This window comes from Bufo gargarizans, chromosome 5 (genome assembly GCF_014858855.1).
Source record: "Bufo gargarizans isolate SCDJY-AF-19 chromosome 5, ASM1485885v1, whole genome shotgun sequence".
Lineage (NCBI taxonomy): Eukaryota > Metazoa > Chordata > Amphibia > Anura > Bufonidae > Bufo > Bufo gargarizans.
Genome location: NC_058084.1, coordinates 383,651,936 through 383,926,421, shown reverse-complemented (window position 1 = coordinate 383,926,421; position 274,486 = coordinate 383,651,936). Strand labels below are relative to the sequence as shown.

The 274,486-nt window shown below is 44.7% G+C and overlaps 1 protein-coding gene across 2 annotated transcripts; it reads right to left on the bottom strand.

Annotated features, from left to right (window-relative positions):
- Window positions 1-39,000: 39,000 nt before the first annotated feature.
- On the bottom strand, window positions 39,001-166,644 carry PALS2 (protein associated with LIN7 2, MAGUK p55 family member). Of its 2 annotated transcripts, none has more exons than XM_044294478.1 (12): window positions 166,357-166,644; window positions 135,796-135,914; window positions 122,806-122,958; window positions 117,180-117,329; window positions 111,207-111,434; window positions 110,970-111,101; window positions 103,503-103,602; window positions 101,342-101,410; window positions 91,193-91,354; window positions 86,828-87,030; window positions 65,074-65,202; window positions 39,001-42,246 (listed from the first exon to the last, which is right to left on the bottom strand). In XM_044294478.1, the coding sequence occupies exons 2-12, from the start codon at window positions 135,910-135,912 to the stop codon at window positions 42,070-42,072; spliced, it is 1,620 nt and encodes a 539-aa protein (XP_044150413.1). In that variant the 5' UTR covers window positions 135,913-135,914; window positions 166,357-166,644; the 3' UTR covers window positions 39,001-42,069. The 2 variants fall into 2 exon arrangements, with proteins under 2 accessions (XP_044150413.1, XP_044150414.1); XM_044294479.1 differs by having other exon boundaries at window positions 135,814-135,914.
- Window positions 166,645-274,486: the final 107,842 nt, after the last annotated feature.

Sequence of the window (274,486 nt, the reverse complement as noted above, 5' to 3'; positions counted from 1 at the left end):
GATCTACCATCTCGTGATCGGTAGGGTTTCCAGTGGTAAAACCCTGTTGATCTCAGAAGTGTCTCCTATCCTGTAGATGTGTGATAACTTCATCTAACCAGATTCCCTCTCTAAGACCATTTTGTTTTTAGGTTCAGGACTGTGTGATGTCTAATGTCCTGATACAAGAAAAGCTATAATGCTTTTCTGATGAACCATTTCATATTCCCTGCTTTAAGTGCTGTACCATATATAAGGAGACTAGTAAAGTTGTGGCCAAAAGTTTTGAGACTGACAAAAATTTGGGTTTTAACGAAGTTTGCTGCTTCAGTTTTTATGGTGACATTCATTCATTCATCTAGAATGAAGAGTGATCAGATGAAATGCAGTTAATTGCAAAGTCATTTTTGGCATGAAAATAAACGTAATCAAAAAAAAAACATTTTCAGTGCATTTTATGTTAGATCTGGTAACATAATTTCAGTGATCTTCTCTTTGGCTCAGAAGAAAGTGTTAATGAGGACAAGGCAGCTGTTTGAAGGACCCAGACATTTTTCACCTTAAGGACCAGGCCATTTTAAGCAAATCTGACATGTCATTTTATGTTGTAATACCTTTAAAACCCTTCTACTTATCCAGGCCATTCTGAGATTGTTTTCTCGTCACATATTGTACTACATGACAGTGGTAAAATTGAGTAAAAAAATTTAATTTTTATTTATCCAAAAAATACCAAATTTATAAAAAAAATGTGGAAAAATTAGCAAATTTCAATTTCTTTACTTTTATAATAGTAATAACTTCAAAAATAGTTATTACTTTACATTCGCTATATGTCTACTTCATGTTTGGATCATTTTGAGAATGTCATTTCATTTTATGGGGACGTTAGAAGGCTTAGAAGTTTAGAAGCAAATCTTAAAATTTTTCTGAAAATTTCCAAAACCCACTTTATAAGGACCAGTTCAGGTCTGAAGTCACTTTGGGAGGATTACATAATAGAAACCACCCAAAAATGGCCCAATTTTAGAAACTACACCCCTCAAGTTATTTAAAACTGATTTTACAAACTTTGTTAACCATTTAGGTGTTCCCGCAAGAATTAATAGAAAATTGAGAATTTCACTTTTTTGGCAGATTTTCCATTTTAATCTATTTGTTTCCACTAACAAAAGGTTAACAGCCAAACAAAACTCAATGTTTATTGCCCTGATTCTGTAGTTTACAGAAACACCCCATATGTGGTCGTAAACTGCTGTATGGCCACATGGCAGGGCGCAGAAGGAAAGGAACGCAATCTGTTTTTTGGAAAGCAGATTTCACTTGGATAGTTTTAAGCTGCCATGTCACATTTGAAGACCCCCTGATGCATCCCTAGAGTAGAAACTCCAAAAAAAAGACCCCATTTTGGAAACTATGGATAAGTTGATTGGTACTATTTTAGGGTACGTATTTTACACTTTTTGTGATGCAATGTAACTAAACATAGCTGTTTTGGCACTCTTTATTTTTGTTATTTACAATGTTCATCTGACGGGTTAGATAATGTGGTATTTTTATAGAGCAGGTTGTTACGGACGCGACGATACCAAATATAACTCCTTTTTTTTTTGTTTGTTTCAGTTTTACATAATAAAGCATTTTTGTCTCCATATTCTGAAAGCCATAGTTTTTATTTTTTAGGCGACTCTTATGTAGGGGCTCATTTTTATCGGTATGAGAAGGCTGTTTGGTACTATTTTAGGGTGCATATGACTTTATAATTGCTTGCTATTGCACTTTTTGTGATGCAAGGTGACAAACATTTTGTTTTAATTTTTTTTACGGTGTTCACCTGAGGGGTTAGCTCATGTGATATCTTTATAGAGCAGGTTGTTGTGGACGCAGTGATACCTAATATGTATACTTTTTTATTTTTTTTATTTAGGTTTTACACAATAATATCCTTTTTGAAACAAAAAAAAATCATGTTTCAGTGTTTCCATAGTCTGAGAGCCATATATGCTTAGAATTGAGGCCAAAAAGTTCTATCTTGTTTCTCAGTCTGAGAGTCCTTTAGGTGCTTTTTGGCATAACTCCAGGTTAGCTTTTATGTGTCTTTTACTGAAGAGAGGCTTCTTTCTAGTCATTCAGCCATAAAGCCTAGAATGGAAGAATGCTACCACAATGGTTGAACCTTCTGGAAGTTTCTCCCATCTGCACACAGAATGTTTCGAACACAGACCGGGTGACCATTGAGTTCTTGGTCACCTCTCTTGCAAAGGCCCTTTTCCCCTGATTACTTAGTTTGGTGGGGCAGCCAGCTCTCAAAAGAGCCCTAGTTGTTCCAAAATACTTCCATTTAACAATTTATGGAAGCCACTGTACTATTGGAAATTTTACGCAGCAGAAATTTTTAGTACCATTCTCTAGATCTATGCCTCCCCACAATCCTGTATCTGAGCCCTACAGGCAGTTTTTTTTATTTTTATACAAGCATTTCTAAAATTCACTTTCCCATTATGGAGTATTGATTGCAGATTAATGGGGCAAAATTTGATTTTTTTTCTTTCTTTCTTTTAGCACAAGGCAGCAACATAACAAAATGTGAAAAAAATGAAAGGGGCTGAACTGTTTCCAAATGCATTGTATTTATACTTCAGTAACCATAGAAACACCTGGCCAAAATATCCTAAACACTGAAGCTGCAATCTTTGTATAGTTATGGCCAAAAGTTTAAAGACTTACACAAATTTTGGTTTTCACAGTCATCATACAGATGACAGGGGCTGTGAAGCAGCTCAGTACTGATTAGAGTTCACGTTGAAAGTTCTTATTCACACTACTCCTGATAATAAAGTCTCCACAGAAGGGATGTTTGTCCTACTTTCTCTGCACTCATACATAATGGTGTCAGCAATTTGGTATGTTCAAAACTGTTGACAGCCTCTCTTTAAAAAATAATGGGGAGATTTATCATAAGAAGAAAATTTAAAATCTATTTTGCTTCATTTTGTGTTCGAGTACCTTAAGCCACATTTATCAAATGTCTCATGTTACTTTATAAACTTGTGTTCTCCTTAGACCAAACCCTTTTGTCCAAAGAAGCTACTCTAGTTTTGCTACTCCACCCTCCTTCTGGAGTAATATTGCAACTTTTTTTAAAATCTCATTGATGAATCTGGAGTGAAAATAATTAACATAACTAACCACACCCACTTTTCCACCCACATTACAAAACTGGAATGAGTGGTGTAAAAATGCAAAACGTTGCAAAATTTTGTGCAGTCACTTAAATTTTGCGCAACTGATTTCAAAAAGTCACAGATGCTCTATTTTTGTGACTTTTTGATGCCAGAATCCTGGAGTGAAGGTATGTTAAATGGGGCCCAATATACTGGATACCTGCAGACTCCCACTATAGGGAACTTGGGAGCGGTTTGCATACTGTTTTATTATTGAGATCAATGTGTAAGCATTAAGCCCCATCTTGTGCTGGCAGACACGACCTCCAAAAAGCTCTCGGAATGCATTTTCTGAGATTGCTGTGGTTTTGATATCCACATGTAGTTTCTTAGCTAATGTACATTTTCCCCATGGCTTTTCTTTTTCAGTTTGGACTCTTTTGACTTGTTTTCACCATGTAAACAAATCCCTGGTTTCTTTATGTCCTGTATGTAACACTTTCAGTAGCTATATCCAACCAAACCCATAATGCACTCTCTAGCACCGCCCTCAACAATGGAGCTAGTTTATAGCTCTACCCACCCAGCTAGTTTCATACACTCCCCTATCACTGCCGTTTTGACATGCCCATGCACATAACATCACAGGAAGTAAAAAGAGCTCCATGGGCGTGGTCATCTGACCGTCGCAAAGGTAAAAGAAAGACCACTACCATCAAAAATAATTATTTTAAAGTAGTATGTTGATGCAAAGTGGAAAACTCCTGTAAGTTTTTTTTTTTTTTTTTTGTGTGACTTTGGATTCATGGTTGCGGCAAATGGCGAGTTTGTGTGGCTGCACTGCTTCAGGCGATGGGTGTGGTGACTTACTGTGTAGCCCTGGCGGACCAGAAGTGATGTGCTGTAAAAAGTAAGATTTCCTAGAAAATGCTATGCAATGGCTGAACAGAATCTTTAACAACTGGCGACTTGTTTTTATTAGAGACTTTATAATCATTGTGAGCCATTCCTCTTGCTTCATTTCTGTGCTGTGTTTATCTGAGAAGCTTTGGAGAAATATGTCATAATATTGTTATAATTCATGTAGTATTTTAAGATCCCTTATGAAAGCTTCCTGCAGGTTGAGTACAAAGAATAAAAAGAACACAATGTAATTTTATATTTCATGTACTACTAGATTAGTTGTATTGCCCTTGCTTCCTGTGCCTGGATTGTTTTATTGCCCTTCATTTATGTAATCTGTTTTCTATTGAATGTGTGTTTTTGACTGTTTTCATTATTTCCGACTAACCTTTACGGTTATTCCTTCTACAACATCGCGGATGCCTCATGACTTTGTTTTCAGAACAAACCTCGAGCCTCAACTTGATGTTTCACTACTGATGCCTCAACTAATGTCTCAGGGAGGTAACAGAGCACTGATACGGTGCATTTAGTGTGATATCCCACCTGACGTTTTATGTTTTTTAGTCTTATGTAATAAATATATAGTAACAAATGTGTAGATTGCATTGTCTCTACTTCTTTATGGGCTATTATAAAACATGATTTATGTTCTGTTTCCATTATCTGGATGCCGACCCTTATTAATTAGTAACCAATCCCAGCATAGCTTTTGTTTTTCCACCGTTTTTTAAATAAATGCTGAATGATGATTGGTTTCTATGGTTAGTCTTTCTGTTAATTCACCATTTAAAATTTAATTTATTAAATATAAATAAATACAAAATCTGTTATGCTGACACTGTCCCTATAACAGAAGAAGGTATGTGTCCTTTCTCACAAGTTATTTCACAACACTGAGCTAAAGAGCTGCCTCATCCTCCTGTCTGCGCTGCTTGTCAGGGACTATGATCCTGAATACAGTTTAATATGATCTTTAGCTGAATCTCTTTAGGACTGAAGTTTATGAGGAGACATGAAGTACAGAGAGGAGGTGGGGGATGTGGATAATGAGCAGCAGCACTTGTATGCACTCTCCATCACCACAGCCCCACATTACCACAGCCTGTCCAGTCCATCCTCTCTACTTCATGTCTCGTCATGAACTCCATTCCCACAGAGATTCAGCTGAAGATCTTATCAGCTGTATTCACGATCATAGTCCCGGACTAGTAGAGCAGAGAGTTGAATGAGGCAACTCTTTAGCTCAGTGCTCTGAAGTAAATTTTCCTGCTGTGTGATTAGGACAGGTTTTGTGTGTACTAATAGGACAGTAGCCATTTTATTTCTCCTAATGATTGCTCCCTAGACAAAACAAGCCATTATGACTAAAGAAAGGAATTTGGGAATATATTTACAATAAAGTAATATTTAAGTCTTTTAATTTTCTTAATTTCCAGAGAACCTTTTAAATAAAGTTAAAAGTGAATAATACCTCAAAATCATCCATTCAAAAAACAGCACACTGACAGAAAAAAGGGTTCCAAAACAAGCAGATGGTAGTTGCAGATCAGATGCCAGCCCAAAAAAAATCAAATATGGTACAAGCTATACTTGCGTGTTCCAGAGACGATGGGGTTCTGACGTGAAGAGACCTGAATACCAAATGCTGTATGATATGCAACTATCCATGTGCAGGGAGGGCTGTTTTTCTGTTAGTTGTGCTTAGATGTAGTTTTCCCAGAACTGAGAGTACTTAACCTGGACGTACAGGGTATGATGGTACATGGCTATGCGGATGTGCATGGCTACATTTATAAAAAAAAAATAAAAAATCAAACGGAATGAATATCTGCATATTCATTTATCATATCGCGCAGGATGTTTTGTATTTATTTTTTGTGAATGCGCTTCTTTTTTATCTTGGGAGTAGCATTTTTGTGCACTTTTTGCCCCGCCTATACCACAGGCGACCTGGGTCTGCACTCCTGAATGTAGATGCCCAACGGCATAGATAGGTTTCGAGTAGGACATAAGAAGCTGGGTAAACACTATAGCGGCTCACCTGAGTGGAGTGTTTTTGAAAGCATCTACACCATCCTGATACCTATGCTGTGCGACATGCCAGCGATATAGCTCTTTTCTACTAAAGCCAGACGTCTGAGAGGGTTTCCGCCTTCTAATTCACAAGTGGAACGCATAGCTCCCTATTGGAGCGCACCGTGGAATGCACAGCTAATTACTTCACTTCCTATACATGTCGGTCACGTGGTCATCACCCGGTCACGTGAGATGCCGCCGGGTCACATGAGATGCCACATTACAACTGCGAGACCACACGGGACGCCGTGGTAGGTCTGGGCGGACGCCTATTAGCCGGGTGGTAACGTACCAACTATCCATTACATTGCTATATTGTATACCAATCTAATATGGAGTGCATCACCTGAAGATTTGACATTTATCAGTGATACCAATGGAACTTTACCCTACAGGGCTACCTGACAGTCTACCCTTCTCCCAACTAGATATTGATTATCCGCTTGTACATCCATTGGGACAGTTATTTATTTATATGTACCATTTATATACTGTATCGTATTGATCGTATGGTGCTAATTTTATGATATCCCACTGACATCATATAGTATTTATCCTATTGTTATTTTAACTATACCAAATAAATCACATCTATTACATCTGTTGTCCAGAGTACTCGGATAGTTGAGTGCCCCTCCTTTTACTTTTGATATCTTTACTTTTAGAGTAGGACACGCCTGACTGAGACCACCTTGGCGTTGATAGGCGGGCACAGATGTGTTTTGATCAAAATGTATTGACTGAAAGTGTCAGGTTTTATCATATCAGAGTGAGGGCTTAGTCCATATGTAATGTTTGCATCTATTGTGTTAGAGCATTATTTTCCGTGATTTTTCTTACATGGCTATAGAAAGAATAAAAACATCACCACGTAGACATTAGTTGCGTAAGTGAATGCGGGGTACAGTATGTTGGGTCAACTGGACTGGTATACAGTTGTGTTCAAAATAATAGCAGTCAGACATCACTAACCTGATCAATCATTGGTTTTGGTAGAAATGATATTTCTACATGGCAAATAATTTACTAGCAGGTGTAGTAGAGTAATAGAAACCCAACAGTCATGACATTCATGCTGCTGATTCTCTGTAATTCAATCACTTATTGAAAGGGGCATGTTCAAAATAATAGCAGTGTGGAGTTCAATGAGTGAGGTCATTCATTCTTTGAAAACAGGTGGCAATTATTGCCCTTATTTAAGGAAGGAAGGCAGCAAATGTTGTACATGCTGGTTACAGTGTATTTCTCTCTGAAATTCTGAGGGAAATGGGTCGTTACAGACATTGTTCAGAAAAACAGAGCACCTTGATTAAAAAGTTGCTTGGAGAGGGGAAAACATATAAAGAAGTGCAGAAAATGATAGGCTGCTCAGCTAAAGTGATCACAAATGCTTTAAAATGGCAACCAAAACCTGAAAGACTTGGAATAAAGCGAAAAACTACCATTCAAATGGATAGAAGAATAGCTAAAATGGCAAGGGCTCAGACAACAATCAGCTCCAGGAAGATCAAAGAAGGTCAAGCCAAGCTATCTGCAAGAAGCCCCCGCAAAGTCCCACTGTTGAAAAAAAAGACATGTGCTAAAGAGGTTACAAATTGCCAAAGAGCACATTGACGGGCCTAAAGAGACATTTTGTGGACTGTTGAAAGTAAGATTGTTCTTTTTGGGTCTAGTGGCCGGAGACAGTTTGTCAGAGGACCTCCAAACACTGAATTCAAGCCACAGTACACAGTGAAGCATGGTGGCGCAAGCATCATGATATGGGGATGTTTCTCATACTAAGGTGTTGGGCCAATTTATCGCATACCAGGGATTATGGATCAGTTTGAATACATCAGAGTACTTGAAGAGGTCATGCTGCCTTATGCTAAAGAGGAAATTACCTTGAAATGGGTGTTCCCACAAGACAACGACCCCAAACACACCAGTAAACGTGCAACATCTTGGTTCCAGACCAACAAGATTGACGTTATGGAGTGGCCGGCCCAATCCCCAGATCTTAATCCAATAGAAAACTTGTGGGGTGACATAAAAAATGCAGTTTCTGAGGCAAAACCAAGAAATAGAGAAGAACTGTGGAATGTAGTCCAATCATCCTGGGCTGGAATACCTGTTCACAGTTGCTAGAAGTTGGTTGACTCCATGCTACACAGATGTACAGCAGTTCTCAGAAACAGTGGTTATACAACTAAAATTAAATATAAATAATAAATATATTAATAAAATATAAGTGATTCAAAGGAAAGCAAAATCTTCAAACATTTTTCAGTTTATATAGTGAATGTTTGAGTTTGTAAAGAAGAATACAAACACTGCTATATTTTTGAACAGTCTAATCACTTTTCTTCAAATGTTTTAGAGGAACAACACAAATTTGATATTTTTCTTCATGTTTTGATTTGGAATAGAATGTGTAGTGTTCCCAATGCATTTGTGTGTATGGGAATAAACGCTATTAGAAGGATTTTGAGCTTTATTCACTTTATCTCATTTTCGTTTAATAAGAGGACCTGCGTAATGCGATTGTGTCTCTGAGGCTGTGTTGGGATAGGATACATAAAGTACCTTCCCCTTTTAATTTGGTCTCTATGCTACATGCTTTCAGGGTTTGCAAGTGGGAAACTGAGAAGGCGAACAGCTGGATGCCTCTGGGTACTTTTCTTACTGTGTTACGCAGGTGCTTTGGTCACTGAAATGTGTGGGAGTGAAATTCATGAAACATGAGAAGCATTAGTAAGATAACTTACATATTGTCAACAACACCTGTAGATAAAGATTTTAGCTTTAATTACAATTTTCTTTTTTACGGTGGGCAGACAACCACTCTGTATTGTAGTACAGGTGACTGGGCTGAATAGTAATACAGATAGGGACTTTGTTTAGTGTCACATTATACAAGGTGTACACCATTTGAGAAATATATTTCCAGTTTCTTTGAGCATGCTCACACACATATATATGTATGCCACCAAAATGGAGTATTTCAGGCAACCAGGGAGTCTACATCAGAGAAAGGCATTTCTCTTAAAGGGGCTGTCTCACAAGAAATATTCTACAGTTTTCTAACCAGCACCTGGATCTGAGTACTTTTGTATTTGCATGTAATTTAAAATTTTGCATAGCCACTGAATTATTTAAAAAAAATGTACGAGTATCTGTACAGTGCCGCAATTTATTTATTTTTCTTTCTTATTTCTTTGTCCAACTCACTGAGATGGCCGCACATGCTCAGTTTCATCCTTCATCTGCCTCCTGAGCTGTGATAGGGAGAGCTGAGACACGCCCCCTGAGCTGCAGCAGTAAAGACACTCCCCTTGAGCTGTCAGCTTGATATAAATCTAGCAGAGCAATGAATGGGGAGATCTCTGGATCCACCTGAGGTACATGTGTAACCTGCATTTCCTGAATGTAATGGAGACCATTGTGGTACCGAAAGAGGTATAATACAGTGTGGGCTCAGCATGCAAGTGGAACCTGCATTCCCTGAATTTGTAGGTTCCTGTCCTAAAGTGATCGCCTTGTCGTTGGCAGATGGGCACAAATAATGTAATGACAAAAATGTATTTGCCAAGAATCTCACACTTAGAACTTGGCATTACTACATTTTCTATAGCGAGTATGGCACTAGTGTATTTACTTGATTATTTGTGTTTGCAGAGTGCTGTTGCATTTTGTTTTGCTTTTGTGCTTTCAGCCATGGCGACATGCACCTGCGCCTTGGGATGTGCTGACCAATCCCTATTTTTTTTCTTTGCACTCCCCTTTACTTGCCAGCTTGATATAAATCTAGCAGAGCAATGAATTGGGAGACCCCTGGATCCATGTGAGGTACAGGGCTGGTTCTAGCTTCGTTAGAGATTGCCACGTACTATGTGATCTCTGATTTAAATTTTATATTAATTGTGTGATAACCCCTTTTAAGAGCTTGGGTTATGTCTAAAACCTGGAATAGACCGGTTGTTCGAGTTGGGGGCATGATAGGGGGGTTTACACTCCACTCAGGGTTTTGAGTTAATTGGGCTCATTATGAGCCACCCAGTAAAGCTTAATAATAGAGGTCTGGGTTTTTCAGACTAGGCTCCCAGTCTGGAGAAGAACAGTCATTGCTTGCCGCATAGCTGCAGACCGGTCACTGCCCATGCTGACCCCTGTCAATCACTGAAGGAGCCTACATTAAGTACCAAAGCATCACAACTGAACCATGGAGCAATGAAAAGAAGGTCTGTTTTTCTGATCAACATTTTCTATTATATTATGTGGACAGCAAATATTGCTCAGGAATGGTTTGAGGAACATAAGGAGTTCAGGGTGGTTGACATGGCCTCCAAATTCCACAGATCTGAATCTGATCCAAACCATGTAGACTGGTGAAGTCGCAATGAAAGGCCCCTTTACATGGGAATATTCAGCAGGCAGTTATCTAAAGGCAATCCTCTCAGTATGGAGACGAGAATCGCTGTCCCATAGAAAATGATATTTTGTTTTGGCAGCAGATCCCTTTATCAGCCGCTAAGAAGCAATGATTTTGGTGTCCTCCTCAACTATGCTTTCACCCGATAAACAAGCATTTGCTCATTCATCAGGTGATCGGCAGCACCTTTAGGCTGGTTTCACATGAGCGAGTGTCACGCTCCGGACTTGCAGCGTGAGTATAAACCAGCTCCTGTCCTGACCTCCCAGCACTGATGGGGTTGCATAGCATTATATTGATTTTATGATGCTATATAGCCCTTAAAAATTCTGGGATATATTGTATAGCACTGACCGCAATATGTCAGTGTTATCCAATACATTCAAAAACTGTAAGGGTTAAATTGCATCATAAATCAATATAATGCTATGCGACCCCATCAGTGCTGGGAGGTCAGTACATGACACTTTCTTTCTAACAAAGCTAGAACCAGCCCTGTACATCACATCGATCCAGAGATCTACCCATTCATTGTTCTGCTTTTAAGCTGGCAGCTCAAAGGGAGTGTCCTTTCTGCTGCAGCTCTCTCCCTATCACAGCTCAGGAGGCAGCTGAAGGATAAAGATGAACATGTGCGGCCGTCTCAGTGAGCCGGACAAAGAAATAAGACAAACAGCAGGTGGCGCTATACAGATACATTTTATTGAATAACTCAGAGGCTATGCTAAATTTTTAATTACATGTAATTACAAAAGTATTCAGATCCAGGTGCTAGTTTGCAAAATAGAATATTTTTTGTGCGAAAACCCTTTTTAATAGAAATACTATGTGCTAGTGGTAGGCCCTTTTAATTTTCACATTCTATTTTTTTTTCCTTTAATTGGTTGCCATCTCTGTCGATTTTTATATCTTCATCCTATTGTTTGTACCTTCTGTTTAGAATACAATTATTCATTTCTCAGATTTTAATTAAATGAACATAAACTTGAGCATTAATCCCGCATAAACAGTACTTTATATTGGTTTGCAGTTTGTGAATTTGAAGCTGCAGTGAATTGCTGTCTGTTCAAACAAGAACAAGGTCAAGTACCAGACAATAAACTTTGGGAAGCAACAGAAAATTAACAGCAATGGCAAGATAATATGTTCATTGCAGCAACAATTAAAAGGTACGGATACTTTTCTTGCAGTGGGAATACATTCTGTTCTTTTTATATCTATAATATTTCTTTAGTATTCTCTCTCCACAACGTCTTTACAATTTATTTGACAATTGTGCTTAAATGGAAATGTAAAAATGAAGCTTATTAATTAGAGAAAGTCAAAATTTACTATATTTGATGGAAAACACCCTGTATGTGAAAGCACTGTGCACATGGGGGAGCTTTATCAAACTGGTGTCGAAGAAAACTGGCTTAGTTACCCATAGCAATCAGATTCCACCTTTCATTTTTCAAAGGAGCTCTCAAAAATGAAAGGTGGAATCTGATTGGTTGCTATAGGCATCTAAGCTAGATTTCCTTTACGGCAGTTTTAATAAATTTACCCCAGTATGTGCCCGTAGACAGAGCAATTTTTACACCAATTATTGGGAACAAGCATTAAATGACCCATATATTCGTGCCACTGTATCAGCCATCAAAAGTCTTGTTTGATGGTTGATTTGCATCTTTCATCAGGATGAAAGATGCAAATTATCGGGCAGCACATCTCTGGTGTATTCAGGGATGCGTCAGCAATTGTGCATCCCACATTCACTTTGTATCGGCCCGTGTAACTGGACGCTGCAAACGATTAGCGGTGGATGTGTTTATTGTCAATAAGTGCTGGTCCTGCCTGTGATATCATGCAGTCTAATAGAACTGTAACACAGGTGCCAATTACAGTAAAATTCCTTGAATTCAACATCTGATAATCCAGCACAGATTTGCAATATAATGTGGGTGGCACTTAAAGGGGTTATTCGGGAATTTATATTAGATAGGTCATCAATTTTCCGATCGACTGGGTCTGACACCCAGGACTGCCGCTGATCAGCTGTTAGAAGAAGACATGCTTGGTAAGTGCCACAGCCTCTTCCTAGGCCATGGGATGTCACTGTACATTATTCACATGGCCTGGATGCAGCTTGGCCCAATTGAGGTGAATGGGGCTGAGCTGCAATACCAAGCACTGCCACTATGCAATGTACGGTGCTGTGCTTGGAAAGCTGTCCGAAAGGAGTCTGCAGCTCTCACCAGAACCATCACACCCTTCTAGTTGGGGATCATGGTTTCCTCTGCTCATTCTGAGGAGTCAAGGGTGTTACTGTACACTTACGCTAGTAACGATTGTCTAGGGCAGGCATGGCCAACCTTTGGCTCTCCAGCTGTTGTAAAACTGCAACTCCCACCATGCCCTTCTGTAGGCAGTCTGGGCATGCTGGGAGTTGTAGTTTTGCAACAGCTGGAGAGCCTCAGGTTGGCCATCCCTGGTCTAGGGCACTGAATATATCCAAGTCCTAAATAGACTCAGCCTGACAGTCTGTAGGTTGATCTTCCTCCATTACAATTTAGAGGCCTGTTTGGTACAGTAATAAAGACCTTGTCACAATCCTGGTCTCAAGCTACCCTTTGGGTTGAATAATATCTGAGCCCACATATTTGGCATACAGCTTGGATCTAACATAATAGAGGTGATTTATCAAGTGCCAAAATTGTGTTGTCAAAAATTAGCAAATTTTGCACAAGCCCCGTTTATGCAGATATTTGTGACTTTGCCTTTTTTTCCTCATGCTTGCCACTTATTAAAAAAACAAAAAAACGAGGGGGTGGGACCTCCACTTCCCAACACATTTATCATTAATTATGCCAGTTTTCTGACAAGTAATACCTGAAATCCAGCTGCCATAGAATTCAGATTCTGTCACGCAGACCTGCCGAGTATGGATGGATTTATTAAACTACACACTAAATCAAGGCTGGCTTATCTTAATACATCTCCCCATCCTCCATAACAACATGAATTTTCAGTTCTTAAGTTGATTTGTGAGTTCAATCCATAGTACTTTCTGGAACAGGAGCCATGTATTGATCAGTAGATACATTTTTCACTTTTTGTATCCCTTCAGTTCTTTTATACAGTGAGGAACAGAAGTATTTGAACACCCTGCGATTTTGCAAGTTCTCCCACTTAGAAATCATGAAGGGATCTGAAATTCTAATTGTAGGTGCATTCCCACTCTGAGAGAGAGAATAAAAAAAATTCAGGAAATCACATTGTATGATTTTATAAGAATGTATTTGTCTTGCACTGCTGAACATAAGTATTTGAACACCGCCTTTGTTTGCAATTACAGAGGTCAAACATTTCCTTTAGTTCTTGACCAGGTTTGCACACACTGCAACAGGGATTTTGGCCCACTCCTCCACACAGATATCCTCTAGTTTTTTCAGGTTTCGGGGCTGTCGCTGAGCAACATGGAGTTTCAACTCCCTCCAAAGATGTTCTATTGGATTTAGGTCTGGAGACTGGCTAGGCCACTTCAGAACCTTGATATGCTTCTTACGGAGCCACTCCTTGGTTATCCTGGCTGTGTGCTTCGGGGCTTTGTCATGTTGAAAGACCTAGCCAAGACCCATCTTCAATGCTCTGACTAAGGGAAGGAGGTTGTTGCTCAAAATCTCACAATAAATGGCCCCATTCATCCTCTCCTTAAAACAGTGCAGTCGTCCTGTCCCCTTCGCAGAAAAGCACCCCTAAAGCATGTTACCACTCCCATGCTCCACAGTAGGGATGGTGTTCTTGGAATGCAACTCATCCTTCTTTTTGCTCCAAACATGACTAGTGAAGTTTAGACCAAAAAGTTCTACTTTGGTCTCATCTGACCACATGACTTTCTCCCATGCCTTCTCTGGATCATCCAGATGGTCATTGGCAAACTTCAGATGGGCCTGGACATGTGATGACTTGAGCAGGGGAACCTTCCGTGCAATGCATGATTTGAGACCATGACGGCGTAGTGTTCTACCGACAGTGACCTTTGAAACTGTGGTCCCAGCTCTCTTCATGTCATTGACCAGCTCCTCCCTTGTAGTTCTGGGCTGATTCCTCACCTTTATTATCATCAGTGATATCCCACAAGGTGAGATCTTGCATGGAGCCCCAGTCCGAGGGAGACTGGCAGTCGTCTTTAGCCTCTTCCATTTTATAACAATTGCTCCAACAGTTGATTTATTTTCACCAAGCTGCTTGACAATTGCCCCATAGCCCTTTCAAGCCTAGTGGAGGTCCACAATTTTGTCTCTGGTGTCTTTTGACAGCTCTTTGGTCTTCTCTATGGTAGTAGTTGGCGTCTCACTGACTGTGAGGTGGACAGGTGTCTTTAAAGAGCTCAGACAGGTAATACTAAGTTAGATTAATGAGTGGAGTAGAGGTGGACTTTTTAAAGGCACAGTAACAGGTCTTTGAGAGCCAGAATTCTTGCTTTTTCTCAGGTGTTCAAAAATACTTGCAGCAGTACAAGACAAATTCTTTAAAAATCATACAATGTGATTTCCTGATTTTATTTTAATTTTATTTTTATTCTGTCTCTCAGAGTGGGAATGCACCTACAATATGAATTTCAGACACCTCCATGATTTCTAAATGGGAGAACTTGCAAAATCGCAGGGTGTTCAAATACTTCTGTTCTTCACTGTAGGCATGTTTAAATTTACATCTACTTTTGCACAGTTTTTCATACTTGCCACTTTTAGAAATTCTCTTGATAACAATTTTGATGGCAAATTATTTCTTGAAAATTGTCTGGCATAAGTTTGCACTTTAATACATGAATTGTATGTTGTTGTTTTTTTGGAGATGTTTGTTTCCATGTGTGTCGAATATATAGGGACTAAGGATGAGTGAATCGATTCGTTCATCAAACAGTTTTTCAGCGGCGAGGGGTTGTTCCCACTGCTGAAGAAGCTTCCGCCTACCGCTTGATTGACAGGGCCAGACATCTCACTTAGCCCCAACACAGGTCACAGGTCTGAGGAGCAGGGCAAGCGCAAAGGTTCTGCTGCCGACGCTAGGGCAGCGACTGCATGTGCTGTTACACTTCCAAGTAGCAGTATATGAACAGTCACTGCTCCCTTATTGGAAGCATCGCCTCTTTGCTTGCACCACTAAAAGGAGGAATATTTGCCTTCTACTAATTATAATGTTGTATTTAGCATGCATACTAGTGCTGAGCGAGCATGCTCGGCCGAACTGCAATACAATACAATAGACAACCACACAAAGGCTATATGCCAAAAGCCAGGTATGTGGAAGCCAACAATCTATCCATGAGACAGATAACAGCATACTTTACAATGGCAGCCTTGTGCACTATGAGACATTCCAAACCAGCTCTTATCTGACTTAGAGCCAGTAAGCCTCAAAGTTGCTTCACATCTGTTGGATGGCTTGGGTGGACTTGCGCACCTAGATCAATATCATTAGGGTGACACAAAAGTTTTCTGATTGTCCTAACATAATATTCAATAACCTTTCTATACAGTTTTGTCGTGTGTGATGTGAAGTTTGCACAGGGGAATAGAAAAAGTCTTACCACTTTAAATTTTCAGCTCCACTTGCTGTAACAAAAATCTCTAAAAATAACCGGTGTGGTCATTTGTAGACATTCCTAGCCCTTACAATACACTCATTATCCAGAGCTTGTCCAAGCACAGAAATGCAGTTTCAGCTTTTCACTCCAGAAAAGATCTCCCCAAAGTTTCACACATGACTATGTTTTACAATAGAAATACCACACACTATACTATCACTTTCAAGATATTTACTAGATTTTATACTTTCAAATATACATTGCAGGATTGTCAAAAGTGTGGACAGTATGCAAAGAAGTTATTTTAATATAAAAAATGCTTAATATTTTATTTGTTTTGTGAAAGGTTTATAGACTAGAAATGTCAATAGATGCAGACAATGGATAATGAGTTTTCCCCTCACCCATGACAGCACCCATGTGTGATGAACCTCCCATCCAGGACAGGAAACCTGAGGATATAAAAAGTTCACACCCCCGCCACACCTCAGTTCAGGTTTCCTGTCCTCCGGATAAGAGGTCCTGGGGAACCTACCTCTGAAGAATACATGAAGATGGCAGTGGAGGGTCCAGGTTTTAAGTCCGTGGGCGACCTTTCCTATGGTGGCGTAAGACTCTTTGGGGAGCCGCTCATCGAGCCTGCTGTTCTTCCATCTCTCCTCGCAGTTTCCCCCATGTCTGGAGCTGCCGTGGCTGTGCCAGGCGGCTTTAGTTTGATTACAGCGTGGCCATGGCATCCATGCGTTGGGTGTGGGTATGCGCAGTAGGAATATTGAAGCGACGTCATGACGCCGGCAGCGCAGGCCCACGGCGGATCAAATAGGGGACACGTGGCTGGGACCTGCGGTAGCAGGGGAGTGTGCCTGGCACACAGTAAATAAATGGGCAGTGGAGGACAGTAGCCAGCCAACCTTATTGCACAGTGCTGCACAGGATTCCTCTTTCTGAGAAATGTCTGAAACAGGAGATGCAGTCCGCTGCCATCCATCCACTCAGCCTCCCCTGATCTGTGCCACCGGCATCCACCTTCACCTTCCTGGCGGGCAATGCAGCCACAGCACTGGTGCTATTCCATCCTTTCAGCTAGTTCCATCCGTGTTATTTTCTACCTGCAGCCTCTGCTCATAGGGTGCACCTCTTAAAGGGCCAGAGAGAGAGAGAGCACAACTTAATCTGTCCTGAGCCTAGGGTAGCCTTCCTTTGGGTATTTAAAGGGTAACTTAATTTGTGAGAAGTTCTAAAATGTACTCTTTTTTTTTCTGGGGACAGTGCATAGGGAGGCTGTAATGAATTCCTCACACTTTGGTCTACTTACATTGACTTCTGTCCTCTCAGTGTGCAGCTGCTGCATTCTGCAGTTCACCGAGAGCCTGGGGTCTGTCCAAAGAGTTGTTCTGTCAGTACCAGAGTTGAGCGGACACTTGGATGTTCGGGTTCAGCAGGTTTGGTTGAACTTAAAAAAAATAAAAGTTCGGATTCGGGACCTTAACTTGACCCCGAACCCCAACCCCAACCCCAACCCCATTGAAGTCAATGGGGACAAACTTTTGGCCACTAAAATGGCTCTAAAAATAGCCCTGGAAACAGCTAGAGGGCTGCAAAAGGCAGCAACATGTGCTTAAGAGCATGGCAAATGCTCTGCAAACAAATGTGGATAGGGAAATGAATTAAAAAAACATAAAAGACCTTAAAGATAAATAAATAAATTGGAATGATGTAGGAGGAATAGGTTGAGGAGGCGGTGAATGGGTGGATGTGGCCGTGTAGGCTCACGTGGAGGTCTAGGTGGAAGCGGCGGCGAAGGAGGAATAGGTAGCCAACAATGATGTGTGTTATTGTGCATTTTTACATAGGGGTATCCCCCAAAATTTGGGGACATAAAAAAAAAAAAAAAAAAGGAATAAGTGCACTTGAGTACAAGGGTGGATGGTTCAGGCTGTTAGAACTGTCTATTCTGCACAAGGTACAGACAAGTCCTGAGGGATCCAAGCCTAGTTCATTTTAATGGCTGTGGACAGGGGGCTGCGTCTGTCTGTAATGACTCCTCCTGCCGTGCTAAATACACTTTCAGAGAGTACACTAGCTGCAGGGCAGGCCAGCACCTCCAAGACATACAGGACAAGCTCTGGTCATGTGGAAAATTTGGAGACCCAGAAGTTGAATGGGGCAGAACCATCAGTCAGTACGTGTAGGCGTGTGCACAGGTACTGTTCCACCATGTTGTTCAAACGCTGCCTCCTGCTAACACGCTCCATATCAGCAGTTGGGGCCGGTTGTTGCGGCGAGGTGACAAAGCTTTTCCACATGTCGGCCATGCTAACCCTGCCTTCTAAGGTGCTGGCACTGACACAGCTGCGTTGGCGACCTCTTCCTCCTCCTCTGCCTTCGCCTTGTGCTTCCACTTGTCCCCCGGCGTCAGTCGGGAATGCTTTCAGGAGTGCATTCACCAGCACGCGCCTGTAGTCGCGCATCTTCCGATCACGCTCCACATTGTCTTTGTACCGGGGATCCAGCAGGGTGGCAACCCAGTAGTCAGCACACGTTAAAATGTGGGCAACTCTGCAGTCGTTGTGCAGGCACTGCAGCTTGTAGTCGCTCATGTGTGCCAGGATGCCCAGAGATAAGGACAAGCTGTCCTCTGTGGGAGGCGTATCGTCTGCATCCTCCGTATCCCCCCAGCCACGCACCAGTGATGGGTCTGAGCTGCGTTGGATGCCACCCCGCTGTGAACATGCTTCATCCTCATCCTCCTCGTCCTCCAGTAGTGGGCCCTGGCTGGCCAAATTTGTACCTGGCCTCTGCTGTTGCAAAAATCCTCTTTCTGAGCCACTTCTAAAAGACTGGCCTGAAAGTGTTAGAGATGACCCCTCTTCCTCCTCCTCCTCCTCGTCCTGTGCCACATCCTCTTCCATCATCGCCCTAAGTGTTTTCTCAATGAGACATAGAAGTGGTATTGTAACGCTGATAACAGCGTCATCGCCACAGGCCATGTTGGTGGAGTACTCGAAACAGCGCAACAGGGCACACAGGTCTCGCATGGAGGCCCAGTCATTGGTGGTGAAGTGGTGCTGTTCCGCAGTGCGACTCACCCGTGTGTGCTGCAGCTGAAACTCCACTATGGCCTGCTGCTGCTCGCACAGTCTCTCCAGCATGTGCAAGGTGGAGTTCCACCTGGTGGGCACGTCGCATATGAGGCGGTAAGCGGGAAGGCCGAAGTTACGCTGTAGAGCAGACAGCCGAGCGGCGGCAGGATGAGAACGCCGGAAGCGCGCACAGACGCCCTGTTGCACTTTATGCAGCAGCTCTGACATGTCAGGGTAGTTGTGAATGAATTTCTACACCACCAAATTCAGCACATGAGCCAGGAAAAGGATGTGCATCAAACCGGCTAGTCCCAGAGCTGCAACGAGATTTCGCCCATTATCACACACCACCAGGCCGGGCTTGAGGCTCACTAGCAGCAACCACTCGTCGGTCTGTTGTTCTATACCCTGCCACAACTGCTGCGCGGTGTGGGGCCTGTCCCCCAAACATATTTGTTTCAGAACGGCCTGCTGACCACCAGGTTGGTGGTGAAGGTCTGTCGCTGACCGGATGAGGAGGTGGTAGAAGAGGAGGAGGAAGCTGAGTAGGAAGAGGAGGCAACAGGAGGCAAAGAATGATGCCCTGCGATCCTTGGCGACGGAAGGACGTGCGCCAAACAGCTCTCCGCCTGGGGCCCAGCCGCCACTACATTTACCCAGTGTGCAGTTAGGGAGATATAGCGTCCCTGGCCGTGCTTACTGGTCCACGTATCTGGTTAGGTGGACCTTGCCACAGATGGAGTTGCGCAGTGCACACTTGATTTTATCCGATACTTGGTTGTGCACGGAGGGCACAGCTCTCCTGGAGAAGTAGTGGCGGCTGGGAACAACATACTGTGGGACAGCAGGCGACATGAGCTGTTTGAAGTTGTCCGTCTCCACCAGCCTGAATGACAGCATTTCAAAGGCCAGCAGTTTAGAAATGCTGGCATTCAGGGCCAGGGATCGAGGGTGGCTAGGTGGGAATTTACACTTTCTCTCAAAGGTTTGTGAGATGGAGAGCTGAACGCTTCCGTGTGACATGGTGGAGATGCTTGGTGACGGAGGTGGTGTTGGTGGCACATTGCTGGGCGGCAGGTGCCAACGTTCCTCCAGAGGCGGATGAAGGGGCCAAAGCAGCAGCAGAAGAGGGAGCAGGAGGGGCCTGAGCCCTTTCTTGGTTTTGAAGGTGCTTACTCCACTGCAGCCTGTGTCTCGCATGTAGATGCCTGGTCATGCAGGTTGTGCTAAGGTTCAGAACGTTAATGCCTCGCTTCAGGCTCTGATGGCACAGCGTGCAAACCACTCGGGTCTTGTCGTCAGCACATTGTGTGAAGAAGTGCCATGCCAGAGGACTCCTTGAAGCTGCCTTTGGTGCGCTCTGTCCCTGGTGACGGTGGCCAGTAGCAGGTGAATTGTTTTGACAACGGCTGCTCTGCTTTTGCACCCTGCTCCCGCTTTTGCTACGCTGTTGGCTCGGTCTCACCACTGCCTCTTCCTCCGAACTCTGAATGTCAGTGGCACGACCTTCATTCCATGTGGGGTCTAGGACCGCATCGTCTTCTACCCAGTCTTCCTCCCTGACCTCCTTTTCGGTCTGCACACTGCAGAAAGACGCAGTTGGTATCTGTGTTTCGTCATCATCAGAGACGTGCTGAGGTGGTATTCCCATGTCCTCATCAGGAAACATAAGTGGTTGTGCGTCAGTGCATTCTATATCTTCCACCCCTGGGGAAGGGCTAGGTGGATGCCCTTGGGAAACCCTGCCAGCAGATTCTTCAAACAGCATAAGAGACTGCTGCATGACTTGAGGCTAACACAGGTTCCCCGATATGCATGGGGGTGATGTGACAGACTGATGGGCATGGGTTTCAGGCGCCACCTGTGCGCTTTCTGCAGAAGACTGGGTGGGAGATAATGTGAACGTGCTGCATCCACTGTCGGCCACCAAATTGACTATCGCCTGTACTTGCTCAGGCCTTACCATCCTTAGAACGGCATTAGGCCCGACCAAATATCGCTGTAAATTCTGGCGGCTACTGGGACCTGAGGTAGTAGGTTCAGTAGGACGTGTAGCTGTGGCAGAACGGCCACGTCCTCTCCCAGCACCAGAGGCTCCACCAACACCACCACCATGACCATGACCACGTCCCTTATTAGATGTTTGCCTCATAGTGTTCACCAAGCAAAGTAAAAAGTGGTTAAGTCTGTTAAAAAATAATTAAGCGCCAATAAAAACCCATATGTAGGGTATTGCACTCAATTATTATTATTTTTTACTCTATATGACAGCAGTATTTCTGGCCTAAATGTGACACTCACTTATGCACGTCTAATCCCAGATGTGCACTATATGAAACAGATGGTTATTTGTTCACCCCAGTAAGCAAAAAGCCGTATTTCTGGCCTAAATGTGACACTCGCTTATGCACGTCTGATCCCAGATGTGCAGTATATTAGAGTGTTTTTTCACCCCAGTAAGCAAAAAGCTGTATTTCTGGCCTAAATGTGACACTCACTTATGCATGTCTAATCCCAGATGTGCACTATATGAAACAGATGGTTTTATTTCACCCCAGTAAGCAAAAAGCTGTATTTCTGGCTTAAATGTGAAACTCACTTATGCATGTCTAATCCTAGATGTGCAGTATTTTAGAGGATTTTTTTTCACCCAGTAAGCAAAAAGCTGTATTTCTGGCCTAAATGTGACACTCACTTATGCACAAGGCCGTCTTTAATATTGATTGGACCCTGGGCAAACATTTACTTGGGCCCCCTGGATCCCGCCTTCCCACACCTTAGCAGGCAATCACGCCCTCCACCACAACACACACACAAAAAATCCACACATATGGTAGAGTACAGTGAATGACTGTAAATACTTCCAGTTCTGAAGACTCCAGCGGCTCAGGAACAGTGCTCTGGGCAGCTGGGCTAAGGCTGGAAGTGGGCACCACTCTGCAGGAAGGAGACCAGGGCTCGGCTCACCCTAGTGTTACAGTGCACCCTAGCACCCCACAGTATGCAGTATAGCACCATATAGTATACAGCAACCTACAGTATGCAGTATAGCACCCTATAGTATACAGTACCACACAGTATGCAGTATAGCACCCCACACTATACAGTACCCCACAGTATATAGTAAAGCAGTATAGCAGCCCACAGTATACAACACCTCACAGTATACAGTAGAGCAGTATAGCACCTCACCGTTTACAGCACCCCAAACTATGCAGCACCCCACATTATACAGCCCCCCACACTATACAATACAGCAGTATAGCACTACACACTATACAGCACCCACAGTATACAGCCCCCCACAGTATACAGTACAGCAGTATAGCACTCCACAATATACAGCACCCACAGTATACAGGCCCCCCACAGTATACACAGCCCCCCACAGTATACAGGCCCCCACACAGTATACAGGCCCCCCTCGCAGTATACAGGCCCCCCTCGCAGTATACAGGCCCCCCTCGCAGTATACAGGCCCCCCTCGCAGTATACAGGCCCCCTCGCAGTATACAGCCCCAGTATACAGGCCCCCACACAGTATACAGGCCCCCACACAGTATAAAGCACCCCCACTATACAGTAGTTTACAGTATATTAGCATAACAGCCCTGTCACCTTTTTCTGATGTAATCTTCACAAAAAATCTTCACAGTACGCTGCCTGGAGTGCCAGCAGACATGGCATGGCAGCACCCCCTGTGTAGCTGACAGCCTGACACCCGGGGCAGTGGCTAGCAGGGCTCAAGAGGCAGCTGCCTTGGGCCCCCCAGGAGCAACTGGGCCCGGGGCAGCTGCCCCTTTTGCCCCTTGTTAAATACGTCCCTGCTTATGCATGTCTAATCCTAGATGTGCACTATATGAAACAGGTGGGGGGTTTTTTCACCCTAGTAAGCAAAAAGCTGTATTTCTGGACTTGCCGACATGCAGATATCCTGTGCTGGTGCACTATCGTTGCATAAAATGGCTGCCGATTATGTATTGATATTGACAAACTGAAGTAAGAAAAAGTTTGTTTTCAGTAGTAGTTGGGTCAGGGCAGGCTTAAAAAAAATTTGCACTGCACCCACAAATCACATTTGCTGTAGATCGCGGAGTAAAAAAGCAGTTCTTCATTAGATTTCTCCCTGATCTCTCCCTCACAGCAGCTGCAGCCTATCCCTACACTAATCCGAGCAGAGTGACGGGCGGTGCTACGTGACTCCAGCTTAAATAGAGGCTGGGTCACATGCTGCAGTTGGCCAATCACAGCCATGCCAATAGTAGGCATGGCTGTGATGGCCTTTTTGGGCAAGGTGTATGACGCTTGTTGATTGGCTGCTGTGCAGCCTTTCAAAAAGCGCCAAGAAAGCACCGATCACTGGGACACGCCGATTACATGCTTCAGACATTCTAACAAGCATGTGCAGCCAACCTAGCCTGTATCCCTATCCTCGGCACACAGTATGTAAGAGATGGTTTATGCACACAGAAAGGAATGATCTAGGAATACACATTATGCTAATAGCACAGACGCAGCAAGGACTATGAAAATGACACAGAGTCAGTCCAGTGAAAGATACTAATAAACTAAAACCAAAACGTGCAAAGGCACATAGGGTTTTCATATACAAATTCTATTAGGACTAGGGTAAGAAATACATTTACTATGTACTGGAGGGATGATGTGGCATACATAGTAAACAGCAGTCTAAGATACTGAGCATTCTGCTGTGTTCTAGCACTGAGCTCTGGGTGAGGAAGGGACTTCTGCACTGAGCTCTGGAGCCAGCTAGTGAAGATAGACACCCCCTCCCCGAAAAACCACACACACATTCTTCAAACTGCTGAGCTGTACGGGATTTACCTAGTAACAGTGAGTGGACAGCAAAATTTCTAGAAGAGAAGTGAGACAGTGCCAGAGATTTCAGAAGTGTTTTTAGGATGGATAACCTAAAAACTTTTAAAGTTTGTTCAGACTCACCTAAAGTAACCTTTATGAAGAAGTTTTTGAAAAGTTAGTTAGTGACCATTTAAGGCACAAACAGGGAAGGTGCCTGAGCAATAGGTTTCCCAGCTTGCTAGTTCCTGCTAAGTAAGGTGTGCTACAGTTCCGATTGACCATGTGCAACCTCTGCCTGTTTACTGGATTTGACCCTTTGCCTGCCCACACCTTTAGGTCTCATGCACATGACCATTCCATTTTTTGTGTTCCACAAAAAACGGAAGCCACCCGTGCGCCTTCCGCAATTTGCGGAACAGAATGAGCGGCCCATTGTAGAAATGCCTATTCTTGTCCGCAAAACGGACAAGAATAGGACATGTTCTATTTTTTTTTGCGGGGCCACGGAACAGAGCAAAGGATGCAGACAGCACACTGAGTGCTGTCCGCATCTTTTGCGGCCCCATTGAAGTGAATGAGTCCGCACCCGAGCCGCAAAAACTGCAGCTCGGTTGCGGACCCGAACTACGGTTTTGTGCATAATGCCTAAGGCTGGGTTCACACCTGAGCGTATTCGATAAGCGCTGTTTACAGGCGTTTTTATCGGGCGTTTTTGAGGCGTATTTTGGGGCGTTTTTGTATTTTGGAAACGTGCGTTGTACGCGCTTTCTTGCTATTGACCACAGAGGCGTACAATGAAAAACAGAGGTGTTATGCGCGACAATACGCCCAAAAGAAGCTCCTGTACTTCTTCGGGCGTAGGGCGTTTTACAGCGCATTCGTACGCGCTGTAAAACGCTCAGGTGAGAACCATGCCCATAGGGAAACATTGGTTTTTGCCTGTTGAGCGTTTTACAGCGTGTAGGAACGATCTGTAAAACGCTCAGGTGTGAACCTAGCCTTAGACTGTTGGATTGTGCTGCTCTGACTTTGACTTGTTTCCTGAATACGGTTTGGTCTGATCCCTTGGTGCCATTTAATGGGTCAAAAGTCATTGAACAAGACTATTCCCCTGCAGCAGAGAACATATCTCTGGATAGGGGTGATAGAGTAAAGACCAGGGTGCCACTTAATGCACTTAGAAGTAGACCTAAGCCCTATCCGTTGAATGACACTGTGGATCCACATCCAATTCTGTAAAGGATAGCCTTTTGGCATATTCTACGAAAGAAAGTGTAACTGAACAGATTCCAAACATCCTAATCTCTACTTTCTTTCCAGTGGTAGGCCATGCTAGTTAAAGTGGCTTGTAGCGTTGTAGCTTTCATTATCCAGTAGATTCTTCCCACAGCTGTTCTCATACAATCTCTTATGTCCCAGACACTATATACAGTCATGTGAAAAAATTAGGACACCCTTTGAAAGCATGTGGTTTTTTGTAACATTTTTAATAAAAGGTTATTTCATCTCCGTTTCAACAATACAGAGAGATTAAAGTAATCCAACTAAACAAAGAAAACTGAAGAAAAGTCTTTTCAAGATCTTCTGTAAATGTCATTCTACAAAAATGCCTATTCTAACTGAGGAAAAAGATAGGACACCCTTGCCCCTAATAGCGAGTGTTACCTCCTTTGGCTGAAATAACTGCAGTGAGACGGTTCTTGTAGCCATCTACCAGTCTTCGACATCGGTCTGAGGAAATTTTACCCCACTCCTCAATGCAGAACTTTTTCAGCTGTGAGATGTTTGAGGGGTTTCTTGCACGTACAGCCCTTTTCAAGTCACCCCACAGCATCTCAATGGGATTCAAATCTGGACTTTGACTTGGCCATTCCAGGACTCTCCATTTCTTCTTTTTCAGCCAATCTTTGGTTGATTTACTAGTATGTTTTGGGTCATTGTCATGTTGCATGGTCCAGTTCCGCTTCAGCTTTAATTTTCTAACTGATGGTCTCACATGTTCTTCAAGCACCTTCTGATACACAGTAGAATTCATCGTGGATTCTATGATGGTGAGCTGACCAGGTCCTGCTGCAGCAAAGCAGCCCCAAACCATGACACTTCCACCTCCATGCTTCACAGTTGGTATGAGGTTCTTTTCTTGGAATGCTGTGTTTGGTTTACGCCAAACATGTCCTCTGCTGTTGTGTCCAAATAATTCAATTTTGGACTCATCTGTCCAAAGAACATTATTCCAGAAGTCCTGGTCTTTGTCAACTTTATCTCTGGCAAATGTCAGTCTGGCCTCGATGTTTCTCTTGGAAAGCAAAGGTTTCCTCCTTGCACACCTCCCATGCAAGTTAAACTTGTACAGTCTCTTTCTGATTGTAGAGGCATGTACTTCTACATCAACAGTAGCCAGAGCCTGCTGTAGTTCTCGAGATGACACTTTAGGGTTTTTGGAGACCTCTTTTAGCATCTTGCGGTCTGCTCTTGGGGTGAACTTGCTGGGGCGACCAGTCCTGGGCATGTTGGCAGTTGTTTTGAAAGCCCTCCACTTGTAGACTATCTTCCGGACAGTGGAATGGCTGATTTCAAAATCTTTTGAGATCTTTTTAAATCCCTTCCCAGACTCATAGGCTGCTACAATCTTTTTTCTGAAGTCCTCTGACAGCTCTTTTGCTCTCACCATGGTGCTCACTCTCACTTCAACAGTCAGGAGCACACCAAACTAAATGTCTGAGGTTTAAATAGGGCAAGCCTCATTCAACATGCAGAGTAACGATCTACTAATTATGTGCACCTGGTGTGATATACCTGTGTGAGATCTGAGCCAATTTAAGAGGGAATACATGTGAGGGTGTCCTATCTTTTTCCTCAGTTAGAATAGGCATTTTTGTAGAATGACATTTACAGAAGATCTTGAAAAGACTTTTCTTCAGTTTTCTTTGTTTAGTTGGATTACTTTAATCTCTCTGTATTGTTGAAACGGAGATGAAATAACCTTTTATTAAAAATGTTACAAAAAACCACATGCTTTCAAAGGGTGTCCTAATTTTTTCACATGACTGTATGGTCACTATTGCGTTATCAGCCCATCTTGATGCACTCTAGGTAAAGTGCATATTACATGATCTGCTGTTCCTGTTTCTTGCTTTCCCTAAGCAAAGCATCATTCTCATCAAGAAGAAACAAACTGACAAGGAAGGTGACAGTCACAGAAAAGCAACTCCATAATCTAGTTAAAAAAAAAAAAAGGCTTAACACACTAAATGTAGCAATTGCACTACTTCCTTTATATTTTGATCATAATCTGTATCACCCTTTAAGATATACAGAATTTTTCTATAAGTGCCCCAGGAGATCATACACTTCCCAGAAGAATAAGCTCTGCCTGCAAAAGGAGAACAGTAACAAATCCCACTTCTTTGACTAAACCCTGCTAAAGAGGAAATTATCACCTGCAGGATTTGGAGCGGAGAGGGATGGAATCTGGTTGGTTTCTATGGGCAATTGTTTAATTTTCCTTTTCACCAGTGTTGATTGATTTTTTTTCTTGTTGCATAAAGTATGTCTTCTGTTCGCATTTATTAAAGGGGTTATCCGGGCTTTTACTATTTATGAGTTATCCTCAGGATAGGTAATCAATATCGGATCTGCAGGTATCCGACACCCGGATCCCCGCCGATCAGCTGTATGAGGAGACGCCGTGCACGGTGTGCATATGCAGTCTCTCTTCCTGTCTGCTGCTTGTAATGCTTCAGTTGACAGGTTACTTACACTATCTGCCTTAAATGCAAAAATGAAAGGGATTGTACTTCAATTTTCACTCACCAAGACCATATAATCAATGTAAGAAGATAGTATTAAATTAACGTATACGTGCAACATCTTAGCTCCCTCTCTGCTCTGTACTAGGACACTGTTCTGGAACAGAAAAAAAAAGCTCTAGAAGAAATTATTTATAGAGCAATATTTAATTAGAAGAATGCAATGATTAATGGCATCAAAAGTTGTGGCATTAACTCTTTCTTGTATACAATGTCTTCTTGGAGTCATACCTTTTTTACTTTCCAGTTCACATAGCTGTATGAGGGCATATTCTTTGTGGGACAAGTTGCACTTTCTAATGGCACCATTTACTATAAAATGCATACAATGAAGTGGGAAGCTGGAAAAAAAAATTGCAAATAAGGTGGAATTGAAAAATACAAAAATACAACAATTTCACCAGTTTTATGGGTTTCTGTTTTTATAATTTTTCTTGTGTTTTAAGGGTGCATTTACATGTCTACACGTATTTTGAGGTGGCTAGCATTACCAACAACCTTATATAAAGGCAAAATAATACTTCTTCACCACATGTCTTCTCTGACTGGAGTTGTTCTCTTTCCTTTTTTTTTTTCTTAGTCTTGCCTTGCACAGATCACTTTGATGATGTCCCCTCACAACAACACAACAACTCCATAATTAGACACAAAACACATCTATTTAGCAATGGTGTCTCTTTTTATGCCCATTAGCAATCATACCCATTTAGGCATCAATCCCTCTCAGTAATACTTTCTATTTAGGCCCCAGTAGATATAATGCCCCCCCCCCCTCCCTGGAGTGCCCTATTGTCATGGGTAATGGGGAAGGGGAAAACACCAGATACACACAAAAGAAATTGACAACAGTCTAGGCCTTTAAAAGCTAAGGAAGATGGATGTTGACCTTCTAGTAATCACTTGGCCTTTCCCTAACTCCTGCCAGTATGAGCAGAGCCTGATGGTGGAACACTGGATGTTGCACCTAAAAAGCCACAACACTACAACTGTTACAATGTATCCAGGGGCAAACACACAACACTACCTGATAATCTATAAATACAGTAAAAATGTTACATCACATAGACTTCCATTTAAAAATAAAATATTTATGGCATCAATTAATTATAGCAGCATAATTCAATTGTAGCAGCAATGATGGCAACAAGATATCAAAAATGACCAACACCGGTAAGATCGTTTCGACCAACACCGGTAAGATCGTTCTAACATAAAAAGCCGGTGATATTGTTACATGCTCTAATACTGACTTTAAGCGGGACGCCGCTAGGTCAGCAACATAGCGAGACTCTGCCGTCTAGAATTATACATGGCCTTAACAAGTCCGACCAGAGGATTTAAGGCTATATGCTGCTGCTTACCATTGGGGACAATATTGAAAACCTTATTCCTGAGTTAATGCTATTGTTCAACAGAACATTTAAAGGAATTTTAGTTATTTCCAAATTTTCAATATTCAAAAGAACTTGGGTCATTTTTGATATCTTGTTGCCATCATTGCTGCTACAATTGAACTATGCTGCTATAATCAATTGATGCCATAATTATTTTATTTTATTTTTAAGTGGAAGGCCATGTGATGTAACATTTTTACTGTATTTATAGATTATCGGGTAGTGTTGTGTGTTTGCCCCTGGATACATTGTAACAGTTGTAGTGTTGTGGCTTTTTAGGTGCAACCTCCAGTGTTGACAGTCACAGGTGACACAATATCTTAATCACCTTTACTGTGAGATTGCCCTTTAGAATTTTTAGAAATATTGTCAGATATTTCACTACTGTGTATTCCATAAAATAATGTATTTTAATTCTACTAAATAAAATCTGTGACCCAATACCCTAGGTGTGCCCAGTCCTTTTTATACAATTTTCTGGTTCTTATTTTAGCAGTGGGGTGACACTGCGGGACTGAGAGCACCCTGGTTGGGGGACCAGCAATCCTGTGCATCCTACAAATATACTATACGGATTAATAATGGCAGAGATCTTGTATGGCCCGATAAACCTTGGCTCCAACTTCCAAGAGGGTACCTTCAACTTAATGTTTCTTGTGGACAGCCACACAGAATCACCCACTCTCAGGTCCGGACCACTCATATGTCTCTCGTCAGCCATACATTTATACTTTTTTGACCATTTTTTTTAAAGTTGTTTTGAATCTTTCGCCAAATAGATGACAATGAAGAGGAGAATCTTTCCTCTTGAGGTATACCAGAAGTCTCGGTACCAGAAAATGTGCCAAACTGCAGATGGAACCTATACAGACGTGGACAAAATTGTTGGTACCCTTTGGTCAATGAAAGAAAAAGTCACAATGGTCACAGAAATAACTTTAATCTGACAAAAGTAATAATAAATTAAAATTCTATAAATGTTAACCAATGAAAGTCAGACATTGTTTTTCAACCATGCTTCAACAGAATTATGTAAAAAAATAAACTCATGAAACAGGCATGGACAAAAATGATGGTACCCCTAACTTAATATTTTGTTGCGCAACCTTTTGAGGCAATCACTGCAATCAAACGCTTCCTGTAACTGTCAATGAGACATCTGCACCTCTCAGCAGGTATTTTGGCCCACTCCTCATGAGCAAACTGCTCCAGTTGTGTCCGGTTTGAAGGGTGCCTTTTCCAGACTGCATGTTTCAGCTCCTTCCAAAGATGCTCAATAGGATTGAGGTCAGGGCTCATAGAAGGCCACTTTAGAATAGTCCAATTTTTTCCTCTTAGCCATTCTTGGGTGTTTTTAGCGGTGTGTTTTGGGTCATTGTCCTGTTGCAAGACCCATGACCTGCGACTGAGACCAAGCTTTCTGACACTGGCTAGTACATTTCTCTCTAGAATTCCTTGATAGTCTTGAGATTTCATTGTACCCTGCACAGATTCAAGACACCCTGTGCCAGACGCAGCAAAGCAGCCCCAGAACATAACAGAGCCTCCTCCATGTTTCACAGTAGGGACAGTGTTCTTTTCTTGATATGCTTCATTTTTTCGTCTGTGAACATACAGCTGATGTGCCTTGGCAAAAACTTCGATTTTTGTCTCATCTGTCCACAGGACATTCTCCCAGAAGCTTTGTGGCTTGTCAACATGTAGTTTGGCATATTCCAGTCTTGCTTTTTTATGATTCGTTTTCAACAATGGTGTCCTCCTTGGTCGTCTCCCATGTAGTCCACTTTGGCTCAAACAACGACGGATGGTGCGATCTGACACTGATGTTCCTTGAGCATGAAGTTCACCTTGAATCTCTTTAGAAGTCTTTCTAGGCTCTTTTGTTACCATTCGGATTATCCGTCTCTTAGATTTGTCATCAATTTTCCTCCTGCGGCCACGTCCAGGGAGGTTGGCTACAGTCCCATGGATCTTAAACTTATGAATAATATGTGCAACTGTACTCACAGGAACATCTAGTTGCTTGGAGATGGTCTTATAGCCTTTACCTTTAACATGCTTGTCTATAATTTTCTTTCTGATCTCTTGAGACAGCTCTTTCCTTTGCTTCCTCTGGTCCATGTCGAGTGTGGTACACACCATATCACCAAACAACACAGTGATTACCTGGAGCCATATATATAGGCCCAATGGCTGATTACAAGGTTGTAGACACCTGTGATGCTAATTAGTGGACACACCTTGAATTAACATGTCCCTTTGGTCACATTATGTTCTGTGTTTTCTAGGGGTACCATCATTTTTGTCCATGCCTGTTTCATGAGTTTATTTTTTTACATAATTCTGTTGAAGCATGGTTGAAAAACAATGTCTGACTTTCATTGGTTAACATTTATAGAATTTTAATTTATTATTACTTTTGTCAGATTAAAGTTATTTCTGTGACCATTGTGACTTTTTCTTTCATTGACCAAAGGGTACCAACAATTTTGTCCACGTCTGTATGTACCAGAAAACTGCGACTTATCAGTGGACTCCTGTCTATGGTTATTTATTGCAAACTCGGCAAATGACAAAAATGAAGACCACTCTTCCTGATTCTCAAAACATCTCAAATAAGTCTCCAGATTCTGGTTAGTGCGCTCAGTCTGTCCGTTCGACTGAGGATGAAAGGCCGAAGAGAAGGACAATTGGACCCCCAGGCAAGTACAGAACGCCTTCCAGAATCTGGAAACAAATTTAGTCCCTCTATTAGACACCACATCAGAGAGAATGCGGTGTAGTTTCACGATGTTATCGATAAGTTTGGCATTAGGTAAACCTGATAGTGATATAAAGTGCGCCATCTTGCTGAAGCGGTCAACAACCACCAGAATCACAGTTTTCCCTGAGGAATTACGCAAATCTGTGATAAAGTCCATGGGCAAATGAGTCCAGAGTCGTGATGGGACAGACAAGGGAAGTAGAGATCCTGAAGGCCATGTACAAGTCACCTTGGCACGCACACAAGTCCCACAAGCTGCCCTATAGCCCTCAGCACATTTACGTAACCCTGGCCACCAGAATCTCCGGGAAATAAGATCCAAAGTGGATCTGCTCCCAGGGTGTCCTGTAAGAACAGTACCGTGATGTTCCTTAAACACCTTGTGCCGTAGTTCTGAAGGGACAAACAACCCTGGAGGACAGGAATCGGGTGCCTCTCCATGGGCCTCCAACACCTCTGCCTCAGGTTCTGGATAAAGGGTAGATACAACCACCCCATCAGCCAATATCGGACCAGGATCCTCCAAACTATCGGACCAGGATCCTCAAACATGGCCTAAGACTTCCATCATTTTTTTTAACAACGAAAAACCCTTTAGCCAAACTCTTGGTGATGTACTCTCGCAGGACTACTCTTTTGGGTTCAGAAAGATCATACAACTGAGACTTTGGCAATCTATCTCCGGGAATAAGGTTGACCGGGCAATCATACTCCCTATGAGGAGGCAACTCCTGGTTTCCACTCTCAGAGAAAACATCTGAAAAATCAGAAAGAAAAGAAGGTAAAATTTTTGTAGTTACAACAGAAAGCAATGTGCTGAGACAGTTGTCAAGGTAATAATCACTCCAATCGAGAATCTGTCTCGCTTGGCAATCGATATGTACAGCTAGAGACAGGGTTATGTTTGGTTAACCATGGTAAACCTAGCACCAAAAGAGCAGGCAAGCCCTCCAGCACAAAACATGAAATGGATTCAATATGAGAATCTCCCACCTTTAGGCGAATGTCCTGCACCATTTGAGACAGACACTTTTAAGAGAGAGGGGCGGAATCAATCGCAAACACAGAAATATTTTCGTTAATGCGCTTGTTGTCAAACCATGCATACGGACAAACTGACCAACCACTAGGTTAACCCCTGCCCCACTGTCAAATACTTCAATTTCCACAGTTTTGGAGTCTAGTGCCACCTTGGCAGGCAGGAGAAATCGGGTACTACCGGTAAATGACAAAAGTATATTCTCAGATTCCCCACCCACACTACCAGGAGTGAGAAGAGGACTAAACACATTAGACCTTTTTTTTTTTCCCTTTTCACCTTAATGTTTAACATAAGGACATATGTTAACAAAATGTCCTCTTTTACCACAGGAAAAGCAAAGTATTTTCTTAACCCTAAAGCTTTTATTACCTGGTCCAAGAGTGACCTGCCCCAATTGCATTGGCTCATCACCAGACATGAGCTCGAGTGTCTCTTTACCTAGATTGTCAGAAGCAGCCGCTTCCCCATATGACAGTTCGTCTCGGTCAAGAGAAACTTTAGATCTCTCCCTCAGGCGTCTATCAATATGTACAGCTAGAGACCTGGCCACCTCCAACGATTCAGGATTTTCGTGAAATGCCAAGGCGTCCTTCAGGTTCTCATACAGTCCTTGACAGAATTTACTACGGAGAGCTGGGTCATTCCACTCAGTGTCAGTTGCCCACCTCCTAAATTCAGAGCAATAGGACTCTGCAGAATGCTCTTCCTGCCGCACGCCACGCAACTTAGATTCGGCCAGGGAAACCCGATCTAGGTCATCGTAGATGAGCCCCAGAGCTCTGAAAAATTAATCTACCGACCGGAGGGATTGTGATCCGGTTGGCAAAGAAAAAGCCCAAGACTGAGCGTCACCGTTCAGTAATGAAATAATCCCCAATCTCTGACTCTCGTCCCCAGAAGAGTTAGGGCGTAGTCTAAAATATAATTTGCACAACTCCCTGAACTGAACAAAGTATATATCAACCACATGGTCAGCAATGTGAGGCGGACCTAAATGGAGCCTCATCACTGATAACGAGCAGAACCTGATGAGAGATGAGATCCTGCCAAACAACATGCTAAGAGGAAAACAGAGAGACCTGTCAGATAGCCTCACGTGCTGCAAGTCTATCCAATCTTCTCACCTGTGTCACGGGAGGGACAGTGACACCTATGTACGTATAACAGCCTCCAGTACTGCCATCTGTACATAATGTCCCCCCAGTTTTACTCTCTGTACATATAATGCCCCATGTAGTGTTGTCTTTACATATAATAGTCCCGAGTAGTGGCCTGTCACATATAATGTCCCAAGTCATGTTCTCATCACATAAAATGCCACCCAGTAGTGGTCTCTTTACATATAGTGCCCCCCTTTACTGGCTTCTTAACAATTAATACCCTCTTTACATATAATGTCCCAATCCCTCCCATGTGGGTTCCACATACACACACAAAAAAAACTCCCACTCCCGCTGTCTACAATGCAGGCCTCTTTTGGCCTGCGGTGCTGGCTGCCTATGAGCCGATACAGGAGGTCACGACCATCATGCATGTACCACTACACTCATTGACCTCAGGCCTAACGGCCTCCAGCCTATGATGCTAACCGTCATGATTCGGGCCAATGGTTACCATCCCCACCGTCCAACTCTGGCACCCCCTGTGGCCCAGTACCAAATGATCCATTGCCCGTGGTTTGGGATCTCTGCTTTAGACCATTATTAATTTGAAAGAGGCTGCTTTACATCTATTTTCTGCTCTATTGCCGCAAGTTGTGAAAATTTATCTCCACACTGATCAGATCCACAGGATGTGGTCGCGCCTAGCAAATCCTTCTCTCCCAGATATATTGTGCTGAAGATGCACTCTTCTGATTATAGAGACCACTAGACCAGTCCCTTATAGCTGCTTAGAATCTTCAACAATTTCCAGGAGTACCTAACTCAGTACATCTATTTGTGGCCTTGGTCCCTTTGACACTTTTGAAGAGAAGAATCTCTGCACTGGGCCCCTGCAGAGGATGAACATCCGCTAAAAGTAAATCTTGCCATGTGTGCTACAGTTTCAGAGGAGAACCATCGGGTCAAGTCTCTTGAAAATTCTAATATCTTGTGGAGACAGAAGTCATCCCAATGGATAATGCTTCACTGTCAACTTCCCGTCCAAAGCATCAGATGGTCGCCCACCTCACTCTCCTAGACTCTCAACTACGGCAACTGCAGCATCAGCTATATCGTAATGGTAATATCACCTCCATACAAGCCAGACTTTCATATTGTTTTGTCAGGGCCATCTATAATGCAGGGCAAAATAGGCAGCTGCCCTGGGCCCAGTTGTTCCTGGGGGGCCCAAGGCGGCTGCCTCTTGAGCCTCGCTGGCCACTGGTGACATGTGGGGGCAACGGCAGGGCACAGGGAGATGAGCACTTCCATTGTGGAAGCGCTCATCTCCAAAATCATCTGTATCGCAGTTCTCAGGACAGCGATACAGATGGAAGTGCTGCGGTGGGGCAGGGGAGGGAGAGGCGTCTCCCTTCCCCGTTCCTCTGATAGGCTGCAGGCCAAGTGCCTGCAGCCTATCAGAAGCCGATGTAGACGGTGCAATGATGTCATCTCGCCGGCTGAGCTGTACAGTGTGGGACACAGGCCGGAAGAGGCCCGCATCGCATCACTGCCAGCGTGATGGAGGTAAGTATAGGTGTTTATTTTTTTTATAAAAAAAATAAACACCCCATAGATGCCCCCCAATCATGTGCCAGTAACAAATGCCCCCTCAATCATGTGCCAGTATTAAATACCGCCATAGATGCCCCCCCCAATCATGTGCCAGTATTTGTTACTGGCACATGATTGGGGGGCACTTCTTAGTGGCACATGATTGGGGGCATCTACTGAGGCCACAAAGAAGGGGTAGTTTATATGGGGGCTCTGTATAGGGGCATTTTCTACTGGGGCACATTATGGTGGGTACCACGGGGAAGGGGAGTACTATGGGCTCATCTATGGGGGGGCACTAAGAAGAGGTATTTTATACTTGCAAATTATGGGACACTGAAGGGAACTACTGGGGCACTATATATGGGGCATTTTATACTGGTACATTATGGGGGCACTAGGAAGAAGGGGGAGAGGAGCACTATGGGGGCGTTTACTGGGGGCACTATATAATGGCATTTTATACTGGCACATTGTGGGGGCACTATGGGGACATTAGCTCAACTGGGGGCATTAAAAGGGGGTATTTTTTTGCACTGGCACATTGTAGGGAGAATTTACTACTGGGGGGCATTATGATGGGCTTTGTTACTACTGGGGGTCTATGGAGAACATGATTACTAGTATGGGCACTATGGGAGCATTATTATTTATGGGGCACAGTGGGGACATGTTGGGGGCACTGTAGGAGCACTATTACTACCATGTGTGCTCTAGCAGTAAATTATTCCTACTGGTGGGACTTTTGGGAGCACTATTACTGTGGGGGTACCTTGGCACAGTATCAGCTTACCACAATTATTTTTGTGGGACGTTATGTTTACACTATTAGTATCAGGGGCACTATTTGCTGGTCAGTTATTTTAGGGCACTGTGTACCAATAATTATAAGGGCACTATCTGCATAGTACTACTATTATCAGGGGGTTTATCTGTTTCTGCAGTATAGTATTGCGGAGCACATCTGCACAGTATTGGGGGTGGTAGGATGATTTGTCTAGAAGATGGGAGCATGATGGAAAAGTAGTAAACTAAGCTTCTTTTTTTTTGTCAAACTGCAGAGATGAGAAATGGATGAAAAATGGTCGTCTGGTCTGAAAGGAAATGAGGAAAGAGAACATCTACATTAAAGAGACGTAACTGGATGCAAGAGGTATGTGGCGCTGTATTAACCTGTATGTAGGGGTGGATGGAGGGGTTAGTAGTACAGTACTATCTGCACATTGTAAAAAAAAAAAGTGATATGCAAAATACTATATATATTTGTCAGAAGTTGTGCTGTTTGAATTTTTTGAATAATGATAGAGCTGATTCATCCCCCCCCCCCCCCCTCTCCATATTAAGGGACACTGTAGTCACCAGAACCACAACAGCGAAACATAGTAGTTCTGGTGTCTATAGCATGTCTCTGCAAGCTTTTTAATGTAAACACTGCCTTTTCAGAAAAAAAAAAAAGGCAGTATTTATATTACTGCCAAGGAACACCTCTAGTGGCCACTCATCATGATTAAAGTTTACTACGCTACGAGGTGTGTGGATTTTTTTTGTGTGGTGGAGGGTTACCTGCTAGGGTGTGGGAAGGAGGGATCCAGGGGGCCCAAGTAAATTCTTGCCCAGGGTCCAATCAATATTAAAGACAGCCCTGTATTTTGTGGACACTGTACACTTTTAGTTTGCTGGAAACACTTTCTGAAGCCTCAATTACTTGTAAGATGAGGCAGATGCAGTCTCATTCATTTTCTAGGTATTTCCTAATGGCCACCAAGCCGCTTTCACAGCAAAGCTCTGATTAAATGATGGTTCACATGCTCCTTGTACTTCTGTGCAGACTGCTGTAGGTTTGCAAGCTTTCTTAACATATGACATTTTGTATTGGAGATGAGTATAGAAGCTTGGATTTGCAGATGTTCCTGTAGTCTACAGGGCAACGTGACATTTCAATTTGGATTGCTATCCAAAAGTCTACTTTTAGATTATAATACATGTGGCTGACCTATGTGCCATATTTTCTCTCTTTCTCTTGGTGTTCATGCTCATCATACAGGGTTTGAGCATATGGAATATGTGTTGTTCTCACAGACTCAACCCTATAGACCCTTGGGTCTTTTGAACTCAAGTTCCATGATTTTCAACAGTTAAAAAAGGTAATTTGACATTCGGTTTGTTTTTTCTCCTTTTTTTTACAATGTGACCTGCCCCAAACAAGACATCACTTTTACAATCCTTTTGATCTGCTAACATTTAGCCTGATTATCTTTACAGTTTCAGGAATAAAAAGACATCATATTGTGGAGTTTCACAAACTCTGACATTTCCAACAAACTACATTGTTAGAAGTTACCAGATCTAAAGAAGGCTATTGTTGGATTTTCCACAAGCTGATTCATATAATAATCCTGCAGCAAACTGAAGAATTTTCTATTCTTTGCAGGTGAAGCAGAACCATGTCCCAAATTGCTAGCTGGGTGGTTAAACTCTTCTATTATTACCAGTGAGCCAAACTGTACAACTGACCTATCTCCTCAGTGAGGTTTAGGGGGGATATTTAGATTACAATGAAAAAATATATTTTTTATTTTAACTTCCTTTTGTAATAGCACCCACAAAGTTTCAACTTCTTTACAATTTTTAACCAGAACTGCCTCTTTCATACTCACTTCCAGCATTTACAGCTTCTTACAGTAGAAGGACAGCCCTTGTCGAGTTAGATGCAAATACTGTCCTTTCACTGTAAGAAGCTTTGGAATTCTAACTCTACGGCACAAAGTGTTGATTGGGACAAGAACCAAATTACAAATTTTATTTAGACAGTGCCCTTACATCTCTGTTGAAGTAACCCCTAACAGAAGTAAATCCTGAAGAGTCTAGCCATATTTCAGCAACACATCGAGCTCTACCATTATGTTTGCTAGACTTGTGGCATTTGTGAAAATAAGCTGCTGTTCCATTTTCCACAAATAGTTTCAGGAATTCTCCACCCATCAATACAATCTTGTTGAAGTACAGGTCAATTTTTTTAGAACGATTCCCATTTCACTGTTGAGTTATACTGAGTAATTGAAATTCCAGTCTGGTAATGAATTTAGTCCCATGGATTCTTCTGAAGGTAGGTATTTTGGTCTCTTGCATTTTGCTAGATCTTCTTTTGTATGATTACATTGTTGAGATTCCTTTCTGAACCAGAGAAATAGTATATTTGGGCATGAATACGTCCATTTTGATTTCTAGTCAAAAGTAAATATGAAGCCAATTAAAACGGAGTAGAAAAAACCCCACTGAAGCGTAACTGAATTAGAAGTTTATTCATATACAATGTATTCTTTTGAGTCATTTTTATATCAATATAAAATCAAATGTTAAATATCTGAAATCATACTTCAAATGAACACTTGTTAATCAGCTATCAGGATTTGCTCTTACTTAAAGAGCATCTATTAGCAAGATTAACCCTACCAAACCAGGCTTGATCATGCGGTTTAAAAGATACCTTTCTTTTGTCTGTATGTTGAACAGCTGCAGAGATCTGCGTTTTCCTATTTATATACAAATGAGCAAGTTTGAGTGCCAGGGGGCTGTCAGAGGCCCTTGGAGGACTGCTTTTGTAATTCCCCTTTGCTGCAGAGGGGTGCTCCAAGGACTCTGGACAGCCCCCTGGTTCTCAAGCATGCTCATTTGCATATGAATACAAAAGCACTTATCTCTGCAGCTGTTCAACATACGGACAAAAGAAAGGTATCATTTCAATCAGCTGATCAACCCTACCAAAAGTAGCAGTAGGCCTGATCATGCCGACAGATGCCATTTAACCAGAGGATCTGCTCCTCTGGAGAGAATATTCATATGAGGCTTCCTTAACTAACATCATGTAGTCTGCTTTGGTGTTAGGAGTCAAGACTTAGTTTTTGTTCAGTAAAGTATTAAAATTCAGTACAGCTACTAGAATTCAGATATTAATCTCTTGCAAAGATAATTTTACATGTAATTAGTCCAGTAACTGATCAGCAGAGCGAACCTTGGTAATATTCAGTTGTAAACCTTGTATATTACTATATTTATGGACATTGGTAAATGAGGATTTATTGGGTAATATCTCATCGTATTAATCTAGCTGCCTTGTTATCAAATGTAATGAAAAACAGTTTTCAATAACGCAGACATCAATGAAAAAAGTACTACTGATGAGAGATGAGCAACACCCATGAACACTGAGCGCAAACAATATTACAGCACATTTTAGTACAATGGCAGAATTACTCAGAGCAAAACAAAAATATAATAAACTATCACAAATCTGGTTTGACACAGGCGAGAGAATGAATACTGAAGTAGCAGGATGAAATACAGAAAACTGAACGTACCTGTACATGGTGAATACACAATGCTAATTGGCTAGAAATTTAGACTTTGCTCGAAGGAGAAAACCTTGGTCCCAACTACAAAGCTGCCCGTCATCAGTAAAGGAAATGTAATCTTATAGTAGGTTCACATGGAGTTTTTTTGGAGGAGATTTTGAAGCAGATTTTCCTGCAGATTTTTCAGCCCAAGCCAGAAGTAGATCCAGCAAGAAGGAGAAATACAGTCCTTTATTTATATTTCCAATTGCTTTTGAATCCACTTCTGGCTTTGGCTAAAAAATCTGTAGGAAAATAGGTCTCAAAATTTTCTCCCAAATAAACTATGTGAACCTAACCTTGCAGAGTGTCCTCGGACAACTGTGCAATTATTGCCTAACAACTTGTAATGAAGGACCATAATACAATATGGATGAGAAACTGCACAGGGGACATTTATCAAAAGTGGCGTTCCCACACACCAGTCTTGATCCCTGTGCGCCGGAGTGAGATGCTCCTAATTAATTAATAGGCAGATGCCTCTTAATAAAAAAAAGGAGCATCTCTGGCACTCTGTGCACCAGAAACTGAAATGTACCCCAGCTAGAGGCTATAACTAACGCCAGTTTCTAGCTAAGTTATAGTACATTGTCTAGTTTCTCACCACTTTACAGTAGTAGTGAGGTGCTCAAAAAAATCAAATTATGGTATAAATATGCCATGTGCATCATTGTCAAGTTTTTTTAATGCCACAATAGTGGCATAAACACTCTAGTTGATGACCTTCTTTGTTTTTGACTGGAAAATGATGAAAGTCATCCAAACTTTTTTTTCCTGAAAAAATTAATTCTGACACCGTGCATCAACTTTCCTCCCACAATGTGTATGCTTATGTTCCTTAATAAGTATGTGGTCAGCCTCCCAAAAATGTGCCATGTGTTTTAGGTCGAGAAGCATGGTACCCTTCTACAAAAACACCGTAAAAACAAAATAAATCGCTAAAGAGTGCCACAAGTGAGTGCAAGGTGAAATGCCAAATGCTATACTGGTTTTGAGATGTTAGGTTACTGTAATATTTCCATGTTGTAGAAGCGGCTACGTCCATGTTTTAACTAAAAAATCAGTATAAAGTATCCTCATACAGAAACCCTAATAATGCATAATCTTCAAGGTTTAGCTTTTCTCTAAAAAGTCATGTCAGATCTCAACCGCAGACAAGTCTCAGTTCTAGTGAAGAAATAGGTGTTTATTTTGACATATACCTGCACAGAACTTGGCCAAGAATCCTGAAGACTCGAACACTGTACCCGAGATTGCAGCACATCAATTGTCAAGACACTAGCAACAGCTCTAAAATCTTGTGAGAAAATGGTAGTATATGCTCAGCTGACAATATGGCTGCCTCCACACTATGCCCTGTCTATTAAGCATGTATGCAGCGAGATGCAAATACTACAAATTCCCAACCTGCACTAATATATGGTAACTACTGCTTAATAAAAGAGTAAAATGTATTGCCATCAGTTTGTCCACAGCACACTGAAGAGCTGTTACCTGCACAAGTAACACATTCTGACTCACAATGAGTTACAGTGCTTCTCGGAGAAGTGTATTCCTAACGGCAACAAATTCATTTTCATCCACTTGTGTATCAAACGACATAGACTTACAAAATTATTTCAAGTATCCTTTATATCACAGTGAAAATGTAAGACCAAATGTTAATGACAAACTTTCTTGGATGAAAAAGGCATATGTACCACATGAAAAAAACAAAACACAAAATGCTTCAACGCATTTCCTTCATGTATTGTGAATAGAAAGATCATCTTTAAAAAGTTATAAAAATTAAAATAAATTACATATTTAAGTACACTTTCCCTTCAAAGTGTTATATAAAAAATTCAGAACAGTGTACGATCCTTTAAACCCTTACAAGGGAAGAAACGACACCTGTGTCGGAGGTCTCGTCTCCGATCTCTCTGTTTAGTGTCTTTAATATAGGTTAATAAAATATGAAGTCAATAAACCCAGCTAATCGGGACCCACTGTGGCTCCTTTCTCAACTTCTCGACAGCTGCCTGTAGCTTTTCGAAGGCTTTGTCCAAGTTATCATTTACAATAGTTAGGTCAAAGTAATGGTTGTAAGCTCTCATAATCCGAGCACTTTCGTCAACGGTCTTCTTCAAATCTGTGTCCTAAAATGAAGAGTGAAAAGACATTTTACAAGACTTATCATATAGCTCTGCACCGGTTTAAAAGTCTAAACTATACATGTATTTATTTATTTTTTCAATCACTGATCACGAGATATGACTACATTACAAAAAAGTACAGGAATAAAAATAAAAAATAAAACTTTTTTTCATTACAATCAATGTTATAATACATTATATTTCCATAGGAAATATTCAATTTGGTGTAGCCCAAGGTTCAGTGCTAGGTCCTCTATTATTTAATTTATTTATGATAATCGAGGACGGAATTAATAGCACAAATTTCTATTTTTGCAGATGACACTAAGCTATGTAGTACTGTGCAGTCTATGGAAGATATCCATAAAATACAAGCTGACTTGAACACTCGGAGTCATTGGGCATCAACTTGGCAAATGAGGTTCAATGTGGATAAATGTAAAGTTATGATGCACAGAGATTATTACTACCAAGATGCATATGTCCTAGGGGATGTAACACTGTCATGTAGATTAAATAACAGCATACAATGTCAATCAGCTGCTTCTAAGGCCACCAGGATATTGTCATGCATTAAACAAGGCATGGACTCGCGGGGCAGGGCTGTAATATTACCACTTTACAAAGCTTTAGTGCTACCCAATACGGACTATGCAGTTCAGTTCTGGGCACCAGTCCATAGAAAGGCTGCTCTGCAGCTGGAAAAAGTACAGAGGAGAGTGACTGATAAGGGGCATGGAGGGTCTTAGTTATGAAGAAAGATTAAAAGAATTGAATTTATTTAGTCTTGAGAAGAGATGTTTAAGGGGAGACATGATTAACCTATACAAATATATAAATGGACTATACAAAAAAATACAGTGAAAAACTGTTCCATGTCAAATGCCCTGAAAAGACAAGTGGGCACTGCCTCCGACTGGAGAAAAAAAAAGTTGAAGTCTTGAGAAGCGTCAAAACTTCTTTACTGTAAGAACTGTGAATCTGTGGAATAGGCTTCCTCAGGACGTGGTGACGACAGGAACAATGGACAGTTTTAAAAAGGGTTTAGACAAATTATTGACATTAATACTTATGGAAATGTGTTGAAATCCAGGTCTCACTTCCTTCTGGGATTTGCGTCCCCACCCATCCCTTGGTTGGACTTGATGGATTTGTGTCTTTTTTCAACTGTATTAACTATGTAAATTTATAGACCCTTACTTTTGTAATGTTCCATTGAGCAGTTTTTCTGGCTGTTTTGTGTCTAACTTTCCCTGCCAAAACCACATCTCATACATCCACGCAGGGTGGCACTTCAGTGTCTCATACATCCTTGCTACTGATGGTTGTGTAGCAGCTAGAGATATCAGCTGGGACTTGTTATAAAGCTGTCAAATCTAAGCCACGATACATCCCAAGTTACAGCCATTAAAAACATACCAGCAGCTCTCACTCCTGACCCCAAAGGCTGCATCTCTGGATATAGGACAGTTAGTATTGAAGCTTTAAAACAAGACCAGGCTCACAAGTGTAGCTGCTACACAGCCTGAGATATTTAAGGGTATAGCAACCCTGCAATCAGCTGGCTGTGATCTCAACCACTGCAGAGAAGTAGAGGTGTTGCCAGTGGGGGACGCGCTGACAGGCTGCAGGAGAAGAGGGACAGAGATGCTCTTCTCTAACTGTAACATGAAGGAGGGTAACATGGACTTTTGTGCATGTTATCAGTTCTCCCTTACCATTTACAAAACATAGTTGATTGTCACATATGAGATGTTTCTACCTCCGCCCCAAAGGAGTAGATGGTCGCTTATTCATCTACTCATCCCTCTGTGCCATTTATTGATGCCATGACTCAGACGTTTACCAGCATCTAGATTACAGCACCAAATAAGTTGCATCACAAACATCAATAAAATTCCTATTTTATAATGTCCCTTATCCTGTCCATACCTGATTTTTAGAGCAAAATATAAAGACCGCTTCTCTAGTGATACCTGCTACACACTACATTAACAATGGTGATTATGACTAGAGAGGAAGCCAAAATATTTCTGACAGATGGAAAATCATTTTCATCAGTCAGAAAAGCAATTTTCGTTCAACTGTTAGCATAAATAATAACTTTCACTACAGGGTCACAGCACATGCACAGCCACAGGAAAGACACTTTTGGGATTGGTTGTGGTCACAACTGCTGGATTCCATTAAACTGCATACAAAATCACTGAAGTATACAAAGGAATGTAAGAACTCAAATGTTTTGGATGGGACAGTAATTTATTTTAGACTCAACCATCTTTGCTATAAGAACTGAAGTATCTGACATATATTGTCCATCCAAAAAAAAAAAAGTAAAAATATTTAGCTGGACCTCCTTTAGCTTTGATTGCGGCATGCATTCGCTGTGGCATTGTTTCGATAAGCTTCTGCAATGTCACAAGATTTATTTCCATTCAGTGTTGCATTAATTTTTCACCAAGATCTTGCATTGATGATGGTAGAGTCTGACTGCTGCGCAAAGCCTTCTCCAGCACATCCCAAAGATTCTCAATGGGGTTAAGGTCTGGACTCTGTGGTGGCCAATCCATGTGTGAAAATGATGTCTCATGCCCCCTGAACCACTCTTTCACAATTTGAGCCTGATGAATCCTGGCATTGTCATCTTGGAATATGCCCGTGCCATCAGGGAAGAAAAAAAATCCATTAATGGAATAACCTGGTCACTCAGTATGTTCAGGTAATCAGCTGACCTCATTCTTGGAGAACATACTGTTGCTGAACCTAGACCTGACCAACTGCAGCAACCCCAGATCATAGCACTGCCCCCACAGGCTTGTACAGTAGGCACTAGGCATGACGGATGCATCACTTCATCTGCCTCTCTTCTTACACTGATGCGCCGATCACTCTGCAACAGGGTAAATCTGGACTCATCAGACCACATGACCTTCTTCCATTGCTCCAGTCCAATCTTTATGCTCCCTAGCAAATTGAAGCCTTTTTTTCTGATTTGCCTCACTGATTAGTGTGTTTTCTTACGGCTACACAGCTGTTTAGTCCCAATTCCCTTGAGTTCCCTTCGCATTCTGCGTGTGGAAATGCTCTTACTTTACCTATTAAACATAGCCCTGAGTGCTACTGTTGTTTTTCTTCGATTTGATTTCACCAAACGTTTAAGTGATCGCCGATCATTCAGGATTTTTTTCCCCACCACATTTCTTCCTCGAATACGATGGGTCCCCACTATCCTTCCAGTTTTTAATAATGCGTTGGACAGTTCTTAACCCAATTTTAGTAGTTTCTGCAATTTCCTTAGATGTTTTCTCTGCTTGATGCATGCCAATGATTTGACCCTTCTAAAACAGACTAACATCTTTTCCACGACCACGAGATGTGTCTTTCGACATGGTTGTTTAAGAAATAAGAAGCAACTCATTGCACCAGTTGGGGTTAAATAACTTGTTGCCAGCTGAAAGATAATCTCCCATGCAGTAATTATCCAATAAGAGGCTCATAACTATTTGCTTAGTTAAATCCAGGCGGCTTTCTTTCGGGACAGGGAGTGTATATGGTAATTTTACGAAAGTCTCATCTATGGAACAAGAAAAGTCACATCTTGGGGGCAAAATAATTGATGTGACTGCTGTCAAAAGCAGCAGGATGAATTCTGAAGTGTTTCGGGCAATATTATCTGCTCATATTCAGCCAAATGCTTCAGAACTCATTGGACGGCGCTTCACAGTGTAGATGGACAATGACCCAAAGCATACTGCAAAAGCAACCAAAGAGTTTGTTTAAGGGAAAGAAGTGGAATGTTATGCAATGGCCAAGTCAATCACCTGACCTGAATCCGATTGAGCACGCATTTTACTTGCTGAAGACAAAACTGAAGGGAAAATGCCCCAAGAACAAGCAGGAACTGAAGACAGTTGCAGTAGAGGCCTGGCAGAGCATCACCAGGGATGAAACCCAGCGTCTGGTGATGTCTATGCGTTCCAGACTTCAGGCTATAATTGACTGCAAAGGATTTGCAACCAAGTATTAAAAATGTCTGTGAAGGTTCTCATTTATCCAGGTCATGGTATATATCTGTAAAGAATAATTAAAGGCAACTGGATGTACTGTAGATTAATGGAATAATGGAATCAACACCTTTGACCCAATGCTGGGTATAATTACCAGATGTGGATTCAGTTACATATTTATTCCCAGAATTTTTGTACAATCACTCAGAATTGAGAAAGCTCGTTGGAAGAACGAGTGAAACGTTTTCAAGAAATCTACAGTACGTCCAGTTGCCTTGAATTATTCTTTACAGATACAAGTATTAAAAAGTGAAAGTTTGATTTATGAATATTATTCTGTTCCATTACTTTTGGTCCCTTAACAAGTGGGAGGCACATATGCAAACTGTTGTAATTCCTACACCATATATAAAAACAATACTTCCAGTCCGTTACTAGATGGAACGTGCAGCGAGTCTCCAAAGCGATGTGGGTTCAATTCACATGAAGCATAGGTAAACAGATGAGACCGCGCGTTTTTCCTCCTCTCAGAATCCAGGTGTATTCACTCTCACCCCACCACGAGAACGTCCTTTCTAAATTACGCCCTGTGCGACACCAAAATGCGCTGATAGTGTGAATACCGCTATATGGATCTTACACTAATGCACTATTATACTCACAAGTGCAAGCAGGTTTAAGGCACATCAGACAGAGTCTGGATTTTTTCTCCCTCTGTATCCACTAATGCAAACAATGCTCCTAGGAAGAGTATCGATCTAAGGACATTGGACTTTTACTATTTTACCATTTGCTTGTTTTATCAAGACTCTTGCGAGTATGATAAAATAATTTTTTATACAAACATTGATGGTATTTCACTATGGCAGCAACACTCTTCCTAGGAGCACTGTTTGCATGAGTGGATACAGAGGGAGAAAAAAACCTGACTGTCTGATGTGCCTTAAACCTGCTTGCACTTGTGAGTATAATAGCGCATTAGTGTAAGATCCATATAGTGGTATTCACACGATCACCGCATTTTAGTGTCAAACAGGGCGTAATTTAAAAAAGGACGTCTGTGGACCCCGGTCTTCTTGTGGTGTGGTGAGAGTGAATACACCTGGATTCTGAGAGGAGTAAAAACGCGTGGTCTCATCTGTTTATATGTAATTCCTACATAGTTCACCCGATTTGGATGTAAATACCCTCAAATTAAAGCTGACAGTCTGCAGTTAAAGCACATCTTGTTCATTTCATTTCAAATCCATTGTGGTGTATAGAGCCAAAAATGTTAGAATTGTGTCGATGTCCCAATATTTATGGACCTGACTGCATGACTCACCATCTTGGCAGTGTTCTTAATTGCCATCATGTACTATGTGCTCCAATTTCTCACTGCTCTAAATGTATCCTCCTGTCACGAGCTGATCATTTTTACAGTTTCCTATAGGCTTCTGCCCTTGAGTTTATTTTATCTGCAATCAGTGCAATCTTCAGGCGGCATGTTATAGAGCAGGAGGAGCAGAGCAGATTGATATGTAGTTTTATAGGAAAAGATTCAGTAACCCAGCCTGGCATCCCGTTGAGAGCAGGAGTGCACGCCGTCATTGGTTGCTATGACACGGTGCGCTTCATGCCGCCGCTGGACTACAGTAATACACTATACGAGTATATTACTGTAGTCCAGCGGTGGCATGAAGTGCACGGTGTCATAGCAACCAATGACGCTGTGCGCTCCTGCTCTCAACAGGATGCCAAGCCGTGTTACCACGGACCACTCTCGGCCACGGAACACGGCCGTGTGCATTCGGCCTAACTTAGAAAAAACAGCTAAAAATGTTAATTACAACTGAAGACCACCCACGTGAACAGCTCTCAGTACTGACAGCTATCTCTTAAGGGCCCTTTACACTGGCAGAGAATCCGTCAGATAATCACTACGTTAGCGATTATCTGGCAGTGTAAAGGTGGCGTCTATTACCCAATGAATGAGTGAAAGGCTCGTTCATCAGGTAATCTCATCATAGATGCGATCACAGAAATCGTTGTTTGCAGATCGTGCTGTGTAAACACCCTCTACTGCTGGCAAACGAGTCTGTATGAGGGTGAGCAACAGCATTATCGATCACTCCTCCCCACAATGTGGAGGAGATCGCTGCATGTAAATGTGGCGGTCTCCTCTGCTGACAATCGCCTGCAAAACTGGCCTTTGTAAAGGGGCCTTTAGACAGGGAATCCTATCAATCACAGATAACACTTCCCCAGTGTAGTGAGAGCTGTTCACACGGGTGGTCTTAAGTTAGAAAAAACAGATAAAAATTTAAAAATGACAAGTTATACAGAATCTGTTCCGAAAAAACGATTATATATATAAAACCTACTCAGCTCTACCTGCTCTATAACATGCCGCCTGAAGATGCAATAAACTTGAGGGCAAAAGTCTAGCTCAGCTCTTGACAGAATACATTTAGAGCAGTGAGAAATTGGAGCACATAGTACAAGATCGCAATTAAGAACACTAACAAGATGGCAAGAGTCATAGCTGTATCTACACGTTGTAAAGCAGATGATCGCACATAACTGCTCATACAGAAAACACTTTGGAAACAATATTCTCTGAACACATCCTTCATGAAGATTAGGAGAATTTCTGCACAGAATGGCGCAGTACAGGGAAGAAAGCCGCAGCGGCACGGTTCAGTGGCTCAGTCTAAAAAGACCCAACTGTGAAAATAATTCCCTGAGAAAGAGGAAACATGTTCTAATTCTAAAGGCTCAAAAAGAGACAGAACCGACAAAAGAAATGGCTGAACAAAACCTGTTGTCAACAATCACCCTGCCGCACACATCAACAAATCAAGATAGCAAAGCAGACAAGCCGACAAGCAAGGCAAGTATTCAGGAGAAACAAGCGCTTGCAATGAACAAATGTGAAGCAATGAGTTTAAGTCTACATGGCATTTCCTAGCTTTGTATCAGATTCAGGAGCTTTATGAATGCAAAGACAGCAAGCTCTGGATGGAAAATATTGTTCAGGTCACAAGAACCTAACCATTAAACTCTACAGCTGCCCATAGAGAAAATATGGTGAAATTGTGACACAAATATTGCCAATTCTTGTGTTTGGGGACAAAACAAAACAAATATTCTTCACTTGAATGGAAGCAGTAACCAGCTCTGTCCACTACACAATGGGCGGCGCTGTGCAATTCTGGCGCAGGAACTGATCAACGGGGATGCAAGGTGTCAGAACTGCGCACTGGCCATCAATATAAACATTCTGGAGAACCTCTTTGCGAAGCCTCCACGGTGTAACTGTAGAGATGGGCAAATAGATTCTAAAATTCAACTGAAATTGTTCCCCCCCCAAAAAATTCTGATTCTACCGAACCTGAATTTTTTTGTCATTTGATTTGGGAATTAAGGAGACAGACAGAGACAGGAAAACTTTTCTAGGCAATCGGAGAACTTTTTGAATATATCCGAGACAAATCAAATTGTTGATTCAGCCAAATCTGCCCCAAACAAATTTGCTCATCTCTAAACCTATGGGAAGAAAGTACCACTCATGGTAAGGCCTCATGCCCACGAACGTAAGGGCTCCATGCCCATGATGCGGACCGCAAATTGCTAACCGCAATGCACAGGCACCGACTGTGGGGCAGCCGCATGCACTACTTTTTTCCAGTGCGGAGGCACGGCCAGAAACACCACAGAAGCACTCCGCAGTGCTTCCGCACCGCATCTCCGGATTTGCGGACCCGTTCAAGTGAATGGGTCCGCATCCGTGATGCGGTATGCACACAGCTGGTGACCCGTGTATTGCTGAACCGTCGTATGTGGTCGGCAGCACAGGCACGGAGCCCTTACGTTCGTGGGCATGAGCCCTAAAAGAAGCTAGACGATTATCAGCATGTGTCTGAATATTATAAACGACAACTCCCATCATGCCTGGACAGTCTACAGCTATCAGCCTACAGCAGGGCATGGTGGGAGTTGTAGTTTTACAACAGCTGGAGAGCCGCAGGTTGGCCATGCCTCGTTTAGAGTATGCCAGGCAAGGTGGCATAAGGAAGAGGAATGTGTCTAAGATGTCAAACGAGTTGTGATTAATCTGGCATAGTTTCTACCGGTCTGATCTAATTTTATCTGGCCTATCTGTAGGAGAATATTAATAAATCTGCCCCTATGCGCCACCATTTTCCCAATATTTCAGTGTTTTGCAAAAGCCAATCATAATAATAATATATATATATTTTTTTTTTAAAGAAACGATATGAAGCTGTAAAACCATCAGTCAGTTGGTAATGTCCAAATGGCACAGCAATGCTTAAGGCTTCCTAATTTGTGTTAAATTAGAAACCTTAATTAAGCGTCTACTTGCTAATAGGCAGTAAATGAGCAATTACAGCAGCCTGCTTGTTTAGACATCGTGGTTTATGGTGCTTCTGCTCTATTACAATGTTTAACCACTTTCCAACAGACAGTAAAATGGACTTTTTTGTATGGCTACTGAGAACTTACTAAAGCATCTCTATCATGGCACCATGTTAAGGTTTTGAGCAAAAACATCAATAGGTCATTTGACTATGGCAGCATACATGACCCCCGTCTGTGCCATAAGTTGACAAGCTGGGACCAGGGCACCGAGACCAGGGACTCAGGGAGCAAGTAAGTATTCTTTGTCTCTTCAGGTCTGGCCAGGAGAGGGGGGGGGGTTGGCAATTCTTTATGGATAATTGAACTGAAATAATGTTACAGATATGGTCATCATTACACCTTTGTACCTGAAATAGGGTTTTGAGTTGTGATGGACAATTTCCTATTTTGAGTGTGTGGCCAATGCAACACATCTGCTGCCGAATTCTGTACTGGCAAAACTCAATCAAATCGTGTGGATTTTGCTGCGCCCATATGCATTGTAAATGCTGCAGAGTCTGCACAGTGGAAATGTGTGCACAGGATCCGCAGCCTTCACAGAAGCAGAGAAGTGAATGAGATTTAAAAAAAATAAAATCTAATATACACACTGCATGTTAATTTAAGTTGTAGACAATTCCTGCAGATTTCACCCTTTGCAACGCAGAGGGCGAAATTATTCCTGTCTCCCTACTGAAAATGTATGCATGCTTCTGCAGTTGTATCGGCTCTAGGAGGGGAAGCTGGTCGGGAGGAAGCGCTTTTGGCTGAACACGCTCAGGTGTACGGCAACCTTTAGTTCAAGTGAACCAGACAGGGGCTTTTGTGGAGCTGCAGCTATCCTATAAAAAATAATAATAATTACTACACTGCATCAAATGGCAAAACTCAATATGAAAGGAGGTATATATGACTGTTAAGTTACAGAGACATTACCCACACTGACAGCTGTAATGTCACACTGACTGACTAATGGTGCACAGACCTTAAACAAAGTTTTAAAAGAAATAATTTGCACGTGCCACTTTCCCAATCTCTGACAAAGAACAGAGGCACACGGCTGCCTGCAGTAATAACATTAGTGCAGTCTACTATTAGTAGTTGTAGAATAATTTGGCTCACTAACTTCATGTATCTTAAAGTGTAACGGTCTGGAAGAGAAAAGCATAAAAGTAGACGTCCTTTGGCCACATCCCTCACTGATGACCGCTTTATTGTGAACAATGCTCTGTGGAACCAGATGATCATTAATCCAATCATTGTGCCTCTGCTTGAACAGGGTGTTAGTCCAACAGTCCATGCCGGCGCTGCTGCCCCTTACTGCAGGCACAGCAGCCAGGCTCCCTCTTTCCCTCCTGCTGCCATACTGCGTGCTGACAAGTGCAGGCAGCAGGTAGCTTAACTGTTGCACCTGTGCTCCATGCCAGAGTTTACTTCCTGCTGGAGACCTGTACGGTTGTTAGGGCTTGCTTGGGTGTGTCTCTCCTCACTTGTGAGACAGCACATACACTCCCCTCTGTCTCACCAGCCTACGGCTGGATTGCAGGAAGAATTTAAAGGCGCTTCCTACCACAGGAAGATGCCTGAGCAACTCATGGTCACTAGCTTGTCTAGTTCCAAGTGTGAAGGTGTTTTTCAAGTTCTGCTGTGTACCGGACCCTGCTTTTGGAAAAATCGGATTTTGCCTTTTTTGCTGCCTGCCTCTGACCTCGGACTTTGTTTACAGACCTTGCTTGATCGTTGCCTGCCCTGACCCCGGACTTCCCCTTGATGCTTGCACAGATATCTGACCCCCTGGTCAGCTGCCACTGACTCGGGTACTGCTCTGGAGTGGCACCTGGCAACTACCCAGAGTATAGCCCCTCCAGAGTATAGCCAGTCAGTGGCGCAGTGGGTCCACACCCGCTTGCATAACAGTTTGCTCAGGCCATGGATCCTGCTGACCAGAACCCACCAACCTGTGGCGGGAGTTGGTTCAGGAGAATGTCAGGTTCTGATTCTGTCCTATAAGCGCAATGTGAACATGAGCCTTAATGACTTGTCGCCCACCAACCCTGCACCTCCAGCTCCTGCTGCAGCGGTTAACCTGGCACCAGCTCAGTCGACACCCTACGTGCCATGTTCTAGTCCTCGTCTGTCAGCTCTGCCATGCTTTGATGAAGACCCTAAACACTGCACGGGATTCAATAAGTGCACTCTGCACTTTGAGCTGATGCCACATAAGTTCATTTCTGACCGAGCCAAGGTTGCCTTTTTAATGTCGCACCTTACAGGAGAAGCCTTGGCCTGGATCAACCCACTCTGGGAGAGAAGTGACCCAATCTACAGGCCTTCTTAGAGGCTTTCCGTAGGGTGTTTGACAAGCCAGGACGCACCACCTCAGCCGGGTCTTCTATACTGCGGCTCCGCCAAGGAAGTCAGTCCATGGGCCAGTATGCAGTCTAGTTCCGGAGCCGTGCCTCTGAATTAGGCTGGAATAATGAGGCTTTAGTGGCCGCCGTTTTTTTTTGGGAAGGGGGGGGGTGTCTACGGGAAAATTAAGGAAGAACTGGCCGATCAGGATGTTTCATCTACCCTGGATGACCTTATTTCCCTGCCCACCTGGATTGAGTTTCCAGGAGCGTGCTAAAAAGGTAGCACGTGAGAGTAGACCGTTATCATCCAGCGTCTTCAGTCCCTCAGCCTTCTATATCTGCTGCTGCGCCAGAACCCTTGCAGGGTGGCCGAGTCAGGATAACTGAGCAAGAATGTGGTCACCTCCGTACAAAGGGGCTTTGCTTCTATTGTGGCGGTGCTGGACATCTTCTCAGTTCCTGTCCTCTGAAGCCGTGAAAACTCCCGAGCCTAGGGTCTCTGTTGGGGAGGCGACCCTAGGTGAAGACAATTCCTCTCCTCCTCTGACTCTGCCAATAACCTTGTCGTTAGATGATGTTCGATTTACGGAGACGGCGCTTCTGGATTCCGGAGCAGCAGGGAACTTCCTGCAACAATGCCTAGTGGATCGTCATCAGATACCTGTTAGACGCCTGCAGAGTCCCCTGACTGTATCGTCCATCGATGGAAAGGCTCCTTCAGAGTCCATACAGTTCATCACGGAACCTGTAATATTACAGGTGGGAGCGCTTCATTCTGAAGAGATTTAGTTCTTGGTCTTCTCAAGTCTGTCTCATCCTCTCCTCCTGGGACTTCCGTGGCTTCATGTTCATGAACCTGTTCTTGACTAGAGGACTGGAGAGGTGCTTCGTTGGGGATAGTCCTGTCTTGGGAAGTGTCTTTCTTCTGTTCAGCCAGCTCGGTCGCCTCGTGTACCACCCAATCTCCAGGGTCTGCCAGCAGCCTATCATGCGTATGCTGAAGTCTTTGACAAGAAAGAGGCTGAGACACTACCTCCTCACAGGCTGTATGACTGCCCTATTGACTTGGTTCCGGGATCCTCGCCTCCTTGTGGATGCATCTATCCCCTGTCACCAGCAGAAACTCAATCCATGTCTGAGTATATCAAGGAGAACCCTTGACAGAGGATTTATTCACAAATCTTCCTCTTTGGCTGGCGCAGGTTTCTTCTTTGGGAAGAAGAAAGATGGCTTCCTATGTACATGCATTGACTACAGGGGTCTTAACAAGATAACCATAAAAAATAAAGTACCCTCTTCCCCTAATTCCTGAATTGTTTGATCGCCTCTGGGAGCTAAAGGTTTTCTCCAGATTAGACCTACGTGGGGCCTACAACCCGATCAGGAGTCGCCAGGGGGATGAGTGGAAGACCGCCTTCAACACCCGCGACTGTCACTATGAATACCTGGTAATGCCCTTTGGACCAAGCAATGCCCCTGCTGTGTTCCAAGAATTCGTTAAAGGATAACTGTCACATTTAGACCCCAATTTCAATTTTCATATATGTAGTTACGAACAACATGATATTCCAGAACCAGTTACTATTAGACTGACTTACCCCATATTTAATAAGATTCATCCCTTAGCAACCAGTCTGCATAAAACTGCAATTTCACTATTCAGTTAAGATGGCCGCAACTGCCCTCACCCTGAGGCTAATCCCGCCTGCCCTTACTAGCAAGTAACAATAGCCCCCCAAAAGTGTCAGTACCAGAGCCCTCCCCCCTAAAGGGTTAATCTCCTGCAGCACAAAGGGGTCCTCTTACCACATGTTGCTTTCATTTATACACTGAGCAGATGGCAGATCTCCCTTCCCTTGTCTGCGCTGCTTCAACTCTGCATTCTCCAGCTCTGCTGAGTGAGAGAGCGTCTGCCAAGCGCAGGGACAGGGAGAAGTGCACACAGCCCAGGCACTGTTATCAGCTGCTGGGGAGGACCTGGCTTTAATCATTTACTTACAGTCCCTGGCTGTCAGTAAATGTGAGCCTGCATACTGTGTGCTCCGGACCATGCCTAGCAACCGTATTTTAAGCACAGGTAAAAGTAGGCAGTACAGGAAACAAAAATGTGGAATTAAGGGGTAATTGAATACACAGTGAAAAATCGTAATAGGGCCACCAAGGTGATATTATTCACCACAATCCAATACTCCCCAAAAATACGTACAACAGTTATCTATTAACGAAATCTTCAGAGACTTGCTATATTCCTGTGTTGTAGTGCATCTAGATTATACCCTTGTTTTTTTCTCCAGATTTAGATACTCACCAGAAGCAGGTTCGTCTGGTTCTTCAAAGGCTAAAGGGAAAATCGTCTGTACGCCAAGTTCGAGAAATGTTCCTTTGACCAGTCCTCTCTTCCAATCCTAGGATACATAATATCTGATACTGGCCTGCAGATGGATCCCAAGAAGCGGTCAGCGATTTTAAAGTGGCCTCGTCCTTCAGGTTTAAAAGCAATCCAGCGGTTCCTGGGATTCGACAACTACTATCGCCAGTTCCCGCCGCGCTTCTTGTCCTTGACTGCTCCCATCTACACCTTGACCCGTAAGTGAGCAAATCCTAAGAATTGGACAGCTGAGGCTGAATCGGCCTTTTCTGCCGACCCGGTTCTCCATCGCCCTGATGCTAACAAGCAATTCTACCTGGAGATGGATGCTTTGTCTCTTTTTGAGCTGGGGCAGTGCTTACACAAAAAGCTTCCTCCGGTAAGATGGTAACCTGTGGTTTCTTCTCCAGGGCCTTCCCTGCTCCCGAGTGCAACTATTCAATTGGGGACAGGGAGTTATTGGCCATCAAAATGGTACTGGAGGAATGGCGTTACATTCTAGAGGGAGCATCTCATCCTGGGGTGATCTACACAGACCACAAAAATCTGACCTATTTGCAGTCCGCACAAAGACTGAATCCTCGTCAAGCCAGATGGTCCTTATTCTTTGCTCATTTTGATTTCATTCCTAATTTCCGTGCCGCAGAGAATATCAAAGCAGATGCTCTCTAGAGGTCCTTTGATGCTACTGATCGGGAGGAGGAGCGAGCGTCAACACATTATTGATCCTGCAAAAATTGCTGTATGTCCTGTCAAGTTGTCTGAGATTCCACCCGGAAAGACTTTTGTTGCACAGACCCTCAGGAAGCAAGTTCTAGTCTGGGGTCATTCCTCAAAATTTGCAGGTCATGACGGACAACGAAAGAATTTCAAATTCATTGCTCAATGGTACTGGTGGCCATCCATGCTGCAAGACATCCAAGAGTTTGTTGCTGCCCGTCCGCCATGCACGCAGTATTAAACCTCCAAGCAACGTCCAGCGGGCCTCTTACTTCCTCTTCCTGAGGCTCCTTGGCAACAGATAGCCATGGATTATATTACTGATCTACCCGTGTCCCCTGGGAGCTGGGTTGTGGTGGATCGTTTTTCCAAAATGGCACTCTTCGTCCCTCTGCCTGGTCTTTCTTCTGCTCCTAAGCTGGCGAAAAAATGTATTGAACACATTTTTCACATCCATGGCTTTCCCCACCGTATTGTGTCAGATAGAGGTGTGTAGTTGACATCTAAGTTCTGGATTTCTCTTCAGCTTATCATCCACAATCTTATGGTCAAGTGTAACGTGTCAATCAAATCCTGACCAGTTTTTGGCGACATTTCACCAACCTCCATCATGATAACTGAGTGGTTATTACTTTGGGCAGAGTTTTCGTATAATAACCACGTCAGTGAGTCTTCCAAGAAGTCACCATTTTTGATTGTTTACTGTCAACAAACTAACATCCCACTCCTGGTATCTTCTACTTCTAGTACCCCTGCAGCAGATGCAACTTTAAGAGAGTTCTCTAAAATCTGGGAGGAGACCAGGGAAGTTCTGAAAGAGGCTTCTGTGCGCATGAAGGAGGCTGCTGATAAAAGACAGATTTTCCTAAGTTCCATACTGGTGATAAAGTGTGGCTTGCCTCCAAATACATCGGGCTTAAAATGCCCTCTTACAAAATTGGGTCCACGCTTCATTAGTCCATTTGAGATAAACAAATGAATGATGTTTCCTACTAGCTTAAGCTGCCAGCCTCTATCCGGGTACTAATTTCCTTCCACATCCCCCTGCTGAAACCGGTCATCCTGAATCATTTTTGTCAAAAGATCTGTATCAGCTCCTGTTGCAGTCAGTGATGAAAATGTCTATGAGGTGAAAGCTATTCTGGGGATGAAGAAAAGTAGAGGTAAAACCCTGTTTCTTGTGGATTGGAAGGGGTTTGGCCCTGAGGAAAGATCTTGGGAACCTAGAGAGAACATCAATGCCCCTCTTCTAAAAAATATTTGTCTAGGGCCAGGCCTGGGGGGGCTTACGACTGTTAGCCCAGCGATCTGTGGCGGCACAGCTGCCCCTACCTGCCGCCAGGCTCCCTCTTTCCCTCCTGCTGCCATGCGCTGTGCTGACAAGCGCAGGCAGCAGGTAGCTTAACTGTTGCATCTGCTGGAGACCTGTACTGTTAGGGCTTGCTTGGGTGTGTCTCTCCACAGCACGTACACGCCCTCTGTCTCACCAGCCTATGGCTGGATTGCAGGAAGTATTTAAAGGCGCTTCCTACCACAGGAAGATGCCTGAGCAACTCATGGTCACTAGCTTGTCTAGTTCCAAGTGTGAAGTTGTTTTTAAAGTTCTGCTTTGCTGTGTACCGGACCCTGCTTTTGGAATTATCAGATTTTGCCTGTTTGCAGCCTGCCTCTGACCTTGGACTTAGTTTACAGACCTTGCTTGATCGCTGCCTGCCCTGACCCCAGACTTCCTGACCACATACTTCTCCTCTGTGCTTGCACCGATATCTCTGACCCCCTGGTCAGCTGCCACTAACTCAGGGACTGCTCTGGAGTGACACCTGGCAACTACCCTAACGGCCCAAGCCTATCCTCACCATGAGAGGCTCTAGTGAAGACCAGGTAGTAGCTTAGTCACGCCCCTTCAGAGTATAGCCAGTCAGTGGTACAGTGGGTCCACACCCGCCTGCATAACACACAGGCCTAATTTCATCTTCATGGATGACAAGGAGCCAGCTCATCGAGGTCGCATCATTAGGTAACGGCTGCTGGAGACTGGGGTACCGCAAATCGAGTGGTCTGCACTTTCTCCAAACCTGAATCCCATTGAAAACCTATGGGATCAACAGAGTCGCTGTGTAGGGGAGGGCTGCCCTTAAAGACGTTTCCATAAATTTCACCCGAAAGCCGGTCTACACACCCCTGTTAAAATGTCAGGTTTCCGTGATGTAAAAAAACGAGACAAAGATAAATAATTTCAGAACTTTTTCCACTTTTTTTTAATGTGACCTATAAACTGTACAACTCAACTGAAAAAAAAAACTCCAGCATAGCAGCCTTTTATGCGGATACGGTGTTTAACCAGCTGAGGGGGTTGTGGTCATTCTCCACAGTGAAGCGGCGCCCGTATAAAACACAGCTGCAACCTGCCCAGGCACTCCTCCTCCATTGTGGATTACGCAACCTCCCTCGGCAGGAGCTTCCGACTCAGGTACAGAACCCGTAGTGGCCGATAGTGTTGACCTGGCCGAGTATGGCACAGAGGCCAAAATCACTGGCGTCGGTCTGTACTATAAACGGCCACGTGAAGTCGGCTGCCTGTAGTACATCGAAGCTCGAGAGGGTGGCCTTCAGTGCCCGGAAGGCCGTCTCGCAGTCGTTTGTCTAATCGACTGCGGAGGGCAGCTCCTTCTTGGTGAGGTCAGTCAAGGGCTTCGCCAGGCTACTATAGTGGGGGATGAACCTGCTATAGTACCCGGCGGTGCCCAGGAAGGACATCACCTGTTTCTTGGTCCTGGGGGTGGGCCAGGATGTGATAGCATCCACTTTCCAGGGCTCTGGCTTCAGGGCCCACCGCCTACCCGGTGCCCCAGATAGTGGACCTCACTCATGCCCAGCTGGCACTTTTCCGGCTTGATGGTCAAGCCTGCCTGGTGGATCTGCCCCAGCACCTGCGTCAGGTGCTGTAGGTGATCCTCCCATGTGGGATCCAGGTACAATGTCATCCAGGTACATGGCCGCTTACTCTTCAAGTCCCTTAAGCAGCGTGTTGACCATCCACTGAAAAAGTGGCAGGGGCATTCTTCATGCCAAACTGCATCACCGTGGATTCGTACAATCCAAAGGGGGTGATAAAGGCAGAGCGATCTCGCGCCTCACGGGTCAGGGGAATCTGCCAGTACCCCCGGCTCAGATCCATGATGGTCAGGTACTGGGCCCCAGCCAACTGATCGAGCAGGTCATCTCCTGGCGCATGTGCTGCTGCATCTCCAAGGAAACCCGATATACTGAACGCCGGATTGGGGGGGTGATCGCTAGTGTCCATGTCATGGACGGCCAACTCTGTCCTTCCGGGCTTGTTGCTGAAGGGTGGCCCATAGCTGGGACTGTTGGTCCTTCAAGAGCTGTTGACTCACCTCCACATCCTCGATGGACGCACCCGACTTCACCTGGGTGAGCATGTCCAGGAGGGTTTCCTCCTCCCCCTCTTCTGGAAGGTTGCAGACAGGGAGGGCACATGCCTCCCTCTCCTAATTTGCCTTCATCATGTTCACGTGGAAGGCCTTCTGCCTTCCCTGGGCATGGACCAGGTACGTCACGGCGTTGAGGCGCTGATGCATGAGCTACGGACCTTCCTAGGCCGCCTGAAGCTTGTCCTAAGGTATGGGGACCAGTACCCATAACTTTTGACCCACCTGGTAGGTCCTCTCACAAGCGTTCTGGTCGTGCCATCGCTTCTGGTCAGCCTGGCCCCGCTCCATATTATCATGCACCAGCTGCGACAAGGCCTACATCTTGTTTCGGAAACGCGTGACATACTCTATGACCGACACTCCAGGGGTGGCTACATCTCCCTCCCAGGCCTCTTTCACCAGAGCCAGTGGCCCCCGCACACGTCGCCCATACAGGAGCTCGAAAGGGGAGAACCCCATGGAGGCCTGTGGGACCTCTTGGTAGGCAAACAGCAGATGTGGGAGGTACCGCTCCCAGTCACGCCCATGGGAGTCGACCAACATCTTAAGCATCTGCTTTAAGGTGCCATTAAACCGTTCGCACAGGCCGTGGGTGGTAAGGGTTGGTCACCAGATGTTACACCTGGGTTTGCCTGCAGAAAGACTCCATCAACTGCGACATGAACAGCGTTACCAGTGGGGCTTTGGGGAACCGCCCCGCCTTCCCCACCCGCTGGCAGGTGACACATGAACGGCAGTAGGCAACCACATCTGCCCCCATCTTTGGCCAGTAGAAATGTTGGGCTAATCTGGCCTTTGTCTTAGCGACCCCTAGGTGTCCAGCCATCGGAATCTCATGCGCAACCCGCAACAACTCAGTCCTGAACTGATAGGGTACCACTAGCTGTCGGTCCTTAGGCCTTACTTCGTGTGTAACTGGCCATCTGTGCTACGGATGGTCACTGACACAGACTACAACTTTATGCACACACACCTTATTGTATTTGCACTCAAACTGTCTAGTGTTGAGTGGATCTTAAAAGGGTATTCCCATCTTGCTAAATCAGCCTGAGCTGCAGTTACAGCAGAATTCACTTCCTGGTTTCCTGCAGCTAAGGCTGGGCGGGCTTAGGCAGCTAGAGTGAAGGCCGGCCACTCCTCCTTATGACATCACACTGAGAACTCAGTCCTTGCGTGCTAGTTCATGTAAAGAGCATGACTCATAAATCTGGCAGCCTACAGTGTCTGTGAGGCCCCCTCCTCCTGCTGGGGAATCGGAGCCATGTGGAGTGAGCTCAGTGTACAGCAACATGTGGCGGTTCTGAAGTTTTACACTCAAAATCTCAGTCTGATCTTTTACAAACCTATTCTGTGCATCAAAAACTATAATTACATATTATACATTAGCTCAAAAGCTTGACCATCCCCCACCCACCAGCACTGATGCAGATTTGTTTCCATTACAGCTGTACTCCAGTTGTGTATAAACCTTACACTATGTATCTTTATAGATGCATATACAGCTCAGCTACATGTGTCTTCTCCAGTCCCCTAACATCACTTTGGCTGAATGGCTTCCTATACAGCCCTGCTACATCTTTATTCTACTCCCCCACTAGCACTGTGTCTGAAAAGCGTCATATACAGCTCTGCTACATCTGTCGGTTTATCTCTTCAACCAGCACTGTCTCAGAACAGCCGCAAATACAGCCTACTACATCTGTCTATTCCCTTCCCCATTAGAACTATGGCTGAACAGCAGCATATTCAGCTCTGCTACATCCATCAGCCCCCCCCCAAGTGCCTCCATCAGCCCCCCCCAACTGCCTCCATCAGCCCCCCCCAAGTGCCTCCATCAGCCCCCCCCCCCAAGTGCCTCCATCAGCCCCCCCCCCCCAAGTGCCTCCATCAGCCCCCCCCCCCAAGTGCCTCCATCAGCCCCCCCCCCCAAGTGCCTCCATCAGCCCCCCCCCCCCAAGTGCCTCCATCAGCCCCCCCCCCCCAAGTGCCTCCATCAGCCCCCCCCCCCAAGTGCCTCCATCAGCCCCCCCCCCCAAGTGCCTCCATCAGCCCCCCCCCCAAGTGCCTCCATCAGCCCCCCCCCCAAGTGCCTCCATCAGCCCCCCCCCCAAGTGCCTCCATCAGCCCCCCCCCCAAGTGCCTCCATCAGCCCCCCCCCAAGTGCCTCCATCAGCCCCCCCCCCCCCAAGTGCCTCCATCAGCCCCCCCCCCCCAAGTGCCTCCATCAGCCCCCCCCCCAAGTGCCTCCATCAGCCCCCCCCCCCCAAGTGCCTCCATCAGCCCCCCCCCCAAGTGCCTCCATCAGCCCCCCCCCAAGTGCCTCCCCCCCGTGCCTCCATCAGCCCCCCCCAAGTGCCTCCATCAGCCCCCTCCCCAAGTGCCTCCATCAGCCCCCTCCCCAAGTGCCTCCATCAGCCCCCCCCCCAAGTGCCTCCATCAGCCCCCCCCCCAAGTGCCTCCACGTGCCTCCATCAGCCCCCACCCCCCAAGTGCCTCCATCAGCCCCCACCCCCCAAGTGCCTCCATCAGCCCCCACCCCCCAAGTGCCTCCATCAGCCCCCAATCGTTGGCGGAATTGATGGTGCACATAGAAATAATACTCACCCACCACTTATGTCTTCCGACGATCTCCACACTGTCTCTTCACTGCACGAAGTGTTCGGGCGGCCGTGCATGCGCAGAACTCAAAAAGATTATGGATCCTCGTATGCGCGGCCAGCCACGTGCGCGCACACAGTGTCAGTGAGGAGGCCGGCCGCAGCATCACAAGAGATAAGAATGCGCAAGCGCGGCCTATGGATGCGGCCAGCGAGCGGTGGCCATATCCATGGGCAGCTTGCATAAACAATGGATCATGAAAATTATATTTCAAAGAGATGAGTGCGATATTTTAAATAAGATATATTTAGAAAATAGTTCATTGGGGATAAATAATTTAATTAAATAGGATTATGAAGATGGGAATACCCCTTTAAGACTTCAGCGGCAAAAGCTACTGCTGGTCGTCTTTAGTGTCTGGTAGTATGGGTCTCACACTAACACACACACACACACACACACACTGGGATCTCGATCCCACTTTGCTGCCACCAATATGTGACAAATACCACGCCTCGCGCCCGCTTGACGTCACCTACGTCGAGCTCACGAGACGCAGTATGGTCCCTTCTTACCACAGCGTGACGTTACGCCCTCCAGTGGAGCAGGTAAGGTCAGCTTGGTACAGTTTATACAGACAACTCCTGTCCACGCGGGCACAGAGAGGCAACAAGCTGAGAGAACCTTTTCACTGCCGCAGCAAAAACAGCGCCGTCTCTGCCCGGGTATCTGCCACCAGCCTCTCGTTTGATATAAGCCCGGTCCGCTAACGGGATTATATAGGGTGAGAAACCAAACGCGGTAGCTTATAACTAGGCCAAAACGCGGACATGGGGATTCACAATCGAGATACAAGACAGCACAAGATTAAATTATATATTTAATCGCCTTAAGGGCACACTAGATAAAACACTACACACACAGAATATATACAGTGGTCTGAGGTTACAGATACAGGTGATATAGGTAACAACAGGGTTAAGCAGAGCAAAAGTCAGTTACCGGGTAAGACGAAAGTTCCTTTGGGGTTATTATGGTGGAATAGTCCTTGGCTGCAGTCACGTGGGGGCAGTGAGGTCAGCTGGTTCCCGTTCTCTCCAAACACATTGGCACGATGTGACCCCCTTCAGAAAAGACACCACCCGCTGGCTTGCATGGGCTTATGACCTGTAGCCGGCCGCTCCCCTCCCCCCCTATGGGTAGTGCCCACCCCTCCTTTTCTGGTGCTGGCAGCAAATGACCCATAAAACCCCTTAGGGACCATAGCCCCAGACCAGAATGTCGCAGGAACATGGTTCTGGGCCCAATTGATCCGCCTGGGTTCTGGCTACAACTAGAGTCCAAACATGGTGCCGCTATGTGGTTTCTGTGGAGAGATGTGTGTACATCCCCTCCCGGGCATCCTAGCCTCAAGCCAGGACTACGTGGATGTTTGCCTTTGCACCAGGATCGCAAAAAATATGGATGGATGGATGATTCATAATTCCTTATGAAATGTAGGTGCCAACATGTCTGGGAGGTATCATTGATCCTGGGCAAGGGCTGAAGCCTCCTTCTGGGGGTTTTCCTACAGGATTAGCTTATCTCCAAACTGGCTGATTGAGGTGTGACGTTATCCACCTGGGGCCTCCTTGAAGCCTGGACCCTTGGGGCTTTCTTCCTTGCTAGCTGACATCAGATGGCTGGGGGGGGGGGGGGGGGTGAGAACTTATTTTGCATGTACACTGACTGTGTACATGGCAAAAGGTAAATCAAATGACAATCAGGGCTGCCAATAAATAATAATCCATATTCCTCACAACTCCTTCACACACAGATCTTACAAACCACATGGAGCCGATGGAATGTGTATAAGAAAACCGTACAGTCTTTCATGATAGAAAGAAGTACAGTCCTTTAATCAACAGGGATCAAAGTTGTGCAAGTTTCTGCCACTGACTTATTTAATAATAGGCAGTTCGCTAAGATATAAGGTAACCGAAAACTTTAAAGGAAGTATTTTAATTCAATAATAGTAGGAGCCTGTTCCAGCTGAAACTTCTGGAATCAGGGAGGATCTCGGAAGTTCAACTCCTTAGACACCTCAGTAACATGCTTGACAGAATCAGAGGCATGGCCTGATAGGCTGTCTGTGCACACAGACAGGAAATAATACTTTGGCACACTCATTGCTGCTCCGAGTCTACTAAATGAACGAAAAAAATAAAAATAAAATAAAAACACGAGGTAATTTTAAGAACATTTTTACGCCAGTTTGTGTCATAGAAAATGTTGCAAGAACCTTTTTGCGACCTTTTAGATGCCCGTGAGACTTTGGGGATGGCGAGGGCCAGGACTTTGGCTCTAGGAAATTTACTATCTTTTATGCCTGAAAACAAGGGTAAAAGAGGTGAAAACTACTCCAGACAGGGGCTTAAAAAAGCCAGTCTTTACAAATGACCCCCACTGAGTTTGACAGGTTGCTGACCATCCCTTGACTACATATGCCTGGGTGGTTGGCACTTATGTCTGAAAGTCCTTGAAGATTTTGCAGTTGCACGCTAATTGTGAAGCTGTGGGAACAAGGAGACCAGGGGCGGATTTGTCATAGACATTACAGGGAAATTTCACGGTGGGCCAATGCCCAGAGAGCCGCCTGGGCCCCACTCAGAGCAGGCCAGTGGAAGTTTTTGGGGATGTATGTTGTGCTGCTGGGGCAGTATTTTATGATGGACTGTGGTATTTGGCTCTGCTGGGGTGGTTTAATGTGAAATAATATTGTACTTCTGGCCCTGCCTTCCATCAATTTAAACCCAACTACAAAATGGGGCCACTTTTAGTATTTTTTTTTTTTTTTTTACAAGGCCCCTTTAAGTTGCCAGTCCGCCCCAGGGAGAAGACCATGGTCAATAGAACCAATATATTTAGAACAAATCCAAAACTTTACTTACAGTGAGAAGCTTTGTTGTAATTCCAGCATCTACAACAGCTTTATGCATGGCACGCAATGTATCTAGCTCTGGAGCAGCAATGAACACTACATATGGCATGAACTCAGACGTCCTTAGCACTTTTAAAGCCTGTAAAACAAAAAAAAACACGACTGATGAGGACACAGATAATGCCAGTACAATACAAGCAAATGATGGCTATATTGAATAAATGGAGCACTGATCGGTGCAGACTGTTTGAACCAGGAGCATGAATGTAGCAGGACATGTGGTAGACACAGGGGACACATTAAAGTTTGGCATTTCATATGCTAATCAAAAGGTCCACTGGAGTAATATGTGTAAAATCTTTAAAATAATTACCCCAAACTGAAACCTAAAAAGTGGAGATAGTGGTGGTGAAAAGCCAAAAGTCAGTATCTTAGAAAACTAGAATATTGTGAAAAAGTTCAGTATTGGAAACTCAGGGAGTCACACTCTAATCAGCTAATCAGCACAAAACACCTGCAAAGGTTTCCTAAGCATTTAACCCCTTAGTGACCAGCCTGTTTTGGGCCTTACTGACCAAGTGTTTTTCTTCCTTTTCTCATCTTTGCCTTCCAAATGCTATAACTTTTTTATTTTTCCATCTATATAGCTGTATGTGGGCTTGTTTTTTACGGGAAAAGTAGTTTTTAAATGGTGCCATTTTGGGGTAAACATAACTTTCTGATTAACTTTTATTAACTCTTTCTGGGAGGGAGATAGGAAAAACACTGATACTGCCACAGCGTTTTTACGGCGTTCATTTTTCAGTATAAATAACATAATATATTATCTGGGTCAGTACGATTACAGTCATACCAGATAAAGTTTTTTTTTTGTTTTTTTTTACATTTTATGACTTTTTTGCAACAAAAAAACCCAAAACCTTTTCAAAAAAAAAAGGAAAAAAATGTTTTTGCATTGCCGCTTCCCCAGACCCCTAACTTTTTTCTTCTTCTTTCTATGGAATTGTGTGACTGCTTGATTTTAGCGGGAAGACTTGTGTTTTTCATCAGTATCATTTTGGAGTACATTACACTTTTTGATTGTTTGTTATTAAGTTTTTTTGGTGGCAACTAAGTATAAATTAGCAAATTATATATATATATATATATATATATATATATATATATATATATATATATATATACCGTAGGGGATAATTTACATGATATTTATGTAGTCCGAGTAGTTACGGACGCGGCAATACCAAACATATTTTTTTTTGCAATTTTTTTAAATTGAAAAGCGTATTGGCATTTGAAATAGTGTTGATTTTTTTTAGGGAACTTTTAGAATTTATTAAATGTGTTTTTTTTACCACTTAGTAGTCCCACAAGGAGACTATAACACACAACTTTCTGATTGATTTTAAAATGCAATTAACTATCCCTATAGTGCATTGCATTTTAAGGTCAGTGCTATTACTAACACTGACTGCAGGCTGCACCAGAGAGGCACAGCCTGCTGGAAACTACTCAGGCGTGGCGGCTTCACAAGACCCCAGCCAGCCTTTACACACATCAGCACCCCGCAATTGCATTTGTGGGGTGCCGATAAGAGACAGATGGAGTCCACTTCCTCTGTCAGCGCTTTATATGCAGTGGGCGCCGCTTTTTGACATACTATTAGGTCATGGTGATTGAGCGGGCACCAAAGCGGTGCATGCCCGATCACTGCAGGGTACCGGCAGTACCTGATAGAAGGGCCCCTGCTGTATCCACCGGCATCGCTGTAAAAGCCGATGCCAGAGGATTAACCCCTTCTATGACGCGGTCAGCTGGAGAGCCGCAGGTTGGCCAGCCCTGTGTTAGTGTATTACTCAGTGTCACACACTAACAGGCAATGCATTACAAAACAGATGTATTGTAATGCATTGCAGAGGGGATCAGACCCTCAAAAGTTGAAGTCCCAGAATGGGACAGAAATAAAGTTAAAAAATAAAAGTTTATAAAAAAATAATTCAAGTAAAAATAAAGAAAAAAACACGCCCCTTTCCTCTGATTTAATAATAAAAAATAGAAAAGAAAAACACACATTAGGTATCACTGCGTCCGTAAAGACTGGCTCTATAAATATATCATATGATCCACCTGGTCCGATAAAACCTGTGTCAAAAAAAGCAATTTTTGTCACCTTACATCACAAAAATTGCAACACCAAGCGATCAAAAAGGCGCATGTCCCACAAAATGGTACCAATAAAACAGTCACCTCATCCCGCAAAAAATGAGACCCTACCTACAGGTACTTTCACACTATGCCGGAAAAGAAAAACGCTAGAGTTCCGTCCTAGGGGCCCTATACTGGAAAAGAACTCATCAGTTTTATCCCCATGCATTTTGAATGGAGAGCAATCCGTTCAGGATGCATTAGGACCCCTTGTTGATAGTGTATCACGAGCTTAGCGACACTAGATCAGCTTTACAGAAAACTATAGAGCAAAAATACCTGGGGGCCAGAGATGACCGCAGAAACGTTTTCTGAGTTTAAGGGGACAAGAGCGGTAGACGCTTAGCCAGAATCTTACGTGCGAGACAACCAGTCACCTACATCCCTTCACTTAATTGTAGGAGTGGGGGTAAGGTCCATACTACCAGGGATATTTTTCAAGAGTTCCAATCTTACTATGAAAGCCTTTATAATTTGAAAGGGAAGTACGCTAATTTGGCTCCGGACCTGAAAATTCAGAAAATTACGCAATATATGACACAATTATTGGGCCCTAAACTATCTGCGGAGGAGAGGGGTAATTTGGAAGGAGATTTCTCCCTTCACGAGATTCAGAGGGTTGTTAAAAGATTAGAGGTCAGTAAATGCCCGGGGCGGCTTCACCCCTCGCTTTTATAAGACACTCCTAGACGATATTTCCCCATACCCTCACAGATATCATATTTGCGTACTCCCTAAACAGGGCAAGGATCCTTTGGTTTGTAGCAATTACCACCCAATTTCACCGATCAACATTGATCGGAAGATTTATGCCAAAATCCTTGCCGACAGGCTGAAAGTCTACATGCCGTCTTTGATTCATGCAGACCAGGTGGGCTTTGTCCCTGGACGGGAGGCAAGAGACAATACTATCTGATCTTTAGCCCATATCGCGAGGGCCACATCTTCCGGATCCCTCCTATGCTTCCTTTCAGTCGACGCTGAAAAAGCCTTTGACCGGGTAGATTGGGTGTTTTTGCAGGAGGCTCTGGGGGCTTTTGGACTGGGTCCCAATATGACACATAGGATCCTTGCCCTATATCACAACCTTAGAGCTCAAGTGCGGGTGAACGGGGCTCTTTCAGCCCCCTTTCTGATTCTTAATGGCACAAGGCAGGGTCGCCCCCTATTGCACATTATGGTCATGGAATTCTTAGCCAGGGCTCTTAGAGCCAATTCTTCCATCAAGGGACGTAACGTCGGATCGTTAGAATCTAAAATAGCCATATACGCTAATGACCTTTTAATATATTGTTCCGATCCGGTCGTTGGTCTCCCCAACATTTTGAGGGAGTTCTCACTCTTTGGAGACTTAAGCAACTTCAAGGTGAACCTCCACAAATCCGAGATACTTAATGTCAACATACCGCCCGTTACAGTTACGTCTCTGAAAGCTTTGTTTCCTTTTCAATGGAAAAAGGATTGTATCTCATACCTGGGGACAGCCATCCCATCTCGTTTAGCCAACCTGTATGAACAGAATTTTGTCCCAATTTTATATAAGGGTACACCAGATAGTACTGAAAACAGTAATACGACCCCTAGACTCCTTCCCTAAGCAGACTGACAGGGGGGTCTGGTTCCAGTATATTAGCATTAAGAAGTTCATATCCTCTCTGGGGCCCATTTCCACCCTATCTAGAGACCTTACAGCCTTTGAATATTTATGTCTCCACCTACCCATTTCGGGTCTCTGGTCTACAGGCTGCTGCAGGAGAGTGGGGGGCCTCCATCTTCTTTGCCATATGTAAAGGATTGGGAGAAGGAATTGGGGAAAAATGTATCTGCAGAACAGTGGATAAACGCATTCACCCTGTCCCATAAGTCTTCCATTAGCTGTGGTTTGCAAGATTTTTTTTTCAAGATTATGTCCAGATGGTATAGGACGCTAGCTGTCTTGCATTCCTTCTACCCGACCTGTTCGGACTTATGTTGGAGATTTGGAAGAAAGAGGGGTACCATGTCTCACATTTGGTGGCAGTGTTCTAAGTTATCCCCATTTTGGGAGGCCTTGAACGACCTATACAATCAGGTAACAGATACATCAACACAATGGAGCCTGCTATCCATACTTCCCGGGCCCATTCAAGCGTTAAAGAAGGGCCTTCTGAGATTTTTTTGTGCAGGCCGCGCGTTTGGTTGTGCCTAGACACTGGAAGTCTCGGGACGTTGTTCCACACTTTAAAGAATGGTTAGACACTTTTGAAAAAATACGTAGGATGGAGGAATTATTAGCTGCAGATGAAGGTACTGATCGGAAGTATCTTAAAACGTAGACCCCCTTGGAATCTATTCAAGGATACTCAGGCGTTTCTTAGATGGTTAACTCAAGCAGATAGTAGCGGGTAACTGACAGATTCCCACCTTCATACAGTGATACTTTACCTTTTGTGTTCCCCTTCCATCTATTTGGGTTTTTGTTTTGTGTACTTTGCTTTATTATCAATATCTGCTCCACAAGAAGTTATTATATATTCGTGCTGTACTTTCAGTGTCACGTGCAGTGGCTTATATGCATTCTGATCTCAATATGATTGAATTATTGTATGTCAACTGTGCCGCCGTTTTCAATATGAATTTCTTACTAAAAGTAATTGAACAATAAAAAACTGAACACTTGCCTGAATGCCGAATCCGTCCTTCCTGTCTGCGCATGCGCAGACCGAGTTAAAAAACAAATGCCAGATCCGTTTTTCCAGATGACACCGGAAAGACGGACCTGGTATTTCAATGCATTTTTGAAACGGATCAGGATCCTGATCAGTCTTACAAATGCCAGATCCATGTTTTGACAGATCTAGCAGGCAGTTCCGGCGAAGGAACGGCTTGCCGGATCACTCTGCCGCAAGTGTGAAAGTACCCTAAGACAATCTTTTAAAAAATTTAAAAACTATGACTCTCAGACAATGGAGACAACTAAAATATGATTTTTCTTTGCTTCAAAATGGCTATTATTGTGTTAAAGCGAAGTAAATAAAATAAAAAAGTAGACATATTAGGAATTTCCACGTCCATAATAACCTGCTCTATACAAATTTTACATGGCCTAACCCCTCAGGTGAACACCGTAAAAATAAAAAATAAAAAGCCATTTTTTGTCACCTAACATCACAAAGTGCAACACCCAGTGATCAAAAAGGTATATGCCCCCCAAAATAGTACCACAGTCACCTCATCCTTCAGAAAAATGAGACCCTACCTAAGACAATTGGTCAAAAAATAAAAAAGCTATGGCTCTCAGACTATGGAGACAAACTTTTCTTTTTGTCTCAAAAATGCCATTATTGTGTAAAACTTAAATAAGAAAAAGTAGACATATTAGGTATTGCCATGTCCGTAACGATCTGCTCTATAAAAATGTCATATGACCTAACCGCTCAGGTGAACGCTGTAAAAATAAATAAAAACGGTGCCAAAACAACCAATTTTTTGGTCACCTTGCCCCACAAAGTGTAATAATGAATGATCAAAAAAAGGTACCAATAAAAAAGTCAACTCTTCTTGCAAAAAACTAGCCCCTGCACAAGACGATCGGCAGAAAAAAAATAAAAATAAGGCGTTCAGAATATTTGTATTACTATGTAAAACTGAAACAAAGTAGACATATTTGATATTATTGCGTGCGTAACAACCTGCTCTATAAAAATAGCACTGTCAGATGAATGTTGCAAAAATCAAAAAAGGTGCCAAAACCTTGGTTACTTTGCCTCACAAAAAAACATAATATAGAGCAATTAAAAATCATATGTACCCCAAAATAGTACCAATAAAACTGGAACCTTATCCCCTAGTTTCCAAAATGGGGTCACTTTTTAGGAGTTTCTACTGTAAGGGTGCATCAGGGGGACTTCAAATGGGACATGGCATCTAAAAACCAGTCCAGCAAAAACCTTTTCTTCTGCGCCCTGCCGTGTGCCCTTACATCAGTTTATGACCATATGTGGGGCGTTTCTGTAAACAACAGAAAAAATGTATTAAAATCTGCCAAAAAAGTGAAATTTTGAAATGTTATCTCCATTTTCCTTCAATTCTTGTGGAACACCTAAAGGGTTAAAGTTTGTAAAATCAGTTTTGAGTAACTTGAAGGTTGTAGTTTCTACAATGGGGTCATTTATGGGGGGGGGGGGTAAGGCGTTTCCACTATGTAAGCCCCACAAAGTAACTTTAGACCCGAACTGGTCCTTAAAAAGTGTGTTTTGGAAATTTTTGTAAATATTTTAAGAATTTCTTCTAAAATTCTAAGCCTTCTAACGTCCTAAAAAAACATAAAAATACATCTACAAAAGGATGCCAATATAAAGTAGACATGTGGGAAAAGTTAAGTATACTTTATAAGGTATCACTTTCTGTTTTAAAAGCAGAGAAATAAAAATTTTGAAAATTGCTATATTTTTTACCATTTTTGGCAAATTTGTGATTTTTTCATAAATAAAGGTGAAATATATTGACTCAAATTTATGACCGTCATGAAGTACAATGTGTCACGAGAAAACAATCTCAGAATGTCTTGGATAAATAAAAAAGTGTTCCAAAGCCATTACCACATAAAGTGACATGTCAGATTTGCAAAAAATGGCCTGAGCAGAAGGGCGAAAACTGGCCCGGGGTAGAAGGGGTTAACACCTTCCACGAAGAGGCTAAGCCACAAAAGGTCTTTTTTAATCCAAGCATATTAACCCCTTAATGACCGGGCCATTTTGCACCTTCATGACCAGACTGATTTTTGCAAATCTGACATGTCACTTTATGTGGTAATAACTTTGGAACACTTACTTATCCAAGCCATTCTGAGATTGTTTTCTCGTGACGTATTGTACTTCACGACAGTGGTAAATTTAAGTCAATATGTTTCACCTTCATTTACAAAAAAAAAAAAAAGATTTACAGAAAATGTGCAAAAATTTATAATTTTTAAAATTAGAATTTCTCATCATTTAAGGCCTCATGCACATGGACTTTTTTTTTTTGCAGTCCGCAAAAACGGGTTCCGTAGTCCCGCGATTTGTGTCCGTTTTTTCTTCCGTGGGTCTTCCTTGATTTTTGGAGGATCCACGGACATGAAGGAAAAAGTCCTTTTGGTGTCCGCCTGGCCGTGCGGAGCACCCCCCCCCCCCCCCCCCAGATCATTGGTGGCAGCGGATAGTTCCGATCGGTGTCCCAGTAACGTCCTGGTTGCCATGGTTACCGATTGGAGCCCCAGAGCGATTAAACTGGGACTCCGATCGGAACTCACCGCTGCCACCAATGATCGGGGGGAAGGCCGCACATTGGCCACCAATGAAATTAATACAATAGAGGGAGGGAAGGGGGGGGGGCAGCACACTGGCCACCAATGAAATTAATACAATAGAGAGAGGGAGGGGTGCCAGGGGGCGCCGCACACTGGCCACCAATGAAATTAAAACAGGGGAGGGAGGGGGTCTGCCCCCTGCTGCCTGGCAGCCACTGATCTCTTACAGGGGGCTATGATAAGCACAATTAACCCCTCAGGTGCGGCACCCGAGGGATTAATTGTGCGGATCACAGCCCCCTGTAAGAGATCGGAGGCAGTCATGTACACAGTTCGTAGTATATTCTAACTTGAAGCGTCCCCATCACTATGGGAACGCCTCTGTGTTAGAATATACTGTCGGATCAGAGTTTTCACAAAGTGAAAACTCAGCTCTGAAAAAGCTTTTATGCAGACGGATCTTCGGATCCGTCTGTATGAAAGTAACCTACAGCCACGGATCACGGACGCGGGTGCCAATCTTGTGCGCATTCGTGTTTTTTCACGTTGTCCGTCCAAAAAATAGGACAGGTCGTATTTTTTTGACGGATAGGAAACACGGATCACAGCCGCTGATGAACAATGGTGCATTTTCCGAGTTTTCAAAGGACCCATTGAAAGTCAATGGGTCCGCAGAAAATCACAGAAAACGGAACAACGGCCACGGATGCACACAACGGTCGTGTGCATGAGGCCTAAGGCAGATAGTGATAAGTCACAAAATAGTTATTACTTTACATTTCCCATATGTCTACTTTATGTTGGCATCATTTTAAAAATGTAATTTTAAAAAGCTTAGAATTTTAGAAGCAATTCTTAAAATTCTTGAAACTCGTGCAAGTAGGTACGCAATTGCAGTCAGTTTTGACTGCGATTGCGTTCCGATGTAAAATTTTTATTGCGCGGGTGCAATGCGTTGTGCATACGCGTGATAAAAAACTGACTGTGGTACCCAGACCTGAACCCGGACTTCTCCACTGAAGTTCGATCTTGGTGTTCTGTATATTTAATTATTTTCCCTTATAAAATGGTCATAAGGCCTCTTTCACACTAGTGTCCGGATAAGGTCCAGATGCGTTGCGGCAAACCCTCGCGAGTAGGTACGCAATTGCAGTCAGTTTTGACTGCGATTGCGTTCAGTTTTTATCGTGCGGGTGCAATGCGTTTTGCACACGCGTGATAAAAAACTGAATGTGGTACCCAGACCCGAACTTCTTCACAGAAGTTCAGGTTTGGGTTAGGTGTTGTGTAGATTGTATTATTTTCCCTTATAACATGGTTATAAAAGGAAAATAATAGCATTCTGAATACAGAATGCATAGTACACTAGGGCTGGAGGGGTTAATTATATTTTTTTTTTAACTCCCCTTAATCCACTTGTTCACGCAGCCGGCATCTCTTCTGTCTTGTTCTGTGAGGAATAGGACCTTTGATGACGTCACGACATTCATCACATGGTAAGTCACATGATCCATCACTATGGTAAAAGATCATGTGACAGACCATGTGATGAACGTCGTGACGTCATCAAAAGGTCCTATTCCTCACACAACAAGACAGAAGAGATGCCGGCTGCGCGAACAAGTGGATTAAGGTGAGTTAAATTATTTTTTTTACCTCTCCAGTCCTATTGTACTATGCATTCTGTATTAAGAATGCTATTATTTTCCCTTATAACCATGTTATAAGGGAAAATAATAAAGATCGGGTCCCCATCCCGATAGTCTCCTAGCCACCATGCGTGAAAATCGCACCGCATCCGCACTTGCTTGTGATTTTCACGCAGCCCCATTCACTTCTATGAGACCTGCGCTGCGTGAAAAACGCACAAAATAGAGCTTGCTGCGATTTTCATGCAACGCACAAGTGATGCGTGAAAATCACAGCTCATGTGCACAGCCCCATAGAAATGAATGGGTCCGGATTCAGTGCGGGTGCAATGCGTTCAACTCATGCATTGCACCCGCGCGGAAAACTCGCCCGTGTGAAAGGGGCCTAAGGGAAAATAATAGCATTCTTAATACAGAATGCTTACTAAAATGTGGCTTTAGGGGTTAATACATTTTTAAAAAAATTAACTCACCTCATCCTGCTGTTCGCGCAGCCGGCATAATCTTCTTTCTTTTTTAAGGACCTGCCAAAGGACCTTTGATGACGTCATCTGAGCGCGATGAAGTCATCAAAGGTCCTTTGGCAGGTCCTTAAAGATGATGATGCCGGCTGCGCGAACAACAGGATGAGGCGAGTTATTTTTTTAAATTTATTAACCCCTAAAGCCACATCTTAGTAAGCATTCTGTATTAAGAATGCTATTATTTTCCCTTATAACCATGTTATAAGGGAAAATAATACAGTAAATGGTACTTACATCACCTACTAGCAACCATACGTGAAAATCACACCGCAGCCGCAGTTGCTTGCGGATGCTTGCGATTTTCACACAGACCCATTCATTTCTATGGGGCCTGCGTTGCATGAAAAATGCTGAATATAGAACATGCAGTGATTTTCACGCAACGCACAAGTGAGGCGTGAAATTCACCGCTCATCTGAACAGCCCCATTGAAGTGAATGGGTCGGGATTCAGTGCGGGTACAATGCGTTCACCTCACGCATTGCACCCACATGGAATTCTTGCTCGCGTGAAAGGGGTCTAAAACCAGTCTAAGGACCAGTTCAGTTATGAAGAAACCACCCATAAATGGCCCCATTTTAGAAACTACACCCCTCAAGTTATTCAAACTTTGTTAACCCTTTAGGTGCTCCACAAGAATTAAAGGAAATGGAGATGACATTTAATAATTAAACTTTTTTTCATTAAAGTGAATGGGTCCGCACCTGAGCTGCAAAAACTGGGGCTCGGATGCGGACCCAAAAACGGTCGTGTGCATGAGGCCTAAAAATGTCCAAAAGTGCATAAAAGAAGTTAAAAATTTTAATTGATTAAACTAATAATCTACGGAAGTATGGTAAATGCGGAAACACTGCTTAATGCAAAGTCCAGGCTTATCTGGACAGGTGTCTCAGTGATATAAGAATGGGATACGGCGGGATACCATATAACAGACCCTACATGTCTTTTGGGCTCTACTTTTTTCGCAGTAGGGGGCACCTCGGATGGGAAATGTTGCGCTGGGATAATTCTGATGGCATGACTAGATGACGCTATCCCACTGATATCCTGGCACTGCTCTCCAAATATTAAATTTTTAATTATTTGTTCTTAAAAACAAGATATGTTCCTTGGTTCCCTGCTTTTTGGAACATGACAAAAGAATTATACAGGGCCACTTACATAAGCTGGACTTCAAATTTCTTATACCAAATGTGGGATTTCCTGACCGTGCTATAGGGCTGCAGCATTTGGTCTGCAAGGTCCACCCCACCCATATATTTATTGTAATCCTGTATGCAGACAGGCTGACAGACAGTGGTATTCGTGCCGCACACAGGAACATGGCTGTTACTGTCTGGATGTATAGAGGTCATTATGAGGAGATCTTTCTTGTCTCGATATTTCACAAGTAAGATGTCCCCATTGCAAAGGCCCTTTATTTCCCCAGACTTCAATTTCTGGTTGACTAAAGGCTTGGGCGGGCCTCTGATTGCGGCGTATAGTGACACATGCCACTGTCTTTCTGACTGAAAGGCATCTGAAAAGGGGTACACTGGTGTAATAATTGTCAACGTACAAGTGGTACCCCTTATATAAGAGAGGGTGCAAAAGATCCCACACTATTTTACCTGCCACATTGAGGGAAGGGGGGCATTCAGGAGGGCAAAACTGGGTATCTTTGCCCTCACACACTCTAAATGTATAGGTGTAGCCAGAGCCGCTCTTACAGAGCTTATACATTTTTAGCCCAAATCGTGCCCTCTTCCTTAGCAAATACTGGCAAAATAGAAACCTGCCTTTAACCCCTTAGTGACCAGTCTGCTTTGGGCCTTACTGGCCAAGCGTTTTTCTTCCTTTTTTCATCGTCGTGTTCTAACTTCATCGTCGTGTTTGTAACTTTCATTAATTTTTTCGTCTATATAGCTTTATGAGGGCTTGTTTTTTGCGGGACAAGTTGTAGTTTTTAATGGCGCCATTTTGGGGTACACAACTTTCTGATTAACTTTTATTAACTCTTTCTGGGAGGGAGATGGGAAAAACACCAATACTGCCACTGTGTTTTTACGTTATAAATGTTACTGCGTTTATTTTATCTTTATTCTCTGGGTCAGTACAGTACAATTACAGAGATACCAAATACATATATATATACAGTGGAGGAAATAATTATTTGACCCCTCACTGATTTTGTAAGTTTGTCCAATGACAAAGAAATGAAAAGTCTCAGAACAGTATCATTTAAATGGTAGGTTTATTGTAACAGTGGCAGATAGCACATCAAAAGGGAAATCGAAAAAATAACTTTAAATAAAAGATAGCAACTGATTTGCATTTCATTGAGTGAAATAAGTATTTGAACCCCTACCAACCATTAAGAGTTCTGGCTCCCACAGAGTGGTTAGACACTTCTACTCAATTAGTCACCCTCATTAAGGACACCTGTCTTAACTAGTCACCTGTATAAAAGACACCTGTCCACAGAATCAATCAATCAAGCAGACTCCAAACTCTCCAACATGGGAAAGACCAAAGAGCTGTCCAAGGATGTCAGAGACAAAATTGTAGACCTGCACAAGGCTGGAATGGGCTACAAAACCATTAGCAAGAAGCTGGGGGAGAAGGTGACAACTGTTGGTGCGATTGTTCGAAAATGGAAGGAGCACAAAATGACCATCAATCGACCTCGCTCTGGGGCTCCACGCAAGATCTCACCTCGTGGGGTGTCAATGGTTCTGAGAAAGGTGAAAAAGCATCCTAGAACTACACGGGAGGAGTTAGTTAATGACCTCAAATTAGCAGGGACCACAGTCACCAAGAAAACCATTGGAAACACATTACACCGCAATGGATTAAAATCCTGCAGGGCTCGCAAGGTCCCCCTGCTCAGGAAGGCACATGTGCAGGCCCGTCTGAAGTTTGCCAATGAACACCTGAATGATTCAGAGAGTGACTGGGAGAAGGTGCTGTGGTCTGATGAGACCAAAATAGAGCTCTTTGGCATTAACTCAACTCGCTGTGTTTGGAGGAAGAAAAATGCTGCCTATGACCCCCAAAACACCGTCCCCACCGTCAAGCATGGGGGTGGAAACATTTTGCTTTGGGGGTGTTTTTCTGCTAAGGGCACAGGACAACTTATTCGCATAAACGGGAAAATGGACGGAGCCATGTATCGTGAAATCCTGAGCGACAACCTCCTTCCCTCTGCCAGGACTGAAAATGGGTCGTGGATGGGTGTTCCAGCACGACAATGACCCAAAACATACAGCAAAGGCAACAAAGGAGTGGCTCAAGAAGAAGCACATTAAGGTCATGGAGTGGCCTAGTCAGTCTCCGGACCTTAATCCAATCGAAAACCTATGGAGGGAGCTCAAGCTCAGAGTTGCACAGAGACAGCCTCGAAACCTTAGGGATTTAGAGATGATCTGCAAAGAGGAGTGGACCAACATTCCTCCTAAAATGTGCGCAAACTTGGTCATCAATTACAAGAAACGTTTGACCTCTGTGCTTGCAAACAAGGGTTTTTCCACCAAGTATTAAGTCTTTTTTTGTTAGAGGGTTCAAATACTTATTTCACTCAATGAAATGCAAATCAGTTGCTATCTTTTATTTAAAGTTATTTTTTCGATTTCCCTTTTGATGTGCTATCTGCCACTGTTACAATAAACCTACCATTTAAATGATACTGTTCTGAGACTTTTCATTTCTTTGTCATTGGACAAACTTACAAAATCAGTGAGGGGTCAAATAATTATTTCCTCCACTGTATATATATATATTTTTTTACCTTTACAACTTTTTTTTGCAATAAACCCCCTTTTGTTAAAAAAAAAACAAAAAAAAAAAAAACACTTTTTGCATTGCCGCTTCCCAAAACCCATTCTTTCTAAGGTGTTGTGTGGGGGCTTGATTTTTGCGGGACGACTTGTATTTTTCATTGGCATCACTTTGGAACAAATGACGCTTTTCGATCGCTTCGATTAAGTTTTTTCGGTGGCAACTAAGAATGAATTAGCAATTCTGTCTTTTAAAAAAAAAATTTTTTACGGCGTTCACTGTAGGGGATAATTTATGTGATATTTATGTAGTCCAGGTCGCTACGGACGCGGCAATACCAAACATATGGGGGAGATACAGTACAGACCAAAAAAGTTTGGACACCCCTTCTCATTCAAAGAGTTTTCTTTATTTTCACGACTATGAAAATTGTAGATTCACACTGAAGGCATCAAAACTATGAATTAACACATGTGGAATTATATACATAACAAAAGTGTGAAACAACTGAAAATATGTCATATTCTAGGTTCTTCAAAGTAGCCACCTTTTGCTTTGATTACTGCTTTGCACACTCTTGGCATTCTCTTGATGAGCTTCAAGAGGTAGTCACCTGAAATGGTTTTCACTTCACAGGTGTGCCCTGTCAGGTTTAATAAGTGGGATTTCTTGCCTTATAAATGGGGTTGGGACCATCAGTTGCGTTGTGGAGAAGTCAGGTGGATACACAGCTGATAGTCCTACTGAATAGACTGTTAGAATTTGTATTATAGCAAGAAAAAAGCAGCTAAGTAAAGAAAAACGAGTGGCCATCATTACTTTAAGAAATGAAGGTCAGTCAGTCCGAAAAATTGGGAAAACTTTGAAAGTGTCCCCAAGTGCAGTCACAAAAACCATCAAGCGCTACAAAGAAACTGGCTCACATGCGGACCGCCCCAGGAAAGGAAGACCAAGAGTCATTTCTGCTGCGGAGGATAAGTTCATCTGAGTCACCAGCCTCAGAAATCGCAGGTTAACAGCAGCTCAGATTAGAGACCAGGTCAATGCCACACAGAGTTCTAGCAGCAGACACATCTCTAGAACAACTGTTAAGAGGAGACTGTGTGAATCAGGCCTTCATGGTAGAATATCTGCTAGGAAACCACTCATAAGGACAGGCAACAAGCAGAAGAGACTTGTTTGGGTTAAAGAACACAAGGAATGGACATTAGACCAGTGGAAATCTGTGCTTTGGTCTGATGAGTCCAAATTTGAGATCTTTGGTTCCAACCACCGTGTCTTTGTGCAACGCAGAAAAGGTGAACGGATGGACTCTACATGCCTGATTCCCACCATGAAGAATAGAGGAGGAGGTGTGATGGTGTGGGGGTGCTTTGCTGGTGACACTATTGGGGATTTATTCAAAATTGAAGGCATACTGAACCAGCATGGCTACCACAGCATCTTGCAGCGGCATGCTATTCCATCCGGTTTGCGCTTAGTTGGACCATCGTTTATTTTTCAACAGGACAATGACCCCAAACACACCTCCAGGCTGTGTAAGGGTTATTTGACCATGAAGGAGAGTGATGGGGTGCTGCGCCAGATGACCTGGCCTCCACAGTCACCGGACCTAAACCCAATAGAGATGGTTTGGGGTGAGCTGGACCGCAGAGTGAAGGCAAAAGGGCCAACAAGTGCTAAGCATCTCTGGGAACTCCTTCAAGACTGTTGGAAGACCATTTCAGGTGACTACCTCTTGAAGCTCATCAAGAGAATGCCAAGAGTGTGCAAAGCAGTAATCAAAACAAAAGGTGACCACTTTGAAGAACCTAGAATATGACATTTTCAGTTGTTTCACACTTTTTTGTTATGTATATAATTCCACATGTGTTAATTCATAGTTTAGATGCCTTCAGTGTGAATCTACAATTTTCATAGTCATGAAAATAAAGAAAACTCTTTGAATGAGAAGGTGTGTCCAAACTTTTGGTCTGTACTGTATCTTAAATAGATATAGGTGTCATATAGATTAGATAGATATAGCTTAGATATAGATTAGATACATATAGCTATCATATAGCTTAAGCTACTTTCACACCCGCGTTTGGTGCGGATCCATCATGGATCTATGGATCTGCACAAACGCATCCGTTCAGATAATACAACCGCATGCATCCGTTCAGAACGGATCCGTTTGTATTATCTTTAACATAGCCAAAACTGATTCGTCTTGAACACCATTGAAAGTCAATTGGGGACGGATCAGTTTTCTATTGTGCCAGATTGTGTCGATGAAAACGGTTCTGTTCCCATTGACCTACATTGTGTGTCAGGATGGATCCGTTTTGGCTCAGTTTAATAAGACGGACACCAAAACGCTGCAAGCAGCGTTTTGGTGTCCGCCTCTAAAGTGGAATGGAGGCGGAACGGAGCCAAACTGATGCATTCTGAGCGGATCCTTATCCATTCAGAAAGCATTAAGGTCCTTTTCAGAAAGCATTAACGGATTTCACAAACGGAAACCAAAACGCCTTAGATAGATTATATATATATATATATATATATATAGATTATATATATATATATATATATATAGATTATATATATATATATATATATATATATATATATATATATATATATATTATATATATATATATATATATATATATATATATATATATATAAGAAAAATAAATAACTGGCAGCACCACCGACCAAAATAAAATGAAGTAAAGCGGGTGCAATGTCCGGATATGGTGACTGGAGCTTACCCACTTGATACAAAACAGAGAAACGGACTGCACTCCCAAGAATCTTCAGTGAAAAAGGTTTATTCACCCATAGGTGGCACAAGCGACGAAAGGCTCATGTGAGAGCCGAAACGTCGCTTGTGCCACCTATGGGTGAATAAACCTTTTTCACTGAAGATTCTTGGGAGTGCAGTCCGTTTCTCTGTTTTGTATATATATATATATATATATATATATATATAATCTAAGCTTAGATACATATGGCTGCCATATAAGCTTAGATACATATGGCTGCCATATAAGCTTAGATACATATAGCTGTCCTAGCTTAGATACATATAGCTGTCAGATTTGGCTACTTTCCCACCTGCGTTTAGGTGCGGATCCGTCTGGTATATGCACAGACGGATCCGCACCTATAATGCAAACGCTTGTATCAGTTCAGAACGGATCCGTTTGGCTCAGTTTCATCAGACGGATATCAAAACGCTGCAAGCAGCGTTTTGGTGTCCGCCTCCAGAGTGGAATGGAGGCTGAATGGAGCCAAACTGATGCATTCTGAACGGATCCTTATCCATTCAAAATGCATTGGGGGTGAACTGATCCGTTTTGGGCCGCTTGTGAGAGCCTTGAAACGGATCGTACAGTTAGGCCCAGAAACGGCAGTGTGAAAGTAGCCTTAGATACATATAGTTGTCATAGTTTAGATACATATAGCTGTCATATTGCTTAGATAGATATAACTTAGATACAGTGGGATGCGAAAGTTTGGGCAACCTTGTTAATAGTCATGATTTTCCTGTATAAATAGTTGGTTGTTACGATAAAAAAATGTCAGTTAAATATATCATATAGGAGACACACACAGTGATATTTGAGAAGTGAAATGAAGTTTATTGGATTTACTGAAAGTGTGCTATAATACAATAAAAAATAAATACATTAATAGAGCCTCCTTTTGCAGAAATTACAGCCTCTAAACGCTTCCTGTAGGTTCCAATGAGAGTCTGGATTCTGGTTGAAGGTATTTTAGACCATTCCTCTTTACAAAACATCTTGAGTTCATTCAGGTTTGATGGCTTCCGAGCATGGACAGCTCTAAGTCACACCACAGATTTTCTATTATATTCAGGTCTGGGGACTGAGCCATTCCAGAACGTTGTACTTGTTCCTCTGCATAAATGCCTTAGTGGATTTTGAGCAGTGTTTAGGGTCGTTGTCTTGTTGAAAGATCCAGCCCCAGCGCAGCTTCAGCTTTGTCACCGATTCCTGGACATTGGTCTCCAGAATCTGCTGATACTGAGTGGAATCCATGCGTTCCCTCAACTTTGACAAGATTCCCAGTCCCTGCACTGGCCACACAGCCCCACAGCATGATGGAACCACCACCATATTTTACTGTAGGTAGCAGGTGTTTTTCTTGGAATGCTGTGTTCTTTTTCCTCCATGCATAACGCCCCTTGTTATGGCCAAATAACTCAATTTTAGTTTCATCAGTCCACAGCACCTTATTCCAAAATGAAGCTGGCTTGTCCAAATGTGTTTAGCCCACCTCAAGCGGCACTTTTTGTGCTGTGGGCGGAGAAAAGGCTTCCTCTGCATCACTCTCGCATACAGCATCTCCTAGTGTAAAGTGCGCCGAATGGTGGAACGATGCACAGTGACTCCGTCTGCAGCAAGATGATGTTGTAGGTCTTTGGTGCTGGTCTGTGGGTTGACTCTGACTGTTCTCACCATTCGTCGCTTCTGTCTATCCGAGATTTTTCTTGGTCTGCCACTTCGAGCCTTAACTTGAACTGAGCCTGTGGTCTTCCATTTCCTCAATATGTTCCTAACTGTGGAAACAGACAGCTGAAATCTCTGAGACAGCTTTCTGTATCCTTCCCCTAAACCATGATGGGGAACAATCTTTGTCTTCAGGTCATTTGAGAGTTGTTTTGAGACCCCCATGTTGCTACTCTTCAGAGAAAATTAAAAAAAAAGAGGAGGGAAACTTACAATTGACCCCCTTAAATACTCTTTCTCATAATTGGATTCACCTTTGTATGTAGGTCAGGGGTCACTGAGCTTACCAAGCCAATTTGAGTTCCAATAATTAGTTCTAAAGGTTTTGGAATCAATAAAAATGACAACAACAGTGCCCAAATGTATGCACCTGCCTAATTTTGTTTAAACAGTTATAGCACACTTTCTGCAAATCCAATAAACTTCATTTCACTTTTCAAATATCACTGTGTGTGTCTCCTATATGATATATCTAACTGACATTTTTATCGTAACAACGATTTATACAGGAAAATCATGATGATTAACAAGGTTGCCCAAACTTTCGCATACATATAACTGTCATATAGCTTAGATACATATAGCCGTCATAAAGCTTAGACAGATATAGCTTAGATACATATAGCTTAGATATACATAGAGATCTCTATATATCATCATACTTCATCAATATATGTATATAGAGATATAGCTTAGGAAATATTATATATATATATATTATACACACACACACACACTATGTATATGGTGATATTTACCGATCAATATATATATATATATATATATATGCATGTAGTAAAAAAGCACCAGCCAGAGAACGGGTGCAATGTCCACAAGGGCAGCGGCAATACCCCAATAGTACAACTTAGAGAAAATAGGACTGCACTCCAGAATAAAAGTGAAAATTGTGAACTTTTATTCACCCATAATATGGCAACCTTGCCATATTATGGGTGAATAAAAGTTCACAATTTTCACTTTTATTCTGGAGTGCAGTCCTATTTTCTCTAAGAGATTACATATATATATATATTTTTTTTTTGTGGTAGTCCGTTATTTAGCTCACCTTTCCAGAGGTGAAAAGGTAGTGGGATTAGTCAGATTATTTCGCACAAGGAGACCTCAGAAGACAGAAGTGCATTTCAACTAGCTTCCTGCCAGCTTTATTTCACAGGTTGCATTAAAACAAAAAACGGAACACCTAGCCTTGTCCAGGCTCTAACTAAACAATAAGTCCCTCTCTAGGACGTGGCTGAGCTATCCTCAGTCCACCCAAAATAAGCACGCTGTCTGAACAGCAACCTGTGATACTTGCAGTTTGCAGGCTCTGGACCTTCAGGGTCCCTCAGTGAGATGTGGCTTCTCTCACTCCCAGGAAGTTCTGAGCAAGTGTGTTGTCAGCCCAGTTATCTAGCCACTCCCCAGGTGCAGCTCATCAGGACCCAGGCTTAGTTTTTTTTAACCCTTTCCTAAATAAACTTTCTTCAGCATATGCTAAGAACCTGGGAGACACATATATACCCTCGATCACTTCACCCTGTGAGACACCACATTACCCCCATCCTGCACTAACTTACGGGTTGGGGCACCCTGGCTTGACAAACAGTAAGTATGAGACAAACCATCTACATTTCCCTGGAGGCTGCCTGCTCGATGCTGTACTGTGAACATAAAAGGCTGGAGGGACAGAAAGCACATGGTAACCCTACTATTCTTTTCTTGAGAGGTTACCTGTTTGAGCAGAGTTCCTATAGTAACCTGTGCCATATTATACTCGCGTTTCCCCATGAATACAGGTGACCCCCTACTGACTGGGTCTATAAGCTATCAGAGTTTACCAAACTGGCTTTGACTAACATGATCATACTGCCAGGATCCAGAAGAGCCTGCACCTCTCTCTCCCCTCTACTGACACAGGACACAGATGTTTATCAACCTTTTCAGGGGTCCCAATAGAACAAACCCCTTGGGCAAACATCGATTTCATATTTGGCATAGCACTCATATCACACTGCATGGGTTCCGAGTTTAACGGACATTTAGCAGCAATATGTCCTGGTCCCTTACATCGGAAGCATTTGATAGGTTCTGGTCTCAAAGACAGACTTGGACCTTTTGGCGCGTTCCGGCCAGAGTTCAGCTTTGGACCTTGTGTCTCTTTTAGGGGCCCCACCCTTCGCAGGAGCACCCCCCTGCCGGGCACTTTTCTGGGTTAGGCGGGGCTTTTGTAACAGGTCCTCTGCCACAGCATATCTTTCCACCAGAGAGACCAACTCATCTGCGCTGTTAGGATCACCATGGGTAACTCACTTGCATATTTCAGGTGGAAGGACTCTAAGATATCTGTCCACTACCACATGTTGGACAACCTCTCGAGCAGATCGAACATCTGGTTGTAACCACTTCTTGGTTAAGCGTACCAGGTCGTACATTTGGGAGCGAGTTGGTTTGTCTGCCTGAAAAACCCAATGGTGCACTCTTTGGGCCCGAACGAACAAAGTAACTCCCAAACGGGCCAAAATCTTCGCTTTCAGCTTACAGTAATCCTGAGCGTTAGTAGAATCCAAATCATAATAAGACTTCTGAGCCTCTCCACTCAGAAAGGGGGCCATCAACCCCGCCCATTGATTTGGTGGCCACCTTTCACGCTCAGCGGTGTGCTCAAAGGTCAAATAAGCCTCCACATCATCCGCGGCAGCCATCTTTTGTAGGTAGTTCCCAGCACATATGTCCTTTTTCCCCATGGGAAGATTCAGCCCTTAGCAACCAATCTGCATAAAACTGCAATTTCACTATTCAGTTAAGATGGCCGCCACTGCCCTCACCCTGAGGCCAATCCCGCCTGCCCTCACTAGCCAGTAACAATAGCCCCCCAAAAGTGTCAGTAACCAGAGCCCTCCCCCCTAAAGGGTTAATCTCCTGCAGCACAAAGGGGTCCTCTTATCACATGTTACTTTCATTTATACATTGAGCAGATGGCAGATCTCCCCTTCCCTGGTCTGCGCTGCTTCAACTCTGCCTTCTCCAGCTCTGCTGAGTGAGGGAGCATCTGCCAAGCGCAGGGACAGGGAGAAGTGCACACAGCCCAGGCACTGTTATCAGCTGCTGGGGAGGACCTGGCTTTAATAATTTACTTACAGTCCCTGTAGAGCAAATTTTTTGTGGAATGAGGTGACGGTTAGATTGGTACTATTTTTGGGGGCATACGCTTTTTTCATTGCTTGGTGTTGCACTTTTAGTGATGTAAGTTTTTTTTTAGCATAGTTTTTATTGAATTTTTTGACTATGTTCACCTGAGGGGTTAGGTCATGTGATATTTTTATATGTTGTCTACTTTTATTTTATTAATTTTTTCGGAAAAGGATGCTTTTTTCTTTTTTTACTTGCAACCTAAATCTTTTTTTTTTTTTTACTTTTTTTTTTTTGTCTCACTCTGGAACTTCAACTTTCAGGGGGCTGGATATCACAGGCTCTCACGGAAGGCAGCCACGATGCCCAAGGATGGCATCAGGCTGCCTTCCCTGCCATGAAGTCCCCGTCACCCATGAGGACCGCGTCCGTGCAAGGGTTAATGCGCCTGCATTAGTGTTTTCACCGATGCCGAAGCATACAGCAGGGGTCCGGCTATCAGTGACAGCCGATGCCCTGCCTCTGATCTGGCGGGCGCAGCTCCTGCACCCGCCCGATCAGCGCACCGTACCTGTACTGCGCTGGGATTTCTGTCCCGCATTTCTGCGTCGTACATGTACGGCGCTGTTATCCTAAGGGTTGAGCCAGGTAAGAAGATCCGACATCCAAACTAAAACCAGGCAGAATTACTAAACGGAAAATGAAATAATACCTGTGGATTGACATCTAATATACAAGTTCGTCCAGCCATTACAACTTCATGAATAGAGTCTATTTTGGTGCCATACAGATTGCCTTCATATTCTCCATGTTCCAAGTATCTGCCAGCTTTCACTTCTGCCTCCATTTCAGATCTAGATACGAATATGTATGCATGTCCATCTTTTTCCTCTTCCCTTGGCTTGCGTGAAGTGACTGTACAGGAAAAGAAAGAAATACAATGTTTTCATTTGTATGATTGTTAGGACTATTAAAAAACAATAAAGCAGGAGAAATTCAAATAAGTGGGAAGATTGCAATGTCTATTATACCAGGCAGAGCCCAACTCGACACAAGGCAACTGCAAATCTACTACAATGCAAAAGCAAAAATGAAAATGCAGCAGCACCCTGCAGGGGCTAAGTTATGTGCATACATGTAATACTACTATGAATTGCAGTACTGCTATAGTCACTATACTTGTGCACTAAGAACCTCAAACTTACATCGTCCGAATGGTCATAACTCTTTGAATTTGAGAAATGATTATTGTTTGCAATAATGTGCAGGATTTGAATGATGAGCGGTAAAGTGTTCTATTTCCATGGATTGGACAAATCTGCCTCCCTGAAAAAGTATTGTCAGTCTCCACCACATTCTCCCCATCTAATCAATTAAAATATCTGCCTGCCTATCGGACACTGTTAGGGATATTAATCAAGACTGGCGTTCCCATACATCAGTCTTGATCCCCCCTACGCTGGAGTAAGAAGCGCCTAATTTATTAAGAGTCAAATGCCTCTCTCTGCTCCTCCGTGCGCCACAAACTCAAGTCTACACCAGCTGGTAGATGGCACAGACTTGAACCATATTCTATGCAAGTTTCTTAAAGGGGTTCTCCAGGAATTAAGGAAATGAAAATAGTTAAATATTACTTTATTATAAATATATTCTCAAATACCTTTAATTATTTATAATGGCTCATTTTGTCTGGGAAGCAATCATCAGGGGAAACAAAATGGCTACTGTCCCATTATTTCACACAAAACCTGCCCTAATCACACATGAGGACAAGTTACTTTACAACACTGAGGTAAAGAGCTGCCTCATTCTCCTCTCTCATCATCTGAATACAGATGATAAGCACTTTAGCTGAATCTCTGGGTAATTTAGTTCATGAGGAGACATGAAGTACAGACTGTGATAATGTGTTGCTGTGGTAATGGAGGCTGCATACAAGAGCTGCTGCTCATTAGCCACATCTCACCCTCCTCTCATGTCTCCTCATCATCTCCATTCCCACAGAGATTCACCTGTATTCAGGATCAGGATTCCAGACAGGAATGGAGGATAAGGTAGCACTATGGCTCCTGTGTGATTAGGACAGGTTTTGTGTGTACTGATATTAATTTTCCTAACGATTGCTCCCTAGACAAAACAAGCCATTCGAAGTAATAAAAGATATTTGTGAATATATTTATTATGAAATAATATTTAAGTATTTTCATTTTTTTAATTCCTGGAGAACCCCTTTAAGTTATAGTGAATCAGGTGGGCGGTGCTAAGCCCAGCCCTTACCACTAATCCCCACCCCCTTTTCTCACCACTTTACTGAAGTTTTATAAAGCCACACAAATTATGGTGCAAATATGGTGCGCGCCATAATCTGTGTATTTTTTTTACACCACAGTAGTGGCAGAAAAGCTTTCATAAATGTCCCCCTGTGTTTTGAACACAATCAAAAGGGAACATAGGTTCATCAGAAAGCTGAACTGGAGATTAAGGGTAAATGAGGAGAAGTTAAAGGGGTATTCCGGTTGTTAGACATTATCCCCTTCCACTGGATAGCGGATAATTAATAGATTGGTGGGGGACCCCCATTGATCATGAGACTGCGTGGCCGCGTACCCCCCTGCAGCCCCCTTGAAAAGAACAGAGTGGCCGGTCACACGTGTGCGTGAATGGAGCGGCCATGCACATGTGTGACCGGCCACTCCATTCATTTCAGGAGGGCTGCAGGGGGTATGGGACCCACAGCGGTAGGACCCCCACTGATCTAATAGTAATCCCCTATCCTGTGGATAGGGGATATCCTTCTAACAACCAGAATACCCCTTTCTCAAACAACTACACCCTGATGCAAAGCAAAATACAGTTAGGCCTCTTTCACATGGGCGTCAGTTTTTTTGCCCGGATAAGAGCCGGGTGCGTTGCGGGAAAATGCGCGATTTTTCCATGCGAGTGCAAAACATTGTCATGCGTTCCACTCGCGTGAGAAAAATCGCGCATATTTGGTACCCAAACCCGCTTGGGATTGATGTTCTGAAGATTGTATTATTTTCCCTTATAACATGGTTATAAGGGAAAATAATAGCATTCTGAATACAGAATGCATAGTAAAACAGCGCTAGAGGGGTTAAAAAAAAAATATATAATTTAACTCACCTTAGTCCACTTGATCGCGAAGCCGGCATCTCCTTGTGTCTCCTCTGCGCTGAACAGGACCTGGGGTGAGCTGCTGCATTAAATACCGGTTAAGGACCTTTGATGACGTCACTCCGGTCATCACATGGTATGTCACATGATCTTTTACCATGGTGATTCACCATGGTAAAAGACCATGTGATGACCGGAGTGACGTCATCAAAGGTCCTTAACCGGTATTTAATGCAGCAGCTCACCCCAGGTCCTGTTCAGCGCAGAGGAGACACAAGGAGATGCCGGCTTCGCGATCAAGTGGACTAAGGTGAGTTAAATTATTTTTTTTAACCCCTCTAGCGCTGTTTTACTATGCATTCTGTATTCAGAATGCTATTATTTTCCCTTATAACCATGTTATAAGGGAAAATAATAATGATCGGGTCTCCATCCCGATAGTCTCCTAGCAACCGTGCGTGAAAATCACACTGCATCCGTACTTGCTTGCGGATGCTATGCGATTTTCACGCTTCCCATTCACTTCTATGGGGCCTGCGTCGCGTGAAAAATCGGACAATATAGAGCATGCTGCGATTTTCACTCAACGCACAAGTGATGCGTGAAAATCACCGCTCATGTGCACAGCCCCATAAAAACGAATGGGTCAGGATTCAGTGCGGGTGCAATACGTTCACCGCACGCATCGCACCCGCACGGAAAACTCGCCCGTGTGAAAGGGGCCTTATATTTGCACTTTAACTATCTCCACTGGAGCTAAGCCAAGATCAATGCTAAGATCTGGCAAGTACTTCTGTCACAATATTGTGTTCCTTCAGCTTTCTGTGTTTTTGCAGTTTCATTTAATCAAGAACACAATATTATCATAACTTGTATTTTGACCTCTAAAATAAACACAAAAATACTAAGCAAAACCGTCTTATAATGACAATCCAAAATTCTGAAAGAAGATGGCCAGTAAGTTTAAAATATGGTAGAATTGAAAATCTATGACACTAAGGCCTCTTTCAGATGAGCTTGTCCATGATTTCCCGTTATATGGATAATTATTTATAATGTCGTGTGTCTCTGCCTGACCATCCATCTACAGACCGTATGCATGCAGTCCGCAAAGCTTGGATGCAAAAAAAAAAAAAAAAGAAAAAAAAAGGAAAGGATAGACGACACCCGTGTTGCACCAGTTTTTTTTTGTTTTGTTTTTTCCTGCGGACCTGTAACAGGTCCTCAAAAAAGGACAAGAATAGCACGTTCTATCTTTTTCGTAGAACTGCACAACGGACATACGGATGCAGACAGCACACTGTTCTGTCCGCACTTTTTGCTGCCCCACTGAAACAAGTGGGTCCATATCCAATCCGCAATGGGTCCATATCCAATGCGGATTGGATGCAGACCAAAAAGATACGGTTGTGTGAATGGAGCCTTATACTGACAGCATAATTCTGCAAAAGTAAGGTCATGCAAAGACACACAAATCATTATAATGCCCTGTGATGTGGTGAGTCCATAACGGGAAATAATCTTTTTCGAACTGGACAGTCATCTGAAAGGGGCCTAAATCCAGTGCAGATAAGGACAGGGGGTATTTTTGGAGTTGAATGCATAAGGAAAACTGAGGATATGGAAGGCTTCAATTTGGAAAATACATAGCACCCAAAAAAGGGCAGCTCAGGGTTAAAAAATAACAACTGGCCGCTGCAGCCAAATGCTGCTCCAAGCACAAAATGAAAATGGCCGACCTGACCATAAATCGTCAAAGAAATTAGTCCATTGTAACACAGTGAAGCGAAGGGGTTTCAAGATATTCTTGTATCTGGAAGGTCTTCGCTGCTTTTGAAACACAAAAACTTCAATCTGAATAATTTTAGAGTTCCTATAGACAGACCCTGCAGTGGAATACTAGTTCATATGTAGACAGTCACAGCAATGCTTTACAACTTACAGGGAACGGTTGTTCCAAACTGGGTGGGATTTAGCACAATTAATCGGTTTTTCAAACTTCTTCGGCCCACTCCTTGTGCTCCTATTAAAACAAGAGTCTTCCTTTGGAATGGGGGCATACGCGCTACCTCTTCATATATCTGAATCTCATGCCGGTCAAATTCTACAAAGAGTAAAAAGTTACAAAATAAATCACACAACTTCAAACAATGTCACTTGAACATGTAAATGGTTATCCCTTCCCGCGTACCAATATTACAGTAAAAATGTTCTTGTAGCCAGGGCACGAGACCTGGCCATGATAAGAAAAGCCCACGGGTGGGATTCAACTCACCCCTTACACACATGCACAAAACACGAGTAAAAGAGAAGAAAACCGCCAGCAAACACCAATGCATCCTTACCAATGAATTATGCCGTTTTTTTTCTAAAAGGGCTGTCTCTCAAAGTCAAACCCTATTTAATTTGGCAATTAACTCTGATACACTCGAAACCCCCACTATCTCCCCCAGCTGACCGCAGGAGGGATGAACATTATAGTTTAGAAAACTGCTAATACCTGCATGAAGTAAAAATTTAATTAGATATACCACCTCTACAAGTTTGTGTTCGTGGTATGTAATTACACCCAAATACAGCAGAAAAAATATTGTAAACTGGAATTCAATAAAACGTAACCTTTACTAGGTCATTTAAAATAATGTATCACACTGGGTGAGAGACGACATTGACAACACTAACAACAATAATCTCCTCCACTGTATCAGTTCATATCTTATTATAAATGAAATGAAAAAAAGGGTGGATCTCACCTCGTCTGGGCGGGGTCCACGACTGTGGAGGACGGTCCTGGCAGTGGCGTTACCTTTGACCGCTGTAACCGGATGCTGATGTGGTAATTGGCACGGTATTGACTCCTGGCACACCCTATTATGGCTTTCCTGCCTGTCTAGGGGTCAAGGGGCTGTTCTGATAGCCTGCCTACCACAATGGAGCACCCGCCCCGACAGGGGCGACCCCACACCGAACCTTTCCCTCAGTATGGGTCTAAAGTTCTATCAAGCCCTAACTACAACGCCCTACATGCCATGTTTCTGTCTTTTCCAGACATCATCAGGGGACTTCACATGTATATTCCAGGGCAACTACAAAAAGAAATTATAAACAAACACTAAATATCGGTCACAGATATCTGAGCGCCGCATGTATAGTGGCTTATCAGCAGCCTCAGTTTACTTACTGGAGATCAGAGGTGATTTTAGCCTCGTATCCTTGGACAAGATGATAGATGACTCTTGTCCTCACTGTTACAGGGGAAGTGTCCCATGTCAGTCCATGTCTCGCCACAAATAACAGTGATTTGGGTGAGCATTGAATGGTTGTTAGCCGCCTCCTAATATACCCATTCTCCCAGTATGTGTAAGCCCCCCATGATTATTGATCTCACCTGTCCGAATCTCTCAGGATGCTTGTGATTCCATGTGGAACGCACGCCGCTCGCGTGCGTTCCACTGGACCGGAAGTCAATGTCACGTGATGCGGGCTAAACCGGAAGTGAGGTGAGAGCCTGAGTCAGAGCGTTGCCAGTTGCATAGCAACCTCTCGGCTCATGACACTCGGCCCTTTTTCAAGGCAAATGATAGCTTGCCTGCTTTTTGTATACATGCACAATCGCATTACGGATTTCAATTGACAGGACAGCCACACACAGACCATCTTACTCCGAATACCGACCAGTACTTGGGCCAGGGAGCCTGATCTATGTCAGCTGGAGTACATGATTTGAAATATTACAATTCAAGATAAGTCCACCATCGGATCCGATGCGCCCATCGTTTGGATGTGACAGCATCGGGTCCGAGGGGGACTAAGTCAGGTGACCGCATTACATTAACAAATTGCCCTTATAAGTTTTCGGCCATGTCCAACATCACATCCCATGCGCCCATGATATGGGCAACTGCGATACAAGGGGGGGACACGGTCGGAAGCATGGGTTTGGTTTACAAAATCACATGTGAATGTGGAAAGGAATATATGTCGGGAAGACTGGTAGGGAGTTGAGGAGAAGAATAGGAGTGAATTTGAGCGACATAAGGAATGACAGAGACACATCGGTGGCACGACATGTGAACACCGAACACGAAGGCAGATTGGACTGTCTTTCCTTCTCTGGAATTGAAAAAAATCAAGCCAGGAATAAGACGGGGAGATTTTGATAAGAGGATCCTGCAATGTGAAGCCAAATGGATCTTCTATCTTAAAACGGTCCATCCATCCGGCTTAAATGAACAACAGAATTATTGCTGCTTCTTGTGATACGAGTCGCAATAAAAGGCGAATTAGGATGGATGTGATCCGACCGTGTCCCCCCTTGTATCGCAGTTGCCCATATCATGGGCGCATGGGATGTGATGTTGGACATGGCCGAAAACTTATAAGGGCAATTTGTTAATGTAATGCGGTCACCTGACTTAGTCCCCCTCGGACCCGATGCTGTCACATCCAAACGATGGGCGCATCGGATCCGATGGTGGACTTATCTTGAATTGTAATATTTCAAAGCATGTACTCCAGCTGACATAGATCAGCCTCCCTGGCCCAAGTACTGGTCGGTATTCGGAGTAAGATGGTCTGTGTGTGGCTGTCCTGTCAATTGAAATCCGTAATGCGATTGTGCATGTATACAAAAAGCAGGCAAGCTATAATTTGCCTTGAAAAAGGGCCGAGTGTCATGAGCCGAGAGGTTGCTATGCAACTGGCAACGCTCTGACTCAGGCTCTGACCTCACTTCCGGTTTAGCCCGCATCACGTGACATTGACTTCCGGTCCAGTGGAACGCACGTGAGCGGCGTGCGTTCCACATGGAATCACAAGCATCCTGAGAGATTCGGACAGGTGAGATCAATAATCATGGGGGGCTTACACATACTGGGAGAATGGGTATATTAGGAGGCGGCTAACAACCATTCAATGCTCACCCAAATCACTGTTATTTGTGGCGAGACATGGACTGACATGGGACACTTCCCCTGTAACAGTGAGGACAAGAGTCATCTATCATCTTGTCCAAGGATACGAGGCTAAAATCACCTTGATCTCCAGTAAGTAAACTGAGGCTGCTGATAAGCCACTATACATGCGGCGCTCAGATATCTGTGACCGATATTTAGTGTTTGTTTATAATTTCTATTTGTAGTTGCCCTGGAATATACATGTGAAGTCCCCTGATGATGTCTGGAAAAGACAGAAACATGGCATGTAGGGCGTTGTAGTTAGAGCTTGATAGAACTTTAGACCCATACTGAGGGAAAGGTTCGGTGTGGGGTCGCCCCTGTCGGGGCGGGTGCTCCATTGTGGTAGGCAGGCTATCAGAACAGCCCCTTGACCCCTAGACAGGCAGGAAAGCCATAATAGGGTGTGCCAGGAGTCAATACCGTGCCAATTACCACATCAGCATCCGGTTACAGCGGTCAAAGGTAACACCACTGCCAGGACCGTCCTCCACAGTCGTGGACCCCGCCCAGACGAGGTGAGATCCACCCTTTTTTTCATTTCATTTATAATAATATATGAACTGATACAGTGGAGGAGATTATTGTTGTTAGTGTTGTCAATGTCGTCTCTCACCCAGTGTGATACATTATTTTAAATGACCTAGTAAAGGTTACGTTTTATTGAATCCCAGTTTACAATATTTTTTCTAATACCTGCATGAACCTACTGCACAGATTCTTGTTCTGCAGAGACCACAGCTTCTGTCCATGTACAATTACAATAGCAGCAAGGCATAAAAGCTAATCCACATTGGTTCAGGAGAATGTTCCCTCTTTTTGATATAAAATGACATTTAACGAGTCACCAGGATCATTATCAGTCCGGCAGATGTCTGCCAACAGCCCATATGTGCTTGTAAAGGTTTGCTTTCCAGCCACACTCAACTATTGCAATGAAGCCAGAAAACAACCAGAAGCTTTCCAGAGAGGACAATTCTCTGGGCGAGGGCGGCCAAACTGTAGGATTGGCAAGATGAACCCATTTGAAGGGAAATCCTAACAGAAACAAAGAAGAAAAGGAGAAAAGCAGAAAAGGACCACATGGTCTATCTAGTCTGCCCTTATAGTATTACTTTTCTTGGGCTAGACAGGCGTTTATCTTATCCCAGGCATGTTTAAAGTCACTTAGGGTCCATTCACGCGTCCATGTGTTTTGCATATCCACGTTCCGCATTTTGCGGACCACACATCGCTGGCATTCTCATAGAAAATGTTCTATTTTTTTCAGGATCGGAATTGCGGACCCAGAAGTGCGGATCCGCATTTCCGGATCCGGCCAGCACATTCTGCTGCCCCATAGAAATGAATGGGTCTGCAATTCCGTTCCGCAAAGTGCGTAACGAAATTGCGGCCGTGTGAATGGACCCTTACTGTTGATTTCCCAACCACATCACCATGTCAGGAAAGGGTTAACCAAATCAGTAAAAAGAGCATCAATCACAGACCAGATGTCTGGACTTTGGGGTGAATGTCATCTGGACCCATTGTGTTAGACTTTATATGTGCCAATTCACCCATAATGTCCGCTTCAAAAAACACAGGGGCTGAGCCTTTATAGCTAACTATTCAAATGGTCAGTGACAACCTTGTCCACATCCATATAGTGACTTTTCAGTTTTTAATTTGTGCAATCCCACCATTTTTTCCCTTCCTATTACTAATATGCCTGAAGAAAGTGTTACCTCCCTTTTTAATGGATTTGACCATTTCATCTTTAGCAGTATTAATATGTTTGGCCTGTTTCCGATTAATTTTATACAGTTTTCTATCAGCTACACGTCCGGTTTCTTTATACTGCTTCAAAGCAGCCTTCTTTTCTTTTGCTATATTCCTTCCTTCTCTAGTAAACCATAGTGGTCTCCTTCTCCTCTCCTTTTACTCTTGCTAATCTGCCTGACATAGTTTAGTTGCCTTTAATACAGTCCACTGGGTGCACCCACCTGCCTAATTCTTTTTGTAAACACTCCCTTATTTCCTTAAAATTAGTCCTTCACTTTCTAGCACTTTTGCAGTAGTATAAAGACCGTTCCCAGTTCATCATCAAACCATAAACATTGGAACCTAAATATTTTTCCACATTAAGCTCAGACACGAAGGGGGTCATTTATTAAGACCGGCATTTTAGATGCCGGTCTTATAACCCCTTTAGCTGGAGGTGGATATGTCTAAGTTATGTAGAGGACGGCGCCTCTACATTAACTAGGCGTATCCACCGCCTGTCTAAATCTACGCCAGCTTCCTTGCTGGCATAGATTTAGACTGTTTTCTATCCCTAAAAAAGAAAATGATAAATTAGACGGGCCTCCTGGCCTGCTCCTTCCCTGCTTTTTTTTTCTTTTTTTTCCGTAGACCTTGCTTGAGCGGAGAAAAAAAAGTCACTGATCACCTCTGCTTCGTGTCTTAACGAGCTGTTCAGAGATGCTCCTTTAAGTGCATCAATTAGACGCATGCTCTTGCATTAAAGAGCACTAGAGACATTCCTGTGTACACTAGGCACGTTGAAGTCACCCATAGCTACAAAATCTCCCTTTTCTGCCATTTGAGAAATATAATCCAATTTGTAATCCTAATCCTCACTGTGCCCTGGGGTCCTATATAACACACCAACTCTAAGTTTCCTTTTTAGTTTGCGTGCAAATCCACAGAGTTACTTAGTGTGTCTCCTGAATTTCTGTAGATTTAAGACTAGCCTTGACATTAATAGCTAGTCTGCCACCTCCTTTGTCTACTCTAACAACACTTTCCTCCAAACTTCACTTCTATTTTTATGCTTTTAACCTCTATAAAGATGAATGCCAACAACACCAACAAACTACCAATAGCTAGATGTAGGACAAAGAACCACTGCATAAAGGCTATGACCAAGAATGAAAATGAGCTTTGAGATCGGTCGGGGTCCAAGTTCCAACCACCTATCCAGCGGATAGTGGGTAACTGTAATTACTGCAATACCTCTTTAAATGTAATCTGTGGAATAGTAAGTCACATAGCAGTGAATGGAGCACAAGCAGTGCAAGCATAGCCACCTCCCCATTCACTGCTATGGGACTGCTGGAACTAGCCGAGCTAGTGCTCTTGCTTCACTTCAGTTTGACAAGAGCGTTGAACGGCACTCCTCTAGAGTAACGCTGGGTTCACACCTGAGCGTTCGCGATGGAGCGCTGTGTATGCGCGATTGTACCGGCGTTTGCAATCGCGCATACAGAGACAAGCGAACGCCCATTGTCGCGCGTTCCCGAAAGTCTATGTACAGGAACGCGCGACAAGACGCCCCAAAGAAGCTCATGTACTTCTTGGGGCGTCGGGCGTTTTACAGCGCGATCGTACGCACTGTAAAACGCCCAGGTGAGAACCATTCCCATAGGGAATCATTGGTTTCTTCCTTGTTGAGCGTTTTACAGCGCGTAGGAACACGCTGTAAAACGCTCAGGTGTGAACCCAGCCTCAGGGTGGTGCTCAGTGGTACATTAAATTCTGTGTACATCCTGCACACTACCGTCTACAATGCCTAAGGCCGTGAACAAGGTCTAGGTTAGACCGAAAGGTTGGCCAGTGACTTATTTATACAATCCATCCAGAAGAGAATGTTAACAAAATAAAATAAGAAGCTCATACAACTGAACTTGAGTGCCGTGGTTTATCTTGCTTCACTTCAGGCCCCCGTTTTGGACAAAGAATACTCAGAAGTAGGACCCAGACTTATCTAACATTTGTGGCATACAATAGTGATATGCCATAAATGTTGAGATGGGACAACATATTTATCCTATAGATAAACAAACCTTCTCTTTAAAAGGAGTCTTGGGGGAAATAATATTGATGACCTATCCACATTGTCAGGGGTCTGAGTACTGGCACCCTCGCTGATTAGCCGTTTCGGGAAGCTGTACAAAGCTGTGGGGCTCACCCGAACTCAGGTGAGCGCCGTGGCCTCCTGGGCGCTTACCAAACACAACGCCGTATTGATATTGCAGCTCAGTCTCATTCTAGTCATTGGGGCTGCTACTAGGCCATGTGACTGATGTACAATGATGTCACATGGACAGTGTCCGGGCTCTTCTAACAGCTGATTGGCGGGGGTCCCAGGTGTCGGACCCCAACCGATCCGATATTGACAACCTATCCTCAGGAGAGGTCATCAATATTAATTTGGATAACCGCTTTAAGAGTTCTGCCTTGCAAAAGGTTTAAGCAAAAACGGCAAAAAGATCTCTTATCTCTCAAATGCATGGCATTTCACAGAAAACTTGACCAACGCACATTTCTGTGTGAGATACCAAGGTTCCTTCTGCTCCCACACCACTCCCTCTGAGCTTTCTTCAAAAACAAAGAACAGCCCTGCTCTTTCTGTAGCGAGATTGTGGGCATTTTCCTAACACACTAAAATAATAAGGATAGAAAGGTCATGCTGACATATTTGCAGCGAAGGTTTCATTATCTCGATCATGGACACAGGCATCAATGAAAACCATGCAGGGCAAGCAAATACCGCAAAACCTGCCTACCCCACCTGCAGAACAAGAAGTACAAACACTGGACCTTCAGAACGGACTGTAAAATCCTGGTGTTTATCGGATTTTCATGCAGGATTCATTTCCAAACTACTGGAAGCATTGTACTGACATGCCCATCGGGCTAGAAATCTAAAAAGAACATTGCGAACTGCGGCTTTCATGTTTAGCAGGGCGAGATAAAAGCTGCTGCTATAACAGTGTTGGAAAGGGCCTTTATTCTCAAGGTCTTCTCTTACAGAAGATCTACAGGACGATACAATCAAGATTGGCATGGTGTACAGGACAGAAAGTTGCACTGGGAAGTACAATTAGCACAGAAACTGCCGAGAGAATATTTTAAAGTGTAAAACACAATGGCACACAGTACAATAGAGAAAATAATAGAGGACACAAGCATATGTAAAGGGTGTGGCCACCTTCTACATAACTATACAGAAGAACAGGTAACAGAGATGTAGGAAGTTCAGTGCTAATTTTCCTCTTTCCAGGGGCATGCCCCACTCCCCGCCATCCAGGCCTTTTGATCAGGTAGCCCGTTGCGCTCATCCTAAAAATTGCTAATGATGGCGAGGCATGTGACGCGACTCCATGCATTAGAGCCTCCCCAACAAACTGGTTACCACAGTCTGCTTCCAGGTGAAGTGCGTCTCAATCGAAGGCACTGACGGGTGCAGCCATGTGGCGAGGTGATCCATCAGCAGCCACTTTCAGGGCTAGAACGGTAGGCTGTGTGGGGAGAAGACTTGATGGTGTGGGATCAGAAAATGGTGCAGAACAAATGAAGACTATATATTAGTGAGCTGCCTACATGCCCTTTACCCACTCTTTTTTAGTAATTACATACAGTTGCAAGAAAAAGTATAGAATGATATGGATTTCTGCACAAATTGGTCATAAAATGTGATCTGATCTTCATCTAAGTCACAACCATAGACAATCACAATCTGCTTAAACTAATAACACACACAGAATTAAATATTACCATGTTGTTATTGAACAAACCATGTAAACATTCACAGTGCAGGTGGAAAAAGGATGTGAACCCTTGGATTTAATAACTGGTTGAACCTTCTTTAGCAGCAATAACTTCAACCAAACGTTTCCTGTAGTTGCAGATCAGACATGCACAACAGTCAGGAGTAATTCTTGACCATTCCTCTTTACAGAACTGTTTCAGTTCAGCAATATTCTCGGGATGTCTGGTGTGAATCGCTTTCTTGAGGTCATGCCACAGCATCTCAAATCGTGTTGAGGTCAGGACTCTAACTGGGCCACTCCAGAAGGTGTATTTTCTTCTGTTTAAGCCAATCTGTTGTTGATTTACGTCTATGTTTTGTCTCGTTGCCCTGTTGCAACACCCATCTTCTATTGAGCTTCAGCTGGTGGACAGATGGCCTTAAGTTCTCCTGCAAAAGTCTTGATAAACTTGGGAATTCATTTTTCCTTCGATGATCTCAATCCGTCCAGGCCCTGACGCAGCAAAGCAGCCCCAAACCATGATGCCCCCACCACCATACTTCACAGTTAGGATGAGGTTTTGATGTTGGTGTGCTGTGCCTCTTTTTCTCCACACATAGTGTTGTGTGTTTCTTCCAAACAACTCAACTTTGGTTTCATCTGTCCACAGACTATTTTGCCAGTACTGCTGTGGAGCATCCAGGTGCTCTTGTGCAAACTGTAAACGTGCAGCAATGTTTTTTTTTTTGGGACAGCAGTGGCTTCCTCTGTGGTATCCTCCCATGAAATCCAATCTTGTTTAGTGTTTTACGTATCGTGGGTTCGTTAACAGGGATGTTAGCATATGCCAGAGACTTTTGTAAGTCTTTAGCTGACACTCTAGGATTCTTCTTCACCTCATTGAGCAGTCTGCGCTGTTCTCTTGCAGTCATTTTTACAAGATGGCCACTCCTAGGGAGAGTAGCAGCAGTGCTGAACTTTCTCCATTTATAGGCAATTTGTCTTACCGTGGACTGATTAACAGCAAGGCTTTTGGAGATACTTTTATAACCCTTTCCAGCTTTATGCAAGTCAACAATTCTTAATCGTAGGTCTTCTGAGAGCTCTTTTGTGCGAAGCATCATTCACATCAGGCAATGCTTCTTGTGAAAAGCAAACCCAGAACTGATGTGTGTTTTTTATACGGCAGGGCAGCTGTAACCAACACCTCCAATCTCATCTCATCGATTGGACTCTAGTTGGCCGACACCTCATTCCAATTAGCTCTTGGAGATGTCATTAGTCTAGGGGTTCACATACTTATTCCACCTGCACTGTGAATGCTTACATGGTGTATTCAATAAAAACATGGTAACATTAAATTCTTTGTGTTTTATTAGTTTAAGCAGACTGTGATTGTCTATTGTTGTGACTTAGATAAAGATCAGATCACATTTTATGACCAATTTGTGCAGAATTCCCTACCATTCCAAAGGGTTCACATACTTTTTTCTTGCAACTGTATTAGGTGACCAACCCCTTTAAGAACCACTTTGCAACAAGATAAAAATTCTCCTTAAACCTACATGTACATGCACTAACTACACCATACCTAATGTGTGAATATAGTACTGAAAACATTACCTGCATTTTTTGTAGTCAGGTACATCATCTTTTTCTTTTTTTTGCTTGTGATTGTACCACAGAATGGTCCTGCAGTGGAGAGGAACAAAAAATAAATAAAAAATCTGCCTCAACGCTTGTCCTGTTCAGGAAAAAACGTTTCCATATATCCTATTATCGCATTCGGAGTTAATAGAGATGGGGAGGATTCTCATCTCTTGGCCAGAGTGGGGCGTGGTGATACAGGACGCCTAATTCTGGAGGCCCTGTCCTGTATCACACAGACAATGCACTAATTAGAGAAGATTCAAACGGGCACTGCGTAATACATAACTGCCCCTGTGGAGGTCCTGCAGGGAAGCTGAACCCTTACTGTCAGGTTCCCCACAGACTACAGGTGGTCACAGATCATCCCAGCAGGAAGAAACTCTGATCAGTCCTATCAAGGCGCCCTTTTAACATTTAGGGATTGTCCAAATAGGAGAACCCCTTTAAATGGCTTCCAGTATATATGGTCTAAGTGCAGGTATTATGGAAAACTGTACCTCAAATGAACATGGAATGGAAATAATGACAAAAACTACAAAATATGCAAGGTAAATAAAAAAAATGCAATTTCCTACTGCTTAGGAGCTCCATAGTCAAAAACTAGACTGCCCATTGCATACACTTGCACCTATACCTGCGGCCATATTTACTTGCTACTCATCTGCTTTTTTTCTTATTAACTACAATTATTTATTAAAACCCCACATCTTGTGCAATACTCAGATTGCTGAATAGTGTGATATGCTTTGGTAGCCTCCTTTGTCCATTTCAAGAGATAATGCACGGCGACAAGAGGCCGCCCCACATTTTTCAGGCACAGTAAAATACTACTTTGCATTTGTGATGAGTATATTTAGCCATGGAGGAGGATGAAATGAGACGCCAGGTGGCTGTTTTTTTCTGGCCATAATTTTTTCATTTTTCTGCTGATGTAGCCGTATGAGCCTTGTTTTTCCACGGGTCGAATTGTATCCTTTTAGTTACACCATTTTGGGTACATATAACCTGCTATCTGCACCAGGATTAATGGTGCGGGTAGCAGGGATTGAACAGACTAGATAGGCTGTGCGAACCCAGCGCTCCGAACCATAGAAAGTCTCATGCGTATAAATACGTACGAGACGTTTGTAAAGAATAAAATTGCCTGTACATGCAACAGAAGGTTCTGTCTATGGGAGACCTAGCCCGTTCTGTCTCCCCCGCTTTATGCGAGTGGTATGCAATACAGACAGAGGGCTGTCCCTGCTGCATATTCAGGTAAGGACGACAAGAGGCTACAGAAGTATACCATACAATACAGTAGCCTGTTATAGAACCGGTTTCATTTACATGGGAGCTGAGCTGCAGTAACTTGGCATGGCCACTACACAGTGGAGGGAGCTGTGCTTCCTGCCCAATTCTCTGTGTTAGTTCCGCTATTGAGGGCTGCGGAGAACAGCTGATGGGTAGTGGTGCCGGGTGCTGAATTCGATATTGAAAGAACAATGACTACTTTCCAGTGACTTTATTTGGAGAATGTTTTTTATTTTACGCTACAATGGCCTTAGGCGATGGCGTGATGTTCTGTGTGCTCCAGAAGAAAAGTCATCACTCCCATCAGTTTTTGCTAAGCTTACAGCTGTCTATTTCACCTGGTGCAAACAGCACAGCATAACACAATGTTAGATTATAAGAAATTTCACCAATTAAGACATTCATGTTTCCGCTGATCGGTAATCCTGCAAATATTGAAGCCATGACAGCTTTCTTACAGCAGACCTTTTAATGGCTGGTATGACAAAGAAAGTGCGGCGGTCCTGCAATCTTCTATGGAATTCACATCTCAGCAAGGGCTGAACAGGGGCAGAAGGCTGAGTGTGAACACACAGTTATTTCTGTAATAATGAACTGTAAAGATGACAGGAAAGGAAAAAATTAAGTTTTCTAAAAGGGAGTGACATTTCATATTTAAATTTGCACAGCGTGAGTTTCCTCTCCATGGAAGTCACCCGCTAGAAATTATACACTTCTGACAGGGGTTGGCATTTATATAACAGATGACATCTAAACCCCTTAACACTATAATTTTTCATGTCTGCAATCTATTAAGGGTATATGGCCTATACACCACCCATCCGTATAGTGCTTCGATTACCTGTTCCATCCCAGTCTCTCCTCACAAAGGCTTTCCGCTTTTCCTCCAGAAACTGACTGGGAATAAGTCCTGCACTTCCACCTTCTTTCACATGACTTGCCTGCAAAAAAATAAAAATAAACAATGAATTAAATATTAAGCGTCCAAAATGTACAATACATTGCTAATCAATCTTTTGTGGAGGGCAGGGACCAAACACAAAGGTGAGGCCTTATCTAGAAGTAGCACAAGGTTTATTCTCACAGACATCTGCAGGCACACCCTTCATACAAGTATTTGTGTAACCAGATCGGCTATCGAAATCTAACAGGAGCAAGGGCTAATCTCTCTGCTCAGTAATTTACGGGGAATTCTACTACCGATGTGGGCGGCCAAAGAGAAATCTGGAGTAGAGAACACAAATAGAAGCCATTGTTCCCAATCTTACAACTGCGATTAACAACAACATGCCACCCAATGATCTGCTAGAGGATAAAGCAGGCCACACACGTTCAATAGTTGTCGGCCGAATGACCGTTTGACTGACAGCGATGCCTCACTCCCTTTCTACTAAACTGAGCTTGTATGTCTAGTCAATGGGAAGAGAGGAGAAAGGCAGGCATCCAGGCACTTCTGCCAGCAGCTTATTACCTGGTAGAACAAAAAGATCAGGCAAAAGAGTTCATTTCGCCTGATCCTTCTCTTTTCAACATCAACCGTCGGGGAATGAGAAGAACCGGCAACGTGACTCGCCACCCATGACTCCTTACAGGTCATTTGAATATAGCAGGCACTGTGTTCAAAGTTATTTTTAAAACGTTCTGTTGCATCTGCCAGAACATATAAAGACATTCTTTCAATCCATTAACATCCTATATCAGCAGTAATGAGTCAGAACAACTGGATCTGTTTCTCTTGAAGAGGTTTCACTAGTCATCAGACCGGTTTTCTCAATTACAAGGCCAGTCAGATGACTAGCGAAACTTCAAGAGCAAATACAAGTTCCTTTGCTCTGGCTTATTACTACTGGTATTCCATGATCTGGATGAACGAGGACCTTCACTGACCTTCACATCCTAGATCAGAGGTTCTTAGGATGCGGTATTTGTACCACAGGAGGTATGCGCCACAGCTATGAGAGGTACACGCCGACACGGAACTAAAGAAAAAATATCTGCTCATTTACTGCTCTTCCAAGTTCCCTTGCTGGTTCCTAGGAAAATCACAGCACATGTGCTGTAAGGGAGGGCAGGATTAACAGTTATCCCCCCCTCACTAAAGCTGGTGAGTGCTCCTCCACATGGTCAGCGTGACGGTCTCATAATTTGGGTCCCGCGATGGGGATAGTATGAGTCTGAATAAGCATTGCCTGACACAAACCTGCCCCTTAAGCAGTTATATTAATTTTGGCTGCACCTTTTACTATGCAGTCCGGTGCTGGTAAAAGGTATTATAACTAATAGTTGTGGATGGGCAGGCTCACACTGACAATGTCCAGGGGCTCTCGGAGGTGGCGTTAGATGGCAGCCCCTGGGGGTGAAAAGCGAGACCTGTGGGCATCCCTAGCTGTCACGTCACCGTGCAACTTGGATGCCAGGCATCATGTAGGCCTCACAGGATTAAAGTTCCTCTCATACTGCTCAGGCTCCGTCTATGCATCATCTGTACCGTGGACGGATGTCACTTCATGAACAGGGTAACAGCATTTTTACTGGCCCATTGCAAAATCTCTGACCCTAGTGACCTCACATACTGCCATATATCATCACGGCAGGTATAATAAAGTACAATGAGGTGGCTGCATGATTATAGAGTCTCCCATCAGCCTAGCTCCTCTACTATGTATCATTGTCTATCACTGTTCGCTTCTCATTAGTGACACTATGCAGAGATGTGATTCTCTGCACACTGCCGAAGTACACACCTGCTACAACAGTACACCATGACAAACACAGATGACAACCAACAGGGGAGCTGCATCATATCGCTAGTCACTGAGCTTTGGCAGATATAACTAAAAAAATGTAAAGAATTTTAAAGGGGTACTCTGGTAGGTAAAAGTTATCCCCGATGCACAAGATAGAGGATAACTATTAGATCGGTGGGGGTCCTACCGCTGGGACCCCCACCTATCACAAGAACGGGGGCCCCTTACCCCCTGCTGCTACCCTGAAATGACTGGAGCGGCTGCTTCATTAATTTCTAAGGGACTTCTGGAGATAGGCTGTACTTGGCTCTCTCTGGAACTCCAATAGATATAAATGGAGCGGCCACGCACATGTGCAACCGGCTGCTACAGTCATTTCAGGGGAGCAGCAGAGGGTATGGGAACCCAGTTTTCATGATTGGTGGGGGTCCCAGCAGTAGGATACCCACTGATTTAATAGTTATCTCCTAACTTGTGGATGGGGGATAACTTTTACCTACCGGAATATCCCTTTAAGTAGGGACTGACAAAGCTTTCCACGACTTCCACTTACTGGTGACATTTCTGATGGAAAGACTCCTTGAAACAATCCCACACACAGTTAATGATTGGTAAAATCTAAACTTCTAATGAGAGGACTGTTTTTCGGGCATTGCTGGAGACTTAATAAGAGTACTGTGTTTTTCTAGACAACTGACAAAGAACATTACGAAGGAACAATATAAGAAGAGAAAACAGTATTGACAAGATGCAGGGAGGTGGGGAAATTGCTAATAAGTGAAAAACACATCTGCCTCTAGAAAGCTACAGTTACATCTTTCTTGCAAAGTGCTGTAATTGTTGTATTGATCACAGAGGAAAAACATGGCCTGTTTTGCAGAAAACATGAAAGGAAACATAAAATGAATACAGCTAAACTTCCACACCAACGTGTCAGTAACCCTCTCTCCATGCAAATGTACTGCCAGCTAATCTACACTGACACTAATAATACTTATAGCACTGACTTCAAAAGAAAAGCCAGAGATCAGACCTAGTGGTGGGAGCAAATCAGTGTCCATATGTATATTGTCATTGAAATATGATGGTTTATGGAACTGACTGCTTATGGTCAAGCATTACAAAAACACAGCACATAGTGTACATGTCAGTGGACACCAGTTATCATCAGAGTACAATGAGATGTCTTTGGTAGCTATGCCCCAGAGAGACCAGCGCATCAGAGCGAAGGAACGGCTCCCCCGATCATCGAATGAGAGGGAAGGCTGTGCTTCCAGTTTTTCAGCATTCAGATACAATGGTCACATTTGACCACAAAATCTAAAGGGTTAAACTTCTGATTGGTGTTATTAGCCCTGGGCCTCTGCTATTTGAAACGGATATGGCACCCACTGTGCTCACGAGCTGGCACCGTATTTAAAACCCCTCCTCCCGCCATACATATACGGCGCTGGGAAGCAAGGGTTTGGCCATTTTAGATTTATTGTAACAAACATGCTGCGTAAGTGCTATTTTCCCATGCACGGAATTTTTCCGTGAAGGGGGGTGATTGATGCCTCAAATCACATGCTCCTCTATCAGCCGCCATGTGCAGCGCTGTGCAAAAGGGTGTTACAAGAAAGGGAGTGACGCTTCCTGAAGTGAGAAAGTGGGGTGGGTCATGTAATATTAGATTTTTGTACTCGCCACTAGGAGGCGGATACTAAGCACACAATGTGTAAGCTCCTCCCTCTTCAGCTATATCCCTTCCTGCAGGGACCAAGCTAATCAGTTTAATGCAAAAGCAGTAGGAGAAGCCAGACATTAGAAAATCACATTATGTGCAAACCCAGAACCACACAGGCCCAGATAGGACCATAAACAAAAAACTGTGTGGGAGCTGTGTCCCCCAATGAACAGAAGACAAACAGATTTTACGTTGAGTACAAAAATCTCGTTTTCTTATCCGTCTCATTGGGGGACACAGGCCTTGGCCATGGAACGTTCTAGAGCAGTCCCTGAGGGTGGCCTTAACTTCAACCCCCCCCCCCCCAATCAGAGAACTGCTGTCTGCAAAACTCTATGCCCCAAAGAAGCGTCAGAAGATGCAAAAGGTGATGCACCGCCCAAGAGGCCCCCACTGCCCGAGCCGAAAGCCGAAAGAACAGTCACCCGGAAGGGCGGGGACCCGGTCCTTAACGCGGCACGCTTCCGCAATAGCCAAACGACTCCATCTGGAAATGGAAGTCTTTGACGCTGCCAGCCCTCGTTTCGGCCCCTCTGGAATCATGAATCCTGCAAGATGCCATCTGGGACAGATAGATACGCACTGCACTCACCAGATCCAGAGTATGCAACGATTGTTGTCAAGGATGAGACTGGTCCGGACAAAATGAAGGAAGAATAATCTCCCCATTTAGATGGAATGTCAATACCACCTTCGGCAAGAAAGACTGCACAGGGCGAAGGACCCCCTTATCCTGATGGAGCATCAGGAAGGGCGACCGACATGACAGAACCGCGAGTTCCGACACTCTACGGATATAAGTAATTGCACCCAAAAAAGCCACCTTATAAAGACCAGAGGCGCACCAATACCTGCTGCAAAGGCTCAAAACAGAAGATTGGAGAGCGTTGAGCACTAGATTAAGATCCCAAGGATCCGACGGAGGACGGAAAGGGCGCGCAGCATGCGCCACCCCCTGCAGAAAAGTCCGAACTGCCGAAAGCGAAGCTAATTTTCGCTGAAAAGGAATGGAGAGAGCAGACACTTGCCCTTTGAGGGAGCTGAGAGCCAGCCCCAAGTCCATGTCCGACTGCAGAAAAGCCAAAAGTCGCAGCAAAGAAAAACGAATGGGAGACAGATGTCGCTGCTCGCACCAACTAAAGTAGGACTTCCAGGTACAGCGGTAGATTCTGGAAGACGCCGGCTTCCTGGCCCGAATCATGGTCTGGACCACGGCATCAGAAAACCCACAAGCTTTCAGTACGGCGGCTTCAACAGCCAAGCCGTTAAATGTATTGACCCTAAACTCGGCTGGAAAAATCGCCCCTGCGACAGCAGGTCCTCCCGGAGTGGAAGACGCAGCGGAGCTCTTAGGGTTAAAGGACTTGGAGTCCTGTAGACGGGAACGCCAGGAAGGCCGCAAATTGAAGGAAGGTTTGCGCTTCCGATCCATGGCCAACTTGTCGGACGCCCTCTTGGGGCTGTAAAAACTCTGAAAGGGACGGGAAAAAAAGGCTTCCACTTTTTTTTACTAATTAGAACGCCCCCTGTTCTGTGGTAAATGGGTGCTCTTACCACCTGTAGCATCCAAAAATATCTCATCCAGGCGCTTACCAAAAAGTCTGCCACCGGTAAAGGGTAGGGTCCGCTTTTGGCATTATCTGCCGCCCAGCATGAGAGCAATAGAGTACGGTGAATATCCACCAATAGGGCTGGCGAGCGAGCCATAAACCTGGCCGCGTCCAAAGATGCTTCACAAATATATGCACTGGCATGTGAGAGATGCAGGGGCACATCTGCAAGTTCCCCCTGACGTAAATTACTTGCCCACTCTCGCATAGCCTTGTTCACCCATGTAGAGGCAATCACCAGCAGCAGAGCTGTGCCCACTGCTTCAAAGGCAGATTTTGCAAATGCTTCCAGCTTCTTATCTTTGATATCAGAAAAAGAAGCCCCATCCACCCACTGGCAAGGTAGTATGTTTAGCCAAGCGGGAAACTGGAGGGTCCACTATAGGTGGAGCCGACCATTTCTTAGTCAAATCCTCCGGAAAAGGATGTTCAAGCGTTTTGGCAACATAAACATTTCATGTTATCAGGGAAATTCCACTCCTTGGAGAGAGAGGAATCAAACTCCTGGTGCCTGGGAAACACTTGTGCGAATGACAGGACTTCCCAAAGGAAACACCAGCGCTGGCAGATGACTGAGCTGGATCCTCAACCTCCAACGTCTCAAAAACGCTGTTATTAAATTGTCCACCATGGAGGATAGTTTGGGCGACTGACCCTCCAGTGAGACAACATCCTCTGACCCTCTCTCCTCGGAACATGCCTCTTCAACAGAGGACATGTCGGAGTGAGACTCTCTAGCAGGAGAGGCTGAGGACACAGGAGACACAAAACCCCTTTTGGGGGAGGAAGTTATGGCCCATTTTTTGGGGCGTCCGCGATTGGCACGAGCCCCATGATCCCCAGAGTCGGACCGTTCAGAGGACTGCCTTGCCGACAAACGCCCCAATATATCCACAATAGCTTTGTTGGTATTGGAGACCTCCTGTACCACCCTAGACAGGGATCCCATTCCCATTCTTCCATATGTTGGGCAGCGGGAAGCAATGGGTCTGACTGAGGGAATGGAAACTTTTCGCGACATGATGCGCAGGCAAAATGCCCCCCTCACACCCCCCCCCCTCGCCCAATGCAGCAGACTCCAGCGCCCACATCCTCTCAGGCAACGCCCCCTCACTCGCCAGAACCACGCCGGCATCCCCGGCCATCTCAGATACTGGCCAGGGACAATAAGCCATTGAATAGGCCGCAAAGAAGCCAGGGCCTCCATTAACGGAGGCCCCGGCTGCCCCAGAACCGATGCGCCGACCTGTAAGCGGCGCTCAGGGGAGTAAACTCCTCCCTCCTCGGCGCTCAGGGGAGTAAATAAATAGAAAAAGACAAAAATTAGCAGATGCAGGAAGGACTGCCTCCTAGACACTAAGCTAAAACTGATTGGCTTGGTCCCTGCAAGAAGGGATATAGCTGAAGAGGGAGGAGCTTACACTTTGTGTGCTTAGTGTCCGCCTCCTAGCGGCAACAGCTATAGCCATGGTCAAGGCTCGTGTCCCCCAATGAGATGGATGAGAAAAGTATATTTTTGTGAGTTGCACAGTTTCCTAAAATGTTTGTAAATTCATCAAATCTGGTACGCCACTTCTTGGGCATGGAAATGTCTGTTGTCGCATGCAAGGTTTTGTGCAGAATTTTGTCACTTTTTGAGAGCTGGGCCTTCTCATGCCTGGTATTCCTTAGCCGTACTTTAACTGAATAAGAAGCAACATTGCAGTTGAGCAAAATGAATTATTTCTGAACACCATTTTCATGCAGTGCAGGTGCACATAGCGACTCCAATGTACAAACTTACTTCAAATACACCCTTTAAAGGGAACCTGTCACCGGGATTTTGTGTATAGAGCTGAGGACATGGGTTGCTAGATGGCCGCTAGCACATCCGCAATATCTAGTCCCCATAGCTCTGTGTGCTTTTATTATGTATAAAAACTGATTTGATACATATGCAAATTAACCTGAGATGAGTCCTGTCCCTGAGATGAGTCAGAGCTTGAAAATATGACTCTTCTCTGGTCAGACAAGTAAGATAGAACTCTTATGTTAATTTGCATATGTATCAAATAGTTTTTTTTTACACAATAAAAGCACAGAGAGCTATGGGGACTGCGTATTGCGGATGTGCTAGCGGCGATCTAGCAACCCATGTATACGATCTATACACAAAATCCTGGTGACAGGTTCCCTTTAAGGACTCACCAGAACTATTTTTTTGTTACAACTTTTTGGGTACCTACCTGCCACCAGTTTGGGTCCTCCCTATTAACAATATGCAGAATTTCTCCTTTGGAAAATTTTAATCCGGCTTCTTTGCAGGGAATCAAATTATCATTAAATGGGTTGTAATCAAAATGACACTTCACAAAAACCTAAGAAGAAAACCATGTGTTAATAACGGAATCCACGTTCTCCCTGGTAACAGTCCTTGCTATCAGGACAAATCTAGCGCACCATGGGTGGCGGATGGCACTTACCTGTTGGGGAGTTACGGCATCTTTATAACTTGGAAGGATCTTTAAAGTAACACTACCACTAATACTCTTAAGCAACTCTTGCAGTTCCTTCGGATTGTTTCCCACTTCATGACCATTTACTTCCTTAATGATGTCGCCCACATGGAGAAGACCTTGCCGATCGATCATCCCGCCATGGAGAATCCTTGCAATAACCAAGTTATGATTTTCTACTTTAAATGTCACACCCTGAAAAAAATAAAAAAATATATTAAATAAAAAAAATTAAAAATACATACATGGTGGATGTTCCACATATACCCTTATATATAGCCCAATCAGTGGTAGCTTTTGAGCTGCAATGACAATCATTTAGAACAGTATGTGAGTATATATATATATATATATTTTATTTTTTGCAAAAAAAAAACAAAACATTTTTATAGACAGGAATCACTTGACCACTGTAGACACAACCACAGGGAATTACCAGGCTCAGCATAGCCCTGAATGTGACAATTTCCTTCAGTAACTGGGGCTCCTACAGAAATTATAAGGGACAGTTCACACAGTTTTTGGTAGCGATTTTGTCACATTTCCCCCTTAAAAATCAGCTCCAAAAACATTTTCCAAACAGTCTCCCATTTACATCAATGGAAAGCAGCACTTGCTTTTTGTTTCCACATGGGAAAAAAAGAAGCAGCATGCCTTATTTTGGGGCAGAATCAATGTTGAATCACCTATTGAAACAAATGACAAGCGTCAGAAACTGCTCTGTATGCGTCTACAATGCAAGTTTTGTTTGTGTGGTTCTTGGTAGGGATCCATGGCAAAAACCACAAGCTGAAAGTACTGAAGTAAACACCCATTGGTTAAGAAAATAAATAAATAAAACATGAAAGAAAAAAAAAAAAGGAAAACCTGAAAAAATAAAAATAAAATGAAATGTGCCAAATTTTGGAGGCAAATTTTCAAAATCGATTGTGTGATCACAACTTAGAGATAAAAAAGGTTAAGGCGTCCTCCAAGGTGTTTTTAGGCTGTCTGTACATGATGCAAAAGTGTGATCTGCCATTTACTGGGCTGCACCTATACATGTTGTTTCAAGTACTATGCACAAGTATTGCCTGACGTTTGCGGTGATCAGAATGTGGATCCCACTGCAGAAATAAATTGAGTACAGGCAGACAAGACACAAAAAAAAGTTTTGGTGGACACATGGAATAAAAACGTTGCCATACCAAACTACAGAGCATGCATGACCACATCCACCTCCACCTCCAAACCCGGACCTGTCACCGCTCCTGACATGCCTGTTTTAATAGCTTCATTGATTCCCCATGTAATCATGATTCTGAAGCATCTATTCTTATGACTATGTTGTGCCATTTAGGGCTGCAGCTAACGATTATTTGAATAATCGATTAGTTGCCGATTAATTTCTACGATTAATCGATTAATCGGCAAAAACGACAAAATTACAAAACAGAGAGGTTTATATGATCTTACTTGAAAAAATATGTTCAAAGGCCATATTAAAACAAATTGTGGACGACACTATTATGGGGGATCTGTGGACGGCGCAGTTATGGAGAGGGGGATCTGTGGACGGCGCAGTTATGGAGAGGGGGATCTGTGGACGGCGCAGTTATGGAGAGGGGGATCTGTGGGCGGCGCAGTTATGGAGAGGGGGATCTGTGGGCGGCGCAGTTATGGAGAGGGGGATCTGTGGGTGGCGTAGTTATGGAGAGGGGGATCTGTGGGCGGCGCAGTTATGGAGAGGGGGATCTGTGGGCGGCGTAGTTATGGAGAGGGGGATCTGTGGGCGGCGTAGTTATGGAGAGGGGGATCTGTGGGCGGCGTAGTTATGGAGAGGGGGATCTGTGGGCGGCGTAGTTATGGAGAGGGGGATCTGTGGGCGGCGTAGTTATGGAGAGGGGGATCTGTGGGTGGCGTAGTTATGGAGAGGGGGATCTGTGGGTGGCGTAGTTATGGAGAGGGGGATCTGTGGGCGGCGTAGTTATGGAGAGGGGGATCTGTGGGCGGCGTAGTTATGGAGAGGGGGATCTGTGGGCGGCGCAGTTATGGAGAGGGGGATCTGTGGGTGGCACAGTTATGGAGAGGGGGATCTGTGGGCGGCACAGTTATGGAGAGGGGGATCTGTGGGCGGCGCAGTTATGGAGAGGGGGATCTGTGGATGGCGCTGTTATGGAGAGGGATCTGTGGGTGGCGCAGTTATGGAGAGGGGGATCTGTGGGTGGCGCTGTTATGGAGAGGGGGATATGTGCACTGTTATGGGCATAACAGTGCACAGATCCCTTTCCTCATAACAGTGCACAGATCCCCCCTCCTCCCCATAGCAGTGCTATACACAGACCCCCCTCCCCATAGCAGTGCTACACACAGACCCCCCCTCCCCATAGCAGTGCCATAGACAGATCCTCCCCCCTCCCCATAGAAGTGCTATACACAGACCCCCCTCCCCATAGCAGTGCCATAGACAGATCCTCCCCCCTCCCCATAACAGCCCCGGCCCCGATGCTTATAAGTCGGACTAATCACGTCTGCATCTTTATTTTACCTTTTTACAATGACGCTCCTGTAATAGCCAGGCAGAGCGGACGGCGGCGTAACGTCACTCACTCACGTGACGCACCTGCTCCGCCCACCTCATGAATGAAGGAGGCGGAGCAGGCGTGTCACGTGAGTGAGGTAAAATAAAGATGCAGCGACCGCCCGCCCGCATAGCAACGAATCGGCGATTATTCGATAACTGGATTCGTCGACAACGAATCCAGTTATCGAATATAATCGATTACATCGATTAATCGTTGCAGCCCTAGTGCCATTCCTTTATTATTTCTACTAGAAGTTATGAATGAATTGCTAGCAGTCTGCAGTAAGGGTACAGAGGGGAGGTAACCAGTTTGGGGGGTCCCTGCACAGACTGAAAATGGCAGCACTGATTGGTTAGAGTGAGTCTGTGCAGGTACACCCCCCCCCCCAACTGGTTACCTCCCCTCTGTACCCTTACTGAAGGCTAATAGCAATTCATTCATAACTTCTAGTAGAAATAAAGGAATGGTACACCATACAGACATGAGAATAGATGCTTCAGAATCAATGGGGAATGAATGAAGCTACTAAAACAGACATGTCAGGAGTGGTGAAAGGTCCTCTTTAAACCTGAAAATCTTTCAGTTACCCAGTTTTTTAAAATCTGTGCTATTATTACATTAAAGGAATAAAACGGATGGGGGGGGGGGGGGGGGGGAGACGCACTTAATTTTTGCACTTAAAGGGTTATTGACATTTCAGACATTGGGGGCATATCTCTAGGATATGCCCCCAATGTGTTATAGGTGCAGATCCCACCGATGCTTAGAACGGAGTCTGCAAAATCCCAGAGGGTGCACTGCGCATGCGCAACCGCCCTCCATTCATTCCTATGACCATGGCAAAAATAGTTGAGCACTGGCTCAATTATTTCTGTCAGCCCAATGGAAGTGAATGGAGTGGTGGCCTCACTTGTGCAGCCCGCGTCCCATTAATTTCAATGGGCGTTCCGAAAATAGCCGAGAGCTCCACTTGGCTATTTCGGCCCTCCCATAGGACTGAATGGAGGACTGCCGTGAATGCGCCCTCAGGGATTTTGCGGGCTCCAGTCTAAGTATAGGTTCGGGTCCTAGAGGTGGCACCCACACCTATCAGACACTGAGGGGCATATCCCCCCCAATGGTAAAGATGGGAATAACCCTTTAAACTGCAAAATTGTGACTATGACACAAACCACAGCCCTTTGCCCTCCCAATACAAAACCATACATGATGTAAACATTAACACAAGGGTACCAAAAATAAAAACCCATATACCAATACTAGATTCTTTAGCAATTTCATTTTCATTTAAGGGATTGCCCCATCACACAAATTGGTTCCAAAGAGGTGCAAATGTTCACAGAAACTTAAAAAATTAACTCAGTTTATATATTTAATTTTTGTTTTACTTTATTTATCCCTCCATGCAGCGCAAACCAGGAGGGACTGTGTAAGGGATTCAGAAGAGGTGAACATGATGGCACTAGCGAGGCTGTACAGGCCTCATAATGCCTTGCGTGTACCGCTCTTTCATTGTCCACCTATTGCTGCATCGCTGCCTACGAATTCTTTCCACTGAATAGTCAGGTAGCTAGACAACACCACAACAGAATTAATGTGTCCGGGCTAGCTAGATAGATTTGGTAGATTTTCAGTGTAGCTGCACAGTGTGCCAATTTAAAGGTGTTGTCCCACCTGAACAACTTATTAGCTACCCAGATAGGTGATGACATCAGATAAGTAGAGTTCAAAAACTGGGACCTCCACTGATCCAGAGGAAGCAGCCCCTGAGTACCCGAATGGAGCGATGATCACACATGACCACTATTTAGCGCTATGAGACTGCAGAAGATGAGCACAGTACAGCACTCTGCTATCTCTGGGGCTTCCCCAGAGAGGAATTGAGTGGTAGCGCCTGTGTGTGACCCATCACTCCACTCTCCCCAAGGACACAGAAGCCCATTCTTCAGATCAGAAGGCGTCTAAGAGGTTAGACCTCACCGATCCTGTATATAGGGAATTAGTTCTTATGGTGGGACAACCCACTTAAAGGGGTTGTCGGGGTTCAGAACCTGGACATATCAGGGAGGCTGAGTGGGGGAGAAGGGGATATGAGCATCGGAGCATTTCATGTTCCGATGCTTTCCCTTGCCCTGCGCTAAACTGCGCAGGGAAAAGGAATTTTCAGGAGATCTGGTGATGTACCAGGCTCTCCATTGGTAAAGCTAGGCGGAGGCTTCCGCCTAGCAGTAAGCCTGGTGACATCACTAGCACTAATGAGTGGGCTTTAGCACTGCCCTAGACTGTAAAAGGGCTAGGGCAGTGCTAAAGACAGTCCATCAAAGCCAGTGATGTTACCAGGAACACTGCTAGGCGGAAGCCTCCGCCTAGCAGTGCGACACTGTGCAGGGCAAGGGGGAGCATTGAATGAGATGCTCATGGCAGGCAGGCCGGAGGGGTGAAAATGGGGATCCCCTTTAAAAGTAGAAACAGCCTTATCTAAATATACATTTTTTTAAATACAGTTCCAATTGTGAAAAATGTGTCCACTTGCTTTGTGGGGCAACACATTTAATTGTGTTCATATTACCACCATTTCTATATATCACATTCTTTGGTTCTCATTTAGTTATTGGCCTTTGCAGTAAAGTCTTCCTGGAGAATGTGGCTGGTCAGACAACCTATGGGGACAATGATCACTCTGTAGTCAGCGGTGGTCCAGTTACTTCTCTGGAGAAAGGGTCATCTCTGGGTACAGATGGACATGTGGCTATATAAGAATGCCATACAGGCAGCGAATCTCTATACACAATCAAGCACTATTAGGCAGAGGTTGACGTCACCATTTCTCAGAATCTGCAGTGACAATTGTCTATAGTGTAGATCTCCGCAGCTGATGAGATATTGTCTTGGTCCAGTAAACACTTTGTATTGTAGACCCTTCCATCTACTCATTCGTTTTCTTGGTTTGCTGTTGCTTTGTACATGATGCCATACACCCAGTGAACAAAGGCACATGCAATCATCACATTTATCCCACAAACATAAAAATGACTAAGATGCAATACAGATACGAGATACGTGCAGCTGCAAATCCTTCTCTACCCAGTTTCAGATTTTCCTCCTGCCAAACTGTCATAATTTAAGAGAATGGTGAAACCGGAAAAACAAGACCGCACCATAATATCAGGTACTGTCAACGTTTTTAAATCCGCAGTTTGTCAATTTCTTTTGTGCGGATTTTCAGTGCACTTGCACTTTAATATTTACACGAAATTAGGAGAAAATAAACCATAATGGAATCATAGAAGCAAATGACAAATGCTACACAATACAGAACGTGGCTTTCACTGGCTACATTCAATTTAGCTGCACATATAATAAACAGATGGCTTACCAAAGGTTCTCCAGCTCTTTTGTGAATGCCAACCATGCGGATGGCATCGACTGGCGCCATTTGATTATTCATTGCAGAATTGATTTCAGGACTTGAAGGGGGAGAGTCATAGCATTTTGATGCAACTATGTCATGGGCTTCTAAAAGACTCTGAAAGAAAAAGATTTTGTCAGCAATGTACATTTATTTAATGGCCTTATCAAATAACATGGATTTGACAATACTTTTGAATATTACTGCTGCAACAAGATGACAAAACAATTTAACATGGTTGCTCTTTAAAAAGGGACCATGTTGCACCTAACATGCAGGCCTAGCTGAGGGCAGCAGGTTTTAGAGCAGACTGATATATAGAATAATAGGAAAAGATTCAAAATCATTTTTATTTTATTCATTTAAATCTTTGCCCTTTCTATGCTTAGGAGCAGTGATTGACAGCTCTCTCTAATTCCTGTGAGGGATTATTCTGCTTTTTACTCAGAAATCCTTCTACAAATCATACAAATATGTATATAACAAAGCTCCGCTTCTCTCCCTCTATCGTATCCTGCTCTCAGACAGGGGAGCAGAAATTACCGGATAGGTTCATTTTAAATTAGGTTTCCAATTGTAGCACTGGCCAATTAAATCTAAAATCTAGCACCTCAAATGAAGCAGCTCAATATGTTAGGGCTCAAGCACACGGCCGTAGCCATTATTGTGGATCCGCAAAAACGAGATTTTTATATGAACTTGCCAGTAAAATCTATTTTTCGCTCTTCATTGGGGGACACAGAAACCGTGGGTATAGCTATGTCCTCTAGGAGGCGTCGACACTAGGCAGAAGTTGTTAGCCCTCCCACGGCAGCTATACCCCCTCCAGCCTGGAGAAGGAGCTTGAGTTTGTGTACAAGCAGTAGGAGAAGCAAGATAACCAATAAAATAAACATGGAACACCAACCATGCCAAGGGCCCAAAGGGGTTCTATCCAGCAACTGCGGCCGAACAACAAATACTGGGTGGGTGCTGTGTCCCCCAATAAAGAGCGAGAAAGAGATTTTACTGGCAAGTTATACAAAAATCCTGTTTACTCAACCATATTCATTGGGGGACACAGGAACCATGGGACGTCCAAAAGCAGTCCACAGGGAGGGAAAAACCACAGACCCATGGAAGCAAGCGTCCCTGCAGGCATCTAAGAAACTGCCACCTGCAAGACCATGTGGCCCAAGGCAGCATCCGCCGATGCATAAGTATGCACCCGGTAGAACTTAACAAAAGTGTGTAAGGAGGACCAGTAGCCGCCTTGCACAACTGCGCGTCCGAAGCGCGATTCCTCCGAGCCCAAGAAGTGCCCACCGCTCTGGTGGAGTGAGCCATGACACCTAAGTGCAGAACCCCACCCCGGGAGTGGTATGCTTCAGCAATTGCAGACCGAAGCCAGCGTGCAATTGCCACCTTGGAGGCCGCCAATCTCTTGCGAGGACCCTCCGGGATTCCGTACGCCGGAAGGAACTGGAGGCTGCCAAATAAATCTTTAGAGCCCTGACAACGTCCAAATGGTGTAACTCCCTTTCCCTAGAGTGTGAAGGAGATACCATTTCCTCCATTGATATGGAAGTTAGAGACCACTTTCGGGAGAAAGGAAGGAACGGGCCGGAGAACCGCTTTATCTTTGTGAAGAACCAGGATGTGTTCTCTGCAAGAGAGCGCCAACTCGGACACCCATCTGATGGATGTGATAGTCACAAGAAAAACTACCTTCCAGGACAGGAGTCGGAGTGGAATCTCCCGCCGGGGCTCAAAGGGAGAAGTTTGGAGCGCTGAAAGACTAAATTCAGATCCCAAGGTGGTAAAAGAGGACAGTAGGATGGAGGAGCCGTATGTGCCACTCCCTGAAGGAAGGTTCTTATGGGCCCCAGGGGAGCCAGAGGGCGCTGGAAAAAGATAGAAGCGCCGACACCTGACCCTTCAAGGAGCTAAGGGCCTACCAAGGTCCAATCCTGATTGTAGAAAGGATAGGGTCGTGGGGAGAGAAAAACGAAGTGGGGGAATGTTCCGGCCTTCACAGAAGCCCACGAAGAACCTCCAGGTCCTGTAATAGATCCTGAACGATGCAGGCTTCCTGGCCTGAATCATAGTCGGATGACGTCCGCCGAAAACTCTTCACGTCAGAATTGCAGTTTCAATAGCCACGGTGTCAAATGAAGAGACCTTAAAATGCTGATGGCATACCAGACCCTGCAAAAGAAGGTAGTCTCTGAGTGGCAGTGACCAAGGGACATCTCCGAAAAGGAGAACGAGGTCGGCGTACCACGCGCGACGGGCCAATCCGGTGCGACTAGGATTGTCTGAATTGCCCTCCATCCTGATCTTCTGTGGAACCCTGGGTAGGAGGGGAAAGGAGGGAAACAAGTAAGGAGGGAGAACCCTTGCCAAGGGGAGATCAGGGCGTCCACGCCGCACGCTTCCGGATCCCTTGCTCGGTAGAGAAAAGTGGGAAGCTTTCGATCGATTCTCGAGGCCATCAAATCCACGTCCGGGTGACCCCAACGCAGCCAGATCACCTCGAACACCTCCGGGAGCAGGGACCACTTGCTCGGATCTATCGTCGTCCTGCTGAGGAAGTCCGCAGTCCAGTTCTCCACACCCGGGATGTAGATTGCTGAAATTGCCGGTACACGGGTCTCCGCCCACCGTAAGATCTGGGCAGATTCTTGCATTACCGCAGAGCTGCACATTCCCCCTTGGTGGTTGATGTCCAGAGTATATAATGGCTACGCCAGGATCCTCGTACTGTAGGAGCCGCAGCATGCCCGCCCACACAAAACTGAGGGGGAGGTTTGAGGATATTCAGTAGAAGCCATGGTACCATACTGCCCCAGGGAAGTAGAGCTAATCTTAAACACTCCACCTGGTAAGGGCGTTGAACAGGAACAACCGCCAAAGCCAGCATCAGGGTAGAAGCCCTACTTGATGAGGGCTGCCCCACTGCAGCGACCACGAACTCTAGGACTAGCGTAATATCCTCACTTGCGGAGGAGAACACGCTGCTGTAGCTAGACCAGAGTGCCAGCATAACCACTTTCCACATCAGGAATGGTGGACAAAGAATATAGAGTCAGTGCAACACTCGACTCCTGGAACGTAATCACAATATTATGTGCCATGGTGTACGCACTACATATTGTTGAGGACACATGCTGGAACAGTGGAGGACCATGGAGATGGGGGGACACTAGAACACAAGTGTTGCTGGGTAACCCCCTGAGAGGAGAGAGGTTGTCATATTCATGCTCCAAACCAGCACAGAAGGAAAAGATACAACGTGGAAACAACCACAGTATCTACTGGCGGCACCCCTATACCACTAGATGAAGAGTACAGGGCACCAGCGTGTATGGATACTCGCTACGCCCCACTTGTAGAAAAAGCTAAGGCAACTAGAGCCGTGGCGTAGTTGAAGTGCAGCATCCAAGATGTGTACTCATTCCCCACATTAGCGGATCACTAGTGGAAGGGGGCAGGGGGCAGTGGAAGGGGGCAATGTAACTGGAAGCATAGTGATGGCCATGCGACTGATGAAAAAGTACCCAGTGGTAGGGCAATACTGCGCTGAAGGAAGGGGTAGCGCAACAGTCAGAACCGAGTCCAACGGTAGTGTAATTATCCCACCAATGGGGTAATGCCTACGGCAAGCACTGCACTCAGTGATAGTGCAAGTACTCCACCATGAAGGATGGTAATGCATTAATGCCTACAGCAGGAACTGAGTCCAATGGCAGAGAGAATACGCCGCTTACGGAAGATATAAGGCAAATGGAGAGTCCTATACCCGATGGGAGTGCCGTTACTCCACCTACATAAGGGGGTAATGCATACGGTAAACACTGAAACTGTTGATAATGCCATAACTCCACCTATGGAAGAGGCTAATGCATACGGTAAGTACTGTCCCCAGTGGAAAAGCAGTTCCGCTAGAGTGAGGTAATGTCTAAGGGAAGTACTGCATCCAGTAGTAGTGCAAATACTCCACCTATAGAAGGGGGTAATGCATACGACAAGTACTGCTGTCTACCTTGGAAGATCGCACCGGAATCACGGCAGAGACCAAACCACAGCAGAGACACCAACCGGTCCTCTCCAGGGAGGGAGGGTGCGTCTAAACGTGACCATAGGGAGGAAGGGTGGGGGTGCGGAGGTGACAGAGGAGCAATATATCCTGCTCTGGCCCGATATGTGCAGTTCTACCTCTCAGGATCTCGCCCATGGCAGTTGGAGTGTGCGCCGGTGGGATTTATCAACTAAACTACCGGGGGGGGGGGGGTGGAATTGGAACTTCTAGAGGCTCACTCACCGGATTGCGCAGGCGGTGCTACATCAACCAAACTGCCCCGGAGGGTGATTGGGAAGGTCCGGAGATCCACCATTGGATTGCGCAGGCAGCGCTTTATCAAACAAACGACCCATGAGGGTGATTGGGAAGGTCCGGATGTCCACCATTGGATCTCGATCAAACGACCCAGGAGGGTGGATTGGGAAACTGAAGGATCCTCCTCTGTCCGTGACAGGACATGGGCCCAGTCTGACACAGGTCCTGAGGACTGAGGGGCAGGACCCGAATTGACCTTTTTTTTTTTTTTTTTTTCTAATAAAAAACTGGGATGCCCAACCTCAATTGGACAAGAAAATGGATCAGCCAGCACTCACTCAATGCACGCCGCACGGGATAGAAGCAATCTCCACTTGTAATATAGAAGAAATCCCAGCAGTCGTGTCTTGCCAATAAGTTATGATGTTTTATTGCATCAAATCAATGTGTCCTACACCCAGGACGCGTTTCGCCAAACATGCCTTCATCAAAACTGAAGCTCCTTCTCCAGGCTGGAGGGGGTATAGCTGCCGTGGGAGGGGCTAACAACTTCTGCCTAGTGTCAACGCCTCCTAGAGGACATAGCTATACCCACGGTTTCTGTGTCCCCCAATGAATATGGGCGAGAAACATGGATACTGGTCGTGTGCATTTTGCAGATCAGAATGTCTTGCACTCTGTAGAACTGTCCTATCCTTTTCCGCAAAACAGACTTTTTTTTTTTTTTTGGGACCGTGGATTGGAAATACGGAAGCAGACAGCACACGGTGTGCTGTCCACTTCTTTTGCGGCCCCACTGAAGTAAACGAGTCTGAAGAAAGCGGATCGGACGAAGACAAAAACCATGGTCGTGCGCATGAGCTCTTATTCAGGAATCATTATATATCCATGAAATACTAGGGGTCATTTATTATTCGATATATGCCATTTTTTGTCGTACATCTGTAGCAGATTCAGTCACAAAGGGGATTTGCGGCCAAATCCGCAGCCTTTCCCTGCTCACCCCAGGTCTAAAAGAAGGGGGCATAGCGTGGGCAGGTCTGCCCGTCTCATTCATCATTTTCTACGCCTGTTTTAGGCATAGAAAATTATCTAAATCTATACCAGCAAGGAAGCTGGCGTAGATTTAGGGCAGTGATGGATGTGCCTAAGTTATGTACAGGCTGGAGTCTACATTACTTAGGCGCATCATGCGCATGGGGTATTAAGACTGGCGTCTAAAACGCTGGTCTTTTTAAATGACCCCAAGAGTATCTTCTGTTTGAACAAACATACCTGAAAATGGGGTTCTTGAAGTATGCCAACAAGTTCTTCAACATTTTTATCTTGATGTGCTAATGGACTAATGTCTTCAAGAATTTCGTGCAAGAGCTCAAGATTATTGTCACTAACTGCTTCTAGCTTTGTGTCTTCTAGACGTTCATGTGCCTGCAGTATAAAGGTAGAATGGATTAAACAGGCTAGTTTAGACTACACAGAGTACCAAACCATATAGATCTGAGAATGGAATGTATCAGAATGTACCAACCATATAAGACCAGAAATCATGGTGATAATCACCTAGACTATAAAATCTTGGAAGTTTTTGCTGCTCAAGTAAAAACAAAACCACATAAAATAACCTGCATTACAATACATATTCTCACAACCAAGTATACTCTATACCAGGGGTCGGCAATCCAGCTGTTGTGAAACAACTCCTAGCATGCATATTTCTAAGAACTCTCATAGAAATGAATGGAGCATGCTGGGAATTGTAGTTTCACAACAGATGGAGTGCCAAAGGTTGTTGATCCCTGCTCTATATGTTTGGACATAATAGCTAAACAGATTACTTGTCAGCCCCAAGACCTATATTTATGGAATCCAAGCAGTTGTCCAAAAAATAAAAAAGCCTACTCCTTCAATCCCCTGCGGAGCCAGCGTAGATGCTCTGTCTCCTGACTTTCTTTACAAGCTTCCAGCAATGATGTGTGTGCAAGTGATTGTGCAAACAGTCAGTGACCTCAGCAGTCATGTGCCAAGCTGCCTCCCCACTTAGCACATCAGTGATAATTACCACTGAGGCCACTGACTGGCTGCAGCGATCACCACGGTCAGAAAGCAGGGGACTGCTGGAGAATCTGCACTCCAGACTGAAGAGGGGAGTAGTATTCCTTCTGTTATTTTATAACATTTGTGGCTGTTTCCCAGGGCTGTGGAGATGGAGTCAAAGCTAGTTAGGGGTGGGGTCTGTAGTAATGTACCAACACCAGCTTAAAAAATATCTGCCATCAATATTGTGTTATTACTGTATTAACATTTATAGGAATTTGGAAATGTTTATCATAAATATATTTTACTAGCAGAAGGATCCAGCTTCGCACGGGTATATTTCATCTATTTCATTTAATGTTTGTGTGTGTCGTTAAAGGGAGTCTGTCATCAGCATTTCACGTTTTTAACCCTTCCCATAGCTTTCTAGCATGCTTACAGTTAATAAAAAAAGTTACCTTTAGCATCAATCCTGGACTTCTAAAACTGTCAAAAAACATCTTTGTAACATATGCAAATGAGGGCTCGCAAGTGCCCAGGGGCGGCGTTACCCTCGTAGATGCCCTGCTAGCTCAGCCTTTTCTTCGCTTCCCCCCACCCACCCATCTTTTCCCTCTGACCGCCTATCTACTAACTTGTTGTTTCACCGAGAACCCGCGCATGCGCACTGTGATGCCCATTCCTTGTACGGCATCACAGTAATTAATGCGCTTGCGCCGGCTTCGCGCAGTTAGCCTGTGAGCTTCTATTGGCTGATAAAGGACATGTGACCGTGTGTATGGCAGTTGGGATATGAAGAGAAAGACTTCCATGCTACTATTGGCTAATGCAGGTCATTTTTGGGGAATCTCTCAGGAACGGTACGTTCTAGAGACCTGAAGCTTCCCGGACACCTGATGGCCAGGACCGTGGGAGGCACGCATGCGCAGCAGATCATGTCCTGGTCACCTTGTATCTGCGCTGCAGTGGTGGCAATAACCCCTGGAAATGAGCTGTGTATAATGTCATGGAAAACTGAATCAAAGGAGGCAACATGGACAATTACAATACATTAGTAACTGCCTTGTAGTAACTTCGTCTACATGATAAATGCCACTTGCTGAAGTGAGACAACCTCTTTAAATTACCCGCCAAAAAAGTACACCAGCAACTTGTCCTAAAATCCTTGGTAAACTTATTGGATCACATTAAAAACAAGTACAGTCCACAGAAAAGTGCATTTAAAGGGAACCTGTCATGTGGATATTTGATTATAATCTAACTAATTATATACAATCATTAACTACTAAAAAGTGCCTTAGATGTATTCACTTACTGGTGTGACAGATGGTTACCTCATAATATACAGACAAAGATGCCACATGCTAATGAGTTTGAGTCCAGCCTGATGTCATTGAGTCCAGCATATATTTAACAGCTATAGCCACTACCCTGCCCACCTGCTGCTGATTCATATGGAAAATAACTGTTATTCAGCAGCAGGTGGGCGGGGAGACTCAGGAGCTCATAAATATTCATGACTCATCATTATCAGCTGGAGCTTTTCAATACAAGATGTTGGCAGATTGACTGGGTCAATTAAAGAAAGTGACCCAGCATTTTGCTAAGAGAATTAGTCACTTATTTATGTTGCCCTTAGTTAGGAACACCATAAAACTGGTGACAGGTTCCCTTTAACTCCTATGCATTTTGGAAAGTCTCCTGCCCTCCTTAGTAATGGCAATAGCAATGTAATATGTGGTCATATGAGGGCAGGAGACTATCTGAAATGCGTAGGGGTTGAATCCACCTTTCTATGGGCTTTAACCACCTCAGGACCGCCGTACGCAGGATTGCGTCCTGCCGGCGGTCCTGCTCTTCTGGGTGGACGCATATACGCGTCCTCCCGCGAGAGCCGAGATTTCCTGTGAACGCGCGCGCACAGGCGCGCGCGCTCACAGGAACGGAAGGTAAGCGAGTGGATCTCCAGCCTGCCAGCTGGCAGGCTGGAGATCCGAATTTTTTAACCCCTAACAGGTATATTAGATGCTGTTTTCATAACAGCGTCTAATATACCTCCTATCTGGTCCTCTGGTGGTCCCTTTTGTTAGGATCGACCACCAGAGGACTCAGGTAGGTAAGTACAGTAGCACCAAACACCACACTACACTACACCCCCCCCGCCGTCACTTATTAACCCCTTATAAACCCCTGATCACCCATGATCACCCCATATAAACTCCCTGATCACCCCCCTGTCATTGATCACCGCCCTGTCATTGATCACCCCCCTGTCAGGCTCCGTTCAGACGTCCGTATGATTTTTACGGATCCACGGATACATGGATCGGATCCGCAAAAAGCATACGGACGTCTGAATGGAGCCTTACAGGGGGGTGATCAATGACAGGCGGGTGATCACCCATATACACTCCCTGTCATTGATCACCCCCCTGTCATTGATCACTCCCCTGTAAGGCTCCATTCAGACGTCCGCATGATTTTTACGGATCCATGGATCGGATCCGCAAAACACATGCGGACGTCTGAATGGAGCCTTACAGGGGGTGATCAATGACAGGCGGGTGATCACCCATATACACTCCCTGATCACCCCCCTGTCATTGATAACCCCCCTGTAAGGCTCCATTCAGACGTCCGCATGCGTTTTGTGGATCCGATCCATGTATCCATGGATCCGTAAAAAATCATGCGGATGTCTGAATGGAGCCTTACAGGGGGGGGGGTGATCAGTGACAGGGGGGTGATCACCCTGATCACCCCCTGTCATTGATAACCCCCCTGTAAGGCTCCATTCAGACGTCCGCATGCGTTCTGTGGATCCGATCCATGTATCCATGGATCCGTAAAAAATCATGCGGATGTCTGAATGGAGCCTTACAGGGGGGGGTGATCAGTGACAGGGGGGTGATCACCCTGATTACCCTGATCACCCCCTGTCATTGACAACCCCCCTGTAAGGCTCCATTCAGACGTCCGCATGCGTTCTGTGGATCCGATCCATGTATCCATGGATCCGTAAAAAATCATGCGGATGTCTGAATGGAGCCTTACAGGGGGGGGTGATCAGTGACAGGGGGGTGATCACCCTGATTACCCTGATCACCCCCTGTCATTGATAACCCCCCTGTAAGGCTCCATTCAGACGTCCGCATGCGTTCTGTGGATCCGATCCATGTATCCGTAAAAAATCATGCGGATGTCTGAATGGAGCCTTACAGGGGGGGTGATCAGTGACAGGGGGGTGATCACCCCGATTACCCTGATCACCCCCTGTCATTGATAACCCCCCTGTAAGGCTCCATTCAGACGTCCGCATGCGTTCTGTGGATCCGATCCATGTATCCATGGATCCGTAAAAAATCATGCGGATGTCTGAATGGAGCCTTACAGGGGGGGTGATCAGTGACAGGGGGGTGATCACCCTGATTACCCTGATCACCCCCTGTCATTGATAACCCCCCTGTAAGGCTCCATTCAGACGTCCGCATGCGTTCTGTGGATCCGATCCATGGATCCGTAAAAAATCATGCGGATGTCTGAATGGAGCCTTACAGGGGGGGTGATCAATGACAGGGGGGTGATCAGGGAGTCTATATGGGTGATCACCCCCCTGTCATTGATCAGACATTTTTTTTGGCACAAGTTAGCGGAAATTTTTTGTTTGTTTTTGTTTTTTCTTACTAAGTCTCATATTCCACTAACTTGTGTCAAAAAATAAAATCTCACATGGACGCACCATACCCCTCATGGAATCCAAATGCGTAAACATTTTGACATTTATATTCCAGACTTCTTCTCACGCTTTAGGGCCCATAAAAAGCCAGGGCAGTATAAGTACCCCACATGTGACCCCATTTCGGAAAGAAGACACCCCAAGGTATTCCGTGAGGGGCATATTGAGTCCATGAAAGATTGAAATTTTTGTCCTAAGTTAGCGGAAAGTGAGACTTTGTGAGAAAAAAACAAAAAAAAAAAAATCAATATCCGCTAACTTATGCAAAAAAAATAAAAATTCTAGGAACTCGCCAGGCCCCTCATTGAATACCTTGGGGTGTCTTCTTTCCAAAGTGGGGTCACATGTGGGGTATTTATACTGCCCTGGCTTTTTAGGGGCCCGAAAGTGTGAGAAGAAGTCTGGGATCCAAATGTCTAAAAATGCCCTCCTAAAAGGAATTTGGGCCCCTTTGCGCATCTAGGCTGCAAAAAAGTGTCACACATCTGGTATCGCCGTACTCAGGAGAAGTTGGGGAATGTGTTTTGGGGTGTCATTTTACATATACCCATGCTGGGTGAGAAAAATATCTTGGTCAAATGCCAACTTTGTATAAAAAAATAGGAAAAGTTGTCTTTTGCCAAGATATTTCTCTCACCCAGCATGGTTATATGTAAAATGGCACCCCAAAACACATTCCCCAACTTCTCCTGAGTACGGCGATACCAGATGTGTGACACTTTTTTGCAGCCAAGGTGGGCAAAGGGGCACACATTCCAAAGTGCACCTTTCGGATTTCACAGGCCATTTTTTACAGATTTTGATTGCAAGGTACTTCTTACACATTTGGGCCCCTAAATTGCCAGGGCAGTATAACTACGCCACAAGTGACCCCATTTTGGAAAGAAGACACCCCAAGGTATTCCGTGAGGGGCACGGCGAGTTCCTAGAATTTTTTATTTTTTGTCACAAGTTAGCGGAAAATGATGATTTTTCTTTTTTTTTCTTTTTTCCTTACAAAGTCTCATATTCCACTAACTTGCGACAAAAAAATAAAAAATTCTAGGAACTCGCCATGCCCCTCACGGAATACCTTGGGGTGTCTTCTTTCCAAAATGGGGTCACTTGTGGGGTAGTTATACTGCCCTGGCAATTTAGGGGCCCAAATGTGTGAGAAGTACCTTGCAATCAAAATGTGTAAAAAATGGCCTGCAAAATCTGAAAGGTGCACTTTGGAATATGTGCCCCTTTGCCCACCTTGGCAGCAAAAAAGTGTGACACATCTGGTATCGCCGTACTCAGGAGAAGTTGGGGAATGTGTTTTGGGGTGTCATTTTACATATACCCATGCTGGATGAGAGAAATATCTTGGCAAAAGACAACTTTTCCTATTTTTTTATACAAAGTTGGCATTTGACCAAGATATTTTTCTCACCCAGCATGGGTATATGTAAAATGACACCCCAAAACACATTCCCCAACTTCTCCTGAGTACGGCGATACCACATGTGTGACACTTTTTTGATGCCAAGGTGGGCAAAGGGGCACATATTCCAAAGTGCACCTTTCGGATTTCACCGGTCATTTTTTACAGATTTTGATTGCAAAGTACTTCTCACACATTTGGGCCCCTAAAATGCCAGGGCAGTATAACTACGCCACAAGTGACCCCATTTTGGAAAGAAGACACCCCAAGGTATTCCGTGAGGGGCATGGTGAGTTCCTAGAATTTTTTATTTTTTGTCGCAAGTTAGTGGAATATGAGACTTTGTAAGAAAAAAATAAATAAATAAAATCATCATCATTTTCCGCTAACTTGTTACAAAAAATAAAAAGTTCTATGAACTCACTATGCCCATCAGCGAATACCTTAGGGTGTCTACTTTCCGAAATGGGGTCATTTGTGGGGGTTTTCTACTGTTTGGGCATTGTAGAACCTCAGGAATCATGACAGGTGCTCAGAAAGTCAGAGCTGTTTCAAAAAGCGGAAATTCACATTTTTGTACCATAGTTTGTAAATGCTATAACTTTTACCCAAACCATTTTTTTTTTTGCCCAAACATTTTTTTTTTTATCAAAGACATGTAGAACTATAAATTTGGCGAAAAATTTATATATGGATGTCGTTTTTTTTGCAAAATTTTACAGCTGAAAGTGAAAAATGTCATTTTTTTGCAAAAAAATCGTTACATTTTGATTAATAACAAAAAAAGTAAAAATGTCAGCAGCAATAAAATACCACCAAATGAAAGCTCCATTAGTGAGAAGAAAAGGAGGTAAAATTCATTTGGGTGGTAAGTTGCATGACCGAGCGATAAACGGTGAAAGGAGTGTAGTGCCGAAGTGTAAAAAGTGCTCTGGTCATGAAGGGGGTTTCACCTAGCGGGGCTGAAGTGGTTAATATGACCCAATAAATTTACAAAGGGTTTTAGGAAGAGCTGCCGATGTACTTTACTATTGGATTATCCAAGCCGAGGCGGTTTGGATTACGTGCGTGCACCGTCCCATGTGTGGAGTTAAATCAATCACCCAGGAGGGGTTGATAGTCCTATGTCTCTCTGCAGTAAAAAAAAAACTATTAAATAACACAGATTTATATTACAGTATCCACGTAAACGCACAAGGGATATTGCATACGGACAAGTAACTATCCAGAATTCCAACATCATTAAATCACTTTTTTGTTCCAACATGTACAGGTATGGCTAGAGCATCGCTCTACTATAATGTAAATGGTGGGGTTGCACCAGGTATCAAAGTATCAATACCGGATCGATACGATACTGGGTCTTACTATTTACAGATACTAGGCTGCGCAGCCGGCACCCACTGCCTATACTTGAATTAATATGAGGCACATGGCTGGTTCTAGCTTTGTTAGAAAGAGATTGTCATGTACTATATGATATACTGATTTTCATTTTTTTACATTAGTCATAGGATAACCCCTTTAAATAACAGGAGGAACCAGAGATTAGGGGTCCCTACACACACAAATTTGCACTAGGGGGACTGTAAAAAAATATGCCAGAATAACCAGATGCAGTTTCTTGTGGGGTATTTGAAAACAGTTTGTTTGCCCACTAGCGTTTATGGCAGAGAAAAAAAAAAAAACACCCAAGAGCCAGCAAACTGCATTTTTGAAAAGATACCATAATGACAAAAACCACCACCTAATGAACAAAAATGGCAACAGCAAAATGCTTGTGTGGCACCTCTTATTTCCCATAGACCTTCTAATAACATCTGTAGCTGGCGTTTGTACAGCAAGAAACGGCAAAAAAAAAAAAAAAAAAAGAGTGCACAAAACTGCCAGCAAAAACCTATTTGTGAACCCACCCTAAAAGGAGTTTTCCAGGATTTTACATTGCTGGTCCAAACCAAGGTCACAGACGCCACTACTCACACATATGGCTGTAACTGGTAATGCACTTCAGTGACTAAATTCATCGCACTGGTCGCTGGACAGTTAAAAAGCTTGTGGTTCAAACAGGGGATCGGTTGGGGTGCCCTACAGCGCCGGGCATGAGTCAGACCCTGCACAGCACCTTACTATTAGGTCCATTTCGCACGAGCAAGTTCTCTGCACGGGTGCGATACGTGAAGTGAACGCATAGCACCCGCACTGATTCTTGACCCATTCATGGCCCCATAGAATGTAATCCGGATGCGATGCGTTTTTCACTGATGGTTGCTACGAGATGTTGTTTATAAACCTTCAGTTTTTATCACGTGAGTGAAAAACGGATCAAAATGGATTGCACCAGCGCAGAAAAAGCTGAACAACTGAACGCAATCGCAGACAAAACTGACTGAACTTACTTGCAAAATGGCGCAAGTTTCACTGAATGCACCCAGAGCTAATCCGTATAGTTCGTGCCCAATAGCGCTGGCATCACATGGACACAGAAACATTGCCCGCACAAATGTAGAGCTGAATTTTTCCTCCCTCAATTTTCCTTGTATTATAAATTGGTAAAAAAAAAAAAAAAAACACAAATAGACAAAAAGAAAACTTACATATCCATACCCTATAATAGTGGCCTAGCAAATTACAAGGCTTCACACGGCCACGGAGGAATAAAAATACATATTTATGACTTTAATCTACTGCAGTGTGAACAGAAGAAAGGGATATTAAAACTATTTTTTTTATTTTAAAAGGAGCCCCGACCTCTACAGATGTTATAAAACGAATCTGCCCAGAATTCTGGATCCATTCCTAGCTCTGTGCGGCTCACTCCTTTTAACCAGTTCAGTGCCAGCTACATTGTTGGAACAAGCCTCCCTAGGATCAGATAGGGATAGAATGATAATCAGCAGCCAGTCACAACATGCATATTGAGGACGCCCCTCCTGGGACTTCTTCACAGGTGCAGTGGAATAAATCGGATAAAAAAAAAAAACTCGGCTCCTTCAAGACAGGGCAGCTGAGTAGCGTGGAACGGGAAGCTGCGACTCTTACATCTATACAGCCATGCAGACTGTTCTAAGAGCTACCAATATAAACTTACGGGCTATACGCTAAAAAAGTCGGCTCCTAACTTTTTCATCCTAGGAGACAAACACAGCCAAGATAAAACTGCGTCTATTAACCTCTTCTTGACCACATAAAGTTCACGGACTGTTAATTTATATGGCCAGTTCTATGGCACTGAGGGCCCCATCCAGTACTGTCAAATACTCAGTTCCCAGTCAGCAAAAAACCCTTAAAAAAACAGCGCTCAAATTGAGCACTGTGTTCCCACATCCGTGCAGCTATTAAGGAACTTGTGACATCATCGATGACATCACAGCGATTCCTTGTGCAGTGGGGGCTTAGAGGTATACAGAGAAGATGCAATATGCACCTTTTCTGCATGTCTGTTAATATAGATCAGTGGCAGCAGTGCTCCATGGGCGGTCACTATAAGATCACTTACCTGTGACCAGTATAAGGCCTCGTGCACATTTTTAGCACCCGTGAAAGTCTATGGGGCTATTCACATGGCCTTTCTTTTAATGGCCAGTGAATAGTGTCCGTCCAAAAATAGGACATGTCCTATTTTTGGGCGTTTTCACGGCCGGACGGACCCCATTGAAATCAATAGGACCGTTTTTAAACGGCCGATTGACAGGAGTGCACCCGTCTAACGGCCGTTAAAAACGGGTACACAGGCCATTAGGATAGATGAATTACATACAAGTCTATGGGGGATTGTGAAGACAACGGCCACGTTGTGCAGGATAATTCGAGCTGCTGCTTCCCTGGTTATAATAGATGGCGGAGTAGGGGGTTAAAAAAATAAAATAACTCACCTCATCCACTTGCTCGCGGTGTGGGGCAGTCTCTTCTCTCTTCAATGAGCAGGACCTGCAAAAGGACCTGCCATCTGCATGGTGACATAACCACATGGGATCGCGCAGCGATGTCATTGCACTCCTTCTGCAGGTCCCATTCTGTGAAGAGAGAAGAGACTGCTGCAGCGCGAGCAAGAGGATAAGGTGAGTTTTTTTTTAGTTTTTTGGGCTGCGGGACACAATGGGGGTATTATATAAACCATGAGGGACATTATAAAGCTGGGGGCCCTAAAGAAAAATAATAAAAATAAAAAATACACATTATTTAAGATGGGGCCTTACATTGGGGGCATTATTAAAGCTAGGGGTGCTTAAAAAAAATTCTATACACCGTGGGGGACTTTTATTTAGCTGGGGGCCTACATGGGGGGCATTATTAAGAATGGGGACATACAAAAATAATAATTCTACACTATGGGGGACATTATTTGAAATGGGGCCTACATTGGGGGCATTAGAAAAGCTGGGAAAAGTAAAAAAATAAATAAAAATCCTTCAGTATGGTGGAAATTATTTTAGCTGGGGGCCTAGCATCCTGTGGGTCTAGAAATAACTGCCAATCAAATTAATAAATTTTTCATGTCCTTTTTCAACGGACATGAAAAACTGATGCAAAACGGACATTAACAGACTTTTTTTTCCCACTGTCTTGTGCATGTAGCCTAAGGGGACAGCGGGGGAACACAGAATTCCCTTCCCTGCTAATCTGGACCCCCATAGATTTTTTTTTTTTATAAAGTAAAGAAAATTAGAAAAATAAATAAAAACGCACAAATTTCCAAAACCACAATTATATATATATGACTACAATTTATCTGTTCTGGACTATCATATCTACTTTTGTGCCTTTGCCACAACATTTCTGTACTTTATTAGCAACCCTGTACCGAGGCTGCATCTAAAGCTGAGGGAGGGCAACCCTGAACAATAAGAGGGTCTTTGGTGCTATAGAGACATCGTCGTTACACAATGAACACATATTTGACAATGATACATATGAGAATTTGTGGATTCATTTTTGAAGTAATTTATTGAACAAACTACCTCAAAGAGGACCTGTCACCATGAAATGCAGTGCAATCGGCAGGCAGCATGTTATAGAGCAGGAGGAGCTGAGCAGATATCGTTTTGTGGGAAGAGATTCCATAAAACATGTCATTTATATCTCTGCTCATTCTGTGCTCAGGAGCCAAGTGGGCGGTATTATCAGTGACTGACAGCGACCTATGTACACACACACACACACACACACACACACCAGTGAAACTGAGAATGCAGCTACTGAGTTCAGAATGAGCAGAGATTTAAATCCTTCAGGGCAAAGCCCATTATTGTTTCTGCATTTTCGTCTTTTCCTCCCCACATTCCAAGAGACATACCGGTATGTTTTTACATTTTCTATTCACATAGCCATGTGCAGGACAAGTTGTAGTTTTAATGGCACCATTTTATTTATCATATATTCTATTGGAAAATGGGGAAACAAATTCTTTGTAGAGTAAAACTGAAAAAAAATTAAAAATATCAATTTTCTTTGCATCACCATTTTCTGACAGCCATAACTTTTTAACATTTCCATCCACAGAGCTGTACGAGGGCTTGTTTTTTGCGGAATGAATAGTAGTTTTTATAAGTACCATTTTTGCGTTATGCATGGGGGGACAATGTGATGAAAAAATGGCAAATAGCGTTTTTTTTTTTTTCTTAAGGCATAAACTATGCAGGCAAAATAGTTTTACCGTATATTTTAATAGTTTAGACATTTTGAAACGTGGTGATACCTGTTATGTGTATTTTTTTATTGCTCATTTTTATATGTAAAATTGGGAAAGGGGATGATTTGAATTTTTTTATTTTATTTTTTTAACCTTTTACGTAACTTTTAGCCCCCTTAGGGTGCTAGAACCTGAAATCTTCTGATCTCTAGTACCATACACCATATCAGGATTCTGCCGCCCTGCTTGTTGAGCCATGTCTTGTGCACAGCTTTGCAGGCAGCTCACCATGACAGGCCTAGGAACCTTCAGCAGAACCCAAGCTGTCATGGTAAGGCTACTTTCACACTAGCGTTCGATCGGATCCGTTCTGAACGGATCCGATCATAATAATGCAGACGGAGGCTCCGTTCAGAACGGATCCGTCTGCATTATTTTAGCATATAACAGCTAAGTGTGAAAATAGCCTCGTACGGATCCGTCCAGACTTTCAATGTAAAGTCAATGGGGGACGGATCCGCCTGAAGAAGATTGAGCCATATTGTGGCATCTTCAAACGGATCCGTCCCCATTGACTTACATTGTAAGTCTGGACGGATCCGCACGCCTCCGCACGGCCAGGCGGACACCCGAACGCTGCAAGCAGCGTTCAGGTGTCCGCCTGTCCGTGCGGAGGCAAGCGGAGCGGAGGCTGAACGCCGCCAGACTGATGCAGTCTGAGCGGATCCGCTCCATTCAGACTGCATCAGGGCTGGACGGCTGCGTTCGGGTCGGCTCGTGAGCCCCTTCAAACGGAGCTCACGAGCGGACCGACGAACGCTAGTGTGAAAGTAGCCTAACCGATCAGAACGCAGCGATCAGTTACCAACTGTGGAGGCTCCGATCGGAAGGCAGAGGGAGCCGCCTCCATCTACCTAACTCCGCAGATGCCGCAATCGCTACTGAACAAGTCATCTGAGGAGTTAAATAACTGGGTCTGGAGTCATTGTCTTTCCCCTCATTGCGGCCGGGTGCTTGCTGTATTATGCATGTATGTGATAATGTGTGAAGGGGTTAAATGTATAAATGACAAGTTATACGGAATCTTTTCCCACAAAATTACATATAAATCTGCTCAGCGCCTTCTGATTTATAACACTGCACTACATTTGAATGGCAACGGGTTCCCTTTAAAACAAAGCATTAGAGAAAATGAGGGAAAACTATTTTCCTAACATCTGACCCCTTATGTCCTGAAAAAGAGCGAGAGGCGAGAGATAAAACACTTCGAGGCAGGCTGAGGGGGGGGGGGGAAATAAAAATAAAATAAAAATAAAAACGCGTGGAAAATAATATTTTATTTTCCTACCCTAATGCAAGAACATATTGTCATACATACAGGAGACGTTTTCTGGCACACGTGCCTAACAGCATGGTGGTATATTTCTGGTACCTTGATAACATTCCAAACCATAAAAATACCTTAGCAAGGGATCTTACAATGGGGTTTTCCATAATTCCTTTCAAGAAGATAATATCGATTTCTTCTGCCCCTGTTGACGAGGGGAGATCTGTTAACTTCTCCAAGACTTGCTGCATTGCTGTAAGGGGGAAAGAAATTGGTCATTAGAACCGTCATTGTTTTGTACAGTACGGACATAACAGCTTAAAGTGGTGGCCCATGAGCAAGATTTATCCCTGATGCACAGGACAGGTGATGTTTGATCACTGGGTAGGGGCGAATGCTGGGACCACCACTGACCATGAGAATGGAGGGGTACCGCAGAGGTATGAACTATGCTCCATTCACTCTAATGGGAACACCGGAGACAGTCAAGTGCTGTACTCACCAGTCCCACAGACACTGAATGGAGCGGTGGTCACGAATGTGCACTATTATGCCCCGCCCGTTCCAATGAATAGTAGGGGTCTCAGAGGTCACACCCCTAATTATCACACATGAATTGTATTTCAATAACATGTGAGCAAATTCAATCAGAATTTCGCCTCAGGCTGATGCGGCCTGCCGTATTAAGAATCATCATGTAGAAGCTGCAACATGCAGATCATTTTAAGCGGTGAGGTCTGGAGGCATGTGTAGAACATGGACCTGGCAACAGCTGGACACAAACATCTCTAAGGTCTCCCAAGTCCATGAGACACGGACCAAATCGGGGAACTACACCATATATTTCTATGGGTCTGTGCGTTGTCCATTGCAGACAAAAAGTATGGCTGCCTGAACCAGTCTGCCCCTATGTAAGGAAGGCCTCATGCACAGGGTCTTTGTGTGTGTGAGAAAAGCATATGGTATTCCACTGAGCGTTGTGCTTCTCGTGTAGACCAGCGCATCCAGAAGGCCAAATACTTCTCGCCATCATACAGCATGCAGAAATATTCTATGAGGAAAAAGAAAACTAAGGCTACATTCATGTGACCCATCTAACGGCCATTAAAACGGTACAATTGTGCAATATGGCCTCTTAGGCTCCATTCACACGTCCGCAGAATGTGTCCGCATCCGTTCCGCAATTTTGTGGAACGGGTGCAGACCCATTCCTTCTCTATGGAGACGGAATGGATGCAGACAGCACACAGTGTGCTGTCCGCATCGGCATTTGCGGTGCGTGGCCCCGATCTTTAGGTCCGCAACTCTGCAAAAAGATAGAGCATGTCCTATTCTTGTCCGCAGCTTGCGAACAAGAATAGGCATTCCTATGGGGGTGACGGGCTGGTGTGTTGCGGACCCGCAACACATCACGGATGTGTGACTGGAGCCTTAGGGGTTAAATTTTTTTTTTTTTCAGTACTCACCTCATCCACTTACACACACAGATGCAGTCGCTCCTCTCTTGATTCTGAAGGACCTGCCCTGAAGCATGATGACATCACCACGCAATCATGCTGGGAGCGCGCAGTGATGTCCTCACGCTGAGTGCAGGTCCTTTAAAAATCAAGAGAGGAGCGACTGCCACTGCGGTGAGTTTTTTTATTTTTTTGGGTGACATTATGTATACATGATCTATACCAGTGTATCACTGTACTGCGGCAGCAGCAGGGAGCGCACGGCGTCATAGCAACCCATGACGCCGTGCACTCCTGCACTCAGCAGGAATCCAGGCCGCGGTTCCACGGACCTCTCACGGCCGTGTGCATTCGGCCTTAGACTGACTTACCCCATATTTAATAAGATTCAGCCCTTAGCAACCAGTCTGCATAAAACTGCAATCTCACTATTCAGTTAAGATGGCCGCCACTGCCCTCACCCTGAGGCTAATCCCACCTGCCCTCACTAGCCAGTAACAATAGCCCCCCAAATGTGTCAGTAACCAGAGCCCTCCCCCCTAAAGGGTTAATATCCTGCAGCACAAAGGGGTCCTCTTACCACATGTTGCTTTTCATATATACACTGAGCAGATGGCAGATCTCCCTTCCCTGGTCTGCGCTGCTTTAACTCTGCATTGTCCCAGTCTGCTGAGTGAGGGAGCGTCTGCCAAGCGCAGGGACAGGGAGAAGTGCACACAGCCCAGGCACTGTTATCAGCTGCTGGGGAGGACCTGGCTTTAATAATTTACTTACAGTCCCTGGCTGTCCGTAATCTGACCTTGCACGATGCGTGCTTCTGCGTCCTCAGTCCTTCAACAGATAGACGGACCATGCCTAGCAACCTGATTTTAAAGCACAGGTAAAGGTAGGCAGTACAGGGAACAAAACTGTACATGTCAGTAATCGTGTTGTTAACTCAGGTAAGAATGTTGACGAGCACAAGGCTGGAGATCATTAGGTCAGGCTGATTGGGTTAAAATGGCAGACTTGACCTGTTAAAAGGAGGGTGATGCTTGAAATCATTGTTCTTCCATTGTTAACCATGGTGACCTGCAAAGAAACGCGTGCAGCCATCATTGCGTTGCATAAAAATGGCTTCAAAGGCAAGTATATTGTGGCTACTAAGATTGCACCTCAATCAACAATTTATAGGATTATAAGGAACTTCAAGGAAAGAGGTTCAATTCTTGTTAATTATAAAGAAAACCCATGCCATTCATGCCAAATGACTCAAACAACATGGTATGACGTGGAGACATTGCCTAGAATTTAGGTTCAATTCTTGTTAAGAAGGCTTCAGGGCGTCCAAGAAAGTCCAGCAAGCGCCAGGATCGTCTCCTAAAGAGGATTCAGCTGCGGGATCGGAGTGCCACAGTGCAGAGCTTGCTCAGGAATAGCAGCAAGCAGGTGTGAGCGCATCTGCACGCACAGTGAGGCGAAGACTTTTGGAAGATGGCCTGGTGTCAAGAAGGGCAGCAAAGAAGCCACTTCTCTCCAAAAAAAACATCAGGGACAGATTGATCTTCTGCAGAAAATATGGTGAATGGACTGCTGAGGACTGGGGCAAAGTCATATTCTCCGATGAAGCCTTTTTCCGATTGGGGCATCAGGAAAAAGGCTTGTCCAGAGAAGAAAAGGTGAGCACTACCATCAGTCCTGTGTCATGCCAACAGTAAAGCATCCTGAGACCATTCATGTGTGGGGTTGCGTCTCATCCAAGGGAGTGGGCTCACTCACAATTTTGCCCAAAAACACAGCCATGAATACAAAATGGTACCAAAACACCCTCCAACAGAAACTTCTTCCAACAATCCAACAACAGTTTGGTGAAGAACAATGCATTTTCCAGCACGATGGAGCACTGTTCCATAAGGCAAAAGTGATAACCAAGTGGCTCGGGGACCAAAAAGTTGACATTTTGGGTCCATGGCCTGGAAACTCCCCAGATCGTAATCCCATTGAGAACTTGTGGTCAATCCTCAAGAGGCGGGTGGACAAACAAAAACCCACTAATTCTGACAAACTCCAAGAAGTGATTATGAAAGAATGGGTAGCTATCAGTCAGGAATTGGCCCAGAAGTTGATTGAGAGCATGCCCAGACGAATTGCAGAGGTCCTGAAAAAGAAGGGCCAACACTGCAAATACTGACTGTTTGCATAAATGTCATGTAATTGTCGATAAAAGCCTTTGAAACGTATGAAGTGCGTGTAATTATATTTCACTACATCACAGAAACAACTGAAATAAAGATCTAAAAGCAGTTTAGCAGCAAACTTTGTGAAAACTAATATTTGTGTAATTCTCATAACTTTTAGCCACGACTGTACTATGGAGAAAATTCATTCTAAGACCCCTTTCATGTGGGCGAGAATTGCGCACGGGTGAAATGCGTAAGCTGAACGCATTGCACCCGCACTTAATCCGGACCCATTCACTTCAATGTGGCTGTGCAGATGAGAAAAATGAGATGTGAAAAAACGCTGAATATAGAACATGCAGGCCCTATAGAAATGAATGGGGCTGCGTGAAAATCGCAAGCAAGTGCGGACGCGGTGCGATTTTCACGCATGGTTGCTAGGAGATGATAGGGGTAAGGAAACCCCGGACCCCGTTAAAGTAAATTCACTGTATTATTTTCCCTTATAACATGGTTATAAAGGGAAAATAATAGCATTCTTAATACAGAACGCTTACTAAAATGTTGATTAAGGGGTTACATTTTTTTTTTAAATGAACTCACCTTATCCTCTTGTTCGCTCAGCCAGCATCTTCTTTCTTCTTCCTCTTTCAGGACCTGCAAAAGGACCTTTGACGTGGTGAGCGCGGTGACGTCAGCGCAGGCCCTGATCTTCTATCTTCATTCAGCAGGACCTGCGCTGACGTCACCGCACTCACCGCGTGAAAGAAGAAGAAAGACGACTATGCCAGCTGCGCGAACAAGAGGATGAGGCAAATTCATTTTATTTATTTTTTAACCCATCAATTGACATTTTAGTAAGCATTCTGTATTCAGAATGCTATTATTTTCCTTTATAATCATGCTATAAAGGAAAAATTATAAAATCTACAGAACACCTAACCCAAACCTGAACTTCAGTGAAGAAGTCCGGGTTCGGGTCTGGGTACCACATTCATTTATCATCAAGCGCGTGCAAAACATATTGTTTCCCTCAATGCATAGGTGACACATCCGGAGCAAATCCAGGACGCCCGTGTGAAAGAGGCCTGATAGTTTCAATAGCAGATAAACATGCAAAGCAAGTTTAAAGTCAATGATCACAATTCCAAATACGAAAGTCCAAAGTCCAAATGCATAGTATTAAAAATACATTATCCTCATAAATCCAGCATTTAAAATCCGCTCAAAAGCTTAGCCATGTCAATCACCTGCTGCTTTCACACTGCCCTCTAGATATCGTTTATCCCTCATTAATACATGACTACATCAAGCAGCCGGTGTGCATAAAACTAACTACAGGGGCACGACACCTGAAAAGTTCACGTCCCCTTTACGGTCCAAACACCGGACCGCACATAGCCGGCGCCCCAATAGAAATGCCTTTTCTTGTCCATGCTCTATTTTTTTGCAGGGCTGCGGCACGGAAGTGCCGATGCGGACAGCACACTGTGTGTTGTCCGCATCCGCACTTCCATTCCGCGGCCCTATTGAAAATGAATGGGTCCGCACCATTCCGCAAAATTGCGGAACGGATCCGGACCCATTCATGAAAACCCTTAACCGCCTAACAGGCAGACATGTTAAAATTGGAAAAACCCTCCCAAAAACGTCACATTTTGATGTAGATTTTTAACATGGCGCACAACTCAGGGGACACAATTGCATTTTTAACCCCTAAGGGACAATTAATTATAGCCTTAAGTACAAGTAGTATTTTCCAGTAGTAACATCACACTGCCATGTGGTTCCATAGTCTTGACCACGCCCCTTCCTGTGCTTACATCACAGGTACAAGGCATTTGGGGTAGGCAGGTGTGAATATAGTAGCAATTCACCTAGCCACTGGGGCATTCCTGTGCGAGACCAGCTACCTGCGAGGTCTTAGATGGAGGAAGTGGGACCACCATACATTCTAAGGATAAGTATCTTAGTCTATATTGTTAGACTATAGGCCAGTTACATAGTGTATGAATATTGATATGACCATGATATTGAAAGTATTCATATATATATTGAAGTACATTGTAGTTAAAAGTAAAGGTGTCTTATGTTATATCTGCAAGAGTTGTGTGTTATTCCTGGCGATACCAAGGCAACATACTGTAGCGGTCGTATAAACTGAGAACTATCCCACAAGTTAGGGGGAAAAGGGGAATATCAACTTTTGTCATCTGATAACTGGTAATATTCCACCCTTTTTACACCAGCAACCCCAGATATTGCTGTTGATAACAATTATTGATATTAATAAGCATTATCTGTCCTTTGCCAGAATTATTTTGAGGTATATATGGTGTATTAAAGGGAACCTGTCACCGGGATTTGGGGTATAGAACTGAGGACATGGGTTGCTAGATGGCCGCTAGCACATCCGCAATAACCAGTCCCCATAGCTCTGTGTGCTTTTATTGTGTATAAAAAACGATTTGATACATATGCAAATTAACCTGAGATGAGTCAGAGCTTGAAAATATGACTCTTCTCTGGTCACACAAGTAAGATAGGACTCTTTTCTGTTAATTTGCATATGTATCAAATCAGTTTTTTTACACAATAAAAGCACAGAGAGCTATGGGGACTGGGTATTGTGGATGTGCTAGCGGCCATCTAGCAACCCATGTTTTCAGCTCTATACCCAAAATCCCGGTGACAGGTTCCCTTTAAAGAAAAACCTCTCTCACCGCTCCTGACATTCCCATTTTAATAGCTTCAAGCATTCCCCATGTAATAACAATTCTGGAGCATCCATTTTTATGACTATGTTGTACCATTTCTTTATTATTTCTACTAGAAGTTATGAATGAATTGCTATTAGCCTTCAGTAAGGGAACAGAGGGGAGGCAACCAGTTGGGGCTAGGGTGTCCCTGCACAGACTCCCTCTTTCCAATCAGTGCTGCCATTTATTATTCCATTGTGATGGATCATGTGAAGAATGCAGTGACGTCAAAGGTCCTATTCCTCACAGATGAAGGCAGAAGAGATGCCGGCTGCGCGAACAAGTGGATTAAGGAGAGTTCAATTATTTTTTTTAACCCCTCCAGCCCTATTTTACTTAGCATTCTGTATTCAGAATGCTATTATTTTCCCTTATAACCATATTATAAGGGAAAATAATAATGATCGGGTCCCCATCCCGATCATCTCCTAGCAACCGTGCGTGAAAAATCGCACTGCATCCGCACTTGCTTGCGATTTTCACTCAGCCCCATTCACTTCCATGGGGCCTGCGTTGCATGAAAATGCAGAATATAGAACATGCTGCGATTTTCACGCAATGCACAAGTGATGCGTGAAAATCACCGCTTGTGTGCACAGCCCCATAGAAATGAATGGTTCCGGATTCAGTGCGGGTGCAATGCGTTCATGTCACGCATTGCACCTGCGCGGAAATCACGCCCGTGTAAAAGAGGCCTAAAGGTAACAGTCTGTGAGCCAAATTTATGAAAGTGAAGAACAACACTTGTTAAATTTAGCACAGGCAAACTATTGCATTTGGAATAATTTTCACCTGCCAAAGTAACAACAGGTCAGGAGTGGAAAACAGTAGAGAATGAGATTTTCACTACGATGCATTTTTTAAGACATTCACTACCCAAGTACTCCATAGGAACACCCACAAAACAGCTAAATGTGTCTTACAATAAAGACAGAAAAGCTACAATTTACTCTAAAATAAAGACAAAACCAGTTTGATAAAATCAGGGCCATAATTTTATTCTACTCCTTGTCTCCACTCCTGGTAATTGAAAAAAGAAAAAGCATAAAAAAACTCCACTGAATTTAAATACTGAAAACTACAATTGTGAACCCAGCCTTATGGTAGCTGGCTGTCAGGAAGAAAGGAAAAATGCAACATTGCTCTGACTTTGTAGACTTCCATAATTCACCACACACATCGGGTGGCATGCAGTGGAAACAACCCTGCGTCTACTCCGAAAATAGCAAAAAACTTTTACATGAATAGGTGAACTACTGTGGTGGGTGCAATCAACAAAATCTGACTAAACCCTCACACTGATGTTAAAATGAGACTTTAGCCAATATATCCTTATATGAAGGACATACCGGAGCCCGCACACCACATCAAGGTATCTCAGGTGGCACGGGACCTAACACTAACCCATGGGATGTTATTGTAGCACTTGTGGTCCGCTGCGGGCATCCTCCATTGCATGCATCTTTTACCATAAGGATGTTCAATTTCAAATAAATATGGGGCAATATGATTAGAGGTATACATAACGCACGCTAAAGTGTGCCAGGCTTGAACAGATCGGGTCGTGCATCTGCCTTTTAAGAGGATCTTGGAGGGGTTCAACATAATCCTTGCACGGAATGCATTTACAAATCCATCCTCGAGAATTTTATAACATAATCCACATAAGGAAAATCAAAAGGTATTTTAGTTCTGCTTATTTAAAATAAATAAATAAATATATATATAAATAATGGAATTAGGCTGGGGCTACATAAGGACGTGTCAGGCGACAAAAAAAAAGACAAAAAAAGTGTGATCTGTCTGCAACTTGCAACTATTTTAGAACTGTGATATTGCTGTAAAAACATGGCACACAACTTACATTAGTCAATGGATATAAGTAGAGAGGAGCGAATTTCATATTTTGAAATTCGTTCACGCTTCATTTGGTGGTAACGCAATTCTATGACGGAATGCATAACGGAATGCCTTTAGAGGAATTCGGTTATTCATTCCGTCATAATAGAAGACTATGGCCTCCATAATGGATCCGTCCTGTTTCCGTTATGCAGGAGAAGACTCCCCTGCATAATGGAAAAGGGAGTGCAACTTGTGACCAGGTCTGGATGTTTTTTGTGACTAACATGTCATAGTCGCAGCATGCCACGTGTCACACTGCAACACCATTAAAATTCAGATCAAGTGTCGCTAGGCCGATCCTTAAAGCCCTCATGTGGCGCCAAACCCCCTTCCTTTGGGTCAAGGACCACATAATATTTCTATATGTACAATTCACATACACTTTGTAATTCTTATGAATCCTATAATATTGGTACATGTGACCAGGTACATACTGTATATTTGGCTCAAAGGGGACATCCACTAGTGGCAAGAATGCATAATTAAATGCTGCTTGCCATACTGATGCAGCTGGGAGGAGAAGTACTAGGATTCTATTGCAGAGATTGGTTGGGGTCCCTATGGCTGAAACCAGAATTATCTAACAAATAGCACCAATTTAGGGGACAGTTGAAGGGGTTGAACCCGGACATATCCCCATCTTCACTCCTCTGGCCCACCTGATACGAGCATCGCACAGGGCAAGGGCTTTTTTGTTTACATTGGCACACTGCTAGGCAAGGTTCTACCCAGCAGTATTCCCGGGGACATCACTGGCTCTGATGGGCGGGCATTAGCACTACCCTAGCCGCTAAAGCCCTCCCATTAGTGCTGGTGACGTCACCGGGCTCACTGCTAGGCAGAAGCCTCCGCCTAACAGTCCCTATGAAGAGCAACATCATCGGATCTCCAAAAAATGCCTTGAAATGCTCCGATGCTCATATCAGGGGGGCGGGAGGGGTGAAGATGGGGATGGGATATGTCCGGGTTCAGCTCTGAACCCAGACAACCACTTTAATATCAGACTGAACATGGTACAATACTCAGGCTATCTGCAGCCAAGTCGTGGGGATGTACGGATTTACAGTATGTATTCACACAGACCCAGTCAGGAGAGCTGACAAGAAACCGTCCAAGTGAATCTCCAGACACTCCAGGTAAGGCTACTTTCACACTAGCGTTTCTATTTTCCGGTATTGAGATCAGTCATAGGGTCTCAATACCAAAAAAAAAAAAAAAAAAAAAAACTCTTCTGCTTTGTCCACATTCATTGTCAATGGGGACAAAAAAACGTAACTGAACAGAACGGAGTGCTCCAAAATGCATTCCGTTCTCATACCGGAGAGCAAACCGCAGCATGCCATAATACAAACCAGATCTGTTCATAATAGATGCAGATGGTTGTATTACCAGTAAGGGTACTTTCACACTAGCTTTAAAATTTCCGGCAAAACTGATCCGGTTTTCCAGTCTGTGCATGCGGAGGCAGTCAAGTATGTGCACTGCTGCGCCATTCATCTCTATGGTAGTTACTAATTCATTATAATGATTACCTATTCTCAGGATAGGTCATCAATATCCGATCGTTAGGGGTCCGACACCCCCACTGATCCGAGCTTGGCGCAACCCCAAGAGCTTCATGCAGATGCCTGGGACAGCAAAAAGTGGCATGGGCAGTGGGTGGAAGACAGGCAGGGCTTAGACCATGTAGAGGAGTAAGGTCATCTTCATAATGTTGGTTCAGGCTGATATAGTGGGAAACATCTTGCCTAGTTTGAGGAGGACTATGGTGCAGCTGGGACAAAAGAGAGAGTGTTAGTGAGTATCTAAAAAACCTGCTGACTGAAATAGCCACTGTTGCTTTGGCTTTTGACAGCGGAAAACGCAATGATCTCCACATCTTCGAGTCGGAAGTGAATGCTTCTAAGTGTTACAGGTATATGCTGTTGCAAGTCTGCAGATCTTGGGAAGTGTGTAGGAAAACCAGACGCCAACATATTTTTTTCTAATCTGTTATTTTTTGATTGGTTGCGACTCATTGACAAATGTAGGACAGTTCTGTGGGCATGTCCTGTGACCTGTGCAGAGGTCACTGTGCAGGGAGGGGGAGAAGGTAGGCTGTGATATCTATATATAGGTGTCACCGCTCATTGGAATTCTGCCTGTGATGACCTATAGAGATCACTTCTCAGCAGACAGGAAGTGTCAGCATATTATTAGAGAGAGCTGCAAGATCATATGTATTTTCTATTATTCTAAGGCTACATGCACACGACCGTACGTGTTTTGAGGTACATCCGTATGCCATCAAGGTTTTTTTTGCGGATCCATTGTAACAATGCCTAAAACGGAAAAGAATAGGACATGTTCAATTTTATTTGCTGGGCCACGGAACGGACATACTGATGTGGACAGCACACAGTGTTCTGTCCGCATTTTTTGCAGACCCTTTGAAATGAATGGGTCCGCATCTTATCCGCAAAGAAAACAAAGGATTAGGCAAGAATAGGCAGTTATATTAATCCCTGTCTGTGCTGTTCCACAAATTGCGGGATGCACACATACGCCATCCGTGTTTTGTGGATCCTCAATATGTGGACCGCAAAACACACGTTTGTGTGCATGAGGCCTAAGAAAAAGATTGCGATTCAAAAAAGGCGTTGGGGTGCACTCACACGACCGAATAGATTTTGAGGTCTAAAAAAACGTGGATGCAGAAAATATAGAGGACGTCTGTGTTGCATCAGGTTTTTTTGCAGGCCCATTGTAACAATGCAAAATGGACAAGAATAGGACATGTCAGGGGTGTGGAATTCCTATCGCCCGACGCCCGGGACATGCAGTTCCGGGCGCCGGGCAGGTAGTTTGTGCAGGCAGCTTAGCCCTGCGGGCAAGTAGCAGGGCTGACTGATCCGATCAGTTTGAAACGGCTCAGCTCAGTCACACAGACAATGCAGAGACGCTGGCAGCAGGGAGGAGCCTGAGGGAGGGACGGGGAGGAGCGTAATATGATCTTAGAGTGGAAGCTGGCTTCTGCCAGCCCCTCCCCGCCCACCAACCAATCACCGACCAGAGCTGAGGGGGCAGGGCAAGCACTGGCAGCTCTGAGTCGTCCGAGTCACACAGGGGAGTCTAAGAATAGAAATGAATGGAATGAGTCACAAGTTAAAAGAATCTAAAGATCCGACTTAGTTTGTGACTCATTCGATTCTTTGAGTTAAAAGAGCCGTGAGTCACAGTGCAGAACAGGTTACACTGAGGCTGCTTTTGTTGCAGCAGTGATAAGATTAAGGGACAGGAGCAGAGAGATAAGAGAAGCCAGGGACAGATGACAGAGTTTAGATTACAGGTTGAATTAAATTAACCCTTTAGGATCAAATTGGCTTGTCAGGAGATATATATGTTAAAGGCATCTCATTCAGTTAAGTAGCTAAATAACTATGGGTGGGTTCACATCACTTCACTTGGTTCATTGTACTAATGTCAGTGTCAGACTGTTGTCACTGTGGGTAACAATGCACATTGCACACCACCACAGTGACAGCTTCTGACTCCTGTCCTGAGTCCTCCTGTCCTGCGTCAGCCTCAGCTTCCCTTCACTATCACTATAATAATTCACTCTTCCTGATCCTGACTCGCTCATTACTAATTAGAGAGCTGAAGAGCCAACTGCACTGAGTCAGCAGCAGCAAGTGATTGTGAATCGACTGTATAGCATCTGCGCATGCGCATCGGCACCTAGAGTCTTCGGTTCACTTGCGAGTCAGCTCAGCAGTCAGTGACTCACAAGTGAACCGAAGATCCGATTCATGAATCGGTTCATTTGAATGAGCTGATTCAAATGAACCGATTCACCTAAAAGATCCGAACTTCCCATCACTAGTTATCAGCGCTCCTGTGCAGGCCGGAAGTCGGGCGCCACGGGCCGGAAGTCAGCTCCCAGCGGAGGCACACGTTAGTCAGCGGCTGTAGTAGGAGCTCCTGACATGGTGGCAGCCCGTGCCATGATAGATAGCCCAGCAGGTAGTGTGTGTGGTGACTGCTCTGGGTCAGCTATGCTCTGCTGTCAGGCTGCCGCACTGCTTCTTCTCCCTGGCATTGAGGTGTCAATAGGAGTGCTGCCAGGTTCCAACTTCCAGCCACTCACCCTCCATGAATAGGGGGGGGGGGGGGCGGGGGCTTCCCCATACTGGCATGCACATTAAAGGGATTCACTGGCCCAGTATGGCATGCACATTAAAGGGATTCACTGGCCCAGTATGGCATGCACATTAAAGGGATTCACTGGCCCAGTATGGCATGCACATTAAAGGGATTCACTGGCCCAGTATGGCATGCACATTAAAGGGATTCACTGGCCCAGTATGGCATGTACATTAAAGGGATTCACTGGCCCAGTATGGCATGTACATTAAAGGGATTCACTGCCCCAGTATGGCATGTACATTAAAGGGATTTACTGCCCCAGTATGGCATGTACATTAAAGGGATTCACTTAAATATGGTTTTGATTTAAAATTACTTTTTGTATCAGGACAAGTAGATTGTCATGAGGGACAAGTAGATTGAGACCCCGCTTTAGTCCTTCGACAAGTAGTTTTTTTTAAAATTTCCACACCCCTGATGTTCTACCTTTTTTGTGGGGCTCTGGAACTGAAATGAATTGATCCACAAAAAACGTATATCGGATGAAGCCCAAAATACGGGGTTTTCCAGGAATTTGATATTGATGGTATGTCCTTAGGATAGGTCAGATCGGGTGGGGAGAGTCTGACTCCCGTCACCAGCTGTTTGAAGAGGCATTTACGTTCATCGGTCAAGTGTCCTAGGCACAGCTCAGTCCCATCCAAGTGAATACCAAGCATTGCCACTATCCAATGTACGACACTGTGCTTGGATAGCTGCGATCTCCTCAAACAGCTGATGGGTGGCGTTGCCGGACCCCCGTCAATCCGATACCGTTGATCTATCCAGAAGCTAGGTCATCGATATCAGAAATTCGGAAACTCCTAGGGACATATCCAAAACCCTCCCTTCACTTGTCCATCATTGCCGAAGTCTTTGACAGCACTTCTGCTGGGGGTCTTTACTAGTGGAGCTGAACGCCTCTGTAGTTAAACAACATTCACTTCACTGGAAGCCCTACAGACGTACGGTAGATGCAGAGAACCCTTTTTAGAGATAACTGCAGGGAGTCGGAATTAGATCAATTTAAAGGGAACATCCACACGCATCGTGAATGCTGCAGATTTGCAATCACGGCAGAGTCTTACAGTACCACCAAAGGGATAAGATTTTTTCAAATTTTATCCACAATGCAGATTCTGGATCGATTTAAACCAATACTGTAATAAAACTGAATCCAGTACTTTACCACACTAGACCGGCAAGAAAGGACCTCTCATGTCGGCACAACTGTGCACGATAATACTTTTGAAGAAGACTCTGCTGGTTATGACGGCACTATCAATGGGGATATTCAGACTGCGCAGTCATGTGGGTATTTTGTATGCCATTGTATGGGGGTGTTGTTTGAGAACTATATAGCAGCATTATTTGTGTTATATGGTGGCACTAGTTTATGTGCACAATATGGCAGTATTGTATCTAGGCGCATGTAGCATATATCCAGTGCAGGACAGATAAGATTGGTCATATTACCGTTATCCATAGCACTTTATATTAGATGTATTCTGATGACACTGCATTTCCACAGCACTTGGTTTGATTCATGCATAAACCGGGTTACTGCAGAAGGTAATAGGGAAAGGAAACCATGTGTGATCACACTGTCGAACCGATCCCTACCTCACAGCTGCCTGGACCAATGGTCGAGGGGGTCACAACTCCTCGCTGATAACTCTCCAAACCTGCACAATGTACCAAGGCTATTTACAGCAAAGCACCTCTATGGATATTTGTGAGGGTGTTAATTATTAATCATATTACCTCACGCTTGAAAGACATGTTCAGCTTTCTGCTCTTCTCCTCAGCGCTGGTGTGGGCTGGTCTGATGCAATGACGTCATTGCACTAGTGTGCATTGGGCCAAAGGGACCACACAACAAAGTAACATTGTGTATACAAGGTAGTGCCTCAAACCATTATGACATGGCTGCACGTAGGGATTGCATTGTCTGAAGCCTCCATGTCACATAGTTACGTTACAGTGATCGCAGGGGCACAGATCACCACCATGGGAGCCCAGCAGTGACTGACAAATGGGATTCTGCTGTAACATCCAGGATCGGAGTGAACACTGATCCCGGCTATTTAACCCTCAAGACTCTGCAGTCAATAGCAACTGGAGCATCTAGACGGTATGGTAATGTGGACCGTGCAGGAAGACGTGTGTATCCCACCCAGATACCTCAGCTGGGTGAGATGAGATAACTAAAATCCGGAAAGCTGCAGTGGTCTCAACAAAGTATAGCTTGCCGAGACAGTTTTGTATACATTTTCTTCTGGGCTGGATTTTACTTGGATTGGCGGATAGGTTTGGTAGTGGGATCTGCCAGTCCACACCCTTCCGCATAGGCATAAAACCAACCCTCTGTGTGTTAGTCAGGGGGGAAAGGAAAGGCTGAGGAGGCCCGAGTTTGGGGGACTTAGCGACGCCTGCAGAGAGAGGGTTGCACAGCCAGAGTCAGGCGGACGTCTGGGCCACAATCCCCCAAAAGGTACTGATGTTGTTGTTGTAGTCACAGCCTGGAGGCTGTTGGACTGTTTGGGCTGAGAAAGCCACATCTGATCCCTAGTGTGAACTGTGTTCTTTAGAGGTGAGTCAGGGAATGAATTATGTATTAGGTAGTGCCTAGACTGGCAGGAGTTATTTTGGTTGCTGCATTGTGCTAAAGTGCTAGAAAATAAAGCATCGTTTGGACTTCAATCCGGTTGTCTGCAATAAATCTGTGATTGAGACCCCCTGAGAGAGAGCGATCCCTTTCGGTTAGACACAAAGAGGGGCTCCCTCTGTCCTCATGGCAAATGCAATTGCAGGATGGCAATGGCAGCAGGGGGCCTAGCAAAGGCATCCAGATCTGCCATTGTTGTACACCTATTACACTGAGAGGCTTTGGTATATTGAGCATTGAGAAGTCCCCTAGAGCAGGGATGCCCAAGCTGTGGCCCTCCAGCTGTTGCAAAACTACCCTGGACAGCCCACAGCTATTACAGCATGCTGGGAATAGTAGTTATGCAGCTGGAGGGCTGCAGGTTGAGCATCCCTGCCCTAGAGAGTATTAAAAAATAAAATAAAGACATTTATAAAGTAAAAGAAAAAAAGTAAAAAAAATTTCCCATAAAAGTATATATATATATATATATTTTTTTTTTTTTTTTTTCGGGGAAAAATTTAAAATGGAAAAACTCAAGAGGAATTTCTGAGATTTTTCCATTCCGCCATAAAAAGAGTTAAAGGGGTTGTCTCATCATGGACAATGGGAGCATATCGTTAGGATATGACCGACCCCATTGTCTTATAGGTGCGGGTCCTACCGCTGGGACCCGCACCTATATCAAAAACGGAGCCCAGCAAGGTGGTGGCTGGAGGACTCTGGTCCAGCCACCACCAAGCCGGCTTCCCATAGAAGTGAAAGGGAGCGTACTGCGCATGCATGGACCCCCTCCCACTCATTTCTATGGGGCAGACTGAAATAGAGTCAGCGCTTGGATATTTTTGCTGGCCCCATAGAAAATGAATGGAGGGTGGCTGCGCATGCGCAGTGTGCCCTCCTTCACTTGCGGGGCTTCGTTCTCGATATAGGTGCAGGTCCCAGTGGTGGGACCCGCACCTATAAGACTATGGAGGCATATCCTAGCGATATGCCCCCATGGTCCAGGATGAGACAAGCCCTTTAATGGTGATGTGCGGTGAAAAGATATTGATAACCCATCCCTTTGATGGCTAACCTCCGGAACTCCAGCTGTGGTAAAACTACAACTCCCATGATATACACTTGCTTGCCTGTTCTCAGAACGCCATAGAAATGAAATGAAATGAATGGAGCATGCTGGGAGTCGTAGTTACACCACAGATGGAGTGCCGGTGGTTAGCCATCACTGACCTATCCTCAGGATGGGTCATCATATCAGAAGGGTGGGGGTCCAACTCCCAGCAAACCTGCCAAATAGCTGCTTGAAGAGGAAGCGGCATCATGCGAGTGCTGCTTCTGCTTCAAAATTACCTGCACGTCTTTGCGAGGCTGCGCAGTGTGATTATAACTGTTCGTCCCATTTAAGTGAAAAGCACATACTGAAAATTCTATGTATGTATGTATATATATTTTTTTTTTTACAAGGAAATAATGACTTGTTTATTTGCCGCAACAATGGCGGCGGTCCAGAGGAAATCTGTGTCCAGCCACCAGTTGGCCATTCACATGGCAGCTTTAGCTAATAACTCGGCTCCTGCTGTCATTGTGGTAGCCGGCTGAAAACAAATATGTTCTGATAATTGCTTTTCAAACATAAAAATGAATCACCAGCGCACATACTGTATGACCGTTACTGCAGGTGCCAGGGATTCATATCGTTCAAGCAGCGGGGTATTCATTAAGTCGCAAAGGAAGCCATCCACCTAATCACCACACTCATCGGCTCAGTTTGGATAACTCCACGTGTACATCATGCAAACCTCCCAAGTTCTCAGTGAAACGTTACATTATCACACAGCACGTGGCAACGATGAGCAGAAGGCTGGATTTTTTTTATTGCATTTTCGCAGGTGTTTGATGCTTATTCTTTTTTACATGCGTTCTTTGGTACGATTTCTGCAGGAAAAACGCCAACTCCAGATGCTAAATAAAAGTCTATTGGAATTATCAAACGCTGAACACATGCCTTTTTTGCTAATAGTGTTTTGTTTTTTCAATTTAAGGGCATTTTTGGTATGTACAAACGTGAAGTGAAAAATGTCACTAAAAGAGCCATAAAAAAAAATACAGAAAACCGTCAAACCAAAGTCATGTGTAGGAGCCCTAAGGCTGGGTCCACACCTGAGCGTTTTACAGCGTGTTCCTACGCGCTGTAAAACGCTCAATAAGGAGAAACCAATGATTCCCTATGGGAATGGTTCTCATCCGGGCATTTTACAGCGCATACTATCGCGCTGTAAAACGCCCAACGCCCCAAGAAGTACATGAGCTTCTTTAGGGCATCTTGTCGCGCGTTCCCATACATAGACTTTCGGGGCGTTCGCTTGTCTCTGTATGCGCGATTGCAAACGCCCGTACAATCGCGCATACAGAGCGCTCCTTTCAGAACGCTCAGGTCTGAACCCAGCGTAAATAAAGAACAGTTCAGATTTAGGGCTCATGCACACAGAGTAACTTTCATTTTTTTGTCGGATCCATTGAAGTGAATGCTTCCGCATACGGTCCGCCCAAAAAAATAATAATAAAAAAACGGAACGGACACACCTTTGTGTGCATGAGCCTTTACTGACAGGAAATTAGGATGCTTCAAGAAACACTAAAATGAAATTCCCTCCAAGGTCTTGTTCACACATGTTCCACCAATGCACAGAGTATTAAAGAACATCTGTCATTATTTTTTACACTATATGTATCTTTATGGTGCTCTGGAGCCTTCAATTACCGTTTAAGGATGCTTTCACACAGTCAGTATTTTTCATCAGTAATTGTAAACCAAAACCAGGAGCGGATCCAAAACAGTTGCGGCACAAATCTTTCCATTCTACTTTTTCTTTGTAGGTTTCACTCTTTACAAATACTGATGCAAAATACTGACCAAATACTGACTGTGAAAGTGGCCTAGGGGCTGATTCACATGACTGCGCTCGGCCCAAGAAACACAGGCCATGTATCGGCCGCGTCTCCCGGACTGACCGCATCATAGTAATGTATCAGCATCTAAGTACAATACGAGAGATGTTCAATAAGTTATCTACCCCAGCTTATGTTCTGTCAGTTAGCCATACATTTGAGATAATGATCGTATGAACGATCCCACCAGCTAAACTTTTATTTTATATACAATACAGACCGAAAGTTTGGACACACCTTCTCATTCAAAGAGTTTTCTTTATTTTCATGACTATGAAAATTGTAGATTGACACTGAAGGCATCAAAACTATGAATTAACACATGTGGAATTATATACATAACAAAAAAGTGTGAAACAACTGAAAATATGTCATATTCTAGGTTCTTCAAAGTAGCCACCTTTTGCTTTGATTACTGCTTTGCACACTCTTGGCATTCTCTTGATGAGCTTCAAGAGGTAGTCATCTGAAATGGTTTTCACTTCACAGGTGTGCCCTGTCAGGTTTAATAAGTGGGATTTCTTGCCTTATAAATGGGGTTGGGACCATCAGTTTCGTTGTGGAGAAGTCAGGTGGATACACAGCTGAAAAACGAGTGGCCATCATTACTTTAAGAAATGAAGGTCAGTCAGTCCGAAAAATTGGGAAAACTTTGAAAGTCACAAAAACCATCAAGTGCTACAAAGAAACTGGCTCACATGCGGACCGCCCCAGGAAAGGAAGACCAAGAGTCACCTCTGCTGCAGAGGATAAATTAATCCGAGTCACCAGCCTCAAAAATCGCATGTTAACAGCAGCTCAGATTAGAGACTAGGTCAATGCCACACAGAGTTCTAGCAGCAGACATCTCTAGAACAACTGTTAAGAGGAGACTGTGTGAATCAGGCCTTCATGGTAGAATATCTGCTAAGGACAGGCAACAAGCAGAAGAGACTTGTTTGGGCTAAAGAACACAAGGAATGGACATTAGACCAGTGGAAATCTGTGCTTTGGTCTGATGAGTCCAAATTTAATGAGTCCAAATTTAAGATCTTTGGTTCCAACCACTGTTTCTTTGTGCGACGCAGAAAAGGTGAACAGATGGACTCTACATGCCTGGTTCCCACCGTGAAGCATGGAGGAGGAGGTGTGATGGTGTGGGGGTGCTTTGCTGGTGACACTGTTGGGGATTTATTCAAAATTGAAGGCATACTGAACCAGCATGGCTACCACAGCATCTTGCAGCGGCATGCTATTCCATCCGGTTTGCGTTTAGTTGGACCATCATTTCTTTTTCAACAGGACAATGACCCCAGACACACCTCCAGTCTGTGTAAGGGCTATTTGACCATGAAGGAGAGTGATGGAGTGCTGAGCCAGATGACCTGGCCTCCACAGTCACCGGACCTGAACCCAATCGAGATGGTTTGGGGTGAGCTGGACCGCAGAGTGAAGGCAAAAGGGCCAACAAGTGCTAAGCATCTCTGGGAACTTCTTCAAGACTGTTGGAAGACCATTTCGGGTGACTACCTCTTGAAGCTCATCAAGAGAATGCCAAGAGTGTGCAAAGCAGTAATCAAAGCAAAAGGTGGCTACTTTGAAGAACCTAGAATATGACATATTTTCAGTTGTTTCACACTTTTTTGTTATGTATAGAATTCCACATGTGTTAATTCATAGTTTTGATGCCTTCAGTGCGAATCTACAATTTTCATAGTCATGAAAATAAAGAAAACTCTTTGAATGAGAAGGTGTGTCCAAACTTTTGATCTGTACTGTATATATTGCTTTTATCAGGTTATTATAAAAACAGACTCCCTGGTGCTTGAGCATAATGGCAAGTGATCGGCTGAATGCTCCCAAGTGGCGTACACACTGTGCATGTTTAAGTGGCAAATCCGCGGCATTGTACAGTGGATGAAATTTAAAAAATATATTGTTTGTACCACAAACCACACATGACGTGACGTGCAAATTCTAAAATCTGCAGCTTGCCAATTTATGCTGCGGATACCTGCCACAGATTAAACCCTATGCAATGCAAATTGTGATATCTGCTTTAAATCCAAAGCTTTCCGCAAATAAATCCATAGAATTTGGCGCCGATTTTGACGTTGCAGATTTAGGCCGGGTCCAATGCAGATTTTTCAATGTGGAGCAGCAGAGGACACCACGTGTGAACATACTCTTTTGTTCGTTTCAGTTTTTTTTTTTTAATTGTAAAGTTTTATAGAGGCATTTTTTTAAACTCCCGTCTAAGGTCTGCACATGGCCATATCCAAAACAGACACTTTTTTTTCTCACTCGCATCAATAAAAAGGGTTATTCTCATCCGCAAAAAACTAAAACCTGTAGTGACATTCTTGGATCAGGAAAGAAGATCCCATGGCCCCATTGAACTGTAAGGGTCAGTGTGCTAAAAATGTACACCACACTGAAGATAGATACAGTCACTTGGGCTCCATCCCTGTGCAGAGTGTGCGCCAAACGCCAGACTTCAGAGCCATGAGTGAATATGGTTTTCACTGCCTGACCTGTCAGTCTTAGGGGGCGCAGCAAAGCAGACAGAACACGGAGCGTTATTTGCATATTATAAAAGGTTGATTTTTAGGCTGGGTTCACACTTGAGCGTTGCGCAAACGCGCGTTTTACGCGCGTTTTTGACGCGCATTTTTATGCGCGTTTTTGTAATAGTAAACGCGCGTTTGTGTGATTCACTACAGTGTCCTATGGCCACAAACGCCCCAAAAGTCGCTCATGTACTTTTTGGAGCGTCGGGCGTTTTACAGCGCGATCGTACACGCTGTAAAACGCCCAAGTGTGAACCATTCCCATAGGGAATCATTGGTTTCTCCTTGTTGAGCGTTTTACAGCGCGTAGGAACGCGCTGTAAAACGCTCAGGTGTGAACCCAGCCTTAGACACATTAAGACCACATAAAGAATTAGGACTAAACAAATGACATTCAGCTGACGTGCACATGTCACCAGGATAACTGCTGACAATCTGGTGGCAGATGCCCTATAACAGTTAGATCATAAGTTAGCTTAAAAGCTATGTACACCTTTGGGGCCAATTTTTTTAAACTTTTTAATTTATTTCATTGCACTCATTTTGAGCTAGAAATATATTTTTTTAAATTGGAAGTAATTAAAAATATGGCATCCTTTTGTTCTGTAAAATAACTGAAATAAAGTGGCCTAAAATGGGAGGAAATGCTCAAAACCCCCAAACACTGTGGCGTGTTTATAACTGGGGAAGCAATTCCTGGGCATTTGATCCGTTGCTAGCGGCAATCCCCAGCAAAAATGCATACAATGGAGGATGTCGGCAGTGGAACACATGCACCACAAAATGTCCTTTTTTTTTTCTGTACAGAGCTGACATGCTGTAGGGTTGGGCGATATCAAAAATATTCAGACGATAACAATATAATTTTTTTTTATTGCGATAACGATATATATCGCGATAAATACCAGTTTAAAAGAAAAAAACACAAGGAAACGTTACACTGTATGGGGGGCCAGCCACAAGGAGACGTTACACTGTATGGGGGGCCAGCCACAAGGAGACGTTACACTGTATGGGGGGCCAGCCACAAGGAGACGTTACACTGTATGGGGGGGCCAGCAACAAGGAGACGTTACACTGTATGGGGGGCCAGCCACAAGGAGACGTTACACTGTATGGGGGGGCCAGCAACAAGGAGACGTTACACTGTATGGGGGGCCAGCCACAAGGAGACGTTACACTGTATGGGGGGCCAGCAACAAGGAGACGCTATAGTAAAGTCTTGTGGCCACAGGCCACCATACATACAATAATACATTTTCCGATATTCTTGAATATGGGAGCAAGGAGGAGGGAGAGTCGGGGGCGGCAGGAAGTAATACGTTTGTAATTTTGTCATCAGAGCACACGAGCGAGGCAGCCGCGGGAAAAGTCTCTCCAGAGACACCAGTACTCACACAGAGTTCGCCACATAGAACCGGCACGGGTGGGTGACGGACGGTGATGTCAGATGGTGGGTGGAGTCTGGAGACCTGACTAAGGGAGGCGGAGCAAGAAGGAGCCCGGAGTGAGAGGAAGTAATGTGTTTGTACTCACTACTCAGCGCTATGCAAGGTGCAGGGGTGGCGGACGCAGATTTAGAAGCGGTCAGCACACATGACCGCTTCGATGTCGTCACAAAATACCACGGTAATTAGTAAACAGCGATATCGCCATTTTTTAATACCGCTGTATATCGTGAACACCGGTATACCGCTCAACCTTAGTGGTAACCTGAGGATTTTCTCTCTTTTCCATCATCTGGGGAGCTGACGGGCTCCTTATCTCTGTTCTCTGACATTATAAACAAACACTCATTATAGTTCAGTTCTTATCCAAGTCTACTTTCAAACGGATCCGTTCAGAAAATACAACCGTCTGCATCCGTTCAGAACTGATCCGTTTGTATTATCTGTAACATAGCCAAGACGGATCAGTCTTTAACACCATTGAAAGTCAATGGAGGATGGATCCGTTTTCTATTGTGTCATTGAAAACTGATCCGTTCTGACACACAATATAAGTCAAAGGTGACAAATCCGTTTACTATGACACAATTTCAATGGTGTTCAAGTTGGCTCAGTTTCGTCAGCGTTTTGGTGTCCGCCTCCAAAGCAGAATGGAGACGGAACGGAGGCAAACTGATCCTTTTACATTCAGAATGCACTAGGGCAAAACTGATCCGTTTTGGACCGCTTGTAAGATCCCTGAACGGATCTCAGAAACGGAAACCAAAACGCCATTGTGAAAGTAGCCTTACTGATAAGAATGTGGCTTAAATAAGTGTTTATGACCTCTCCGTAGTTTAGAGATGAGGGTATTTAGACGAGAAGCACAAAGTGAAAGTACCAGTCACACCGCTAGAATAAAAAGTTAACACTTTGTGACAGAACAGCTCAATATTTTTAATAATGGGCAACTAAAACCAAAATGAGGGGGTGGCGGCAAAGAGTTTGGGTGTGGGCAGTTACTTATGCTGGAAGAGGAGTGCTTGTGCTCTAAAGGATGGCGGGCTGGGCACTGTATGGGGGAGTTATTGGGCTCCAGATTAGGATAATAACGCCCCTCTGGGCACCTTGGACACTCATTTGTATAACATAAAAAGTGGATTTTATCGCTAATGAAACCATGAAACAAAAAATTAGGACTACAGCCAGAAATAAGGTATTTTATTGTACATGGCAGTAATAACACCTTAATATGCTCAAACCAGGTGACCGATTCCCTTTAATATCAGATTGTGGGGGCACAACACCCGACACCCCTACTGATAACACCAGATTTAACACACCTGCTCCCCATTCACTCCTGAGACCTTGTAACACTAAGGAGTCACATGACACCGGGAGGGAAAATAGCTAATTGGGTACAATTTGGCCATTTTTACATAGGGTGGGGTGTACTCACTTTTGTTTCCAGTGGTTTAGACATTAATGGCTGTGTTGGGTTATTTTGAAAGCGCACCAAATTTACTGTTATACAAGCTGTACACTGACTACTGTACATTGTATCAAGGTGTCAGATTGTCAGTGTTGTACCATGAAAATACAGAATCAAAAAAATATTTACAAAAATGTGAGGGGTGTACTCACTTTGTGAGATACTGTAAGTGGCTCTGTGACACGCTGCAATGGTCATGCATGTCCCAAAGCCCGGACCTCTACACGCCAAATCACACAGGCACTGGGATTAATGTCGAGCGCGCAACTACTTTCAAGCCATATATAAAATAAAAGCCTCCGTTCACACTGCGCTTAGGCTCTACACACCATATACCGTATGTACATCGAGAGGTTTAATAGTCAAACGAGCTTCCTCTATGGACGCACTTGGTCAGCGGGACTTTTTTTTTCTGTATTGAAAGAGCAAAGGGGGGAATTTATGAAGTGACGTGTGCCGGTTCTGTGGTGTAAAATTTGCGAATTATGGAGAAACAAGATTTCAAAGCCAGACAATGGAGCAAATTGATATTTCATTTTCTGGCTAAAAGAGCCCAAGATGCGCTAAATTTATTGCATATGTCTAGCGAATGCATGAGGCTACTTTCACATCTGCGTTTTTGCTGGATCCATCATGATAATACAACTGTTCTGTGTTGTATTATCTCTAAAATAGCCATGACGGATCCGTCTCTAAAACCCCTGTAAGTCAATAGGGGAAGGATCCGTTTTCTTTTGTGTCAGAGAAAACTGATCTGTCCCCCTTGACTTAGGGCTCATGCACACGACTGTATGTAGTTTGCATTCCACATAAATTACGGACGTCTGTTTGCATTCCGTATTTTGTAGAACGGAACAGCTGGCCCCTAATAGAACAGTCATAGGCTACTTTCACACTTGCATTCGGAGTTGTTCCGTCTGGTATCTGCACAGACGGATCCGCTCCTATAATGCAAACGATGGTATCCATTCAGAACGGATATGTTTGCATTATATTTCAGTAAAAAATCTAAGTCCAATTTGTACTCAGACGGATCCGTCCAGACTTTACATATTGTGTCGACTTCAAACGGATCTGTCTCCATTGACTTACAATGTAAGTCTGGACGGATCCGTTTGGCTCCGCACGGCCAGGCGGACACGAAAACGCTGCAAGCAGCGTTCGGATGTCCGCCTGCTGAGCGGAGGCCAAACGGAGCCATACTGATGCATTCTGAGCGGATCCGCATCCACTCAGAATGCATTGGGTCAGTACGGATCCGTTCGGGGCCGCTTGTGAGAGCCTTCAAACGGAACTCACAAGCGGAACCCCGAACGCAAGTGTGAAAGTAGCCATATTCTTGTCCGTAATGCGGACAATAGGAGATGTTCTATCTTTTTGCAGAACAGACATACGGACACAGAATGCACATGGAGTAAGTTCTATTTTTTTTTTTTTGCGGACCCATTGAAATGAATGGTTCCGCATAAGGTCCGCAAAAAACAAAACAAAAAAAAAAACAAAAAAAAAAACGTACGGACACAGAATGAAAATAAAGTTCGTGTGCATGAGCCCTTACATTGCGAGTCATGACGGATCCGTCTTGCTACGCATCCCAGGACATATTTTGTGTGTGTCATGGGAACGCAATGAAACGGAAGGGAATGTATTCTGGTTTCTTCCGTTCCCTTCAGTTCAGCTTTGTCCCAATTGACAACGAATGGGGACAAAACGGAAGCGTTTTCCCCGCTACTGAGATCCTATGACGGATCTCAATAGCGGAAAGGGAAAGAGCAGATGTGAAAGTAGCTAGGCGGCAGAAACGTGTGCCAAATACAACCCACAACTGCAGCGTGAACAGAGCGCTATCACAGAGATGCCCGCACAGAGGAGGATACAGCATCCTGCACCTGACAGCTTACAGCCCACGCCAGTGACAACAGAGATATATACTGGAAACATGCTACAAAATAGAATGGTGCCATATAAAGTCAGAGGAGAACCATACTTACTGCCTCGCCCATAGTCCCCACATAATGCCTACACGGTAGCATTTACAGTATCAGTAGCACGGCCATGAGGATTCCAAGAAGCAGCAGCAACAATCAGCTCAGCAAGCTCCGCCAAAGCCTGCTGCCGAGGAAAAGATAAGACGGGACAATGCAGTGCAAGACCGCGCCACATCCCACACCTGCCGAGATACTGGTAGAGCGCCCCACCTCTGCTTTATGACACAACGCAGGCAGGAGGCGCAGGGCTGGTATTTACATAAGGTCATATCTGTAACATCTGTCTGAACTATAACCTACCATGCAAGGCTGTGAAGGTAGGTGTGTGTGAGCGCTATAGAGAGAGACACTTACTAATGTATTGCGAGTGTTCATATTGCCTCCTCTGCTGTCACGCTTTAGTGTGGGAGGGAAACACCACACTGAGCATAGGAGGGAAGGGGGAAACAGGCAATCAGGCCTAAGAACTAGGGAAGGAAGATGGACACCTCCTAGTGAAAAGCCTAACCAAAATCCTGACTGACTACCAGTATGAACAGACCCCAAACGTAGGCGAGTTCATAAGCAGGAATACTTAGAGTCCTATCTAGCCCTACAGGACCCTGGTACTCCAAAAGGAAGGACGAACAGGAGTCTACTTCAGGCCTAATGCAAACAATAGGGAAATGCAACACACAGAACCCAAACAAAATACAAAAGGGAAAGGAAAGACGTAACTTCAAAGAGGGGCCCCCGTTCCCGTGATAGGTGAGGTTCCTCGCGGTAGGAACCCCAGCGATCTAATAGTTTTGGATGGGGGACACCTTTCTGTAACCGGAATGCCCCTTTAACTTTATCTACATGATAAATGCCATTTGCAGAAGTGAGACAACCCCTTTAAACCTGTCACCTCTCCAGACATGGCTGTATTAGTGACTACTTGCATCCCCCATGTAATAACTCTGGAGCACCCATTCTTATGACTATGTTGTGCCAATCCTTTAAGGCTACAAAACAAAAACAAAAAAAAAAAACGCTGCATCAGCACTTGGCCGGTATCCATGGTTTGAGGATCCGCGATTTGCAAACTGCAAAAACAGGACTGGTCGTGTGCAGGAGCCCCTACACTGCCATTTTTTCTGCAGGTAGCCTAAGGCTTGTTAAACACTTGTGTTTGCCGATCAGACAGGCTTTTCCAGATGCGAACAGCCTGCCGGATCTGACATATGCCGGACGCTGCTGGTATGCCACCCGCTCCACTAACAATAATGGAGTCTGGCCGAGAAACAGCCAAATACAGCTGCGCCAATCGTTTTTTGTCTGGCCGATTCCCAGCAGCCTGTGCCGAAACAGCCTGCCAGCAGTGTGAAACAGGCCGTACTGGAACAGAATGAATTACTAGCAGTTTATAATAAAGGTCCCTCTCGGTGTTACAAGTTGGGGGGGGGGGGGTCCACGCACAGGCTGACATTATCCAATCAGTGCTGCAAGTGTCAGATGCAAGGACAACCCCCCCCCCCAACTAGTAGCAGCCATGTGGCCCCTCTTTGCAAGCCGCTAGTAATTCATTCATAATTTCTAGAAGGAATAATAAAGGAATGGCACAACATAGAGTCATAAGAATAGATGCTCCAGAATTGTTACATGAGGGATGCAAGTACTTAATACAACAGACGTGTCTGCCTCCGGTCCTCTGTGAGAGATCAGACTACATAAACCGCTATCGATAGAGTAAAAGGAAGCAAACATTCCTGGCAGTGCCACAAACGTGTCCCCCGCAAACATAGAACCCGGGCTGGATGAGTGACCTGCACAATGGCAACGGCTCCCAACTGTACACTATCCAGAGCCAGTAATAATGCACGTGTTATAGCAGTAGTGTTTATAAACCAAATAATAATACAAAAAAAAAGAGACCAAAGTACTCACCTAGCTCCTGCTGTCATTCTTCCACCCTGCTGCTGCTTTGACTGCCTTATGGCACAGGGTTTCTGCTGGCGTAATGTCGCCATGCCGCCTGTGACCCGACGCAGGAGGTCAACAATGATGTCCTCACGACCTCCTGCACTTTAGCACGTGTTATATATGAGGCTGTGCTAAAGTGCAGGAGGTCGTGAGGACATCATTGTTGACCTCCTGCGTCGGGTCACAGGCGGCATGGCGACATTACGCCAGCAGAAACCCTGTGCCATAAGGCAGTCAAAGCAGCAGCAGGGTGGAAGAATGACAGCAGGAGCTAGGTGAGTACTTTGGTCTCTTTTTTTTGTATTATTATTTGGTTTATAAACACTACTGGGGGGGGGGGGCATTATATGTATAGAGGCCACTACTGGGGGGGGGGGGGGCATTATATGTATAGAGGCCACTACTGGGGGGGGGGCATTATATGTATAGAGGCCACTACTGGGGGGGGGGGCATTATATGTATAGAGGCCACTACTCGGGGGGGGGGGGCATTATATGTATAGAGGCCACTACTGGGGGGGGGGCATTATATGTATAGAAGCCACTACTGGGGGGGGGGGCATTATATGTATAGAAGCCACTACTGGGGGGGGGGGGCATTATATGTATAGAAGCCACTACTGGGGGGGGGGGGCATTAAATGTATAGAGGCCACTACTGAGGGGGGGCATTATATGTATAGAGGCCACTACGGGGGGGGGGCATTATATGTATAGAGGCCACTACGGGGGGGGGGGCATTATATGTATAGAGGCCACTACTGGGGGGGGGGGGGCTTTATATGTATAGAGGCCACTACTGGGGGGGGGGGGGGCTTTATATGTATAGAGGCCACTACTGGGGGGGGGGCATTATATGTATAGAGGCCGCTACTGGGGGGGGGGGGCATTATATGTATAGAGGCCGCTACTGGGGGGGGGCTTTATATGTATAGAGGCCGCTACTGGGGGGGGGGGCTTTATATGTATAGAGGCCGCTACTGGGGGGGGGGGGGCTTTATATGTATAGAGGCCGCTACTGGGGGGGGGGGGCTTTATATGTATAGAGGCCGCTACTGGGGGGGGGGGGCTTTATATGTATAGAGGCCACTACTGGGGGGGGGGGGCTTTATATGTATAGAGGCCACTACTGGGGGGGGGGGCATTTATATGTATAGAGGCCACTACTGGGGGGGGGGGCATTATATGTATAGAGGCCACTACTGGGGGGGGGGGCATTATATGTATAGAGGCCACTACTGGGGGGGGGGGGCATTATATGTATAGAGGCCACTACTGGGGGGGGGGGGGCATTATATGTATAGAGGCCACTACTGGGGGGGGGGGAATTATATCTACTGGGGAGTAAATGGGGATGATTACTAAGTAGAGGCATAAACTGAGGCATTGATACTAAATAGGTGTGTTCAATTTTACAGAAAGAAGTTGTGGTCAACAGACGTGATCTGTGCAAGACTGAGGAAAAAAAGGAAAGAGAACGACTCCAGCCAGAGGAGACCTCACCTGTAAGTCACCGAGTGGGGGCCTGAACGGGATTATGGTGTAGCAGTATTATTGGCAATATTGTATTTTGATATGTGCGTGACTAACCTCCATTACATCCCCCACCCCGACATGTGTCTCCCCCCCCCCACCTCCCCCAGTCCGTGAGAAAAATGTCTTGCATGAAGCCGGTCTCTGGTGCAAAAAAAGGTTGGGGACCACTGTGTTATGGCACCCACATATTCTACAGCGATGTACACAGGCTGTAATCACCGCTCCACCTCCCTGTACCCGGACACACATCCCAGGCAGTTTCATCCAAAGCCGACTGTCAGTGCAGGAGGAAACCGGAGCACGGGAGAACATGACAACTCCATGAAGGTGTCATCATGGTCCGATCTGAGCCAGACAGACGAATGTACAAATCATGAAATGAAGAGACCTTCTGCTACACAAGCCATCCCTGTTCATTCACATGGGCAGCAAAGTGTCCTTGGGCCAATGTACGCTGTCGAGGGGGACACCCACAGGTCGTAGCCGGGATCCATTTCCTTCAGTGGAGAGAATGGGTATCTTACAGATGCCTTTATACAGCAGCTCCTCTGAGAAGCTGGCGGCACTGGGCCCCTTTATACCATTCTCCTAAACAGTATATGAAGGTGGCACCTGGGAAAAAGTGCCCTGGAACAGGGCGGCTCTCCAACCCTGGGAAATGCAGATGTCTTTTATAAAGCTCACGCCATAAGTAATCTAGAAAATGCCCAGAAGAGTAAACCCGCTGTATGCCGCCTTCTGCTGCCAGTGGTCTTAAAGCAGTACTGACCTAATGACAGCCCCTGCCAGCCGTCCCCTGCACATACTTTTCAGAAAGACTACAGAAGTGGCATCAGTCCCCCGACCCCCAGCACAGGGCGCCCTGCATCACTACTTCTTATACTCCACGGACTGCAGAGCTTCCCCGAGCACATCGAGTGCCAGCCCCTGGCACAGCAACTTAGAGGAGGCTGTCTGCCGCCTACCGGTAACACACATCACTACCAGTAGGCTCTGCACGGTGTGCCCATAATGTACCAATGTTACACCATGAAGTGGGAATGGGGACACCCCCCCCCCACCAACGTAGCGAAAAGAGACCCTCGAGCCGCGTCAAGAGACCCTCGAGCCGCGTCAAGAGACCCTCGAGCCGCGTCAAGAGACCCTCGAGCCGCGTCAAGAGACCCTCGAGCCGCGTCAAGAGACCCTCGAGCCGCGTCAAGAGACCCTCGAGCCGCGTCAAGAGACCCTCGAGCCGCGTCAAGAGACCCTCGAGCCGCGTCAAGAGACCCTCGAGCCGCGTCAAGAGACCCTCGAGCCGCGTCAAGAGACCCTCGAGCCGCGTCAAGAGACCCTCGTGCCGCGTCAAGAGACCCTCGTGCCGCGACAAGAGACCCTCGTGCCGCGACAAGAGACCCTAGTGCCGCGACAAGAGACCCCCTTGCCATGTAATCATTCATACCTCTCCTGCACTGCAGACCCCTCCTCTGGAGGAAATAGATAAGAGGGCAGCAGCTGCCCCTCCTCCTGCCGGGCACTGATGGAGAGGGCTTCCCCCAGTGCAGACCATACAGCACATGTATGTGCAGGCACAGAGGACACACGCTGCAGCCACATGTCCTGTATGGAGGAGCACTAGCAGCCGGTACCGGGGGCCGGAGAGCTGCAGACAGCCCGCACATGCCGCCTCCCCCGGCCAGGACACAAATCACAGCGCTACTGACCGGCGACAGGCACTCACCTCTGCCGGGCGCGCTGTCTGTCAGACGAGAGGGGGATAACGAGGTGAGCCGTGCTCGGAGCTCCTCTGCGGCTGCGCTCTGCCGTTCTGTCACTGGCTGACGGGCAGACAGGAGGTAATAACCGCTCACATGTGACCCGCGATCCTTCTCTTCCTCAAGAACTCTCCGTGAGCACCGCCGCCGTCAGCGCTCCCGTGAACGAGCAGCGGCGCGCCCCCGAGCGAGCGCACTGGAAAGAGCCGGACGGGAGCGCGCCTCTGAGGGTCGCTGACTACACGTTCTGAAGCCAGTACACGGCGGCACAGCTACGTCACTGAGCGCTGCTCCCCGCCCCCTCCGTGCGAATGACGGCTCGCTGCCGCTAGGAGGCGCACCCAGAGCTGCAGCTATCGTCCATACACAAGTAGTACTGCGGTATTTCTGGAGTCTGTGGAAAAATATTTCTTCATTATCATCCACTGCCAATGAGGGGATTTATCTGATTTTACCAAAGTTGTACATGCATTGGGCGAATCAGTTTTCCATACAAGACTAGGGTTACACAGCGACATTTGTCACAGAAAAGTTGCTCAACGTTTTTTATAATGATAGTCAATGGTGGTGGTGAGATGCGACTGCGACACGACAGTCTCAAAAAGTCCATCAAAGGCTACTTTCACACTCGCGTTTTGGGCGGATCCGTCACTGATCTGCAAAAACGGATGCAGACAGCGTTTTGGTGTCCACCTCAGAGCGGAATGGTGACGGATCGGAGGCAAACTGATGCATTCTGAGCGGATCCTTTTCCATTCAGAATGCATTAGGGCCAAACTGATCCGTTATGGACCGCTTGTGAGAGCCCTGAACGGATCTCCCAAACGGAAAGCCAAAACGCCAGTTTTCACTACTTTCACACTTGTGGCAGTGTGATACGGCGGGCAGTTCCGTTGTTGGAACTGGCCGCCAGATCCGCCGATCTTTCGCTGACTGAAAGCATTTGTGAGACGGATCTGGATGCGGATCCGTCTCACAAATGCATTGCAAGGACGGATCCGTCTCTCCGCTTGTCATGCGGACAGACGGGTCCGTCTTGTATCTTTCTTCACATTTTTACTGCTCTGCGCAGGCCTGAAGGACGAATCCGGCATTCAGGCAAGTCTTCCGTCTTTTTGGCCCGGAGATAAAACCGTAGCATGCTGCGGTTTTCTCTTTTGCCTGATTAGTCAAAATGACAGAACTGAAGACGTCCTGATGCATCCTGAACGGATTACTCTCCATCCAGAATGCATGGGGATATGCCTGATCAGTTCTTTTCCGGTATTTAGCCCCTGTGACGGAACTCTATGCCGGAAAAGAAAAACGCAAGTGTGAAAGTAGCCTAAGCTGTATTTTTGAGCGACTGTCGCAGTGCGTGTGGATTTAATGGAGACTCAGTCAGCCATCTTACAGCATGCTATTCCATATTCAGCCTTGGAAAGGTTGTGTATCTACTGGAGAAAAACAGACCTTATTAAAAACACTGACTGCTTGTGAACTGCCAAAACGACCTGAATTTGATACCTCTAAATAAAAGGTATAATATAGTGTGGGCTCGGCATACATGTGGAACCTGCATTCCCAGAATTTAATGGAGGCCGTATGGCACCAGTGAATGTGGAATTCAGTGTTCGGTTCCTGTCCTAAAGAGATCGCCTTGACGACGGTGGACAGGCACGAATAATTTTGTACAAAATGTTTTTGTCAAGAATCTCACATTTATAATGCAGCATTAGAATTTTACATTTTTTATAGTGAGTACGGCACTGTGGTATTTACTTTGTTATTTGTGTTTGCACAGTGCTGTTGCGTTGTTTTTTTTTTGCTTTTGTGCTTCCAGCCATGGCAACGTGTACCTGCGCACTGTAATGTGCTGACCAACCACCAATTCTATTTTCTCTCCGGCTTTGTTATTGTCTTGCACCGCCATAACCAGGCCCAGACCTCCTGTCTTGCACCCTATCAACACACACATCTTACATCAGGGGCACCCCAGCCACCATCAAGCAGAAGCCACAATACCATGGTATGCCTCGAGGGGAAGAAGGGTTGTGCCCCTCCATTCACTGCATGGCCTAAGGGACCACCGGAATGAGGAAAGCCACTGTGAACCACCACCAATCCTATCAGTGTCTCTCATCCTGCGGTCTATGCACAAAGCATGGGGGCAAATGACACACTCTCTTACTGACTTATTCCTAAATAAATAAATGACATCAACAACATAAAGACCAAGATCCACTCAGCATGAGCTGAGCGACACTACCCCTCTAATAAAGCCCAGCGACAGATGACAGAGTGATAAATTAGGGAAGGGGGGGTGGGACGCTGGTCAGCTTCTCCAGGCACTACTGAGCCAGCTCTGCTTGAACCTGGAAATATAAAGGGGAACAGATTCCCGCCGATAGTACAGCAACAAATCAGGGAGCTGGAAATCTCCCCCAGCAACAGGCAGCAACCAATCAGCTGCTCCTTGACACACAGCAGCTGGAAACTTCTGGAATGCAGGTTAGACATTTCTGAGGTGATTTACCTGAAATAGAAAAAGGGGCGGGAAAAGAGATACAGGGAAAGAAACAAGGCCCTTAAACCTACCGTATTTTTCGCCGTATAAGACGCACTTTTTCTTCCCCCAAAATGGGGGAGAAATGCCCCTGCGTCTTATACGGCGAATGCAGTCAGTTTTACATCGCTGGCAGCGATGTAAAGAGAGCGAGGACTCGGGGAGGGACTGGGAGGAGGAGCTGGGGCCGGCAATAGCGGCGGGGCGGTGCAGTCACTGTACTAAAGGCCCGCCCCGCCGCTCCGGTGTACTAATAAAATATGTCATATTCAATGAATGGTTATTAAATATGCCCCTTTATGCTTAATAGTACCTTAAATCCTTAGCGCTTCAGTAGTATGCAGGCTGGGCGGGCGGCAGCGTAACTCCCTGATGTCACGTGCCTGCGCCGCCTACTTTATGAATGAAGCAGGCGGCGCAGGCAAGTGACGTCAGTGAGTGACGCGCCGCGCCGGCTGCCCGGCCTGCCGGCATTGTACTGAAGCGCTTCGGATTTAAGGTACTTTTAGGAATAAAGAGGCATATTTAAAAACTATTAATTGAATAAGACATATGATATTAGTATACAGGAGCGGCGGGGGATCTGTGGATGGCACAGTTATGGGCTGGGAGGGTCTGTGGATGACACATGTATAACAGTGCCATCCACAGATCCCCCTGTAACAGTGAAAGCCACAGATCCCCCCATAACAGTGTCCGTCATCCACAGTTCCCCCCTAACAGTGTCCGTCATCCACAGTTCCCCCCTAACAGTGTCCGTCATCCACAGTTCCCCCCATAACAGTGTCCGTCATCCACAGTTCCCCCCATAACAGTGTCCGTCATCCACAGATCCCCCCATAAGTGTCAGTCATCCACAGATCCCCCCCTAACAGTGTCAGTCATCCACAGATCCCCCCATAACAGTGTCCGTCATCTACAGATCCCCCCATAACAGTGTCCGTCATCCACAGATCCCCCCATAACAGTGTCCGTCATCCACAGATCCCCAGTAATAGTGCCATCCACAGACCACCTAGTTCCAAACCCACAGCACACCTTTTGGTTAAAAATATTTTTTTTCTTATTTTCCTCCCCAAAAACCTAGGTGCGTCTTATACGCCGGTGCGTCTTATACGGCGAAAAATACGGTATATCTTTTCTGCCTAATAATGGTGTCATTGCCCCCATGTCTCCCCCCAAGCTAGACGCTCTGGTGGGGTCACTTCATGGGGGCAAATGACACACTCTCTTACTGACTTATTCCTAAATAAATAAATGACATCAACAACATAGTGGAGGAAATGGCCGCTGTGCTTTATTAAGGGTCACTTAAAAATATTTTACAACCATACGTTAAATAAATAAATAACTTTTAAAAATACCAACATAACCGGTACCATAAGACCAATAATAAATTAACCATATAAAGACCAAGATCCACTCAGCATGAGCTGAGCGACACTACCCCACAAGCCACGCCTAACAAAGGCGAGGCCCCCCACAACACCGCAGCCATTTCTCCACTATATTTTGAAAGCCCAGATTGAAAATATCAATCCCTACCTCCGAAAGATGAACACTATCGGATCTAAAAAGGCCAGGCAAAAACCCCTCCAGATCTGAATGCCTATAACTAAACCCCCCTATCAAGGGAAGAAATTTCTCAAGGGCCCTATTCACTCTTTTGCGAATTTTTTCCAAAAATTTACCCTCCTTACCTGACCAGACTAAGCGAGGGACAATTTCTGAAAAAACTAAACCAGTACCGGGAAGGCTGTGATGTAACAAGGCCAGATCCCTCTTCATATCCCATAATAATTCACAGGTTCTTAATCTACCTAAATCGTTCCCTCCGAGGTGGATAACAATCAAATGTGGAACAGGCCATTTTTTCCTAAGCTTATTAATCTCTTCCATTAACCCCTTCCAGCACATTCCTCTAATTCCCTGCCACAAAATAAGAATTTCGGATGCATTAAACGATAAATTCTCAGAATATATTCTTTTTTCAGCTCGCTTCTGAGCCCAAAAAACAAATGAATGGCCCACAATCCAAATCACAAACTGACTCCCTGTAAGATAAAGAAGGCATTCAGGCTGGTAACATTAACTCTGGTCTAACATAAATTCTAAATCTGTTAGATTCCCATCTCCCGATTCTTTTAACTACTGCATCATCTAGACCAAACCTAGATGCCTCAGTCGCAGCGCCTATCCTAAATGAATGCGACGTGAACTTTACAGAGCTAAGTCCCAACTTCCCCAAACATTTCTTTAAAATTGCGCTAAACTGAAATTTAGTGAGAGGGGAGACATCCTGATGCATTAAAAATGAGCCAGACTTGGCAGGATGAATTTCAAGCAAACACCTTACCAATTTAACTGGACAAAAATCCGAACCAACCCAAGAATATAATCTAACTACCTGACCCCTGCCATACTGATCAGTTTTAGACCTTCTAATAACAATCTCAACTTTATCATTTATAACAACAACATCCGAAAACTCCAAACCTGATACGCTATTACGGCTCGCAGCCACTAACTCACTAACCCTAAAGGCCCCGAAAAAGGCTAACACGAAGGCTGTGCGAAAAAGCAACACTTCATATTGATCCTTACATACGTCACCCAAAACCTTGCAAAGGTCACCCAACAAAGAAATAGAAATTGGCCTCCTAGAATCCAACTTACCAACACTTTTTCTGTAACCCTTTAACGACTGTTTAATCTGAAAAAAGGAAGATAACGGCCTCACACCTTGCAGTTTCTGGAAAAAAGAAACACCTGCCACCATCCTAGCAATAGAAGAAGCCGCCAACTTTTTATTAAACAAACTAGTAACAAATAATAAACCGCAACTTAAAACATTCCCTTTAATATCTTCAGAACATGCATTTATGAAATACAACCAATCCCTCCATGCGGCAGAGTAAGCTGCCCATGTTCTTGGGGCCAAAGACCTCTCAATAGCTGCAGACATCAGTCCCAAATCAAACCCCACAGATGTTGAGGACACGGGCTCCCATCCAGATCTGCCTCTGGAGCTAACTCCCGGAATCTCAGGAACTGTGAATGAGACAAAGAATCAGCCAGCACATTAGAAGGCCCTACAATATATTTCGCTTTGATCCATATATTAAACTTCATACAGAATAAAACTAAATGCCTTAATAATTTTACCACTACATCACATTTGGAAGAGAGAGTATTGACCGCAAAACAAACCCCTTTGTTATCTGTGTGTAATAAGATTCTCCTATCCTTAAACTCATAACCCCAAAGAACAACTGCAACAATAACCGGGAAAAGCTCTAATAAAACAATATTCCTTGTGAGTCCATTATCCACCCAGGAAGCTGGCCACTTCTCAGCTGACCATTTTCCATTCCAGAATGCTCCATAACCACAACTACCAGCCGCATCCGTAAATAGCCCTAAAGCGTCTGAACTCAGAAATTCCTCCTGCCAGCAACTAGAACCATTAAATTCCTGAAGGAACTCTAACCAAACACCCATATCTTCTTTCAAACATTTAGTCAACCGAATATGTGAGTTAGGTGACCTGATACCCCTAGTTGCAAAATACAATCGACTAGAAAAAACCCTACCTATGGGAATAACCCTACAAGCAAAGTTAAGGGATCCAAGAAGAGATTGCATCTCTTTCAGCGTACATTTCTTTTTACCCAACAAAGACCAGAGCAACATCCGGATTTTTTCCAATTTGGCTTCTGACAAGCGGAATTCCATGCGACTCGAGTCAATAACTATCCCGAGAAACTCTAAACAAACACAAGGGGCAACAGTCTTCTCTTCGGCTACTGGAATACCAAAACAAGAACAAATATCTAAAAACCTAGCTAACAGATCTGAACAAGCACTAGAATGAGAAGGACCAACAAACAAAAAATCATCTAAATAATGAAGAACACCACTAAACTTTAAATCATACTCAATAACCCACTGAATAAATGAAGAAAATGCTTCAAAATAATAACATGACAATGAAAAACCCATCGGCAGGCATTTATCAAAATAAAAACAACTATCAAACTGAAAACCTAAAGAGTTAAAACCATCTGGGCAAACAGGTAGTAAACGAAACGCAGATTTAATGTCTGCCTTAGCTAACAGGGCATCTTTACCAAAAGACCTAACTAATGCTAAAGCACTATCAAAAGAGGCATATGACACAGAAGCCCTAGATTTATCTACCATATCGTTCAAAGAGCCTTTCTCTGGGAACGACAGGTGATGAATCAGCCTAAACTCACCAGGCTCCTTCTTTGGCACAACGCCCAAAGGAGAAAGCCTAAAATTGGTAAACGGCGGCTCTGCAAAGGGGCCCTCAATCCTCCCCAAGTCCAGCTCCTTCTGAATTTTTTTACGGACTACCTCATTGTGTAAATTTACAGATTTTAAATTCTCAACCCAGCAACAGCCAACACCAGAAAAATGTGGCACTTCAAAACCATACAGAAAACCGTTATAAATTAAATCAGCTTTCTGACGGTCTGGATAAAGAGCGAGCCATGGTTGCATTTCTGCCAACTTCACTGGACTCAATGCTTTTTGCCACTTGTTCCCTAACGCTTGGCTGCTGCTGGCCTGACTGGGAGTTCCTTTTAAAACAACGGGACATAGGATGGGTCCCCCCACAAAAGGAACATTCATGCTTAAAACGACAGTTATGCAGCCATTTACAAGAAGCCTCGTTATAAGCAAAACAGACACCTTTCCTCATGACTGTCTGAGTCGCCACCGGCGGCTTCACTGGTATAACTTTTTGTGGCAGCATTAAGTTTACCCAGAGCCCAATGTCCTTCACACCCCATTTAAGGGATGGATGGACAGCTAACTTTTGGCGGAATGTCTCATCATATTGAAACCAAGCCATCCCGCCAAAATTCCTGTAGGCCTCAATAACAATATCCAAATGCTGGAACAATCCCGAACATAGCTCAGAATGCTTCTCCCCCAAAACCGCAGCATAAACACAAAAAGCCTAAAGCCAATTGTTAAATGATCTAGGGGGAAAGCGTTTCTTTTCATCCTCTAATTTCTCATCCTTTTTAAAAGCACTATCTTTGGCGGATGGTAATAACGACATTAATTCAACGTACTCCATCCGCCAAATACGTTCCTTCATTATAGCACTAAGGTGATAACCCAACGGAGACACTTCACAGACTAGAGCCTCCTTCAAACAAGTCTCTTTAACCCCTGAACCTTTTTCCAACACAGGCACCACATTGCCAACACTATTAACACCAGACGGAGTAACCACCGTACTTTGACCACTGCTCCAGACATCTGAAGCGGCATGAACCGTTTGCCTGCTAGAAAACTCAGCTAGCAGCTTAACCAAATTATTTAAAACAGATGATTCAGACAAAGGGACAACATTGACGTTCTCACCCATTAGCTGACCCTCCTGGCGTGGACCAGAGGCTGAAGATGATAGGTGTGGTAGTCTTCCCAGGGGGCCCGGAGATGGCTCAACCAACAGAGGTGGGAGCCTCTCAACAGGCAGCCCCTGTGGCTCATTCAGGCTGCATCCCTGCTCCTCTTCATGCTGCAGCACCATACTGGCAGCATCCTGATGACGTTCCCCACCAGTAATAGCACCAGCTGTACATCCTGGCTGGCCGCTCTGCCCTCCTGACTCGATGCTCCTGGAGGACCGCCGGCTTCTGTGAACAGCTGCTCCTCGCTGACTGCTGCTGCGCCGACGCCCCGCCCCCGGGGGAGGAGTATAAGCGCTTCTTGCCCTTCTAGCTCTTTTGCCGGGCAGCGCTGCTGACTCCTCCTCCCGGAAACTGCACAGGGCTTCTCTGGCTGAGCGCAGCTCCGGCGCTCTTCTTCCCACTGGAACCGGCCTCTCTCTTTCTGGATGCGGCGGCGGCGGCTCCAGGGATGGTGGCGGCGGCGGCAACATCGGGGTCCCCATCGGAGGTCCGGACGAACTTGGCGGCGGCGACGTCACATGGGGTAAGCTTGATAGTAGTGGCGCCGGCATCCTCAAGCAGCTCCTCAGCCAGTCTTCTCCTCCGGCGGCTCCCGCTCTCTCCAACAGCTGCTGTAGAAGTTCCTCCATCTCACACGCTGGTCAGCTTCTCCAGGCACTACTGAGCCAGCTCTGCTTGAACCTGGAAATATAAAGGGGAACAGATTCCCGCCGATAGTACAGCAACAAATCAGGGAGCTGGAAATCTCCCCCAGCAACAGGCAGCAACCAATCAGCTGCTCCTTGACACACAGCAGCTGGAAACTTCTGGAATGCAGGTTAGACATTTCTGAGGTGATTTACCTGAAATAGAAAAAGGGGCGGGAAAAGAGATACAGGGAAAGAAACAAGGCCCTTAAACCTATATCTTTTCTGCCTAATAATGGTGTCATTGCCCCCATGTCTCCCCCCAAGCTAGACGCTCTGGTGGGGTCACTTCATTCTTTTTTTTTTTTAAAGCATGTTTTTATTTTGTAAAATAGTAAAACAAAAAAATATACATTTGGATCTCCATAATCGTATTGACTTGTCATTTTTACTGTGCAGTGAACATTGTTAAGGAAAACCCTAAAAACAGAATGTGTTCCAAAATGGTGCCATAAGAAAATACAATTTGCTCCACATAAAACAAGCCCTGTTGTTGCTTTTGAAATACAGAGATCAAAAAACAAAAAGAAATCGCAGAGGCTTAAGGGGTCACTAACCTCTCAACAAAGTTTGAATTAACGTGCTTGGCTCACTTCAGCAAGTCACATTTATCATGTACAGAAAGTTAATACAAACCACTTACGAATGTTACTATCCATATTGCCTCCGTCGCTGGCTGGATTCGTTTTTCCATCACATTATACACTGCTCGTTTCTTTGGTTATGACCACCCTGCAATCCATCAGTGGTGGTCTTGCTTGTACACTGTAGGAAAACGCACTAGCCTATGTGCGCTCCCACAGTCCCGGCCACCAGAGAGTCTAGCGCTTTTAGGCCTCCTGCACACAAACGTTTTTTTTTCCATTCCGTCTTTGCGGATTCCGTTTGCGGTCCTTATGCGGAACCATTCATTTCAATGGTTCCGCAAAAAAAAAACAATGTACTTCGTATGCATTCCGTTTCCGTTCAAAGACAGAACATGTCCTATTATTGCCCCCAAATGACGTTCTATGGCTCCATTCAAGTCAATGGTTCCGCAAAAAAACGGAATGCATCCGTATGCCTTCCGTATCCATTCAGTTTTTGTGGAACCATCTATTGAAAATGGTATGCCCAGCCCAATTTTTTATTGTACTTACTGTTTAAACATGATTGTATGCTTCCATTTGCGATCTGCAAAAAAATGTCACTACACATCACGCTGCTGGTCTGTGTAGGAGGAGTCCGGCATAACTACTGTAAAGAGCACAATGTCGGTATAGCTACTTTGAGGGGCACAGTGTATGCATTACTGCTGTAAAGGGGGCACAATGTGGATATTACTACTGTGTGCTGGCACAAAGGGAGAATAAGGGGAATGTGTGGGGCTAGGTGTTTCTAATTATGTTTTGGGTGGAGTTAGAGGCATAGCCTAGTTCGAAAACAATTATATTGTCCGTCTTTCTGTTTTTCAAAAGTTGGGAGGTATGTATGGCTCTAGCAGTCTGCTTGTCTGTGTGTGCTCCTGCTCACTCCTTCTCCCTTTCCTCTCTATAGACTTGCAGTGACATGTGTAATATGATCCTCCTGCGGAGCTGCTCCATCCTGGACAGGATTAAGACTATCAAACTATTACATAGACACAGGTTCACCTGATTAAAACTGTTTTTCTTTTGTTAAGGCTCCATTAACGAGTTATGTTACATTTTCTTAATATGCAAATTAGGCTGTTAGTGCAATGAGGGTATCACAATTTCATTGCATTAAAGCTACACTCCTTTCTGTGGCCATCTCCTCCCTTCAGAGGCATTGCTAGGCTAAAACATTCGGGCCTGGGCCCCTGATGTTTTGTCCCAAGCCCCGAATGTCCTGCCAGCTAGATACAACTGTATTGCCATCCTCAGGACAGCAATACAATTGAATCTAATGCACTGCAAGATCTGAAGGACCTGTGATGACATCACAGGTCATGTGATCAGTGCAAAAGGCAGGGGTTGAGAAGGACCTGCGATGATGTCACCATCATGTGACCAGTGCAGGAGAGGAGAGCCTTCAGCAGTGAGTAGGAAAAGTCCTGGAGAAGAAGCTGTGGTGATGTCTGCTACATGAGGAGAGGTAAGTGAAGAGAGAGGCAGAGCAATGCTGGGAATTGTGGTTATTTAATTGGAACTGTATGTTGGGGCTGAAGGGAGGGATGTTATCATTGGACTAAATATTCAAGGGTGAAGTTATTTACATGAGGCTGCATATTGGAATATATTAATATAATGGACACTTGCTTGTCACTTACTAAATGGTGTCTGTCCGAGAGACAACCCCCAGTATGCATTCTATGATTGAAACTATTTGCAGCAAAGACTTGAAACTGTCAGGAATTCCTCTGAGTCTATCATACATATGCCTTAAACTGATTTCCTGTTTACATTCCTTCTTGCTAAAAGCCAATCATGTGAGCCCACTCCTCCCACTTATATGGCGAGTATATAATGTGAAGCCCCCACCTAATAAATTAGTTATGCTTTAACCTTATCTAGTGTCAGTGTTATTTCTCTCGCCATGCATGCACGTATCTATCTATCTCATTTGGAGCAGTGTATCAACCTACCTGTATCAACATACCCAACTGTATATTGATGGTGGCTGTGGGAGGGGCGCATGTTATTAATATGGGACTGGTATGTTGAAGGCAGCTTTGGGAGGGGGTGATGGTATTTACATGATGCTGAATGTTGGAGGTGGCTGTGGGAGGGAGTGATGTTACTTACATGGGACTGTAAGTTGATGGCTGCTGGGAGAGGGAGTGATGTTATTTACATGGCACTATATGTTGGAGGTGGCGATGTTATTTACATGGGACTGTATGTTGATGGCGGCTGTAGGAGAGAGTGATGTTTACCTGGGACTGTATATTGATGGTGGCTAGGGGAGGGAGTGATGTTATTTACATGGGACTGTATATTGATGGTGGCTAGGGGAGGGAGTGATGTTATTTACATGGGACTGTATGTTGATGGTGGCTGTGGGAGGTAGTGATGTTTACATGGTACTGCATATTGAAGGTGGCTGGGGAAGGGGTGATGTTATTTACATGGGACTGTATATTGGAGGGACTAAAGGGAGGGAAGTGATGTTATTTACATGGGACTGTATATTGATGGTGGCTAGGGGAGGGAGTGATGTTATTTACATGGGACTGTATGTTGATGGTGGCTGTGGGAGGTAGTGATGTTTACATGGTACTGCATATTGAAGGTGGCTGGGGAAGGGGTGATGTTATTTACATGGGACTGTATATTGGAGGGACTAAAGGGAGGGAAGTGACGTTATTTACATGGGACTGTATATTGGAGGGGGCTCTAGACAGAGAGGGATGTTATTTACATGGAAATGTTTATTTGAGGGGGTGGATAGATGGTGTGATGTTATTTACAGGGAACTCTATGATGGAGGGAGGGAAATAGTGTTATTTACATGGGACTGTATGGTGGACGGGCTGAGGAATTATAATTTGTGAGGACACTAAAGGGAGGAATATAACTACAGGGGGCACTGCCAGGGAGAGCGTTATAACAGGGTGGGGCAATATAAATACTGGGGGCACTGTGGGGGCATTTTAAATCCAGGGGACATTAGGTGTTCTTATTACTACTGGGGGCTCTATAGGAGGGACTTATAGATCAGCCTTATTTGTACTAAGAGCACTATGAGGTTCCTTATTACTACTGAGGGGGTCTGTAGAGAGCTTTATTACTACTGGGGGAACACTAGTGGGGCTTATTTCTACTGGGGGCTCTGTGAGGGCATTATTAATAAAGGAGGGCTCTTCTACTAATGGGAGCACTTTTGGGGAGCATTATCACTGTTTGGGGCAGTATTACTAATGAGGGCATTCTAGAAGGGATTTACTATTGGTGGTACTTGAAGGAGCACTATTACTATGGGGGGGGGGGGCATCTGTATGGCACTTATTTTTCTTCAGGATAGTATTTGAGAGTATTAAGGAGCACAGCGAGCAGCAAGATAACATTGTGGGTACTCCAGGTTGGCGGATGATTACAGAAATGTGAGGAACCTAAGATGTCTGTGTGTCACACTCTGCAAAGACGAGGAGGCTGAAAGAAGTTGTCTGGACTGAGTGGAGAAGATGATGACATAGAAGATCTACATCAGAGGAGACGTCACCTGGAGGCACTGGATGTGAGAGGTATGTGCTGCTGTATAGCAAGTACAGCAAAATGTAGTGTGCGTGGGGAGGTTTGACTTAGGCTACTTTCACACTAGCGGTAGCCTTCTCCAGCAGGTGCACCGTGCCGCTGGAAATCTGCTCCGGCCCCATTCACTATAATGGGGGTAGGCTGGAGGTCCTGCCGCAGCACGGCAAACATGCCAAAAGGTGGGCTGAAAATCACTACAGCACGCTGCAGTTATATTCCAGCGGCCTCTTTGCATTTTTGCCATGCTGCGCACAGCGGCACGGTGCACTAGTGGTAGCACAGATCCGCCAGGCTGTTCCACCGCTGGAGAAGGCTACCGCTAGTGTGAAAGTAGCCTTAGAGAACTGGGCCATATTCATTGGGGCTTGGGCCCCAGATCTTTTTAAACCTTAGCAACGCCCCTGCCTCCCTTACTGCTTTACCATTGCCTGCCCCTGTCAATTAAAGCACTGTGGCAGGAGCGGACCACAGAAAGGAGCAGAGCTTGGGTGCAATAAGAGCAATAGTGACACCCTCATTGCACCAAAGGGCTGAATTGCTTATTAAGAAAAAGTATCATAACTCGGGAAGGGAGCCTCAGATTAAGGCTACTTTCACACCTGCGTTCAGGTGTCCGCTCGTGAGCTCCGTTTGAAGGGGCTCACAAGCGGCCCTGAACGCAGCCGTCTGGCCCTAATGCATTCTCAGTGGAGGTGGATCCACTGAGAATGCATCCGTCTGCCAGCGCTCAGCCTCCGCTCCGCTCAGTGAGCGGACACCTGAACGCTGCAAGCAGCGTTCGGGTGTCCGCCTGGCCGTGCGGAGGCGAGCGGATCCGTCTAGACTTATAATGGAAGTCAATGGGGACGGATCCGCTTGAAGATGACACCATATGGCTCAATCTTCAAGCGGATCCGTCCCCCATTGACTTTCAATGTAAAGTCTGAACGGATCCGCTCAGGCTACTTTCACACTTAGAAATTTTTTTAAGCTATAATGCAGACGGATCCGTTCTGAACGCTAGTGTGAAAGTAGCCTAACTAGAGTAAAGCAGCATTTTAATCAGGTGAACCACAGCTAACAACTGGTTAGGAGACCGGAGAATCGAGGCTGGTAAGTGGCATCCGGATGATTATGTCTGCTTAGTGTGAACTATAAAGCAGCTGGCATTTTAATAGGTAGCAGACCTGGCTCTACATGGCCCTATTTATCCTGCTGCTATTAATTTCCACTATTTCTAATGGGATGCAGTGCAGTGCTAGCCTTCCCCCACTGCTGGAAATAAAAATACCGTAGTTTTGAAGGTGTAAAAGGTACAAGTGACTTATGATTCTGTCTTCGTTCTCTTTCCCGTAGAGCCCGCTACCTCAGGCACATGCAGAGAAAGTGACTTGCCTACAAAGCTGACGAAATAATCAGCCCCGACTTTTCCTCTTTGCTTCATTATTTCTATACTGCACCATTGCTCCTGGCTCTGGCAGTTACTACAGAAGTCTGGCCCCTGTGGAACTAAACTGAGCGGAGAACATGGGATTATTGATTAGCAATGTCTTGCTGACGGGCATGCCTAAAGATCTCCACTGAAGAGCCCCTGCATTACTTCAATGAAGTGTCCTATTTTACATCAGTTGTATTTTTAAGATCTATATTTTAAGTACGTTATATATGTTTTGTTCGACTCTATAAAGTACCTTTTTTGAAAGTTAACATTGGTCTTTTAAGAGATAAAATACAAGCTGACATAAACCTTATCTTAATAGTAACGGGGCTGAACAGGATTAGGCTACTTTCACATCTGCATTTTTGCTGGATCCGTCAGGGTTCAGCAAAAACGCTTCCGTCAGGATAATACAACCTTCTGCATTCCTTATGAACGGATCCGGTTGTATTCGCTCAGATCAGGTTATAGACTCTTTGACCCTCATTACAATGTTACCTTTGTTTTATGTGTCCCTCGTCCAGATATTGAAAAAAAAAAACACTTTTAAAACGTATGCAAATGAGCTTCTGAAGGTGCCCAGGGGCGGCGTTACTGGGCGATATGCCCAAAAAAAACACACCTCTTTCAGCCCTCTGGCCCGCCCTTCTGTCCTACTATTACCTTCTCCTCTGCCTCCAGCCGGCAAGAGAAGAAGTCAGGCTGGGAACTGGCCCGCACCTGCGCACTGCTCTGCCCATTATGGGCAGAGGAACAGCCGTTTATATTGCGCATGATCCGTCCAACTAAAGACAGCTGACTGGCGCATGCGCAATATGAACAGCTGTTCCTCTGCCCATAATGGGCAGAGCAGTGCGCAGGTGCGGGCCAGTTCCCAGCCTGACTTCTTCTCTTGCCGCTCGTGACGTCCGCCGGTTGGAGGCAGAGGAGAAGGTAATAGTAGGACAGAAGGGCGGGCCAGAGGGCGGAAAGAGGTGTGTTTTTCTGGGCACATCGCCCAGTAACGCCGCCCCTGGGCACCTTCAGAAGCTCATTTGCATGCATTTAAAAAGTGTTTTTTTCAATATCTGGACGAGGGACACATAAAACAAATGTAACATTGTAATGAGGGTCAAAGAGTCTATAACCTGATCTGAGCGGTCTAAAACACTCAGATTAGGTGAAAGACTCCCTTTAAAATAGCCAGCAAAGAAAACGGATCCATCACCCATTGACTTACAATGTTTTTAGAGATGGATCCGTTTTCTTTTGTGTCAGAAAAAAAGGAACCGTCACCACTGACTTACATTGCGAGTCATGATGGATCCGTCTTGCTCCACATCCCAGGACGCACTGCTGCACTTTTGTGGGCGTTATGTGAATGCAATGAAACGGAATAGGGACAAAACTGAAGCGTTTTCCTCCGCTCTTGAGATCCTATGATGGATCTCAATAGCGGAAAGGGAAACCGCAGGTGTGAAAGTAGCCTTAGAAAAGCATGACTGTTTTATTCAGCAAAAAAAAAAAGGCACCACTTCTGTCCACAGGTTTTGTGTGGTATTGCAGCAAAGCCCTGTTCGCTTTATTACCAGAGTGTGATATTCAGCCTCTCTCCTCTGATGCTGTCCTGCTTCGGTACTCCTCCAGTGCCTCTCACGCACTCGCACTCTGGCTCTCCGCTTCTTAAAGGGGTTCTCCAGGAATTAAGAAAATGAAAATACTTAAATATTACTTTATTGTAAACAGCTGTTGGAGAGAAAGGACGAGATACTAGGTGGCAAGGCTCTGGTGAATGAAGATGCTTGGAGAATGAAAGTAGTAAGTATAAGTGGGGGTCAGGAGGGAAAGATACAAACTGGGGAGGGGGCGATAGGAGGGGAGACAGTAGGTGAGCAGGTGCTCTATGTAGAGGTAGTTGGCACATTAAACAAATAATTGCAATGACCCTGCTTTCTGTACAGAACACAGACAGGCAGCAGCTCCAGGGCCTCCCTTCCACACTCCCTCAATCATACAGAATGTATTAGCCATTGTCCACATTTCCGTTTTTCACTGACGTGTGCTGTCCACATTTTCCACAGATAGCTCACATACCCATTGATTTAAATGTGACTGTTCACATTTCAGTATTTTCTTATTGACCGTGGGTCAGTAAAAAAAAAAAATCACAGAGAAAGGCCGAATGCACACAACTGTGGAACACAGATGTGAGCGGTCCGTGGTATCCCAGCCTGGCACCCTGCTGAGAGCAGGAGTGCATGGCTAATTGGTTGCTATGACGCCGTGCGCTTCGTGCCGCCGCTGCAGTACAGTAATATACTCGTATAGATCATACGAGTGTATTATTGCACTGCAGCGGCGGCACAAAGCGCACAGCGTCATAGCAACCAATGACGCTGTGCGCTTCTGCTCTCAGCCGGGATACCACAGACCGCTCACGTCCGTGTTCCACGGTCGTGTGCATTCGGCCAAATGCAGTACTTTGATCCGTGATGCGGACCAAGCACGCCCATAGAAGTCCATGCATCCGTGAAAATCACGGACACACCAAGGACGGCATCCATGGTGCGTCCGTTTTTCACTGAAGACTGATAGGAGATTCTTTGAAATTAATTTTCAGCTGAGCAACGTCAGTGAATTACTGATGACACAGGGTTGGTAAAAACGGATACACAGACCAACCACGGATGACACGTACGCTTTTTCAAGGATGGTCATTGACATGGAAATGTGGACAAGGCCTTAGGCCTCTTTCACACGGGCGAGTTTTCCGCGCGAGTGCAATGCGTGAGTTGAACGCATTGCACCCGCACTGAATCAGGACCCATTAATTTCTATGGGGCTGTTCACATGAGTGGTGATTTTCACGCATCACTTGTGCGTTGCGTGAAAATCGCACCAAGCTCTATTTTGTGCGTTTTTCACACAACGCAGGCCCCATAGAAGTGAATGGGGCTGCGTGAAAATCGCAAGCATCCGCAAGCAAGTGCGGATGCGGTGCGGTTTTCATCCACGGTTGCTAGGAGACGATCGGGATGGGGACCCCATCTTTATTATTTTCCCTTTATAACATGGTTATAAGGGAAAATAATAGCATTCTGAATACAGAATGCATAGTACAATAGCGCTGGAGGGGTTAAAAAACATAAAAAAATAATTTAACTCACCTTAATCCCCTTGCTCGCGCAGCCCGGCTTCTCTTCTTTGCTGTATACAGGAAAAGGACCTGTGGTGAAGTCACTCCGGTCATCACATGGTCCATCACATGATCCATCACCATGGTAAAAGATCATGTGATGGACCATGTGAGGACCGGAGTGACGTCACCATGGGTTCTTTTCCTGTACACAGCAAAGAAGAGAAGCCGGGCTGCGCGAGCAAGTGGATTAAGGTGAGTTAAATTATAAAAAAATAAAAATTTAACCCCTCCAGCGCTATTGTTCTATGCATTCTGTATTCAGAATGCTATTATTTTCCCTTATAACCATGTTATAAGGGAAGATAATCCAATCTACACAACCCGATCCCAAACCCGAACTTCTATGAAGAAGTTCGGGTTTGGGTACCAAACATGCCGATTTTTCTCACGTGCGTGCAAAACGCATTACAATGTTTTGCACTCGCGCGGAAAAATCGCGCATGTTCCCGCAACGCACCCGCACCTTTTCCCGGAATGCCCGTGTTAAACAAGCCTTAGGCCTCATGCACACGACCGTTGTTTCATTCCGTGTCCGTTGTTGCGTTGTTCGTGATTTTCTGCGGACCCATTGACTTTGTCATCCGCGTCGGCGATCCGTGGTTTCAGTCCGTCAAAAAAATATAACCTGTCCTATTTTTTTCACTGAAAACGGTTTGTGGACCCATTTAAGTCAATGGGTCCATGAAAAAACGCGGAGGCACACAAGATTGTCATCCATGTCCGCTCGTCCACGTCCGTTTTTTTCCTAGCATTTGCATGGCAAACTTGACTTAGATTTTTATTTTTACTTTCCTTCATGTCTGGAGATCCTCCAAAAATAAAGGAAGACACGAAAACGGATCACGGAACAACGGAACCCCTTTTTGCGAACCGCAAAAAAATACTGTCGTGTGCATGAGGCCTTAGGATTTGTTCAGTGAAAAACTGATGGTTTTGCATGCAAGTTGAATGAGTTTTGCCTGCAGTTGTGTTCAGTGTTTCTATTTTTCATGGAAGGATTTTATCCATTTTGCATCCTATTTTCACGCGAGGGAAGTGTAACACGGTATCTCCTAGTACAGGGGTCAGCAACCTCAGGCACTCCAGGTGTTGTGAAACTCGAAAAATTAGAATATCGTGCAAAGTTCATTTATTTCGGTAATGCAACTTAAAAGGTGAAACTAACATATGAGATAGACTCATTACATGCAAAGCGAGATATTTCAAGCCTTTATGTGTTATAATTTGGATGATTATGGCTTACAGTTTATGAAACCCCAAAGTCACAATCTCAGGTCCCCTTTGCTCAGGGGGTATGGATTAATTAGCTGACTAGAGTGTGACACTTTGAGCCTAGAATATTGAACCTTTTCACAAAATTCTCAGTTTAAGCTGCATTAACGCAATTCCTTTTAAGTTGCATTACTGAAATAAATAGACTTTTGCAGGATATTCTAATTTTTCGAGTTTCACCTGTACATCTCCCATCATGTACACTTGCTTATCTGTTCTCTGAACTCCCACAAAAATGAAAGAAGCATGCTGGGAGTTGTAGTTTCACAACTGCTGAAGTTGCTGATCCCTGTCCTACATCTGCTGTCATTTTTTTTTCAGTGACCCATTCACTCAAATGGACTAGCCCTCTGTTAAAAAACGGTAAAATCGTTATTAAAAAGCAATGCTCATGTGCATATAACCAAAGAAATCAATGGGTCAGGGTTCAGTACGTTCGCAAAACGGAACATGTCCAGATGGAAAACTCGCTTATGTGAAATTATCTTAAATAAACTCTCCACCTGCTGATCTCATCCCCATACACAGCCATCATGCCACTGTGGTACAGGGAAGGAGAAGTATCATAGTTGCAGGCCGGCCAGTTGATCACTATTTGAATCTGTCTCTCCAGCTTGCCTGTATGTTTCTACTCAAGAAAGAAAATACCTCACAATAATGCGCATTTCTTTTGCCAAGCAAGATCATGTGGGGCCTGATTGTGGTGGCAGATCAAGGCAGACAGCAATGAGTGAGCCCCTTTTTAAATTTATGGTCAGGTCCCTAATAGCTGTACTTCCAGTACTGCCCCGATCGCGGCCCTGTAGCCAGATTAAAATAATAGACCCAGATCATTCTCATTAGGTACATTAGGCACACTGCCATAAAGTCCTAAAAAAAGTAGTAGGCCTCATGCACACAACCGTTTTTCAGGTCCGCATCCGAGCCGCAGTTTTTGTGGCACGGGTGCGGACCCATTCACTTCAATGGGGCCGCAAAAGATGCGGACAGCACTCCGTGTGCTGTCCGCATCAGTTGCTCCGTTCCGAGGCCCCGCAAAAAAAAAGATAGCATGTCCTATTCTTGTCCGTTTTACGGACAAGAATAGGCATTTCTACAATGGGCCGCCCATACGGTCGTGTGCATGAGGCCTTATCTTTATTCAAGGATAAATCAATAAAATACATGTAATTGGTCAGATACACTAATACATATAAATCACAGAAAAAAAAATATATGCACCAAACGGATATGCCACTGACTATACTAGCTAGTCATACAAGCAGATATTAAAAGCTGAGACTTTTGCCAATAAATTCCTGTCAGGAACACATCGGAGCCCATCATGCACCACGTCGTGGTCTCTCAGCATGGCAAGGGTCCTACCACTACGCTAACTATGGTGTGAACACGGTCTGAAGGTGCTGAAATCCAGCTCACAGCCAAGCTTCCACACAACCGCATAGCAGGACAACTAATGCAATGTGAATAAAGCAAGACTGTAAGCCACACCCATATCAGATCATGTGATGGAGGTCTCCAGGTGCAAAAGAATGTTTAATGCCAGGTAAAGGCACATTCAATACATATGGAGCAAAATCACAGTTCCCCCATATTGACCACTATATTTCTGTGATTTTGTTCCATATGTATTGAATGTGCCTTTACCTGGCATTAAACATTCTTTTGCACCTGGTGGCCTCCATCACACGGTCTGATATGGGTGTGGCTTACAGTCTTGCTTTATTCACATTGCAAAGTGAGTGCCATATCCAGGTAAGTAAAAATACAAGTAACAAAAAGAAAGAACATACCACGAGTGAGGCTACTTTCACACTTGCGCTTGATCGGATCCGTTCTGAACGGATCCGATCATATTAATGCAGACGGAGGCTCCGTTCAGTACGGATCCGTCTGCATTAATAACTTAGAAAAAATTCTAAGTGTGAAAGCAGCCTGAGTGGATCCGTTCAGACTTTCAATGTAAAGTCAATGGGGGACGGATCCGCTTGAAGATTGAGCCATAGGGTGACCTCTTCAAGCGGATCCGTTCCCATTGACTTACATTGTAAGTCTGAACGGATCCGCTCGCCTCCGCACGGCCAGGCGGACAGCTGAACGCTGCAAGCAGCGTTCAGCTGTCCGCCTGTCGGTGCGGAGGCGAGCGGAGCGGAGGCTGAACGCCGCCAGACTGATGCAGTCTGAGCGGATCCGCTCCATTCAGACTGCATCAGGGCTGGACGGAGGCGTTTGGGTCCGCTCGTGAGCTCCTTCAAACGGAGCTCACGAACGGACCCATGAACGCTAGTGTGAAAGGAGCCTTAGTAAATCTCAAGTGTAATGAAGAAATAAGATAACTGTCTGCTCCACTGTATAAAGATATTAAAATGCAGACCCAGATATAGCGCACATGTATTCTCCAACGTGTTTTGCGTTGCTTCCTCAGATGATTCAGGCACTACTTTTATATACCCAAGACCCAATCAGAAATGTATCTGCACAGTTATATCCATTCACCTAACTGAATTCATGTGAGAATAGGTAATAGCCTCACTATATGAACTACCAGTGGCGCCGAATCGCGAGCAAAAATTTTGCGATGACCACGTCCTCACGCGGCATGCACATCACGGTATGAGCTGCATTATCATGCGAGCACTGATGGAAGTAATGGCATGTTATTTAGGGATCATCAGGTGTAAGCGCAATTAAAGAAAAAAGTGCCGAGTGCGATACAAGTGACCAAGTGCAGTGCAAAAATGGTGAATAAAGGTGCAAAAGGGAGCAAGGGTATTTTCTAATATAGCCAGCAGATACTATTAACGTTCACAACTATAAAATAGTGATCACACAATACCATTATATTAAAAGAAGCAGGGGAGAGCTAGCCTTAGTCCTGGGGGGCAAATCCAGTCAAGTGGCCCATTTAGCCCCGCCCATTATTAAAAGCCCCTCCTACATATAATAGGCCACTCTCAACAAACACTGTACAGCTGAAATTCTATAGTTGAGGCCTGTCTACACATCATACGGAGAAAGGGGAGGCTTGTCCTGGCTGCACTGCCTGCTTCACATCATACAATAAACAGCTGGCTACAGACAGGAAGCTCCTCCGCTCTCCTCCCTCCCCAGATCCTGCTCAGGGCTTGTGGTTCTCCCCACCATGTGCCATCCACCCGTGGCCTGCTGTCCCCTTTGCTCACCCAGCTCTGAATCCTCCTTCTGCAAATGGCAGGGGTAGGAGCCAGAGCATCTCCTCTCCTACATAGCGCCACATACCTCTTACATCCAGTGATGTCACCTTTGTTGTAGACGTTCTCTTTCCTCATCTTCTCCATTCAGACCAGACCGCCATGATGATTTTTCAGCCATCTCCCGTCTCTGCAGAGATTGACAAACAGACATTAGTTTCCCACATTTCCATCATCTTCACATCTTCTGAACACCCTTTCCTGCCAACCCCAATACTATAGTGCAGAAACAGTCCCCCTGGAAATACTACTACCACACAGATAGTGCCCCCAATACTGTGCCCGCTGTGCCCCCAATACTATACTGCAGAAACAGTACCTCTGGAAATACTACTACCACACAGATAGTGCCTCCTTCAACAATTATTGGCACACAGTGCTCTAAAAAAGAACTGCATCCAGACACTAATAGTATAAAGATAATGTCCCCCCCAAAAAAATTGTGCTAAGCTGATACTGTGCCAGGGTGCCCCCCAAAGTAACAGTGCTCCCCAAAATCCCACCAATAGAAATAATTATCTGTCAGAGCACACTTAGTAATAGTGCCCCTATAGTGCCCATACTAGTAATCATGTTCCTCATAGCCCCCCCAGTAGTAGTAAAGCTCCCCATAATACCCCCTAGTAGTAATAATTCTCCCTATAATATGACAGTACATGAAATACCCCCGCTTAGTGCCCGCAGTTGAGCTAATGTCCCCATAATGTATGCCAGTATAAAATACCCCTATATAATGCCCCAGTAAATGCCCTCATAGTGCTCCTCTCCCTCTTCCCCATAGTGTCCCCCATAATATACCAGTAAAAAAATGCACCTTCTTAGTGCCCCCAGCAGATGCTCCTATAGTGCTCCTCTCCCCCATAGTGCCCCCAAATAATGCCCCTATAATGCTTCCCATAATGTGCCAGTAAAAAATGCCCCCTTAGTGCCACCAGATGCCATAGTGCCCCCCATAATGTGCCCCCACTTCCCCATAGTGCCCCCAAATAATGCCCCTATAGTGCCAACAGATGCTCCATAGTGCCGCTCTCCCCTATAGTGCCCCCCATAATGTGCCAATAAAAAAAGCCCCTTTAGAGCCCCCAGATGCCCCCATAGTGCTTTTCTCCCGCATGGTGCCCCCCCATAATGTGCCAGTAGGAAATGCCCCCATAGTGCCCCCCCAAAATGGGCAAGAAATAAATGCCCCTAGAATGCCACCACCCAAAAAAATGGGACAGTAATAAATGCCAGCTCCCCCTGCAAAGAAAAAACAAAACAAACCACTAATACTTACCTCCATCAGCAGCGATGCAATGCAGGCCTCTTCCAGCCTGTGTCCCCCACTGTGTGCTGCCCGGCTCAGGCGGCGCGATGATAATGATGTCGATGCGCCACCTGAGCATTAGTGCCTGTGGCCTATCAGAAGAACAGGGAAAGGAGACTCCTCTCCCTCCCCTGCCCCGCCGCAGCACTGAGGACGGCGATACAGACGAATATGGAGATGAGCGCTTCCACAATGGAAGCGCTCATCTCCTACTGCCCGCCGCCACTGCAATTACTTCCAGGGCCGCGCTGCCTGTGGTGATCGGCGGTGCGGACCTGAGGAATAAAAATAAAATAAAACGTATTTGTTAAAGACGGCCCAGCGGCCATTTTTATAGGGCGGCCTGGGGGGCAATTGCCTCCCTGCCCCCCTTCCCAGCCCATCCCTGAATGTAAGCCATGATTATTGATAATATATACTATAAAATCAAGCCTAATAGCTTCTGAATAAGTGATACAAAATGTGAAACACAATAATAATACAATCACATTAATAAAGTGCAGGTGCTCCAATTCGGGCAGAACAACCCATCCAGCGATCTTCAACTTAGATATTATATAAATGGAAAACCAGTAATAAAGTGCAGATGCTTTAATTCCAGCAGCGTAGCCAATCCAAAAATCTTCAACTTGAACAAGATATATAAATAGAGAGCGAAATTGTATGGGGGTCGTCTTGAGTCATGCTATATCTTCTAAATCCCATGCTGCTTCAATTCTAAGGGTGTGTTCACATATCTCCTGACCGACATAGATCAAATTGCATTGACATTTGACATAATAAATAACCCCAACAGTGCAGCCAACAATGTGAACTAAGTATGCTGACATGTAGAGCGGCGCCCAGGGATCTCACTGCACTTACTATTATCCCCGGGCGCCGCTCCGTTCTCCCGTTATGCCCTCCGGTACCTTTGCTCTGTAAGTTATAGTAGGCGGGTCTTCCCTTGTCCTGTGGGCGTCTCCTTCTCCTAGGCTGCAGTGCTGGCCAATCGCAGCGCACAGCTCACAGCCTGGGAGAAAAAAACCTCCCAGGCTGTGCACTGCAATTGGCCAGCACTGCAGCCTAGGAGAAGGAGATGCCCACAGGACAAGGGCAGACACCGCCTACTATAACTTACAGAGCAAAGGTACCGGAGGGCATAACGGGAGAACGGAGCGGCGCCCGGGGATAATAGTAAGTGCAGTGAGATCCCTGGGCGCCGCTCTACATGTCAGCATACTTAGTTCACATTGGTTTTACAAGTGAAAGGTCCTCTTTAAGGATAACAAAGTCAATGTTTTGGAGTGGCCATAACAAAGCCCTGATCTCAATCGTATTGAAAAATTATAGGCAAAGCTGAAAAGGCAGGTGCGAGCAAGGCGACCAACAAACATGGCTCAGTTACACCAGTTTTGTCAGGAGGAATGGGCCTAAATTCCGACCAACTATTGTGAGAGGCTTGTGGAAGGATATCCAAAATGTTTGACCCAAGTCATACAGTTTAACGGCAATGGTACCAAATATGAAATGTATGTAAATATTTGACTTTGCAGAAAGTAATAAAAATGCCTTTAAACATTCTCTCTCACTCATTATTATGGCATTTGGCAAATAATAATAATTATGGTAATCCTAATTGACCAAAAACAGAAAAGGTTTATTCTGATTTCATGTCAAATATTGAGAAAAACATGCATATGTGTCTTTTTATATAGTGTATGTAAACTTCTAGTTTCAACTGTAGGTCTTGATCCAGATTTGACATGATCAAAACATATCAGGATGCTTCCAGGCGGTCCTCATGTCTTGTAGATGTGTGCAGTGATTCCACATCACAAGTAATCAAAATCATATTTTTCGCAAGATAAATCCCATCCATTTTTCGTAGAATATCAGTAGTATCTTTCACATAGGAAGGTAACATCTCTACCAGAGCGCGAAGGAAATGGTCGATCAACCTGCAAATAGGTTGACAAAGGCTATTAACACCAGAAACAATAGGGCGACTCGGAGGCTGTCTAGCATGCTTATGGATTTTGGGCAACATATGAAATGATGCAATAGCTGGGTGTTCAGGCAGTAACCCCTCAAGTTGTTTGCATGTAATAATATTGTCATCTACAATCCGTTCAAAGATATTAGCATTAGTTAAGGTTAACAGAAAAAATACACTCATAATCAACAGATAAACATATACAAGAACAAAATAGAGTCACTATAGCGCGCATGTAAATATAATACATAATTCTTTATTAACATATAGTAGACATAGACAGTATTAACCCCTTAGTGATCACCGCTACGTGTTTTTACGGTGGTCACTAAGGGGCCTTGGGCTGGATTGCTGCTTTTTTACGGCGGCACTCCAGCCCAAGTTAGCGCTTAAATCAAGTGCTGGGGCTCTGTGCCCGCAGCTACCGGAGGTAGAAACCGTGACAAGCGGTCTCTGATCACCTGATCGCCATGATACTCATTTAAGAGAGGAGGGAGAAAGCCTCTGGTACAGTGATAGGGTCCCCTAGCTTCCCCATAAGGTAAAGCTGGGTCCTGATCATCACCCCCCTGCCCACAAGAAAGATGGAGGCCGACGCATATGCACACTGTAAGCCGCCGCCCCTGCACCAGTTTCTCTCTCTTCAGGAGAGGAGAGGAGAGAGTAATAATGATGACCCGATAGGGTCCGGCAGCACCCCGATTGGAGCCATATAGCCCCAAATACATTTAATAAAGGCGCAGGAGCCCCCCCAGTGTAGAAATAAAAATACAAAATGGCGCACAGCGCACTGGTTACTGTGCTGAAGATCTGCCTTCCGCACAGTAACCATTAGGGACCAATAATAATGGTCCCTGATCATGTGGTCTCCATGATAAACCTATCATGGAAATCACATCCATTATATTTACTAAACAGAGCCAGGACATGGGCTGCGCTTTTCTCTCACCTCAGTGCAGTTGTTCTGTGAGGAGAGTGCGATTTACTCTTAAAAAAATAAAAACTAATTTATAAACTGTCCGTCCGTAACTGGGGGTCAGTGGGAGTCCGTCATTAGGCGTCTATTAGTCAATTATTTTCATTAGGGACCCTGTGTCTGTCTGTTACTGACGGTCAGTGGGTGTCCGTCAGTGGGCGTCTATTAGGCAATTATTTTCGTTAGGGACCCTGTGTCCGTCTGTTAATGGCGGTCAGTGGGTGTCCATCAGTGGGTGTACATCATTAGGCGTCCTTCATTAGGCGTCCGTCATTAGACGTCAATTAGTGACAGTTATGCATCTAAGAAAAATAGGGGCACATCCAAAAATCAAGGAAAAGAGTGCCGGCCCTCGGTATATAAAGCACAATGTAACAAAAAAGAGAAGAAAGAATACCGAAACAGGAGCCGCACATCTACAAAATGTACAAGTTTATTTAGGAAACAGACACAGCATAAAAAAGTTTAAAATCGTTGTATACAACAAATCCGGGCCATGTAAGCCGTGTATCGGCGCATGCCCATCTGAATCACCACAATTTCATGTATGAACCCCCACATCCATCAACATATCAAAATATAAAGTGCATGAGATCCATCAACAATGAATAAGAGTTAATAGATACTTATCATGGTATTGGCATGATGGGGGGTATCTGTGGCGATCAGAAAGAAAGCCCCACGCGTATCGCCAGGCTTGCTGGCTTCCTCAGGAGTGCCTGGTTCCCAATGACAATCATCAGATATATATGTGTATCAAATAATCAAGTAATACCCTATACCTGTGCAGGAATACCAGATGTAACAAAGGGGCGGTAACTACCTTATTGACGTGGAGCGACATAGAGGCAGATGGGGGAAATCTCCCATGGTGCAGGTATGGACACGCTGTGGGAAGCGAACGGCGTCCGGATGTGCCGTTCGCGCATGCGCCCATCCAGACCGGCCCGCGCTGCGCTCCAAAGACCGGAAGTAGCAGCACGCGCCGGCCCGCATGGTTCCCACTGCGTGTCAATGGTCGGAAGTGACATAGATCCCGGCATGTGGCGGCGACGAGGGGAACTGCAGATGTAAACGGAGAAAGAAAAAGAGCAAAGGCAGGCCTTTTGCACCAGACTTGGCACATAGTTTATACAAAGCAATGAATCAGAATCAAAAAAAGAGACCCAAAATTAAAATAAAGAATGAAAGACAAGTATTGCTCTGAAAATAAAAGGCATAAGAAAATATCAGAAAAAGAATAGATTAATCGCAAGAACACACCAAAAGAAGTGTCAAAATAGTGATAATTAATGTGCTAAAAATCCCAAATATATATATATATATATTTCTGAAACGATTTTTCTTGCATTATTATTTATAATTATTACGCTTATTTATTACTTGTTTTAGATCTATTTATTATTTATTATTTTTTATTTTATTATTTTCACCTATTTTTTATATTTTTTTTGATTTACTATTATTTTATATTAATTTTTCATTAATTTTTTGTTTTATGATTTTTATTATATTTTATAACTTTTTAGAATTTATTATTAATTTTATATTTTTTATTTATTTTTTATATTTTATATTTTATTTACATATTTTTGAATATGATTTTTTGATCTTTTATTTATTTTTTATTATATTTTATATTTTATTTACATATTTTTGAATATGATTTTTTGATCTTTTTTATTATTTATATTTTATGAAAAATTCAATTAGTTGGTGCACTCAATTCAAACACATAGTGTCACACCCAATGGTGTCTAAATAACCATTTTTAATTTTAATAAAAAAAAAAAAAAAAAAAAAAAAAAAAAGGAAGAGAAACAGAGAGAGACAGAAATGTAGGGCTCCATGCCAAAATCTGCAGCGCCCCGCATCGAGGCCACAGGATCAAGGAGGTCACTCTCAGGGGTAATAGCCATACCCGGGGTTGCGGCGTCCAAGGGTTATCCAGTTCAAGTAATGTAAAAACACACATGAATTGCAGTAAACTGGTCATCACAGGTCCAGACAAATGAGAAAGTCCTTAAGAAAAAAGACGTAATGGTCCAGTAGAATTTAGTGTCGTGAATGATGATCAAAAGATTCCCCAACCGAAGAACCAAGGTGCAGAAGGAAGATAATCCAGTCCCGAGGTAGAGGACCACGTAATCACATGTAGTGTGAACAGCATATATATCTAGAATAACAGAAAAAAGAGTGAGAAAAAAACACACTAAATCATCTACCGTAAAAACCGGTGAACAAAAGCTCCTCATTAAGACCCTGTGGGGATAAACAGTCAAGATTGTAAATCCATCGGGATTCGGCCCTCAACAAACATTGTGCCATATGTGTCCCCCTGATATTGGAGAAAATTTTTTCTAAGCCTACAACCTGTAGGTCATTATACTTACCCCCATGGTGATCCAAGAAATGTGAGGCCACAGAAGTAAGAGTCTTCTCCTCATCAGCCCGGTCCCGGGCGGCCAGATTGATGTTAGACATGTGCTGCTGGATTCGTTTTCGCAATTCCTGTGAGGTCTGTCCGACATATATTCGCCTACATGGACAAATAATCCCATATACCACGTTTCTCGTACGACAGTTGATATAATGCTTTAGACGTATGTTGGCCTCACCATTTATGAAATTATCCTTTCCCAGCATGTACGGACAAACATTACATTGGCCACAGGGATGTGTGCCTTTGAGTTTGATGCCTCTATTCAATCCCCGTGTGGGACGCTGGAAATGACTACAGACAAGCTTGTCCTTGAGTGAGGGTGCTTTACGGGCAATGATTCTCGGTTTTTCATCCATGTGTGGTATCAATCTACGATCAGAGGTGAGCAGGAACCAATGGTTCTCCAAAATTTTATACAATGCTTGCCATTGATTGTTGTAGCGTGTGATCAAATGCACCCTGCCATCCCTGTTTTTTGGTTTTGGGGTGAATAATTGCATCCGGTCAGCATTTTTGGCTTCTTCATATGATCGTGTGATGAGTTTCCTAGGGTACCCCCTTTTTCGAAACCGTGTTGTCAAATCTGCTGATGCTGTCCTGAAGTCCGTTATGTTGGTACAATTACGCCGCAGCCTGAGAAACTGCCCTTTTGGAATCCCTTTCTTCATATGGGCCGGATGAAAACTTTGATAATGTAGTAAATTATTGGTAGCCGTACTTTTTCGGAAAAGAGATGTAGTAATCCGCTCATGCTCTTTACGAAGCTTCAAATCCAGAAAATCCACCGTATCATCCGATATAGTGTACGTCAAGTGTATATTCAAGTCATTGATATTCAATGTATCCATGAACTGAATGCAGGTCTCCCTGGAGCCCTGCCAGAGAAACAGGATATCATCAATATAACGGAACCAACCCACCACGCCCTCACTGAAAGACGGCGACGGGTACACGCAGGTTTCCTCCCACCAGCCTAAAAATAGGTTTGCGTAGGAGGGCGCACAGCGTGCACCCATCGCGGTCCCAGACTCCTGCCTATAAAAAATCAGATCAAAAACAAAATAATTATGATGTAACACAAAATGCAGGAGACTCACCAGGAAGGCGCGATGGGCCGGCTCCTCCGAGATTGATTGTTCCAAAAAATGGGTTGTAGCCCTGATGCCGTCCTTGTGTGCAATATTCGTGTAAAGGGACTCGACGTCACAGGTTACCAAAAATGTATCGGAAGTGATTGATAAATGTTCCAATATTTCTATCAAGTGGAGGGAATCCCGTACATAGGAGGGTAATCCTAGAACAATGGGTTGAAGAAAAAAGTCCACGTAAGTGCAAGCCTGTTCACACAAACCCCCGATGCCGGCCACAATGGGTCGACCCGGAGGGTTGCGGAGGTCCTTATGCACTTTTGGGAGCATATAAAATGTGGGAATGATAGGATGACTCACCTCTAAAAACAAATGCTCCTTCTTGGTGATAATGAACATATCTCGTGCTGTTTTCAATAATTGATCGAACTTCTTCTTAAACACCATTGTGGGATCAGATGGTAAAGGAACATAGAAAGTTTTGTTCTGTAGTTGTCGGTTCGCCTCTTTTGTATACAGGTCAATGTCCCAGAGGACCACATTACCGCCCTTATCTGCCTCCTTAATGACAAAGGTGTTATTCGCCTGTAATTTCCGTATGGTGTCTGATTCCGAATTATTCAGATTTCTACCACGTAAGGAATCAGGTTTAAGATTCTGTATTCCATGGAGTACCGCTTGAAAAAAGAGCTGAATATTGGGGAATAAATTAAATGAGGGAGTAAGCAGGGAGGGCTTGTTCAAGGTGAAACACCTCCTACCTGATTCTGATTCACTCTCTCGCAAGAGGTCCATAAGATCCATAAATACTCCACGTTCATCGTCGGCCAGGGTTTGTAAGATTGAGGGTTGATTATAGAGGAGTTTGAAACAGAGTTGTCTGCAAAATCATCTTTTTTGATTCTGATTCATTGCTTTGTATAAACTATGTGCCAAGTCTGGTGCAAAAGGCCTGCCTTTGCTCTTTTTCTTTCTCCGTTTACATCTGCAGTTCCCCTCGTCGCCGCCACATGCCGGGATCTATGTCACTTCCGACCATTGACACGCAGTGGGAACCATGCGGGCCGGCGCGTGCTGCTACTTCCGGTCTTTGGAACGCAGCGCGGGCCGGTCTGGATGGGCGCATGCGCGAACGGCACATCCGGACGCCGTTCGCTTCCCACAGCGTGTCCATACCTGCACCATGGGAGATTTCCCCCATCTGCCTCTATGTCGCTCCACGTCAATAAGGTAGTTACCGCCCCTTTGTTACATCTGGTATTCCTGCACAGGTATAGGGTATTACTTGATTATTTGATACACATATATATCTGATGATTGTCATTGGGAACCAGGCACTCCTGAGGAAGCCAGCAAGCCTGGCGATACGCGTGGGGCTTTCTTTCTGATCGCCACAGATACCCCCCATCATGCCAATACCATGATAAGTATCTATTAACTCTTATTCATTGTTGATGGATCTCATGCACTTTATATTTTGATATGTTGATGGATGTGGGGGTTCATACATGAAATTGTGGTGATTCAGATGGGCATGCGCCGATACACGGCTTACATGGCCCGGATTTGTTGTATACAACGATTTTAAACTTTTTTATGCTGTGTCTGTTTCCTAAATAAACTTGTACATTTTGTAGATGTGCGGCTCCTGTTTCGGTATTCTTTCTTCTCTTTTTTGTTAATTAGTGACAGTTAATTATTTTCATTAGGGACCCTGTGTCCTTCTGTTACTGGCGGTCAGTGGGTGTCCGTCAATGGGTGTTCGTCACTAGTCTATTAGGGACGTCAGTTATTTTAATTTCTTTTTGAACTTTTTATTTAAAAAAATGTCTCAGAGATTGTTCAGTGCAGAGCAGGCATATGAATTTCTCTGCTCTGATCACTCTGAGTCTGACACCGCTTCAGAGGCGGAAATATTTTCAGATAGCGGTGACTCTAGTTCTGCTTCCATCCCCAGACCCCATAGCCCTATGGTGGTAGAAGTCGCCACCTCATCTCTTTCTCAATCCACCGGTCCCATCCCTTCTACTATGTGGGTTCCTGCCACTTAATTTTCCCCCCAAGAACCCCAATTTTTATCCACTTCCCAAATGAATGTGGACGTCACAAATTTTACCCATTATAATTTTTTTCATTTATTGTGGACAATAAAGTCCTTGAGTTAATTGTGCAGCAAACTAATCTGTGCGCCACACAGTTTGCTGTATAAAAGCCCATATCTATCTATACAAGACAGTGGACCCCCACAAGTGTCCCTAAAATTCAAAAAATTTTGAGGCTTAACCTGGACATGGGCATTGTAAAAAAAAACATCTGTCCGATCGTATTGGGCTGCGAGTACTGTCCACTTAACCCCTGTGTTTGCAGCAGTTATGTCCCGAAACTGCTATGAAGTCCTAATGCGGTTTATGCATTCCCCCCCAGAACTGACCCAGCCTACGACCGCCTAAATAAATTGAGACCCCCTTATTTCCCTCCTTACAGATTTATTCTTAAAATGATATACCCCTGAAAAAATCTGTAGATGAATCCGTTTTAAGTTTTAAATTTCGCCTTTTCTTTCCCTCCAAGCGTGCCAGAAATGGGGTAAAATTATACAAGGTGTGCGAAAGCACAATCGGCTACACCTACGGTCTGTCTGTTTATGAGGGCAGATACTCCCCAGGCTGCCCCGAAAATATTGGGACATCGGGAAAAATTGTGTGGGGTCTAATGGTGCCATTCCTACACAAAGGGTACCACGTATAAACGGATAATTTTTATAGCAGTATACCCCTTTTTAAATCCCTCAATGCTTCAAACACATGGGCTTGTGGGACAGTGCGCAAAAACAGAGTCAGTGGCGTACACACAATCCATAGGGCCCCGGTGCCCCCTCTCCGTTGCCGTTGCCGTTTGCATTATTCTTTTTTTTTAAAAGTCTAAGTCAAAATGGATCCGTCCTGACTTACATTGAAAGTAAGGGCTGGGCCAAACTGAACGGAGCCAAACTGATGCATTCTGAGCGGATCCTTTTCCATTCAGAATGCATTGGGGCTAAACTGATCAGTTTTGAATCGTTTGTGACATCCCTGAAACGGATCTCACAAACGGAATTCAAAACGCCAGTGTGAAAGTAGCCTTAGGCTATTTCCACACTGGCGTTTCTGAGTCCGCTTGTGAGATCCGTTTCAGGGATGTCACAAACGATTCAAAACTGATCAGTTTAGCCCCAATGCATTCTGAATGGAAAAGGATCCGCTCAGAATGCATCAGTTTGGCTCCGTTCCACCTCCATTTCGCTCTGGAGGCGGACACCCAAACGCTGCTTGCAGCGTTTTAGTGTCCGCCTGACGATGCAGAGCCAAACTGATCCGTCCTGACTTACAATGTAAGTCAGGACAGATCCGTTTTGACTTAGACTTTTTTTTAAAGAATAATGCAAACTGATCCGTTCTAAACAGATACAAGCGTTTGCATTATAGGTGCGGATCCGTCTGTGCAGATACCAGACGGATCCGCACCTAACGCAGGTGTGAAAGTAGCCTAACTCTGCTATATTTCTGTAGCCTGCAACCTCTGACTGCCCAGTTGAGCTGAAACTACTACACCCAACATGTTCTGGCAGTAATAGTAAATGGATATTGGTGCAATTCTGAGCTACTAGTCTATATAATACATTACGTATTATATAGACTAGTAGCTCAGAATTGCACCAATATCCATTTACTATTACTGCCAGAACATGTTGGGTGTAGTAGTTTCAGCTCAACTGGGCAGTCAGAGGTTGCAGGCTACAGAAATATAATAGAGTTAAAAGCCATTGATAGGCCAATGAAGTATTTTACCATACAGTACCACATGAAGGCAATACAGACAGTAACATTGCCCAGTCAGCCCCCACTCTGAGTCTGAGCTCAGTGACCAATTAATATTTTTTTTTTTTACAAATCTTAATAATCTTATCTAGTTCCTTCCAATCCGGACGGTCGGCACCGGCTTCTGTGCGCGCTCTCTTCTCCCTGGCCCTGCTGCGTCTCGGCGTAGTGCGCCTGCGCAGCCTAAGGGAAACATCATGTCCGGTGCCTAACAGTTAGGCACGCCACACCGCCGCACCAGCACGGGGAGGAGACTGACGGGGGGAGGAGACTGAGGCCTGGCTCTGCAGAACGGAACAGTGGGCGGTGGGCCCCGGGCCCTGGGCCGGCCGCCCGGGTTATTATACAGGCAGGAGCAGCGCCAGCACACACAGTACTACTGCAGGGCGGGGCCAGGGGTCCACAGGCGGCCGGGCCCCCTGGAGTGCCGGGCCCGGTCGCAACTGCGACCCCTGCGACCCCTGTATGTACGCCCCTGAACAGAGTGGGAAACCCACAACCGCTAGTGTCCAAGCGTTTGGAGAAAGGAGCATCCTTCGCCCTTGCAAGTGACCAGCTGCTTGCAGTGAAGTGGAAGGACAGGAGGATGTCTACATGCTGACCACTCTGCACGCAGACACCACAGTAGCAGTTAGGGAGAGGGGGGCTACTGCGGACAAACACAAACCGGTCTGTGTGACAGACTATAATAAATTTATGGGAGGTGTAGACCTCTCGGACCAGGCGCTTCAACCCTACCTAGTGAATCAAAAAAACAGGGCCTGGTATAAAAAGGTATCAATCTACCTAATTCAGATTGCTACCTATAATAGTTTTGTTTTATTTAAAAAGTCCTAAGGAACCCTCAACTTCCTTGAGTTCCAGGAGAACGTGGTTGAGAGTCCCCCGCACCTGGGCAAGCCTTTGAATCTGAGGACATTCGAAGGCTTTCAGAACGCCCCTTCCCTTACCCCGTCCCTGCCACTACCAGCAAGACATATCCTCAGAAATGATGCCGGGTGTGTAGCAAACACGGAAGGAGGAGGAACACCCGAATTTACTGTCCCAGTTGCCCATCACAACCAGGCCTCTACAATAACCCCTGTTTTGAGACGTACCATACGGTTGCTAATTATAAATTTTATTTAATACCAAAAAGGGTGGGGGGGGGGGGGGGGGGGCTTTACAGGAGGTCAATGTATTCTCTTTTTCTGTTTAGTTTGTGGGCTTTCCAGGGAGGGACGGATCCTTTTGGGATGGGTTGTGGAGCTATATATTTTTTTCAGACATTGAAACAAATTTTACCTTTTCTAATTTATTTTCTTAATTTTCCTGATTTCATTTTTTATGACTATGTCCTGCAACTCTAAGCTGTTAATTCCATTCACATTACTGTATCATGATATTGGCATGATATTTTTTTATTTGGAGGTTCTCTAATGATTGAGTTGTTCCTCACCAGTATGCTAAGGGCTTTATTAAGAATTTCTTTTTTGTGGAGACCCCACAACACGTCTAGAAATATTAATAATTTTGGGAATTAGTGATCCATTACTGTTCCTACAGACGGTTCTTGACACTGTCCTTTTATACATTCTGTAGGTGACTGATTGATTGTGTGCATAGCGGTTTCTACCTTGCAGGGCAGGGGCCTGTTATGGTGCACCGCGTCACTTAGCACGTTCGTCCCTCATACAGGGATTGATGGGGCTAAAAAGACGTTGTACGACCAGTCACTATGCTTGAATGCCAGCTTGTCATTACAGCCCTATCGTTGTTCTTGTATCTTGTGAACAAACTGAAATTTCTAACATAGTTGGAGACATTTTCTCCGTGTAGCAGATTTCTAAGACAGTAACAGGTTGACCTAGCTAAAAACATTTTTCTCCAATTTCCTGTGAAAATTTTGTTAACAATTTGAATAAAACCATATATACTCATTATTTCATTCTATGATAATTTTGCACTCAGCATGCTTACTACACCACTAGATGCATACTTTAAGGCATCTAGTTTTTAAAATGGGGTCATTTATAAGGGTTTTCTATCATTTTGCAGCTCAACGCCATTACATGTGTGCAATTGGGCCTGAATCATTTTCAGTTTATTATCTGAAAGGCCTCAGGTGCTCCTTTATGTTTGGGCCCTGCCGTGTGTCAAGACATAAGATTAGGGCCACAAAGGGGATATTTCTGAAGACAGGAGAAATGGGGTGATCCATTTTGGGGTGTACTTCTTCATTGTCATGTTCTCTGTAGAAAAAAAATCTGTCTTTAAATTAACACTTTTGTGTAAAAAATGAAAAATATTTATCTTTTTGCCTGCTTAGCATTAATTTCAGCAAAAATCTAGGGGGTCTAAAAGCTCACTAAACCCCTAGATAAATACCTTATGGGGTCTAGTTTTCAAAATGATGTCATTTATGGGGGTTTCTATAATTTGGGCAGCTCAACACCATCACAAGTGTGCAATGGGGACTGAACAATTTTCAATTTATTATCTGAAAGCCACTAGGTGCTCCTTTATGTTTGGGCCCTGTCGTGTGTCAAGACATAAGATTAGGGCCTCAATGTGGGTATTTCTGAAGACACTTCTTCATTTTTATGTGCTCTATAGAAAAAAAAATCTGTCTTTAAATTGACACTTTTGTGTTAAAAATGTAAAAAAATGTTTTTATTCGCCTGCTTAGCATTAATTTCTACAAAAAACTAGGGGGTCTAAAAGCTCACTACACCCCTAGATGAATACCTTAGGGGTCTAGTTTTCAAAATGGGGTCATTTATGGGGTTTTCTATTGTTTTGGCATCTCAACGCCTTTAAATTGACACTTTTGTGTAAAAAATGAAAATTGAATTTTTTTTCACCTGCTTAGCATTAATTTCTTTAAAAGTCTAGGGGGTTAAAAAAAACTCATTACACCCATAGATGAATACATTAAGGGGTCTAGTTTTCTAAATGGAGTCACTTTTGGGGGGTTCTATTACGCTGACACTTATAAGCCACTGCAAACTTGGCTTGTTGCAGGAAATTTTTTTAACATTTATGTTAAAATGATAAGTCTCCTAAATAATAATAAAAAAAGTTAAAGCTTTTTGTAAGTGCAGCCAAAATAAAGTAAAGATGTGGAAATGTATTTCTGATAAAAATATTGAATAGTATTTATGTATGTATGTATGTGAAATATTGCAGTTTAAAATAGGAAAATATGGCAATTTTTACAAATTTTCATAGATTTTTACGTTTTTTTTAATAAAGATATGAATATTTTATCTGTAAAATTTTACCACCTAAGTACAATATGTGACGAGAAAACAATGTCAGAATTACTGATGTGTAAAACCTTTACAAAGTTATTCTCTGCTAAAGTGACACATGTAAGATTTCCAAAATGTGGCTTGGTCGTTAAGGCCCAAAAAGGCTTGGTCACTAAGGGGTTAAAATGGATGAATCACATCAACAGGAAAAGCGAGGTCATGCTGAGGAGCAGTAACAACTATATACTGTATGTCGCATGGAATCTGAGTATATAAGACATTACAAAAAGGCCATAACACCACATTGTCTCCTTTGTCTGACCACTTAAATAACAAGTCCTTAAATTTTCCTTAAAGGGGTTGTCTCACTTCAGCAAATAGCATTTATCATGCAGAGAAAGTTAATACAAGGCACTTACTTATGTATTGTGATTGTCCATATTGCCTTCTTTGCTGGCTGGATTCATTTTTCCCATCACATTATTCAGTGCTCGTTTCCATGGTTCGACCCCCCTGCAATCCAGCAGTGGTGGTCGTGCTTGTACACTATTGGAAAAAGTGCCAGCCTCTCTGGTGCCTGGGACGATGGGAGCTCACATAGGGTGGTGCTTTTTCCTATAGTGTGCAAGCACGACCACCACTGCTGGATTACAGGGTGATCATAACCATGAAAACGAGCAGTGTATAATGTGATGAAAAAATGAATCTATCCAGCAAAGGAAGCAGAATGGACAGTCACAAAACATTAGTAAGTGCCCTGTATTAACTTCCTCTACATAATCAATGCTATTTGCTAAAGTGAGAAAGCCCCTTAAATGCCCTCCTCATTTCAGGTATACAGTTAATATTATGGATACTCGTTGGGATCTTTTCAAATTCCCTGCTCACTAACTGTACAAAAAGATTGCTATTAGAATACATTGATAATGGAGGAAAGTTAGATGACATTAGGAGAATGTGTTTCGGGAACTTACCAAAAGTTGAGTCCATCTGGTCCTCTGACAACTCTTGAAGGTCCTTTGTTGCCTGCAACTCCTCCCTGGAAAAAGTCTAATGATTCAGTGTGTCCCTATTAAACATCTTAAAAACAAGTTTTCTCATGAAGAGATGTAGATCTTTTATGGATGTAAAAGGATCAAAATTACTTGAGGGGCCAAAGGTAAGACCCAAACTTAAAGGCTATGTACATCTTTGGGGGCAATTTTTGTATTATTGTATTGTACTTATTTTGAGCCAAAAATCTTTTTTTCAATTGATCTTTATTAACAATATGGAATTTTTTGTGTACACAGCTGAGATGCTCTACTAGCAGCCTGTGGATTTTCTATCTTTTCTGTCAACTGGGGAGCAGGCGGACTTCTTATCTCTGCTCTCTCACATTATCAAACACTTACTGATAAGAATGTGGCTTAAATAAGCGTTTATGACCTATTAGTAGTTTAGAGATAAGGTTTATTAGATGACCGGCATAAAGTGAAAGTGAAAGTACCAGTACCACATTTAGAAAAACAGTTAATCCTTCGTGACAGAATGGCTCAATATGTTTAACCCCTTAAGGACTCAGCCCTATTTCACCTTAAGGACTTGGCTCTTTTTTGCAAATCTGACCACTGTGTCACTTTAAGTGCTGATAACTTTAAAACGCTTTGACTTATCCAGGCCATTCTGAGACTGTTTTGTCACGTATTGTACTTCATGACACTGGTAAAATGAAGTAAAAAATTATAATTTTTATTTATAAAAAAATACCAAATTTACCAATTATTTTTTAAAATTGCAAATTTCCAAGTTTCAATTTCTCTACTTCTATAATACATACTAATACCTCCAAAAATAGTTATTACTTTACATTCCCCATATGTCTACTTCATGTTTGGATCATTTTAGGAATGATATTTTATTTTTTGGGGATGTTACAAGGCTTAAAAGTTTAGAAGCAAATCTTGAAATTTTTTAGAAATTTTCAAAAACCCAATTTTTAGGGACTAGTTCAGGTTTGAAGTCACTTTGCAAGGCTTATATAATCGAAACCACCCAAAAATGACCCCATTCTATAAACTACACCGCTCAAGGTATTCAAAACGGATTTTACAGACACACCCCATATGTGGTCGTAAACCGCTGTACGGGCACACGGCAGGGCGCAGAAGGAAAGGAATGCCATACGGTTTTTGGAAGGCAGGTTTTACTGGACTGTTTTTTTTTGAAACCATGTCCCATTTGAAGCCCCCCTGATGCATCCCTAGAGTAGAAACTCCATCAAAGTGACCTCATCTAAGAAACAACACCCCTCAATGTATTCAAAACTGATTTTACAAATGTAGTTAACCCTTTAGGTGTTCCACAAGAATTAATGGAAAATAGAGATACAATTTAAAAATTTCACTTTTTTGGCAGATTTTCCAATTTAATAATTTTCTTCCAGTTACAAAGCAAGGGTTAACAGCCAAACCAAACTCAATATTTATGGCCCTGATTCTTTAGTTTACAGAAACACCCCATATGTGGTCGTAAACTACTGTACGGGCACACAGCAGGGTGCAGAAGGAAAGAAATGCCATACGATTTTTGGAAGGCAGATTTTTGCTGGACTAGTTTTTTTGACACCATGTCCCATTTGAAGCCCCCTGATGCAACCCTAGAGTAGAAACTCCATAAAAGTGACCCCATCTAAGAAACTACACCCCTCAAGGTATTCAAAACAGATTTTACAAACGTCGTTAACCCTTTAGGTGTTCCACAAGAGTTATTGGTAAATGGAGATGAAATTTCTGAATTTAAATTTTTGGCCAAATTTTCCATTTTAATCCATTTTTCCCAGTAACAAAGCAAGGGTTAACAGCCAAACAAAACTCAATATTTATGGGTCTGATTCTGTAGTTTACAGAAACACCCCATATGTGGTCGTAAGCAGCTGTATGGGCACATGGCAGGGCGCAGAAGGAAAGGAATGCCATACGGTTTTTGGAAGACAGATTTTGATGGACTGTTTTTTTTTTTACACCATGTCCCATTTGAAGCCCCCCTGATGCACCCCTAGAGTAGAAACTCAAAAAAAGTCGCCCCATTTTAGAAACTACGGGATATGGTGGCAGTACTGTTGGTACTAGTTTAGGGTACATATGATTTTTGGTTGCTCTATATTACACTTTTTGTGAGGCAAGATAACAAGAAATAGCTGTTTTGGCACCGATTTTATTTTTTGTTATTTACAACATTCATCTGACAGGTTAGATCATGTGATATTTTTATAGACCAGGTTGTCACGGATGCGGCGTTACCTAATATGTATACTTTTTATTTATTTATGTAAGTTTTACACAATGATTTCATTTTTGAAGCAAAAAAAATAAAATTTTAGTGTTTCCATAGTTTGAGAGCCATAATTTTTTCCGTTTTTCAGCGATTACCTTGGTTAGGGTATGATTTTTGCGGGATGAGATTATGGTTTTATTGGCACTATTTTGGGGTGATTGTGACTTTTTGATCGCTTACTATTACACTTTTTGTGATGTAAGGTGACAAAAAATGTTTTTTTTTTACGGTGTTCATCTGAGGGGTTAGGTCATGTGATATTTTTATAGAGCCGGTCAATACGAACGCGGCGATACCAAATATGTGTACTTTTTATTTATTTATGTAAGTTTTACACAATAACAGCTTCTTTAAAACAAAAAAAAAATGATGTTTTAGTGTCTCCATATTCTGAGCCATAGTTTTTTAATTTTTTGGGCGATTGTCTCAGGTAGGAGCTCATTTTTTGCGGGATGAGGTGATGGTTAGATTGGTACTATTTTGGTGGGCAAACGCCTTTTTGATCGCTTGCTGTTGTACTTTTTGTGATGTAAGGTGACAAAAAAATTGTTTATTTAGCACAGTTTTTATTTTTTATTTTATACGGTGTTCTTCTGAGGGGTTAGGTCATGTGATATGTTTATAGTGCCGGTCGATATGGACGCGGCGATATCTAATATGTATACTTTTTTTTCTCCCCTATTTTTTACCATTTTTTTTTAACTTTATTTGGGGAAAATTACGTTTTTGTTTATTTTTACTTAAAACTTTTAATTTTTTTGAGGGCAAAACTTTATTTTTTAAACTTTTTTTTCACTTTCTTTTTTGTCCCACTTTGGGACTTGAACTTTTGTGGGTATATTCCTTTTCAATGCATTCCAATACTTCTGTATTGGAAAGCATTGGCTGTATGAGTAATACTGTGTATTACTCATACAGCTTCCGGGGCCTGTGAGATCCAGGGGGCTGGATCTCACAGGCTCTTCACCGGAAGGCAGCGCAGATGCCTCAGGAAGGCATCGCGGGACCCCCCTGCGCATTTATCCAAGGTGCCTGCTCAATGATATGAGCAGGCACATTGTTCCGATCACCGCCCGCTGGGCGGCGGTGATCGGAACAACACATGACGTACCGGTACGTCATGGGTCCTTAAGGACTTGGAACCATGCAGTACCAGTACGTCATGGGTTCCTAAGGGGTTAATATAGGCCAATTGAAAATAAAATTTTTAGCCAAAAATTTGTCACAGGACCCCCCTGCGGATTTATCCAAGGTGCCTGCTCAATGATATGAGCAGGCACATTGTTCCGATCACCGCCCGCTGGGCGGCGGTGATCGGAACAACACATGACGTACCGGTACATCATGGGTCCTTAAGGACTTGGAACCATGCAGTACCAGTACGTCATGGGCCAATTGAAAATAAAATTTTTAGCCAAAAATTTGTAAAATGCAGTCATAAACAAAAATTGCCTCCAAAGGTGCACATAGCCTTTAACAAGTAGTTTAGAGATAAGGTTTATTAGATGACCGGCACAAAGTGAAAGTACCAGTACCACATTTAGAAAAACTGTTAATCCTTCGTGACAGAATGGCTCAATATGTTTAATATAGGCCAATTGAAAATATAATTTTTTGCCAACCATTTGTAAAATGCAATCAAAAATTGCCTCCAAAGGTGCACATAGCCTTTAACAATTCTATTTGTGAAGGAGTAAAATTGTGTTTGAACATGTTAATTACCTTCAATGCAGTTTGTCCTGATCCTCTAGAGGTCATCTTTTTTTCCATATTTGGATTTAGTTCATTGTTTCTTTTCCCCTTCCTCATAAGGTATTTATTGGTCATCTATATTAAGGCACTCAATTTAGCTCGGGTGGAAATGGAGGACAAAACGGAACTAGTTCCAAATCATGATCTGTTGTCCTTGGATCACCATTGATATACTCAATGGTTGTTGGCGTCCTGCAGGTCACATGGGAATTTCTTCACTTTTGCATCTTTGATTTTTTTTTTCAAACTTTAAATGAATAGTCAATTTTTTTTGAGAAAGTTATCTTTTTCAGTTAGTGTCAATGTTTGGGTTAGTTATTCCTCAAGTTCACCAATTTCTATCTCCAAGGCTTCAATGTTTTTAGCATTGAGATCAACAGTGTTGCATTAGAGACCATGAGCATTGGTTACAAGTGGTTTCAAATTTCTTAGAACATTCCTCAATATCCTTCCCATATGATGGGAATATCTGCACCCTTTGGAATTAGCTTATTTGCCATATTCTTTTCGAGAGATAATTTGTTCCACCATACCGTCATCCAATAATGTACACTGTTTTTATAGAGGTTTTTTATAGAGGCAACGTGAAACATGTTGGAGAATACGTGTGTGCTATATCTGGGTCTGTATGTTAATATCTGCATGGAGTTTGTATGTTCTCCCCGTGTTTGCGTGGGTTTCCTCTAGGTACTCCGGTTTCCTCCCACATTCCAAAGAACTACTGATAGGGAACATAGATTGTGAGCCCCATTGGGGATAGTGTGATGCTAATGTCTGTAATATAGCAGCAGTATACTGTATAAGTGCATAAAATAAATAAAAATAAATATCTTTATACAGTGGAACAGACACATCTTATTTCTTCATTGCACTTGCAATTTACTAACCCTTTTTGTAATTTGTAGTTATACTTACCTGGATATGGCACTTTGTGTGTGTTAGTGTGTCTGAAGAATTACATGCATTTTATTCAATTATCCTTGAATGAAGATGATAAGCAGAGATTCGGTTCACCGAATGTTTAGAAAAAATTCAGTTCAATCCAAATTTATTTGCAGCGAATCGCGTTAAAAAACAGCTATTTCCTTGCTGCAGAGAGCCTTTATAGTGGTGTAGAACACTGTGCCTTGCAGTAACACGCATAGGTAGTCTTCTCTTGTAGTGAAATAATACTGAGTCAGTATTAGGGATCGACCGATTATCGGTTTTACCGATCTTATCGGCCGATATTGAGGATTTTAACTGTTATCGGTATCGGCATTGCCGATATTCCGATAACAAATCGGGAACACAGATCGCGCTGCTGACAGCGCTCTCCGTGTTCCCTCTGCAGCACAGGGGAGAAGGAGCAGTGTCTCCCTCCCCCCTGTGCTGCTGCTGCCGCTGCAGCCAATGGGAGGACAGGGAACAAGAGGAGGGGAGGAGCTATGGCCACTGCGCCACCAATGAAGATAAGTCTCTCATTCATTCATATACAGGAGGCGGGAGCTGGCTGCAGAATGACATAGCCGGCTCCCGACCTCTATGAGCGGTAGCTGCGTTCTACGGTAGTTAACCCCTCAGGTGCGGCGGATCGCAGCTACCGCTCATAGAGGTCGGGAGCCGGCTATGTCATTCTGCAGCCAGCTCCCGCCTCCTGTATATGAATGAATGAGATTTATTTTCATTGGTGGCGCAGTGTGCCCGCGGCCCCCCACCCCCACCCCAGTATTAACAACATTGGTGGCGCAGTGCGCCCGCGGCCCCCCACCCCCACCCCAGTATTAACAACATTGGTGGCGCAGTGCGCCCGCGGCCCCCCACCCCCACCCCAGTATTAACAACATTGGTGGCGCAGTGCGCCCGCGGCCCCCCCACCCCAGTATTAACTAACAACATTGGTGGCGCAGTGCGCCCCCCCCCCACAGTATTAATCATTGGTGGCAGTGGCCACAGGATCCCCTCCTCCTCCAATCGGAGTCCCAGCAGTGTAATGCTGGGGCTCCGATCAGTTACCATGGCAGCCAGGACGCTACTGAAGCCCTGGCTGCCATAGTAAGCTCCATGCTGCTGTGTGCACAAAGCACAGAGCAGCAGGGACAGTGTGAAGTCCTATTCACCCTGATAGAGCTCTATCAGGGTGAATAGGACAAGGTTCTAGTCCCTAAGGGGGCTAAAAGTTAGTAAAAAAAAAACAACAAAAAAAAAACACCAAAATATTAAGTATAAATGAAAAAAAAAAAGATTTACAAAAAAATAAAATAAATACACATTAACAATAAACATTCATTTTCAGCAGGAATTTTTATTTTTTTTTCAAAAATGAAAATTCACATAATATCGGTATAAATTATCGGCTATCGGCCTAAAAGTTCACAAATTATCGGTATCGGACCTAAAAAATCACTATCGGTCGATCCCTAGTCAGTATGACATGCAGATGACTGGCGTCGCTCTTAGAATCACTGCACACTTCACTTATTTGGGCAGTCACTGGGTCAAAACTGACCAAATAACTCAAGTATGAACTCAGCCTTACAGGTCGATGTTAGCGCCAAGAAGAAGCGCACTCCTTTTACACCGTTGTCAGCTGATTCCACATAGATGTCTACAGAACCTGTTCTATTAAACGCTTATACAAGTAGCCCCCCCGACAGAGTGGAGAGGGTGTCAGCAGTAAGTTTGTGTTGAAATCACTGATTATTTTGCCCTTCCTCTGATCTGTCAGAACAATAACCCCCCAAAAATGGATTCTGCCTGTTGAGCATCCGCCTTCACTCGGTCAGCATTTGGTCAGTAATCCATCAGTATTGCTAATGCCCAAAAAATCTAATAAATAAATAAAAAGGAAATTAAAACACCCCCAAAAAGTCTGTAACTTCTCACTTCACCACACAACGGCTAATAAGCCCTTTTTGCCCCCACTAATACACGCTGTGGGAGTGTGCTCGTGGTAGGATACGGTAGCAGCGGCAGTATTGAGGCAATCACAGACAGTCTTTGTGATACACGGTGACTTTATTCACACCAAAGGTATAACAGGCAATGTGCAGACCACACAGGGGTGTATCCACATAGAGCATAGAAGAAAAAAGTCCTTCCATAGCAAACAAACAGCAGGTTTGAGTCACCTTGTTTTTGTACTGATCACACCGATCCTACAGGCTTCTAGACTACCTGCCTTTGTCTCCCTAAGGCCAGAGGCCCTTCGGCAAGTGGCACCACAGGTCCCAGGGCTATCCTTCAGTTTGTGCTGCGCCCAGTCTCTCCTTGACCAGCACCGACTCTGTCTATCAAAACCTCCAGCACAGCAAGACACACCTCACCCCCCATCTTCAGCAGGCTGGGTTCTTCAAAGGCCCATCTCCACCAAAAACCTTGGCTGGCCGTGGGGAACAGGCACCCACCCTGCTCTTTACCTGTTCCCAGAAAGAACCGACCTGGACACGCTGCGCCAGCAGCATCCGCGGCTGTAACCGCAATGATCCGGTTCTTACTCCACCGAGGCCAGGACCTCTGGTGGCACGTATCGTCCGTCCATTATTATCCCGGGGACTCTCCTACAATGCCAAAAATGGCTTTAATTTTCTCACTTCACCACACAACGGCAAATAATTTTTTGTGCCACTAATACACGCAAAAAAGGGCTTTAGAACATATACTGTAACTGCACCGCTGAATGGCAAATATATTTTTCTTTTGCCACTAGTACATGACAAAAAGAGCTTTAGAACATATAACTGCACCGCTGAAAGGCAAATATATTTTTCCTTTTCCACTTATATACTCCACAAAAGGGCTTTAGAACATATAACTGCACCACTGAATGGCAAAAAGGGCCTTATTTTTTTTCCACTCATACATGCCACAAAAGGCTTTAGAACATATATCTGCACCGCTGAACGGCAAATATATTTTTTATTTACCACTAATACACAACAAAAAGGTATTTAGAACATATAACTGCACCGCTGAACGGCAAATATATTTTACTTTTGCCACTAATACACAACAAAAAGGTCTTTAGAACATATAACTGCACCGCTGAACGGCAAATATATTTTTCTTTTGCCACTAATACACGACAAAAAGGGCTGTAATTTTAGCACTTCACCACACAACGGCTAATAAGCCCTTTTTTTCCCCACTAATATAAGGCAAAAAATGCTTTAGAATATATACCTGCACTGCACAAAGGCAAATAACATGTAGAAATATTTCCTTGTAATAAACCCTGTTAATGGCTATATCAAACCTCACTTGCACCCCAATAAAAAGAACGGCTTGCTGGAATTACAGAGCTGTATAATGGCAATTTGGGTCCCCCAGTCAGTGCAGCAAGGTGTGATAGGATTGTGCCTATTACCCAGGCTGTAACCTCCCCTACTGAACCCTGTTCTACATAAATGTTGTGGAATGATTCCTCTCTATCCTTTCCCTACACCTTGAATAATCTTTTCCTGCACTTATAAATCGTTTTATAGCACAATGATTTTTTGTCTAGGACTGTCCCTAGCGCCTGCTGACGTCTCTCCCTGCACTAAGTACACTGGAAAATGGTAGAATCCAAGATGGCTGAGGTTATTTATAGGGCTGACATCACAGGGCTGGCTGGCTGCTGATTGGCTGCATGTATGGCATTATGGGTGATCCCACCTTCCCAGAGTTCCTTGTTCCATGTCCTCAGAGGTGAAGCAGTCATTTTAGGAAAAAGTGTGATTCGTTACCAAGAAACGTGAGGAAATCCGGATTCGGTCCGAATCAAATTTTTCCTGAAAATTGGATCGAATTCCACTTCGTCAAATTCGATTCGCTCATCTCTAATGATAAGATTTTTTATAAATGTATTATATTGTGCATTTATCTTCGGTGTTTGGTGTACCAAAAGGCAGAGGGAACAGACAGTAACAACATACAGGTTTAAGCTAGCTTTCAGAAGGTCTCCATAGCTGTCCAATATAGAGTCACATACATACACAACACAAAGAATATGTATGTAGGCTGCTTTTTATATAATGAACAAAGACCATGAGGCTGTTAGAAAAATCTATACAAAAAAGCGGAACACTTTATACATTTTTATAAAAGCTTTAGGGAAGTAGTAGGATATTGTTATTGTATAATTTCCTAAGAGAATATCTTGCTAAACAAGACCCTATTATGGAATATGACAGGAAGATATTAGAGAACTGTATGATATTGTCCTAGCTTTACCATGTGCTTCATGCCAAAGGACCAGAATAACAATAATCGTTATTTATATAGAGCCAACATATTCCGCAGCGCTTTACAATTAGAGGGTTCATCTACGAACAGAGCCATAAATTACATAGCAACAAACAAGTCAACAATCAAGGGCTCATGCACACAACTATGGTTTTTGTCTGCATCCGAGCATTTTTTGTGGATTGGATGTGGACCTATTCACTTCAATGCAAAAGATGCGGACAGTACACCATGTGCTTTTAAAGAGCCTCTGTCACCATGATCAATTAAACCAGACATACTGCCTGGGAGATTTGATAATGCTAATTAAACTGAAACCTTTCTATTGCCTGTATCTTAAACAGCTACAGAGATATCTGTGTTTTTAGTCATATGCAAATGGGCAAAAAAGCACCAAGGGACAGGGCTGAATCCTTGGAGCACTGCTTCTTTAACACCCCTGTGCTCTGCACACTCCTCATCTCCTTGATTGACAGTGCTAGACATCAGAGTTGTGGGAGCAGACTTTTATCCCAGCATGCCCTTATATATACACTACTTACTATAGCCGTACCATGTTGAGAATAGAGGTATTCTATGCTTGGAAAGTTAACACATATTACAGCTTTATTCATAGGAACAATATATGATTATAAAGACACCAATAATATGTATTAGCTTTCTAAGCATAGAAAACCACCCTTCTCAATATGATAAGGCTTTTTTCCTGGAGGTAAGTGGACAGCCTTGCATACAGATGCGCCCAAGGTTAATTTGTAAGAGAAACTTTTATATATATTTTTTTCATTATCATTTTCTCCCTTATTTAACCCATAATAAAACGCTATAGCCTTACTACAATTGAGGGTTTTCTATACTCAGAAAGCTAATAAATATTACTGGTTTCTTTATAATCATATATTGTGCCTGTGAGTAAACCAGTAATATGTGTTAGCGTTCTAAGTATAGAAAACATCTATTGTCAATATAGTAAGGCTATAGCCTTTTATTACAGCATAAATAATGGAGAGTAAAAAAACCTTTTCTGGGATTTGAACCTGGGACATCTACATGTCAGGCTGACCACTTACTTCCAGGCGATAGCCTTATCATATTGAGAAGAGTGGTTTTCTATACTTAGGAAGCTAATACATATTGCTGGTGTCTTTATAATCATATATTGTGCCTGTGAATAAACCAGTAATATGTATTAGATTTCTAAGCTTAGAAAACCTCTCTTCTAAGTATAGTAACGCTATAGTAAGTAGTGCACATGATATGTACATGCTAGGACACAGCTCTGCTCTCAGCATTCTGATTTCTAGCCCTGTCAATCAAGATAAGGTGGGGGTATACAGAGCATAGGGTTATAAAAGCAGTACTCCAAGGATTCAGTTCTGCCCCCGATGCTCCAATGTGCTCTTTTGCAAATTAATAAAAATTCAGATATCTCTACAGCTGTTTAATGTACAGACAAAAGAAAGGTATAATTTTAACCAGCATGATCAACCCTACTAGGCAGTATGTCTAGTTTAATAGGGTTGATAATGCTGACAGAGATTCTTTAAGACCATGATCAACAAAGTGATTTCTGTGACTTGTCTGTCTAAATGATTTTATGATATATTCCTTAAAGAGTATCTGTCAACATGATCAACCTTATTACACCAGGCATTAGGTTTGAGCGTATCAAGATTTGTTCTAAAACAGCGTTTTTAAATGCTGTTTCTGTACAGCATTAAAATGTATTGGCTCTGTGGAGCCAATCTTCATATCGCCCGAAGTCACAGAAGACTTCTGGGAATTACTACGGTATTCCTATCTGCATCTTTAAAAGCATTTTAAAATAGGAATCTGAAGTGGGCTTTGGTACGGAGGTAATACATTTTAATGCTGCATGGAAACAGCATTAAAAACAAAGTTTTTGGACTAATCAACTTTGGATATATGATCTGAAGCGCGATTCACTCAAGCCTACCAGGCATATTGGCTGATAGGGTTGATCCTGCTGAGTAAAATTATTCCTTTCTTTTTACTGGGCACAGCGCTGCAGAGATATCTTTGTTTTTATATTTAAGCAAATTAGCAATTTTGAGCAACAAGAAACAGGCTGTAGCACTTGGAGCACCGCTAATGCTATGCCCCTGTGCTCTGCATATTCCCCCCTCCTCTTTGATTGACAGGGCTAGACAAAAGGTATTTTTGTGCTCTTGCACATTCGCTGTGGCTCACCAATGTAATGTAACAAATAGTCATTGGTGGTCCAGCGTTGTGTAAATATTTTATGATATCCCGAGTCATTGGTGTCAGTGTGTTGGCAAAATCATGTGTGCCACTGGAAATGCATGATTTTACTAATGTGCTGTGGCTAAGATGTGGATCCCAGCATTCTGTGATTCTGTGAATTGTCCTGACGAAGGGGGCACTCCGCCCTTGAAACGCGTTGACCTAAATAAAAAATCATTACAAAACCTGAAGACTCATCTATATGCCTGCAGCGCCGGATAGTGGTCTCCCACTTTTGTGATTACGTGTATACTAAGATGTGGATCCCAGCACTCACTGGTGGCAGCGGAGGTTCTGGACAACGGAGAGAGGCCTGTACAGGGAGGAGAGCATACTGTGCTCCTCCACTCTCAATGAAGCCGATGGCGCCTTTACATCCGGGTAAACGTCGACGGCCCATACACACACTAAATTTGTGCTGCTTGTGTGCATGAAAGTGAAGATGAACAGAATTATTGAAGATATATTTTCTTAAGTCCCTTTGATGCAGGTGTTTGTCAGGGAGTGGCCCATTTAAATTACTTCATACATACTTTATTTTATGCATTTATATAGCAGTGAAATTTTTCGAGGCACTTCACTTGTATGACTAGCTAGTATAGTCAGTGGCATGTCCGTTTGGTGCATTTTTTTTCTGTGATTTATATAATTATATTTTCATCCGCACAATGCTCTGTTTTGTGTAGGATGCACCACAAAGGCATCCTACACAAAACAGAGCATTGTGCGGATGAAAATATAATTATATAAATCACAGAAAAAAAATGCACCAAACGGATATGCCACTGACTATACTAGCTAGTCATACAAGCAGATATTAAAAACTGAGACTTTTGCCAATATATTCCTGTCAGGAACACATCGGAGCCCATCATGCACCACGTCACTATGGCGTGAACACGGTCTGAAGGTGAAGAACTGCTCCCCCAATGAGAAACACGCTACAGTGTTTGGGGTTTGAGCAGTGCCCCATATTTGCCACTATATTTCTGTGATTTTGTTTTATATGTATTGAATGTGCCTTTACCTGCCATTTAAACATTCTTTTGCACCTGGTAACCTCCTTCACATGGTCTGATATGGGTGTGGCTTACAGTCTTGCATTAGTTGTCCTGCTATGCGGTTGTGTGGAAGCTTGGCTGTGAGCTGGATTTCATCACCTTCAGACCGTGTTCACACCATACTTAGCGTAGTGGTAGGACCCTTGCCATGCTGAGAGACCGCGAATTGGTGCATGATGGGCTCCGATGTGTTCCTGACAGGAATATATTGGCAAAAGTCTCAGCTTTCAATATCTGCTTGTATGACTAGCTAGTATAGTCAGTGGCATATCCGTTATATTGACATGTGCCACTGACAACCTCATGATTATTGGGGTACTACTCCCCCCAAAAGCAGACATCAGATGTACCACTGACTCATACTCATTGCTTAAAAAGGATTGTCTAGTTTAGTTAGGTTTCAGGCACAGCATTTTGCAGTCATATTTTCACAGAGTATTTGCAGTTTTTGTTGTTACAATGCTGCGATAAATGTTGGGAATCTGAAGAAAAATATAATGTTTACATAGAAAGCATTTTGGTTTGTGCCATTTTGGATTCAGTGGCATTTTGTTCAAAACAAAGCATCTTGACATTTTTTCTCCATAGGCTTTTTGAACACTTGTAAAAAAAAAATCACAATAAGAAAAAAAAAAACACAACTGACAATGAATGTAAAAAAAAACATTGGAAATATTTTAGCTTTCTGCATTATCAGTTTGCTTTCCTGTTAAGTCCACAAACAAATTAACCCATTTTACTTTTAGCTCAGTGGTAATTGTCCAATACTTTCAGGTTAAGTTTACACAAGAGGGAAAACAATCATTGCAGTTTTTGCCACAATTATGCAGTTTATTAGTGTCAAAATCTGCAAATTTTACTGTACAGATTTCACCCTATGCATCGCACTGTTAAATATGCATAAAAAAAAATTTAGAATTGACATGCTGTGGATTTAGAGGGTCACTGAGTTTCCAGCAAACTTTTTATATGTCATAGAGACATATCAAAGGTTTTGCATAGTGCGCTCTCTCTCGTTGCTGCTGGAGATGGGCTCAATAGAAAGTCTATGAGCCAGTCTCGAGTCCGCCTCCTGCAGCAAGATTTCGATGTGCAATCACTTTTCTCTCTTCATTGTAGTGATCGCTGGGGGTCTGACTGCTGAGACCTTCACCGATCAAAACTAATGATACATCTCTGTGACATATCAAAAGTTTGCTGAAAACTCAGTGACCTTATAAAATGTCAATTTACATGTGGAAATTTTCCACAGCGTGAGGGTGAGTTTTATTAAAATCCCATCTACTTTGTTTGCAACTGTAACACGCTGTGGATTTCCGACCAGAAAATGTGGACAGAAAAACCTCAGTAGTTCGGTTATGTATTAACCTATCCTAACGGTAAATTTGAATGGGGATGAATCCACATTCAAAGTGCAAAACTGCGGCAGAAAGTTGTGGTGGACTTTGAGATAGACAAAATCTGCCTCATATTTGCTTAGAATCTATGAGGAGATTGACAACTATTGGTTAGCTTAGCTTGAAACAAAATTTTTGCTCCAGAAGTATGGAGCAATTATGGTTGAAAATGCCACATCTTAGGCCCATTCCATTAAGCCAAGCCCCCTTAGTACAACTAGTACATTAGCTGGGTTTGGGGTGGCCCCAGGACTACCCTTGGTGCTCTGGACACTGTCAAGATACCACCCTTGTTGCTGCTCTCCAGAAGAGATGGTAAGATGTGTTGCACCACAATGGGAAATGAGCCCAGAGAGTCAGGGTTTGCAGTAAACCAGTGTGCTTCTTTACTGGAGGAACTCAAGTGCAAAACAAATACACGCAAGGTTTTAATCTGGCTTCTCCAGTCTCCTCCCTAGAAGAAGGTTTCCTGCTGAGGAAAGGCCTGAGCTACCTGTCCCTCTCTCTCTGTCTCTTTAATTGGAGTTTTCAAGTACCGTATTTTTCGCCGTATAAGACGCACTTTTTTCCCCCCAAAAGTGGGGGGAAAATAGCAGTGCGTCTTATACGGCGAATGTAGCTGATTTTGCCCAGTTTTCAATAATACACCCGCCGCGATGCCGCGCGGCGGGTGTATCAGCTGTGAGGGAGGAGGGGCTGGGGGCGGCATCTGCATTAATAATGACAGCGGGGCCCGTGCAGTGACTATTCTACTACACGGGCCCCGCTCACTGTATAATCATATCTCTCTAATAGTTAATTGCTGTATGCATGTAATCGCATAATGAGCGCTAATGAGCGCTGTGTATTACCGTACTTAAAACTAGCAGCGCTCGCCGTTCGGAGCAGAGAGGAGGCAGGAGGCAGGCCAGGAGGACGGGCACTTGCAGCGTGAGTCATACGTCACGCGCCTGCACCGCCCACTTATGAATGAAGCAGGCGGCGCAGGCGCGTGACGTATGACTCACGTTGCAAGCGCCCGTCCTCCTGGCCTGCCTCCTGCCTCCTCTCTGCTCCGAACGGCGAGCGCTGCTAGTTTTAAGTACGGTAATACACAGCGCTCATTAGCGCTCATTATGCGATTACATGCATACAGCAATTAACTATTAGAGAGATATGATTATACAGTGAGCGGGGCCCGTGTAGTAGAATAGTCACTGCACGGGCCCCGCTGTCATTATTAAAGCAGATGCGACCCCCAGCCTCTGTATTGATGGTCATTCACTACAGGGACACTTATGGAGGGGATCTGTGGATGACAGCATAAGATGCTATATATGTGTCATCCACAGATCCCCCCCATAACTGTCATTCACAGATCCTCATCCTCATAACAGTGCCATCCAGAGAGGATCCCCCATGAGTGTCACCCACAGATCCCCCATAAGTGTCACCCACAGATCCCCCATAAGTGTCACCCACAGATCCCCCATAAGTGTCACCCACAGATCCCCCATAAGTGTCACCCACAGATCCCCCATAAGTGTCACCCACAGATCCCCCATAAGTGTCACCCACAGATCCCCCATAAGTGTCACCCACAGATCCCCCATAAGTGTCACCCACAGATCCCCCATAAATGTCACCCACAGATCCCCCATAAGTGTCACCCACAGACCACAATTAGTTCAAAACCCACCAAAAGTGCACCTTTTGGTTCAAAATATTTTTCTTCTTATTTTCCTCCTCAAAAACCTAGGTGCGTCTTATAGGCCGGTGCGTCTTATACGGCGAAAAATACGGTAAGTGTCAAAGTAAACTAATATACTTCAACACAAAACAGCAAAAACATTATAGGTCTTCTGTCAAGAAAAAAAAATATTGATCCTCAACCCCACTATAAATTATCTATAAAATAGATGCCATATTTCTGAAAAGGTCCTTAGGATGTACATAACTGTCTAGTGAAGTAGATGTATCCATTAAAGGGAATCTGTCACTAGTAGAGTTGAGCGAACACCTGGATGTTCGGGTTCGAGAAGTTCGGCCGAACATCCCGGAAATGTTCGGGTTCGGGATCCGAACCCGATCCGAACTTCGTCCCGAACCCGAACCCCATTGAAGTCAATGGGGACCCGAACTTTTCGGCACTAAAAAGGCTGTAAAACAGCCCAGGAAAGAGCTAGAGGGCTGCAAAAGGCAGCAACATGTAGGTAAATCCCCTGCAAACAAATGTGGATAGGGAAATGAATTAAAATAAAAATTAAATAAATAAAAATTAACCAAAATCAATTGGAGAGAGGTTCCATAGCAGAGAATCTGGCTTCCCGTCACCCACCACTGGAACAGTCCATTCTCAGATATTTAGGCCCCGGCACCCAGGCAGAGGAGAGAGGTCCCGTAACAGAGAATCTGTCTTCATGTCAGCAGAGAATTAGTCTGCATGTCATAGCAGAGAATGAGGCTTCACGTCAGCCACCACTGCAACAGTCCATTGGCATATATTTAGGCCCAGCACCCAGGCAGAGGAGGGAGGTCCCGTAACAGAGAATCTGTCTTCATGTCAGCAGAGAATTAGTCTGCATGTCATAGCAGAGAATGAGGCTTCACGTCAGCCACCACTGCAACAGTCCATTGGCATATATTTAGGCCCAGCACACACACAGGCAGAGGAGAGAGGTCCCGTAACAGAGAATCTGGCTTCATGTCAGCAGAGAATCAGTCTGCATGTCATAGCAGAGAATGAGGCTTCACGTCAGCCACCACTGCAACAGTCCATTGGCATATATTTAGGCCCAGCACACACACAGGCAGAGGAGAGAGGTCCCGTAACAGAGAATCTGTCTTCATGTCAGCAGAGAATCAGTCTGCATGTCATAGCAGAGAATGAGGCTTCACGTCAGCCACCACTGCAACAGTCCATTGGCATATATTTAGGCCCAGCACCCAGGCAGAGGAGGGAGGTCCCGTAACAGAGAATCTGTCTTCATGTCAGCAGAGAATTAGTCTGCATGTCATAGCAGAGAATGAGGCTTCACGTCAGCCACCACTGCAACAGTCCATTGGCATATATTTAGGCCCAGCACACACACAGGCAGAGGAGAGAGGTCCCGTAACAGAGAATCTGGCTTCATGTCAGCAGAGAATCAGTCTGCATGTCATAGCAGAGAATGAGGCTTCACGTCAGCCACCACTGCAACAGTCCATTGGCATATATTTAGGCCCAGCACACACACAGGCAGAGGAGAGAGGTCCCGTAACAGAGAATCTGTCTTCATGTCAGCAGAGAATTAGTCTGCATGTCATAGCAGAGAATGAGGCTTCACGTCAGCCACCACTGCAACAGTCCATTGGCATATATTTAGGCCCAGCACCCAGGCAGAGGAGGGAGGTCCCGTAACAGAGAATCTGTCTTCATGTCAGCAGAGAATTAGTCTGCATGTCATAGCAGAGAATGAGGCTTCACGTCAGCCACCACTGCAACAGTCCATTGGCATATATTTAGGCCCAGCACACACACAGGCAGAGGAGAGAGGTCCCGTAACAGAGAATCTGGCTTCATGTCAGCAGAGAATCAGTCTGCATGTCATAGCAGAGAATGAGGCTTCACGTCAGCCACCACTGCAACAGTCCATTGGCATATATTTAGGCCCAGCACACACACAGGCAGAGGAGAGAGGTCCCGTAACAGAGAATCTGTCTTCATGTCAGCAGAGAATCAGTCTGCATGTCATAGCAGAGAATGAGGCTTCACGTCAGCCACCACTGCAACAGTCCATTGGCATATATTTAGGCCCAGCACACACACAGGCAGAGGAGAGAGGTCCCGTAACAGAGGATCTGGCTTCATGTCAGCAGAGAATCAGTCTGCATGTCATAGCAGAGAATGAGGCTTCACGTCACCCACCACTGCAACAGTCCATTGGCATATATTTAGGCCTAGCACACAGGCAGAGCAGAGAGGTCCCGTAACAGACAATCTGGCTTCATGACAGCAGAGAATCAGTCTGCATGTCATAGCAGAGAATGAGGCTTCACGTCACCCACCACTGCAACAGTCCATTGGCATATATTTAGGCCTAGCACACAGGCAGAGCAGAGAGGTCCCGTAACAGACGATCTGGCTTCATGTCAGCAGAGAATCAGTCTGCATGTCATAGCAGAGAATGAGGCTTCACGTCAGCCACCACTGCAACAGTCCATTGGCATATATTTAGGCCTAGCACACAGGCAGAGGAGAGAGGTCCCGTAACAGACAATCTGGCTTCATGTCAGCAGAGAATCAGTCTGCATGTCATAGCAGAGAATGAGGCTTCACGTCACCCACCACTGCAACAGTCCATTGGCATATATTTAGGCCTAGCACACAGGCAGAGCAGAGAGGTCCCGTAACAGACAATCTGGCTTCATGACAGCAGAGAATCAGTCTGCATGTCATAGCAGAGAATGAGGCTTCACGTCACCCACCACTGCAACAGTCCATTGGCATATATTTAGGCCTAGCACACAGGCAGAGCAGAGAGGTCCCGTAACAGACAATCTGGCTTCATGTCAGCAGAGAATCAGTCTGCATGTCATAGCAGAGAATGAGGCTTCACGTCACCCACCACTGCAACAGTCCATTGGCATATATTTAGGCCTAGCACACAGGCAGAGCAGAGAGGTCCCGTAACAGACGATCTGGCTTCATGTCAGCAGAGAATCAGTCTGCATGTCATAGCAGAGAATGAGGCTTCACGTCACCCACCACTGCAACAGTCCATTGGCATATATTTAGGCCTAGCACACAGGCAGAGCAGAGAGGTCCCGTAACAGACGATCTGGCTTCATGTCAGCAGAGAATCAGTCTGCATGTCATAGCAGAGAATGAGGCTTCACGTCAGCCACCACTGCAACAGTCCATTGGCATATATTTAGGCCTAGCACACAGGCAGAGGAGAGAGGTCCCGTAACAGACAATCTGGCTTCATGTCAGCAGAGAATCAGTCTGCATGTCATAGCAGAGAATGAGGCTTCACGTCACCCACCACTGCAACAGTCCATTGGCATATATTTAGGCCTAGCACACAGGCAGAGCAGAGAGGTCCCGTAACAGACGATCTGGCTTCATGTCAGCAGAGAATCAGTCTGCATGTCATAGCAGAGAATGAGGCTTCACGTCACCCACCACTGCAACAGTCCATTGGCATATATTTAGGCCTAGCACACAGGCAGAGCAGAGAGGTCCCGTAACAGACGATCTGGCTTCATGTCAGCAGAGAATCAGTCTGCATGTCATAGCAGAGAATGAGGCTTCACGTCACCCACCACTGCAACAGTCCATTGGCATATATTTAGGCCTAGCACACAGGCAGAGCAGAGAGGTCCCGTAACAGACAATCTGGCTTCATGTCAGCAGAGAATCAGTCTGCATGTCATAGCAGAGAATCAGGCTTCACGTCAGCCACCACTGCAACAGTCCATTGTCATAAATTTAGGCCCAGCACCCAGGCAGAGGAGAGAGGTCCCGTAACAGACAATCTGGCTTCATGTCAGCAGAGAATTAGTCTGCATGTCATAGCAGAGAATCAGGCTTCATGTCAGCCACCACTGCAACAGTCCATTGGCATATATTTAGGCCTAGCACACAGGCAGAGGAGAGGTTGATTCAACTTTGGGTAGCCTCGCAATATAATGGTAAAATGAAAATAAAAATAGGATTGAATGAGGAAGTGCCCTGGAGTCCAATAATATATGGTTATGGGGAGGTAGTTAATGTCTAATCTGGACAAGGGACGGACAGGTCCTGTGGGATCCATGCCTGGTTCATTTTTATGAACGTCAGCTTGTCCACATTGGCTGTAGACAGGCGGCTGCGTTTGTCTGTAATGACGCCCCCTGCCGTGCTGAATACACGTTCAGACAAAACGCTGGCTGCCGGGCAGGCCAGCACCTCCAAGGCATAAAAGGCTAGCTCTGGCCACGTGGACAATTTAGAGACCCAGAAGTTGAATGGGGCCGAACCATCAGTCAGTACGTGGAGGGGTGTGCACACGTACTGTTCCACCATGTTAGTGAAATGTTGCCTCCTGCTAACACGTTGCGTATCAGGTGGTGGTGCAGTTAGCTGTGGCGTGTTGACAAAAGTTTTCCACATCTCTGCCATGCTAACCCTGCCCTCAGAGGATCTGGCCGTGACACAGCTGCCTTGGCGACCTCTTGCTCCTCCTCTGCCTTGGCCTTGGGCTTCCACTTGTTCCCCTGTGACATTTGGGAATGCTCTCAGTAGCGCGTCTACCAACGTGCGCTTGTACTCGCGCATCTTCCTATCACGCTCCAGTGCAGGAAGTAAGGTGGGCACATTGTCTTTGTAGCGTGGATCCAGCAGGGTGGCAACCCAGTAGTCCGCACAGGTTAAAATGTGGGCAACTCTGCTGTCGTTGCGCAGGCACTGCAGCATGTAGTCGCTCATGTGTGCCAGGCTGCCCAGGGGTAAGGACAAGCTGTCCTCTGTGGGAGGCGTATCGTCATCGCCCTGCCTTTCCCCCCAGCCACGCACCAGTGATGGACCCGAGCTGCGTTGGGTGCCACCCCGCTGTGACCATGCTTCATCCTCATCCTCCTCCACCTCCTCCTCATCCTCGTCCTCCTCGTCCTCCAGTAGTGGGCCCTGGCTGGCCACATTTGTACCTGGCCTCTGCTGTTGCCAAAAACCTCCCTCTGAGTCACTTCGAAGAGACTGGCCTGAAAGTGCTAAAAATGACCCCTCTTCCTCCTCCTCCTCCTCCTCCTCCTGGGCCACCTCCTCTTCCATCATCGCCCTAAGTGTTTTCTCAAGGAGACATAGAAGTGGTATTGTAACGCTGATAACGGTGTCATCGCCACTGGCCATGTTGGTGGAGTACTCGAAACAGCGCAACAGGGCACACAGGTCTCGCATGGAGGCCCAGTCATTGGTGGTGAAGTGGTGCTGTTCTGTAGTGCGACTGACCCGTGCGTGCTGCAGCTGAAACTCCACTATGGCCTGCTGCTGCTCGCACAGTCTGTCCAGCATGTGCAAGGTGGAGTTCCACCTGGTGGGCACGTCGCATATGAGGCGGTGAGCGGGAAGGCCGAAGTTACGCTGTAGCGCAGACAGGCGAGCAGCAGCAGGATGTGAACGCCGGAAGCGCGAACAGACGGCCCGCACTTTATGCAGCAGCTCTGACATGTCGGGGTAGTTGTGAATGAACTTCTGCACCACCAAATTCAGCACATGCGCCAAGCAAGGGATGTGCGTCAAATTGGCTAGTCCCAGAGCTGCAACGAGATTTCGCCCATTATCACACACCACCAGGCCGGGCTTGAGGCTCACCGGCAGCAACCACTCGTCGGTCTGTTGTTCAATACCCCGCCACAACTCCTGTGCGGTGTGGGGCCTGTCCCCCAAACATATGAGTTTCAGAATGGCCTGCTGACGTTTACCCCGGGCTGTGCTGAAGTTGGTGGTGAAGGTGTGTGGCTGACTGGATGAGCAGGTGGAAGAAGAGGAGGAGGAAGCCGAGAAGGAGGAGGTGGCAACAGGAGGCAAAGAATGTTGCCCTGCGATCCTTGGCGGCGGAAGGACGTGCGCCAAACAGCTCTCCGCCTGGGGCCCAGCTGCCACTACATTTACCCAGTGTGCAGTTAGGGAGATATAGCGTCCCTGGCCGTGCTTACTGGTCCACGTATCTGTGGTTAGGTGGACCTTGCTACAGATGGCGTTGCGCAGTGCACACTTGATTTTATCGGATACTTGGTTGTGCAGGGAAGGCACGGCTCTCTTGGAGAAGTAGTGCCGGCTGGGAACAACATACTGTGGGACAGCAAGCGACATGAGCTGTTTGAAGCTGTCTGTGTCCACCAGCCTAAATGACAGCATTTCATAGGCCAGTAGTTTAGAAATGCTGGCATTCAGGGCCAGGGATCGAGGGTGGCTAGGTGGGAATTTACGCTTTCTATCAAATGTTTGTGAGATGGAGAGCTGAACGCTGGCGTGTGACATGGTTGAGACGCTTGGTGACGGAGGTGGTGGTGGTGGTGTTGGTGGTACATCCCCTGTTTGCTGGGCGGCAGGTGCCAACGTTCCTCCAGAGGCGGAGGAAGAGGCCGAGGCGGCAGCAGCAGAAGAGGTAGCAGGGGGAGCCTGAGTGACTTCCTTGGTTTTAAGGTGTTTACTCCACTGCAGTTCATGCTTTGCATGCAGGTGCCTGGTCATGCAGGTTGTGCTCAGGTTCAGAACGTTAATGCCTCGCTTCAGGCTCTGATGGCACAGCGTGCAAACCACTCGGGTCTTGTCGTCAGCACATTGTTTGAAGAAGTGCCATGCCAGGGAACTCCTTGAAGCTGCCTTTGGGGTGCTCGGTCCCAGATGGCGGCGGTCAGTAGCAGGCGGAGTCTCTTGGCGGCGGGTGTTCTGCTTTTGCCCACTGCTCCCTCTTTTGCTACGCTGTTGGCTCGGTCTCACCACTGCCTCTTCCTCCGAACTGTGAAAGTCAGTGGCACGACCTTCATTCCATGTGGGGTCTAGGACCTCATCGTCCCCTGCATCGTCTTCCACCCAGTCTTGATCCCTGACCTCCTGTTCAGTCTGCACACTGCAGAAAGACGCAGCAGTTGGCACCTGTGTTTCGTCATCATCAGAGACATGCTGAGGTGGTATTCCCATGTCCTCATCATCAGGAAACATAAGTGGTTGTGCGTCAGTGCATTCTATGTCTTTCACCGCTGGGGAAGGGCTAGGTGGATGCCCTTGGGAAACCCTGCCAGCGGAGTCTTCAAACAGCATAAGAGACTGCTGCATAACTTGAGGCTGAGACAGTTTCCCTGGTATGCATGGGGGTGATGTGACAGACTGATGGGGTTGGTTTTCAGGCGCCATCTGTGCGCTTTCTGCAGAAGACTGGGTGGGAGATAATGTGAACGTGCTGGATCCACTGTCGGCCACCCAATTGACTAATGCCTGTACCTGCTCAGGCCTTACCATCCTTAGAACGGCATTGGGCCCCACCATATATCGCTGTAAATTCTGGCGGCTACTGGGACCTGAGGTAGTTGGTACACTAGGACGTGTGGATGTGGCAGAACGGCCACGTCCTCTCCCAGCACCAGAGGGTCCACTAACACCACCACGACCATGTCCACGTCCGCGTCCCTTACTAGATGTTTTTCTCATTGTTATGGTTCACCACAACAACAAATATATTATTTGGCCCAATGTATTGTATTCAAATTCAGCGGGATATAAATTTGAGGCCTAGTATTTAGGCGCTGGGTGACCGGTATGGATTTAGTGACAGAATTAGACTTGGAAATGCACAGAAGCGTGTGTGTGTGAAGTTATTCTGAATGACCCAATGTGCACCTTGAATATTATATACCCTTTTAGGGATAGATTTCAAATAGCTCTGATATAGCAGAAACCACTAAATTATGAAATTGCTAAATTGGGAATTGTATTTCAACCCAGAACAAAAAATGTGCTTTGACGGACACTAAATAACTTTCCCAGCCACAACAGGACAGCGTTAACGAGAGATTTAGCAGGATATAAATTTGAGGCCTAGTATTTAGGCGCTGGGTGACAGGTATGGGTTTAGTGACAGAATTAGACTTAGAAATACACAGTAGCGGGTGTGTGTGAAGTTATTCTGAATGACCCAATGTGCACCTTGAATATTATATACCCTTTTAGGGATAGATTTCAAATAGCTCTGATATAGCAGAAACCACTAAATTATGAAATTGCTAAATTGGGAATTGTATTTCAACCCAGAACAAAAAATGTGCTTTGACGGACACTAAATAACTTTCCCAGCCACAACAGGACAGCGTTAACGAGAGATTTAGCAGGATATAAATTTGAGGCCTAGTATTTAGGCGCTGGGTGACAGGTATGGGTTTAGTGACAGAATTAGACTTAGAAATACACAGTAGCGGGTGTGTGTGAAGTTATTCTGAATGACCCAATGTGCACCTTGAATATTATATACCCTTTTAGGGATAGATTTCAAATAGCTCTGATATAGCAGAAACCACTAAATTATGAAATTGCTAAATTGGGAATTGTATTTCAACCCAGAACAAAAAATGTGCTTTGACGGACACTAAATAACTTTCCCAGCCACAACAGGACAGCGTTAACGAGAGATTTAGCAGGATATAAATTTGAGGCCTAGTATTTAGGCGCTGGGTGACAGGTATGGGTTTAGTGACAGAATTAGACTTAGAAATACACAGTAGCGGGTGTGTGTGAAGTTATTCTGAATGACCCAATGTGCACCTTGAATATTATATACCCTTTTAGGGATAGATTTCAAATAGCTCTGATATAGCAGAAACCACTAAATTATGAAATTGCTAAATTGGGAATTGTATTTCAACCCAGAACAAAAAATGTGCTTTGACGGACACTAAATAACTTTCCCAGCCACAACAGGACAGCGTTAACGAGAGATTTAGCAGGATATAAATTTGAGGCCTAGTATTTAGGCGCTGGGTGACAGGTATGGGTTTAGTGACAGAATTAGACTTAGAAATACACAGTAGCGGGTGTGTGTGAAGTTATTCTGAATGACCCAATGTGCACCTTGAATATTATATACCCTTTTAGGGATAGATTTCAAATAGCTCTGATATAGCAGAAACCACTAAATTATGAAATTGCTAAATTGGGAATTGTATTTCAACCCAGAACAAGAAATGTGCTTGAACGGACACTAAATAACTCGCCCAGCTACAGCACTAAGGACAGATTTAGCTGGATATAAATTTGAGGCCTAGTATTTAGGCGCTGGGTGACAGGTATGGGTTTAGTGACAGAATTAGACTTGGAAATGCACAGTAGCGGGTGTGTGAAGTTATTCTGAATGTCCCTATGTGCACCTTCAATATGATCTACCCTTTTAGGGATAGATTTCAAATAGCTCTGATATAGCAGAAACCACTAAATTATGAAATTGCTAAATTGGGAATTGTATTTCAACCCAGAACAAGAAATGTGCTTGAACGGACACTAAATAACTCGCCCAGCTACAGCACTAAGGACAGATTTAGCTGGATATAAATTTGAGGCCTAGTATTTAGGCGCTGGGTGACAGGTATGGGTTTAGTGACAGAATTAGACTTGGAAATGCACAGTAGCGGGTGTGTGAAGTTATTCTGAATGTCCCTATGTGCACCTTCAATATGATCTACCCTTTTAGGGATAGATTTCAAATAGCTCTGATATAGCAGAAACCACTAAATTATGAAATTGCTAAATTGGGAATTGTATTTCAACCCAGAACAAGAAATGTGCTTGAACGGACACTAAATAACTCGCCCAGCTACAGCACTAAGGACAGATTTAGCTGGATATAAATTTGAGGCCTAGTATTTAGGCGCTGGGTGACAGGTATGGGTTTAGTGACAGAATTAGACTTGGAAATGCACAGTAGCGGGTGTGTGAAGTTATTCTGAATGTCCCTATGTGCACCTTCAATATGATCTACCCTTTTAGGGATAGATTTCAAATAGCTCTGATATAGCAGAAACCACTAAATTATGAAATTGCTAAATTGGGAATTGTATTTCAACCCAGAACAAGAAATGTGCTTGAACGGACACTAAATAACTCGCCCAGCTACAGCACTAAGGACAGATTTAGCTGGATATAAATTTGAGGCCTAGTATTTAGGCGCTGGGTGACAGGTATGGGTTTAGTGACAGAATTAGACTTGGAAATACACAGTAGCGGGTGTGTGTGAAGTTATTCTGAATGACCCAATGTGCACCTTGAATATTATATACCCTTTTAGGGATAGATTTCAAATAGCTCTGATATAGCAGAAACCACTAAATTATGAAATTGCTAAATTGGGAATTGTATTTCAACCCAGAACAAGAAATGTGCTTGAACGGACACTAAATAACTCGCCCAGCTACAGCACTAAGGACAGATTTAGCTGGATATAAATTTGAGGCCTAGTATTTAGGCGCTGGGTGACAGGTATGGGTTTAGTGACAGAATTAGACTTGGAAATGCACAGTAGCGGGTGTGTGAAGTTATTCTGAATGTCCCTATGTGCACCTTCAATATGATCTACCCTTTTAGGGATAGATTTCAAATAGCTCTGATATAGCAGAAACCACTAAATTATGAAATTGCTAAATTGGGAATTGTATTTCAACCCAGAACAAGAAATGTGCTTGAACGGACACTAAATAACTCGCCCAGCTACAGCACTAAGGACAGATTTAGCTGGATATAAATTTGAGGCCTAGTATTTAGGCGCTGGGTGACAGGTATGGGTTTAGTGACAGAATTAGACTTGGAAATACACAGTAGCGGGTGTGTGTGAAGTTATTCTGAATGACCCAATGTGCACCTTGAATATTATATACCCTTTTAGGGATAGATTTCAAATAGCTCTGATATAGCAGAAACCACTAAATTATGAAATTGCTAAATTGGGAATTGTATTTCAACCCAGAACAAGAAATGTGCTTGAACGGACACTAAATAACTCGCCCAGCTACAGCACTAAGGACAGATTTAGCTGGATATAAATTTGAGGCCTAGTATTTAGGCGCTGGGTGACAGGTATGGGTTTAGTGACAGAATTAGACTTGGAAATGCACAGTAGCGGGTGTGTGAAGTTATTCTGAATGTCCCTATGTGCACCTTCAATATGATCTACCCTTTTAGGGATAGATTTCAAATAGCTCTGATATAGCAGAAACCACTAAATTATGAAATTGCTAAATTGGGAATTGTATTTCAACCCAGAACAAGAAATGTGCTTGAACGGACACTAAATAACTCGCCCAGCTACAGCACTAAGGACAGATTTAGCTGGATATAAATTTGAGGCCTAGTATTTAGGCGCTGGGTGACAGGTATGGGTTTAGTGACAGAATTAGACTTGGAAATGCACAGTAGCGGGTGTGTGAAGTTATTCTGAATGTCCCTATGTGCACCTTCAATATGATCTACCCTTTTAGGGATAGATTTCAAATAGCTCTGATATAGCAGAAACCACTAAATTATGAAATTGCTAAATTGGGAATTGTATTTCAACCCAGAACAAGAAATGTGCTTGAACGGACACTAAATAACTCGCCCAGCTACAGCACTAAGGACAGATTTAGCTGGATATAAATTTGAGGCCTAGTATTTAGGCGCTGGGTGACAGGTATGGGTTTAGTGACAGAATTAGACTTGGAAATGCACAGTAGCGGGTGTGTGAAGTTATTCTGAATGTCCCTATGTGCACCTTCAATATGATCTACCCTTTTAGGGATAGATTTCAAATAGCTCTGATATAGCAGAAACCACTAAATTATGAAATTGCTAAATTGGGAATTGTATTTCAACCCAGAACAAGAAATGTGCTTGAACGGACACTAAATAACTCGCCCAGCTACAGCACTAACGACAGATTTAGCTGGATATGAATTTGAGGCCTAGTATTTAGGCGCTGGGTGACAGGTATGGGTTTAGTGACAGAATTAGACTTGGAAATGCACAGTAGCGGGTGTGTGAAGTTATTCTGAATGTCCCTATGTGCACCTTGAATATTATATACCCTTTTAGGGATAGATTTCAAATAGCTCTGATACAGCAGAAACCACTAAATTTTTAAATTGCTAAATTGGGAATTGTATTTCAACCCAGAACAAAAAATGTGCTTTGACGGACACTAAATAACTTTCCCAGCCACAACAGGACAGCGGTAACGAGAGATTTAGCGGGATATAAATTTGAGGCCTAGTATTTAGGCGCTGGGTGACCGGTATGGATTTAGTGACAGAATTAGACTGGGATATGGCCAAAAAATAACCACACTATTGCTGGTTAAATGCACTTGGTGATGGGCGCAGCTTGCCCCTGATGTAGTATATGGCCAAAAAATGAACAGACTATTGCTGGTTAAATGCACTTGGTGTCACAGCTTGACCAACCACACTACTGAGGGTTAAATGCACTTGGTGACGGGCGCAGCTTGCCCCTGATGTAGTATATGGCCAAAAAATGAACAGACTATTGCTGGTTAAATGCACTTGGTGACGGGCGCAGCTTGCCCCTGATTTAGTATATGGCCAAAAAATGAACAGACTATTGCTGGTTAAATGCACTTGGTGTGATAGCTTGACCAACCACACTACTGAGGGTTAAATGCACTTGGTGACGGGCGCAGCTTGCCCCTGATGTAGTATATGGCCAAAAAATAAACAGACTATTGCTGGTTAAATGCACTTGGTGTGACAGCTTCACCCTGATGTAGGCTTTAGCCAAAAAACAAACGCACCATTGAGGGTTAAATGCACTTGGTGACAGGCGCAGCTTGCCCCTGATGTAGTATATGGCCAAAAAATAAACAGACTATTGCTGGTTAAATGCACTTGGTGTGACAGCTTCACCCTGATGTAGGCTTTAGCCAAAAAACAACCACACCATTGAGGGTTAAATGCACTTGGTCGCAGCTTGTGCTGGCGCACCACAAGACACAAAGTGGCCGCCGATCACCCCAGAAAAATGTGACTGACAAACGGTCTGGGCAGCCTAAAAACAGTGAGCAATTGAGGATCAGCAGCTCAATGATCCACAGCTGCAGATCGATCAGTTAATCAAGTCCTTTGGAGGAGTTAATCTGCCTAATCTCGCCCTACTGTCGCAGCCGCAACCTCTCCCTACGCTAATCAGAGCAGAGTGACGGGCGGCGCTATGTGACTCCAGCTTAAATAGAGGCTGGGTCACATGGTGCTCTGGCCAATCACAGCCATGCCAATAGTAGGCATGGCTGTGATGGCCTCTTGGGGCAAGTAGTATGACGCTTGTTGATTGGCTGCTTTGCAGCCTTTCAAAAAGCGCCAAGAAAGCGTCACAAAAGCGCGAAGAAAGCGACGAACACCGAACCCGAACCCGGACTTTTACGAAAATGTCCGGGTTCGGGTCCGTGTCACGGACACCCCAAAATTCGGTACGAACCCGAACTATACAGTTCGAGTTCGCTCATCCCTAGTCACTAGCAATTTAGCAATTTTTTTTTTTCATGAATCCATGTTTAATAAAGTACCTTTTTTTCCATCTGTGTTGTTCCTTTTTATTGTGAGTCTTGTAATTTCTTCTAAAAATCGATTCTTCTGATATGCAAATGACACTGTAAGGAGCCCAGAGGGGCGTTTTTCTTCTCCACGGTGCCCAGGAACGCCCCTCTGAAGTGCCGTGCCCGCCTAAATTTTAAAACTAATAACGCCTCCAAGTTCAGCTAAATCGCCTCCCAGAGGCGCGGCTAAGTGCTCAACACCCCCCCTCCTCCTCCTCCTCAGCGCCGCGCTCTGCTTCAAACACCCCGATCCTCCTCTCGCCGGCATCCCAAATCCTGCGCAGGCGCAGTGCCGGCGATTGCCTGCACCTGCGCTCTGATAATACGACTGAGGGCAACAGCTTCAACATCGTCACTGGGCATGCGCCGATCCCAGTGACGTGTTCGCTGTTGCCCTCAGTCGTATTATCAGAGCGCAGGCAATCGCCGGCACTGCGCCTGCGCGGGATTTGGGATGCCGGCGAGAGGAGGATCGGGGTGTTTGAAGCAGAGCGCGGCGCTGAGGAGGAGGAGGAGGGGGGGTGTTGAGCACTTAGCCGCGCCTCTGGGAGGCGATTTAGCTGAACTTGGAGGCGTTATTAGTTTTAAAATTTAGGCGGGCACGGCACTTCAGAGGGGCGTTCCTGGGCACCGTGGAGAAGAAAAACTCCCCTCTGGGCTCCTTACAGCGTAATTTGCATATCAGAAGAATCGATTTTTAGAAGAAATGACAAGACTCACAATGAAAAGAACAACACAGATGGAAAAAAGGTACTCTGTTAAACATGGATTCATGAAAAAATTTGTTTTCTAAATTGCTAGTGACAGATTCCCTTTAAACCCACGCAACAATCACACACAGACACCACAACAGTCCATTAAGAATCTATGGATGTGAGGCATGGAGTGGAAAAGCACAACCTAAACAGAAACATTGTTACAATTTCTGTCTATCATAGACTTGTATAGAGCTTCAATGCAAGTCTATGGAAATTAATACGCAATTCACAGTCAGAAGGCCAGTGTCTCTGGCTTTTTCCCTCCAAAACTTTGCATAGGTAGAAAGTCATAAACTCTCTCAGAATTAGCTGGCTGTGCATTAACCATTTCCACAGTGCACTGCAGCTATGGTGTAGTAACAGTGCAAATGAACAGGCTATATTACAATAAACATATAAATGTAGTTCAACAATATGAAACAGCATAAGTGCACACAACAGAATAAATCACAGTGCAAGTTAGTCCTTCAAAGTGCAATTAAGCAGGGAGTTGATTGCTTTGCAAAGTAGCAATAAGGGCACTACATTAGATTTACCAAATAGTGTCATATTTTAGTGCAATTTATAACAACATCTAAGTGCCCTCACATTACTGAATCCGGCCCTTTGTTAATTACTGTTAAATCTTTCTCTCCATTTGGGTATCAGTTTTTTCCTTCTTATGTAGGTCTTGAAAGTCTCCTGATTGATAGATAATAAACGTTCTTTCATTCGGTATACAGATAAAAGGCTCAGGTGAAATGCACTAACAGATTGGAATACTTAAAAATTAAATTTGACAATGAACGCATTCACACTAGTGGATGTTGAGTGATGTCCATGAAATGTTTTAAATTTTTTTTTGTGTTTCATACATTTTTAGAAACGTCTAAAATTCATTGTTTGTTCCATTTCTGTACCTGCTGTGAATGAATGCCTAGCATTGCAGTGTAATGCTGGGGATGCTATTCTGGCTCTAGGACAACAATACTAAATGAAGTGTTTCTCATTTACAGACTAGGACAGAATTAGCATAAAATAAGTGGTTGAAATTGCTGGACAGAAATGTGTTTTTCTCCTTTTCAATTACCGTATGGGTAAGTAGCTCTAATTGCTCATCAACATGTCTGCACCTTATTTCAGGGCAGGCAAATGGTATTTTTTCTATGGCTAATGTGTGTAATGTAAAAGGCTTCTATGAGAAAATATGGCCAAACTAACAGAGAACAACGTGTGCTCGATGCAATGTGCTTGCTTTGAAAAACAAAATTCCTCCATGTTCATGTTTGATATAGCCTGTGCATATTTACTGCATTATTTTAAAATCCGATTCACTGCAGCGTAACATCTGAAGCACTAAAGGAAAAAAGGCAGGCACAGCAATCATAGATTTATTCTGTGAGATGCTATGCTGAATAACATACAGAAAGACAATCAGATCCAACTAAAAAGAGAATAGTATATTACAGATAGCTGTCGTGGCCCATAACAGGTAGGAACTAGTGTTAGCGACCACTCATGGAGGCGACCTTGACGTGGTGAGTGGCTTATTACGCTTTGGACAAAACGTACACTAATGCCTTATTCAACATCCAGCATAAAGGCAGGGCAGAGTGTTGGTTGCAGAGTGTGATTGCATTTGTGTTTTTGCGTTTGTATTTGTATTTCGCCATAGCAATGTGCACCTGCATACAGGGTTGTGCGGGCTGAACCCCCCACATTTTTTTCTATTACAGATGGTGTCTCATTATTTAGGTTTATATGTCCCGTATATACAATGAACAAAAATATAAACGCAACACTTTCGGTTTTGCTCCCATTTTGCATGAGCTGAACTCAAAGATCTGACACATTTTCTGCATACACAAAAGACCCATTACTCTCAAATATTGTTCACAAATCTGTCTAAATCTGTGTTAGTGAGCACTTCTCCTTTGCCAAGATAATCCATTCCACCTCACAGGTGTGGCATATCAAGGTGCTGATTAGACAGTATCTGGGGAGTCCAGAGCCTCCCTTTGGCTCTCTCCCCACCACGCCAGAACCACCATAACCACCAACTCCAAGGACCCCCCACCGCCCACGACCCAAGAAGGTGAAGACCTCACCTCCTTGCGTCCCGCCACACCCGCAGCGCCAATTCAATACCGTCCTGTAAACCAGAACACCAAAGATCTATTCCTACCCCGTTCAAGTGTACCCCATCACTCTTCCAAAATGCCCCCTCACCCGACTCCAAGTCCCTATACCGAACTACAACGTCCCCGTTCTGTGCAACAAAACTACCAACAGCCCTGTTCACTTTTATCCTCGCCTTTTCAAGCGCTCCACAGACCTCGCCTCCCTCCAGTGCTGACGCGGCACCATGTCTGACCAAACAGTCACCAGCTGCGGATACAGCACCCACAACTATAGGAGGTCAAACTTAATGTCCCTTACCAACTCCCTGAAGGGACGGGCCCCCAAATCATTCCCCCCAACATGCAACACCAAAACACCGGGGGGCCTATCCAAACGTGCAAACCTGTGAAACTCAGGGAGGACCCGACTCCACAGCATGCCCCGCATGCCCAGCCATCGGATTATGGCCACCTCTCTCGAGAACGATAACTGCCTTCCGTCCGGCCTGACCGCCGCTCTCAACGCTCCCCAGAACACGTAGAAGTGCCCCATAATCAAAATCAAGCACAGTGGAACCCCTACAAAAAGAAAAACAAAATAAACATATCATCCACTGTTCGCCACCTGCACCGCCCCACTCCCACCAAGTTCACCACCATCATGCCCACGCGGGCCTGACGTATGACTGAAACCGAAGGGACTCCCAAAAGCCAATGCGCTGAATGACATCCTCACCCAACCCCCTCCGAGCCGCTTCTGTGGCTGCACCTATCCAAAACGAATGACCCCCATATAACGAGGGGTCCTCACCCAATCCCAGCAAACATGATCTCATAACCACAACAAACTGGAAACGAGAGAGAAAAGACCCGTCATCGTGGACTAACAATGGGCCAGCCCCTCTGACCTCGTCCCTTCCCCAAAACTCCTTAAGGCAACGGACCGGGCGCGTGTCCGACCCCTCCACCTTGTACAACACCACCCGGCAACCCCAACCCTGTTGGTCCGTTTTGGACCGTCTGATGCAGAATTCCAATCTATTCTCAAATAATTCCACATCCTGTCCGTGAAGGCCCCCAGCCGGACTCTTACTCGGACTAACCAACTCCCCAATACGCAAGGCTCCAAAAAAGGCGAGCGAAAAAGCCAACTTGAACAACCGGACTTCTCCTGCTGACTGTCACTACCACAGCTCTGTTTCTCCACCCCTGTGATGATGTCACTACTAGAGCTTCGAGGAGTTCCCTCTGCCCTGTTTCTCCGCCCCTGTTATGAGGTCTTTACTTTCTGTTTCCTTCCTCCCAGCTGTCTCTCCTGTGTTTGATTTCGCTGCCTTTAAATCACCCCTCCTCCTTTGTAGAGGTGCGGATTATACTTTTCATTTGAGCTGTATCTCTCGTTTGAGTATCTTCACCTGTGTGATATCTTTTCACTGGATCTGTGTTCTGCTGAAGCAAGTACTTCGGATATTGTCTGCTGACTTTGGATCTGTTTTCACTGCAGCCGCAGCTCCTTCAGTTAAGTGTTCAGACATTGTGTGTTTCTGTTTCTTTGGTGACTGGATCCGAGGCGACCCCGGTTCCGTCCATATACTGAGCAGGGCACCGGTGGCCGTGCCCCTTCCACTATTGTAGGGGTTTCAGTGGTCATCAGCCTAAGGTACGCGGGCATGTCTCGATCCACCATATGGATCCGGACATGTGCATAGCAGCTTAGGGAGAGCTTTTAGGGTCTGACAGGGGTCACCCTTTATCCTCCCTAGTTTGGGTCCGGTCAGTTGCTATTCACTGTGTGTTGCTCACTTACAGCCGTGACACTGACACGCAAGTGTCAACTGCCCCAACATATCCAACAACAAAGTGAACGAAACCGGACGGCGAGTATCCACCCCAGCTGAACGCTTTCGCCAACCCCTTAAAGCCTGCACCACCCAAAAGGACTTAGTCACATCCACCGCCCCCCGGCACCGACAACCAAAAGCTACACCTGCCATAAACTTATTCAACCTGGAACATGACCACCCCTCCCCCCTGCAGTGCCCCACCCAAAGCAACATCAACACTCCATCCTCCAAACCACAACCCCAAAAACGCTGCCTCCAAACCTCCCAAAGACCCCATGCCCTGTCGTATGCCGCCCATGTCCCTCCCGACAAGGAACCCCTCACCAGATCTTCAACTGACCGAAAGGCAGACTCCACAGATCTGGGGAAAAGCTTGTTTCTTCCGTCTCCGCCTCCAGCGCCAACTCCCGAAAACGCTCCCACTGGAAACGAGACAAAGCATCCGCAATTGAGTTACTAACCCCCTGGACATGAGACGCTACCACCCACGATTTCAACGACAGGCAACCCAACGTCAAATGCTGAAGCAATCTCACAACTGGCGACGACGAAGCGGAATTGCGATTAATGGCCTCGACCACCCCCATATTGTCGCAATGAAAACAGACCTTCCGATCGCTAAAGAATCCACCCCAAATGGACACCACCACCACGATTGGAAACAACTCCAGCAACACCAAGTTCTTCACCAAACCCTCCTCCTTCCAGCTCTCCGCCAATTCCCCACACACCAACGACCACCCAAATATGCCCCAAAGCTGTGACCCCCCACCGCATCCGTAAACAAATCCAAATCCGCCGACACCCCTTCTGCCATCCACAAAGACCGCCCATTGTAAGTCTCCAAAAAGGACGCCCACACCGTCAAGTCGTCCTGCAACTCACGGGTAATTAGAATGAAATGATGGGGAGACCGTGCCCCCGCCAATGCCCTCGCTGAGCTTACCCAATAGGGACTGCAACTTGCGGAGCCACATTTTTCGCCTGGCGCAAGCTGCAGACACCTCCTGCCGTAAGTCCCCAATTTTATCCTCAGACAACCTACACTCCATAGCCAACATGTCAATGATTATCCCCAAAAAACTAAACTGTGTTGTCGGGCGTTGTTTTCTCAGACGCCAAAGGAACCCTGAAAAGACGGGACATGGCTTCAAAGGAATGCAGCATTAAAAAACAGTCATTAGAACTTGGCGGCCCGATAAACAAAAAATCATCCAGATAATGAATGATAGAACCCCAACCTGACCGTTCGCGTACCACGACTCCAGAATAGTACTGAACTTTTCAAAATAGGCGCACGAAACCAAACAACCCATCGGCAAACACTGGTCAGCAAAGTACCCCCATCCCAGAAACACCCCAACAAATGCTGACATTCCTGGTGCATCGGCAGAAGACAAAACACCACCTCAATGTCTACCTTGGCCAATAAAGCCCCTCGCCCATAAAACCTCACCCAACAAACCGCCTCATCAAACGATGTATATACAACCGAACACAACTCAGGCGCAATCCCGTCATTAACCAATCCCCATTTTGGGAACGAGAGGTGATGTATAAGGCAAAATTTATCAGGCTCCCGTTTGGCACGACCCCTAATGGCGACACCCACAAGTCCTGCATTGGCAAGTCCCGAAAGGGCCCTGCCATGCGACCTAACTCCACCTCTTTCCGCAGTTTTTCGGTCACCACGTCTGGCAGTTCCGCTGCCAAACGCAAATTCTTCCTCCCTGACCCAACGACCCCCTCAACAAACGGTATACGAAAACCTTCCTTAAAACCGGTTAACAAAAATTCCACCGCATCCGGGTAATTATTTAGAAAACGCGCCATCTTGGCTACCCGAATTGGTGTCTGCCCCTTTTCCCACCACATTGCCCCAATTTTTTCCCTTACAGCCCCCTGAAGCACTGATGTTCTCCGTGGTTTCCACCGCAGGAGGAACATTCGTGCTTAAACTTGCACTTGTCCCCGTATTTGCATCCCCCCTCATTAAGCAAAAAACAGAGTTCCTTAACCAAGACCTGCCAAGAACCCCCGGCGCCCTCTTGAAAGGGCTGCACGGCCCTGACTGGCGCCATAACCCTCATCCACAGGCCAATGTCCTTATGGTCCCAGCGCATACTAGGCTGGACCGCTTTTCGCTGCCAAAACTGCTCATCGTACCTCAACCACCCCAGCCCCCCATAGACGTGGTACGCCTCGCTTATGACATCCATATAACAGAAAAGGGGGGAACAATTTTCCGGCGCCTTCTCCCCGATAACACTGGCCAGAATCACAAAGGTCTGCAACCAGTTCGAGAAGGTCCGCGGAATCCTCCTCCTCCTTCTTCTTCCCGCCTATCCCTGTCTAAATTAAAACGTTCCAGGGGAAGCAGCGAAAATATATCCACGTACTCCCCTTTCCAAATTTTTTCCCTAACCTTGTGCTTCAAGTGCGCCCCCAGGGGGCTCTCAAAGCACACGTAAACCTCCCCTTTTGCTGCGTCGTCCAAACGCGGCTCCTCCCCATCCTTCTCCTTGGCACCGTCCGCCTCCCTTCTCCTGTCCTTATCCGCCCCCCTTGCGGTGTTGCCCCAAGCATGCCCCCAGCCCCCACACCGACCTCTCCAATGCCCGCCCCACCAAAACCCCCAGCCACACTTGTCCCCATCAACCCCGAGCTTTGCACCCCCCATTCTGCCAACGGCGAACCCCCTACCGGCCCCACACCCACCAATCCTGCCATCAAATCCCGCAACCCCAATAACAATTCCCCTAGCCCCCCTGCGACAGACACCCTGAGCCCCCCACAACCCCCGGGGCACACCCGCTGTTAGCAATTACTAAAGAGGAATCCCCGCACATATCACCTGGCTGCATGGACGCTGTGAATCCACCAGCCAGAACGTGAGGCACCGAAACTTGACTGGCGACGTTCATCCTTCCGGTCGTCCACCGATGCTCGTCGTCTCCCGCACTTCTTCCCGCATCCACTGATTCGGCAGCCTGCAAATCCGCAGCCGCTACTTGACAAAGCTCTTGAAGCACTTGCAGACACTAAGGCCTGCAGTACTGAAGTCCCACCAGCAGATGGCGCCCGCGTCTCGCTTGAATCTCCAGAGGCTTGCAGTTCCACAGCCCCACCACTAGAGTCTTGGCAGGCCTCTTCCTTCATCAAGAGCCGACATAGAGCCAGTGCCACGCTGCTCAGGTAAGGAAACCAGCAAAGGGCCGCCCACATGACCCCGCGGTCTTGCCGATGCCACCTGCACTGCACTCCCACGGCTGGCTAGGGAACCAGGGCCGTGCCCCCCCGCCGCATTAGCTCCGGATCCCACGTTGCCTGCATCAGGGGAGGGGGGGTCCCGCACCCCCCTCCCAGGGCCCCGCCGCACTACAGGATTCCTCCTGGCACGCGACCACCTAGAAGCCCTGTTACTCACCGCGGTGCGTGCTGGAGGGTCCACAGAGGGGCTCTTTACCCGGCGCCGGACCCTCCGGGTCAAATCTGGACTCAGTCCTGGCCTAGTCCTCCGCGGCCAGCTGGGGGGAAAAACTGAAGCAACAGTCTCCCCGGACCCCGGGAGCAGGCCCTGGACAGCTGCCGCACGGAGCTGTGCCAGGAGTGCTTCCACCTCAGACATCGTGGGACAGGATCGACCGAAAAAGAGGTACTGCAGCAGCTCAGACCAGGGCTGCTTCCACACTGCTGTCCCTACAAAATGACCACTTTTCCTGCCCTTACTAACCCTCTTAAGCCCTAAACCGCACCCCTAACCCCTCCCGTCGCCATTCGCCTTCCTTAACCCTTCATATCCCAGGAATCAGCTTCCTCCAAGCCCCGGTCATACCATGCCTACATCCAGGCTTGCAGCCCCAATTTCGGCCTGCACTGGACAGAAGGAGAACCACTAACAGGACTTTCCTCTACAAGCACCACTTGCAGATCCCATTCATAAGGATATTAGAGACGGAATTCAGCTCTCTCCAGTCTTCATCCTGGGGGGCTGCATGGCCCTTATAAGATTTGAAAAAGCTGATACTACTTAAAGCACCACCATCTCAAGACAGTGGAGCTTTGATTTAGGATTTTTTCTGGGATTACTATGGTTTTTAACGGATATGCTCATGCATTCGCTTACCTCATGTACATGTTTCCCATGCTGTTCTTCCAATTTGGACTCTCTTGACCCATTTTCACCATGTAAACCAATCACACTGGTTTGTTTCCATCCTGAATGTAGCACTTCCAGTTGTATCCAACCAAATCCATGATCCACTTGTCCATTCTGTGCCACACCTCCAGGAGTGTTCCTAACAACTCCCAGCTAGTCTTTAGCTCCTCCCACCCAGTGAATGACATAGACACTACCCTATAACTGCCCCTGTTGCTGCTTTGACACGCCAATGGACATGACATCACAGGAAATAAGAAAGAGCGGCATGGACATGGTCATGTGACCACATCCCAGAATGGAAGATAGAAGCAATAAAGGTAAAAGAAATACCTTACAAAATGAAAGTGATCTTTATAAATGATTATTTTAAATTATGTTGATGCAAAATGGAAAACTTATTTAAGGTGCCCATACACCTACAGTACAATAGCTGTACAGATATCTCTCCCAACTGTACCTGCTATGTTTTCAATGAGGAGAGAGCATAATGTCACAGCCAGACACCTCTGGGTAGTGGCTTATCTCCTGGGAGAACAAAGCGATTGGGTGAGAAAATTAAATTTGCTTAATTCTTCTCTCCCCTGACATTATGTGTTGGGGAGAGTCAAGTGCTCCCATACTCATTACATTGTCAGCCAGTCCTGCCGAAGTTTGGCTGACAAAATACTAATGTGTATGGGCCCTTTACTACTAAACTTTTGTAAAATAAATATAAGATAGGTAAGTAGAAGATATACATGATATAGATAGATATGAGCTATATTGATATGATGGAGATAGATAGATAGATAGATAGGTAAATAGATAGAAACATAAATAGGAGAGAGATATAAGATAGATAGGAGATAGATAATAGATAGATAGATAATAGATAATAGATAGAGAGATAGATAATAGATAGATAGATAATAGATAGATAATAGATAGATAGATAGATAGATAATAGATAGATAATAGATAGATAGATAGATAATAGATAGATAATAGATAGATAGATAATAGATAGATATAGGTAAATAGATAGAAACATACATAGGAGAGAGATATTAGATAGGAGATAGATGTTAGATAGACAGATAGATAATAAATAGATAGATAATAGATAGATAGATAATAGATAGATAGATAGATAATAGATAGAGAGATAGATAATAGATATATAATAGATAGATAATAGATAGATAGATAATAGATAGATAGATAGATAATAGATAGATAATATATAGATAGATAGATAATAGATAGATAATAGATAGATAGATAATAGATAGATAGATAATAGATAGATAGATAGATAGATAGATAGATAATAGATAGAGAGATAGATAATAGATATATAATAGATAGATAATAGATAGATAGATAATAGATAGATAGATAATAGATAGATAGATAATAGATAGATAATATATAGATAGATAGATAATAGATAGATAATAGATAGATAGATAGATATGGATAGAAACTAATCTCAATCAAAATGTGTTTAAACAGAAAAGTTAATGAATCAATAGCAATTTAATGCAAAACAGCCTCTTTTTATTCCGGTAACAGCGCCAAGCTTCCAGGATGCTCTTTAATAAATACCAGCTTTGAGAATGCTACTGAGAAAATAATTCTTGTTTCTTTACTGACATTTAAGTAAAAGTCAAGTTCATGTGGAAGAGAAAGAAGTTGTTTACAATGGACTTATTGATTTTCATTTGACTTTTTCCAGCAATTATTTAGCACCTGCACACAAGCCATAAATAATGAATATAATAACATAATTCAGTGAATGCCTAAAATCATTTTATACACTTGTTTGTAGATTTTACAGTTTTCCTGGAAGCAAGGAATGAGTAGGATTGTTACCTAATTTTGTTCTTTTAGACTTGGCAGCCTATTGTATATCATAGTAATGGCACAGTATTGTATAAAATAAAAGAATCTCTTAGGCTAGTTTCTCAGCCTTCTGTCGTAGTTTTATTCCGGCTGACTTTCGGCATGTTTGCCGTGCTGCCGCCAGAACTCGGGCCCGCCCCCATTATAGTCAATGGGGCTGGAGCGGAACTTTGGCGGCAGACGTGCACTAGCGACAGCACGGATCTGGTTGCCGTAGAAAAGGCTGGCGCTAGTGTGAAACTAGCCTTATATTGGCACTTGCTGCAATATTACAACTAAAATACTACAGTAGTTGCAAGGTGATTGTTTTTGGCTCAATAACTGCTCAGCTAAAGTGTAGTTCATGGCTCAGTGCATACTACAAAAACTTTAGGCCATCTGCACAGGTTGCGGATTAAGCACCGTTTTCCTGTGTGGATTCTCGTGCAGAAAAACCACGGCATAATACAGTATCAGCAAAGTATATGAGATTAGACAAATCTCACATTGCTTTTTTCTTCTGTGTAGATTTAGAAATCTGCAGCGTGACAATTATGTTTTTGATTTTTGGTGCAGATCAATGGAAGGGTGAGATCTGCAGCAAAGCCACATCAAATCTGCACCAAAAACCACAAGTAATACATGCGGTTGTCGATTCACAAACGCACAGAAATCTCCACATGATGCAGATTTGTATGCGGAAAATCCTCACCAATACTGCAAATAAAAAAATTTAAAAAACTAGCATAAATCTGCACTATTTATTGTGGGTTTTAGGGTATTTTCGCACAAGCGTTATTCTTTTCTGGTATTGAAATTCGGTAAAGGGTCTCAATACCGGAAAAAAACACACATCAGTTTTGTCCTAATACATTCTGAATGGAAAGCAATCCGTTCAGTATGCATCTTGCTGCGGTATTTTTTCGGGCCAAAATCCCAGAACACTACCGCACTTGCCAGATCCGACATTAATTTCCATAGAGATGTATTAATGCCAAGTGTTCTGGAAATTGCCGCTTTGCTGGATCCAGTTTTCCAGTCTGCGCATGCGCCGGGACATAGAAGGAGCTGGTTTCACCTTTGATCTTCGAAAAAATGGAAATACCGTATTCGTTATTCCGGGTGATACCGGATGAGACTAATATCCGTTTACATACGGTTTGCCGGATCCAGCATGCAGTTCCGTTCCTGGAACTGCCCACCGGATCCTCACAACACTAGTGTGATAGGTGGCTTTTAGTGGGGATTTTGGTGCAAATTTTCTGTTTATGTTAACAACCCCATTGAAGTGTATAGGAAAAACCACTCTACAGAAGGTGCAGAATCACATGACATAACCCCATTAAAGTGTATAGGAAAAACCACTCTACAGAAGGTGCAGAATCACATGACATGCTGTAGATTTTAATATCCGAACGGCAGGTTAATTTCCGTACAGAAGAAGGAAGCAAAATATACACGAGAGTTGTCTAATCTCACACACTTTTGCTGGTACTGTATTACGCTTGTTGTTTTCTGCATGAGAATCCCCTTGGAAAAACCCTGTGTAATCCACACTGTGTGCAGGCACTCTTAGGCCTCTTTCAGACGGGCGTTGCGGGAAAATGTACAGGTGCGTTGCGGGAACACCCGCGATTTTTCTGCGCGAGTGCAAAACATTGTAATGTGTTTTGCACTCACGTGAAAATTGCGCGTGTTTGGTACCCAAACCCTTGGGATCGTTATTCTGTAGATTGTATTATTTTCCCTTATAACATGGTTATAAGGGAAAATAATAGCATTCTGAATACAGAATGCATAGTAAAATAACGCTGGAGGGGTTAAAAAATAATAATATTTTTTTAACTCACCTTAGTCCACTTGCTCGCGTAGCCGGCATCTCCTTCTGTCTTCATCTTAGCTTTTTGTAGCAACAGGACCTGTGGTGACGTCACTCCGGTCATCATCACATGATCCATCACCATGGTAAAAGATCATGTGATGGATCATGTGATGACTGTGACGTCACCAAAGGTCCTTGTTGCTGCACACAGCTAAGATCAAGACAGAAGGAGATGCCGGCTACGCGAGCAAGTGGATTAAGGTGAGTTAATTTTTTATTTTTATTTTTTTAACCCATCCAGCGCTATTTTACTATGCATTCTGTATTCAGAATGCTATTATTTTCCCTTATAACCATGTTATAAAGGAAAATAATAATGATCGGGTCTCCATCCCGATCGTCTCCTAGCAACCGTGCGTGAAAATCGCACCGCATCCGCACTTGCTTGCGGATGCTTGCGATTTTCACGCAACCCCATTCACTTCTATGGGGCCTGTGTTGCGTGAAAAACGCACAAAGAGGAGCATGCTGCGATTTTCACGCAATGCACAAGTGATGCGTGAAAATCAGCGCTCATGTGAACAGCCCCATAGAAATGAATGGGTCAGGATTCAGTGCGGGTGCAATGCGTTCACTTCACGCATTGCACCCGTGCGGAATACTCGCTCGTGTGAAAGGGGCCTTAGTCAGCTTTTTTTTGTATGAAAAAGGCCCCCATCTACCTACCTTCTCCCTGTTCTACATACTCATTCTGTGTAACTAGATGGATGGATGGATACATAGTTGAAATATTGCAATGTGACCTTTTAATTCCCAGGATCAGTGTGAGTCTCCCAGGATAGATCCCCACTGATCATAAAGTGATAGCATATCCTAGCATTTACTACCAGATGGGAGTAAGCCTTTAAAACTGTTGGCCACTTTCTGGTTACTGTTGAGCAATATGTTTGCAAGATGACTATATGGTACTTACTAGTATAGCATTTGTTAAAATTCTGTGCCATTTTCTATATCTTATATATTCTAGAGAAGGTCAACCAGCATATACTGGAGCTTAGCCTACCAACTACCAATTGGTAATTGTGACAAAAAACACAATTTAATATAAAATGTAAAATTACTGTTAGCTCATAGTTAATTTGTATATAATATTATACATTGTAGAGGACGCCAAGGCTGGGTCCTCAGTGACAGATATGTATCACCATTATTTGGGTTGTGGTGCCTTTAAGAAAGCACTACCTGGGATCCGGTACCCACAGGGTTAACTTACTCTCCTGATAAGAGGAAAGGGAAGTGAGTCAGGTGGTGGTGTGTGGTGTGTGGTGTGGTGCGGTGCGGTGCGGTGGAGTGGACACACTGCTGTGGCTGGCTGGAAACTGAGGACATGTGGAAAGTTTGGCAGGAAAGACGACTGGAATCTACCACGGATTAAAAAGAACCCAGGGTAAAAATACTTTTATTTTTGAGCGGACTGTTCTACTGATTATGTTATGCTGAACTAAGCAGACTTTAAGTTGGGTTTGTTTTTCTCACAAGCTATGCTCCTTGGTTTGACAAGTCTTTTGGTCTGTCCACACCAAGGTCTTGGGCATAAAATGGCTGCTGATGGAGGGTCATGTGATCAGGCAAATCACCTCCATGTGATGTCTTCCCCCATTAAAACACACTGCACCTTCTGTCTACACTTGCACTGATGGTAGTCTAGTGCGGGTGCAGTGTGTTCGAATAGAGGAGGCTGAGTGATGTGTCTGGTCACATGACCCTCCATTAGTGGCCATTTTTTGGACAGGACCTCTGTGTGGACAGCACAGAAGATTTGCCTAACAAGTGGCAGAGCTTATGAAATATTGCAAACGGCACAGAATGTCTGTCTGCAAAGGCTATATTAGTAGGTCTCCTGACACCAGTTAGGGCGCTCTCTCCATAGTACCCCCCAAATCCTGACTTAGTCTTCTGACCCAGTTAAGCCAGTACTCTCTGCTCTGCACTGATGAGGGGCAATCACCCCGAAACAACTGGCTGCAGATGAGGTGCTGGCTTATTTGATATGTGAGTCATGTCTCAAGACCTATTTAAAGGGTTGAACACTGATTAAGGCTCCATTCACACATCCGCAATTCTGTTCCGCATTTATGCGGAACAGAATTGTGGACCCGCACTTCCGGTTCCTCAATTCCGATCCCGAAAAAAATAGAACATGTCCTATTCATGTCTGCAATAGCGGACAAGAATAGGCATATTCTATTAGTGCTGGCGATATGCGGTCCGCAAAATGTGGAAAGCACATTGCCGGTTTCCATGTTTTGTGGATCCGTAAAACACACACTCTTATAGGATACCTGCCTTACATCTGGTGGCATTAGGCAGAGCTCGTTAAGAGCTCATTTGCATCCCTTTCTTCCCAGTAAGTGTCATACAGTCATCTTATCTATACATTAGTCACAAGTAGTGATGAGTGGCAGGGGCAATATTCGAATTTCGCGAATATTTTTTAGAATATTCGTGAATTAGCGAATTCGAGATTATATTCTTGATTGCGAAAATCGGCAATGTATTATTCGCGAAATACCGACGTGGGGTAGGCAACTTTTCTATTGGTTGCTAGGGATGTTGCTAAGCTGTGACAAAGCCTTCTCATTGGCCCACAAGCTAGAAGGAGGGAGGGATGATCACCTGATGTGTACTGTGTAAAAAATAAATAAATAAATAATATTCGTCATTACAAATATATAGCACTATATTCTAAATATTCTCGAAGTGCCAATATACGCGATAAAAATTAGCTTTTCGAATATTTGCGCTCAACGCTACTCACAAGTAGCCAGAAAGTGGTCAACCCCTTTAAACAGCAGATGCATATATGGATTACTTCAGATTCTTTTGTATTCTATTTACTCCTTCCTAGAGAGCAAATGTCTTCATGGTATAGTTTAGTAAATAACACCCACTTACATTGTTTGTACAGGATATTTCTGAACATTGTATCTAAGCAACCATTCAGATTTCCCTATTACTACTGCCAGCTTGGGTTCCTGATTCACACGTTTGTCTTTTTTAGATACTGGCACCACATCTACTAGTTATTTAGTTTTCTACATATTTAACATAAATTAATTTCCTCTTCTTCCAGCTTTACATCTCAAATTCAGTTTGGGTTTTATTCTCTTTACATCAATGTGTTCTACAATGAGGCTTATCCTAAAGATTGCCCACTACAGTTATCTACCACTAGAAAGTACCTTCAAGTACTTTTTTTTTTCCTCTATGATCTCTTAGGCCTCTTTCACACGGGCGTTGCAGGAAAATGTGCGGGTGCGTTGCGGGAACACCCGCGATTTTTCTGCGCGAGTGCAAAACATTGTAATGCGTTTTGCACTCGCGTGAAAAAAATCGTGCATGTTTGGTAGCCAAACCCGAACTTCTTCACAGAAGTTCGGGCTTGGGATCGGTGTTCTGTAGATTGTATTATTTTCCCTTATAACATAGTTATAAGGGAAAATAATAGCATTCTGAATACAGAATGCATAGTACAATAGGGCTGGAGGGGTTAAAAAATAATAAAAAATTATTTAACTCACCTTAGTCCACTTGATCACGTAGCCGGCATCTCCTTCTGTCTCCTTTGCTGAACAGGAACTGGGGTGAGCATTAAATACAGGTAAAGGACCTGTGGTGATGTCACTCCGGTCATCACATGTTCCATCACATGATCTTTTACCATGGTGATGGATCATGTGATGGAACATGTGATGACCGGAGTGACGTCACCACAGGTCCTGTTCAGCAAAGGAGACAGAAGGAGATGCCGGGCTTCGCGAACAAGTGGACTAAGGTGAGTTAAATAATTTTTTATTTTTTTTAACCCCTCCAGCGCTATTTGACTGCATTCTTTATTCAGAATGCTATTATTTTCCCTTATAACCATGTTATAATGGAAAATAATAATGATCGGGTCTCTATCCCGATCGTCTCCTAGCAACCGTGCGTGAAAATCGCACCGCATCCGCACTTGCTTGCGGATGCTTGCGATTTTCACGCAACCCCATTCATTTCTATGGAGCCTGCGTTATGTGAAAATCGCACAATATAGAGCATGCTGCGATTTTCACGCAACGCATAAGTGATGCGTGAAAATCACCGCTCATGTGCACAGCCCCATAGAAATGAATGGGTTGGTTCAGTGCGGGTGCAATGCGTTCAACTCACACATCGCATCCGCGCGGAATACTCGCCCGTGTGAAAGGGGCCTTAGGGTGGTGGGGTTATGGGGGGGGGGGTTGGGGATATAATATTTAAATAATTATGGATATCTTATATTGTATATTTTGAATGAAGATTATATTAAATAAATAAAAAGTACCTTCAAGGGGTTATCAAGGATTTTTTGTAAACCCTCCCCGAACCAGGTGTACCTTTTTGAAGAGATCTTTTTCACACCTACTCCCCATTGCTCTGTTTTAGCTCCTTGGCTCCTGGGATGTGTTCACTGGACTTCTGGTCTCTGGCTGTCAACTTTCGCATGGGCGAGGTCCCATGCACCACTGCAGCCACAGACTGGCCTCAGCTGTCATGTGTCCTCAAATGTGGGGGCAGTTATTGGCTGCAGTGGCACACATGACCCCATCCATGTGGAAGTTGACATGTAGAGAGCCAGCCCAGGAGCCTTGGAGCTGCAATGGAGCTGTGGTAAGTAGGTAAATATAGATCTCTTCAAAGGTACTGCTGGGTGGATGGGTGGTCTTGGGGATAAAAAAAGACTAGGCAACCACTTTAAAGGAGTTTTCCTATTGTATTGGAGTTTTCCAATGATTGATGGCTGCATTGCTTTATTAGTGTTGATTGATGAAAAAAATATATAATAAGAACAAAATAGATGCAAGCATTATATATAGACTAAGCCCTCATTCTGATATAATAAAATCTGAGACTCTTAGCCAATATATTTTTAATTGATTAGGAGGTGGTACATATGGGTGTGCTTGCTCCCCCTCTCATTGGTTGCTGGAGGCACATAGGGGTGACTAGGAGCAGCACACCATATGTGCAGAGTCTGCGCTCCTGAACATAGATGCCCAATGGCTTAGGTAGGTTTGGCATAGGACCTGCCTGACCTGAGACCACCTTGGCGGGGGTAGGTGGGCACAGATGTGTTTTGATCAAAATATATTTGCTAAAAGTCTCAGATTGTATTATATCAGAATGAGTGCTTAGTCTTTATATAATGGTTGCATCTATTTTGTTAGTGCATTATTATATATTTTTTTTCTGTGTTTTTTTTTTTCCATAAATGTAGCCAGGGACATCCGCATATTTATTTATCATATCGTGCAGGATATTTTTATCTTTGTTTTTTATCCCTTTTCTGTGATTTATGTTTATTATGTAGTTAGTTCTGATTGATGGTTGCATTGCTAAATTAGTTCTGTGGACCCTTTGTGGATTTTTCCTGCACAGAAATGCGCGTCGCTACCTGCTGTATAGGGAACTTAAATTTCCCAATTCACTTGAATTGATCTGTGTTTCAGGTCTTTGCAGGTGGGATTGTACCTGAGCAGGAGGAATGCTAAACATACGTAACCACTGTCCTTTCATTCTCTGGTTCGACAAGAGAGATGGCACATCCTAATGAAATGTAGAAAAGGGAAAAGGGCATCCAGTGGTTGATATGTAAATGACAAATGTAATCTAACGGGACAGTACGGATGAACTACTATACTGCTAATGTACTACTTTCCTTTTATGTTCTATTTTCATCCATCTTGGCATTGTTTTGTAAATGATTCATATTCATGTATTAAACTTCTTTAGAGGATATATTGGATGGCTCACTTATTATGATAACTACAACACCGAGTGCCAAAACCAATCCGGTGCCCCCAGACTAATTAATAAAAATATTAAAAAAATGGGTTTCAGGCTCTCAAAGCAATTGTACAAAATATATAATTTAATAATGCTGATGATTGTGGTAACCAAATGGCAGACAATATTGAAACATATAGCATTTCAAATAAAACAATAGTATAAAATTATTAGAAAAATGTAAATATAAAATAGAAGATGCTGTCCGAATAGATATTTATATATTTTGGACTGGATATTCTATTTTATATTTCCTTTTTTTAATATTTTTATTTTGATGTTTTTATTTTTATGTCTTTGTTTTATTTGGATTGTTATATGTTTCAGGATTGTCTGCTGTTTGGTTACCACAATCATCAGCATTATTAAATTATATATTTTTTGTACAATTGATTTGAGAGCCTAAACCCCATTTTTGCATAAACTTGCTTAGAACTTGGAACTCTGTCTTTTCATTGCCATCTTGGTTGCTGTACAGATGAAACTCGAAAAATTAGAATATTGTGCAAAAGTCCATTTATTTCAGTAAGGCCTCATGCACCCGACCGTTGTTTTGGTCCTCATCTAAGCCGCAGTTTTTGCGGTATGGATGCGGACCCATTCACTTCAGGGGGGCTGCAAAAGATGCGGACAGCACTCCATGTGCTGTCCGCATCCGTTGCTCCGTTCCGTGGTCCGCAAAAAAAATATAACCTGTCCTATTCTTGTCTGTTTTGTGGACAAGAATAGGTAATTATATCAATGGCTGTCCGTGCTGTTCCGCAAATGGCGAAAAAAGCAACACAGAAGCCATCAGTGTTTTGCGGATCCGCAATTTGCGGACCGCAAAACACACAATGGTCGTGTGCATGAGGCCTTATGCAAATTCAAAGGAATTGCATTAATGCAGCTTAAAATTAAAATTTTGTGAAAAGGTTCAATATTCTAGGCTCAGTGTCACACTCTAGTCAGCTAATTAATCCATACCCCCTGAGCAAAGGGGACCTCAAAATTGTGACTTTGGGGTTTCATAAGCTGTAAGCCATAATCATCCAAATTATAACAAATAAAGGCTTGAAATATCTAAATTTGCATGTAATGAGTCTATCTCATATGTTAGTTTCAACTTTTAAGTTGCATTACTGAAGTAAATGAACTTTGCACGATATTCAAATTTTTCGAGTTTCACCTGTATATGGATACTGATCCCAAACATTCCACAAGGTCAGCAGATGTGGTGCATGGGGAAGGGGCTGATTTCTAGTGCTCAAAGATAGAAAGATTATAATTACAAGTAGCTAAACCAGAACAGGATACTCAAGTAAGGGTACTTTCACACTAGCGGCAGGACGGATCCGACAGGCTGTTCACCCTGTCGGATCCGTCCTGCAGCTATTTCGCCGTGCCGCCAGACTGCCGCTCCGTCCCCATTGACTATAATGGGGACAGAGGCAGAGCTCCGGCGCAGTGCGCCGTGAGAGGCCGCTGGACTAAAAAGTCGGACATGTAGTACTTTTAGTCCGGCGGCCTCTGGCCGTGCACTGCTGTGCTGTAGCTCCTCCCCCGTCCCCATTATAGTCAATGGGGACGTAACGGCGGTCTGGCGGCACAGCGAAATAGCGGCAGGACGGATCCGACAGGGTGAACAGCCTGTCAGATCTGTCCTGCCGCTAGTGTGAAAGTACCCTAACTGCCACAAGACAAGGAATGTGACCTCCAGTTGGCTACTGTTTCTTAGTTATATTGATAAAGCCAACAATGCAACAGATTCCACCATTTCTGAAAAGGATACGGAACTGCATGGAAGTAGGAAGTGTGCTGAAGAATCATTCAAATCAACTTTATGCTACTACACGACTTGCATCAAGCGAAAAAGATATATTAAAAATGATAGGTCATCAGTAAAAAAAACTCTCATAAAACCCATTTAAATATTTTAAAGTATAACTGTCATTTCACTTTTTTTTTTTCATAAATGAATATTACAGGTGAATAAAAAAAATCTTTGCAATATATCTTATCAGAGTTACCTGGGACCCCCGCTGTGCAGCTGTTTGAGAAGGCAGCAGCGCTCACAGTAGCACCGCAGCAGTATAGCAGCTGTGCTTGGTATTGAAGCTCAGCCTCATTCACTTCAATGGGCCACGAGACCGATGACTGATGACGTCACCTGGCCTAGGCAAAGCTGGAGAAGGCTGCAGCAGTACTGTGAGCACCGCTGCCTTCTCAAACAGCTGATCTGCAGGGGTTCTGGATGTCGGACCTCCACTGATCAGTAAAAAACTCTAGTAAAAACACTTTAATGTCTCAGCCATTCAGTTGAACCTGCAACTGGGTCTATTTATTTATTTTTATTTTTTGCTGCAATATCAAATCTCTCTAAGAGTTAAAGAGGACCTTTAATGCAATTTTATTAAGGGAGATACTGTATATACCTGTACTTGCGGGGTACCCCCCGCTGATGCTGCCACCCTGCTTGATTTTTTTAAAGATTTCTCCCGCTCAGTATGCTAAAAAAAAGGGAGAAGGAGACGTCCACGGAGAAAGACTCAGTCTCCTCCTCATTGCTCCGATGCTCAGTATTAGCATACTTAGCAGCAGAAATCCGGCGGGGAAACAGCAGGGCACAGGAGGCATATTTTAAAAAATCAAGCAGGGTGGCAGCATCAGCGGGGGGTACCCCGCAAGTACAGGTATAGATCTCCCTTAATAAAATCGCATTAAAGGTCCTCTTTAAATGGCAATTTGCTTTTGTTGCTTAATCTACAGATGAGCCTGGGCTGGCTCTCTAAGGTGTTTCCAAAGGAATAAATATGATTATTATTAAGACATATAGTAACTTGCCTTTATATAGCACTTTATAAACGGAGATCATTACTCTGTTGTTTTTACTTCTGCCATTGTCAATTACTGAGCTGTGAAATTACTGCTCCGTAATGACTAGCGCTAATATTCATTATTGTAAAGGAACGATCTTTCACTTACAATTACTGCTAGAGAGTATTGCTGTGGTGATGGCACATTTCTGCAGCAACCACATAGAGACTAGTGAATCAATCTTATAAAGCAGGAGGAATTGCAGACATTTGTAATTGTAGTGACAGCCCACATTTCAGATAAAATTCTTGTTGTGTTTATCTATCTATGTCTTTGTCACTGGGCAAATTGGTGCCTTGAGCAGCCTTGTTCTGTCCAATGAATTAAGTTCTTCTCTATTGTATATAGACTGTAACACAGTTCATTTTATCTGCTGTCTCCCCTTATCCAGCTGCTCTGCTTCTTAAAGGGGTTTTCCAGAAGCTCAATGCTGATGGCCTGTCCTCAGGATAGAGAAGGCCGCTGCTCTCATCAAAGTGTATTGTAAGCCCTCGCAGGCAGTGTCCTCTCTGCTTCTGTACCACTTTGTAACTTGTCTTGTTCATGTTCATTGTTCTTTTTTTAATATGTATGTACACCCCTTTTAATATATCAGTGTCATGGAATGAATGGTGCTTAAATAATAATAATTGGTGGGGGTGCCAGGTGTCAGACCCCCACTGATCAAATATTGATGGCTGTAATGTAACGTGAATTCAAAATATTTGAGAATGAATAGGCTTACGCATGCTAAGTGAGTAAAAGTGTCATTAAATATACAATACAGAATAATACAAAGTAAATACATCGACTCTGTTGATCATGCAATAACACATGGCTGTTTACCACATTATAACACATGACTGACACCCCAGGGTGTACAAGAGATAGGGCAAATCAATACTTACATCCTACCTTGGATGAAGTTCTTGGTAGAGTCTCCTGAATGTATGTGTGCCACAGAGATTTAACCTTTTAGCCTCTCCTCCAGTGTGCAGCACGCATGTCTCTGAGATCACTCATGAATGTGGTTTTATTAGCACAATGGGGGATTGATACTAGATTACAAGGCACATAATTACACACAATGGTAATAATAAAAGGGAACAGAATTAAAGGGACAGAACCAATCAGTACTTCCTTACAATACTGAGGATAGACAATCCATACTGAACTGCTGGAATATCTGTTGGTGGGCTGGGTATGAGCATTAGATAACTATTGGCCCAATGCTTGTCTGGTCATCACCTATCTTTCTCGATTTCCCCCCCCCCCCATTGTGAACAGTAGAGGGGAGGAGGAGTCTGGTCACAGCTTATTTTCTAGAGAACAAGTGGATTAGGCATGTTGAAATTTAACATGTCCAACCCTTCTCCTTCCCGATGCCCATACACACTAGACGATCAGCTGTTGCTCCAGAAATTTACAGGGTCAGCTGACGTGCGTCTAATGTGCATAGGCAGCTTTAGAAATGTAAAAAAATATAAATTTGTAAACTATATTTGTTCTGGAAAAGTATACAAGTAAAATTACTAGCATTAAAATTTGGGATTACTACATATAAATACAATTATGAAACTTTCACATAGCAGTGTCATAGGAGTATTTGCTTATAAAGAAGTCTATCCTTAACAGGATTTAAAGGTGTTATGACATCATTGATGTAAAATCTATGATTTCAGAATATCGCAGATTTCAACATAAGAAAATCATTTTCACTAGATTGACTCTTTGCATGGAACGGCCCACAGTGGAGAAGATGAATCCCTTGGTGGGTCCCTCCTAGTCCCTCATCCCATTGCACAAGTGGCACATGGCACAGTAACTGCTCTAACTGCAATACATATGCAGTGACTGGGTTGGAGGTAGCCCCAATGCTACGCTGGGTTCCTGACACTGTTGACTTTAAGCTTTAAACATACTGTAAGGATTCCCACTGTCCCCCATTGACTTGTAATAGTTACATGAGTTACAAGGGCCATATAAATATTAATACTATTCTACTAAGGGCCCTTTTCACACTTGCGTTGTCCGGATCCGGCATAGAGTTCTGTCGTCGGGGCTCTATGCCTGAAGAATCCTGATCAGGATTATCCTAATGCATTCTGAATGGAGAGAAATCCGTTCAGGATGTCTTCAGTTCCGGAACGGAACGTTTTTTGGCCGGAGAAAATACCGCAGCATGCTGCTCTTTTTGCTCCGGCCAAAAATCCTGAAGACTTGCCACAAGGCCGGATCCGGAATGAATGCCCATTGAAAGGCATTGATCCGGATCCGGCCTTAAGCTAAACGTCGTTTCGGCGCATTGCCGGATCCGACGTTTAGCTTTTTTAGAGTGGTTACCATGGCTGCCGGGACGCTAAAGTCCTGGCACCCATGGTAAAGTGTAGCGGGGTGCGGGGGAGCAGCATACTTACAGTCCGTGCGGCTCCCCGGGCGCTCCAGAGTGACGTCAGGGCGCCCCAAGCGCATGGATCACGTGATCACATGGAACACGTCATCCATGCGCACGGGGCGCTCTGACGTCATTCTGGAGCGCCCCGGGAGCCGCACGGACTAAGTATACCGCTCCCCCGCTCCCCGCTCCTACTATGGCAACCAGGACTTTAATAGCGTCCTGGGTGCCATAGTAACACTGAACGCATTTTGAAGACGGCTCCGTCTTCAAATGCTTTTAGTACACTTGCGTTTTTCCGGATCCGGCGTGTAATTCCGGCAAGTGGAGTACACGCCGGATCCGGACAACGCAAGTGTGAAAGGGCCCTAACAGTATTCTGTTAATACAACATGAGTTACCTTTACTAATCCATTCCTAGTACAACATTCCTAGTCCTATCTCGGAATGTTATTGTATACTGCTAGAATATGTCATAGCATTCTAACTGGTGGTGGTCTGACCTCTGGGACTGCAGCTGATCCCGAAAACTAAAGGTGGCTATATACAGTACATCAACTGAATACCGCCCTAATTTGCTCATTTAGACAAGACTGGCTATCTAATGTGTATGGGGGTGTTCTAACTCTCCCCAATAGATGTCGGGAGAAAGAAGAAATGTAGTGTCCCACTAGGTAAATCTGGACACTACACAAGGGTCAATTGGGCCACGTTGTTCCCACCTCCTGCGGGCCAGGGTCATTGTATTTTATATAATGTTTTTTTGTGTATTTTCCCTGTTATATCTGTGTATCAGGCATGTTAGGGTGTAGTTCCTCCTCCTAGCCAGTAGAGGGAGCTAGGGAACCCCCTAGTATTTATCGTCAGGCTCAGCTTAGGAAGAGTCAGTCAGGAGTCTGTGTGTAGAGTCAGAAGTCAGTGTGGACTTTAGCTAGGCATCAGCTAGATAACCCAGGCTGCTAGCTTGCCACCAGGAGAAGGGTTTACCTCCTGAGAGAAACTAAGTACAGTGCAGAGCAAAAGGTATTCCAGCCGAACCAGAGAGCTAAAGGGCAGAAGGATCTATTTAAAGCAAGGAGACATATACCTGAGGAAGTTTTCCCTAACCAAAGATAAAGCCAGCAATAGGGCATACGGGCCTTGGGATAAAGACAGACAGGATTTTGAGGGAAAGTGCAGCCTGATCTGTAAGTGTTTTAACCCTCTGAGTATCTTGCAAGAACATTGTGCCTGCCAATTGATGTAAAGCCTGCATGTACCTACCTCTGACGTGTGTTTCTCTATTATTACTTCAATAAATCGGTGTGCTACCGTTACCGGCACTGACGTCACAAATTTAAAGGGATCTTGCCACCGGCACATTAAAAACACCTGCAACATCCAGGGCACCTCATCTATCATCAGGCCTGGTCCCTATACACAGAGTGCCCCAGAGGACCCCTGTGCCAGCCTCTCCATCACTGCTGTACGTCTGCCCAGGGTATATAAAAGACTGTGAGTACTATAACCACCCCTGTGACCTCACCATTCGCCTCACCCTGCAGGGCTGCGTACTGCAGAAATGGATTTTAATATGCCCGATCCTTTGTTCTCAAGAGATAAGCTGCTGCCAGAGGAGTCTGGCAGGAGCTTATTCCCCTCTCAGTGTACATGGGGTCTTGGGAGGAATAGCAGTTGGCTAAACATGCATTCAGCTGACAGCTTTTTAACGTGTATAGGCACCTTTAGGGGCAGGGCCACCTTCCACTAACTCCTGCTTGCTATACTGCACAGTAGATGCCCCGCTCTGCAGCTTTTTCTCTAACTGAGTCAGCCAATAAGCAGCTGCTGACGTATATTGAAGCTGCTAAACAGTCTGGTCGTTGACTGACCATGTTGAAGCTGCTGAGCTTCAGTGGCTCCCATGAGATGTAGACGGCAGTGCCGGGGATGTGCAGATACAGAGCCAGCTGCGATCCAATGGTGGGAACAGGTGGAGGAGAGGGCTGCAGCACATCTATACTAATAAAAGCCTTGTGTGCGTGGTGTCCGTGCGTGTGTGCCGATTTGTTAAGTGCGCATGCGTGGCTCGCTGGCCAATCGGCACGCACGTACGGACACCGCCTGCAGCGCCTATACATGTGAGTCCGGCGGCAGTCTCTGTGAGTGGAAGTGAGAGGCCATATCCGTGGGCAGTTCTAACATACCATGGCAGCCAGGACTTCAGTAGCGTGACTCCTGGCTGCCATGGTAACCGATCGGAGCCCCAGCATTGCACTGCTGGGACTCCGATCGGAACTGCCCACTGCCACCAATGATGGGGGGAGGAGGGGGATCCTGTGGCCACTGCCACCAATGATGGGGGGGAGGAGGGGGACCCTGTGGCCATTGCCACCAATGATTAATACTGGGGAGGGGGCTGCTAATGGGTCCCCGCGCTGCGCATGCCCACTATAACAAACGGCACACAGACGATTTTATGTGATGGGGCTGGAGTGTAATCCTACATAATAAAATCCCTGTGTGAGTGCCCTGTGTCCGTGTGTGTGTGTGTGTGTGTGTGCGCGCTGTTTGTTATACTTGGCATGCGTGGCGCGGGGACCTATCAGCACACATCGCTCCACATGCCGCCTGCACTCCTCCCCCCCCTCCAGCTTCATCTGCAGACGCCTTACACCCCAGGATCCCCAACATTATACACATAGTACACTCCAACCCCCATCATTACACACATATTACACTCCAACCCCCATCATTACACACATATTACACTCCAATCCCCATCATTACACTCCAATGAGGGTTGTAGTGTAATGATGGGGGTTGGAGTGTAATACATGTGTAATGCTCTGTGATAGCTTCTCTCACCTGCTACTGTGCGGCCATTTCCTGACTTTGGTGGACGGGGTTAGGGTGAGATAGGAGCGAGTAGGATGCGGCCGCTGCGGAGACTAACACGTGCCCCCTGTGCTGACAGATACCCGGGGTCCAGAATAGGAGGTCCCCCATCCCCAGTGCTCCCAGCTTTGTCCTCCCAGGCTCTTTGGGAGTTCTATGAACTCCAGTATGCAATGCTGCAACAGGTACGGGCCACTCTCTGCCCTGTGTGCAGGTGTGGGCAGTGCATAAGGGTGTCGGTGAAGGATACGTTGTGGCAGGTGGCGGTTGCGGGGCCCAGATCCCGGGGTGTCAGTCAGCTGCAGAGGAAGCCGGAGGGGGAGGAGCAGGCACAGTGGAGCTGGGCACAGCAGCAGGCTGATGCATAGGGGTGGGCAGTGCGTGCAGAGCGCCGTGTGTTGATTGGCCTCTGCGCATGCGCACTTAACTAATCGCCACATGCACATGCACGGTCGCACATGCACACAGGGACTTTGTTATAGAGGATATATATCTATACTAATAAAAGCCATGTATACGTGCTCAGGGCTGGTGTCCGTGCGTGTGTGCCGATTATAGAAGTGCGCATGCGCAGCGGACGGACACACACACACAGGCTGCCCCCCCATAACAGTGCAATCCACAGATGCCCCCATAAGTGTCATCCACAGGTACCCCCAATAACAGTGTCATCCACAGGTACCCCTCCATAACAGTGTGATCCACAGGTACCCCTCTATAACAGTGTGATCCACAGGTACCCCTCTATAACAGTGTCATCCACAGGTACCCCCCCATAACAGTGTCATCCACAGGTACCCCCCATAACAGTGTCATCCACAGGTACCCCTCCATAACAGTGTCATCCACAGGTACCCCTCCATAACAGTGTCATCCACAGGTACCCCTCCATAACAGTGTCATCCACAGGTACCCCTCCATAACAGTGTCATCCACAGGTACCCCTCCATAACAGTGTCATCCACAGGTACCCCTCCATAACAGTGTCATCCACAGGTACCCCTCCATAACAGTGTCATCCACAGGTACCCCTCCATAACAGTGTCATCCACAGGTACCCCTCCATAACAGTGTCATCCACAGGTACCCCTCCATAACAGTGTCATCCACAGGTACCCCCCTATAACAGTGTCATCCACAGGTACCCCCCCATAACAGTGTCAACCACCGGTACCCCCCCATAACAGTGTCATCCACCGGTACCCCCCCATAACAGTGTCATCCACCGGTACCCCCCCCATAACAGTGTCATCCACCAGTACCCCCCATAACAGTGTCATCCACAGGTACCCCTCCATAACAGTGTTCTAGTGCCCGTTATTGTAACGGGCTTAATGTCTAGTTAAAGATTAATCCTCTAAACTTCTGTGCCAGTGCTGCTCAGGCTAATTGCTCTCAGGGGTTTACTGATTTAATGGCGCATTTGGGGTTAATACACGCGAACGTATTTTCTTTCCGTCTCCGTTTCTTTTTATTTATTTTTTTTCGGCCCGTATGTGGAACCATTCACTTCAATGAGCCTGCAAAAAAAATAAACGTTGCGTTTTCATAGGTCTGCATGGCTGTTCTGCAAAAAAGATAGAACATGTCCTATTCTTGTCCGTTTTGTGGACAAGTATAGGCATTGTTACAAAGCATCTGCCAAAAAAATTTATGCAATACAGATGTCGCACAAATGTCATCTGTATTTTTTGCGTATCTGTGCTCTACGGATCGCAAAATACATACGGCCATGTGCATGAGCCCTAACTCTTATTCCTGCTAATCGGCCCATGTAAAGCTGCCACCGATCACCCGATAAACTGGCTGTAATGGCAAAATTGTGTGCCTTGGTGGGGACGGATAATGGAACTTGTGTCTGATAAGTAAAAAGTTCCAAATTAAGAGAACTAAAAAAGTTGGCCCCTTCACATAAGAAAAGAGGAGGGAGGTAATTCAGCAACACCTCCTTAGAGAAAATGTAAATGTAGTCGCCATATCTTGGCTCCCAGCACATTGAGGATGTTAGCGTACTGAATCTCATTGTAATTTCCCTTGTATCTCTCTGCGTGATTATTTGGCAGGCATCGCTGGATTATGCCTTTAGTGCTTAAATGAATGTGAGTTTGTGCTGTCTTAGTTACTGCCCTTAAATGCAGTTTCAAGGGCATTTATACCTGACATATAATACTGCAATACATTCATAAATAATCAAAGGTCATTGCTTTTATTTTTTTCTTATTTGCAGTAACATTGGCATCTCCTTAGTCTGTTATGCTGGGCAAAATGACAGGATCTGGCACCACTTCTTAGCATCTGAAGACAGCCTGTAACTGCCCGATCATGTACTGCTAATAGCAAAGTCACAGTTTGTCACCATTCGTCGAGAAGCTAATTTAAAGGTGACAATCAATATGGCAGCAAATCCTGATGTCAGGTCTGCAAAACTGTCTGCTACAGCAAAGCAGAAAATGTCAATATATCTACAACATAACTAATGGACTTTAGCCATTGAGGTCTGTACTATATAATATGGCCATTTTTGAGTTTCAGGTTTAAATACTCTGCAAAGGAATCCTGTAATGTTGAACATGGTTCTGAGCCGCAGGCAGCATGTTCTAGAGCCGGAGGAGCTGAGCAGATTGATCTACAGTTTTACAGGAAAACATTCATTATAACTTGTGTTTTATTCATTTAAATTCCTGCTCATTCTGGGCTTTAAAGTCTAGGAGGCGGTCCTACCAGTGATTGACAGCTATCTCTGTATACCCAGCTATAGAGGGGAGGGTCATCTGCTGTAGATTGGGTGCTGATTAACCCCTTAAAGGGATTTTCTAGCAGATATATTGATGACCTGTTCTCAGGTCATTAAGTTCAAATTTGAGTGAGTCTGATTCCCAGCACCCCTCTGCCTCTCCCAAACCTTCCAGTCAACTGCTCTGCACATGTGCGAGATTTTGGTGAGACGCAGGATGAGCCGGTGGAGCGCGCGCACGGGAGGTAGAGAAGAGAAGCAGGCAGGAACCACGTACGGCGCATGCGCTATTTTCTTACATGGTTGCGCTTGTGTCCGCAAGAAAGACGGGAGCGAGTGGCGAATGAGGAGGACGGCGCATGCGCAGGATTCAGAAGCGCCGTCCCTGCGAGTGAGCCGGCTGTCAATTACATGGCATAGAGGCGGCGTTAGGGCAGGGGCGGTACGGCCAGAGGAGAGGAACGGGCTACCCCCTTGACTTGTTGCTTGACTGTTACAGCACAAAATTTGAACTTTATAAGCCGATTTCTGGATGAATAAAGAGCGCAGGAAAGCGCACCTAACATGGATAACAACACACTAAAGGTAATCTATAACGTACTGTTGATAGTTTAAAAAGTGAAAATGAGGTGAAAGGTTCGCTTTAAAAAAATTAAAGTCTTTTTCCTCAGGAACGCCATCACTGATTTTTCACAAGACGGTTGCCATTTTAATCAGCAAGATCGACTTGTGCTCTTTAAACATGCCGGTTGCCAGGGGCAATGCGTGCTTGTCTGCATGTGTGTGCTTTTCTCCCCTTCTCCTGGTTCCTCCTCTGTCTGGTGCTGGAGGGGTTAACTACCTTGCTGGGTGTGGTCACTAGGTGCTTCTTATACCTGTGGCTTAAGGCCAGGAGTCAGTTGTACTCCAGCCTTGGTGTGTCCTGGAGTTATGCTTCTTGTCTGGATGTTCCATCTTCAAGTGTGAGGGCCACCTAGTGGGACATCGATATCTCCAGCGATGTCTTCCCATTCTATCCTCCTTGTTCCCCTACATTACCTGTTTGGTGTGGGTTTATGTTCAGGGTGTGGTGTCTCGTCTTGTTGTTGTTACATGTCTGGTCAATTTGTGTTTTATGTCCGGGATGTATGCAAGTCGTACCCTGTTTGTTGTGCCTCCGGAAGGGGGCTCCATGGTTGCCCGGAGGGGTGAACCAAATGTCAAGTCTGTGTGCTGTTGCTAGAGTGCTGGTTCCTGTGTGTCAGTATGTACTGCATGCGTTTGGTTTTTGGATTGCAGTACGTTTGTATGGGTTCCAGTTTACCTGGGTGTGGTCTTCTGTTGTGCCGTCCAGCAGCTGCGGCAGATAAGTTACCATGCCTTCCTGGGTTCTTGGTTCAGTGGTTATCCCCGCCACTGGATACTTACCTGCCGTTCCACTTGGCTTCCTTTCCTTGCTGTCTTGGAAGAACAGGTCGTCTCTCCCCTGCTCCTATGTGAGGGATTATCAGGGCGACTCAGGGTCCTAGGTATCCTGGGTATGAGCCATCCTACCATCCAGGTCCGCTCATATGGTGATGAATTAGGGACGCTTTAGGAGGTGGCCTGCTCCCTAATCCCGGCATCCTGGCCTAGCTGCTTCCCCGTTTACCCATTATCGAACAGTGGGGAGTCTCCCCCACTTCCCACTGTGACATGCAGGCCACGCTAATATAAATGGTTTCGAAGCTGTCATCAGTATGGAATGTGTAACAGAAACTAATGAAAGAATGGTAACCTTAAAATATTACTTTTAATATTATATGATATAAAATAGATGCTCTTAGATAATAGTGCAAAAATTAAGTAGGCGGGGTATATATCCACCCCACACTTGGATGGGTAATCGGTACTACTAGGGAGGGAGAGGGGAAGGGGGGGGGAAGGGGCTGCTGGGTCTCTGCCCCTAATGCACACCCTAGTCAGAGGGCCCTTCTCCAGGTCCACCGCAACCTCCTATACCATCCCTATATCCTTCCCTAAGCAGTGCTCTGACTGCCCAGCTTCGTCCTGAAGGGGAAGGGAAGAGAGGGAGGGGATCCCTAGTGACAGAACAACCACCACCCACAGCAGCGCTCCCAGAGCCCTGGGACGCGACTGTGAACTGCAGCACTAGACCGATAAAGACCTATGTCCTGCGAGAACAAAAGGCTGTTCAGGTGTCACGTCCGTGAAACACCCGGCACACATAAATTACTGATGAAAGATAATGCTGAAAACAACACCAATTAGCAGCCCGACGCGTTTCTCTGATGTATGTCAGTTCGTCAGGGGCCTATACAAAATGATGTCAGCACCAGTATCGTTGACTCACCCTCAGGTGGGGGCGGGTCAGTATAAGTTTCACAATGTAGTATACAGTGATCAATAGCAACAACTGTTATGATATATATCAGGCTTCGTAGCCTCCCATTGTATGGCAGTATATCCTTAGCCGCAATTACATCTGGGGGTTTGAGCAAGTAAGGTTTACTTATCTTATAGGAGCAACCAGTCAGTGGACCTGTTCCCAAGATTTAGGCTGGCTCCTGTTCCTCACCAGCCTGGTAGCTGGACCCCGCGTGTGGCAGTACCGCTGCCAACGCCGGCACAGCCGCACTATTTAAAGCCGTCCACTCTGTCATAGCTCCGCCCATCCACCCGATCACATGACCCGTCACGTGACCTCAATGTCATGGTCACGTGGATTGTATTGCCAGTGTAAAGCATAGAGACTCACCTATATGACATGTCTCATGACGCATGAATGCTTCTATGTTACCCCTGTACAAAAGATAGGGGACTCAGTGAACTAATATGTTCTTAGCCTTTTCGATCTCCACTGGCCATAAATACTCTGGGCAACGCCGCGTCCTCCATTGTGTGAGTTATAGCGGCGTCCCTCTGTTAATGAACCTGAATTTCTAATCATTCATAAGGTGTGAGGAAGCGCTATCCCTCTAGTGCATGCCCACACACTATTACCCACTAGTAATATCAGCCAATCGAGATCCGAGTATAGGGGACAGGCGGGTGTGGCTTGAATACCTTGAGAATGCCCTTTACCTTGACAGCCTCCCCATTAGTCCATCAGGGTTTGTAGTGTGGTCGCAGGACCTGCGATCACATGATGCCCCACGTGACCATGACGTTGAGGTCACGTGACGGGTCATGAGATCGGGTGGATGGGCGGAGCTATGACAGCGCGGACGGCTTTAAATAGTGCGGCTGTGTCGGCGTTGGCAGCGGTACTGCCACACGCGGGATCCAGCTGACAGGCTGGTGAGGAACAGGAGCCAGCCGAAATCTTGGGAACAGGTCCACTGACTGGTTGCTCCTATAAGATAAGTAAACCTTTCTTGCTCAAACCCCCAGATGTAATTGCGGCTAAGGATATACTGCCATACAATGGGAGGCTATGAAGCCTGATATATATCATAACAGTTGTTGCTATTGATCACTGTATACTACATTGTGAAACTTATACTGACCCGCCCCCACCTGAGGGTGAGTCAACGATACTGGTGCTGACATCATTTTGTATAGGCCCCTGACGAACTGACATACATCAGAGAAACGCGTCGGGCTGCTAATTGGTGTTGTTTTCAGCATTATCTTTCATCAGTAATTTATGTGTGCTGGGTGTTTCACGGACGTGACACCTGAACAGCCTTTTGTTCTCGCAGGACATAGGTCTTTATCGGTCTAGTGCTGCAGTTCACAGTCGCGTCCCAGGGCTCTGGCAGCGCTGCTGTGGATGGTGGTTGTTCTGTCACTAGGGATCCCCTCCCTCTCTTCCCTTCCCCTTCAGGATGAAGCTGGGCAGTCAGAGCACTGCTTAGGGAAGGATATAGGGATGGTATAGGAGGTTGCGGTGGACCTGGAGAAGGGCCCTCTGACTAGGGTGTGCATTAGGGCCAGAGACCCAGCAGCCCCTCCACCCCCCTTCCCCTCTCCCTCCCTAGTAGTACCGATTACCCATCCAAGTGTGGGGTGGATATATACCCCGCCTACTTCATTTTTGCGCTATTATCTAAGGGCATCTATTTTATATCATATAATATTAAAAGTCATATTTTAAGGTTACCATTCTTTCATTAGTTTCTGTTACTCAATCACCAGGTACCTTACATTTGAATGGTCTATCAAATAGCTAGTTAAAAAGTCAGTATGGAATGTGGCCAAAGTACGTCCACTTCTATGCCTTTCTGTGACTCTTTGAGTCTCTCTGCATCTGTTGCAACCTGCTGATGACACTCTGTGACACTCTAAGCTCAGTGGCCTCTTCCGTCTGAGAACATCGTGCTTGAAGTATCGCAATGGCGAGGTACTGTTGATCAATTTTTAGGTGTTATCTTGGTCTCATGATGTCAAAATGTGAACAGCATGATGAGGAGGAATTTAACCACAAGCCAAATATCCCTAACTTTTTGTGAATAGTTTATGTACTAACATCCTCGTTTTTGTGGGTGTTTTTGCCATGCTTTTCACTTTGCAGTTGCAAAGTTTGAATCCAACATTGTATGGCTTTATAAGAGCTCTACGGAGTGGCAACCATAGAAATGTATACAAGGTTTTTCTGACTTCATAATACAGAATCTGTATTATGGATGGAGGCATTGTAACTCTGTGATACAGCACTGAAGTGACCAACATACAGCAGCACTTTAAGTGCTCCATAGTACTAAAATGGGGGGACTCTGTGTGCTGCCATTTAGCTCAATGTACATTGCTCTGTTGTGTGCACAAGGTTTTATGCTAATTTTAGATGAAAAAATATGGAAATCAGTCGCATAGCAGATGTAATGTTGCTTATCTTGATTATGTTAATGGAAAGTAGTGGAAATTGATTAGCAATTTACATATATTTAGTCACTCAATTATCTGAGCCACTGACTTTTGCCAAAAACAACTGGATGATCTAGTCTAGTGCAAAGCAGAGATAAATGTTTTCGGAGGAAGCAGGTACATGTAAGGTTTCTTGCACCATTCCTGTATCCCATGAATGTCATCTAAAACAATCTCACATATTTGACCCATCTGTTTTACAAAAAGACAAATGTTGCGCTAATGGACATAGTAAGGGTATTCGTAAGGATACGAACATTTCAGTGGAGGAATTCTACTGCTAATTCCTTTGGGAACATTAACATTACTAGGCTTAGAACAGCTTACGAGAACTAGACTTAAACCCCAGTTACTATATCAAGTGACATGATTAAATTCCAGCTTTACATATTTGTTTGTTACGGTTGTGGAACTTCAGGCATTCCAGAAATGTCCAGTAATTTTTGACATTTAGTTTACCATAGATATGACTAATATCTAATTTCACAGCAATTCAAGTGCAACTGATTCAAGGGTGAGCATGTGCCAGTAAGTAACTGTCCTTAGGGGGATTTTCTATCCTAAGAAGAAATTTTGGCAGCTGCTTATGGTGTAAGAAAGCAAATAGAGAACTACTCATCCTTTAAATCTCCATATGTTCAACATCGTCAATCCTGTACTCCCCACTGGTCTCTAGTTGCCTTGTACCAACACTTACGATACGACATATGAGCATGTAATTTTTGTGGCCAGGGATTGGCTGGAGAGGTCATGTGTTGCTTCATCATATCATGTAAACAGAAACCAGCAAGGATCATGGGACTGTCAGGGCTGGAGTAGCAGAGGAAATGAAAAGGTTAGTAGGTGCCTATTTGTTAAACGGGTTTTCCGCTTTTTACTATTGATGACCTATCCTCAGGATAGGTCATCAATATCATATCAGTGAGGGTGTCCGACTTCCGGCATTCCCGCCAATCATCTGTTTGAAGAGAAGGCATCGCTCATAAGAAAGAGGGGTTCACTTAGGCAACACCCTTAAAGGAGGTTGGTCACGTGGCACATTGGGTTCACACCTGCTGGTTCGTGACAGTAAGCTCAGTCCATGGACCCCGTTGGTCACCCCAAGCCTGTTGTTCAGGATCTGTTATATGGCATGAGACGTCAGAGCGAACGAAAGGACGTCCTGATGCAGTTCATTGTCAAGGAACCATGAACCAGACGTACAACAGAGATAAGTGGAGAAGAAGAAGGTTTTATTGAAGAGCAAGCCGTAAGCAAAGTCCAAACGGATGGCTAGACCGAAGCAGGGTCTTGCGGAGACAGAGGTCAGGAACCAGAAGGGTAGTCAGACGTAGCCAGGATCAGGAACCAACGGGGTAGTCAGACGAAGCCGGAATCAGGAACCAACGGGGTAGTCAGACGTAGCCAGGATCAGGAACCAACGGGGTAGTCAGACGAAGCCGGAATCAGGAACCAACGGGGTAGTCAGACGAGGCCAGGATCAGGAACCAAAAGCAGCAGCAGTCTTGGAAGCATGTGAACACAGGAGGACCAAGCAAGGAACTGAAGCCACAGACCTCCTATATATATGAGCTGGGCATCCAGCTCCTCCCAGTGGGAAGGAGGAGCCGCAGGGTGGGAGGCTACAAGAAAACCCAGAAACCAAGATGGCCGCCAGCACATGTCAAACGAAGGGAACAGCAAGGAGGTAAGACCATGACAGTACCTCCCCCTCAAGGGCCCCTCCTCCGCGGAGTAAGGAACGGTTTCTGAGGGAAGCGTGCGTGGAAGGCTCGGAGCAAGACAGGAGCATGGACATCTGCGGAGGGAACCCAGGAACGCTCCTCTGGACCATAACCACGCCAATGGACCAAAAACTGCACCCGGCCGCGGACCAGGCGTGAGTCCAGGATATTGCTCACCTCATACTCCTCACGATTGCCCACTTGGACCGGACGAGGCCGAGGAATCGAGGAAGTGAAACGATTACACACCAGCGGCTTCAACAGGGAGACATGAAACACGTTGGAGATCCGCATGCCAGGAGGAAGCGCAAGGGCATAGGCTACCGGGTTTACCCTGCGAAGCACTCGGAAGGGACCAACAAAGCGAGGCGCCAGCTTGGGAGTGGGCACTCGAAGGTTGAGGTTGCGGGTGGACAACCATACGCGGTCTCCGACCTGGTAGGAAGGAGCGGGCGCTCGTCTGCGATCAGCCTGGAGTTTCTGGCGCTGCGCAGAGACCTCAAGGGACCTCTGGATCTGTACCCAAGAAGCACGTAGGACGGAAAGGTGATCCTCCACAGCCGGAATATCCTGGGGAGAGAATATCTCCGGTAACACGGCAGGTTGGAACCCATAATTGGCCATGAAGGGAGACGTCCCAGAGGAAGAGTTCACCGCCGTGTTCCTGGCAAACTCAGCCCAAGGCAGGAGGTCAACCCAATTGTCTTGGTGATCGGAGACATAGCAACGAAGGAATTGCTCCAAGGCCTGATTGGATCGTTCTGCGGCCCCATTGGACTGAGGGTGGTAGGCCGAGGAGAAAGAGAGATGAATCCCCAACTGGGAGCAAAAGGCGCGCCAGAACCTGGACACAAACTGACTCCCCCGATCCGACACAATCTCCTTGGGCAAACCGTGCAACCGGAAGACCTCCCTGGCAAAAATCGAGGCCAACTCTTGTGCAGAGGGTAACTTCTTGAGAGGAACACAGTGGCACATTTTGGAAAACCGATCCACTATCATGAGAATGACCGTATGGCCTCGGGATGCAGGGAGGTCCACAATGAAATCCATCCCCAGGTGTGACCATGGACGCTCCCCGGTGGCTATGGGTTGCAAAAGGCCCAACGGAAGGTGCCGAGGGGACTTACTCTGGGCACAAACGGAGCATGCCGCTACATATGCGGCGATGTCGGAACGTAGGGAAGGCCACCAGAACAGACGTGAAACAGCCCAGGACAGCTGATTCTTTCCAGGATGCCCCGCGGCCTTGGAGTTATGGTAGGTTCGCAACAACCGAGTGCGCAACTCCTCAGGCACAAAACACCTGCCGTTGGGTCTCCCAGAGGGAGCACCAGATTGAGCCGCCAAAATCTGCTCACCCAGGGGAGAGGTCAGGCTGGTGCGAATGGCGGCCAGGATCTGATTCGGAGGTATGACCGAAGTCGGAATCGACTCCTCCCCGGACAGCTCGGAGTACTGCCGTGATAAGGCATCCGCTCTGATGTTCTTGGAACCGGGTAGGTAGGAGACCACGTAATTAAAACGTGACAAGAACAGAGCCCATCTGGCCTGACGTGGTGTCAATCTCTTGGCCTCAGAGAGGTAGGTCAGATTCTTGTGGTCCGTCAGGATGAGAACCGGAACCACCGAGCCCTCAAGCAAGTGCCTCCATTCTTTAAGGGCCTGCACGATGGCCAATAACTCCCTGTCACCAATCTGATAGTTGCACTCCGCGGAAGACAGTTTCCGGGAGTAAAACCCACAAGGAAGCAGAGGACCCTCCGGTGTTCTACGCTGAGACAGGAGGGCGCCTACTCCCGTCTCAGACGCGTCCACCTCGAGGACAAACGGCAACCCAGGGTTGGGATGCGACAGAATCGGAGCCGACACAAATGCGGATTTTAGAGCCTCAAAAGCTCGGATGGCCTCGGGCGGCCAGACCTGGGGATTACTTCCCTTCCTGGTCAGATCCGTGAGAGGCTTGGCTAGCAAGGAAAAGTCCCTGATGAACTTCCGATAATAATTGGCGAAGCCCAAAAAGCGCTGCAGGGCACGAAGACCACTGGGCTGGGGCCACTGTAAGACAGCCGAAACCTCCTCAGGATCCATGGAGAACCCCTCAGCGGAAATGATGTAACCTAAGAAGGTTACCTGGGATCGGTGAAATTCACATTTCTCAAGCTTACCGAACAGCTTGTTCTCTCGTAACCTTTGCAACACTCGTCTGACATCCAGAATGTGGGCCTCCATGGATTCAGAATATACCAAGATGTCATCCAAATAGACCACCACACACTGCTGCAACAGGTCACGGAAAACATCGTTGATGAATTCCTGGAAGACTGCGGGCGCATTGCACAACCCAAAGGGCATAACCAAGGATTCATAATGACCGGTCCTGGTGTTAAACGCGGTCTTCCACTCATCGCCCGCCTTGATCCTTACCAGGTTATATGCCGCCCTCAGGTCGAGTTTGGTAAAGACCGTGGCCCCTTTGAGGCGATCGAACAGCTCGGAAATCAAGGGTATCGGGTAAGCGTTCTTGATCGTGATGCGATTGAGACCCCTGTAATCGATGCAAGGCCTCAACTCACCGCCCTTCTTTTTCACAAAGAAAAATCCAGCCCCTGCCGGGGACGAGGATTTGCGAATGTGTCCGCGTGAAAGCGCCTCCCTCACGTACTCCTCCATGGCCTCATTCTCCGCTACCGACAGTGGATAGACTTTGCCACGAGGAGGAACGGCACCAGATTGTAACTCTATGGCACAATCGTATGGGCGGTGCGGAGGTAGGGCAACCGCACGCACCTTATCGAATACATCCCGGTACTCCTCGTATTCAGGAGGCAACAGAGAGTCCGAGGAAGTACTCAGCAACTTGACAGGCCCATGGATGCAACTAGCCCCACACTGCGGTGACCACGAGAGGATCTCGGCCGATTTCCAATCGAAAGTCGGATTATGCTTCTGGAGCCAGGGGTACCCCAAGACCACCGAGTAGTGTGGAGACGAAATAACCTGGAGACAGACCGACTCTCTGTGAACGGCACCAATGACCATCCCCACTGGAAGGGTCTCATGAGTCACGTGTGGCGGCAGAAGGGGTCTGCCGTCTATCGCCTCAAGAGCCAGTGGGGAACCTCGAGGCTGCAGAGGAATGGAATTGGCGGCGGCGAACACACCATCAATGAACAAACCACCAGCACCAGAGTCCACCAACGCCTGGGTCGTCACCGAGCCCCCGACCCAGGAGAGGACAACAGTAATCAGTGGTTTGTCAACACGGGAAACCGGGGACGAGGAGACTCCACCCAAGATCTGCCCCCGACAGGACCTCAGGTGCGAGCGTTCTCCCGGACGGTTCGGACATGCCAACCGAAAATGCCCACCGAGACCACAGTACATGCATCGGCCCTCGCGTCTCCGGAGTGCCCTCTCCCCCTCGGAAAGGCGAGCAAACCCCCGCTGCATGGGTTCACCCCCAGACAAGTCATCCCCAGGAGGCGTGGGAGGAGAGGGAGGCACGGGTGGGACAGCAAACGTAGGCGCCAATCTGTTAGGAGACCTCCGCAGGCTCTCCTTAAAGGAAGGTCTCTCCCTGAGTCTGGTGTCAATCAAAATCAGGAAAGAAATAAGAGACTCGAGCTCCACTGGTAGGTCCTTAGCTGCAATCTCATCCTTCAAGGCATCCGAGAGACCATGAGAGAAAGCAGCGACCAGAGCCTCATTATTCCAGCCCACCTCTGCTGCCAGGGTACGAAACTCAATGGCGTATTCAGCTACGGATCGTGAACCCTGTCTGATGGACATAAGGAGCTTCGCAGCAGAGGCAGCACGAGCCGGCACATCGAATACCTTCCGAAGAGAAGCAACAAAACCGGAAAACTCGGCAACCACCGGATTGTTGTTCTCCCATAAAGGGCTGGCCCAGGCCAAGGCCTTGTCCGAGAGCAGCGAGATCAAGAAGCCCACCTTTGATCTCTCAGTAGGAAAGGCATGTGGCAGCAACTCGAAGTAAATGCCCACCTGGTTAAGGAAACCTCGGCACTGAGTTGGCTCTCCCCCAAAGCGCTGTGGAAGGGGGGCAGAACCGGTCATACCCCGAAACACCACAGGCGCAGCAACAGGTGTCGGGGTAGACTCTGGCGCAACAACTGGAGCGGCAGTAGGAGCGGGCCCAGGAGCGACAACCGACCCATCGGCAACGGAAGCTAAATGAGCCGTGCGTTCAAGCAGGGTTTGCAACGCCACAGCGAACCGACCCAACAGGTGATCCTGCTGATCAAGTCTGGCAACCAGCGTAGGTAGCGAGGGTGGCCCTGTACCGTCAGAATTCATGGCTTGGTCCTAATGTCAAGGAACCATGAACCAGACGTACAACAGAGATAAGTGGAGAAGAAGAAGGTTTTATTGAAGAGCAAGCCGTAAGCAAAGTCCAAACGGATGGCTAGACCGAAGCAGGGTCTTGCGGAGACAGAGGTCAGGAACCAGAAGGGTAGTCAGACGTAGCCAGGATCAGGAACCAACGGGGTAGTCAGACGAAGCCGGAATCAGGAACCAACGGGGTAGTCAGACGTAGCCAGGATCAGGAACCAACGGGGTAGTCAGACGAAGCCGGAATCAGGAACCAACGGGGTAGTCAGACGAGGCCAGGATCAGGAACCAAAAGCAGCAGCAGTCTTGGAAGCATGTGAACACAGGAGGACCAAGCAAGGAACTGAAGCCACAGACCTCCTATATATATGAGCTGGGCATCCAGCTCCTCCCAGTGGGAAGGAGGAGCCGCAGGGTGGGAGGCTACAAGAAAACCCAGAAACCAAGATGGCCGCCAGCACATGTCAAACGAAGGGAACAGCAAGGAGGTAAGACCATGACATTCATGTATAATGTCACTGTTCGTCTGGATGCCATCTCTCCTCCAGCTACTGCAGGGTCGCCATTCACTGCAAACCCTGCAATACCCATACCTGTGAGACCGGATTTCAGTGCCACTGGTGTGTGACTCCCTCTGCAGCCACGCTATGGTGGAGAGTCTGGCTGCTGCTTCAGCTCTGCTGTGTCTACATCAGGGTTACTTGTCTGTGGGTCAGTACATCATCCAATTCTGTACCCTGGCCACAGAACTTGCATGGAACAATGAGGCTCAACTGGCGGTGTTCTGGGAGGTCCTTTTAGACCGGATTAAGGATGAATTAGCTGATTGAGACTGTCCGTCCACTCAGAATGACCTGATCACCTTGGCCACAAGAACTGATATATAATTCAGGGAACGTTCTAAGGAGGTTGCATGCACCAGAAGACCACCTCGCCTGGCTCCATCCTTCCAGAAGCCTGTCCTTCCTCTAGTGTCCACCCTATCTGAAGAGCCCATGCAAGTAG

What these genes read in the sequence shown, in the direction of transcription:
- PALS2 (XM_044294478.1), bottom strand. Translation starts at nt 135,912, where the DNA reads ATGCAGCAAGTCTTGGAGAAGTTAACAGATCTCCCCTCGTCAACAGGG. An exon ending in TTCAAGAACCCCATTTTCAG is followed by an intron (nt 117,330 to 122,805) that starts GTATGTTTGTTC and finishes TTTTTCTTTCAG; the next exon opens with AGTCTTTTAGAAGCCCATGA. An exon ending in AAAGAGCTGGAGAACCTTTG is followed by an intron (nt 111,435 to 117,179) that starts GTAAGCCATCTG and finishes TATTTTTTTCAG; the next exon opens with GGTGTGACATTTAAAGTAGA.